At 32.1% G+C, this 206,803-nt stretch overlaps 4 protein-coding genes across 5 annotated transcripts; 2 read left to right on the forward strand and 2 right to left on the reverse strand.

Moving 5' to 3' along the window:
* Positions 1-453: 453 nt before the first annotated feature.
* LOC140443606 (tetratricopeptide repeat protein 9C-like) lies at positions 454-1,322 on the reverse strand. The gene has a single exon (XM_072534957.1). It carries the CDS (start codon positions 1,320-1,322, stop codon positions 522-524), a length of 801 nt encoding a protein of 266 aa, XP_072391058.1. The 3' UTR covers positions 454-521.
* A 4-nt stretch (positions 1,323-1,326) lies between these two features.
* On the reverse strand, positions 1,327-18,716 carry LOC140443605 (retinol dehydrogenase 12-like). 2 transcript variants are annotated; one of them, XM_072534955.1, is made up of 6 exons: positions 18,581-18,716; positions 18,457-18,521; positions 18,279-18,397; positions 11,363-11,629; positions 10,182-10,400; positions 1,327-1,646 (listed from the first exon to the last, which is right to left on the reverse strand). In XM_072534955.1, the coding sequence occupies exons 2-6, from the start codon at positions 18,510-18,512 to the stop codon at positions 1,327-1,329; spliced, it is 981 nt and encodes a 326-aa protein (XP_072391056.1). In that variant the 5' UTR covers positions 18,513-18,521; positions 18,581-18,716. The 2 variants fall into 2 exon arrangements, with proteins under 2 accessions (XP_072391056.1, XP_072391057.1); XM_072534956.1 differs by having other exon boundaries at positions 18,622-18,710.
* Positions 18,717-22,717: 4,001 nt separating this feature from the next.
* On the forward strand, positions 22,718-135,272 carry brun (trafficking protein particle complex subunit brun). Its single transcript, XM_072534949.1, has 11 exons — positions 22,718-23,603; positions 31,663-32,239; positions 63,216-63,366; positions 63,420-63,511; positions 82,604-82,887; positions 87,658-87,986; positions 93,684-94,062; positions 97,425-97,677; positions 106,045-106,400; positions 121,885-122,092; positions 128,185-135,272. Exons 1-11 carry the CDS (start codon positions 22,850-22,852, stop codon positions 128,378-128,380), a joined length of 3,579 nt encoding a protein of 1,192 aa, XP_072391050.1. The 5' UTR covers positions 22,718-22,849; the 3' UTR covers positions 128,381-135,272.
* Positions 135,273-155,929: 20,657 nt separating this feature from the next.
* Positions 155,930-196,850, forward strand: lds (transcription termination factor lodestar). The gene is made up of 7 exons (XM_072534948.1): positions 155,930-156,341; positions 156,755-157,627; positions 168,530-168,752; positions 177,251-178,354; positions 180,109-180,575; positions 187,053-187,379; positions 196,391-196,850. The coding sequence occupies exons 1-7, from the start codon at positions 156,073-156,075 to the stop codon at positions 196,722-196,724; spliced, it is 3,597 nt and encodes a 1,198-aa protein (XP_072391049.1). The 5' UTR covers positions 155,930-156,072; the 3' UTR covers positions 196,725-196,850.
* The last annotated feature ends 9,953 nt before the right edge of the window (positions 196,851-206,803 follow it).

The following is a 206,803-nucleotide window of genomic DNA, read 5'->3' on the forward strand; positions in this document are numbered from 1 at the left end:
ATATATATATATATATATAAAAACTTGCCTCAAATAAAAAAAAAAACATTTTGTTAATAAAACATTTATTTTATATCTTTAATAATTAAAAAAGCCTAATTTAGATCTAATCTATCTTAAGGAAACATTTTTTTAACCATATCATTAACTCTAATTTCAGCCTTTCTAAGTTCAACCTTAATAATGGAAAGGCGCTCACAACAAGCTTTATTATCAGGCTCTAATTCTAACAATTTAGATAAAGCATCAAATGATCTTTCAAAGTCCCAACTAAACGCAACAATGATGCCAGCTAAACGCAATATATATATATATATATATATATATATATATATATATATAATATATATATATATATATATATAATATATATATATATATATATATATATATATATATATATATATATATATATATATATATATAAACTTGCCTCAAATAAAAAAAAAAACATTTTGTTAATAAAACATTTATTTTATATCTTTAATAATTAAAAAAGCCTAATTTAGATCTAATCTATCTTAAGGAAACATTTTTTTAACCATATCATTAACTCTAATTTCAGCCTTTCTAAGTTCAACCTTAATAATGGAAAGGCGCTCACAACAAGCTTTATTATCAGGCTCTAATTCTAACAATTTAGATAAAGCATCAAATGATCTTTCAAAGTCCCTACCATTTTGGTAAGCAACACCTAATCTGTAAAGAGCTTTTGCGTTACTAGGATTATACGTTAATACTTTTTCACATAAAGGAATGACCTTTTCCCACATTTTATTTCTAAAATAACAAGTGGATAAGTTATTATAAAGCGTTTCCTTAATATTATTTATTCTTGATATTGGTATATCTTCAATGATGTCTGGTGGTTGTTCAGCATCAATAGGAATTGAGTGAAGAATTTTTAAACCTTTTATAAACCTAAATGCAGCATCTTTACTATTTTGCTGTTTGAATAGTACATTTCCCTTTTCCTTGTGATATAAAGCTAGTTCGAGTTTTTTATTTGTGCGCCATTCATAGATATGTCCATCAAAAACTAAATTTATAAGTATTATGACTAAAGATATATCATCGTCGGAATATTTTATAACAAATTTAGATTTTTCTCCAACGTGCATTGTAGTTAAACAATTTTGAATAGACCTCCATAAATCCCCATCTGCATCCCCAATAGTTATAGTTGTGTTAATAATATCTTTAAGAGGAGCATAATTTAATATAGTAATAGTGCATTTACTATTTTCATCCGGTTTATCCCCCCATTGTCCTTCTTCTATAATCTCTTTTTTAATACTATCGTTTAAATACTCATAAACCATATTTTTAACACTCAGATTCCGTATTAAACTTATCAGCAAGAATTTCCAAAGTTAGAGCATAATATTCATGAGCTGTCTTATCGTTACCCGCAATTGGACTAGGTAATGCCAATTTACAATCACTGAAATACTGCCCTGTCGTTCTATTAGACGTTAAAAGAAGATGAAGAGGTGTCTGCGCTCCTTGTTTGGGATTTTTGATTACTAATATTCGTATTGGCCACTGAAGAGCATATAACCATGGGTTGCTTAAGGGAGGGAAATTTCTGAAAATTGAAGTTTCAACGTTTCCAGGATTTGCGGCATTAATTATTACGTTGGTACCTGAAATTTAAAGAAAAAGTAATTAATTTGTAATAAAACATGTATGAAAATACAAATTGTGAATTCTCTGCATGAAACTTCCATTGTTTTGTCTGATGATGACTTCAGTAGCCAAGTTTTGATCCAGATATATAAATCAAAATGTATCACATCTGTGCAAACAATTTTGAAAAAGCTTTTGACAAGGTCCGACATACCAAAATGCTAGAAATATTGAAAACAGCTGGATTGTACAAAAAAGAGATACGAATAATTACAAATCTATACTGACATCAAGTGACAAGAATTAAAGTTGAACAAGAACTATAGGATGAAATAAATATAAAAAGAGGAGTGAGACAAGGGTGTTTACTATCATCTTTACTCTTTAACTTGTATTCAGAAGAAATATTTAAGGAAGTCCTAATGGATACAACCGAAGGTATTAGTGTTAATGATGCAACCGTAAATAATATTAAATATGCCGATGATACCTTAATGCTTGATAATTGCAGAGAATACCTTCAAAATCTAATGAACAAAATAAAACAAACATATGATCAGTATGGATTCAAGCTCAACGTTAAGAAAACTAAATATGATAGTTAGCAAGCAAAACTATATACATAACGGTATAAATGTCGGAGATGCCATACTGGACAGAGTAGAGAAACTCGTGTATCTCGGCAGTAATATCAATGTGAGCTGGGATCCAACCGTAGAAATTAAAAGCCATATAGAACAAGCCCGAGCCACTTTTGTAAAAATGAGGAACGTACTTTGCAGCCACGATCTTAGTATTGACCTTCGCGTTCGAATGACATACTGCTATATTTTTACAGTGCTACTGTGTGGGATAGAAGCATGGACCCTAAGTGAGGCTGAGATATAGTTATATAGACGACTACTATGAATAAGCTGAGTCGACACAGTTAGAAATGAGGAGGTCCTTAGACCAAACAACACAACTGGTCAATATAATAAAGAGACGCAAGATGGAATCCTTCGATCACATTATGAGACACCCTGAAATATGAACTTTTACATCTGAACATTCAAGGAAAGATCTAAGGTAAACGTGGTCCTGGTATAAGAAGAACATCATGGCTAAAAATCTAAGACAATGATACAGAAAATCGACTACAATCATTATTTAGAGCTGATGTCAATAAAGTCACGTTAGCGAATATGGTAGCCAACATATATATATATATATATATATATATATATATATATATATTGTGACAATTAGGGTTTATAGAAAATAATTTATAAGTTATGTACTACATAATATTAGATATTTGGTTGTTTTAAATAAGTTATATACTAGAGAATTTAATAAAAATATATTTATGTGAGGGCATTTTTAATAAATTAGCATATAATAATTGTAAAAAGTTTTATTTAGTAATTTTAATTTTGTAAATAGATTTAAGTGAGCCATGTGCCTAGGCAACCAACTATACATACTCCAAGTGTCAAATTAAGAATCATAATACGAATATAAGTGGGGTTATTATAATAATATATTGTTTGAAATGTGTATTTTATTAAATTAGAGTGTTAGTTACTAATTTAATTATATATTCTGATCTGAAAAGCCTAAATGTAAACAAAATTATTAATAGAAAAGAATGGAATTCTCTGGATCTCCGGAGATGGCCATGTTTGCGAAATGGTTTGTTCCAGAAAATTCATACAAGTATGAAATAGAACAAATTGGAACATGATCTTTTACGAGATGGTTCTAGAATGTCCAAAACATATAAATACCCGTGATTTGGATTCAAGATGGCAGTTTTTGAAAGTTTTTAGTCAGAAAAGTTTTAGATAGTGCAGTCAGAAGCAGTTTTTAGCAGTTTTTAAGTTTTTAGTCAGAAGTCAAGCAGTTTATTATGAAAGTTAGTTAGAGTCAGTGAATCAAGTACAAATAGTCCAATAGTTTAATATAGTGAGTTAAATGAAGATTAAAAATTATGCATATAATTTAATGTACATTTATAATTATACACAAATAATTATTGAAGATAAAAAAAGGTATATTGGAAGAAATTAAATTATATTATGGTTGGAGATTAGTATAAATCAACTTATAATAATTGGATATTGGTATATTGAAAAGAAGAATAAATATAAATGCTGTTTGCTAGTTTGGTTGGTGGTGTATAAATGATGGTGAAGAAATCTATATCTTAAATTGGTAGAAGCTGATAATTGGAAAAAGAAATTTCACAAAAACAAGGATAACCGAAGTACGAAGACTTTCAGTGGTGATTAGAATATATATAGTGGAAAACAGTTCATTTAGGCATTCAGTGAAAGAAAGGTACAAAATTTTGTTAATATAATTTAGTTAGTGTCATAACAATTTCAATTTTGAAGATAGTTTGTTTAAATTTTAGATTGTCTATAGAATTTAATTAGTTTTATAAGAATATCAGTTTAAGATAGTTTATTTTAAATTTACATTGACTAGGTTAGATATATATGTGTGTTTCATAATAGTTATAATAAAGATAATTTAAAAAAGTACTTACAAGCTAATTCTTTGAGAACCGCAATAAAAACCCTATATTATTAAAAATACTCATTGCTCATCATTCAAACAAAAACACATCTTAACAATATATATATATATATATATATATATATATATATATATATATATATATATATATATATATATATATATATATATATATATATATATATATATATATATATATATAAATATATAAGGTTAATTCGAGTTAATAGGAAATTAAAGGTAGAAGGTATCGGCATAGCTTGCAACAAACGAAAAAGAATATAATAAAATATGTGTATAAAATGGAAGGCAAACGTACATAAGTATTTCTGACTATTGATCGTCTTCGGTACGGTGCAGCCAAGTTAGAAAAGGAGCATGTTAACTTGGGATAGGATCACTACAGGAGCAATGCGACCAATATGTGGCAATATTGTTAAAAAACTCTGAGGATTCCAGAGCAACAACTAACACATCCACGGAGGAAGCTAAGCTACCCGAGAAAAGTAATGCCAAACGTTTAGAACGAGGACTCTGGAATCCTCAGTCTTATCCTCATATTATTTTTTTTGTTTTCTTGTTCTTCTATTTTTACTCCAACGTATACATAACGATTGTGCCATAGTGCAACCTTGTCTGAGTTAATTATAATTAATAGCACTGAATTATCTTGACATATGTTTACCTTCCTTTTTTAGAGACTGCACCTGTATACAGGTGTTTGAATTCATTTTTTGTTTTTCTGTCTTCACAAATAAGGTTTTTTATGATTCGCTCGTATAATTGACTGGTATAAAGTAGGTACTATTCATCTGTAATTGGTGTAGTTGTCTATAACATCTTTCTTTTAGATCTATGTAGTATATCTTTCCTTCAATGACTTGAAATTCGGTTACCCATTTATATATCCCTCAAAAATCTTTTTAAACATGATGAATAGCTTTTGATAGCTTTTGGATCCATTTTTTATAAATAAGTTTTTGTACCTTTTTTTACATTGAGGTTTACTATCTCACCTTTCTGGTACACTCTCGTCTTTCTACGATGATGAGCGATTTAAAATATTCTTCCTATTTTGATGACATGAGTACAATGACTACTAGAATCCAGTATATTCGATCACGCGAATGCAATAAGAAGTTAAAGATACCGCATATCAGCACCGAACATTCCGGAACCTTGCAACATCAATTGTGACGTATTAAAAAAGCAAATTCAGCAAGTGTAATTATTATAAAAAAAGCATTGCAAAACCACCTTTTTTCAGTCTGATATTAGTCTGATATATTAGTATTTGTAGTCTGAATATAATATTTTCTATTGTAACTAAAATCTTGGCTAGTGTAAATAAAAGTTTATTTCGAGCGTGTGTGCTTTTTAAAAGTGTTTTCCAAAAGAACATTCATAATTCATGTTTCTTAATGCATATGTGTTAGAACGTACAGCAGATCTGAAATAGCAATGGGTGGGATACGTAGCTCGGCAAGATCAAACCAGATGGACAACTAAACTGGCACACTGGCGACCAAAACAGACAAAACAGCGTCGGAGGACCCCAGAAGAGATGGCTTGATGATGTCAAAAAATCTGCAGGAAATAGGTGATTTCAAATAGCAGAAGATAGCATGGAGAAATATGGAAGAGGTCTATGTTTAGGAGTGGACAGACAGTGGCTGAGGCAGATGTTTCTTAATGATATTTTTCTCTTTGGTCTGAACTTAAATTACAAATAAATCTTCAATCTTCATGATTCCCCTTCCATTTTCTTCACAATCTCCCATAAATGTATCAAGCCTTTACATTTTCTCACCCATTTTAATTTTTCTCTTTCTTCCTCTCTTATTTAACTCTTGCAGAATTCTCTCTTATATGTAACCCTATCTTTGTGGTTACTACCCCTAGTTTCTATTAACCCTATACAGGGTGAGTCACCACTAACGGGACGGAAGATTACAGCAAAACGGTAAAAGATTTTGAAAAATTTTTAAATGTATAGTATGTAGGTTGATAAAGGCTACATTCTAAAATTATTTTAAAATATACAGGGTGTCAGAATAAAGTGCGGCGTATCAAAGTTATATTTTTTCTTATGAAACACCCTGTATTTTATTGGATTTTCTAATTGTCTGTAAAAAATAAGGTATAGTTTCATAAGACTTCCCTATACCTATGTACAGAGTGTTCTGAGTTATGTCGAATTTTCTTAAAATGTAAAACTTTAAACGAGGACTCATTCTTAATTTATTCAAGCAATTCTAATAAAATTACTCATACATCTAAATAGCTGGATATTGTTCGAATGTATTTCGTGATTAATTATTAAACATTTATTTACAGGGTGTTTAAACTTTGTAGTTTCATTATTGGATTATTCAATGTGTAATACAGTAGACTCCCTCTATAACGAGAACTGAAATGACAGACTAATTACCTCGTTATAAGCCGATCTCGTTATATCAGACAATAATAATACTATGCATACATATGAATCTGTATTTTTGTAAACCATTAACTTCCTATAGTGAAGCCATTCGGAGCAATATAAGATGCTAATAAATATTGTTTAAATGGCATTTTTGAAAAAAAGTTATTTACTTTTATTGTCAATGAAATATATTAAAACATAAAAGAGTTGTTTACTTTTATTATCAATGGTATACGTTAAAACAAAAAATCTGTACTTATATTTTTTTCCAACTACATAATGTATAAAGCGTATTTTCAAGGATAACATAAACTATTGCTTCTGCAATTTTAAGAACTCTGTCATTTTAACTGCTTTAAATGGTCCACTATCATTCTATCATATTTTCTAAAGATGTGAAACAGTTGTATTTATTCATTGTAAAGAAGTTTATTGCGGGCTGCAGTTAAGTTTATTGAGGGGCTGTTTGAAAAGGTATTTATTTATAGCCACGACCCGACCAAAAACGTAAAAAACACGTTTTTGGATCTTATTTTCTCTCGTTATAACCAAATTTGCCTCGCTATGGACGGTTATAGTTCAATAGAAATTTCACGGGACATCTAATGTATCTCGTTATAAGCGAAACCTCGTAATAACCGTGTTCGTTATAGAGGGAGTATACTGTATAAGGCTTATTTTAAATGGAACACCCTGTATATTAATGAATTATTAAATTAAAAAAATTTTTAATTAAATTATTAATTTAATTAAAAATTTAAAATTTTGTTAAACGGAAATCGATTTTAAATATTTATAATTGTTACTTTCGATTTTTAAACCCACCATATTGACATATTGTTATAAACGAAACCAGTGTAGTTGTAAATACATTTTTTGTAAATAAACTAAAATTTTTATGTCTTTGGATTTGTATTCGTTGGGAATAGGATAATTAGTATTAAAATATGATGAAAAGAAAATAAAAAAAATTTGTTGAAAATCTGATGTTTTTTAGATTTTCTACGATTCATCAAGTGAAAGGCAACTGCGCAAAGGTTACAGTTTTCAAAAATGACGTAGATATTAACGTTATGTTTAATTTTTTGTATTATTTTAAGTATTAAAATAAGTTTAACATTTAAATAAAAATAAAACTGTAAAATATATGTATTTTGTTGAATTCATAATAATAATAATAATAATAATAAGATGTACCTATAACTTCTTACGTGCTTACGAGCACACACTCTTTTTTTGAAAACAATTAAATACATAACGAAACAGAAAGAATTTTAATAAAACAAATAATACAAAATGAATAATGAACATAAATAATACAAAATAATCCAAAACTTAGTATAACTAAAAAATGTTCAGGTATGCAACAGCTGTTCAAATTGCTTGCAATCTTGTGCAATACAACAAGCGATTCTATCTTCGAATGATTTACTTACATTATTTAACATAGCAGGAGTTATTGAAGCAAACGCGTTTGTAATTCTTAATTTCATGTCATCTCTAGTAGTAGGAGGTATAGCATATACAATATTTTTAATATAACCCCACTTAAAAAAATCCATCTTGGTTAATCCTGGTGACCTAGGGGGCCAATTATATGAACCACCTCTACCTATCCATCTGTTTGTAAATTTTCTGTTAAGGTAGTTCCTAACATTACGTGAGAAATGAGCAGGAGCTCCGTCCAACTGGAGCCACATTTTTGTTCGTAGACTAAGTGGAAGGTTCTCAAGCAGTGTCCAAATATATTGTTTTAAAAAATTTAGGAAATTTGTCCCATTGAGATGTCCGTCAAAAAAATACGGGCCGATAACGTACTCGCCCATAATGCCGCCCCAAACATTAACACTCCATCGGTATTGGCGATCAACAGTACGAAATAAATGTTTATTTTCTGTGTCATAATAATGAAAATTATGTCTATTTACTAGACCATTATTATGAAAAGTCGATTCGTCTGTAAATAATACATTTCTAAAAAAATCAGGATCTTCTCCAACTTTATCTAAAGTCCATAAACAAAAATTTAAACGGTTACCATAATCTTGTTCTGTCAAATGCTGGTGAAGTTGAATGTGATACGGATGAAAGTGGTTGGTCTTAAGTATTCTACATACATACACTAGTTTGACTAATTTCTAATTCACATCTTTTGTTTTAAATCAATATACCGATGAAGAGTTTAAATAATTGTAAATTACGCAAAAACTATGAGACTTAAGTATAGGACATCTTTATACCGTTCAAAAGATGAAACTTTTTAGTATTACGTGTTTGGGACTTTTCATTTTGTATAATATAGGATTTTAGGTCAGTCTTGCAACAGTGTGTACTTAGTTGCAACCTGTAAGACTAATGGACTCGCCCAAGTAGTAATGTACAAGAGGAATAAGGTTGTAGAGAGAAGTTGTTATAATGGCGGAAACAACACAGCATTGTAAATTTGTATGGTTAAATAAAAAGTTGGAAATATCAGTTGGGATATTAATTTTGGCAAAGAAAACCTACGTTAAGAAAAGTTAAAGTTCTTAGCATAATCATTGCGATTAATTAATATCCATGGTGTTCCATTTAAAATAAGCCTCATATTAGATATTGAATAATCCAAAATTGAAACTAAGTTTTTAACACCCTGTAAATAAATGTTTAATAATCAATAATGGAATAAATTTAACCATTACCCAACTATTTCGCTGTAAGAGAGAATTTGTTATAATTATTTAAATAACTCGAGAATATAGAATAAGTCTTCTTTAAAAAAAAATTTTTTGCTTATAGTGTAGTAAGTTGTGGTTTATTTTGTATTATTTGTTTTATTAAAATTCTTTCTGATTCGTTGTGCATCAGCAAGTAAAAGTATAAAGTATACACATTTGTTTACAACTACATTGGTTTCATTTATAACAAATATGTCAAAATGATGGGTTTAAAAATCGATAGTAACAACTATAAATATTTTGAAATCGAAAAGAAAATTTTAAATTACGCAAAATCTATCACTCCTAGTTATATGACATCCATATATCATTCGAAAGTGGAAAATTTTTTTAATATAATATTTCATTAATATACAGGGTGTTCCATTTAAATTAAGCCTTATATTACACATTGAATAATCCAATAATGAAACCACAAATTTTGAACACCCTGTAAATAAATGTTTAATAATTAATCATGAAATACATTTAACCAATATCCAACTATTTAGAGGTATAACCAATTTTATTAGAATTTCTTAAATACGTTAGGAATGAGTCTTCGTTTAAAGCTCTACATTTTTAGAATATTCCACATAACTCAGAACACTCTGTACATAATTATAGGGAAGTATTATAGGGAAGAATTATATGAAACTATACCTAATTTTTTGGTGAAAATTAGAAAATGTAATAAAATATAGGGTGTCCCATAAAAAAAATATAACTTTGATACGCCGCACTTTATTGGGACGCTCTGTATATTTCAAAATAATTTTAAAATGTAGCCCTTATCAACCTTCAAACTATAAATTTAAAATTGTTTCAAAATCTTTTACCGTTTCGCTGTAATCTTCCGTCCCGTTAGTGGTGACTCACCCTGTATAACCCGACTGTTCTATACTTACTCAATAATTTTTGTGATAATTCCTTAGTAAATAAATTGAGCGCCAATTTGGATACTCCGTAGGCAATAAAATTGTCTCTAAATTCTGTTTGACATTTAGTCACTGCATTTAAATCATACACATTGACGAGTCGATGAGCTTCTGAAGAAATGTTAACTATCCGCGCATGTACTGATCTTTTAAGTAAGTCCAATAAATGATGTGTCAAGATGAATGGGCCTAAAAATAAATAATCTCTATTTATATGCATACAGTATACGTCATTTATGGTGAGATGCGTATAATTACATACTTTTCGAATTACTCTAAAACGATCCAAAGTTCGGCATTTATTCAGCATATATATATATATATATATATATATATATATATATATATATATATATATATATATATATATATACATATATATGAAAGTAAAAGATTGCATTTCATTTCAATCGGAACTCCACCATTGCTCTACACGTGTTTCGAGTTATTCAACTCATCATCAGGAGCACTTGTGGAAGTTCAACTGAAATGAAATGCAGTCTAGTATTTGGTTATTATAACCAAAATAACAAGCCAGGTACGCTAGCAGCGACATCTATACGAAGTAACAAGAAGTCCAGAGACCTAGAATTTACTATCAGAGAGAGGTCTCTGGACTTCTTGTTACTTCGTATACATATATATATATATACATATATATATATATATATATATATATATATATATATATATACATATATATATATATATACATATATATATATATATATATATATATATATATATATATATATATATATATATATATATATATATATATATATATATATATACTTCACCATAATTGGCGTTGTATATTCAGAATATAAATTTTACAATAATTAATATAAATGAAATAAATTTTTTTAAGTTATTTCAGCTAAATAAAAGTGCTAATGAATATCCAAAACATAAAACATTTTGAATTAGTTGTTTTTTACTGTCTATTAATAATAAAGTTAAATCAGGATGAAATTATGTAAGTGATCTTCCGAAGTTTTTATCGTTTATTTAAATATATTGTATAAGATCTTCTCAGATCTAGTGTGTGATAAGCTGTGTATATGAAATAATCTATTAATTTCCAGAAATATATCTTACAGAATTGTATTCTATTATATAGTTCTGAAATCTATAATTTAATAACACACCTAAATAGTTGGTTTGAAGAGTAATTTCAAATCCATCTTCTGTCAAATCTTGAGGGTGATAAAAAACTCCTGCATTATTTACTAAAGCATAGATCTCTGTAAATTCGGTTTTCAAAGTTTCTGCAAATTTAACAATACTCGAGATTTTACAAAGATCTAATTCCTTGACAAATATTTTGATATTTTTACTTTTTGAGTATTTAAGAATGTATTTCTTGGCCTCTAATCCTTTATTAATACTTCTGCAAGCAAGAACCAGAGTAGCACCTAAAAATAATCAATAAGCAATAGCCACAACATCTATGTACTGTTTCAACCAAGTTCTACTACAATATGTGCAACAGTATAATAATATATTTATGTTGTATTTAAGTTTATATGTGCATATATGTATTTAGTTTTATCAATATATGTGCATAAAAAGTTATCTAATGTAAGTTAACTGAACCATGTTAACCTTTTTTTTTATTGAGGGTGTAAAATCTTCCAAAGATGTGTATTGGATTAAGATTAAAAGGATACACCAGAGTGCATTTTGCCTCTTGGAAGTCATGCCTTCGGTGTGTCCATGATGCCTTGCCAACCAACTAAAACCACCCATAGCCACACACGCGCGGCTAGTCTTCTTTAGACCGTCCTACACGCACGTGCGGCTTCCTTCTCTTCTGTTTTTCCCTTTAGCTTTCTGTGAGCTTTCTCCAGAATTCTTCTGTATTTTTGTTTACGCATTACCTGCTGCCATACTGGTGCTGCGTATAGTATGGTGGAGAACTTCCACTTCCATGAGAATTCTCTTTCTACCTGTCCCTGAACATCCTATATTTGGCATGATCTTTGTTACCACTGCTGTTCTTTAATCAGCTTTTTTCACAGCATATATCCTCTCTCCTTTAGCCACATCCGAACTAGTTTAAGGACTGTGTTTATCTCTAATATGTCATTATAGAGTACATTCCAGAGCAGCGGATCAAGACACTCCTACAGATGTCTTCATTATGCCATCTTTAGTAGTATTCATGCTCCTGTCTGTGAAATAATCCCTCAGCAAGTTCTGCAAGTATGGGGATATTTCGATTTCTTCTAATGGTCTGATTTCCCCCCAGCTCACATTGTTGAATGCATTCTTTCTTGATGTCCATCCACCTATGCCTGCTACTTGTTTTTCCCTTACGAACCTGTTTATGGCATTTGCCTTTTCTGAACCCATACTGACAGTCCGACAGGCCTCCCTTTTCTTCTACTTATTTTTAGAGCCTTGACTTTATGAGGATTTCGAATAGCTTGCCTAGTGTATTTAGCAAGCATATTGACCTAAAAGCACTTGGTTCTTCCATTTCTTTCCCAGGTTTCGTGATGAGGACAAGGTTTGCCGCTTTCCATACCGTGGAGTATTTCTGTCTTCTAAGGAGGTTGTACATTATGTTTTCACCTATTCAGCCTTTTCTTCAATAATGGTTTTTATCATATCCAGTGTAATTTTGTCAGGTCTGGGTACCTTCTCTGTCTTTAGTGTTAACTAAAGAACCATGTTAACCCAACACATTATACAAATGGCTATTACTGAAACATTTTAACTACTGTATTTAATCGGAATAAACCACAATTTTAATTTAAAATATTAAATGTTTTAAGTTTTGATTTCCGCCTGGGCAATCGTTATATAAAAATGCTTCAAGAAAATAATAGTTTCCATAATAATCGGTATTTGACAATATAAAGAATAGAGTAATAATGAATGTAAAAGAAAAAAAAATTTGAATAATTTTAGGATAAGAAAATATTTGAAGATCATCAACACGAGACTAGTGTTTACATAAAAATTGTTTCCAGTATTAAAGTGTAATTATGGCAAACAATTTGTTCTTTAGGTACAGGATTTAATGAAAATAAACCATTACTATTCATTGCCAGCACTTCACATGGATGTTGCCTCTGAAGTTGCACTTCACTATATTGAACAGCACATCACTGTTGTGCAAAAATACTAGATGTTTATAGTTTCTCTCCTCTTGCCAAAAGAAGATAGCTGATATTTTCAAATTAATTAATATTTTATAAGTACTACACTATGTATCACTTAAAGTGTTCCTTTTCATTGTAAATAAACATAAGTCTTAATGCTGATTCATTGTTTTTAGTTTTTTGTCCTATGAAGACAATTTTTTGTTGGTTTTTTAATAATGTAATAATATTCAGATTATCTGAAATTTAAGATATTCTAGGTTCATATTTTCATAGTTCACTATATTAAGAAGAACCTTATATAGTATAAAAAAAGGTGTTCATTGATGAATAATGATTTTGTTGATTATGTTGTATATCTAAGATCCTTTAAGATATCTAAGGCCCTTGTTAATGTTATCGTAGAATAATTGTATATACTCTTTAGCGACACTTAACAATTCTTGAAGAAATCATCCCAGTAACACTTAACAAAACCAACATTTTAACATCTTAAAAAACAAAACAAATACATAACAAGAGAACAGTGCAAGAAATAATTAATTTGATGCACAAAACGGAGTTCTTCATAAAGTCTTTAAAAATCATTAAAGATGGTCATATAATTAAACTAGGCAAGGTTTTTATTGTTTAACTGCCATATAATATTTGAGCTATGTGGAAATACAAATTGAACAAAAACTATTGTACATATTGAACTTGGTGGAACAGAAATATCTGCCATCATAAATGCTCTTTTGTCCAATTCTGCAAAAATATGATTTAATAACTAGTAAATTCTATAAAATTTTAGAAAGTATAAAGCAACATGAAATAAAAGCTTACTTAAAAATCATACATTTGGCAAAGAAAATAATGCTTCTTCCTCTGCTTACTACATTTAAAAAATCAAACAAGTCAACAATTAATCTTATTTTAAACTTATGATAAAAAATTACTTATGGATGCATACATGAATAGATTTGTCTCGAAAATAATGCAGGACTCTCTGACCATGAAGCAGTATACAAAAAGTTTAACATTCTTAACAAACAATCCTCGAAAACCCAACATTTAGGTAGGATTTTTTCAGCTCAGAACTTTCGTAAATTCCAAAATTTGTGCTTGACTTCTGGGTGGCACTTTCCCTCTGTGGACGTGGACTATAATTTCAGTGATTCTTTGGATAAGCTTGTGTGTATTTTCAATAAGGTATTTCCTTTAATTCAAGGAATATTCCAGGAATAAGGTTCCAAGTACAGAGGAACCTATCTAAAACTTATCAAAACAGCTAAAAAAATGTACTATGAGAATCGTCTGGGAAGCTCTAAAAATGTTGCAAGGGAAACTTGGTCCATAATAAATGATCTTCGAAATAAAACTAACTCAGCTCAAACATTTTCTCTTCCAAACCCTGAAAATCTAAATGAATACTTCGTTAATAAAAATATAACATCAGCTATTTTGCCACAACAAGATCCTATTTCCTATCTTCCCGATTCAAAAAAGGTCTTGAATTCATTCTTTATAAGGCCAGTTGATAAATCTGAACTGATCCAAACAATCAGTAGTATCAAAAGCAAATTTTCATGTAGTACTGATGGACTATCCATTAAAATTTTCTTAAATCTCCCAACTAATGTGTTGGAAGTCCTGGTCTCACTAATTAATGATTCCTTTGAGAAAGGTACGTTTCCAGAGTGCCTAAAAACAGCCATTATTATTCCTCTTCATAAGGGTGGTGATAAATCTAATGTCTGCAACTATAGACCTATTGCCTTACTACCGGTCCTATCCAAAATTATTGAGATACTTATAAAAGCCCGACTTATGTCCTTTCTCATTGAAAACAACATTTTATCACAAAGTCAGTTCGGCTTTTTATCTAATAAATGTACCAGTGATGCTATGTTTTCTGTACTACATGAGGTCTATCAAGCACTAAACAATAATCTTTATACTGCCACTGTTATTTGTGACTATGCCAAAGCTTTTGATTGTGTAAATCACATTTTGATAAAAAAACTGAAATTCTACGCAATTCGAGGTATTTCTTTGAATTGGTTCCAATCTTACTTGAGGAATAGGAAACAAATAGTTAGAGCAAATGATACTGACTCTAGTCACAAAAGCATTGTATGTGGAGTACCACAAGGTTCAGTACTGGGTTCTCTACTTTTCCTTATTTTTATAAATGACATTATCATCATCATCATCATTGGTGCTACATCCCTATAAAAGAGCCTCGACCTTCCCAAGTCTATTTCGCCAGTCAGTTCTATCCATTGCCAGTTTGCTGCTATTTGTCTACCATTCTCATCTACACCATCCCTCCATCTGAGTTTTGGCCTACCCCTACTTCTACTTCCCACAGGTTGCGAAATAAGGATTCTTCTAGTAGGGTTGTTCTGCTGTGATCTTGCCAGATGTCCTACCCATCTTAGTCTTCCTATTTTTATAAAGGATACTACGTCTTTACCACTAAATATATGTTTATATCTGTGATATATTTCGTAGTTGTACCTCCTTCTCCAGACACCATTTTCACAGATGCCACCGAATATTCTTCTCAGGATCCTTCATTCAAATATAAGCAGGAGATTTTCATCTGCCTTGGAAATGGTCCATGTCTCCGACCCATATGTCAGCACTGGTTGTATAAGGGTTTTGTATATGGTTATTTTTGTTTTTTGGCTTAAGTTTCTGTTTCTCATATGTCTACTCAGTCCAAAATAGCATTTGTTTGCTAAGATTATTTTTCGCTTGATTTCTTCCGTCATGACGTTCTCCTTGGTGATCAGGGAGCCTAAGTATGTGAGTTTGTCCACCACTTCAAAGGTAGAATTATCAACCGTGAATTGGTGGCCGATGTTTCTGGCTCTATTGTTGGGTGTTGATGCCATTATCTTAGTTTTATCTTCATTTACTTGCAGGCCCATATTTTTGAGGCATTTGACAAAGTGGTATACATTTCTTCTAGCTTGCGTGTTGTGCGGGCAACTAAGTCGACATCATCTGCATATGCCAAAATGGCATTGCCATATAAATGACATCACTAATTTAAAAATTGATGGAAAAATTTTTCTTTTTGCTGATGATACCAGTATTACCTGCAAGAACTCTAATATTGCAACACTTCATGCAATTCTAACTTCTGATCTACTTAAAATAAAAACCTGGTCCGACTCTAATTTACTCTCTTTTAACCTGGATAAGACAGTAGCATTATCCTATAAAGGAGCTCTTCAACCCTTGCTTCTTAATAACAGCCAGATCAGTATAATTGATTCTGTAAAATTTCTTGGTATTTTTATAGACAGCAACCTTAAGTGGTCCCTTCCTTTTTGGAGTTCTAGTACAGCTGCCCAATCTGATCCAAATTTAAATTACAAAAAGAGCAATACAGTATCTTTTTGGCCTCAGTAGAAAACACATTGCAAAAGCTACCTTAAAAAATCACGGGATTTTAACTGTTCTCTTTCTATATATTCTAGAAACTGTTTGCTTAATTCATAAACACCTACATGTTTTTCCAGCAAGACCTAGTCATGAGTACTCCACCAGAAATTCAAGCTTTGATGTGTATTTACTGATCCCGTCCACTGAAATAGTAAGGAAATCTATATTATATTCGGCAAAAAAATTATACAACCATCTCCCTTTGCAACTTAAATCTACAACTTCTTTCCTTAAGTTCCGCAAATTGACAAAAGCCTATCTATCTGATCTTATTCGTAAACTAGTTCATAAGGTTTTATTATGCAATTTGTAATTTAGTGAAATTTTGCAATGGATTGTATATTTTATTTTATTATGTTTTATTCTGTGATATTGACGATTTAGGTATCTAATTTTAGTAAATTTTAATTGTTATAGTTATTATTATTTTTTTATTTTTCTAAGCTTTGTCCATAAAATTGTACAATTTTCAGTGACAATAAAGCATATTTCTATTCTATTCTATAATTACAATCATTTCATATCATTGCTCCAACTCTGAATTTTTATTAATAAATTGATATAAATAAATCTAAAATCAAATTGATATGTACCTGAGTTGAAATGAGAAGAGAGATTTTGTTAACTGTCAGTCCATAAATCTTATTGCAGGTATTAAGGCAAAGTACAAAAGTACATAGTTTCTCTAATTGGCTTAGCTCACGCTGGGTTAAGATGTTTTCAATAGTGACCAGACTAGTAGAATTTATTAATGACAGTTTTATGGACTTCAAAAATATGATTTCCATAAACTTTAATTACAATTTATGAAATCAAAATTCAGAATTGGCGCAATGATATAAAATGTTTGTAATTTCGAGACAAATCTATTCATCTAAGTTTTATTGAATTTGAGTGACATTACATTTTCCATAAGTTGTGTGTGATCTACTTTGCATAACTTCTAACCAGCATTTATTAGATAAGTTATAGTTTAATTTTTGTCAACATTACAAGATCTCCCATGTTGATTGAACAAGATATATGGTATGTGAATAAATACTACAGTTATATAATCTACATATATAATAATGTAAATACACAACATGCAAAAAAAAGTAAAATATAGATAAAAGTTAGGAGACACTGGATAAAGGTTTCATTACAATATTAAATTATTTGTTATATGTAATTGATAGATTGTTTTCCAGGCTGATATGTTGCAGTCTGGAATTATTTCTTCCTGTGCCTGCAGATTATATAAGAGGCTCTAGTCAGAGTTATCTTCACAACAGAGGTTCATAGCTTAGAGAGCAATCATGTAGGATGATGAGATCTCACAGAAACCTGCTATTACATTACAGAGCATTGCTCATAAAAGTAATACCTATTTCATAATGGTTTGATTTAAGTCCATGTTTTATAATAAATCAACATGGTTTAATTGATTTCCCTATTCTTACATACATTAACATTGATAAAAATAAAAGAGCACTTTTGACAGTCACTATTTCATTATTATGTCAATTTAAAGCACCTCGCTGAGCTAATTCCAGCCCTAAAGCTTTGCCAATGCCTGAATTTGCACCAGTTATTACAACAACTTGACCATCCAATCTCGCTGTACAACGGCAAACCCCTCCGGCAAAATATTTACTAAAAATAAAATAATGTACAATTGTTGACTAAGTATAAAACATTATAAAATGACTTACACTAAACCATAAGCAACTGAGCCGGCTACAACAGACCCTGCGATATACTTCCACATTGTGATTTACTTAAAAACCAAAATTAATAATTTACACAATAATTAATTATTTAAATTTGATTACGTACCTATTATTTGCTATTATGATCTAAATTGTCTTCTTACTTACGTTAATGTTTACTTTTTAAAATATATTTTCTTTTTTCTTAATACATTGACGTTGACAGTTTGCTGTTTTTAAATGGGCGCGTTCAGCAGACGGAGCAGCTACCGCTCCGCTACTTCCGAATCCATCGGTTAGCGCTGGACCAAATGTCATAAGTCAAAACCTGCTGGATTCCGCTACCGCTACCTTATCTGTCAATGTCAAATAATTTGTCATTTTAAAAATTAAATATTTTTGTTCTTTGTTTACGTTTGTCAGTAGATTACCAATTTAGCTTGACTTTTAAATATTATTTAACTTTACGTCACGTTCATATAATAGGAATATAGAAAGGAATGACATAATTAGAGTATTAGTGGAAGAACTTGCGGACGAGGAAAATAATATCCAGCTAATTGGAAATGTTGTGGATCAGTTGACACAAAATGAAGAATTAGAGCTAAATAATGTTGAGAGAGCTCAAGTGCCTCCTAATCAAAATTTTTATGAGGAAACCATTCACCAATAATATATGGGAGATCTTTTTATAAAGCATTTTCGCATGAGTAGGGAATGTGATGAAGTAGGTTTTAGTAAAGATTATTAGTTCTTTGAAAACTACATATAAATATTTTAGGTAATTACTCAGCAACTAGGAAATTTAGGAGTTATACCCATTTCAATTCAATACCCTACAATTCCTTTAGATAAAAAGTGGAACATCTATTAATGTGGCGAAAAGGCAAATAGAATGATGATACTTGTATATATTTTGGTTCATTAATATTTATGTTATATTTACAAACTTTTCTTATTTGGCTTATAAACACACTTTCCTCTGTAAAATAATTAATTTTAATAAAACAAAAGCTACTAAAAATATATCATTTTATTTACAACATTTTATTGAAAGTTTTATTTACAGTGCTATAAATGTAGTTAATACAATAAACTGATTTGGAAGAAGAATATATGAATAGTATGATTACAAAAAAAAAATAACATATACGGTTACAAAATAAGATAACAAATCAATTCAGAAAAAGTCACAAGGTATAATGGTATTAAGTTATCTAATGCATGCAGATAATGTAACACTAAACACAATACAAAAGCTGAAGTCGAAAGTATTACAAAGTTGGATCAGAATTATCACTTTTGAAGGGGAAAACTGATAGATTAAAAATTTGGAGCTTCTTTGAAGAGTTAGCTAATAGAAGAGTTCTGGGAGTAAAGCTGTTATAAGAGTAATTGAATCTATGAAAAGAATATAAAAAGTCTGCACATACCTAGTTGCAATATTGGAGAATAATAAACAAATATTTTGGAGAGAAGTTTGAAGCAGGTGCACAGGCTGTTGATAATTTTAAATAGAACTATTAAGTCTCTTTGATTTCTATATACCTCAAGAGAAGTTCAGTATACATTCTAATGCAACATATTCACAGTATACATGCATCCATACAATGGCATGACAGAAAATTGGACAGTCTTAAGTTTCAGTTTAGATGCAATGTAATAGGGGGACAAAACTGTAGACCAGTAAATGAAAAGGGATCTAACCATGGAGAAGGAGATCAAATAGCAGAGATGTAAGAAAAATCTTTGATGGTTCTCTTCACAAATCCAAGTAGCTTCATAGATTTCTGTATTGTTGTGGAAATGTGTGATTTATAGTTAGAGTCAAGGTTCACACCTAGATCCTTGGTTTCAAAAGTAGAATATATGGTTAAATTGTGTTTACTATATTCGAATATTATTGGGGGATGAGGAAGGTGCAAATGAAAACTATGACATTTTGACGCATCCAAATACCATTTTGTGTGCTCCACTTAGAGGCGATCAATATCCTTTTGCAGACTTCGGCCTGGCATTTGTTTATTTTAAAGCATTTTAAATCGTCAGTAAATATATAGTAAATTTTCACTTACTTGGAAACAACATATTAGATAGTTGACAATTAGATTAAACATTACACACAATTATCATCTAAATAAGGAAAGCTATATAGTGCCTGAAAGAAAGACTTTGATATGTAAGTAATAAAACCATCAACGAATTGAAACAATAATTACATCTATAGGCATGATAACAACAGAACTAAAAAACCAGAAACAGAGAGGAATAACACCAGCTTTCAGAACAAACAATTACTTAAGCAAATATAATAAGCACCAGAGCCAACATAAAAAACATTTATACAGTGGGGTATAACAAACTTAATCAAAAACCCAACATACAATATTACATCTGTTAAACTGGTAGAACCTTAAACAAATGTATTTCAGAACACAAAAGAGCTTTCAACAACAAAAAACAGAGTCTACATGCACACTTCACCTTTTATATCATAATAATTCATTTAGTGAACAATTTCAAATCCTTATATTAAGAAATTTATGAACCCTCACACTGCACCATAGTGAAAAAAAAGGACCCTTCTGGCTGTATATCTTTTTAACTCTATATACACACAAAATTAAAATCTAAGTATATATCTACACATTTCTTTAAAAAAAAACCTTAATTTGTGTTAGAGGTGAGAATCACTATATGATTCACGCAGCCTTGTTGACTGATATCGTATATTACAGCAGTGTGCATCAAATGCCGATTCACACAAAAACAAGTCCATATGATTCATGCGACCGTGTTTATCAATGTAATATCGTTTATTACAATTATATGTCCATTTCCACAATATAGGCCATTTTACAGAAAAATACAATTTTGCTCTAAATGAATATTATTTATTTCTAACTGTTAGCCCGTAGGTGTTTGTTGATTTCACTGTGTACTCTGTGCAATTCTTTATACTGTGAAAATGAGTTAAAAAAAAACAAGAGAAACTAAATAGTGTAATGAAAACAATATTTTTTTAATATATAAAGTTTTTGTTAATTTCTTATTAAAATAACAATGTATTTAAATATTAGTTTTCGTTAAAAAATAAATATATAATAGTTGACTTAAGTAGTTTTTATCAGTAACCCACTTTTCAGGCTGTGAGAATCAAACATTGGTTCACATATTTCAGAGGCCAAATATAGTTTCTGTTGCTTACAGTCGTCTACGTTTAAACTGCATTAATGATACTTTGATATGAGACCACAATTGCTTCTCAGAGCTTTCATAATTTGTGATGTGTGAGCATTACAAATGCGTGTGTATTCGATATTTGATTCTCGCGGCTGTAAAATCGTATTACCCGTGTATCACATTATGCTTCTCATGGCAGTGAGATGTATTAAAATATACAGATATAATTCTGAATGACCAATTTGAGACATACAGCTTTCCCCTCCTTTATTTGTTCAGAGACTATAAAGTGTAAAACAGACATTTGTTTGTCAATTGAGAAAGACAAAATGCTGAAATAGCTGTAGTGGGAAGAAATTATAATAAAAGTTATAGAGATGTAGAAAACAAAAGTTTTCAGAGTTTTCTTTTTAGATAACATTAACTATAAGTAATGATCAATTTCGACGTAAACATTTTTAATAGCTAATATATGAAGTGAAAAGAAAGTATGAACAAAACATGAAGGAATGGAACCAAACAGTCATTAAATTGTAAAGATAAATAATGGATCACCTTTTTGTTATTAGGAAACAGCTGGAAAGGAATTAGAAATCCAATCAAGAAATACCTCTAAACAAGTTAAATAAATTCAATGGATATGTCCATATTCCATATAATAAAGTAATATATGGCTGGAAGTAAAAACGTAAAAGCAAAACAAACAAACACCTAACCCTCAATTTTAGTACAGAAATGTCATGAATGACATTTCTCTCAACATGTTGGATGGAGGTAGCGATACATTTTTACGCTACCAAATTTGACAGGCCGCTCCGGAAGTAGCGGAGCGGTAGCGGTTTCATTTTGCAGACATTTACTCAACAGTTGTGGAGCAGCACCGCCTGCTGAACGCGCCCATGACAATTTGTTGAATTTGTTGATTCGGTCGGTTGACTTATATCAGAGTTTACTTACATTACTGTGTATTCTGTATTCCTTTGTATCACAGAATACTCCAGGGATTGAGTATTCTGTGGTTTGTATAGAATCTTAGAATCTGTCAGTGTCAATTTCATATTCATATGTTTTGTATGACTTGGTGTGTTTTTGTTAACACTTTTTTGTCAAAATATTTTACACTTAAAAACGCGGTGTATGTGAATTTCAAAGTTTTTAATAGTTTGCTTTTTAGTCATGTTAAAAGGAACAGTTGTGTATACATAGCACTCAAATGCGTTCATCTGTAAGTTATATTTTATCAAGTAGTATAAGTGAGCCAAATATGTCTCATCCCGATTATGAACAATATTCCCATGATCATGCAGCCCTATTAATTTTGGTCAAACAGATAGGAAACCAGTTAAAGCCTAAAATTTTTACCAAGTTTTATGAACGTATTAGTAAACTAACATGTGTTAAAATTACTGATTCTACAGGAGCAGTTAGGAATATTTTACTAAGGTATATTAAGGAACATCCTGTAGAAAATAATGATTGGGGAGATTTTCAAACGCATAGACGTTTATTGGGATTGATAACTTTGGGAAAATATGACTCCCAACAAGAGTTAAATGAAATATGTAGAGTACATGAAAGTCTTAAAGTTAAATATAATTCAACCTTATTTGATTCAAGATGTATCTTATTCGGAGTAACGCAAGATGCTGAATCTCCCGCAGAAGATAATCCTACATCTAGTAGCTCAGGGGATAGTGAAAATTCAGTGGAATCTCCACTACAGAAATTTACTACTCCCAGTAATTTTAAGGCTAGAGCCTTATTTTATGATGTATCCTCCCCTTGTGCTGATCTAGAAAACCAGTTAAATGAATTTATAAACTCCCTTTTTTGGGTTCTCGATTCAAAGCGAGTTGATAGATCAAGAGAAAAATTAGAAAGAGTTTCTCTGCTTCTAGCACCCTTTGAAAAAAAGGATTTTGTTGGTTTGGACATGGAATCAAGAAATAATAAAAAACGATGTACAGGTAAGACTTTTAATTAATATTTAATACCTAAAATAATACAGAATACATTCTAACTTACTGATGAGTATATTGATTATGCAAATTTACAGTTTTAACCAAAATACGGATGTATTATAAATTTAAGCTTTCTTGTCTAAAGGTGGATTAATTATAAATAATCACAGGTGTTAAGTCAGACATTTAGAGTTTTAACTGCATTATTTTTACCTTCTCATATATATATATATATATATATATATATATATATATATATATATATATATATATATATATATATACATCCTACTATCATTTTCGCATCGATACATTATGCTTTTCCCATCAATTTAGCATTGTCTTGCAAAGTAGCATCTGTATATCGACGCTACTTTACAAGACCTCAATAACTGTTTTCCTGTACTTGTTACAAGAATTTTAACCATCTCATTGATTAGAGTTTTGATACCGTGTTGGTATTTTAAAATATCCGCTTTCTCTTTTTATCCCTTACTGAGTTATATAAGTTTATTCCAGAAAATGTTTGAGTCTAAAATGATGGTACAGTGAAAATATTATATATATTTAGTTCAGGGTTTTACCGTTTACTCGCTGCCATTATATACATGAAAATGTATATCCCACTTTCATTATCAATCATTTTAGCATCAGAAATTTGGCATCGCTGTTGAATATAATATTGCCCACAACGAAATAGTAAATTTAAGAATATATATATATTTTTTTCATCCACAAATCATTTTGGAATCATGTTTGGTTAAAAGGAACGGGTTATGATATATTGCAACTACCTATTGTATCTTCACTCCAAATCGTCCAGTCGCGACGTACAGCCCCTCAAATGATAGGATTTAACCAATAAAATACAATAAGACAGAAAAATCAAATATAGCAGCATGTCAAAAAGGCCTTAATTGTATATCTTCGTTTCTATAAGTCCAATCGTGACGTACAGTATCTCAAATGACAGGATTTAACCAATTGAAAACAATGAAATAAAAAAATGAAATACAGCAACATGTCCAAAGGGCCGTAGTCACGTATCTTCGGTCCTATTAGTCCAATCGTGACGTATAGTACCTCTAATGATAGGATTTAACATAAATAATACAATGGGATAGAAAAATCAAATGCAGAACAATGTCAAAAGGGCCTTAGTTGTATATCTTTAGTTCTATTAGTCCAATCATGATGTGCAGTACCTCAAATGAAAGGATTTGACAAATAAAATACAATGAGGTATAAAAATTAAATGGAGTAGCATGTCAAAATGGCCTTAGTTATGTATCTTCGGTCCTATTAGTCCAATCGTGACGTACGATACCTCAAATGATAGCACTTAACCAATAGAATACAATGACATAGAAATCAAATACAGCATCACGTCAAAAGGGCCTTAGTTACGTATCTTCGTTTTTAGTGGCCCAATCGTGACGTACAGTACCTCAAATGATAGGATTTAACCAATCGATTACAATAACATAGAAAAATAAAATACATCAGCTTGTCAAAAGGGCCTTAGTTATGTATCTGCGGTCCTATTAGTCCAATCGTGACGTTTCGTACCCCAAATGATAGAATTTAACTAATAGAATACAATGAGATATAAAAATTAAATAGAGTAGCCTGGCAAAAGGGCCTTAGTTATGTATCTTTGATCCTATTAGTCCAATCGTGACGTACAGTACCTCAAATGGTACAATTTAACCAATAGAATACTACGACGTAGAAAACAAATACATCAACACGTCAAAAGGACCTTAGGTATATATCTTTGCTCCTATATATGTTATGTCAAAAGAGCCTTAGTTGCGTATCTCCTATAGGTCTAATCAGGATATATGGAGCCTAAAATGATAGGATTTAACAGAGATAATACGATGGTGGAGAAAAATTAAACATGGCGGCATGTAATAACACCTTAAACTGGCAGCAATAAAACGAATTAACGCACAGAAGTGTGTGACATATTACGTGACAGGATTATTAGCGAATACCATACGATTACGTCATGCATATCTTTGCATACGTCCACTTTTAGTTAACTACTTAGTATGTATTCAGTACTTTGCTTTACGGTTGTTGAGGCATGGGCTCTTAAACAGAAGAATGTTAAAAATCTTGAAAGCTTTGAGATGTGGTGCTACCGCCGTATACTAAAAATAAGTTGGGTGGATAAAATTACAAATGAAGAGGTAATACGCAGAATAAATAACGATCCAAAAGTTATACTGAATATAAAAAAGAGAAAACTTGAATAGTTTGGCCACCTGATGAGAGGACAAAAGTACACATGCCTACAAAATATAATGCAAGGAAAAATCCAAGGACGCAGAAATCCAGGCCGTATAAGAATGTCCTGGATGAGAAATTTAAGAGAGTGGTTTGGCTGTACCACTAACGAATTATTCAAAACAGCAGTAAATAAAATTAGAATCGCCCTAATGATATCCAATCTCCGATAGGAGAGGCACTTAAAGAAGAAGATATGATAAACTCGAAAAATCTCCAAGGTTCACTGTTAGACATATGCCTCCCGTTCAGTGCACACATTTACTGCTCCTTGACGCTGTGATGAGAATGAGATAGGATTTAACAAATAGAATGACAGAAAACTAAACAAGACAGTGTGTCAAACGTGGAATGCGTCGCAGAACGTGAAATATTAGCGTAAAATATCCATTTAATTTTTTTCCTCAGTTGAATAATTCCTGCTGGTATTTGGTCTAAGCTTACTTCTTTTCCCCATTCAAGCTGTTTCATAGCTAATTCTACTTCCTCTTTATAGTGCTCTGTTCATCTGTTTTGGTAAAACATAAAACAGTTGTTTCAGATATCTTTATCGCGTTTCCTTTTTTTATCGATGAATATGCTGTCGTTTTCATCTTCTACTATTTCATATAGAGCTACACGATTAACAATTCCAAATCAAGAAAACACAAATAACACTCAGAATTATATTATACAACTAATAGTCGAAAACATGATGCACGCAATTCCACATTTGAACACTACATTAGTACATTGTCTAAAGAAAATCATTCACTATAGATAGCAACAAAAACACTTAAAGAGACCTGAACAATACAACCCACCAAATAAGAAAGATGACGTTAGTTGAGGAAGATCAGACCAGGAAAAAATGTCAACATTTTCAGAATACCAGATAATAATAATCAAGCAATAGAACACTGAAAACTTTTGTTTTTAACTGTACGCCCGTGAATGACTTATTATTTTTTAAATAACACTTAATATTGCACTTTTTTATTGTATTTTTTCATCTTTCAAGATAATTCTTATAGGAATATATTTATTTATAACATACGGTCTTATGGTCTTATTACGGCTTTAAGATTATACGACCTAAATGTATCTTGTACCGCACTGCTAATTGAGAATTATGTTTGTAATGCGATAAGAGGTCCGGATATACGAGACACCAGTGACTCATGCCGCACTGATAAAAATTCAACAGGAATCTGCATTTCTATAAAAAAAATAGATTAATTTGTTTTGTGTATTAATTTAGTTTAGTTTAGTCGAACAAGAGTTGCAGTAACAGATTTTTCTAAATATAGAATGTAAACCATATTTCCAATGCTTTGTGAAAGAGAACCAGTTTATAATATTCCGGACGACGTAATAACACCTTATTTTAGAATATTGGTCGTTGAATTGAAATCATTGTTCAAGAAACGAATTATTCATGTGCAGATGTTTTACTATAAAAACATGTAAAACCAAAATCTCGATTAAAAAAGTTGCAACCAGCTACTCACGATGAAACTTGACCCCATAATTGATTTTACAAGTGATAAAATGGGTCGACAAAAGACCAGCTTTAATCCTTACAACATTTAAACATAATAGTTGTATCTTGTTTTAATCAAATGAAAAGAAAAATTATACACAAGTACTAAAACCACAAACTATTCTCGATTATAACTTGGTGAAAAAGAGTGTTGATTTTAGTGATCAAGTGGCTTCTTACCAAAGCCCAATACGCAAAATTCTGAAGTGATACCGGAAAGTGGCAGTGGAATTAATATTTAATGCCGCATTTAATACCGTAGTAGTCAATGCTAAGTTGCTAAATAATAGAAAACGTAAAAAAAGCGACAACCTATCCTTATGTTCAGACTGGAGTTCGCGGAAGCATTTGCAATTAAAGAAATGTAACCCTCACGACCAGTTACACCCAAAAATACCATCTAAGGCAAAGCGATGTAGATAATACAAAGAGAAGAAAGTGTACAAGATGTTACAAACTTTTAAGAAGAAGCATGACTAGTAGAAAGTTAAAACATACTGTGAAGAATGTGATGGCAATACTGCAATATGTCTAGTGTGCTTCATTGAAACACATTAAAAAATAATTTTTCTTATACAGGAACTATTATTGAGTAAAAACGTATTGGGCCTCAAGTGGCCTATAGTATTGGAAGTCGTAAGTTGATAGTTTCTAGTAGAACGTTTTTATTGTTAATTACCTCCGTAAAAGTGAGTTATAGTATTTATAAAAAGATGGATGTAAATAATATGCCTTCGACATCTAAAAAAGCTAGATGTGAACATAAACGTAGATTGACCACTGCTGAATTACAATCATTGTTAGAAGCATCTGTCGAGGACGATGTAGATTAAATGAATGATGGAAGTGACTCTGATTGACTCTGACGAAATATTTGCACAAAGTCGTTCAGAAAAATCGAGGAGTGCGTTTTGGAAAGAGACAACACAAACAGAATTTAAGACTTTTCTCGGACTTATGTTCCATATGGGGACAATTAAGATGAACCGTCTGAATGAGTAATGGAAAAGTATGGGTAACTTCTATAATAGTGTTGACTTGACTAGATAATTGCTCATAGCCCATATTAAGAAATAAGTGAATAGACAATCCTCACTTGTCAAAGAAACTGAAAAAACGTGAAGTGGTCTAAAAACTAAAAAGTCCCCTATTCAAACTGTTTTTAATAAAAAATTTAATAATATGTTTAAGTTTTTTTAATATACCCTAAAACTGAAAGCGCAAAGAATCGATTGCAAGTTACAAAATACTTGTAGAGTCATACTGTTTGGACAAGTACGGTTGTTTAAATAATCGGTTTCTGTCATAAACAAATTGAATAAATTGTAAAATATTTTTTGATCTGCTTGATATTTAGCACACTTTAATAACTGATCAATTGCCATAATTTCAAGTAGCTATATTACCTGTCGTTAGGCAAAAAACAAAGTTATTAACATTTATAAATTACTACAAACATAATATCTTAAAGTTTACGGTTTTTTGAAATTATATCAATTATTTATGTATTTAAATTTGGTATTTCTCTACATAAAAAACTTTTTATGGTCTACAACTTTTATTTGAATTATTTTTCTTTAGAATGTATACAAAACGTTTTATAAGCAAAAAATTTTTTTTTGCCTTTTAAGATTGTTTAAAAAAACAAAGCAAAATCAAGTGTACGTCTTTACGAATTTTTCGTCAGCTACCCCTCATACTATTTAGAATTTAAATTTCTGTATAAGATTTTTTTAAACTATTTAGCGAGGTTCCGTGAACTACTTTCTTATGGCATGGTCAAAGTCAAATATTATTTTTTTATGTGATTAAGCCACAATTATTGGTCGTTATTGAGATGAAAATTACATTTTTAATTAACTAATATTTAACGTTTTGATTTCCACTATTATTTTACAATAACTTTGTTTATTGTACAAATTATGTAAACATGTGTATACACATTTTGTACAAAAAAACGTTTTTTGAGAACGATTTCCGGAATGGAAATCAAAATTTCAAACATTAACAGGATCACAACCAATAATTAAGGCCTCAATCCCATAAAACCATAATATTTATCTCAAACTATTCATCGATAGCTTCGACTAAACAGGTTGTAAATTGAAATTTGAAATCTAAACGAAGAAAAAACCCGTTGAGACTGCAACTTGTGAGCAGGTAGTTTCAATGTCGTTCTTTGAACTTGAACCCAAAGCGATCGATATTTAGGTATCTAAAATATTATTTTAAGGATTAATACCGGCAACATCTATTGGCTCTAAAATGATGCCAAATACAGTGATTTTACCGCTCGATGTTAAAACGTAGGTATGACGTAAAAAATTAAATATATAAAAAAAATCGGAATATTGAAAAACCGACAACAGTGCCAAGCCTACAAAGGTGCACTAAACGAACATACACAATTTATAAATAGAAAATGATAGCAATTCTTGGTGATGCTAAATTACTGCAACGTGAAAAGAGTTTAAAAGGATAGCGGGATGTATATATATATATATATATATATATATATATATATATATATATATATATATATATATATATATATATAGGTATGTATATACCAGTCTTGTGTTTTATCACATTTTTAAGAATTTACAATGCCTCTTATGGAACTTAACTTTCTTATGGATGTACTAGTTGGTCTTATATGGGCTAAGTTTTTCACCTAATATGTGCAATAAGGTAAACAAATGAATGGGTTTATGTAATTGCATTGCAATTATGTTGCACACTTCTTTGACAATGATTTTCCTGATATCATCATCAATTCTTTAATTTAATTTGCCATATGGGCATGCATAAAATATTTAAGATATTGTTTTAAAGCTCTTGTAATTCCCTATTCATTATAGGGAATATATCATATATTAAATTATATACATTAAATTAATAATAGTATAAATATTATTAATTTAATATAATATCAGGACAATTTTCACAGTTGGTCCTGATGAAGATAGGCTTAGATAAGCTGTCAATTAAGTTTCACAGAACGAAATACTGGCATTGAGAAAAAGATGGGCCATTCTCATGATGTTCGATGTGAAGAATGCCTTCAATTCTGCAAATTGGTATCACATACAAACAAAGCTCAAAATAGCAGGGGTGTCAGACTATATAATAAATATCATAAGCGTAAATGTCAAGCATAAATATCAAAAGACCAGAATTTTTTAAATGTAACTGAAACTAATAATTGTTATATATTATACTTCTCACTTTATGTTGCAATTGCTGCCACCAAAAATCCCTAAAAATGTAAACAGTACCATAACCCTTTAGGTTTTACAGCACAAATTTACTCAGACTCTTTGTCGCCTGACCTGGAAATTCTATGAGTACTGTTACAATTATTAAAAGACATGTAGTGAGGTAAAAATTGAAGCAAAATGTTATACATGTAGAGCATGGTCTCAGCCCAAAAGTCTGTAGTTTTCGACAACACATTATTGGGAAGTTTTATGGTCAACTATATTTCAGTAAACAACACACTAGGAATCAAAACATGCTATAACCTTCTGGTATGTTTTCTGAAGAAAAAATATTAGAGAAAAAATCAAATAAGTTCTGAGGTCAATGAAAACTAGTAGAAAACAAGGAGGGGATAACATTGTCATCAAGGGTATTAAATTGGGAGATAACACAGAAATGAAAAATTAATATTCTTTACAGTTTGCCAGAACCAATATACATTACCATTGAACTGGAGCATTGTATTGACATAATGGTACCTTGTATTGGGTTCACATACTGATCCAATTGGTCTGGAATGGTTTCTTCCTGATGTTTTATGTGCAGCTGCAGTGGACATAAATTTGTGATCTTTCACTGATGAGTGAACAATGAATGTTAGCTCCATTCCAGACAATTCCAGACATGACTAATGTACAAAATACCAGTTTGTGAAAGCCCACACTCCATGATAATATTTGATGATTAAATAAATATATTTTTATATAAAAACTTTATTTTTTCCAAGTACAGTAATATCCAAGTACAGTAATAGTGTACATCTGACACTATTTTATTATTAATAACATCTATACTTGAGTAACATTTGATTCATGGACTCATGGTATTAGGATTGGCACGCATTTAGGTTCTTGGAATCATATATGATTCATTGGAGAGTGAAGTTGTAAAAATAATATTAAAATCTGGAATTATGGCTGTAGTTTTAAGAGTATGGTGATGATCTTAATTGGTTATTGACTTTATTTTTATCTTATGACTTTTTAGGAAGAATGACAAAACATTTAGGAGATCTGTGCTTACAAACTGGCCTTTTAACTGACAGCCTGTCATATTATTCTCAGGCAGCAGATATTTTAAAGTCTATAAACGATTGGCTTTGGCTAGGAGCAGCTTATGAAGGACTTTCTGCAGCTTCAGCATTGGTGCTTTATCCAGACATGCAAAGAAATATTCCGCTTCATAGAAATGCTAGTTTACAGGAAGGTTCTCCTCGTAAATCCAGTCAGACTCCTCCTGCTATTGCTTTGAATGTCAAAAAATTGATTACCAACACTTTAGCACCTGAAGATATATCCAAAAGATATAGAGAAGCTATTATACATTACAGCAAATACCAGAATGCAGGTATTATTGAAACAGAAGCAAGCTTTAAAGCAGCTAGGATTACTGTAGAGCAAAATCATGCCCTACAAGCTGCCAGCTTTTTGCAGAATGTTGTATATATTAACTTACAATTGTCTGAAATGGAAAAGATTCAAAGGTTTGAAACTTTAGCAGACTTATATTCACAGATTGGATTTGGAAGAAAGGCTGCATTTTGTTTGAGATTAGCTGCTACGAGGTGAGTTTAATATTATTTTCTGTTTGATATATATATATATATATATATATATATATATATATATATATATATATATATATATATATTTATATATATATATATATATATAAAATTATGCACAGATATCAAAGTGAAGTCCTGACAATACGCGCACTTAGTGAGGACCAGTAGAAAACATAGACATAATCTTTTCAACTCTTCATAGTGACCTTGACAAGTAAATAGCAATTAAAAAGTGACTAATATACACAAAAAAATTACGTATATGTGTCCCCTACTGTTCAAGTATATTGCCACCCAAGTGAGGCATTATACGCAGCTGTTAAAGTGAGACTGTATATATTTTTTAGTTATGCACACAAAGTGAGGACAACTTTACGTGTATTTTTTCTTACAGCTCATCAAGTGAGGACCATACAGTGTTGTCGACAAATATGAGATTGGTGGTTTCTACCGCCTTTTTCTGTATAACACAGTAAGAATTATTGTTTCGATGCTTCAGCCACTTGTAGTTATAAGAAGGATGTGGATGCTTTGTTCTTGCTCGTACTGTTTGTTAATTTTATAACATTTTAGTACCTAAGCATTAAATCACGGTAGACTTGACGGAGACTAGAGTAAAGAAATAGTTTTATATTTTTCAATAATTTACATTAAAGATGGATAGGAAAGCAAGAATTTTGAAAATGGCGTTAGTTGAGAAAAATAATATTCAAAATGGAGGATACAGTGATAGTTCAGATATGTGAAATTTATATTGAATTATTATGTGGTACAATGTGGGCCAAGGAAAACAGTCCACCTCAATATTTGGCAGTATTTATTATATTTTAAGGAAATAACGAAACAGGTCGATTTTTGATCTAAGACGGACACATTTTTACAGTACATACATCTGTCATTTGTCAAACCCCACCGTTCCACTTCCCCCACCCCTTATTTTTAAATAGCGAATAGGGGTCGTGTGCTAATTCATTTGAAAGGTTATTCAATTCAAAGGTTATTTATACAGAGTGTGCAAGAAAAATTATTTTGAATTAAATTAATTGACATAAAAAGAAAAATGTATGTAATTTATTTAACTCAAAATACATTCTACTGCTGACAGAAAACAGGAAAAATGTTTATAGGATAAATAAACATAGTTTGTCGCTTAAATTCAATATTCAACCTACCAAGAGGCAGATGGGTGGAAGCATGAACATTGAAACTAAGCGAAAAGCAATGTTTATTTATCAAAAGTTTTATTTAAAATTGTGCAACTAGTAACCCCGATGCACGCCACTGATTGATAATAAGATGGGTTTATTTGTGTTTTAGATAAGTTTGGATGCCGCTTTAATAATTGTAAAATTAGAAGTCAATTGTGAATACCATTTTTGAGATATTTGCAAAAAACTAAAAAATTATTTACACTTTATCACCCTGTATCTCAGAAACAAAGCATTATACAACCTATGTTTATATAAACTTTTTTTCGCTAAATAAGGTCTACTATAAAGTCCTACTAGAAGAACCTGTCTCACCCTGTATATTTTCATTTTTCCATTTAATTTCACTGAAGACGATTTTATGGCGTCGAAACGTTGTTTAACAATAAATTTTTATATATCGTTGAATTTCTAATAAAAAGATAAATTCAAATCTGCAGAAAACTGAATTTAGTCCTATTGGAAAAAATGAAGTTGATGATGGTTCCGATATAAAAATTTTTATAACGGTTTAATAGAGAACTAAAAGCGACAATCAAAAAGTGGTATTTATTTTGTTCTTAGTCTGTTAATAACTCCAAAAATAAATAAAAAAAACGGGTGTGGCAGTCCGGTGGGACTGCCTGTGGAAGTTACACTTCTATACACGCATTCGCCATTACAAATTTATTTGGGAGTCAATCTGCACAATCATTACATATGTAATTTTATAGGTAAGACATAGCAGAAAGAGAAACAGAATTAATAACAACTTACTAACAATGAAGGATTGAATCAATATTTTGATGAACATGTATATTTTTATTTTCATATATGTATGAAAGAGTTGAATACAAAATTTTTTTACACATACTCTGCAGTAAAATTCATTGTTTATTTTGTTATTAATATAATAATACAATACAAATTAAACTGCAATATTCATAAGTATTTAAAAATGACAATAATATACATAAAAAAATACACTACAATACAGTGCAACATAATTCCATATATAATAATACAATACAAATTAAAATGCAATATCCATAAGTATTTAAAAATGACAATAATGTAATAACATTAATAAAAAAGTCCTCCCCGACTGGGAATCGAACCCCGGTCTCCCGAGTGACGGGCAGGGATACTGACTACTACACTACCGAGGACATAACACAAATGTATTTCAAAATTGACAGTTCTGGATCGTACAGTGATTTATTGAGATTAATATTTTTAAATACAAAAGAATAATATAATTATGAACATTTAATAAATAATACAAAACATATCACATAAATAATAACATATATTTACAATAAATAAACAATAAATATTTTATTATATGTATAATATTATATGTGTATATATTTTTATATAATATGTATAATATTAAATTATATATACAAAAGGAACATTTTTATATTCGAGAGAGGAAGAGAGAGAAAATATATCTTCTGTCTCTCTCTTACTCATTATCTTACATATGTAATGGTTTCACAGATTCACTCCCATACAAATTTCCAACGTGGAGTGCGCGTATAGAAGTATAACTTCAAAATTTTTTCAAAACGGCTTAAGATATCCTTGATTTTTAGTGTCAAATTATTGCGCTTTTGATTACGCAACTGTTCCCCAATTTAACCTTCTCTCTATCTCTTACCGTTTACGAGATCCCCATACTTTGCATCTAATTTGACTCACCCTGTACAATACAATTAACTTTTTGCATAACTATTTTACAATTTTCTAAAATGCTTAATGTTTATTATTCATCACAAAAATTTTCTGTTTACCATTTTTTCAGGTAATGACATCAAAAAAGAAAAGATTATGGAATAAAAAAGACTATTTTTTTTTTTGCAATACAGAAGTACTTAAATTTTCTCGACATATTACCAGACATCATGAAGCCGAGATTGAAGTTTAAAAAATTTTGTCATGTTCAGTTGGTAGTAAAAAAAGAAAAATACTTTTTAATAAACTCAGAAACAAGGGAAATTTCCTAAAAAGTGTAACAATGATTGTGTTGTACCTGTGCGAAAACCTTTATTGGGAGAACTAGAACCAGCAACAATATCATCCTATTTACTTTGATAATTTTGTATAGGTTTCTATAAAAGAAAATTTCTTTATAAACATGTTAAGAAATGCCCTCATAATACAACAGACACCACAGAAAGAATTAATGCTCAAACAGAAGGACAATCTTTATTTTCGACATATTCCAAAAGTGATATTTTGAGGGAAGAAGTATTTTCAAAAATGAGATCAGATACAATATCTTTCACAGCTAAAACCGATAATTTAATTTGTGCTGTTGCAGAACGTTATTTGAAAAGTCACGGAGATCAACAGTTCCTATTAGTTGCATCAAGAAAAATGAAACAACTGGCATCTCTTCTAATCGAAATAAAGAAGAAAATAAATGTAAAAAATTTGCTTGGTGCACTAGATCCGAATAACTTTGATACTATAGTAAAATGTACTGAAATAATAGCTAAATATGATACTGATAATGAAAGTTATGGAGCGCTAACATGGGCACACAATTAAAAGAATGCGTTGATGTAGCTTATAGTATACAACTTAAAAGTTGTAGCACAGAAAGTGAAAATATGAAAAAATTAAAAGTTTTGAAATAATTAATTTCAAGTGAATGGCAGTATGAGATCTCTACCCTTGCAAATAAAGATCTACAGCAAAAAAAAATGGAACAAACCATCGCTTATTCTAGCTATCTCTAGCTGAAGATCTGACATTATTAAAATCATATCTAAATATTGAAGGAGAAAATTTCCGAAAAACATATTACAACAGGATCAAAATCAAAGTAACGAAAAAGCATTTAGAATACTTCAGGAAATTTGTTATGTACAGCTTATATTTATTATCGAACAGACGAAGAGTAAAAAGATCGAAAGCTTTCAAGCGAATAGTGATAAAGGGAAAACGAGGACGGGGAGTTCCTGTGTTATTTACAGAAGAGATGTCTAAAAATATTGAATTACTTTTGGCCCTCAGGGACAAAATTATTAAACAAAAAAAAAACGAGTATTTATTTGCTAACACTAAATCGACGAACAGTATTAGTGGAACAACTGCTGTATATAAACATGTTAGGCTTGCTGGTGCTAAAATGTAGCAGCTCTTACGTCAACAAAATTAATAAAGCATCTTGCGACCATGTCGCAAATATCACAAAACGTTTTGGTTTGTTTGACACAGTTTAGATACTTAGATAATAATCGATTTATATACATCAGAATATCTGACGGGTCATTTGACTGCGCAATTACAATTATTTGGTGTTTGGGACTGTTAATATTAAAAGGTCAACTTGGTTACCCCCCTTATTAACTTATTTAATTTTAGCACATAAGAAAAACGCTCAGACAGGTCGATTTTTAAAATAATCATAGTATATTATAGCGTCAATGTTTCGAACTTTACGCGATACTACGCGAACTTTGATTTTTTTAAATAGGAAAGTACATTATGTGACACTTCATTTAAAAGCTTTTGAAATACTGATTACAAAAATGTATATTATTTTAAGCCTTTTTCGCATAGAGCATAGGCGCAAAATTTCGCTCGAATTATTTTTAAATGCGTTAATTTTTTTCGAATCCTGAGGAAACTATTAAGTATTTTTGAAAAATTTAAACGCAGAATGAAATAGTACTGTATTATCTTTGGTCGAAAGTCCCTGAGAACTTCTATAATATCTATTTTAATAAGTCACAGGGGTGAAAAAAATTTTAGTCTAATATTTTATTTTAAATATATCATTCAAAATAAACTTTTTGTTTATTATAAGGGACTTTCTGCCCTCGGCAATAATGTAGTCTTTTATTCTGCTTTTAATTTTTTTAAAAATACCTATTAGTTTTCTCAGGATTCGAAAAAAAATAAATGCGTTTAAAAAGAATTCGACCGAAAAAAAGTATTATACATTTTTGTACTGTTTGAATTTATGCGACGATCCACTGTTTTAAATATGGGTTGAACAGATATTGCTAGTTGTATGGTCCTCACTATGTGTATCGTAAGTTATTCAACAGGGCATAGAATATACATGGTTAGAAAATATACGCCAAAATCAGCGCCTCTATGCGGAAAATCTCTGAACTAAAAATTGATGTGGACCATACAAAATGAGGTCCCACTTATTTTTGTAAAAAAACAGTTTTTGCTATCAGTACATGTCTACGAAAAAGTCTTACATTGATTGACTAAGTGAGGTCCATATACTGGACCTCACTTCAACCGCAGTTTTTTTTTATATATTATGGCTCACTTCATACGCTGGGAGAAAATATATACAGTATACTCCCTCTGTAACGAACACGGTTATTACGAGTTTTCGCTTATAACGAGGTACATTAGATGTAACGTGAAATTTCTATTGAACTATAACCCTCTATAGGGAGGTAAATTTGCTTATAACGAGAGAAAATAAGATTGAAAAACGTGTTTTTTTACGTTTTGGCCCGACCGTAGCTATAAATAAATACCCTTTTTAAGTGCCGTCCGCAATAAACTTCTTACAATTTATGATTCTTAGTCGGAAATATACAATTTATGATTCACAAGTGTCATTGTAGGGGGTTGACCATTCACACCTAATAATATAGGTCCTAATAGACAAGATGTGGAAAGTGTTTTAAAGGTTGTCCAACCTTTATCCACTTTATCCAAAGAAAAACGCAAATGAAGAAGCATAAAACTGTTTCACATCTTAAGAAAATATGATAGATAGAATACTGGACAATTTAAAGCAGTTAAAAATGACAGATTTCTTCCAATTGCAGACGAAGTAGTTTATGTTATTCTTGAAAATACGCTTTATACAGATTTACAGAATACAGATTTTTTGTTTTAACGTATAACATTGACAATAAAAGTAAACAACTCTTTTTTGTTTTAATGTATTTCATTGACAATAAAAGTAAACAACTTTTTTTCAAAAACGCCATTCAAACAATATTTATTAGCATCTTATATTGCTCCGAATGGCTTCACTATAGAAAGTTAATGTTTTAGAAAACTACATATTCATATGTATGCACAGTATTATTGTTGTTGGATATAACGAGATCCGCTTATAACGAGGTAATTAGTCTGCCATTTCAGTTCTCGTTATAGAGGGAGTCTACTGTATATATATATATATCTGTACCTTAGTGCTAAAACAACCAATGTCAAAATTTCTTGTGTTGAGTAATTCAGGTTTAAAGATTTGCCTAAAACTTTCATATTGTTTTACTTCGCTTCAGTTATACTTGGCTCTTTGTGATTTAGGCAACTTTAAGGTGATTCATACCTGATTGTTTTTCTGGGTCTTACCCTAATTTATTTTATTTGGTTAGTTAAAAAATATTGACATTGGTTGTTATTGCATAGAAATATTTACTACATGAAATAAGTAATAACCCCTTAACCGATGACATTGGTTGTTAATGTCAATGTGTTTTTTCGTCAAAATCCGCAGTGTATTTTACTCAGTAATAAAATATAAACAATCAATTATTAGAAATTTATAGAATAACAATTTTTTTATTATAAATTAAAAAAAACATTGTTTTCTCTGTTCTACAATATTAGGTATAGAAGATACATAACTGAAACATTACTTATTATTGAAACCAACGTAACATATTATAATTTACACTAGGTACATACATATTATCAACTTAAGCAAAATCATCTTCTGATTCTCCATTTTCCCTATCACCAGCAGTTTTCAGAGATTGAAAAAAAAGATGACTGGCGGGGTTGATGTATTTTAACAAACTGCATATGTCATCAATTTTTTTTTATCCAGCGGTCGCGGCTCTGCGTACCTGAGCAGTAAATTCCTATTATTAGAGGACGACCTCTGTATTCTTCTGTTGATGTCAAAAATTTTAAATTCCTCCTTTTCGTCGAAACTTAATTTGTATTTTATCACCCCTGGTTCGCCTTTATTGAATTGGAGCCACTTTAATTTAAACCATGGCACTTTTTCGTTTTGTATGTTTTCTTTTTTGTGGATAAAAGTGGTTTTTAACAGCTTCTTGAAATCCAGAAAGTCATTCATGGTCATTTCCACGACATTTATCTGTTTGCCCACAGATCTGATAAAATTTGCCCAATCGTGAGGCACTTCAATTTTCATGTTTGTCTTCTTTTTCCCTCTCTCAATTAGAGAATGGATGGTGTCGGCTTCCATGTGGGAATGCCCAGGTTCTAAAAATTTTTGGTTTATTGTCATAAGATTGTGTGCAAAATCATTATCTTTATTTTGTGCCAATCTCATCATAAAAAAACTGAACATTACCGCAACATAAATATTCCTATTTTGTCCTGGGCAGGTGTCGCTGAAAAAGTTTACCACTTCAGTGCAAGTTGGGAGGCTCTGTAGGTAGGCCCAAAGACAAGAGGCTATTTCCTGGCCACCACGTTCCGCAACGGATTCATTCCACATGTAACAAATTGGTGTAGCTTTTTTATTTGATACGGTGTAAAGTGTAAGGTTGTATGTCCATAAGGATCGTTTATAAAAAGATACACTGTTATTTAGAAAGGGAGTAGGTAGACACTTTTCTAAGTCAAAACTGGCAAAAGCCACTTTCTCGTCATGTAGGGACATTTCCTTATCTTTTTTTTCTCTAGATAAGATGTTTCAGCAAGGGTAAGGTGTGCGTCACGTTGCTCGGTAATTTCCATATTAGGATTAGGCTGTTGCAGCTGCAATTTAAATTTATCGCACTTTTCGCAAGTGTCGTTATAAGGGCGCTTAAATAATAAATTAAAATTTTCAACAAAAATTTTTCTATAGGCCGACTCTTTTACTGTTGAGATAACTCCTTGCTCAATGCAGTAGTCTTGGAACAGCCTAAACATTTTTGAAATGGAAAGGTCACTCGAAAGATACTTTTTACTGGTTCTCTCTAGTGAATAGTGGCTTTCCACTGCTGGGAACATTGATATATGAGCCATAACTCTCTCTTTCTCTAAGTTGCATATTTTGGGCTGCTTTCCATGTCTTCCTCTCTTATCAGGGGGGCACATATTAGTTCCTGTTTCTCTTTTTTTTACAACTATCATTCTAATTTTCATTAGACTTATATCAAAAGTATTCAAGAACATCGTCTGACATACCTCAACTCCTGCAGTTGGCGAAGGAAATAAGACATACTTTCTAGAAAATTTTCTTCTGCTACTTTCTCCGTGCGAACGCAATCGTTCTGTTTGTTTTTTGTGTTCTGTAACACTGGAACTCAGAAACTGGTTCTGGGCATCTACTGGTAGTTGATAAAATTCCTTAACAATACGGTTTCTACTTTCTTCGGTAATCAGCTCTTTACATTTTTTTCTGCAATTGCATGGTGGTTTTAGAGACTTTGCTTTTATCGTTTTACCTGATGTTGTAACGTATTCTTTGCCTCTAGCCTTTGCAACTTTTCTCACATTTCTTTTCCAATCTTTTGCATTATTCTTTATTTTTCTTGATGTCAGGTTTTGTTCTGGTCGTTTTGCAAATTCAACTGCTTCTCTAGGCAAACTTGGAGAAGCGTGATCCTCAGATTGTGAAGAGTCAGAATCGGACTTGCCTTCGAGGATGTACTCATCAGAGCTCCCGTCTGATAAATCTAAAAAATAGTTTAAACATAAATGAGCCAACTGCACAAATTTGAATAGCTTTCTACAAATAAAATAATGCAGTACAAACCATTTTTGTCTGATGAATCAGAAACCTCATTATGAAGCTGGCGCAAATAATTTGAGGGGCCAGGTGTAGGGTTTTTATAGTCTATATTCAGCGGCACAACATCGGTAACTGGTTGTAACTCAGTAAAAACTTTTGGTTCCTCCATCATTTCATCGCAGGTAATGAATTCTCCTGCAAACATGAAAAGTTGTGACAGGCCTGTTCAACTAAGCATGTGCTCAATAATTTTATCTACCGAATTTATCAGATAATAAGCCCAATACTATTTTGGTACAGAACAAACCTTTTTTGTTTAAGGAATCCAAGTCTTTCTCATGAAGGGGGCCAGAATTAATTTGGATAGGGTCAGAGTTGTTTTCTCTGCACAGCAATGCATTATCCGTTACTGGTTGAAACTCAGCAAACAATTGCTGTCCTAAGTATCCAGTTGAATTTGAGCTTTTCTGATCTGCAAAAGAAATATTTATAATAAAACGTTGAGCCTACCTTACACCTAAAAAATTGTTAATCATCTAACTAAAAAGTAAATAATAGTAAAACATAATGTTTAATGAAAACAGCAAGCCAACTGAGTATAATTGAAAAATAAGTAGGAAGATAACCATTTCTACTCACCATTCTTTGGATTTGTACACAAAAGTACAAGTTGTTTTCCACGTTTCATGTTTACACAAAACAAAACACAAATTACCTGCTTAGCAAACAAATTTAAAATAAATCGCAATAAGGTAAAAGATAAACTTTAAAAAAGTATTTAAAACAAGTTTCGTTTTTCTATAAAAATTAAAAACAAAAAACTGAATTGAATGACAAACAATATGAATGTTTCATCACGAATGGAATGTCCAATGTCAGCTGATTGACAAAACAGTTTTGCCAATCTGACAACCAAAGTCGACATTGGTTGTTATTGCACAAAGATAAACCGATCTGAATCGAAACTAAAGAAACCAATGTACACTCTGGCTTGACATTGGTTGTTCTTGCACTAAATTGCGATAAAAGTAAATAACCAAAGTATACGTTGGATGTTATAGCATTAAAAATATTTCTAGATAATAATGACATTGGTCTATCAGTTATACTCTACCTCTGAAATAGCACTAGTTGAGACATTGGTTGTTCGTGCACAATATAAAGGACACCGTATTGCACCCGTTGCGATGAAAAACCGAAAATCTCAATTTTTGACATTGGTTGTTTTAGCACCAAGGTACAGATATATATATATATATATATATATATATATATATATATATATATATATATATATATATATATATATATATATATATATATATATATATATATTATTGCATTAAATACTTTATTATTTGATATAACAGATGTAACAAACGAAATGTATGTTAACATTTCTGTTTTTGATAGAATGGCATATATCATATTTGTATCAAAAATATAAAAAGTATTTTAATGGAGTTAACAGTCAAAGAGGAGAGAACTATTATTGGTCAATTTCTTTGTGTTGGAAAACAGTGCAGTGGAAATATACGACTTCACTTGTACCAAAGTAAAACTTATGCGTCGAAATTTTCATCACTGTCGCTTGTATATTGTGTGGTACTGGTTTGAGTGTGTTTAAGCCATTGGTAAAATCCATGATAGATTCGATCTATAAATGGTATTAGGTCGAGAATATCTTTATATTTTAAATAGTCTATGGATACAGGACGGAAGCTGGAAGTATCTGAATATTAGATATGCCTTTTGTTAGCATGGACATTGAACCAAACAGTTCATCAGGATCTAATTAGTATTTGAAGCCTATATATATATATATATATATATATATATATATATATATATATATATATATATATATATATACAGTATACTCCCTTTATAACGAACACGGTTATTACGAGGTTTCGCTTATATCGAGGTACATTAGATGTCCCGTGAAATTTCTATTGAACTATAACCCTTTATAGCGAGGTAAATTTGCTTATAACGAGAAAAAATAAGATTGAAAAACGTATTTTTTACGTTTTGGCCCGGTCGTAGCTATAAATAAATACCCTTTTTAACTGCGGGCCGCCCGCAATAAACTTCTTACAATTTATGATTCTTAGTCGGAAATGTAAAATTTATGATTCACAAGTGTCATTGTATTGGGTTGACCATTCACACGTGTTTTAAAGGTTGTCAGAAACTTTATCCAAGGACAAAACGCAAATGAAGAAGCATAAAACTGTTTTACATCTTTAGAAAATATGATAGATAGAATACTGGACAATTTAAAGCAGTCAACAATGACAAAATAACTTTATACGCTTTATACATATTTACAGAATACAGATTTTTTGTTTTAACGTATATCATTGACAGTAAAAGTAAACAACTCTTTTTTGTTTTAATGCATTTCATTGACAATAAAAGTAAACAACTTTGTTTTAAAAACGCCATTCAAACAATATTTATTAGCATCTTATATTGCTCCGAATGGCCTCACTATAGAAAGTTAATGTTTTAGAAAACTACATATTCATATGTATGCACAGTATTGTTGTTGTTGGATATAACGAGATCCGCTTATAACGAGGTAATTAGTCTGCCATTTCAGTTCTCGTTATAGAGGGAGTCTACTGTATATATATATATATATATATATATATATATATATATATATATATATATATATATATATATATATTGTTATGATGTATTGTTTTTTTGTTTGAATGATGAGCTATGAGTATTTTAATAATATAGGGTTTTTATCGCGGTTCTCAAAGAATTAGTTTGTAAGTACTTTTTTAAATTATCTTTATTATAACTATTATGAAACACACATATATATCTAACCTAGTAAATGTAAATTTAAAATAAACTATCTTTAAATTGATATTCTTATAAAACTAATTAAATTCTATAGACAATGTAAAATTTAAACAAACTATCTTCAGAATTGAAACTGTTATGATACTAACTAAATTATATTAACAAAATTTTGTACCTTTCTTTCACTGAATGCCTAAATGAACTGTTTTCCACTATATATATTCTAATCACCACTGAATGTCTTCGTACTTCGGTTATCCTTGTTTTTTGTGAAATTACTTTTTCCAGTTATCAGCTTCTACCAATTTAAGGTATATTTTTCTTCACCAGCATTTATACACCACCAAGCAAACCAGCAAACAGCATTTATATTTATTCTTCTTTTCAATATACCAATATCCAATTATTATAAGTTGATTTATACTAATCTCCAATCATAATATAATTTAATTTCTTCCAATATACTTTTTTTAATCTTCAATAATTATTTGTGTTTAATTATAAATGTGCATTAAATTATATGCATAATTTTTAATCTTCATTTAACTCACTATATTAAACAATTGGACTATTTGTACTTGATTCACTGACTCCAACTAACTTTCATATTTCTTACTAAACTTTTCTGACTGACTTCTTGAAAATTCTGAACAATTTACTTCACTAACTAAATGTGTCTACTAACTTTCATAATGAACTGGCCTGACTTCTGACTAAAAAACTGCCATCTTGAATCCAAATCACGGGTATTTATATCTTTTTGGATGCTCTAGAATCATCTGGTAAGAAATCATGTTCCAATTTCGTTCTATTTCTTCGATATGGATGTTCTCGAAAAAATATCTGTTCCATCCACCGACATAATCATTATTCCAGAATGTTCGACCGTAAACAATGGTCACACTCTGCACTCTGGAGAATTCGTTAATATTCCATTGATAATTTTGTTGACATTTAGGCTTTTCAGATCAGAATAAACATTCAAATTAGTAACTAACACTCTAATTTAATAAAATACACAATTCAAACAATATATTATTATAACCCCACTTTATATTCCCAATTATTTCCTAAAATGTCACTTGGAGAGTAAGTATATCTGTCTATCACTCACTGTATAGTTGGTTGCCTATGCACATGGCTCACTTAAATATATTTACAACATTAAAATACAACTTTTTACAATTATTATATGCTAATTTATTAAAAATGCCCTCACATAAATATATTTTTATAAAATTCTCTAGTATATAACTTATTTAAAATAATCAAATACTTTTTTATATCTAATATTATGTAGTATATAACTTATAAATTATTTTCTATAAACCCCAATTGTCACAATACCCCAAAATAATATTTAAAATAAATAATTTACTTATTATTTTTTTAAATATTAATTTTCTCATACCTTATTAAATTTAATAAATCAATTTTTTTTTATTTAAAATGTGTTAAATACATCCCTGTTCGCTGTCTATATCAAAGCAGAGAACAACGTAGCACAGTTCGGCTATTCTATGGTCAAACTGTCATGTCAAATGGAGAATGGATTTTATCAGAGAATAAAATATAACCTTAATTAAAAATATAATCGATATGGTGTTCTGTTTATTTATAGACAAAATCTAGGAATTATTTCCATTCAAAATAACTTTCATCAATATAAATTGGTAAGTTTTTTCACTTTATTATATTAGAAAGACATTTTTATAGCAATTATAGTATCAATTTTGTGTCTAACCCCAAATTATGATTTTTAGGGTACAAATTAATTTCCATATATACAAAATTCAACAAGTATGATGTCAAATTGATTCAAAATAATGAAATCTACCATCTACCATTTAACAAATCAAGTCTATTGAATAAAATGGATATATCAGTAAGCTGTTAGTATTTTTATAATTAGTGTTAAGTTTATAATATATTACTTCTTTTTGAAAAAATGTACATTTTTCTTGATTTATTTTAAGTCCAACTTTATTTAATCTGTTTATTATAATTTTTAGGTGTTTCTCATGATCTTCAGCCGTTTTAGAAACAATTAATATATCACCAATGTAGTGAATTACAAAATGTTCATATTGATCCAAAATATCATGAAGACATCTACATAGAACACTGCAAGATGATTGAAGTCCCAATGGTAGTACTTTGAATTGATATACTACTCCATCTATCTGAAATCCTGTATACTGTCTACTTTTTCTTTCTAGAGGTATTAACCAAAAACTATGCTGTAAATCGATTTTAGTGAAAAATGACATTCCTGTAATTCTTCCTAGTATTCCATCTTCTAACATATTATTAATCGTTCTGTTTACTTCTTCTCTGTATTTATATGGTATTGTGTATGATTTTGTTTTAAAATCTTTTTCTTCTTTAACTTTTATACTATGGATATAATTTTGTGCAATTCTATTTTCTTTATTGACAAGTCCCTTGTGTTGCTGCAATATGGAAATGACTATTGATTTATATTCTTCAGGGCAATTTAAAACTTTTATCATATCTTCTTCTTTACAAATAAAATTATTCTTCATTATGTACTCATTATTCCTTGCTTCCAATTTTACGCACTCCGCCTCGTAGGCATCCATCTGCTTAAAATTTCCATTCCTTAAATATTCACTACAATAATTATTCTTTACATTCTTTTGGGACATTTCCCTATCATCAAAATACATTTCTTCTTCATAAACATCATTATTTTCTTTTAATAATATCCTATCAACTCTTATTCCTTCTTCTACCTCATCTTTCTTCATAAATTTAATTATTTGCCCTTCCAAAGTTACCATTTTTTCTTCAAAATCTATCTTTACTTTCTTCTTTTCCAATTCATCATTTCCCATTAATATATCAACACATAAATCCTTGACAATAAATCCTTGTATATTAATTTCTTTATTAAGAATATTAATTTTAAAATTGGCTAGTTTATCAATTTCACCCAACTTCTTATTATTTGCACCAACAATTTTAATTTTTGGAATCTTTATTATATCTGATAATTTTAATGTATTAAAAATAAAATTCTCCGAGACTAAAGTACTTTCTGAACCAGTATCTATCATAATCTTAATCATTTTATTTTTGGCCAAAGCATTTATATAAATTAAATTAATAGATTCAATAATTTTCTCTTCATCTAAAGAAATAAATTCAGAAGGTTTTTCATAATAGCAATGGCCTAACTTTTAATTCAGAAAGTTTACTGCACAAAATTTTGATTATTAGAATTGTCAGATGGTATCTGACCACTTGGATCTGATGTCCTATGTCTTTCCCTACTATGACTTCTACTCACATTTTCTTGCCTTGTACTATTTCGTTCCCTGTCTTCGCAGCTTCTATTCCTTCGAACACAATTTACCTGTCTGTTATAGTTAGGTCGCTCTGTATTTCTTCTATTGTTAAAATCTTGTCTATTTTTATTAGTACTGTTATTAAAATGTTGTCTATTATAATTAGTATTATTATTAAAATTTTGTCTATTATAACTAGTATTATTATTAAAGTTCTGTCTATTTGGATTACTGTTATTATTATTAAAATTTTGTAAACTATCACCATACCTAGTATTATTGTTATATGATTGTCTATATTGTTGATTATCATTTTTATTATATTGAAAGTTATTATTGTTTTTTCTGTTGTTATTATTACTTGTCATATTGCCTCTTTGTATTCTTTGAATAAAATTAATAAAACTATCTATTGTTTGAATATTTTGTACAGTTACGGTTTGCACAACATCAGCATCAAAATGTCTAGATACATTTAAGACTGTTTCATCCTCTCTAAGTGGTGGTTCTAAATATTTTGCAACTGTTATCAATTTCAATGCATAATCTACCATATTTGATTTTGAATTTTGATTATACTTTCCAAAATATAGAATTTCTCTAAACTTGGCTTGCTCTAATTCACCCCAATAATAATTTAAAAATTTATTTTCAAATGTTTGAAAATTATCTAAATCATTCTCAATACTAGCAAACCAAGTTGCTGCATTGTCATTTAATGTCATTCTAATATAATCTTTAATATCATTAATATTATTCACAAATCTTAATTTATGTTTTAAACTATTTATGTATACTCTAGGATGCAAATTTTTTATATTACCAGAGAATTTAATCCCAGTCTCATTTGTTAAATTTAAGTAAGGTCTCCCTATGTCTCTCATTTGTGAAATATCATCTATTCTCTGTTCCACATTTCTTATTTGATTACAATTTATTTGGATATTTTATTGTATATCGTCTAATTTTTCTTCTGTGTTTCTCATGTCTTCGTTAATTTTTACTTCTAAGTTACATTTTTGCAACTCTATTTTCTGTTCTATATCTATCTTATTATCTTGAATAATCCTCTTTACTTCTGTCCTCTCATTGTCTATCCTTTTCTTGTAGTCATTCCGTATACTTTTTATTTCATTTGCTACTTTTTTCTCTGCAGCTTCAAGTTTTTTATCCATTTGTTTTACAATTTTATTATTATTATCTTCTATTTTCTTTTCTAATTTTCTATAATTCTCTTCCAATTTCTGTTCCATTTTTTTCATGTCTTCTTTGATTTCTTTTGAATTCTCTTCCAATTTTTTTATGTCTTCTTTGATTTCTTTTGAATTCTCTTCCATTGTCTTGTTCATCTGCATCATTAATGACATCAAAGCTGCCATATTGACATTTTCCTCTCTTTCTGGATTCATTTCTGCAGTATCTTGTGGAACTTGAACTAAACTCTCCTCTTGTATAGGTTGTGTTTCTACCTCCACATCTTCTTCATTCTTTTTGCTTCTTGTACCTTTCTTTCCTTGAGACATTTTGAGACTTTACTTGTTCAAATATAATTAAAAATAAAATCTATAATTTTTTCTTTCTACTGATAATTAATTTAATTATATGAGAGCACTTATCTTCCCAAACTAATTCTTTTAAATAGAGAGCCACCGCGTTGGGTGCCAAATTGTTATGATGTATTGTTTTTTTGTTTGAATGATGAGCTATGAGTATTTTAATAATATAGGGTTTTTATCGCGGTTCTCAAAGAATTAGTTTGTAAGTACTTTTTTAAATTATCTTTATTATAACTATTATGAAACACACATATATATCTAACCTAGCCAATGTAAATTTAAAATAAACTATCTTTAAATTGATATTCTTATAAAACTAATTAAATTCTATAGACAATGTAAAATTTAAACAAACTATCTTCAGAATTGAAACTGTTATGATACTAACTAAATTATATTAACAAAATTTTGTACCTTTCTTTCACTGAATGCCTAAATGAACTGTTTTCCACTATATATATTCTAATCACCACTGAATGTCTTCGTACTTCGGTTATCCTTGTTTTTTGTGAAATTACTTTTTCCAGTTATCAGCTTCTACCAATTTAAGGCATATTTTTCTTCACCAGCATTTATACACCACCAAGCAAACCAGCAAACAGCATTTATATTTATTCTTCTTTTCAATATACCAATATCCAATTATTATAAGTTGATTTATACTAATCTCCAATCATAATATAATTTAATTTCTTCCAATATACTTTTTTTAATCTTCAATAATTATTTGTGTTTAATTATAAATGTGCATTAAATTATATGCATAATTTTTAATCTTCATTTAACTCACTATATTAAACAATTGGACTATTTGTACTTGATTCACTGACTCCAACTAACTTTCATATTTCTTACTAAACTTTTCTGACTGACTTCTTGAAAATTCTGAACAATTTACTTCACTAACTAAATGTGTCTACTAACTTTCATAATGAACTGGCCTGACTTCTGACTAAAAAACTGCAATCTTGAATCCAAATCACGGGTATTTATATCTTTTTGGATGCTCTAGAATCATCTGGTAAGAAATCATGTTCCAATTTCGTTCTATTTCTTCGATATGGATGTTCTCGAAAAAATATCTGTTCCATCCACCGACATAATCATTATTCCAGAATGTTCGACCGTAAACAATGGTCACACTCTGCACTCTGGAGAATTCGTTAATGTTCCATTGATAATTTTGTTGACATTTAGGCTTTTCAGATCAGAATAAACATTCAAATTAGTAACTAACACTCTAATTTAATAAAATACACAATTCAAACAATATATTATTATAACCCCACTTTATATTCCCAATTATTTCCTAAAATGTCACTTGGAGAGTAAGTATATCTGTCTATCACTCACTGTATAGTTGGTTGCCTATGCACATGGCTCACTTAAATATATTTACAACATTAAAATACAACTTTTTACAATTATTATATGCTAATTTATTAAAAATGCCCTCACATAAATATATTTTTATAAAATTCTCTAGTATATAACTTATTTAAAATAATCAAATACTTTTTTATATCTAATATTATGTAGTATATAACTTATAAATTATTTTCTATAAACCCCAATTGTCACAATATATATATATATATATATATATATATATATATATATATATATATATACATCATACTATCATTTTCGCATCGATACATTATGCTTTTACCATCAATTTAGCATCGTCTTGCAAAGTAGCATCTGTATATCGACGCTACTTTACAAGACCTTAATAACTTTTTTCCTGTACTTGTTACAAGAATTTTAACCATCTCATTGATTAGAGTGTTGATACCGTGTTGATATTTTAAAATATCCGCTTTCTCTTTTTATCCCTTACTGAGTTATACAAGTTTATTCCAGAAAATGTTTGAGTCTAAAATGATGGTACAGTGAAAATATTATATATATTTAGTTCAGGGTTTTACCGTTTACTCGCTGCCATTATATACATGAAAATGTATATCCCACTTTCATTATCAATCATTTTAGCATCAGAAATTTGGCATCGCTGTTGAATATAATATTACCCACAATGAAATAGTAAATTTAAGAATATATATATATATTCTTTTCATCCACAAATCATTCTGACATCATGGTTGGTTAAAAGTAACGGGTTATGATATATTGCAACTACCTATTGTATCTTCGCTCCAATTGGTCCAGTTGCGACGTACAGCCCCTCAAATGATAGGATTTAACCAATAAAATACAATAAGACAGAAAAATCAAATATAGCAGCATGTCAAAAAGGCCTTAATTATATATCTTCGTTTCTATAAGTCCAATTGTGACGTACAGTATCTCAAATGACAGGATTTAACGAATTGAAAACAATGAAATAAAAAAATTAAATACAGCAACATGTCAAAAGGGCCGTAGTCACGTATCTTCGGTCCTATTAGTCCAATCGTGACGTATAGTAACTCTAATGATAGGATTTAACATAGATAATACAATGGGATACAAAAATCAAATACAGAACAATGTCAAAAGGGCCTTAGTTGTGTATCTTTAGTTCTATTAGTCCAATCATGACGTGCAGTACCTCAAATGAAAGGATTTAACAAATTAAATACAATGATTTATAAAAATTAAATAAAGTAGCATGTCAAAATGGCCTTAGTTATGTATCTTCGGTCCTATTAGTCCAATCGTGACGTACGATACCTCAAATGATAAAATTTACCTAATAGAATACAATGAGATAGAAATCAAATACAGCAAAATGTTAAAAGGGCCTTAGTTACGTATCTTCGTTTTTAGTAGTCCAATCGTGACGTACAGTACCTCAAATGATAGGATTTAACCAATCGAATACAATAAGATAGAAAAATAAAATACATCAGCTTATCAAAAGGGCCTTAGTTATGTATCTGCGGTCCTATTAGTCCAATCGTGACGTTTCGTACCTCAAATGATAGAATTAAACTAATAGAATACAATGAGATACAAAAATTAAATAGAGTAGCCTGGCAAAAGGGCCTTAGTTATGTATCTTCGATCCTATTAGTCCAATCGTGACGTACAGTACCTCAAATGGTAACATTTAACCAATAGAATACTACGACGTAGAAAACAAATACATCAACACGTCAAAAGGACCTTAGGTATATATCTTTGCTCCTATATATGTTATGTCAAAAGAGCCTTAGTTGCGTATCTCCTATAGGTCTAATCAGGATATATGGAGCCTAAAATGATAGGATTTAACGAAGATAATACGATAGTGGAGAGAAATTCAACATGGCTGCATCTAATAACACCTTAAACTGGCAGCAATAAAACGAATTTACGCACAGAGGTATGTGGCATATTACGTGACAGGATTTAGCGAATACCATACGATTACGTCATACATCTCTTTGCATACGTCCACTTTTAGTTAACTACTTAGTATGTATTCAGTACTTAGCTTTACGGTGTTGAGGCATGGACTCTTAAACAGAAGAATGTTACAAATCTTGAAAGCTTTGAGATATGGTCCTACTGCCGTATACTAAAAATAAGTTGAGTGGATAAAATTACAAATGAAGGGGTAATACGTAGAATACATAACGATCCAGAAGTTATACTGAATATAAAAAAGAGAAAACTTAAACACTTTGGCCACCTGATGAGTTAGTGATGAGTGAATTATTCAAAACAGCAGTAAATAAAATTAGAATCGCCCTAATGATATCCAATCTCCGATAGGAGAGGCACTCAAAGAAGAAAATATGAAAGACTTGAAACATCTCCAACGTTCACTGTTAAACCTATTCCTCCCGTTCACTGCACACATTTACTGCTCCTTGACGCTGTGACGAGAATGAGATAGGATTTAACAAATAAAATGACAGAAAACTAAACAAGACAGTGTGTCAAACGTGGAATGCGTCGTAGAACGTGAAATAGCGTAAAATTATATGATGGCCATAGACGTTTCTTTAATACCCAGCAAACGACTCGCTTTGTAAAGTTACATAGGCGGGATCTGTGCGAGAAAAAGTCGATCATTCGTTTTATAATCCAAAGGGGACCATAAAATATTCAACGTTAAAATGTGACATAATGTAACGTTATGACAAATCTTTTTTCTCCCGCACGGGTGCATGCCTGTGTACCTATACAAGGGGAGTCGTGCATAACCTTTAAGTTGATCGTAATACATAACTGCAACAACAAGTATGTTGACGGTTTGGGTTAGTATATACAGTGCATTCCGTACGTTTTTTAAACATGGTTAGGAAATTGTTGACTGGAGGCTATTAAAGAAGTTCTTAAAATTTTTGCGGGTCACCCCCTTTTCTGTAAATGGAGTGAATATTGTTATCCGTTTAATTTTTTCCCCAGTTGAATAATTCCTGCTGGTATTTGGTCTAAGCTTACTTCTTTTCCCCATTTAAGCTGTTTCATAGCTAATTCTACTTCCTCTTTATAGTACCCTGTTCACCTGGCAATTTCGGACTATTTCATCTCTTATAACATAAAACAGTTGTTTCAGATATCTTTATCGCGTTTCCTTTTTTTATGGATGAATATGCTGCCGTTTTCATCTTTTACTATTTAATATGGAGCTACACGATTAACAATTCCAAATCAAGAAAACACAAGTAACACTCCGAATTATATTATACAACTAATAGTCGAAAAATGAAGAGCAAGAGTTAGATGACCAAGAAGACGAAATCTTAATGACGAACACAAATATAATCGACTAATCAGACAATTAAGATCAGCGCTACATGACGCACGCAATGCCACATTTGAACACTACATTAGTACATTGTCTAAAGAAGATCATTCAGTATGGATACCAACAAAAACACTTAAAGAGACCTGAACAACACAACCCACAAATTAAGAAAGATGACGTTAGTTGAGGAAGATCAGACCAGGAAAAAATGTCAACATTTTCAGAATACCAGATAATAATAATCAAGCAATAGAACACTGAAAACTTTTGTTTTTAACTGTACGTCCGTCGTGAATGACATACCATTTTTTAAATGACACTTAATATTGCACTTTTTTAGTGTATTTATTTCATGTTTCAAGATAATTCTTTTAGGAATATATTTATTTATAACATACGGTCTTATGGTCTTATTACGGCTTTCAGATTATACGACATAAATGTATCTTGTACCGCACTGCTAATTAAGAATTATGTTTGTAATGCGATAAGAGGTCCGGATATACGAGACACCAGTGACTCATGCCGCACTGACAAAAAGCCGACAGGAATCTGCATTTCTATAAAAAAAATAGATTAATTTGTTTTGTGTATTAATTTAGTTTAGGTCGAACAAGAGTTGCAGTAAAAGATTTTTATAAATATAGAGTGTAAACCATATTTACAATGCTTTATGAAAGAGAACCAGTTTATAATATTCCGGGCGACGTAATAACACCTTATTTTAGAATATTGGTCGATGAATTGAAATCATTGTTCAAGAAACGAATTATTCATGTGCAGATGTTTTACTCTAAAAACATGTAAAACTAAAATCTCGATTAAAAAAGTTGCAACCAGTTACTCTCGATGAAATTTAACCCCATTATTGATTTTACGAGTGATAAAATGGGTCGACAAAAGACCAGTTTTAATCCTTGCAACATTTAAACATAATAGTTGTATCTTGGTTTAATCAAATAAAAAGAAAAATTATACACAAGTACTAAAACCACAAATTATTCTCGATTATAACTTGGTGAAAAAGAGTGTTGATTTTAGTGATCAAGTGGCTTCTTACCAAAGCCCAATACGCAAAATTCTGAAGTGGTACCGGAAAGTGGCAATGGAATTAATATTTAATACCGCAGTAGTCAATGCTTAGTTGCTAAATAATAGAAAACGTAAAAAAAGCGACAACCTATCCTTGAGTTCAGACTGGAGTTCGCGAAGGCATTTACAAATAAAGAAATGTTGTAACCCTCATGACCAGTTACACCCAAAAATATCATCTAAGGCAAAGCGATGTAGATAATACAAAGAGAAGAAAGTGTACAAGATGTTACAAAGTTTTAAGAAGAAGCATGACTAGTAGAAAGGCTGATAGAAAAGTTAAAAAAGTTAAAACATACTCTGAAGAATGTGATGGCAAAACTGAAATATATCTAGTGTGCTCCAATGAAGCACATTAAAAAACAATTTTACTTATACAGGAACTATTATTGAGTAAAAACGTATTGTGCCTCAAGTGGCCTTATAGTATTGGAAGTCGTAAGTTGATAGTTTCCAGTAGAACGTTTTTATTGTTAATATTACCTCCGTAAAAGTGAGTTATAGTATTTATAAAGAAATGGATGTAAATAATATGCCTTCGACATCTAAAAAAGGTAGATGTGAACATAAACGTAGATTGACCACTGCTGAATTACAATCATTGTTAGAAGCATCGGGCGAGGACGATGTATATTAAGTGAATGGTGGAAGTGACTGACGAAATACTTGCACAAAGTCGTTCAGAAAAATCGAGGATTGCGTTTTGGAAAGAGACAACACAAACAGAATTTAAGACTTTTCTTGAGCTTATGTTCCATATGGGGACAATTAAAATGAACCGTCTGCATAACTACTGGAAAAGTATAGGTAACTTCTCTAATAGTGTTGACTTGACTAGACAATTGTTCATAGCCCATATGAAGAAATAACCGAATCCTCACTTGTCAAAGAAACTAAAAAAACGTTAAGTGGTCTAAAAACTAAAAAGTCACCTATTCAAACTGGTTTCTAATAAAAAATTTAATAATATGTTAAAAGTTTTTTTAATATACCCTAAAACTGAAAGCGCAAAGAATCGATTGCAAGTTACAAAATACTTATAGAGTCATACGAGTTTGGACAAGTACAGTTGTTTAAATAATCGCTTTCTGTGATAAACAAATTGAATAAATTGTAAAATATTTTTTGATCTGCTTGATATTTAGCACACTTTAATAACTCATCAATTGCCATGATTTCAAGTAGCTATATTATCTGTCGTTAGTCAAAAAACAAAGTTATTAACATTTATAAATTACTACAAACATAATAATATCTTTATTTAGTTTATGGTTTTTTGGAATTATCTCAATTATTTATGTATTTAAATTTGGTATTTCTCTACATAGAAAACTTTTTATGGTCTACAACTTTTATTTAAATTATTTTTCTTTAGAATGTATACAAAACGTTTTATAAGCAAAATTTTTTTTTGTCTTTTAAGATTGTTTAAAAAAACAAAGCAAAATCAACTGTACGTCTTTACGAATTTTTCGTCGGCTACCCGTCGTACTATTTAGAATTTAAATTTCTGTAAGATTTTTTAAAACTATTTAGCGAGGTTCCGTTAACTACTTTCTTATGGCATGGTCAAAGTCAAATATTATTTTTTTATGTGATTATGCCACAATTATTGGTCGATATTGAGATAAAAATTACATTTTTAATTAACTAATATTTACCGATACGATTTCCAATATTTAACCTTGTTTATTGTACAAATTATGTAAAAATGTGTATATGCATTTTGTACAAAAAACGTTTTTTGAGAACGATTTCCTGAATTGAAATCAAAATGTTAAACATTAAATAATTAAAAATGTGATTCTCATCCCAATCACAACCAATATTTTTGACCTAATCCCATAAAAATCTAATATTTATCTTAAACTATTCACTGATAGCTTCGATTAAACAGCTTGGAAATTGAAATATGTAAAATATTCCTCTACACAACTCTCTGGGAAAAAATATCTAAATTGAATAAATATAACAACTGAACGTTGGTATAAAAAAACTAGTTGGTTGACCCCAGCCGGTCGGCAGGTAGTTTCAATGTCTTCATTTGAACTTGAACCCAAACCGATCGATATTTTTATGTTTTCAAATATTATTTAAGTATTAACACTGGCAACATCTATTGGCTTTAAAATGATACCAAATACAGTAATTTTAACTCCCAATGTTAAAATGATGGTTTGATGTAAAAAATTTAATTTATAAAAAAATCGGACTATTGAAAAACCGACAACGGTGCCAAGCCTACAAAGGTGCACTAAACGAACATACACGACTTATAAATAGAAAATGATAGCTTTTCTTGGTGATGCTAAATTACTGCAACGTGAAAAGAGCTTAAAACGATAGCGGGCTGTATATATATATATATATATATATATATATATATATATATATATATATATATCACTATCCTTTTGTAATGTAGCCAAAATATGCTGTCCCAAACAAAATGATTTTTATCTTTATCAACTTTTCTTTTTATAAAATGCATTGTTAGAAGTTTGGAAAATCCGAAAATGTCAGTTTTTTCATAAATTTTACGTCAAAACGAGGACTCGTCATTTTAATTACTGATGCCCAGTCCTGTGGAACTGAAATTGTGGCGTTTCTTTTTTTCACAAATCTCTCTATGGTAGCATGGTCTGTATCACATTATAAATGAGTATGAATAGGAACTAGAAACTTATGATGAATTTCTTTTAGAGGTTTCTTTTCTTCAATTGCTTTTAAAAACATAATCTTTAATATGTTATTTCGGTTTTGACCTGGGCACGTATCAGAATAGAGGACTAGTTTTTCTACCTGTTCTGGTAAGTATTTAATAAACAAATAAGCAAGATGCGATCTCATCAGCTCCTCGTTGAGCTACACCTTTATGCCACACATAACAGGATGTCCCTTTGCGTGATATTGCGGATCGTCAAATTGAAAGTCCAGAAATTTCTTTTATAAAAAGCCACACTAGATGTCAAATTAGGTGTAGCCAAACACTTGGCCAAATCAAATGCAACTACTACAAGCTTGCCTAAGTTCAGCATACTTTCTTCTTTGTCGCCTAGTTTTATTTTATAATGAAAGGAAGCCTTATCCTGGTGTTGCTGGCGTTCATTTTCTTATCTTTGTTTTTCTTCATCGGAGGCACAGCTTTTTATTTTCAGAAATAATGAATCACAGGTTTTGTAAGAATCATTAGTTGGCTTTTTAAACTTTAAATTGAGATTTTTAAATACGTTTCGTAAAACACTTAAACTCAAGGGAGCGTCAGTTGTATTAGATTTTGTACCACTGAATTTTTCTTTGTATAGCATATATAAGATCTGTAAATTTAATTCTTGCCCTAAATACTGCTTTGAAGTGTGACTTCTACTGTAGAGGCTTTCATATTTTGGAAATGTATTAATAAAATTTCGAGCAAATGAGATATCTGCTTCTGATCGCTTGTTACCTGAAGGCTACATACCTCTTAAATCGGACTTAAGTATGATAGAAGTAGGAGATGCTTTCTTTTTTTTACCAACGTCATCTAAGAAACCTCTGGTTTCGCCAAATACTTTTAAAAAGCAACATTTACAGATATTACCATCCATATTCTCCAACTTTCAGGATTTACTGTAGAGAACTTTTATTATAAGCCATGTTTACCAAATACTCGATCGCATTTACTGCGTCATTCGCCTTAGAAAAATTTAGACAAACTAATACTGACTAAGTGTAACTAAATAGCCATCGATAGACCTAACACTAACACATTACAATCGACACGTTCGTTAATACGACCAAATGCTCATGAATAATAATTGATAAGTACAAAACAACGAAAAGAAAAGTTTGATATATTTATGTTATTTACCACTTATGTGAAAAAAAAAACTTACAGAAAATGTTACTTAAATATAATATTTATTTGAATCAAAGATGTTAAGTGGGACATAGCATACAATTATAAAAATAATTTGAATACTATTTGATCTAGACATAAGTGCCAATTATCAATCATTTTGGAGAGTTATCATGATATATATATATATATATATATATATATATATATATATCATGATATATATATAGATATATATATATATATATATATATATATATATATATATATATATATATATATATATATATATATATATATATATATATATATATATATATATATATATATGTATATAGGCTTACCATACGTCCCGGTTTAACCGAGGTTGTCTCGGTTTTAGACATCGGTCCCGGAGTCCCGGCCGGTTTGTCATTTTGTCCCGGTTTGACAAAACTGTCGTAATTTTGAATTTTTGTTAAGTGATTTTACACCAATGTTTTTTTTCCTCCTGGATTTTCCTCCATATTTACTGATAATAAATAAGATTATTCACGTTCGTATTATATAAACAATTCTAATAATGATGACTGCATATCTGATTGATAAGATATTTTAATAGGGTTCCCACAGAAGACGTGCTTAATTCTCGAAATCATCAAAATACATCATTTCAGTGACTCGTTAACGAATATAAACATTAAAAAAATCAAGAATTGATGAATTAAAAAAAACAGATCTCAGATCTCAGTTTACTTACCCTAATCATTTGCAGTGTAATTACATTTCGTTTTTTTGTGACGGTGGTCAAATACGAAAACACTTTGTGTTTTATTTAATTGTTGTGTTTGATTTAAAATGCCGAAAAGAAATTGCAAATTCACAAGCGAACTTGAAAAAGATTATCCTTTTATAAAAAAGCTTTGTAGTGACAATAGCAGGGTGAAATGCCAGCAATGTTTTTCAGAATTTTCAATTGCACACGGTGGGCGAGCAGATATTAAATCAAAATTTGAGGTTGCGAAAACCAAATGTGAAGCGATCATTTTAAATGTGTTGGCACTTTTGTCTTTGTCAGAGTTACACACCGACTTACAGAAGGCTTTTTTCGTAAGTGTTACTAACGACACCTCAAATAAAAAGCATATCAAACTGGCACCGATTATTGTTAGATACTTTTTACCATTAGAAGGTGTACATGTGAAGCTACTGAATTTTGAGTCCGTTCAGGATGAGACATCGGAAATATTGACTCAAAATATAATTTCAACGTCCCGGCAGCCACCCTCAAGGACACTACTAGATCTTAGAATAGCAGCGATTGAAGAATGGGGCACCATGGACCAGAACTATATGAATACACTTATAAGAAGCATGGGATATTGCATTTAGTCTTGCATTGATGCAAGAGGTGGAAATACGACATATTAAGTATTAGTTCCTATATCTGTACAAATTTAAAAAATATATTTATAATACATATTATAAATAATATTAATAAATTGTTAATCCTTTAAATTTTGTTTATTGTTTTTTCAAAACATACAATTTTATATATAAGTATAATAAAGTATTTTGTTAAAAAAAATAGAGAGCACCAGATTTGGTGGATAATTTTGAAAATATTACATTATGCAAAACATTTTTGAGTGTATATATATATATATATATATATATATATATATATATATATATATATATATATATATATATATATGAGGCGTTCAGAACCATATTGGATCATGTCCATAATATATAAGTCAGAGATATTTAGAGTTAAAGTTAACAAGCTCTCTACTATTACATAATACACTACACCAACGAACCTAATCTAAGTGAAAACATATTATGTAATATGTTGTTTAAATAATTAAACTATGTGTAATATTAAATAAATAACCTTTTTGGAAATAAATGGAGAAAAAAATTGGACTTGATCCATTATTATTCTGAAATATTTGGTGGAAAAAAATGGATTAAAAAACGAAGTATGACAAAACTGGAATTTTAATTACAAAAAATAATTATTACAACAATGTTCAATAATACTCTCACAGCTTAAGTGGCATTAGTTTTAATCATAGACCAGTTCATGATCGTCTATGTCATCTTCTTCACCCTGTTGCTGGATTCGTGAACGGGTTCCTGTATTGATGCATGCAGAGATTTTTAAAATGATAGTGTGTGACTGGCGGCAGGAGAGACAGCATGTCCTTTTTCTTTGCTTCTGTCACGAGTCTAGGTGTGGAGTACAGATGACTTTGATTACCAATGAATTTTGAGACATTTATTTTGGCATCGAGACAGTAAAAAACGGAAAATCTTTATTCAGCATAGGTTTGTACTTCAAAACCCAAGAATCTTCTCTCTCGTACCTCATATATCTCATTTCTAACCACTTCACAGGAGCTCCATCATTCTTTTCTTCTATTTACAAGCACATCTTCTATGTTCTTTGTCGACACAATGTCGCTCCTTTTTATGTTAGTTACTTCAAAAAGCACTGTCAATTTTGAAGTTTTTATTACATCAATCCAGTCGTCTGGCCCAAAGATGTGAGAAGATTTTCTGGCAGCCTTTTCAATAACCACAAAATCTCGGTCGTTTGGCAAAAAGGAGTGGCCAGATACAAGAAACTTGTGATCTATCGTTCTTATGTTTATATAAGGATCTTGAACAAGGTTTCGTAACGTGGCAGCCACTTTAAAATTTCTGTTTTGTCCTGTACATGAATTTGAATAGAGAGTTACGTGGTTAGTCAACTCAGTTGCTTTAATAAAGTCCTCGTAGACATACCGTCTCAGGACTTGCAACTTAATGTAGAGTCATATGTCGCCATGTTACCAATCCAACGGTAACTTTACCATCCTATTTGTAAACACGACATAATGTAAACTAAACTTCATATATTAATTTTAAAGGGTTTTTACCCTCATATTTAGTGGCTACATTCATGTAATATATTGACACTGATGATGGAATACTTATTCCGAAAACGTTTTGTCTTTTTAACATAGCCCGACTGGGTTTTTTATATACCTTTTTATAAAGGATTTTATTGGAAAATTTATTAATTAAAATAACATTTTTGTGTATAGCACATTTTTCAAGGTTTACTGTAAATTAAAACAATGTGAATACAGAAATTATGACAACATTTTTGGAAAAGGTGAATCGAATAATGTAAAAAACCAAAAGAAATGTTTCATATTTGGACAATGCAAAATGTCATACAGTTTTAAAAATGAGTAATGTGAAATTCGGTGACCAATATTATTAGTATCCTTATGTATTTTTTTTTTGAAACTAAAAAAAATGAAGTAAGACAAGGAGATGCGCTCTCAACGGAACTATTTATTCTATCACTAGACAAGATAATAAAAAATGCTGTCAAAGGATAAACAAGAATGCAGTACAAATAATAGGATATGCGGACGATATAACCATAGTAGCAACAGATAAAAAGGCACGAAAGAAAACCTTCAAAGAAATATAAAACGAAACCAAACGAAGAGAACTGGAAATAAATGAAAATAAAACAGAATACTCCCTGTTGCACATTGGCACAGAACTTATAATGTCCCTAGGCGTTATATAACAACCATATCTAGGCTTAAATTTGGACATGCTTGTTTTCCTGCTCATCTTGCACTCTCACAAGGATTCATGTGATCGAGAGTAAAAACTGTGTGGAATGTGGAGTAGAAGGTGACCTAGATCGTGTAATTTTTGGTTGTGCTAAATATAATTTGGAATCCACCTTATTATACATCAATATAGTTCATATTACCGGTAAATCTCCGTTTAACGTTTTATCTGCCCTAGCGACTCAAAATAGATTAATTTACGATTGCATAATCGATTTTTTGACCAAATGTAATATTTTTCTTTAGTTAAAAAAGTGTTTTTACTTTTAACCTTTGTGTTTTCTCCTTTATATGTTTAATACTATTTACCGTGGCCTAGTTCTCCTGTGTACGTTATATATTATAATGCCCTGATGGGCCCTTGGACGTGAAGCGAGTGACCCATGTTAATTGTATGTGTTTGTAAGCACAAAGCATTAGATGGTATGGACACAATGAGAAGAGAGATAGCAATCCGTTAAGAGTTATAACGGAATGGATACCACTAGGTAAAAGAACCAGAGGCAGACCTAAACTCATATGGAGACAAAAAGTGGAAGAAGACATAAGGAGTATGGAAATTAGAAGTAGAAAGGACAATCAAAGGAGAGAGAATGGAGAAAAGCAGTGGAAACAGCGAAGTTATACCAGAAACCAAACCCAGAATGGGATGAACCCCCACACAAAAAGGATGAAAGTGAAAACAGTTTCAGCTTCATTGGGAGCTTATAGCTTTAGCTTGTATATATATATATATATATATATATATATATATATATATATATATATATATATATATATATATATATATATATATATATATATATAATGTGAAATTAGTTTTTTTCCAAAATCTAGTTCTGACTAGCAACCACCTCTGTATACCGTCAAATTTAATCATTTCCAGTTAATGGTCGTTATTGGAGGATAGATTTTGTTGTGATACTTTTAGATATTACTGTATAAGAATTTATTAGGTATATTTTTGTCAATATAGTATTCCTTATCATATCTGTCATTTATTAAGTCAAAAGGGTTTGTATAGCAAGTAGGCCAGAAAATCTTATTTTTTATTATTGAAAATTACTACCACATCTCATATTTTATGTTAAAAAAATTGCCCAAATTATTGTATCTATAAAGTAGATCCTAAAGGATTTCATAAAACATTTTTTTTTCAGATATGTATCACCTCAAAATACTGCTCCCAACTGGGGTCGATGTTACGCCCTTATGCTCCAAAGTTTACCAGGTCATAATTTGAATTTAGATCCTGTCGAAATGAGGGCGATGGGTCAAGGATGGCCAGCATTACAGATTCAACTTATGCAGGTATTTGCGTTTTTGTTTTAAATTATAGTGTCATTCATAAAATTGAATTTCAGGAGCTAGTTGTAGCTGCGAGAAGAACAGGACATTCAGCATTAGCAACAAGACATATGACATTCCTTTTGCAAACGATGTGGCAATACTTGAGGTAAATATTATGTTTCTTGAAAGTTAGCAATGATTTTATCTATTCATAATTGGTTAGCGTTGTAGTGAAATATATTTTTGGTATTTGAAATATCTTTATCTTCCAGAAACAAATTTCTACAATTTTTTATGATCACCGGTAATTTTTTAAGATATACAATATATTCGTTAACACAAGTAAAAGTATTAAAATCGAAATAGATTACTAAACATGTCATTTGATGTAATTTGCATTATAACTGTTGCATTTTTTGAGTACATATATTAATCAACAAATTTTAAGTTAAACAATATTAATGTTTCGACTTCCAAATCGGAAGCTTTTTTCAAAGTAGTTTTAATTGTTTTTTTGGTGGTTTCCATAGTTTAACAATTCATTATCTGATAATCTTGATTAAGCCAAGTTTCTACCAGAATGATGACATCATAGTTGCATTGGAAGAGGGAGGTTCGAAGTTCATTGAGTCGAGTACGTATTCCTCCAAGATTCTGATAATATACAGACATAGTATTTATTGCGTTTGGTTTTTTGAAGTTTTTTGAGCAACTGTCGGAAACCCCTTTGTAAATTTAATAATCAAGTCAGATTGTCCCTTTTGTTCTCGAGCACGCAACTCTGTCAAAACAGTTTTAAACTGTCCCTGTTGAAGTTTCGTTTTATCGTAGCATATTTTCATGCCATCCTCAATGCGATTGCGCTTATTAATTGCGTTTATGACTAAATGTCGGTGTTTGGTTACCACCTTTATTGGCCTTCTTTTTGCCATCAGATGTCTGCCCCACTCGTAATATCTTCACCACATCGTTCTGAGCAAGTTGTTGAGAATGGGAGTAAGTGCGCTGTTATCAGCATTTATTCTTTCTTGAATATTATTACTTGTTGATTCAGGGATGCCATACACCATCAGATTATTAGCACGTTCAGCACGATCCTCAAACTCGTGCAATAATGTTTCCACATTAGTTGTACCACCAACGCACTGCTGCTGCTGTTGCTTAACTGCGTCTAGCTCTTCCTTTAAAGACTTGATTTGCTCCTCTAGCTGAATGAATTTGTTAGTTAAAACAGGTATTCTTTTGAAGGAAAGCACACAGTCTCCACAGAAGAACAAAATTATCCGTTTTTGAACGACAATGGTTCTCTGCCCACTTGCACAAAGACCTGAGCATTTCTCCTCCAAATGGAGAACCACACGGCGGCTGTCACATCTAGGAGCTTTCTCCTTTTGTTCGTCATTGATGGGTTTTGAGCATTTATTACAAGATTTCATTTTAACAAAATAACCTCAAAAAATTTGAATCAGAAAAATGACGTCCCAGGAATAATATATATATATATATATATATATATATATATATATATATATATATATATATATATATATATATATATATTTATATAAAACTAACAACTTTCACCCAAAGATCTTTATCAATCTTCACTAGTATGAAAATAGTTATTTTTAATCACTTATTTCATTTTAATTAGGAAAATTAATCACAAGCATTACAAACACATGTGATCAAGTTTGAAGTTACGTTTACTTTTTGTTTATATTATGTTTATATACACAAAATGATTTAATAATAAATAGCACTTTTAAGCTTATAAACATTTACAATCACTCCGTAGAATTTAGTTCAAATTAACCCTTAATTTGGCAAGCTTTAATATAAAAGTAAATTTTGTGAAATTGTTGTTTATGTAGTGTGATATAATATATCACAAGGTATTTTGACCATTTTTATATTATTCTTTTTATAAATAAGGGAGATATGGACCACAAGATACATACTCAAATATCCAAATTTATTGTGTATCTTATAAGAAACATAGTCTAAGATTGTAGGTGAAACCTCACAATAAAAGCAGAAACTCGAAAGTACTAAAACTAGTTTTTTAATAAAAAATGGAAGCAAAAAGTAATAAAGTAAGATATTAATTTTTCATTCTAGTCAAAAACAACAAAAACTGTTGTAAAACTTACTTAAAAGTACTACTTAAAACACTACTTACTGTAAAAGTGTGATTATGAAAATAATTAAAACAGTTTCTATCGTTTACCAAACACAATCTAAGAGAACATTTTGAACATGACCAGTGTGTTTCTCCTGATTTGCAATACCTACACCTGCCTTTGGTATCATAAATAGGAAAATAATCAACTTTATCAAATCGTATTTCCTCTGATGGTCTAGGCAGAACGCACTTTTAATTTTTTTAATTTCTTCGTTTCGCTCGGCAAACACTCTCTTGTTTTTTCTGCCTTTGCTGTTAGAGCCTCTGCTATGCACTGTCTAACATATTTGAGAGTATAATCTTTAGACGTGTGTTGTAAAATATTGTTATCACTTCTTTACATAATCCATGCGTTATTTATACAAATATCTAGCGTTTGTGAAAATATGGAGAGGTACCAACTACCAGCGATGAGTTTTTAGGGGAATTCTGTAAAGGCTTACCAGCATGTCCATCAGATCTACTCCACCTATGTAAGAATTTTAGTGTTTTATGAGAGAGGGACAAGGGATTTCAATTTTTGCTGGCTGACTTTTATCATACCCTTTAATTGTTTGGACAGGTGTAGAGGATATCTATGTACTACCTAGGACAACAGGTTTGTTTTTCACAACATGTATTTTATTAATGTTTTCTCTTCTTGAACAAAACGACCCTCTTCCTTTTTTCTTCAGAGAGTTATCATCTTCTAAAACACAATTTTTTAATCGATCCTTTCTCATTGTTCCCAGGGCTAAAATTCCATAATCATGGCGAAGAATGTAAAACAAATCAGAACTTGAAAAGAAATTATCGACATAAATAACACCGGTAATTTCATTGATTGTGTTGACGGCTATAGACACAACTGCAAGCTTGTCCAGCATGCTTGTATCTTTTTGTATGCACAATTTGCCTTTGGCACCACACATACAAGCATACTTGATAAAAATAGAGGTAGTTTAATAAAATATGTCGAGCTCGGACGACGATACGCTCGCTTTTGCCGCTTTTGTTCTTGTGAAAAAAAGAAAATCCCGAATAAAAAAGCGTGCGGTGTGGTGTAATCAATGGTTGATGAAATGGAAAACCTATTCCCACATTAGCTTACCAGAATTAGACTAGACTTAGACCTAGACACTAGAAAGTGTGGGGTCATAACGTTTATCTGCACCCATTCCAGAGTGGTCCGCATCTTTAACTTTTCTCTTTTCTCTTCTATAATTAGTCAGTAAGGAATTAATTTTTTTAACAACTGCATCCTTGTCGGCATTAACATCAATTAACCTACATTTTTCCTATGCTGCACCCCTCTTTGCTTTGTTCTTTGTTGATAATCTTTGGATTTAACGTGCCAAAGACATGGCTGATTTTGGTATTCTTGAATAAACTCTTCCAATAATTCACGTTTAACCTTTTTGAGATCACTAGTCATGACGAAAATTACTCAAATGCTGCCTCCCAAAGCAACACAACGGACGCCAACTTGTTCAAGCTTGAAAATCCTGGGTACACACGTACCGTTTTGCTTGCGCAAGCACGCTTAATTCTTCAAGCATGCATAATTAAGATCCTTTCAATCCTCAAGCCCCTTGTACAATCACAAAGCTTGCACCACATTTCCCTACAGACACTCAAGCGTGCTGGTACAAAAAGACTGAACAAGCATGCTGGACAAGCTTGCATGTGTGTCTGCATATCAATCCCAAGGATTCTTCTTTTTATGAAAAAGTATGCTGCGCCCCCCCCCCCCCCCATAAACTATGAAATTGTACACAAACCCTGAAATGCCGGCTCTAACAAATATTTTTCCCTTTTTAAGGGACCAACATCTCGTCGATACTCTGGCGTTTTTCTTCTTCTATAATACAACAATTTCTTCTTCTATAATACAACAATTTCTTCTCACTATGTCCAAAACTGGGCGAATTCGTTAGTACTTATCGTTGTTTATATGATCGTTATTAGCGAAGTAAATATACCGGCGAATTTTCTGATATTGTTTGAGAGGGATTATTTCTGATATTTTATCGTATCTGAAGTTTCCACTCCAGTAGTCCAAGTATGATGGCATAGCTACTATACCCATCAAAATCTTTATCGCTATGAATTCACTTATCTCATCTTTAGTAACGCTTATCGACTTGCCAGTTTGCTGAACAGAATAAAGATTTGTATTGTTGACAATCAACTCTAATATATCGTCTAAAAAAAACATTTTGAAATATTCTAATAGTGACTTTAATTCATCCACCACAGGAAAGTTATTTTCGGGAATGTTCATAGGATATTGAAATTCTTCTTTCGTCCACTGGTATTTAACCAAATTCTGTCGTTTCGTGCGTTTACTTTGTAGTTTGCCTTTAGGTTGGTTAGTATTGTCGTTAATCTCTTTAGATGGTTCAGGTATCTGATGTTGTGATCGTGTTTTTAGAGTACTCAAAGCAGTAGGTTTAGGTATACTGCAAATAGATTTAGGCATACTATAAGCAGATTAATGTGTTGATAGCTCTGGTTTTGAATGTTCAGTTTCGGATACTCAATCTGTATCTGATAATGTATCAAAAATCTCTTCTACTTCAGAAGGTAAACTTTCGACTTCAGAACTTTCATCGGTTTCAGAACTTTGAGTTCTAGATGGTTTAATATAACTTTCATTTTCTTCATCGCTCGAATCATCCATATCAAATGAAGGTGGTGGAAGTAATGTCAAAATTTTTTCGGACCTTGATGATGTCATATTGGTATTTCGCTGAAACCAAGGAAACACTTTACTTATATAACTAAATGAATTCATTTTGAAACGTTTCATTAAAACAAATTCTACTAATTTAATTGGAAATGAAGTGTGGCATAGGTACAAAACAAAAATATTTCACATTACTGAATATATGGCAAAGTAAACTATATACAACATACACTACATAACCAAAAAGTTCCATTAAGCTATATCTTTGGCAAAGTAGATTATTATATGATACAAAACAAAAATGCTCCTTTACGCTGTATCTTTGGCAAAGTAGATTATAGGATACAGCTTAAAAAATGGTTTCGGTATTGTCACTTTTGGATCTTTATATATATATATATATATATATATATATATATATATATATATATATATATATATATATATATCTTTAAATTAAGGTGATCATACATATATATTCATATATGTATGATCACAACACATCATCATATTACAACTTCACCTCCTGTATTAAAACAAAATACTTATTTTTACACTAATACTGAATAAAACTTACCAGCCTTTTTCTAATCGACGTGCACTAGGCAACCATCTTATAAACAATTGTGACTAACTTAGAATGATCACTATAGATGGCAGTACTATTAGCTTTCTGAGTTTAATAGACGTATAGGCAACACAATTAACAGACAATAGTGAGTATTAAATTATACAAATACAAATTAAGAGTTAAATGGCAAAAAAATATTCAGAAAGCTGATTAAAAAACACAACTTTTAGAAAAAAGTCCTACGACTAGTGTTTAGTGTTGCCCAAATGCAAGAACAAGACCAGACTTAGACAGTCTTGGTCTTGGTCTTGCGGCAATAGACCTGGTCTTGGTCTTGATATTGCACTCTCGGTCTTGGTCTTGGTCTTGCAGCAAGAGTCTTGCAAATCTTGCAGTTACCCGTGAGCCTGCTATTAATTAAACGTTACTTTAGATCTTAGAACAACGTAACAGAGTAAGTACATTTTAAGCCATAATAAAGACTAACCAAATGAATAAATGTCTAAACTCTAACTAACTCAGCTATCTACCAGGCCCACGGAAGTCAATCTCTTTCTTAATAAATGTTAGCATTTATTAAGCTACATGTGGTAAAACATGGGTAAATCTTATCTCTACTTTTATATAAAAAACTAACTTGAAAAAATAAAGAATAGTTAAAAAAGTAATGGTAATCAAAAGAAGTTATTTTAAATTAAGGAGATCTTGGTTAATAAATACATTAATTTACCAAAATAAAGTAGTAGGTACATAATATATGTAATTGGTAATAAAGTAATAAGTATATTTTTTTACATGTCCACTTTTTCTAGCGATTATTAAAAAGCTTGTGATATCTTCACCGAATTTTGATTTTTCAGGAAGAAATATTTGTAATTTCTTTTTGTGAAAAGATTTTAGATACTTCCTTAAATCTGACGTATTTCTGTTGATCATTCTCATTTCAACATTTCTATGTAGGCACAATTTACATAAAGCAATTTGGGATGCTTGAATTATTTCGAAAAACTCATCAAATTTGCTTTTAGGTTTTTTAGATCTATAACTCCAATGCTCACTACTCGGACTAGAACTATTTGAATCTTTGTCCCGCATGTCAAATTGTAAACTTGTTGCTCCGGGAACAACAAGGATTAGATGAAAAACAATTATTACATTATGTCGATATATTTTTCGAATTTCCATTTTTAATTAACATTTAACTGTAAAGTCAGAATAACAACTGAAGAACCACAAAGCCTTATTATCATTATGTAGTCTCAGAGAACGACATAAAATCGCTGACATACGTACACCGTATTATTTTAAGTTGCAATTAGTAATTAGATATATGCATTCCAAGCGGTCCGTTTATTTGCTTTTAAATCTTTAATAGCCGGCAAACTGCATGATTTAACTAAGCAATATTTTCTACTGATTTCTATGATTCATGGTATATGATATTCTTACCGAAAAACAAATAAACTGTCGTTAGTATAATTAAAATAAGATAAAATAAAATTATCTTATGAAAATACTATTTATTTAATTAAGATCATTTTCCCTACTTTTCATCTTTTGTTTCGAATGGGCACTTTTGGCCAATTACGTTAAAAAACATTAATTTAATTCATGTCTGTGAAAACCAAAATACAAATTATACAACCCTGAATCCTGAAAATACGAATTATACACCCGTGCTTGTGTTCATCGTGGCATCGCTGCGCTTCTATCGTCGATAAGAAATACATGGACCTATCTTCGCAATGTTATTTTCTTAAAGTGGAACGCTCTATAGTTACTTTATGTTCGTTACTATCTAATACCCTAAGTATCTAATAACAAGCCGAGAATTAATTTACTTCGTTATTCTAAATATTTCGGTATTTTGTTTACACGGTAGGCAACATTATCTGTTAATTTGTCTCGTTACTTTTGAATATTAGCCGCGCTCGTTCAGCAAATTTTGTTTAACCGAATGATCTCATCGCACACTCAGCAGAAACATATTTGTTTATTTAGATTCCTCTTGACTAAATTATATAATGGAAAAAAAATTGATTAAGTGGGTGTCGCTAACAATTATATTTTTTATTAGCTAGGGTGACATATTTTAAAAAATATCGATACGATATTACTGTCGGCGTCGCAATGCAAGAAGATTATTTTTATGATTAAAGGGCGGCTATTCTCAAAATATGGACAATTAATTTCAGAGCGAAGAAGTCGTCTGTTGGAAAAGAATGTACAAAATATTTTATTTTTACATTGTAATTATGACCTCTGAGCACGTGTCAAATGTGTTTTTTTTTTAATGAATATTTTGATAATGTATGTATGTTTATGGTATTGTTTGTAATACGCGTAAGTCCAGTTTTTCAAATTTTTATTACATATTTTTTTGCGTCTCATAGAGTCTTTAAGCATATACCCGAACTACTATACTCGCTTAAACCACACTCAGTCCTAACTGCAAGACGCAAGAGTCTCACAGGCTTAGTCTTGTTCTTGCTTAAATCTTGCACGGTCAGTCTTGGTCTTGCTAAAATTAGGCGGTCTTGGTCTTGGTCTTGCAAAAACGCAAGAACAAGACCAAGACCGATTTTGGGCAACACTACTAGTGTTGTTTCAATCGTTCATTTTACGAGGACCGAATCAATCAGTAACCGACTTCGCAAACGATTGAATTCTTTCAACAGTTCGTTCGTATCAATACTTTTTGTTGCCGTGAGCCGAATCGACTGAAAACCGGGAGCATTGTTTACCGTATTTCATGTGTGTATTCACCTTCTTTATTTTAGTTCGAGTAGTGCTTAGATAGTGGATAGTTGTTGTGATTGTTATTGTAACTTCTGTATTGTATTTTGGTGTTAGTATAAATTTGGTATGGTATGGCCATGTTCAAAGAATGCCAGAAACAAGACTACCAAAAATCGCCATGAAATGGATACCACCAAATCGTAAGAAACGAGGAAGACCAAAAAGAACATGGAAGGAGGGAATAACAAAGGCAATGAACTCCCGAGACTTGACCGAAGAACAATAGAATGATAGAAATTCTTGGAAATTAGGCATCGGACAACGACGCAAGACGTTTTGAAACCGATATATATATATATATATATATATATATATATATATATATATATATATATATATATATATATATATATATATATATAGTAAACTCTTAAATATTGGGGAAATCTGCAAGAAAGACTCTAATGTGTATCAATTGTTTCGCCGAACGTTTTCGCCAAAGAGAATTAATTTGGCTTCTTCAGGGCTGAAAGAGAATAATTATAATTAGCTACCATATATTATCTATTAAAACATTATTGATCTTACCGTAACTTAGAATTGTAGAGTTAGAATATTAAAAAACTTTGCTAGTAACATAGTGGTGTTTTTTGTTACTATGTGCAAAAACAGTTTTTTTAAGGTTTGAAATGTATGGTAGCTTTGAACTTGACACGTAAAGGCTTACCCAAGGTTAATCGAAAAACCCAATGTAACTACATTTAAAAGGAGGTAATTCTTTGAAATGTCGGCAATAACTAAATTTTTGATTTTTAGATAGTTTAAAAGTGAGGTTCTGTTTTAGCCAGAACGCAAGCGCTGACAACTTCATTAGTTCTTATGAATCTTTATGTCGTTAAGGTTCATTGGTAAAAAACGAATGAATTTAAATCCCAGTATAGGGAAATATTATTTTGATTTTCTTTATTTAATTATATTATATTGTTCATGTATTATTGCATCTTATTGAGATGTATCTAAGAAAAGCAAGGGAATGTTATATATTTTTTTTTGTTAATGAAAATTAATTATAAAAGTATGTTAGTTGTTAATGGATATATCAGTCAAGTTAGTTATCTGTGATATAGTATTGTTCTTGGTATCTGATTTAAGTAACAAGTGGTATATATCGCTTAGATTCTTGATGTCACTCTTAACATTAATGGAGAAATCGTTAAGGAAAATATAAGACATTTCAATGAACTCTCTTTTAGATTTATTGTTCTCACGGTGGAGAATTGTGGTGTTAGTATAGTCCATGAGATGACCAGTGGAATGGACATGTTTGGCTAATGCACAACGGTCAGGGTGAAGTCGAGAATCACTTTTGTGTAGTGTAATACGTGATTTCAATAATTGAGATGTTTGACCGATGTAGGAATTGTTGCAAGAGAGACATGGAATGTTGTAGACAATATTACTAAGCCTATCTATGGGAGTCTTATCTTTTATCTTAGAATAAAGATTATTAATTGTTAGGGCTGATCTACAAGCCACATTAAGTTTAATGTTGTTATTATTATTGCCAAAGCTATTTTCAACACTTTTCAGAATCCTTGTTAACCCCGGAGTGATATCTCTGAAATATGGTAATGAAAAATATTTGTTTATAGGAGTATCCGAGACTGGGTTCCCACTTAAGACATCAGGATCAGCATTGTTAGTCGCGAAGGAAGGTGAAATATCTTCGTCATGGATAGTATTAAACAAAATCTTATTAACTAATGGTGTTGGATAAGCGTTTGAAATAAAAAGTTTCTGTAGGATTTGTAGGTTTTTTGTATGAAATGAAGGATCTGATAGTTTTGTTACTCTATTTTTCATCTGTTTGATTAAGTTGACTTTGGTAGAATTATTATGGTATGAGTTGTAGTTAAGGTATCTACCAGAATGGGTCGGTTTTTGATACCAATCTATTTTGATGTTGTTGGTTTCCCTGATCATCCTTATGTCGAGAAAGGGGACGGACCAATTACCATCTTCCCTCTCTATAGTGAACTGGATGTAGGGGTCGTAACCATTAAAAGTATCTAATAGTTCATCTACCTTGTCATTGGGTATAGCCAAAATGATATCATCAACATATTTTTTAATAAATGGAATATTAAGGATAGTAAAGGAATGACTGAGTCTAATACATATATAATTATATATGTATTAGTCTAATATACAATATATTCTAACTCTACAATTCTAAGTTACGGTAAGATCAATAATGTTTTAATAGATAATATATGGTAGCTAATTATAATTATTCTCTTTCAGCCCTGAAGAAGCCAAATTAATTCTCTTTGGCGAAAACGTTCGGCGAAACAATTGATACACATTAGAGTCTTTCTTGCAGATTTCCCCAATATTTAAGAGTTTACTATTTAACTAATCTGCAAAGATTAAATTTCTTTTCTATATATATATATATATATATATATATATATATATATATATATATATATATATATATATATATATATATATATATATATATATATATATATATATATATATATATATATATATATATATATATATATATATATATATATATATATATATATATATAGATATATAGTTGGTTTTATGAGGTACATAGGTATATAGGTATTCAAAAATAATATATTTGCTACGTCTAAAAATACAATTTTGCTCAATTTGTTTTGAAAAATTGACTGCTTTACAATCTATATTTTCACGCAGTGTTGTTTACGTAGTCAGTTGTTAAACTTTTTATCTTTTTTGTTTTTCTTTGATGAGTATTGTTATTTATTTATTTAAATTATTGAAATATCACGTTTATTTTTATCACCTAAATATATATTTTGCAACATTGAAGTTCGTTAAATATAACACAATAGTGATACCGACTGTGCTCTATGCAAGTGAAAACTGGACAATTCTGGAAAAACATAAGAGCAGTATAAACGCAATGGAGATGAGACATCTAAGAAGGATAGTTGGAAAGACAAAATGGGATAGATTAAGCAACGAGACTATTAGGAGAATGGCCAACCAGGAACCGATAATGAACAAAATAGCAAAGATACAAATGAACTGGTATGAGCATCTGATGAGGATGCAATCCAATAGAATAACAAGAAAAGTTTATGAAGCAAAAAACATTGGAAAAAGAAAAAGAGGCAGACCAAGAAAAAAATGGATACAGCAAGTAGTACAGGCAGGAAAACTTAAACAAAAATCACTCGAGGAATTGAAAATAATGGCAGGAAACAGAAAAGAATGGAAGAGGTGGGTAAATGGAAATTAAAATACCTAGCCCAAATCCGACACCGTGATAGGGTAAAAGGAAGGGGAGAAAGAAAGAAAGTTCGTACGGATTCTTAAGAATTTATTCGAGAAGCTAGAATTTATTACGTTTTGTTTTTTTAAGTTCTTTAGTGTAACTCAGAAATAATTATCAATTTGTATGGAAATTTGTGCTGCATCCAAATATAAATATTTATTGTCATTCAAACTTTTGGTCTCAAACTCTAGCTTTGTTCAAAAGGCGTGCAAATAGATATTTTATGATTTTAACTACCTATAGTAGGATCGTTTTAGCCTGTCGCATAAGTAATAAAAGTGTCTGTTCAGATTTGCCTCAGGTAGTCAGCGGTTCTCAAATTAAAAATGTACGGTTTTCTTAATTTGATAATACGACATTAGGGATTTTTTTAATAAAATAACTTTGTATTATGTTTTATAATAATTGAATATCATAATGTAAATTGATAAACATTGAGTATGAAATATACAGGGTCATTCACGCAACATGTTGGTTAAAAGTTTTCAAAGTTCTGGTCGTCACTGGTTTCTGCAAACTTGGAATAATGGGTTATGCAAAGCATTCTTCATTTTTTAAATATTTGCATTCTTCTAGCACTTCCGGTTGTACCGGAAGTCGCCATTAAGTTTCTTATTTTAAATAAAACTGTGCTTTTGTTATTTTTTTTAGAATCTACGTAAAATTCTGAATCAATTTTTATTGGGAGACCATTCTCGAAAAAATAGCCGTTTTGAAAAATTTTTCATATTACACATGCAACTTCAAAAATTAATATTGTGGTTAATATTTATGCTGAAAAAACAAAAATTCCCTTTCAGCGTGTACTAAACTCTATTTTTATTTAAGCATAAAAAAATTTGCCAATGTTAATACTGGGTGTTATATGGGTGTTAAATTTTGTATTATATTTTTATTTTTATATATTTTATAAATATATCTATAAAAATATATATCTATATAAAACAAAGACTTATTCCTACTTCCCACACACACGTTCCCAAACCCACCGAGGTAGGTTGTCCTCCTGCGGTAAAACCAGCCCCGGCTTTCCTCCGCCCCCTGGTCTTTGGAGCCAGGTCTCGACTATTTCGCGGTATCCCCCGTCAGGCAATGGGGGATTTCCGTGTATTTACATTTAAGTGGTAGGTTAGATCATTTGGCTTTATCACTACCGGTCAAAGCAATTGTTCGGCGATCTAATGATGGTTGTGTGTGCCGATACTTGCTTTCACTTTTCTGCTCCAAGTGCAATCGAGAGCGAGCAAGCATCGAATCCTTTCATCCGTCGTCTAATACCCAGTCATTCGTCCAGTCATGTCCTTAATCTACCTTACTTGCTAATCTAATTTTTTTGATGTTTGCATTCAAGAGCGTTGTGCGGCGTGCCTCTGGCTCTCTACTGCATGCGGTTTTTGTTTTATTTTTTTTTTGGTGGTTGGTACCCTTTTGTGTTAATTTTTCTATCTACGTCTTAATCTATGGACAGGTATCATCACTATCTGACTCGCTATCCGATTCATCTGAATCTTCAATCATTACGAATAATTAAAGGTCTTACTTCATCAATAACTTGTTCTATTTCATATGACTAAATTTTTTTTTCAGTATGCTCAATACATTTCCGCCATTGTTCCTCATTGACTTGGTTTAGTGTATCTTGCCAGAGTTGTAAAACGCTGTCTTCGTCGTTGGTCTTACATACATGTTTATCATAGTAGTTTTTAGTGATGCCCCACACCAATTCAATTGGATTGTACTGGCGGTGATATGGTGGTAGTCTTAGGACCTCATGACCATATTTTAGTGCCATTTGGTCAACGACAAATTTTTTCTCAATAATGTGTTCTTTGCACTTATTTAATAATTCAGCTTTTAAAACTAGATGTTCGTTTTCTATATTTTTCTCCGACAGCCACTTTCTTAAGTCTTCTTTTTTCCAGCTGCTTGTGGGAAACTTTTCCTCGTCTCTGGTGTGATAAGAAGCATTGTCTAAGACTATTAATGACGGATTTTCCAGATTTTTTAATCATTTTTCCTCAAACCAATGTTCAAAAATATCGGCGTCCATATTTCCGTGGTAATCATCAGTTTTTTTTGTCGAAGAAAATATAAGACTAGCATTGGGTATAAAACCTTCCGTATTTCCTGCATGCAATATAATATATCTTTTGCCATTACTCGCACTAGTACTCGAATAGCATTTGGTAGAATCATCTTGCCAGGATGATTTGGTATTATTTCCTTTCGCAAAAATCCATGTTTCGTCAAGAAACACAAATTGTCTGGCAAATTTGGAGTTCTCGTTTTTTAAATAGTTTCTTATAAATTTCCACCTTTTTCCAACAACATTGGACAGCTCGCACAACACTTTACGATTATTGGTTTTTTGTATCTAAAACCCATAGCTTTTAATACTTTTGATAAACTGGTCAAACCCATATCGCAAAGTTCTCTGTCCTTTATTTTTTGAATAAGTGTCTTTCTTGTAACATGTTCTTTTGCTTTGCACATGTCATAAATGATATTTCTGATTGAGATTTTAATACCTTGTGGCAAGTCAGGGGTTTTCGGATGCAAACGAATCCTTTTATTTTCCTTAGTTAATTCCTCCTCACTCATTTTGCGATCTCTTTGCAAGGTCAGTTCTGAAATTCCACAAGCTGCACTTGTCCTTTTTTGAACTGCCACTACTGATGTAATTGGTCCCATGTTGATTTTTTCTAAAGTAAAATAATTTTCCACTTTCAACACAATTCGACGCTCACTCGGAGATAAAAACTTATATTTAGGTGTTCTATCGTTTTCTTGTACGTTATCCATTGTCACTATTGAAAAACTGCGATCGTTGAATACTAATAGAGAGATTTTTCGGAGCTCTCTGAATATATACACGAGAGAGCGAGGCCTCGGTGGCAGGGGGCGTCGGTCATTGGCCGATGAGTCCGGTCAATGGAGAGCCTCGACTCCGCAGACTGTTTACTATTTTTGCAAATATAACAACTACAATTATCCAATTATGCGACCGCAAGGAATGGATGCACTCCTCGAGACAATTTTATTTGAAATGAAATTATAAAAGTTTTTTCAATAAATTATCATCACAAAGCGTTCAATTTGCGTTTTTTCACGATTTATAAAAAAATTGTTTTGGTAGCGCTGATTTATCCTCAAATACTACAGCCGACCAGTAGGAGGTTCGGTACTACAAAGCAGGTAGAAAAGGGAAAGCATAACAGAGTGGCTGTAACTGGAGTCATAAATTATTTTTCGGGCGTTAATCCGAAATACGACAGGGTAAAACGACTTCACTATACTAACTATTAACAACATAAGCGAAAGCAATCGCTTTCCTTTCATTCGGCTACCCCCTCCCCACTCTTTTTACTCTAATGGGAACGCAAAGTTCTCTTTGTTTACAACACTTCTGTTTAAACAATTTTCAATAATTTTGTTTGCTAAAAGTTTTGTTAAAAACTTTTGACTTTTCCCGTAAAAGATTTGTTAATTTCAGCCCTTAATGATGTTAATTAACGTAGCAGTGATTTTTTTAATATATGGATTATCTTTGCTCCTAAGGGTCCTAAGACATCTTTATTTTTCTAAAAGTTTTGTTTTTTAACCAGCTTTCCGAATATTCTTTTGCCATTAATTTGAACTCAATTCTCCGGAGTTATTGTAAATGTTTATAAGCTTAAAAAGTCCTATTTACTATTAAATCATTTTCACAAGGAAACTAAATTCCTGTAGTTGACTGTATACCATGTATCACAAAAAATTTTATTTAAAAAAACATTCTTTTTTCTAAAAAATTCTAAAAACCCTATCGGGCTACATCACAGAACGTTGTCGGAATAACTATTTCATCATCAGTGCTATGTGGATTTACATGTTTGAAGCCACTAAATATGTGGGTAAAAATCCTTTAAATGTCGTTAGATTACCTTTGAATTACATCTTTGATATTTAAAAACTATGATGTTTAAGTTATAAAAGCAATTGATCACATCGCAACTTAGGACTCCATTGGGGTTGCTAGTCCTTAGACGAAGTGTCTGAGAGACTTGTTGATAGCAATTAATACAGTTGTACTCGTTTATGTATATATTTTTTTTTAAAAATGTTGTCTGTAGACATCAAATCTCTAAATAGACAGGTTTTTAAGTTATGAGCAAAAAAATGAGTTTGACGCTTTGAGTGTTTATTTAAAAATAGTTCCACTAAAATTTATGAATCCCTATGTAGATGAGTATTTTTGTACTATCTTATACTACACATTTCAACTGTCACACCCATGTCTCGAATAAAAAACTAACTTAATTGGTCAATTTATATGATTGATCGAAATGGTGAGATGAGAGATGGAAAGTGTGACACATGTTAGTTTTCGTTTGTCGGTTACTGTGTTTCTACGCCATGGCAGCTAAGATACACGTAAATTATTTGTATCTGTGTTATCAGGCTTTTTAGAAGACGAGCTTCAATAAATTCTTAGCGCTGCATTCCAATAAGCACCTTCCTTCTTCTTTTGCCTGTTGACTCTAGAAAGAGTGTAGTGACATTATGTCTCGATTCCTCTGATTGTGGTTCCCCATCCCTCTCTGTCTTGGGCTTCTAAGAAAGCTAAGGAAGGCCAATAATTCCTTTGACTTAATCGATAAATTTTCTAGGACTTCTTTTCTTCTCGCTTTATATCCGAGGTATCTGAGGTAGTACTGATTTATTTTTGAAAATCTTGTGTTGACCCTTCAGTTGCTTTATAATTGAAACGTTTTGACGATGCTCTATGTACGGTATTTGCAGCATTTTTCTGTAAGACCACGTCTCTGTAAGGCATCTATTTTTTCTTTGGTTGGCGACCTTTAATGTCATTGTCTCTTGCGTATGTGGCAATAGGAAAAATAAATGTTTTTAATGATTTTAGTTTATTTGGTTTGTTGTTGAATATTTCCATATAGGAGTTAGTTTTATAGCTGTGTTACGTGTCATTGCCAATCTATGTTTGATTTCTGCTTCACACTCTTTTGTGTTTGTAATAATGGATCCAAGCTATTTAAACCTTTTGACAACTTTGAAATCAGAAATCTTTATGATGTTGGACCGACTGCGGTCTACTATCATGATTTGGGACTTTTTTGTTCAGCGTAAGGTCATATTTACTGCTCATCGTTTCCATGTTGCTAAATTCCTCTTATGGTCAGACTAACATTAGGGTATCGTCCGTATATCTAAGTTTCTTGATTTTATATGGTATTAAATCACAATTGGTTGTAATAAGATCTACAATAGGCACAGAATTATCAGAATTTGGTATCAATCGGAGGGTACAACAATACCTCTCAAAATTTCACTCAAAACATGGCCTATAAGATCGAAACTAAGTAAGTCAAATGTCAAATTGGTTTTACCATCCACCGCCAACTATAAACGTTATTTACAGATTAAGTCCAGTCGTCAGAGATTTTTTCCTCTAAAAATCATATGAACAAGCTGAATTTTGCTGATGTCAATTGTGAGACCGCAAAAAAGATACAAAAAAGTTGCCACTCCTAACCTCTTGGACGCCTTGGGCTCCCCCCTAAAATCCCCTTTGCGAGGTGGAGGACAGAAAACATCGATTTACCAAGAATATGACTGTATGCCGCGCCGTAGAAAAAAATGTTTCCAACAAAAAATGTAGCTGAGATAAGTTTGAACAAAAATGTTTATTAGCACTTTTTCTGTAGAATCAACCGTTCTCTCAGAAATGCAAAAATTGCATACAGAAACTGAATATATTTTTTTCAAAATATACTCCTCACATTTATTAAATATTATGGTTAATATTAATACAGCTTTGTTTTACACCAGATTTTGGTCTAAATAATTTGAAAAGAATGTTTTTGACCTTTATTTTCCGAAACTATTTTCAAATAGTTATTTAAAATAAGAATTAGATGATTTGGAACATCTATATTTTCCAAGATTAACCATAGTCTTCTCTACTTCTCTCGCATTATTTTTTTCAGGTATAAACCCTGTTTGTTATTCAGTTATTTGTAGGAGCGAGAAAAGCTTTAAGCATGCGTTCTAAGAGCTATTGCTCTGTAGCTACTACAATCTGTAGGTGAGCTACTACAGTCTGTAGTGAATTATGGTAGGAGGAAAATATGGTAATGTTCTACTCAGCACACTCCAAAGAACATTAAATATCCTTACTAGATGGTGCAACAGGGAAACACTCTCTGTCAATCTTAGTAAAACAATAGTTGTCAGTTTCACAAAGAGGCAGAACCTAGATAACATCTGGATGCCCGCTCTGTATGGAAAAACTGTCAAATATGCGAATGAGGTCAAATATCTAGGAGTAATTCTAGATAAGCGGCTTACATAGACCGTCGATTTGGTAAGAATAACCAACAAAGCACAAGTTTTTCCTTTGGTCATGTCAAAGGATATTTGGGAAAACATGAGGTATTGAAACCCAAACAGATGACTCTTTTTAGTTGTTGATATTTCGCTTCCAGGTCCTCCTCTGAGTGGTTTGGAGGGTCTGGAATTAAATAATATTTTGATAATGCGACCATTGCGGGGCTGGTAGCTCTGTAGATATTTTTTCAGGATATGGTATTTTCCAGGTTGAAGAAGGCCTCTTCCAGTCATGATGATAGATACTCCAATTTGTAAGCCCGGTCGCACATTTCTTATTAATCCACCCGAAACCGATATTGCGTTGGTTGCCAGCCGAATTACAAGTCGTATCATTCCTTGTTTGAGTTTTAGACATGATGTACTCAAATTAGTATAAGCAGGTGGTATCCCATTCCCTGTCTGATGCTTGTGCCGTTGACCAAATCTTTAGTTCCTCCGCCTTCATCGGTGATTTTAAAACCCCAGGACAAAAAAGTGGCCTTTTGCTTACTTAGTCATCTACCCGAAAGCCGTTGGTTAGTAAGTGGGAGATTGGTTATACCAAACGTTAATCGAGACACCCCACACATCTGCTGTTCGTGTATAGCTTTAGTTAGACATATGGAATTTTGTGTCGTGGTTGCGCAGCAAATGACGCATAATTTCACAGCAAAGTTTCGAAGTGATTTAGTGCACTTCATATTAAACAGACGGATTAAATGCCGTAATTACGATTACTGGGCATATCTAAGAACACTCATTTAAAACCGTTGCCCAAGAATTAAATCGTCCTGGAATTACAGTGTTGTAATTCACATTGGTGGTATCCCTTATTCGTATTGAAGACCATAGCTCAGCGGGTATGCTACTGGCTTAACAAGCTGGAGGGCCCGATTGCGATTCTTATCACTGGCACCAAGAAATTTTTCAATTTTCAATTTAACTGAGCCGCCACCGTCTTCGGAGGGCAGGTAACGCCGTCGCTACTGGCTACGTAAATAAGTTATGTTAACTAGTTCGCGATATTTCTAATAAGTTCATTTTAGCTAAGTTTTTTTCCATGTGGGAAATACTCAAAAATAAAATGTTTGTTGCTCCATTAGGTGATATATAGAATCTTTGAAAACATTGAATTAAGATGAATTTGGCGATCTCTGTGCATAACCTATAATTCTTAAAAAAAAAACAGCTTTTTTTCTGCGCTGAGGAAAGTTGTTGGCAGTTTGAACAAAAAATGTAACATTTAAACCAATAAACAAAAAATGTTTTTACTTATGTCATTGAACCAAACATAAATGTGTATTAATACGAGTATATTGCCGAATTCTTTATTTCATACAATTTAAGTTTCCGAAGAATTTAAAATTATTAACCATTCCGTATTTTTAGTTCAACAGAACAAAAGGAATTAGCCATTCAATTGCAAAGTTTATCTTCTCAGTGTGAGGGATCTCCTGTTCCTCTTGTTTTGGACAGTGGTTTAGTGGTCCCTCCAGCAAACCTTACTGATATACCTATATGTGCGGCGTTTATCCCTAAGGATTTGCAGCCCCATTTGAGACCAAGAAGAATTGAAAATAACAAACAAGACACTGGACCATTTCTGTTTACACCCATTCATTTTGGAGGTGGTAGTTTAGAGCGAAAATCAAGACAGGCTAGTTCTAAATTGGGTAAGATTCGTACACAAATTTTGCTAACAAATTATAAGACATAACATGTAAAATATATGCTTCTTGCATCAGTTGTTCGTAATAGGTCTTCCAGTTTTCTAGACTTATTGGTTCTATAGTTGTTTTGGATCGTTTTTCCATTTGTCCTGAGATCTTCAACAACAACATCCAAAATACTTTTGATCTAGTACTCCCTAGGTAGTTGTTTATTTCTTCGCATTTATTATCTCAATATAGACTTTTTGTTTTAATTACCTCTTTTTTTGGATTGTTGTATTTTTCTATCTCTCCTAAGCTTTCATATGCCGCTTGATGTATTGCTTCCACTATAGCGATATACAGGCGATACAAAGGTATCCAGAAATTTTGAAAATCAAAACGAAATCAATGTATTAAGAGCAGTAGTTGAAAATCCTTCAATAAGTTCTCGAACCATTACAGTCTCGTCTGACATTCCTAATTCCACAGCCTTAAAAAATTGTGAAAAGAAATAAATTCCGTTCGTATAAATGTCAATGTTATCAAGAAGTAAGAGGAGATGCTGATAGACAAGCGGAATTTTATTATGAAATTTAAGAGAGAGCTAATGCAGACAGATGATTTTTAAACATTTTTAACATTTTGTTTACAGATGAATGTACATTTACATTAAATAATGAACCAAATGTTCAAAATTATAGGATTTGGTCGACAAGAAAGCTTGAGGATATTACAATTTGCGGTGTGATAAGATTCATCGCATTTTACACATCTTGGTATAATCTGACAAAAATTGTTTCTTTGCTCATACCTCTGGCACCTTGTGCATTATGGTATACTGCGTCTTGCATGTGGGGCTTCAAATATAACGTTGTATAATGTTATAATGTTATACAACGTTATATTGTTGTTCATCAGTGTCTGTGTTTTGTAGATATATTTGTTGCGTTTCTTCTGTTTCAAGTCGACAAAAAATAGAGGTAGTGGTTTGTTGGTTTTATTTTGATTAATGTTCCAAACATTTACTACTTCATGGCCCAGTGGCTTGATGTTTTCATTAATGTCTTCTATATCTGTTGAGTGATGAATACGAGGTCTGGCTATTAAATAACGAGACTGCGCGCGCAGAAGGCGTCCTAGAGGGGAAGAGTGGGAAACGAGTGCAGCATTGGATATCTGGAAGTGTCTACTCTTTTAGTACGAAAACACGTTTTTGTCGCTGTAGTAGTATTTTTTCTGTAGAGGTTAAAAAAGAACGTGTTTTTTTCTCGTGCCAATAACGATGTGTGACGAAAAACATGAGCAACGGATTAATGTGAAATTTCTCGTTAAATTAAAAAAAAACTCCGACTGAGTGCTATAATTTATTGAACGATGCCTATGGTGAGAATACTCTATCTCGTGCGCGTGTTTTCGGATAGTATAAACGGTTTTCTGAAGGCCGAGAGACCGCCGAAGATGACCAACGTCCAGGTCGACCTGTCTCTGTTTCAACTCCGCAAACAGTGACCAAAATAAATGAAATTGTACGCGGAGATCTCCGTATGAGCATTCGGATGATTGCTGAGACTGTAAACGCCAATAAAGAAACTGTCAGAAAAATTTTACATGACGAATTGAACATGAAGAAAGTCTGTGCGAAGTTGGTCCCAAAAAATTTGACCCCTGACCAAAAGCTCGCCCGTCAACAGATCTGTTCAGATTTTCTTGAGAGGTTACATGAAGAGCCTGAATTAATGGAAAATATCATCACTTGCGATGAAACTTAGATATTCAAATACGATGTTGAAACTAGACGACAATCCATGCACTGGAAAACTCCTGCATCGCCAAGAATGAAAAAAGCAAGGATCAAACTGTAAACCAAACTTACTATTTGAAAGTTTTGGCACCGCTGCGAGAGCGAGTTCGTAAGAAACGGCCGGAGTTGTGGAAAAACAACCCGTGGATCTTGCACCAGGACAACACACCTGCCCAAAACGCGATGTCTGTAAAGCGTTATTTAGCCGCTAGAGCCATTCCAGTGCTCGAACACCCGCCGTACTCGCCTGATTTAGCACCCTGTGACCTTTTCCTGTTTCCGAAGATCAAGTCTTCCTTAAAAGGAATCTGGTTCGAGTCGATGGAAGAGGTGAAGCGAAAAACGGCGGCGCTCCTAAAAGCTCTAACAAAAGAAGACTTCCAGCATTCCTTAGACCAATGGAAACAACGAATGGAACGGTGTGTGGCGAGGGAAGGGGAATATATTGAAGGAGAGCATTCGATTGTAGAATAATTTTTAAAATAAAACTCTTTTTCATAAGCAGTCTCGGTATTTAATAGCCAGACAGACAGCCAGAGCGAAGGGGAATATATTGAAGGAGAGCATTCGATTGTAGAATAATTTTTAAAATAAAACTCTTTTTCATTTCGTTATTTAATAGCCACACCTCGTATTCTTTAAAATGACTCGGAAATGTTTATTTGTTTTTTGTCGATAAGTATTTTTATATTATAGGATAAGCTTCTCCCGATTTAACCTGTACTTTCACTTGGTCTTTTCCTAATGCTTTTATTAGATAAATGTCTATAGCTAGATTGTTTAATGGCTTAATTAGCGGGTTTATGTTTTGTACGCTACCAATAAGAATTGGGGGTGGTTTTGGTTTGTGTTTTTCCTTATTTTGTTCATCAGATGTGTCTTCACTTATCTTCACCTTATCATTTTCCTTTTCTAGGTTATTATATATGTTGTTACTTTTGTTTAGATAACCAGTAATCCTTTATTTTGGTTTGTCGCTGGGCTTTTGCACTTTCTTCTGGGCTTTTTTTATAGGTTACTGTTTGCCAATTTTTGTCTTTCGTAGGGTGTGAACTAGTTAAGTTACAGTTGACGTGTAGGTAACTCCAACAGAAGGTGTTTTGACCAACTGGCTGTCTATTTAATGAATTTTGTGTTGTTACCGGCATAATTGATTGTGAGTTTATGTAAGGTGTGGGTTGAAACATTGGTATTGGCTGACTTACGATCACGTGACAATTCTTCTTCTTAAAGTGCCTATCCGTTCCGGATGTTGGCGATCATCACGGCTATCTTTACTTTGTTTATTGCAGCGCGGAACAGTTCAGTGGTAGTCGTGTTATACCACTTTCGTAAATTTTGAAGCCAGGAAATGCATCTTCTTCCCGGTCCTCTCTTACCATTTACCTTCCCTTGGAGAAGGCCGTAACGTTCTTGATTTCTCATTACATGTCCTAGATATTCCAACTTTTTAGTTTTGACGGTCATGAGAATTTCACATTCTTTCCCCATTCTACGCAGGACCTCCACATTAGTAACTCTGTCAACCCAGGATATACGTAAGATGCGCCTATAACACTAGATTTCGAAAGCTTCGAGCCGATTTATAGATGCAACAGTCAGTGTCCACGCTTCCATTCCGTAGAGCAGAACTGTGAATATGTAGCAGTTCAATAGACGGCATTTTGTTTTAAATGATATGTCTCGACTGTTGAAAATGGTTCTCATTCTAACGAATGCTGCTTTTGCTTTTATTATTCGCTGTTTAATTTCCGTTGAGTGGTCCCATTGGCTATTTAAATTGGTGCCTAGATATGTATATTGCTTGACTCTTTCGATATTCTGTTGGTTAATTGTAAGTTGAGCGTTTATTATTGGTTTTTTTACGAATTGTCATAAATTTGGTTTTCTTTATGTTAAGAGCTAGTCCGTATCTGTTACTGACTTCTGTTATGCGATTTGTTAATATCTGTAAGTCATTCAGATTATCGGCCAAAACTATAGTGTCATCTGCATATCTAATGTTATTCAACCATTCACCGTTTATTAGTATTCCTTTCGCACAACCGTCTAACGTGACAATTAGTATCAGTAAAGACTTGGTTCGCTTGCAGGTATGAAACATTTGTATAATTGTTCTAGTTTACCATTTTGATCTACCCTGTAATTACTTTTAATTTAGATTTAATCACGGCCCACATTCCGATAAGTATTTATTTTGTTGTTTTACATACGAAAAACTTAACTTGATTTGGCCACTTTTATTTCAATTGATATCGGAGCACAGAAAACACGTCTATATCGCTTAAAACTCAAACTTTTTTTATGATTAGGTAGATCGCTAAGGTTCAGTCCGCTTCTACAGTTCTGAGACTGCTCCTTACCATTCCGTTTAGGAATAATAAATTATTTTAAATATATATTAATTTTAGGTATTAAATTTTTTATTACCTATTTTACAGTATTCATTGATTGGCCTACAGCACCTTTTATTTATTTATAATTACAGAACAACTTTTTTACTTTATCGTAATTATATTGCTGTCGTTAACGGAGTAGAACTTATCGGTTTAAAGGAACCAAGACTATTTAACTTTATAGCATTTTCTTTTAAAATCTTCAGTTAACATCATCAGCGTCCTTAAACCAACGGGATTTTAGATGTAAGTATTCAGTCAAAATTAAGTGCAAAGTATTTTTTTTAATTAAATGCTTCATTTTTGAAGTAATTATTTCTCTGATTACAGCTGATCTGTTTTTAATTCTCACAACTGCTCCGATATTCTCGAACATCCGAATCTACTTTGTAATATCATAGTAACTTATTGCATTGTCCAAGATACTAAATTTCCACGAAGTAGTACGCGTTGCTTTTCACAAACCCCGTTCCACACCGCTCCGTTATAACCTAGTAAAACAAAAAACAGCTAATCTTTTTGCATACCTTGTAGAAAAAATTATCTACTACCACTAAAAATTTTTTTTTAATGTTTGTTTTGTTATTTTCTAAGATTTCCTCTGGATACAAAATGAAGTTTGCGAAGTACAATTGAAGTTGATCAATCCCTTGCCTTTTGAATTAAAAGTATCTAATATGAGACTTTTGACGGGAGGTGTAGTGTTTGAATCTGTGCCCGAGACCATTGTTTTACCACCAGACATCCCAACATCTTTAACGCTTAATGGATGGGCTAGAGAAAGTGGAGAACTTGAACTGTCAGGTTACAGTACACACACTTTGGGAGTTAAATCAAACTGTCGACTACGCCATATGGGATCCAACATGAATTTTCCACCCTATTATAAAGTGCAAGTTGTCCCTAGGTTGCCGTTGCTAGAGGTAAGTAAATAAATATGAGATTTGACTAGAAAATTAGATATAGTATTATATTTAATAATTATATTAGTCTAACTCAAATATCCAACTTACAGAATATGATATAGCAATTCTAAGAAAAACAAACTTTCTACAAGTAGGTTCTTTTCATCCTAGTTTCCAATTTTAATATTTGCTCTGGAATTTTTTCTGGTTTCATTCTATTAATATACTCATGGCCAAAAAAACACTTTGAATACGGTTATTTATTTGGAGTCTTATCTAAAAATATATATGTGATTAAGTTTTTTCCTCGCTATCTTTTATTTAACTATTTTTTTTCGCAAAAACAAAAAGCATAAGAAAGTTTATTTCTGTGGATTTAACTTTAGTTTATTTGTAATTTTTAGTCATTTTGGATTGTTTTTGATTTAAAATGAAAAGAGTTCACGGTCGTTGGCAATTTCGTCATTTAAGCAACTTCGAAAAAGGACGCGTTGTAGGCATGAAAGAGACCGGTTATGGTTTACGGGAAATTTCACGAAGAGGTGAAGCTAATCCATGTTAACAATGCTAACAATATTAGAATAATAGGCCAGGGAAATAAGCAAAAAAAGTACCCTGTTTTTGACACTCATCCGGCCAGGCAAACGACAGTTGTTTTGAGTAGTATGGACCTCTGTAACAAAAACCTATGTTTCCTGCAGTCGATTTTTTGGACTTAATTAGTTATTAACAAATTAAGGTCAAAAAACGGAAAATTTTTGCTTTTTTCGTCCATCAGCAAAAAGTGAAGCATTTTAAACAAATTTTAGAAGCGAAGAAACTTATAAGTCATATAAAAGGATAGTTCATTCGATTACATGAAATTAACTCTAACTTAAGAATAGCCATTAGAAAAATTATTTTAATTAATATTTTCAAAGCGATACTATTTTTAGAAACAATCGAATAGGACAATTTGTTGTTTTCATAAAATCTATTACAAATAAGTTATTTAGAATTTTATTAAAGAATTATAAATTAATTATAAATATTTATGTATTTAAATAAAAATTATCTCAATTACAATAAAAATTGAAAAAAAAATTTTAAGCAAATTAGATAGTTTATTTAACAATTTATTTATTGAAATAATGCATATTCGTAATGTACGCAAGCACTAAATACAAATTAAAAAAAGGAACGTTGAAATCCATAAATAAGAACCAGAGATACAGCTAACAGCTCCTTCCCCCTCCCTTCGGCACCCGTGAGTTTCGAAGCCAGCCGATTTTAAGGACCACATTTTGAAGCTTTGTGGACAATTTTATTAAAAGGCAATCTTTTTAAAATTTGGTACGTCAAAACTATAAAGTATGTGCTTTTAAATAACGCTAATTAGATTTCTTAATTGTTATAAACAAAGCTGCTATGAATTAAGTAAAAAAAGAGGCTAACTTTGTCCCAAATTATTTTAGCACCAATTTTTTTTCTTTTAAATTTGTGAAAAAATTCAGGCTTTTTAAATATAAAAAAATAATATTCTTGCAGGCAATGGTTAAAAAGTTATTCTAATTGTTTATAAGCAAAAAAGCTACATGTTTTTGCAAAATTATTTTGCAATATTTAAAATTAATTTTTTATAATGTTAATAATAGAACAAGTCTCCTTCTTTCAGAAACTACTCTTACAATTACTAAAACTATATAATTTTCTGACTTATATTGTTGCAAAAAAATTAATTTGGGATAAACAAATAAAATAACTTTTAAACTATTTGACCGATCAATTTAAAATTTCGACAATATTTTAAGCACTACAGGGCACAGCATTACATAAAATATAAATATTATAAGTTTATTTTCAAAAAAGTTATTAACATTTATAAAAAACCGAAATTTTTTACTTATTTTGCAACTTCCCAAGCAACAAAAAAGGATAGAAACATTTAGAAAACGCCGTTTTAAAGGTTTTTATGTGACTTATAAGTTTCTTCTCTTTTAAAATTTGTTTAAAATGCTTCACTTTTTGCTGATGGACGAAAAAAGCAAAAATTTTCGGTTTTTTGACCTTAATTTGTTAATGACTAATTAAGTCCAAAAAATGGTCTAAAGGAAACATATAGGTTTTTGTTACAGAGGTCCATACTACTCAAAACAACTGTCGTTTGCCTGGCCGGACGAGTGTCATGAAAAAATGCTTATTTTTTGGGCTATAACGCAAGACCGGCAAAATCATAAATAAACGGGTCAGTATACATCAAGTAAGAGATGGTTTAGTTGCAGCTAAAGGAAACGTAGTCTCAAGAAAAACAAATATATAAAAAAAACGAAGATTACTTGGAATGGGCTAAGAGCTTACCGTCCGCTTTTTTTGTTACCTTTGACACCACAGCATAAGGCTCGACGCTTATAATGGTTCAGAGCTCGTCAAAACTAAAATGGCTAATGGAATTTTGTCTGCTTCAGTGATGAATCTAGATTGGGTTTGGGTGGCTCTGATGGGCGCATAAGGCTAAGACGTTTTCAGCAGCAAAACAACCAAGCATTATGGTATGGGGAAGCTTATATATTTGGGAAGCAGATCATCTCTACTGATTCTATCTCCGCTAGTTCTTATTAACGGCACGCTGACAGCTCCAAGATATATTGGTGAAGTACTGCAACCGATTTTAATCTACTCCCATACAATAGGATAACGCAACACCTCATATTGCCCGTGAAACCATTGAGTTCATACAAGAATCTGGTATAGACTTTGGAGTAATCATCAAGATCAGTTGACTTGTCACCCATCGAACATGAGTGGTATATAGTAGATCGAAACCTAAATCGATTGCCAAGTCCTCCAGCAAACTTAGAAGACCTCCGGCATGCCATAAGAAGAATCTGGATGAATATTCCGCAATATGACACTACTTAATTCAATAAATGCCTCATAGAGTAAGTAAGTGTATAGAAAATCAAGTTGGAGCCACTCATTATTAATGTTTTGACGAAAATGACGTTGCAAATTTGTTTATAATCATCATCATCATCATTGGCTTTTACAACTCTTCGTGAGTTTTTGCCGCAATTTTATAATATTATAGTGCATACTTACATACATAAATATTTAAAAAAAATATTTTTCCTTCTAGGTGCTGCATTTTTTTTGCCATCAGTATATATCAGTCCGAACCATAACATTTTCATCTGTCTTCTGTCTAATGTACTCAGTAATAGGTTTTTGCTTTGTCATTTGTCTGATATCTTCATTTTTTGTCCTGTCCCATTTTGTTTTTCCGCACATTTTTCAAATGTTTCATTTCGATTGCGTTGATTTTTGGTTCATGGTTTTTCTGAATTGTTCAGTTTTCGCTTGCGTATGTTATTATTGGCGCTGTTATCGTATTATCGATTTTTATCTTGACTTCCATTTTTACACCTTCGTGCTCTAGTATTGTAGTATTAATTGTATTAATTATGTAGCATATCGTGTCGATTTATTTCATTTATTTGTTATGTCCAAATCGATTTTTATCCGTTGTTATTCTTTCTAATATTCCATTACATTTAATCTCCTTATTGTTTTGGTCTTTCTTTTGGTTAACAATCATCTTTTTTGTTTTATTTATATTCACCTTAATTTTCATTTTTGATTTTTCAAAAAATCATTTCATCTCATTGTTGTTTTTATTGTATTGTTGCAAGTTCCTGTATCCTATTATTGTATTTAGGCATTGTTGTTTAGCTTTGAGATTTTTTATAATTGTGCCCATTCAAGAGATTCTTTATAATTCTGTCCATTATTATGACTGTGAATTATCTGTTTTATTCTTTTGTTTGTTGTGAATTCATTGGATCTTTGGACTTCTTGGACTTCTCCTCTGACCGTATTGAATGTACTTTGTATGATCCTGAATATGTACCTAATGTTGTAGGTACTTCTATTTGTTCCAGATATTCTCCGTATTTTTTTCCTGTCAATCGAATCAAAAGCTGCCTTTAGGTCTATAAGGATCAATTATAGTGCTGCTCCTTCTTTTATTTTCTTTCTATAATATTTCTTAATGTATATCTGCCTATCTGGCCTAAATGCTGCCTGTTCTTGGTTCAACGTAATTCGGAGCTGGCATTAAATTTGATTGCTTCAGTCTTCAAGGCCATTCGAAGGAACACATATAATGTTATTATCGACGTATTTTTTTATGAAATATTGATGTGACGAACAACTATTAGAAGATATATTTATCTTCTAATAGTCTCTCCCTTTATAAAAAAATATATCGATTATTACATTCTGTGTTCCTTACGATTAAATTCAATATATTTTAAAGTATTTTAAAAACATTTACGATAACTCTAATTTTACGTTAGAAAAATATAAAATAAACTCGATAAACTTTCGATACCTATTATCATCATTACCCTTTGTGTCTTTATCCCTATGCTGGGTAGACTTTCATAATTACATTTCTCCATAAGTTTCTATCTTGGGTCATACCAATATCAATCCCATTTACTACATATCCTGTCTAAGGTCTCAGTCGGTCTTCCTACTTCCTCTCCTACTTCCTTCCCTACTTCCTTCCAGGAACCCGCATATCAGCAATTCTTCGTATTGGATGATTAATGTATCGACGTTAAACATGACCAAACCATCTTCCTATGCTCTCTCATTTTGGCATCAATTGGTGGCACCTCTAAACTTCCCCTAATATACTCATTTTAAAGCCCTTAAGACCTTTTTGATCACTCCGCTCATTCATCTAAGCATTCTCATTTCCGGCACATGCATTCATTTCTTTCATTTTAACTGCCCAACGTTTAGTTCCGTACATCATATCGGGTGTAATGGTCGTTTTATAGAATTTTCCGTTTAGCTTCTGGAATTTTTCTGTCACACAACACACCATTCGCTTCCGTCCACTTCATCCATCCATACTACTATTCTACCATTCTACTGCATGCCTCTCCGTCTATATCCCCATTACTAATACCAATCCTAGGTACTTAAAACTATTACTTTTCACAATCATTTCACCATCAAAAATTATCATTTTATTTCTAGTAATTCCATCTTTAAATGAACATTCCAAATATTATGTTTTTGTCCTACTAAGTTTTAAAACTTTTTCCTCAAGAGCTTGTCTGTACTGTTCCAGTTTTTGTTCTAAATTGTTTTCATTATTTCCTACATCCAACACTACATCATCAGCATACATCAAGCACCTGGGAATGTTACCCTTTAGTTTCGCTGTTGTCTGATTCAAAACTAATGAGAATAAATAAGAACTAAGCACCGAGCTTTGGTGCAATCCTACTTTCACATGAAATTTATCAGTCTCTCCCACACCTGTCCTAATACTAGTTGTGACTCCCTCATACTGTCTCTCACAATCTTTACAAGTTCACTTTCTTATTGAGTGCCCACCACAAAATTTCTCGAGGAACTCTATCGTATGCTTTCTCAAGATAAATTAGCATATTATGTATGTAACTTTCTTTTAATATTACATAGTCTAAGCTATCTCCCTTGCTTAATATTTAATTTCGTCTCATTTTTCGTTCCATTCAAATGTACAAATATGCAGTATAGTGTTTGATGAATAGAGCAATCGAGAATATATTGTTTGAATTGCAGAAGCTAGAGAATTCGAGTTACAGAAGAACTTATAAATGTGTAATGTATCGCCTTAATTTTTAGAACGTTCCTATAAACATATATCAAAAGTAAAATCTTTAATCATACTTGCAGGTATCTACCTCTTTTCCTACCAGTGCTTCATTTTCCAATTTTCACGATGAAAATACTGTCACATCAGCTAGCGTAAGTTTATATCACGGTGAAAGTACTGAATGTATTATAACATTAAAAAATGCTAGTGAAGTACCTGTAGAGATGCTAGAAGTAGAAATAAACAGTGTCTTAGATCCTTCCCTACAAGATCAAATTTTTAGCTGGGATAGTGAAGAAGTGAAGAAGTTGTTACCGATTCCTCCAGGAGAAACTGTTAGTATTACATTAAATCTACATTCCGCAGCTAATTTCTTAGCTCCAACTTCAGCTATTTCGCCAACGATTCCACACGATATGAGTAGTGGGCCTTTCAGCAGCATGTCGACCTCATTGCCAGGTAAGATTATATTTATAACAACCGCAAAAACTGATAGATTTTGCACATTCTTCCAGGAAATATATTTTTTCTCACCTTTAATAACCTTAACATTAGGAGACCCTGAATACAAATTTTAATTCATTTTACAAGAAAGTTTCAAAAATGATGTATTTATAAAGCTCTATTATAGTTCATGTAAGTTTATGGCTAGAGTATCGTTGGTGTTACAGTTTAACTATTATATATACATAGTCCTGCCATAAATATTGGTACAAGTGTAAACGCTGCTTGTGCGGCGGACAAACTGAGCACAGCGAAAAATTATGTTGACATTACTGACTGTTGACATTTACACTATAAATACGCCAAACATTCCAGTATAGTTTGAGCCGTTAAGATAGAGTTGACGGACAAAGAGAACCGTATTTCTGTCATTGCACTTCATAAGTAGGAATAGAAAGTTTGTATTTTTGAATTACTAAAACCGTTAAATATTACGCGTGTTTTTGTGTATTGTACTGTTAAATTGTTTTTGGATAAGGGAGGAGTAAGTGATCGTAAAAGATCCAGACGGCATTCCGTGGCTCGTGCGCCACAGGTTATTAACTGTGTTAAGTCAAAAATTAACAAAAATCATGTCAGAAAACAAAAAAATGGCCGAAAACCATGGGTCAGATTATCAAACAAGACTTGGGTATTTCAACAACAAAAAAGACCCCTGTTGTCGTTTTTCAGTAAAGCATGTTACAAAAAAATCCTCTACAGATAAAAAAAATTAGTCTGGAGAAAACTTTCAATAAGCAAAACGATGTAGTTTATGTACGGTCATCCAGGGAAGCTCGAGCCCAAACCTTAATGTACTTGACTATTAATTGTGGATATTTTTAGACGGCTTGGTCTGTCTAAGGCGTCATCTTAATCAAGGGTCACTGAAACAGGCTCTGGTAGAAGTTGTGAACAATGTGCCTATAGATGTCGCCCTTACAGCGATCGATGAATAGCTTAACAGACTTCGGCTCTGTATTCGGGCAAACAGCGGCCATTTTGAATATTTTTTTATGGTTTGTAGTTCATTATGGTAGTAATAAATTGTGCAAAACTTTTTCAAATTAACTCAGTAGTTTAATTTTTTTTTAGTTAAATACCTTGTATCAATATTTATGGCAAGACTAGGTACAATGTCCGGTCTATAGCGTCTACTCCTTCTGGTTCCTAATCTCCATTTACGTCTAACGGCTTAATCTGCTGGTAGTAGATCTCTCTCCATTGCCTTTTGGATTCCATTAAGCCATGTTATTTTCGGTCTTCCTCTGTACATGCCCGTACCAAATATGATGTTTTTGCTGTATTTCTTCTCTGGTGGTGGTAGTTCTGACCATGATTTGTCTTTGATACCTGCTGATCTGCGCCAAAAATCCATTTCCAGAACAAGGATTTGTTGTTCTGTTCTCTTTTATAATTAGCTCTCTAATTTCGGTTTTAGTGCATGAGATTTTTACCAACAAATAGATATATTCGGAACATGATGAAATTACCTTTACATCTTAAGTTAAGTTCATCGTTTTCAATTCCTCATATGCACATGCATTTCGTTTTTGTTGAATTATCATTTAGATCCCATCGTTTAACTATTCCATTTAAAACTATTACGTTGCCAAAGGTTATGTTCATAGTTTCTAGTTCATATATTAATAAACACGGGTTTTCTTTTCTAGCATAAGTATGCTTAATAAAATGATCTAATACTTGCGTGAATAGTTCGGCGGTCAATACGGTTCGAATCGGAGATAGAAATGTTCCAATTGCTCGAATTATTGTACAAGTAGTAACGAGTAATCCTCTTTCTAAAAAATATTTTAACAGCATAATTAAAACTAAAGTCTAATAGGTAAGTCAGATCCTGAGTCTTTTAGTTTTTTCTGGTAATTTAATTAGATCACCTGCTAGTTTATTTGGGTGTGATTTCACTCGTTTCCGATAGGATACACTAAACTTTTTGATCACTTATTTAACACTCCGAGCATTAAGATCTATATGAATTATGCTGCTGGGTACATACCATGGCGCGTTCACTAGTATGCGTAGTATCATGTTTTGTTACCTTTGAACGATGTCTATATTGGAGTTGCTGGCGGTGCCCCATAGTTGAATACCATAATTCCATATCGGTGTTATGATTCTTGTGTGTTAAGTGTTCTCGAGGGTGAGTTGTGACATTCTTCTTTTGAGCCAATAATACTGTTTCAGATTCGGTTTCAGATTTAATTGTTTCCTTTTAGCGAAAATGTGCTTCTGTCATGTTAATCTGCGATCCAGATGCATCCAGCTGAAGTCCATTTATTGTGACTGGTGGACAGTTATCTACTTTCATAGTAAACGTTATATATACAGATTTACTGGCATTTGCTTTCATACGTCAAATGTGTAACCAGTTTTGTATTTCACCGAGAGCTATTTGTAAGCCTCTATAGGCAGTTTCAGGTCCGGTATGTGGGTTGGCCCCAGTATGCTTCCTTGTGATACTCCTGTAGAGATAGGAAAAATTTTGGAGAGGTTTGCCTTTATTTTGACTTGAAAGTTTCGCATACCCATTGATTATTTTATAAAAGGGGTATCGTCAGTTGTTTTATTTTGTAAAGTAGGACTTCATGCCATACTTTATCAAATGCCTTACTTGTGTCTAGAAAGGCTGCACTACACTATATTTTGCCTTCTAGGCCATTATTGATTTGTTTCTACCACACGATGGATCTGTTCTACGGAGCCATGTTTATTTCGGAAACTATATTGATGGTCAGGTATAAGTTTCCTTTCATTGTTTTTCTCCATCAGTTGCTTAAGTATAACTTTCTCTAGTAGTTTTGACAGAATTGCCAACATTTATTGGCCTAGAGTTTAGTTCTTCTGGTTGTTTCCCAGGTTTCAGTATCATTATTATTTGACCAATTCTCCAGGGATAGGGAAGTAGTTTAATCTGAATGCTGTATTGATTATTTGTTGGAGTACTTTTATGGCTATAACATGTAGTTGTTGTTCTTGTATAGTTTTACCGGTTATTAGATCAGAACCAGGGAGATCGAATAAATTTCTCTAATCTTAACACTAACATTTTTAAGTGGTAAGTCCTTTTGATAAAGTGCTTAAGTGGTAAGTCAATTTGATAAGGTGCTTGAAGGTACTTCTGTGAGATTATCTGCAAATATTTCGAGTTTTTATTTTTATTTCTTTTGATCACTGATAATTAATACCTCTAATTATATTTTAAAATGTTGCTTACTATATATTTTTGTAACAAATATTAATTAATGCCACCGACTCCGGTAGACATTGCATCGAGAATGATATAGAATAATCATTTACAATGAACTTTTATATTTTAGGTGGATCTTTGCCTTCTAGATTTAATTCAAGCTTTCGATCCTCAAATTCAGGACATTCTAGTTTAGCTGGTGGACTAACTAATCTTTTCCAACAGCAACCGTCTACCTCAATTATCGAAGGGCAATTAAAGTTAAAATACAGTGGATCGGAAGGTTTTACTTCAGAGTACTGCAGATCTTGTTCAGTGTTTGTAATGTTGGAAATGTTGCCGTCTTTGCAAGTAACTAATTGGGATGTTTTACCAGCGGATACGTAAGTATTTCTAATACTCACTTTGCTAATTTGTATTACAAGCCAGACTGAATAAAAGTTGATCCGACTGAAAATTAAGTTAGTCCTGTTTTTTTATAAACGGTTAACGTATATGTAGTAATTATTATTATGACACGAAAGATATGAAATTATATTCTCTCTCTCTCCAATGGCGCTACAGCCCAAATCGGGCCTTGGCCTCCTCCAAACACTATGCCTCCAACCTTGTCGGTCCCGCGCCGATCTTCTGCAGGTTCTCACGTCTAGCAAATTTTGCGCGTCCGCTGCCACTTCATCCTCCCATCTTTTCCGTGGCCCTTATTTTGGTCTTGCGCCCAGCATTTTACTATCAAGGGCTCTTTTCGGCAATCTTTCTGTCTCCATTCTTACTACATGACCAGCCCAGCGAAGTCTCTGAAGTTTAACGAATTCTGAGATCGGTGTCTCTTTGAACAATTGGTAGAGTTCATGGTTATACCTGGATTTCCATATTCCGTTTTCGTTAATAGGTCCAAATATCTTTCTTAGGACTTTTCTTTCGAAGACTTCCAGTTTTCTTTTTGTCTCTTCTGTCATCACCCATGTCTCGCATCCATAACAGACTATTGGTCTGATAATAGTTTTGTAGACCCTGATTTTCGATCTCCAGTGTGTGTTTTTGGAGCGAAACACATGATCGAGTGAAAAATAAGCTTTGTTTCCCTTTACTATTCTTCTTTGGATTTCTGGTTCTTCTGTTCCGTCCGTGTTTAATGTAACTCCTAAATATGTGAAACTTTCTACCGTTTCAATATCGTCCTCTAATTCAACTGTGCGTCTGTTTCCCCTAGCTCTTGCCTGTGTTAACTTTTTTGTCGTCTTTTGAATATTTATTTCTATAGAAAATGTCACAATGAGAGTGCAGTACGGGTAAGATACGGCAATGCTTTTCTTATGGAGAATAAACGCGGAGGGTTGTCGGTTTTCTCCAGCTGTTGATTGCTCATTGTCTCACAGGACCGGCTTGGATAAAATGCATCTGCCGGCAGTACGAGTAAAATATTTTATATCATGTATACGTATACAGTAGATCAATACGATAAGTATCATCTTGATGAGTATGCTTCACAACATAATGTTTATATTTTAAGGCTTCCTCCATATCACTGCGAATTGAATCCTATAGAAATGGTGTGGAACCAAGTTAAGCGATATGTAGGTACCCATAATACCACTTTTAAAAACGACGAGGTACGCCAGTTGATCGACGACGGTTTCGCACGCGTCACAGAGCAAAATTGGCGCAATTATGTCACTCATGTTGTTGAGAAAACGGAAACTGAGATGTGGACTGCGGACAACCTGCAAGATGACGTAGACCAATTGATAATACACGCGAACACAGGGGAGAGTAATGAAAGCGAATCCGACATCTCGGATGTAGAGGACGACTTTAGTATAATTAATTGAATATCTGTGAGTAACCTCGATTCCCGTTCCTGATAATTTTTCACATATTTACAAAAGAAAAAGTTTTTCTTGGATATTGGGCTGGGTGCACGGAAATCGAGTTACCGGAGGTTTCACCCGGTATATTTATAGCTATCAAGAAATGTAATTTAAAATACATTTATTAGTTTAATAAAGTATACAGTTTTATAATAAAATTCTCGCTAAAAACTTAAGGTCTTTTTATTCAAATTCATGCCTCTTATTTGGCTACTTGAAGGCAATTATTTTATCAATATATTATTTTATAATAAATAACAGAGCCCGGCGTAGAGATCTGGGTACGGTTCTGTGACTACCACTTGGACCTGTTTGTATCGCGAAGCACAAGGCGTGAAATCCATCAATTGTTCATTCCTATATTAGCCGTACTGCACTCTCGGTGTGACATTTTCTATAGTCCGGTCTCTTTTGCCTTTGATTTTAATTGTAAATATATTTCTGCCGCCTCTTCTGTTCTGCGAGACATGATGCTGATCTCCTTGCTTTAATCCTTGGGCTATCGTAAAGTTTTCAGTGAGCTCATTTTGGACTCTGACAGTTGCTATTGACGAATCCATTGTTGTTTTTACCAGTCGGATGTATTTTTCGGGGATATTAAAGCTCTGCAATATTTGATATAACTTGTTCCTATTAATTGAGTCGTAAGCTTGTTTGAAATTATATTAGGTCTCGATAAATAAACAGTGAGGATATACAGGGTATGGTAAAAGAAGCGAGACGGTCGAATATTTTGCGAATTAAACATCAAATCGGATGTTCAATATTTTTCAACAATCTATCGAATGATACCAAACACGACCTCTTAGCCACACACCCTAGAGGAGGGGGGCAACTTTTAAATGTTAAATAGGAATCCCCATTTTTATTGAAGATTTGGATTTCTCAAAAAAAAAAAATAAGTAACTTTTGTACAAGACATTTTTTGGAATTGTTGGTAGTTATAATCGAAAAAAAGATTTGTCGTGATATCCTAGAAAAATTATGAAAACGGTTTATTTATCTCAAGAAAGACACTTCCAAGTAGAGACCGACCGAATGTGATTTTTTTGGCCGAAGCCGAAGCCGATGCCGAAGTTCGGCCTGTAGGATACCTTCGGCCGAAGCCGAAGCCGAAGGTGACTAAAAATATACCTGTTATATTATGTTAATAATTTAAATAATGTGCATTATATTTTTATTTCCTAATCTTCTTCTTCAAGTGCCATCTTCGTTCCGAAGGTTGGCGATCATCAGGGCTACACGTATTTTCGAAAGTGCTGACCGAAACAATTCGTTGTTGCTACAGCTATACCATTCCCGTAGATTCTTTAGCCAGGAGTTTCGTCTTCTTCCTATGGACCTTTTTCCTGCTATTTTCCCTTGCATAATTATTCGAAGCAGTTCCTAATACGTGATACCTAATATGTGATAAACAAAAATATGAAATTATGAGATAAAAAAGTCAAACATTTATACACTATTTGGTAATAGAAGCGATAATAAAAATAAATAACATTAAAAAACATTAAAGTCGAAACATTCATAGTCGATGGTCGATGTTTTGCCATTTATAGGTATCTAGTCAAAACACCAGTAATCGTGAGTTTTAACAAATACAATAAAATTATTATTATCAGAATTGTACTACGTGAGAAATATTCAAATGATGATCTTTGAGACATCTTGGCCTATTGTTAAAATTTATTCCTACTACTACCTGACCTGAAAGTTTGTAAAACGTTTTAGTTAAGGGTATAAAATAGGGTGTAAATACTATTTAAATTATCAAAGACTCGCCGAAGCATATTGTTCAGAGATTATTTCATTTCTATCGTATAGTATACTGACAGAGCATTTTATTACTCCACCTTCGGCGAAACCTTCGGCTTTGTTTTGGCCGAAGCCGAATTTTAGCCGAAGGTTTAAATATTGGCCGAAGGTGGCCGAAGCCGATTAATCGGTCGGTCTCTACTTCCAAGTGAAAAATCAAAAGACAAGTATTTAACATTTTTCAAAAATCTATCAAATGACCTCAAAAGCGACCCCACAGCACCATCCCCTGAGATGCTTCAGGGGACAACTTTAAAATCTTAAATAGAAAACCACATTTTTTATTACACATTGGGATTTTACGGAAAAAGTAAATAAGTTTTATCTGAATTTTTTTTTCGATTCACGATAGATGGCGCTGTAATCACAGAAAAACAAACAGATTAGAAGTCTTCAAACTAATTTTTATGGTACTGAATACAGTTTTCTAAGAATATTTTCTAGAATTAGGATCTGCGATAAAAAATAGGGGTTCCTTTTTAATATTTTAAAGTTGCTCCCCTCCCCGGTCTAGGGGGTGTGGCTGGGGGTCTTGTTTGGTGTCATTCGATAGATTTTTCAAAAATATTGCGTTTTTAGTTTTTCGATTTGATGTAATTACTATATACTATATACTTCTTCTGCCAATTGTTGATTTATCTCTTCATATTTTGACTAGACTGGTCTCCCCCATTCTGCTTATATGGTTATTCCGTTATTTTTTTGTATTTAGTGCCCATTCGTTTATGCACTAAAATTACATTTTCTTCACTGAAATTCTGAATGTCTTCACTTCTCTTTCGATTTCTCGATTTCCTGTAATTCTCAGTACTCGCATCTCTGTCTTTTCCAATAGTCTTTGTGTTGTAGCTGTGTTGGCTCTTGTTTTTAATGCGTATGCCATTATTAGTCTTACACAGGCTTCATAAATTCTTGACTACATCTCAATGTGTAATGCGTGGATGCATCAAAAATAAGTCCCTGTTAAACAGTTCAAATACAAGTCAAAATAATTTAAAACAAAATAGAACCCATTGAGGAGAGCAATAAAAATGACCAAACTGAATATCATACAGATGAAGAAGAACTAAGCAGAGAGACAGAATGGATTAGGGTTAGAAACTCAACAAAAAAAAAAATTAAAAGCTAGCAACTCGCCCGAGGTACAGTCCCATGAAACTAACACCAAACGTATGAAATAAACTGTAACCTTTTTAATATAAAGCCTTCCCCAATTATTAGTGATGAGATGAGATAATAAAAAATCTCAGCTTTTTTATTATCTCATCTCATCTTTGAAATGAGATTGTCATATTAAATTCTTATGTTCTTATGATAAATTTGTGGACTAGTATTTGCAGACTATTTACATCTTGGACTATCAATATTGCGTCGTCTGCGTAACAGAGTATTGTTACTTCTTTGTTTGCCATTCTGTATCATATTCATTTGTTGACACTTAGGATGATTTCATCCATGATTAAATTGAAAACCGTAGAGCGTATCCCGCTGCCTTTGTCCATAGGTTCTGTAAGTGATCATTATACAGAGAATGGATTACATCTTTGAGTCTTACTATGTCAAATGCTTTCTTTAAGTCAATCAGACACAGAAATGCTGGTCTATTATACTCTAGTGATTTCTCAGTAATTTGCTTTATTGAATATTGCATTTTTACATGATCTTCTAGTACGAAAGCCATGATGTTCATCTGCTAAACTTATCTTCTGATTCATTAGTTCTTGTAAAATTTTAGTTGTAAATTTTAGGGTAGTATTTAAAAAGTTTATACCTCTGGAGTTTTCTGCCTGTTTTTATCCCTTCTTTTGAATAGTTGAATTAGATCGATCGTTCTCCATTATTCTGGTATTTTATTATGTTTTATAATTTTGTTAATTAATGTTGTTAATTGTTTTGTCACTGCTGCTTCACAATATTTCAGTAATATATATATATATATATATATATATATATATATATATATATATATATAACGAGTTTATTACAGCTGCCGCCGTTTCTCGCAACCTAGCTTCCAACGCTTGCGATCGTTCCTACTTGTAGACCCCTATCTTCCATTGCACCTTTTACTTCTTGTCTCCACGATCTTCTTGGTCTTCCCTTTTTCCTGCGGTTGGTGGGGATCCACTGTAACATTCTCTTTGGCCATCGGTGATCATTCATCCTTTCTACATGGCCATACCATTTCAGCCTTTTGCATTCTATAGTTTCCAGGACGTCAATGTGTATGTCCATACGCTCTCTGATTTCAGTATTCCTTACTCTATCTCTCCTAATGAGTTGGCAACATCTTCTCCAATAATTCATTTCCATTCCATTTTATTTATTACCCAAAGCTCTAAACCATATGTAGCAATGCTTTCTATGATACTTTTGTATATTCTAATTTTTGTGTTTCGAGTGATGTGGTTATTCCAAAGTATACTATTCAGTTGAAGTATTGCTGAATTTCCTTGACCAATTCTAGTAGCTATTTCTTTTGTATTCCGACCATTGTTTGTAATGTTTACACCGAGATATTTATAGCTATCAGTATTTTGAATTTGTTTGCTTCCTAGTTCTAAGTGCTTTCCTTCACCTCCCACTACTATGTACTCTGTTTTTGATGGATTAATTGATAAGCCCCACTTAGTATATTCTTCATCTATTTTTCGTAACATGTAGTGGATATCATCTTGATCTTCTGCAAGTATTACTTGGTCATCAGCAAAATGCTAGCTGTACAGTGTATGGTCTCCAATTTTAACACCCATAGGTTCACATTTTCTTTTCCAAATATCCAAAACCCCCTCCAAATAAATCTTAAAGAGTGTAGGTGCAAAGCAGCAGCCTTGGCGAAGTCCTTTGGTCACTTTTATCTTTCTTGTCACTTTTTGTCCAATCTTTATTACACTCGTCATATTATCGTACAACTCTCTTACAGCATTAATGTAAATCGGTGGAATATTCTTGTCTTCTAGCACCTGCCATAGCTTGGCTAATGGGACACTGTAATACGCTTTTTGAAGATCAATAAATACCATGTGTGTCTCCATATTATGTTCCAAACGCTTTTCTATTGTTTGTTTTAGGCAGAACACATTGTCTATACATGAACGACCAGTACGAAAGCCACTCTGATCTTCAGCGTCTTCCCAGACAATTTCAGTAATTCGTTTGGTATTTCGTCTTTATCTGCAGTTTCTCTGTTCTTCAGCTTTTCAAGTGTTTTTCGAACTTTCTTTGTATCTATATGAACTTCTACATTTGTGATAATTTCTGGTGTTTCCGATTCTAGCGTCATTTATTCTTCCTCTGCATACAGCTTTTTAGGTAGTCAATTCATGTATCATTTTTTATGTATTTTAGTTCTATTAGTTCGTTTACCTCCGTTCTTTGACCTCTTATAAAGCACCATATTTACTTTTGCAGAGCATAAAAATCATATTTCATTTAATTTTCGAAAAACGTTCCCAGTTATCATTTTTATTCTTCTTACAAGTGCATGTGTTTCGTTTTTCGTTCGATCGGAAGTGAATGACATTTCAGGCAGAGATTTATGCAATATTCTGAACCACTGAAGCGGATCAATATATACACATATAGTAAAGCGACCATTTACAGGTCATCACAGGTCAATGACAGAACTAATGAATTTGTCAAAAGGGAATCAGCTACAAAACACTTCAGTCCAGAGTCGGTCGTAGCAGTGCCAAAAAGCACCATCTGCGTCCCAAAAAAGCCTGGATCCGAAGGCAACATAACTCTTACTGGGAAAATATACACCCGGTCAAGCACGTGGCAAAATGTATATTAGACGGACATGAGCTAATAAGGCTGGAGTACTACGGAAAACAAACAGGAATCACCTCGAGAGTCATAACAAACTTCCTTAGTGGACATGTGCCAGTCAAGAGACACCTGCATAGTGAGACTATTTCATGTAGACGTAAGCTGCTGACTAATGTAGACTATGTGTCGAATTTATTTACCCTTCGACTAATTCGGGAATACCAACTATTTCAGACCCTCGACAAAAGATATGTTTTAAGAGCCATTAAAAGGCCGAGGGCAGGTACTCATCAGAATTCCTATAAAAGTTGCATTTCTGCCTTCTAAACTTAGTAGGCAACGAATTTGCTGATACATACTTTTACACTTTTGAAACAATCTTTCTAAAATATCGCAGGAAATAGCCTGCATATTGCAAAACCCAAACATACCGAATCAAAGAGCCGTTCCTAAGAACTTGGAATCTGTGACATGGGTCAACCCATCCCCTCATCCTTTGCTTCTTTCGACACTCACACTAACTCTCCACGCAGTGTTGAATCCACTTGAGTCCCCAATTCTGACTCCCGCTAAAAAAACGGGAACATCCATATCTCGAAGATGCAGAGGGCCTACACCGAGATGTTCATAACTTGTTTTCAATTTAGGTGCAGACTTTGTAACGGAGAACCTCAAACAATCAACCAATCAACTGGCTGCAGTACGAATTGGACTGCATTCGAAAAAAAAAACTGATTGTAGCTCTTGAGAACCAAAGTTACCATAGATATGCAACCTACAATAGAAGAAGAAACCTGAAAGCCTTTTGAGATTTGATTTCAATATAGAGCCCCCGCCATCCGCTTATACGTATTTCGACCTACTTAGGTCTCGTCAGAACGAGATATGCAGAAGCTCTGGATTGAAAACAAATCTCCCCCATCTTAAAAGTATAATTATATAGGACGTTGCAACGCCATCTAATAACAAAATTAGTAGAAAGAAATCCGAAGATTTCTTACTTGGCAAAACTAAATTCAAATATTTGTCTATTTCGCTTTTCACACTATATAAAGCAGACATAATGATTAATTCGTCGGCAAGAGGAATCTACAATTTACATTCTACGACGACAAATATCCTACAGAAGAAGAAACTTTAAGAAGAAATAGTACCAAAAGTATCCGTCCGTTCCTTTTTTAACTTTCTACTGTTTTAATGTTTCAATCTCTTTCTAAATAAAATTAAATTAGTACTATTAATTAACTGTCTCATGATGTTAGTGCACTTTGTACCTATTATATTTATATATTTTAGACACTCCCAATTTTACCTGGTATTAGATATAGCTAATCTAACATCCCAAGAAATGGAACTGCAATATACTCCCATGAAAACGATGTTAATAGAAGGACAAGAAAGTTGCAGAGTCCCAATTCCAGTAGACAGATGCCCACTATCGAAACTAACAGGACTGTTCCAGGAAATGGATGAAAATTCTGATAATAGGAACGATATAGATGTCAATAAAATTTGTTCCGAACATGTTACAGACTTGGTCAGTTTAAATTGGCATTTGCTTGGAACTGATTCACGAGGGGTAGCGTCACTGAAAGGAATTCATTTAACACCAAGAATGTTAGATATTGTCAGAATGTCACCGTTAGGTTGGGGTAAGTATATTCATGGATACAATTAACGCGCAATAAAATTTTTCAATAAAATAAGCAATAAAATCCGTTATTTTTACATTATTTCAGTAGATCGGTAAAATAGGAATAACTTGGAGAAATACAGGACAATGTTAAATCCATGAAAAGAAGTGTCAAACTATTTTTCCTGAAAACTTATAAAAAAAATATTGAAGTTAAATCTTAAAAAAATTCATTAAATCTATAAATTGTTCTGAAGGTATTTTCTTATGGCATGTTAAATACAATTTACTATTTTTACTGAGAATAAGTCACAATTTTATTTTAAAATAAGTTTATTTTGACGTTTCGATGTCCACTTCGGAAATCGTTCTCAAAATACAAATTTGTATTTTGATGCAGCTGAGCAACAAGGTTTTCGTACAAGAAGGTAGTGTAAAGATGCAATATTTGTCATAAAGCAGATTATAGAGAAAGCATAAGTTTACAATAGATCCGCATCCCTATGTTTGATCGATTTGAAGGAAGCATTTGACAGAGTAAGACTTTAAGATGTAATATATCTTTTGTATAAAATAGAGATTCCGCTGGATATTACAAAAATAATTGAAAACATACGATAACCACAAAGTGGAAGTCAGAATATATGAACAACTTACCGAAACTATATACACAGACAACGGAACAAGACAGGGGAATACACTGAGCACTATGCTATTCAATCTAATCATGGATGAAGTCATAAAGAGCAGCGTCAACAAAGAGAGAGGATACAGAATGGAGAACAATAAAATTAAAATTCTCTGATACGCAGACGCTTCAATATTGATAGCCTAAAATGAGTATATCAGATCGATCTTTAAAGACTAGATCACAGATTTAACATGATGATTTCGACTCAGAAAATGGTCCAGACGGTATTTGTTTAAAATAACGATTTTTGGGTTTGAAGTATATAATCATTTGCATAAATCGCTCTAAAATATCACTACAAATGATAATTTTACTATGCGTGAGTTGTAAAATGTGGGATTAACTTTTTATTAAACTAAATATGACAAAAATTCAAAATGTTCGATATTTTTCCTCTTTTTTTCGCATATATCTCAGGAGCTATTAGTTTTAGTATAATTTTGTATAGGACATAAAGGTTTTGTAATTAAATTTTACATAAGACAGTTGTAGTCTTAAATCTTCAGAATTATTATTTTTGAAAAAAATACTAAAAAAAAAAACACAAAACACAGTTAAAAAAATTTAAAAAAAATAAATATATATATCTAATTTAATAGTTATTAGTAGTATTAGTATTTAGTATATAGCATAAAAACAAACAAAAACGCTCACCAAAATATATAAGAAAGTATAGTCGCCTCGTATTTCGGTGAGACTGTGTAAAAATATATTTATCTGTAATAAAAGCAGGCAATACAAATTAAAATAAAGTACTCTACCAGGAGTAGTTATTAACTGCGAAATTATCAATGACTGAGATGTATAATAATACAAAGTTTTAATATTCTCTTCCATATTTACATTTAGATGAGCCTGGTAAAATATGGACAGTCGCTCAGATAAAGTTATCATCGATGCATTCTTTGCGTAAGATGACAATATTTGCCTGAGCGACCGAAACCATAAAGTAAGTTACCCCAATAAATTTTGTTTCGACCGTCCAGTGGTTTACACTTGGGTAGGTAGTATAATATTTTATATTATTTTAAACTTTATTTTTAAACGAAATATTGTTTATTTGGATGAAACCTGGTATGGTACTAATGACACCGTGAAAAAAAGTTGGACGAATAATAACAAAAATTGTTCTAATTCAGTACCGCCCAATAAAGGACAGAATTATAATTTTATACTGCGGTGTAGAAAATGGATGCATCGACGATTTATTATTAATATCTGCAATAAAAATGACGTGAATCTAGATTATCATGAGGATATGGAGGGTGGATGGATTTTTTGTGAATCATGGATTGAAAAATCTCTTCTTCCAGAATTATATATATACAGTAAAACCTCCGTTAACCGAAATAATTGGGGGGAAGGCCGTTTTGGATAACAAGAATTTCGGTTAAAAATAACATTGTTTTTTATAATATTCTTGATCAAAGTATTGGTATTAAAAAATAGTATGAGTCGATTTCGTAATGTTTTCTAATAAGTAAATCTAAAATAAAGTAATAAAATTAAGGAAAATGAACAAGTTTAACATGCTTTTTTAAAAAAATCTGCTATTTTTTTGCGTTTTCGAGATGTTTCTCTCTCCCTCCATCATTAATTTGCAGAAAGTCATGAGTTTGCCTCATTCGATTGTTCGACGAAACGTAAAGCAATCTGAAAAGGACAAAACTTTATGTAATGACAACAAAAATTGAGAATCTAGTCGTGTCCCTAACTAATTAGGCCTACTGTATAAAATTCGTTCCTCTAAAGCATTGAAAATCTCGTCGACGGTCTTGTGCTGCCTGTTGCCTCTTGGGTCGTCATCTTCGTCATCTGATATGCTCAGGTTGTCTTGATAAAGAACCATATCAATGATGTCCTGGTCGATGAATTCACGTTCTGAGTCATCAGCTGCTAACCAGTCACGTATCTCTTCTTAGTTAATTTCGTCAAGTCCGCCAAATTTTTAATGAAAGGTTTAATTTCTTCTGTCGTTTTCTTACCATTTTCTTCTCCAGGATCGTCAATCAAAATCTTATCAAAAAGTTTGTTCCAGCATTTTTCCAAAGTTGAAGATTTGATCTTGGCCCACGACTCAGCTCACCAATAAAAATGTTTTATTATTAATGATTTGAGAATTTCGGGAACACTTTTGGATTAATTCGTCTCCTGTAATAACAGATGTCTTAAGAATGCTTCTCTATATTGTCTCTTGAATGTCTGTATGACTCCCTGGTCTAACGGCTGGATTAAGCTTGTGACATTCGGTGGCAAAAATCTGATATTTGTCACCATTTTGTAGATTTTGAGGGTGAGGGCGCATTGTCAACAAGCAACAATGCTTTGATGAGAAGGTTTTTTGATTTTAAAAAGGATTTTACCCTTGAGACGAATTCATTTTCAAACCATTCTAAAAATAAAGTGGTCGACATCCATGAACTTTTTTTGCTTCAGTACTTTAAAATGCCTTTTCGGGAATATCTTTTAGAGCTCTTGGTTTTTGTGATTTCCCAACACACATAGACATCAATTGGTGAGTGAAATTAACGGAATTGTTTACGTTTTGCGACAAACATTTACTTTTTATTGACGAAATTATTGAAACTATCAGCCGTTTCGGTTAAACGATGTTTCGGTTAAAAACGTTTCGGTTAAGGGAGGTTTTACTATATATATATATATATATATATATATATATATATATATATATATATATATATATACAAACAACACACACACATATATATATAAGAAAAAGTAGTCCAAAATTTTTTGACTAGTTTGGAAAAAATATATGTAAATACTTTTTTCTTTTTGGGTGTGGTAGTTAATAAAAACAGAGCTTTGCTAAGGCGTACTATTTATTCTGAATCCAAGCTTTCGGTGGTTTTTTGCCACCTTTATCAAGGTCTACAAAGAAAATTACTATGTTGTATATATATATATATATATATATATATATATATATTTATATGTATATATATATATATGTATATATATATATATATATATATATATATATATATATATATATATATATATATATATGTTCGGATAAGTTTCCGCGGTCAGATGAATGAAAATTACTGAGTTCTCGGGAAGAACCGCGTTGAGAATTTAAAACTCGACGTTTCGGCACCCATTTTGGAGCCATTATCAAGAGGGATACGGTTCGGTTCGAGTTCGGGGTCTCAATCTGCCTACTCCCCTCACTCGAGACGTACCAGTATCGTGTTCTATATTGCAAGAACTGTCTCTCGGCACTGAGGTCTCAATCTGCCTACTCCCCAGTGTCGAGTGACAACCGGTCTTACCCTGTGTGGCTGCTTTTATACTCGCTGTATGCGCGGGAACGGTATGCGCTGACGTGGTCTGAACTGACGTGGCCTGAGCGGTGTGGGCGGGAGGTCGCTGAAGAAGGGGTCGCCATGTTGCCGGCAATCGTTTCGCGTCATCGCGCGTGTTCAAGATGTGAGGCCGTTCTTTGCCATTCCTTGATGTTCTTATTCAGAAAAATCCACCTCACAGTTTTTCCTATTCCGTGTACCGGAAACCAACTCATACAAACCGCTATCTCAATGCCCAGTCACATCATCACCCCGCTCAACTTAATTCAGTCATCAACACTCTTATTTCCCGTTCCATAAGACTTAGCGACAACAATCACAGGTCATCCGAAATCAATTCAATAAGACAAACACTCCTACAAAACGGCTACCACAAAACCCAAATCAATAGAAGCATTCAAAAACTTCTAAACCCCATTCCATCCAAAAAAGAAACCTTGCCGCCGGATCAACCCAAAATCTTTCTACCTTTTATTAAAGGTGTCACTGACAAGATCAGTAGAACTCTTATCCCTCTTAATATCAAAACCATCTTCACCACTCACTCCAAATTGTCCAATCTCGTTAGATCCGTAAAAGACCAAATCCCCAATGAAGACCATGGTGTCTACGAGATAGCTTGTTCCAGTTGCCCACGTACATACGTAGGACAGACAAACCGACGAATCCATAACCGTATTTACGAACATTCTCTATCAGTCAAACATTCCGATACCACTTCAGCCCTAGCCCAACATCATATTCAGACAGGCCACAAAATAGATTTCGAAAAAGCAAAAACCATCGCTCCCATCCGCTCATTAAAAGCGAGAATCATTCGTGAAGCTATCGAAATCGAAAAACGGCCTCACATCTTGAACACGCGCGATGACGCGAAACGATTGCCGGCAACATGGCGACCCCTTCTTCAGCGACCTCCCGCCCACACCGCTCAGGCCACGTCAGTTCAGACCACGTCAGCGCATACCGTTCCCGCGCATACAGCGAGTATAAAAGCAGCCACACAGGGTAAGACCGGTTGTCACTCGACACTGGGGAGTAGGCAGATTGAGACCTCAGTGCCGAGAGACAGTTCTTGCAATATAGAACACGATACTGGTACGTCTCGAGTGAGGGGAGTAGGCAGATTGAGACCCCGAACTCGAACCGAACCGTATCCCTCTTGATAATGGCTCCAAAATGGGTGCCGAAACGTCGAGTTTTAAATTCTCAACGCGGTTCTTCCCGAGAACTCAGTAATTTTCATATATATATATATATATATATATATATATATATATATATATATATATATATATATATATATATATATATATACAAATATACAAACAACACAGTTTATTAGGGTTGCAGTCAGAAAATTGGCCGAGATGTTAATGAAACACTCTTATGACTTTTTGTCTAGCTTTCGGAATGGTTTTATTCATTTTTCAAGACACTGTAATAAGAAAAAAATGTACATATTTATAAAATATTACAATTCTTCATTGCAACTTACTAGTCGTTGAGATTATTTATAAATGCATAGACACTCAACATTAATAACACACATATAAAATAATGGACAAAATACATTCTAAAATTCTTTAAAATTTAGGTACAGATAGTAAAATAATAAATAAAAAGTAAGATAAAGTAATAAACTGTGTTGTTTGTTTATATCGACAGTCACTAATATCCAGTAATTCTTATATATATATATATATATATATATATATATATATATATATATATATATATATATATACATCGAAAAAGAAGTTCGAGCGTCAATTTTAATGCTTTCAGTTATCAATATGATGGAAATGAAGTATAAAAAAAGTTCAACTCAGGAACCATAGATGTAAACGTTTAATGTTTTTTTGAAAAAAAAACAGAAGTTAGTTTTTATAAAACTCACAAAGAACGGAAGTACGTAAAAATATGTAAAAGAACAGTAAACTTTATAATTTTACTAAAATACTTTTGAAATGTGGCACCCGTGGTGTGATAATAATTCTGCAGCTTAAGAGCCAGTGGAACCCTGTAATCAATTGGAATATTTTTACAAAGCCGTGTAGTAAAATGTAAGCGACATTTCCAATACCTCTCTGATGATACCATCCAAACATATGCTGAAACATGTCTATGAAGGATTGTGTTCCAAATTGTCTAAATCAGAAGCAATTGTGGAAACGTATTTATCAGAGTGTCCAAAGCAATCTGCTACAAGACTATAGGAGAAACATCTTCTAGACAGAGGAGAAAGGATTGGCCAAATTCACACAAATAAAACCGCACCTAAAGGAACCTATAATCAGAACAATATACAAAATGGATGCGGCTATTTTTTCAACTATTGAAAGCCTTCGAAGTGAACTTTTTCGAAAGGATATTCTCTTATATTCAGCAACAACACTTCGATTATTTCTTAAAGCCAATAATTTTAAGTACAAAACTTTAGACAAGCGCCATAATGGAAACTACTAGAATAATTATTTCTTTAAGAAACATTTCTATCAGATAGATAACTTAGTATCAAAAAATGAAACGAAATGTTGTTTATTTAGATGAGACCTAGTGTGATACTCATGACAGGGCAGATAATTATAATTTTACACTGCGGTTGAGAAAATATATGGATCGATGATGTATTATTAATATCTGCAAAAAAATATTACAACGCGTCTCTAGGTTATCATGAGGATATGGAAAGTTTAATTTTTGAATCATGGTTTGAAGAACCTCTTCTTCCGAGATTACCTAAATATAGCGTGATTATCATGGACAATGTATCATATTATTCAAGATTAATGAGAAAATTTCAAATATTACTTGAAACAAATTACAAATTCAAGAATTTTTATTTGAGAAAGATTTGTACTTTGAGGCATCATATAGTAAAAAGCAATTGTTGGAGGTTGTTTACAGTAGACAGTACCAGAAGGAATAATATGTTGTTAATAACTGTACTCGCAGTAATGGGCATACCGTGCTTGGTACGCCCATTATTACAATTTACAATCGTACTTCCTCCTTACTATTGTAAATTGAACCCAATAGAGTTAATATGGACACAACTTAAAGGAAATAGAAGAAGAAGAAACGTGGCTCCTAAATTTTTGTCTACTGCTCTCCAGTTAATTAGAAGAGAAGTCACAAAGATCACAGCAACCGACTGGACAAGTGTAATCAAACATGTAATCGCAGTGGAAAATGACTATGTTAAATATTTACTAGCATTAACCCAATTAATTATAAATATAGAAGATACAACTGATACTAGTGATAACAGTGATTCTGAGTAGATTAGTAAGTTCTTCTTCTAAATCAAAGTAAACGTTAGGTTATTAGAAAATACCTGCTAGATATATAAAAAAAGATGTTCATACAAGTTTTAGACCTTTTACCCATTTTTAAATTATTGAGGTACTAAGTCTTCTCTCACACAGTGTCAAACCAAAGTTGTTAATAGAATACCCTGTATATAATTTAAAAAGTGAATTCTCTATTTTCTTATTACAATAACTAAGTTATCAGGGATAAAATGTGATCATAAGTTTTAAAACTTATGATCAGTTGTATTATTAAAACGTTTGTATACTTAAATACTTGTACATAAAACATTTGTTTAATTGTATGTGATAATTACTTTTATTAACAATTTTTTATAGGTATTGTTATTTTACAATAAGTTCTATTTAGCCGAGTCGGTTAGTGTTATCTCTTCCTAGATATATCACAGAAGTTAACAACACCAATATTTTTTATTTAAACTTTATAGAAAATGAAACTTTTTCTTAAATAAAATTAAATAAAAATAAAAACTTTTATTTAATTAAAAATTAGATATCTACGCTACTGTTCAATAAAGTAGTGACCACTCTGACATTGTTGCCATTTTCTAGTATTTTACCCGTTCTGGTTCCTATAAATTTTCTCACGAAATTACGTGTCGACTATACCTGTATAATATATGTGTGAATTACTATTGTAAATCATTATTATCAAATAGGTTATAAATATTCATAAATATAATGAGTATAAGAGATATAATTATAAGAGTAATTTTAGTTCGGCTAATGGATTAAGTCCACAGTCAAAAGAAACCAACAGCACACACACACAGTTAAAAAAGGTTTTTTTTTGTAAGTTTATTTTCCAGACTAAAATCAAACGTAGGACCTTCATATTCCGAGAAAGAAAACTTTTTAATATATTTAATCATCACACAAATTTTCATTAAAATCGATTTAATAGTTTTTGCAAAATAATTTTGCAATCTAATTTTTTTTAAATGAATAATTTTCAAAATTATGCAGGCCAAAAACTAAAACTTTTAGATACTTGAAATTTTTTTTACACATGTACAATTTTTTGAATTTATAGTAATGATAATTACAATTAATCATAAAGAATAAATAATTTTTATGTATAAATCATTCGTATAATAAATAAATATATACGATAAATAAAGGACTTGTAGATTTTATTAACACATATGTGCAAATGCGATATTTAATTCTTTTAGCCCGCTAGATCTCAATTAAAAAAAGCATCAAAATTGGTTGAATAGAAACAAAGATAATTGAAATTTTTAAGCGCGACGCGATTTTGAACGCATAAAATCAATTTCAGTTCAGCCGCGATGGCCTCTCTCCCGTCAATTATTGACGGACGGACTACAGTACCTGGCCAAATTATTAGGCCAAGCATTAGAAGTTTACATTTGTTAAAATTAAGAATTTTTATCAACAGGTATGTTATTATTTTTTCGTATAGCAACATTTAATGTAGTATGGTAACATTATTGTACTATTTTAACTTTGGCAACACCGCCCTATCCGCCATTTGTAGACAGCATTGCGTCCTGTCAACTAGTGTGCATTTTATAACCTCAAAGACTGTCTGTGAACATTTGAATTCGAAACGATTGTGACCTGAAATTTTATTGCAGAGATGAGGCGTGCTCAAGCTCTTTTAGCAGTCAAAGGACATACAAAATATTAAATTTATCTCTACTTTGTAAGAATTATACTTTTTTAATAAATAAAAGTTTTTTGTTAACCTTTTTAGTAAAGTTAAGTTACCTAAGAGTTAATATTCACAAAACAGTAATTTTTTTCAAATATATTCATAATCATGAGAGAAATAACTTGATATGGTAAATTTTTCCTTACTTGGCCTAATAATTTGGCCAGGTACTGTACTTTTAATTGACATTTTAACCAACTTTTAGTAGTCTGTAGCTAATATAAATTTGTACGTAATTAGTGCTTTGTATAGTAAAGGTTTTTATTTAAAAAACAGATCTGAGGACCTTATACTTTTATTGTAAATCGCAATCAACTTTGACCGATCATACCTTCTTAACTAATAAACCGATCATCTTTTTTTTTCTTTTGAAACTTCTTTCGAAGCACTTTTAATATCAGTTTTGAAAATTAAAATCTATCAACAATAATTGATGGTGTATTCAAATTGTTTATAAGCCGAAAATTTAAACAATTTCTTATAAAATTTCCTAGGCTCTTCTGATCGACGGTTTTTAATTTTTCGAAAATCCCAATCTTGAACGGTTTGAAATCTTGAATGCTCTTCTATATGTAAAAAAATTTCAAGTATCTTAATATTTTAGTTTTTGACCTGCTAAATTTGAAAATTATTCATTTTTAAAAAAATTTAGATTGCAAAATTATTTTGCGAAAACTTTTAAATGGATTTTAATGAAATTTTGTGTGATGATTAAACATATTAAAGAGTGTTCTCGGAATATGAAGGTCTTACGTTTGGTTTTGGTCTAGAAAATAAATTCACAAAAGAATCCTTTTTTAACTGTTTTTTGTGTTTTTTAGTATTTCTTCAATATGTTGTATTGTATTTTTAGTATTATGTCCTATACAAAATTATACTAAAACTAATAGTTCTTGCGATATATGCGAAAATAGTAGGAAAAATGTAGAATTTTTAAAATTTTCTTCATATTTTGTTTAATAAAAAGTTAAGCCCACATTTTAAAACTCACGCATAGTGAAATTATCATTTTTAGTGATATTTTGGAGCGAACTGCGATTATATGCTTCACCCCAACTCAAAACAAATACCGCCTGGACTAAAACTAGAACAATAGTAATCCTTAAAGAACTAATAAGATATAAACTGGAAGTCGATGGAGTTAGCATTGAAAAAATAATGGAAATAAATCATCTAGGGATTACATTGTCCAGCTATGGGGACGTTGAAGAGATCAAGTATAAAAAGCAAATAGATTGGCAGGATGCTTTATTACTACTATATGGCCTAACCGACACATTGACATCGAGACGAAATCAAAAATCTATAAGGCCATTATAAGACTAATAATGATGTACGCATCAGTAACAAAACCTGACACAGCCAAAATACAGAGGATATTGGAAACAGCATTAATGAAAATATTTTTTACAGGAGAAGAATTACAATAAACACGCTGAGAGAACCAATAAGGAGTTACAAGATCAGAACAAAATGTAACGTAAAGGGAGAAACGAGTGGGCACTAAACAGAAAAAAAGGATGGAACAGTCACATCAGTAGAACAGCGGACACAACAGTTATTAAAATAGTAAGGGACAAATCACATGCATAGAGGCAATAAAATGCCAATGAATTAGCAAAATTGTTTATATAAAGGAAGAAGAAAAAATAGAGAACGATTTCCGTGGAAAAGTGGAAATTAAAATTCCAAAATAAACATATTTTAAAGCAAGATTGTGGCTTATTCCCAGAAAAAATAGTAAATTGTATTAAATTTGTTTAATAAAATAATATAATCTGTTTAATAAATAATTAAATAAGTCGTAATACAACACATCAAACTTTATTATCTCCTTCAAACTTAAAGTTCACTGTCACTTTTTACATTTTCTAAATGTGCCTATCTTCTAGAAATGTTGGCGACCACATTGATCCATCTTATTTTATTCACAGCAGCTCGAAATAGATCTGTTGACGTTAGACCAGTCCATTTCCTAAGATTGACCAGCCAGGATTGTACGTCTATGACCAAGGCCTCTCTTACCCTCAATCTTGCCTTGCAGAATCAACTGTAGAAGTCGGTATTTATTATTACGCATGATGTGGCAGAAGTAATAGTCTATGTGACAGGCGACATACTATATCACTCATACATAACAGGCTACAATTTTCAGGATAGCTTCATAAGACCTCGACCCCCAAATACCTGTTGGTATACTTTCTGTACCGGGTTCTTTTTCTCTCCAGCCTATCCAAAAGTGCTCATTTTGAAGTGATGTATCAAATTTATTAATAACTTATTGCTGTTTAATGAATACAAAAGTTGACTTCGTGAAATATTCGAAAAAAATCTTGTCCGACAAAAATTTTGGTTCCATAAGGGAGTCCACCAAACTAAACATGCCAAAAAAACAACTTCAGACCAGTTCACTTCCTAAGATTGGCCAGTCAGAATTGTACATCTACGTCCAGGGCCTCTCCTACCCTCGACCTTGCCTTGTAGAATCAACTGTAGAAGTCGGTATTTATCATTACGCATGATGTGACCGAAGTAAGCCAATTTTCTGTTTTTTTATGGTGTTAATAATTTCTTTGTCTTTTCTTAGCCACTGGAGAAAAGTTATGTTACTTGTGTGGTGTATATATGAGACCCTGTCTAACTTCTTTTTCATTTTCTAATCGCACTGTTGTTTATTGTTGGAGATATTTATAAGTTTGAGATCAGTCTTATATCCTTACCATCGAGTTCTGACGTTTTTAGGATTTCGATTAGTTTCCCATGTGGGGCTTTATCAAATGCCTTCTCGAAATTAATTTAACATGCATACATATCGCAGTTGACATCCCTGGCTCTCTGTTTTAGAACTTGCAAACTAAAAAGTGCTTCCCTCGTTCCGAGTCCTGTTCTGAATCCAAATTGAACTTCACTCAGGTGTTTGGTGTATATGCGCGAGTGAATTATAGTAAGGAGCCCAAAATCTGGCTTTCAATGTCTACAACCATGCCTGTGTTGCGTTGTTTCCTGGTGTTCTGTACCTCTTTGATTTTTTGTGCATATGGAAATCGTCATGTTTGTGTTGTAGTGTTTCAACTTCCGTACATTTCTTCGTCAGCCATGCTTCTTTTGCTCCTTTTATCTCCTTTGGTCTTATGCAACTTTTTGTATTCGTTGTCATTTCTACGTTTTAATTTTCTTCGCTCTTCCATCATCTGTAATATTTTATCTGTCATCCGTTCTTGCTTCTTTTCTCTTTTTGATGTTAGATATTTATGCGAAATTGTGGTAATATATGTCTTCATTTCGTTCCACTGTTCTATGCCTCTAGTAGTGTCTTCAACTATTTTCCCAAAATTCTTATTAATCTCTGTTTTTACCATTTTCTGGATGCCATTTTCTTTTAGTAGTCTTATATCTATCTTGCGCCTCATTTTCCTATCATTTTCATGGGCTTATCATTTTCAATTTAAAAAGTGTACATACAACTATATCCGTCTCTTGGCAGAGGATCAGTCTTTCTCCTCGACTGTACCTTGTCCTATTTTGGCATTGAAATTGCCCATGATAATACTAAGTTCATATTTCTTCTTCAGTGGATTCTGATGTCGGTGCGTAGATCTGAATGATGTTTATATTAGAGGGACTTGAGTTAATTTTCAATAGCACAACTCTGTCTGATATGGGCGTCAATCCTATTACTGCTTTAGCTATTTCCCTTTTTACTATTATCGCTACGCCATTTCTGTTTCTTGTTGTGTCGTCTCCAGAATAATAGATATGGTGTTCATCTATAATTCTTATTCCTTTGCTGCTATTTATTTGCTGCTTTGCCTGTTTGGTACATGCTTTGAATGTTCCACGTACCGATCCTTTTAACTTTTGGGCCATTATTGGCTGACCGGGGGATTCTTAGCACCCTCTCCCCACTTAAGGGGTGCCCGGGCTGAGCGCCGTTTGTTTTGGATTTTCAGCCATTGTGGTGTTCTGGGGATATGCTTACGGATCTTTAATGTGGTAGTCACCCCGTGGATTTTTACTATAACTTTAAAACGACAGGGAACTACTCATATATTTCCTTGTCATCCCTAGAATCCTCTTAATTTCTTTAGTTAGTTCTATGGCATTCTATTTTTATTGCATAGTGAGATGATAGAACCATAAAAAATGTTCATGTATTTGGATCACTTGCTACAGACCTTGGCAATGTGAAGTATATTGCTGACGAATTATAATTGCTGTCTAACGCACCGAATGTGTCGTAAGTCATAATATACAGAGCCATCTAAAAAAATCGTAATTAGGGTTGGCTATTAAAATAGGACACGTTGAGTATATTTACCATCAAATTTTCGCTAAATAGAGTGTCATTTTTGCCTTGACATTGTCAATACTCTCGTTCCCCTCATTCCTCGAGCCCTTGTTAGGACGTGGTGATACTCTCAATATTATTAGCTTGCTGTCTCCACTGGCTGCGATAGTGTGCCCGATGAACGACTTCATGTAGGGATTTTTCCACCAGGATATTCACTTTGTTTACCCATCGTGGTAAAGATCTTTCTCTTGGTCTTCGCCTTCTACCACCAATACTTCCATGGTCCCCGTTCCTATGTCTATGTGGCCGAAGTAATTTTGGTATTCTCGATTTACTTTTAGTCTTTTATATTAAACTTTTCCAGAATTGACAGGTTAGTTCTGTGTTCTGTCCAGGACACGCGTAAAGTTCTTCTGTAAACCACATTTCGAAGGCTTAGATCTTACTTCTATTGATTTTTTGAGAGTTCAGCTGCGTATGTAGCAATCAGAAAAATAATAGCATTCACCAACTTGAGCTTAGTGTTCTGTGTTACTCTTTGATCTTCGCATATTTTAATTAATTTAGATGCTGCTCTTTGGATCATTGCTAGGCTATGATTTCTGAGCAGCTATGGCCATTGTTGGTTGTCAAGGATCCCAAATATACCAATCTGTCCACAACTTCGAAATTTGTCACTTGGTGTATGTGCAGTAGATTATTATTTGCCCTATGATCATTATTTTTGTTTTTCCTGTGTTGATCTGAAATCCGAATTCTTTACTTATCTGGTTTAGCCGTTCGGTGATAGTAATTTTGACTTATCTCTAGTTTATAAATGGATTCTTGTAAGTGTTTTTGAATCATTCTTATATTCTTGCCCTTTGCAAAGGGCAAACCACATCGTCGGCATATATTTTCCCTTAACTAGCGAGGAGCAGTGATCCAGTATGTCGTTGATAGCCACGAGAAAGAGAGTTGGGCTCATAACTGACCCCTGAGGTGTTCCGTTTTCCTGATTTTTTTTTTAAGTTGAATTATCGGCGAAAATAGAGAAAGCTCTTAACTGAAGAGAGTTTTCTATGAATCTTAGCAATTACCCCTGATTCCCTATTTGGGTAATTTGGATATAATATTAAACCTCCAAACCTTGTCGTACGCCTTGGTAATATCGAAGAATACAGCGATGATCTCTTGATTAGTAGCAAAACGTTCGTGTATCTATGACTCTAAAGCCACTTTGCTGAGGAATTAAATTTATTCTAGAACCGTACGTGATACATTAGTGAGTGATTTAGGACGCTACGAGTCTATGTTTGTTCTGTCTTTGTTGGGTTGGAGCTTCTTCTTTAAGTGCCATCTCCGCGACGAAGGTTGGTAATCATCATGGCTATTCTGACCTTCGAGGCAGCTGCTCTGAACAATTGCCTTTAGCTGCAACCATACCACTCTCTCAGGTTCTTCAACCAGGAAACGCGTCTTCTTTCTACGCTTCTCCTACCCTCTACTTTTCCTTGAATTATGAGTCTCAAGATGTTATATCTTTCGTCTCTCATCACATGTCCGAGATATTGGGTTTGAGCAGAGGAATTATAATGCTGTCTGACGATACAGATGGAAAGACCTGATTTGTCCAAATAAAATTGTAAAATTTTAACAGCCAAGACATTCCATTTTCTGGTAGGTTTATAAAAAATTAATGGTATACCGTCTGGGCCTGAAGCGAAATTTTTAGTTGACATTAGGGCATCCCTAAGTTCTTGCATTGTAATTGGTACATTCAGTATTTTATACTCGTGAGAGTAGTACTCCAACTTCGTTTTTGCTGCACTTTGTTTCTTAAGCTTTAAGTCCGGTTAATAGTTATCGTTACTTGAATTTAGCAATTTCATTTCGGTCGCTTATAATTTTATTGTGTCTTTCTTTATACCTCTATAATATTATTTATATCGAAGGAAGTCTAATTGCATAATCTGCTCTAATTATAATTTTTTTTTCGATGAATTGATAAATTTTTTTTGTTGAATTGATTGTAAATCCAGAAGATTTTAAAATTAAAAATATATAAACTTATAATGGACCTCTGAATTCAATAAAATAAAAGGCGGCGACATTATAATAGTTTAAAACGATCTTAATTGATTATTGCGAAAATTGACTAAGGAAAATTGGTTATTTAAATTGATGTTTTTTTTTTTAGAGGTAACCGTTAATGGTGATGTTGTGAAAGCTCAGGAAGAAGTAACGTGCGAAGCTGGAGATTGTTTAGCACTAAAAATGGCTGTCGTTAACAGTCTAGAGAAGACATTGCATCAGATAACAATGACTATTCAATTTTATCAAGACTATGAGAATGGTACGCTAAATTATAGAATGGACACTAGACTTGCTACTGCTGGTAGCACGAAGTAAGTTTATAATAATGTGATTGTTGATGTACCCTCTTCCTTTTTTTGATTATTCGAAATCGTCGTATAACTTGATGAGAAATTATGTTTAATTTGTATTTGAAAACTATTATATTAAACCGAAATTAAAATCGAAACGTCAAAATAAACGTGTTTTAAACTGAAATTATGGTTAATACCCAAAGATAGTAAATAGTATTAAAATGTCACCAGAACAATATTGGAAATCATTATGGTAATTATATCTTTATTTATAGCTGTTCTGAATGATTTAGGGAAACGCATGTTTACTACTTTTTATTTATAATTATACCACAGAATACACCACCCAACAAGAAGCGAAAGCTTTGTCGGTACCTTTGATGTTCGTATGACAGAAATTTCGGAGTAACAATGACAGTTAAACTACTTAATACACTAAGAAAAGTAATGAGAAAGTCATTCAAAAAAATTATAGTTACACTGATAAACAAAGTAATCATTAAAACTAATGTTTTTGAAGTAGATCTGTTTTGTACGAATTGTATTTTTTTCTGTAAAATTTAATATAACTCAATAATCTGTACTGATAAATAAAATGGTCTTAAGTCAAAGATATCAATTTATTTTTTTAAACAAACATATTAACGTACTAAAAGTATTTTAGTACATTAAAAATCCGATAAAGCGATTGAATTTGAGAGTTAATTTCAAAATAGAGGTGAAAATCAATCGATTTCTATTACTTTTTATCGTTTTTTTTAAGGTATAAAAAAACTTGTAAAAATCGATACTTTTGATTCAATACTTTTTTACTTATCAATACAGAATTATACTTTTAAAATATCTATTAACGTTCATCTATCGTTTGTCTTAAGTTGCTGACTTTTTTGTTTAGTTTTGAGGAATTTCTTTGAATGTGAATATCTATTGACCTCTAACACCACGATATTTTCGCTGCACGTAGAAACTCTGCAGCTGCGGCTAGAATGACTGTATACCCCTTCGATTTCTTTCTGTGCATCTGGGGTCTCTGAAACTTCTGGTTATATTGTACAAAATTTAATTCCCCTGGACATATCAAATTTATATCTTAAAGTTCCAACTCCTATCGGAGGTTGGATATCATAACGGCTATGGTCACTTTGTTGGCTGCTGCTCTGAAAAGTTGTAGTGAACTACAGTTAAACCATTCTCTAAGGTTCTTCAGCCAGGAGATGCGTCTTCTTCCTATGCTTCTTCTTCCTTGGATCCTTTCTTGCATAATAATTCTCAGCAGCTCATATTTTTCTCCTCTGGTTATGTGACCCAAATATTCTAGTTTTCTTCTTTTTATGCTGTTCATAATTTCTAACTCCTTATTTAGACGTCGTAGTACCTCAGCATTGGTAATCCTTTGAACCCACTGAATTTTTAATATTCTTCTGTAACACCACATTTCGAACACTTCTATTTTTCTTATGTGTTGTTTCTTCAATGTCCAAGCTTCCATTCCGTATAGTAAGATAGAAAATATGTAACATCTTAGAGCCCTCAATCTGAGATGCAACTGAAGGTCTCTGTTGGTAAGCATTGTCTTCATTTTCACAAATGCTTGCCTTGCAGTTTCAATTCGGACTTTGATTTCTCTGCTTTGGTCATTTTTGTCATCAACCCAGGTGCCCAGATATTTATATGTCTCTACTTATTATAAATTTATGGTAGGGAAGGGTAAACAATTGTAATAAAACACTATAATATACCCCTTCGATTTCTTTCTGTGCATCTCTGAAACTTCTGGTTGTACAGTACTACATTCAATTCGCTTGGATATATCACATTTGTGGTAGGGAAGGGTAAAAAGTTGTAATAAAATAATAATAATAGAAATTTATTGTAATTAATGATTATAATAATGTTTATTTATTAAGCTTACATTATAATATAGATTGAAAAACACAACATTCTTTCTTATAAATATATTATACAAAGCCCTCACTTGGTGTTCTCAGTCCCCCATAATCAAATTTATCAATATTGTATGCTTTAAAATGTGTCAATAATCTAGTTCTTCAATTTCCTTTGAATATTTATTACATATATGACAAACATAAATATTGAGAGCTTTTTAATTAAATATCCACATACAAACTGAAAAGCATTTTGGCTTGTTAGTTTTTCTGTTCTGTAATCACAATCTGGTAGCGAGAGAGCCTTCATTGGAGAATATTGTTGACTACAAACTGTTTTTACATTTAAATCCATTAAATGTTTATCTAAATCATATTTGCAATTCATTTTGTTAGAATGCATAAAATTTTGACAAAACAGTTTTTTAAATGCCCTCTGAAATTGTATGGGAGTTGGATTGATGGAATTTCTACCTTGTTGTCTTATACTCCCAAAATAATTTTCCACAGTCTTGATTAAGTCTTCTTGATTTTAAGTATTTAAAATCGTGAGATGATAAGTTATCCCAAAGCTTTTTAACACAATTAATTGTTACAATCCAACACTTTTTTTATCGAGAACGACAAGTTACATATTTTCCTGTTTTATCTAATATTTTCAGTTTATGTACCAAATCTATCATAGAATCTAGGTAATTGATCTGAAAATCAGTTCCCTCAAATACATTTTTAAATTTGTTAGGATTATTCTTATCAGTAGAATTTAAAATATCAAACAAATTATTAAATTTTTCAATAATTTCTATTGTTCCCAATGCATCTGATGGAAGAATACCAAGAGAAATATATGTGTACATATAACTTGCAACAGTGTTACTTAAAATTTGAGATGCTAGTTTTACTCCCATTTTTTCAAAAGATGTAGGATATAATATATGGGAGTGTGATATTTTTGGTGCACACTTATAAAACTGATTTTTATCTTCATGATGAACAGTTTCTATAAACGACCGAGACGTTTTTTTGTCATCAATATAAAAAACATTATTAATTAAGTTATTTCTAGTGGCTTTAATTAAATGAACATGGATCAAATATATAAACAATTTTTTGTTAATTGACATCAAATTCTGAGTTAGTTGGAGAAATCCCAAGTAATTTACTCAATTTTAGAGAATTCGATCCCATATCAGTAACAAGACAATTCACATATAAACCTGATTGAAATAGTTTATAAATACATTTCTTTTATAATAGGAAGAAGCTGATTTGATTTAAAGGTAGTATTCACAAAGAAATATGCTAGTTTCTGTTTCCAATTTGAATATAATTTTATCATCTTCCTTCTTTTTGGAGGAGGTACATGCTTTTTTAACATTCGCACGTAAAGTTTTTATTTTCAACCTCATTCTTGATTTTCGTGGTGTACCATTAGATAACTGAGAGGGGATTAGCGTTGCAGCTGATTGTGTATATACTAGAGTATGGGGTCTGGTAGACACTTCCTGCGTATTAACATCAACACCTGAAATATAAAAATATATGTAATGACCAAATAACATACAAAAATTCAAAGTAGATATGTTAATGCTTATTAGTGATTAGTTGGTAAGTAATTAGTGAGTAGTAAGTATCAGGTATACTATGTTTAGCATCAGTTTGATTTTTAATGGCAACTTGCTGTACATTATCTATTTCAGTTGTACCTAAAACCACAACATAAATATTACTCAGTATGTAACCATAAGATATGTTCTTAATAAGGCTGATAAAAGATCATTAAATTTCACAATTCCAGATCCTGTTTATATTATATATTTTTATATTGAAAAACAACAAACAACTTATATAAGTAGATACTGATTTTTATAATGAAGCACTATAATTGTGAATAAATATACTGTACCTACCTTCCAGCCTTATGACTTTCTTTAATGGTTCGTCTGTGTATTGTGAATGATGGCTGTGCGAGAAAATCGTAGGATGTGCTTGCATAAATAATATCTTCCTTTCGTTTCCTTTCGACATGTATATTGGTTCAAAATGTTGCTCGCACATTTATAATTTTTATGCCATTAGGCATAATTTAGGTCTAGAACAAAGTGTTTTTAACTAAAATATAAATGAACTTTGATAAAATAAAGGCAGATATCGAGCACAGTTTTATTAATTAAATCTTGCCCAAGTACTATCGCTTCCTAGAGCATCTTCAGGGGCATTTCTCAGGTGCTCTAGGAAGCGAAAGTACTTGGGCAAGATTTAATTAATAAAACTGTGCTCGATATCTGCCTTTATTTTATCAAAGTTCATTTATTCGAGCATTCACCCTTATATCAATTAAAATATAAATGTTTAGATAACTTTTGTAACGCGTTTGATTTTCAAATTTAATTTGTTTAGCTGCTACGATCTCTCGGTATTGAAAAGAGACTTATTTCCTCAGCAGATTTAGATGGGCACCCACGAACAACACAATAAAATCGTGCAGTCATCACAATGAGTTTATTACAAGAATATGTATTACAGTATTATTCTTTTTTTACTATTAAATAATACACACGAAACAACACTTCTTAATACGTAAACAAACTTCAGTTCTTATAGGTTGACAGATAAACTATTTAGAACATGGCGGATTGTCACAGAAATTTGTATTGCGAAAAAGCCCTTCGTTTCGCTTCTTGTTGGGTAATGTATTCTGTGATTATACTAAAATATATTTGTAATGTTTTTCAGTCGAGAAATGTAATTTTACAAATAATAAACATAATTCAAGGAAAATTAACAGATATAGATTTGATTTTTAAATAAAAAATTAATTTGTTTGTAAAATATTTGTTTTAAAGATATCATTATAACTATAATACATAAATATTTAAGTTACCTATCAGTTCGTAACCTTTTCTACTAATAATAATAACATAAAAGTAAAATTTGGCAAAATAAATATTTATTTTAAATTGTTTAAACAAATTACTCGGTTAAATAGACAACTCGCAAATTATCTAATTGAATTTTTATCATCGATGCAATAAGGTAACCCAAATTAAAAAAAAAAAAGGCATGGCACTTGGGAAGTGCCGATAGAAGTGAATACTTCTTATAGCGTGTTATTACTATATGTAGGTTAATTAAATTAATATATTTTTTATAATAACACCTTACATTTAGATTATTAAAAATTTAAAAAATCTTAAATTTTTTCTTTAAAAATTTTGTTTAATGATTTTAGTAATTTTCAAAATTTGTTAAATATGCTTAATTATTTTATTTTTATTATAATTATATTCTAATGAAGTCTCCCCTCTATATAATACCCCCGCCATAATTCTCTTATGAATTATGGGACGATATATTAATTCATTTTCATTAAAAACCTTAATTTGTAAATACGTATCTATAAACGACTATACTTACTTACTTACTTAGTCCTAAGCCTTTCTACCGTTAGATGTAAACGACTATAAAATATCTAAAATATTTTTTTTTATTTTAATTAAATTTATTTAATTTTATTTAACTTTATTTAATTTTATTTAATTGTATTTAACTTTATTTAATTTTATTTACTTTTTATAATTTTTTATAATAATTTTAATAAATTTTTTTATAATTTTTAATATCTTTTTATAATTGTTTATAATTTTATTTAAGTTCATATAATTTATTTTTTTTATTTAACTTTATTTAATTAAAAAATGAAATAGCCCAATCGATCCAGTCGTTCTTGATTTGTTATAAAAAAATATAGAGCATATTTATTTATATTATGTATATTACGGTATACCGCAAGGTTACTACACCCGTCTCGATTTTCGTGTCACGCTAAATAGTATTTCGAGCCCGTGCAAAACATCATACGGAGCGCTAAGAAGTATTCACTTCAAAAAACATTAATTTTCGTTGATTACAAGAGGAAATGTTGCAACTTTTATAAATTTGAATTTATGAATTCAGTTTTTGAAATTGTAAAATAATTAAAAAACGGCTAACTCATGTTCTAGTTTTCGTGCGATACAATACGTAGATATGATTTACGGGTATAAATAACGGTATACGGTTATAACGAATGACGTGCTAGCTCGCAGTTGCCGTAAGAAATAAATAAACCTTGACCTACTTGTTATCTTTTGTTTGACAGCGAAAGTATCAAATAAGAATTAATTATTTTACTACTTTATTTCTTCTTTACGATTTCAATTAACAAACTATTATAATTTCCAGGAGATCCTTTGCTGAATTAAGACCACAAGCTAAAGCCAATCACGAATGCAATGTTATATTTTTCACGCCTGGACATTACAAGGTAGATATTCAGTGCTGTGCACCGGAAAGTTTATTGGCCTCGAAGGTGAATCCCATTATTTCAACGGGACATATATGGCGATTTACTCCGACTGTGTCATTCTTGGTTACTTAAAACACTTTAAGTAGAGCTGAGCTTAGTTATTTTTAATTATATCGATACTACCAGCATATTAAGACTGGAAAATTTATTTATTTACTCTAATATACTACTAAGTAGTACATCACCCTAGATGAAAAGTCAATACTTACGGTGATGTAACTCTATAAACAAACTTCAAGAGTCCAAAGTATTATGAAACGATATTTGTATAGCAGGAGTCTTATTAATTTTAACCTGATAGTAATAGTTTAGGATTTATATGTTTTATTTTAAATTTGGCTGTGTGACTTGGCGTTCTCTACAATATTTCTTCATTCTTTTCTTTTTTGCTTATGGATTTTAATTATCTAACTCTAATCTTTGTAAGATCCTTAATTATCTGGTTCTCTCATCTCGTTTTGGGTCTTCCTCCTGGTCCTCCTATTACTGGTCTTCATCTGGAGAGTTACTTGATAATTCTTTCTGGATTATCCCCTTTCTAGATTTTCCATCCATCTGAGTCTTTGTGCCTTGATTAATCTGACGCTGTCTTCTTCTTTCAAAAGTTCTCTTATTTCGGGTTCATCAATTTTCTAAAATCAGCATTACCTAAGTTTAGTGGACCTGCTATTCTCCGAATTATTTTTCTTTGTAAGATCCTTAATCATTCTTCATCTATAAAATGACATTAGAGTTGCTTTTCGTTTCATCCAATTGATGCTGCAAAGCAGCTTGATCTTCCAATAGCACTTTAAGCGTCGTTTCTGCTTTCAATAAGTTTACGTAGAGGTCAAATTCCTGTTTTAGCCAATCGTAATTATTCTCTCTCTTTTTGTATCTTCCGCTGTCGGAACTTGTCAGATTTTTCACGCACCGTCTTTACAGTTTGACTTTGGTTTGGTTCATTTCAAGAATTTCTTTTTTCAAAATTTTGATGTTTTTCTCGTCTCTGGCCTTCATTTTTATCAACTGATTTTGTTCTTGTACCCTTCTTTTTTTGTTTGGTTTTTTGGCGTGGCCTGATAATCTACAACGTGATTACTTGTTTTCTATTTTCGTCATTTGGACATTTAGATTGAACTGTTTCTTTGCATGCGATTCATGGTTTTCTCGATTATCTTCCGGTTGTTCATTTTCGCCTTTTCCAAGATCTTTCATGGATGGTTTATTAAGTTCGTAATTAGCGATTTCGTTATCGATGTATTTTTGATCATTATTTATGTGTTCAAACTGTTCTTCTATTTGCTGTTGCAAATTTGCCAAATTTTCTTTTAATAAATCGTGATTATTTGTTTCAAGTCCTATACAGCTATTTATTGTAATATCACAGATATCGTTAAGTCCCACAAGTTTTTTATTCAAGACTTCGTTTGCATTTTGCAAAATTATTATTTTTTTATACAAATTAGTGTTCTTCAAAAGGACCGCGGCAAGTTGCAAACTAAGATCTCTTTTCTTGGTTTTGAGATCTATATTTTCCATTTTAATCGATTCCATTTCTTGTGAACAAACGGCTGGGCCACCTTGTATTAGAATTTGTAATCTCACTTGTTGTATAGTATTCTTAAGTAAGTTAATCTCAGCAGCCTATGGATACTGATTAACAATAGGCTTGTTCTTTATTTTTTTCGTCTGATCGGCGTATCGAAGCGTGGAAATAGTTTTCTCTAAATTGTAATCTGCCGGACTAACGCAGGCTATCATGAGTGTAAAACTATTTCCTCGAAGTGAATCTTTTAGTAGCCTAGTTAGGTTACTGTCTCTATAAGGAATAAATCTATGTTGGAATTTTGCGTCTCCAAGACTACTGATTAAATTTCCTACTGCAAAGAGTCCTTTGTTGATGTTGACACCTTTTTTAAATGTATTTACTATAGCTTCTGTCTTTTTAGGCATCTTAGGGTGGCCGCACACAGAAAGAGCAAAACTGTTTTAGTCAAAAACGTTTTTGTTTGAAACAAAAACGTTTTTGTTTCCACAAGAAACATTTTGTTTTCAAGACGAACAAAATGTTTGCACAAACCATACTGCAATCAGTTTTATTAAAGATATCGACAGATAACGACGAAATTTCACTAGTTTTCTGGCAGTGGTTCCTCCTACAGGACAAAAAAACGCAAAATAAAAGACAATTTTGGGTGCATCCTATAAATGAGAAAAGAATCTGACCTCAATCAGTACAATTAATTTTTCTGCGTCCACTTCCATGATACACACAATATAAACAAGCAAACTATCGCTGTTTCCACATGTGCTTCTTGTTGACTACTCGTGCGGTTTTAAGAAGGGAATTCCAAAAACACGTTGCGCCTGCGTACATTGAAATGTTTCGACACAAAACGTGACAAAACGACGATCCGGTAATCAACATCAAACAGACTGACTGAAACTAAATGAGCCTAAACATGCTTTAGACACACGACTAATCAGTGTGCGTCAGCTCATTTCATTTATATGGAAACGTCAGCATCAGACTCGTTTAGTCAAAAACGTTTTTGACTAAAACAGTTTTGCTCTTTCTGTGTGCGGCCACCCTTACTGCCAACCAAGTCTACTAAAAATGTAATGTTGCCAGTTTATTTTCGTGGCAGTTCTATTTAGTATTCATTGAAATATTAAAGGTAAATATCGCATGACTTCTCGAGCTGTGTGCATTCATAGCTGTTGTACTTGTAGCCCTGCGTTTGCTTCCCTTCTGCAAGGTTTTCAGAACAGATTTTACAGACTGTCTGTCTACTTCGGTCAAGTTTGGGATGTGTATACCCTTAGTTTTATTCTCGCTTATTTTCAATATGCATTGCTCCTGTTTTATACAAGTTACACAATAAATTTTCCAAAACTCTATTATAATTCTCTTTTATATGAGAATTTTCTGTATCATATATTTCGCACTCCATCTCAGTGTTACACTTCTTTACATTACTTTTATTGTGACACCAACAATATTACAATACTTGTTTTCAAATTTTACACAATAACAACTATTCAAATTTTAATTACTACTGCTACTTAAACTGTCGACTTGCTGTGTTTATATACATTTTCTGACGTTCCAGAAATTTAGAGATTTCGCAATTTTACGATGAAATCTAGAACGTCCTAATTTTTTTTAATACTTCTATTTTTTGGGTCAAAGAACTTTTTCTATATGGAATAAATCTCACGTAACTATCGTAACACTGCTCCTTTCTGGTCATTCAACTCGAATAACTGGTCTATCAGGCACCGATTGAAGCCAACAGGGATCAGTTCTATGGTATGGAGCTAATATCTCGATATGAACTACCTTAAGTTTACTTTAGCTGAAAACTGGATGCGGTAGAAGATCATTTATTTTCTACAAGACGGTTGCCCTCCCAGTTTCGTTGAAGTTTCGAACAAAGTCCTTTCTTACGTTTGGGATTGTATAACCGTTCTGGGTCACTTCTTTCGAAAGTTGTCCCAGTAGCATGCATGTTGAGCCTGGCCTTGGCTTTATCACTTTGAAGCTTTAAACTTTTACGAGCAAATTCGTAGACTTTTTGCAATTTTTCTTTTAAATTTTCGATGTACGTCAGGACTGAACGTTCTTCTTCTCACAAATCTTCTGAAAATAAGATCTTGAGGAAGCTTCATTTCTCTTCCGGTGATCATACTCGATGGAGAGTAACCGGTGGCTACATGTTCGAAACTTATATATAAGCTTACACGATTAAATGAATTAAAGTTTCCCAATCTTTTTGATTATAAGTGACAAATATTGAAAGGTATTGACAAACAGGATGCAGAGGCGTAGTGCGAGTTTTCTTAATACTCAAGATTCTCATTAATTCTTGCCATAATTTTGATTCAAAATAATCATTCTTGATCAGAATGTAACTCTAAAGGAACTCGTGTCTTTCTACGACGTGTGTTATGAATGCTTCTGCTACTGTAGTCGCTTCTTGATTAAGAAGCTGTGCAATTTCAGGTCATTTTGAAAATAATCCATTGCGACCATTAATTACTTTTTTCCTCTCTCTGTCATCGGAAGTGGAAGTCATTCAAAAGGCTCTCTGGGAAAGTATTAAGATTTCCCTGGAAAACCTTAGTAGTCAGAGCTATTTGGCAGGAAATAACCAACTACAGTGGAACTATAAAGGCACACTGGGCTCAATGTGAATCTGTATCTTTCCAATTGTCTATTATACCGGAAATGGAAAAGTCCCGATGTAGTATGTACAGTTCAACAAGTAGTACTGCCAAAATCACATCTTAAAAGTATGTTGCAAGAACTTCATAGCAGCATTTCTGAATGACATTTTGGAGTCAAAAGAACACTGACCAGAGTTCGACACAGATTTTAGTAGAGATCAATTGTTGTCGAGATGTAAAAGGTTAGTGTAAGAAATGCGATTTATGTAACGGTAGAAATTGCTCTAGAACAAGAAGTCGTAGTAAAATGGCAAATATATTTGCGGAGAGCTTTTTGAACGACTTGCAGTGGATATTCTCAGTCCACTTGCGATGACAGAGAAAGAAAACAAGTACTTAATAGTCGCAATGGAATGTTTTCAAAATGTCCTGAAATTGCACCACTTCCTAATCAAGAAACGACTACAGTAGTAGCAGCATTTATAACACACATTCAAGACATAGAGTTTCTTTAAAGTTAAATTCTGATCAAGAACGAAATTTTGAATCAGAATTACGTCAAGAATTAAAAATCTTGGGTATCAAGAAAACTCGCACAACGCCTCTCCATCCACAAACAGACGGAATAATCAAAAGACATAATTGAACGGTTTGTCAATACTTTTTAATGTTTGTCGCTGATAATCAAAAAGATTGGGATACTTTAATTCCTCTATTCCTGTTAGCCTTTAGAAGTTCCGAACATAAAGCTTTATCAAGATCTTATTTTGGAAGATTGCCTCCCTGCTAAGAAGAACGTTCATCATCCCTAACGTACATATCGGTCGTTCATATCATAACTATAAGGTAGTTCATATCTAGAGAATAACTTTCCTGAGAGACTAGTTATTCGAGTTGAACTATAAAGGAAAAAAACTATATTCCATATAGAAAAAGTACTTTGACGAAAAAGAAGAAGTATTAAAACAATCTAGAATGTTCGAGATTTCATCGAAAAATCTGGAAATGTCTAGTAATGTCTGGAAATTCAGAAAATGTATATATAAACACAGGAAGTTGACAGTTTAAATAACAGGAGTAATTGAGTTATTGCAGTGATAGTTATCAATTAGTTATAATTGTAAACAAGTAGAATAAACTGGTTTTGTAGAAGTGTACCAATATATCCTTGAACGTGAACACATACGAGATAATATAGAATACTTTTCTGTTTCTTCTAGGAGATGTGTTTATCGAAATAGGCTGCATGTTGGTTTTGTTTGACGTCTGTCTCCAGATAAGTATTAAATATGTTATATTTTCTACTGCTGTTCAAAAATTCGTTTTAATGTAATTTTTGATGCGATGAAAAATATTTGACAGATTAGCGAAATATATGCATTGTATTTAATTTTTTAGAAGGGATTAACAAATGACAGATATAACATTAAAATGTACAGTTCGTTGCAAGATATTTCGGATTTAATATTCTAGGTATAGTTGTATACAGGGTCGAACTTATATACTGATGCATTTTATCAAAATTACGGCAATCCCACAAAGTAAAAGAAAAATACATATAAATAATACTTTTATATTAAAATATATATTTAACATAGTGAAATAATACAAAAATAATTTTAAACTTAACTATCGTCTACATTTAAATCGGTATCACTATCATCGCTATCGTTTAAATCTATAATTACTCTATTTATAAGTCTATATGTTTTAGAAGTGTAAGTATTTTTCTTCTAGTTTTTTGACATGTTCTATACATGTTTTCCAATTATCTGCAATATTATTACATTCGGCCTTAATTAAATCTACAACAGTCGAAAATGATTTGGGAAAATTATTATTTTTCCTCATATTACTTTTTAATTGAGACAACAACAATTCTATTGGATTTTGGAAACGGAAATCAAAAGAAAAGTATTTTACATAACAAAACTCAGTACTTTCATCTCAATTCTCAGCATGACTCAAAACTAAACAGGTTCAGGAAAACCCCATACCACACATATTATAGGAACAGCTTACAGAGAACATGAAGACATGGGTGTTATACAAAGAGCTGTGATTGAAATATTTGATTTTGTAAAAGAAAATTATTCTTGTGATTTTAATATTTCCATATATTTTATGGAACTTTACCAAGAAGTGCATTATGATTTATTCACTGATAAACCAGGAGCAATGCATATTGGAAATAAGGGAGGACAAAAATAAAGGACAGACTGTAAAATTTGTTCTGAAAACGTTGCAGAAGGGAAGCAAAATCAGGGCAACAAGTGCAACAGCTATGAATGCACATAACTCGAGAAGTCATGCGATATTTACCTTTAATATTTCAATGAATAATAAAGAGAATTGCCATGAAAACAAATAGGCAACATTATATTTTTAGTAGACTTGGTTGGCAGTAAGATTCCTAAAAAGGAGCTATACTAAATACATTTAAAAAGGTGTTAACATCAACAAAGGACTTTTTGTATTAGGAAATTCAATCAGTAGCCTTGGAGACGCAAAATTTTAGCATGGGTTCATTCCTTACAGAGATAGTAACCTAACTAGGCTACTGAAAGACTCACCTCGAGGAAGTTTTACACTCATGATAGCCTGCGTTAGTCCGGCAGATTGCAGATTAGATGAAACTATTTCTACGCTTCGATACGCCGATTAGACGAAAAAAATAAAGAATAAACCTATTGTTAATCAGTATCCATAGGCTGCTGAGATTAACTTACGTAAGAAGACAATACAACAATTTAGATTACAAATCCTAAGACAAGGTGGCCCAGCCGTTTGTTCACAAGAAATATAATTGGTTGGTTAAAAGGAAAATACAGATCTCAAAACCAAGAAAAGAGATCTTAGTGTGCAACTTGCCGCGGCCCTTTTTAACAACACTAATTTGTATGAAAAAATAATAATTTTGCAAAATGAAAACGAAGTCTTCAATAAAAAACTTGTGGGACTTAACGATATCTGTGATATTACAATAAATAGCTGTAGTATAGGACTTGAAACAAATAATCACGATTTATTAAACGAAAATTTGGCAAATTTGCAACAGCAAATAAAAGAACAGTTTGAACAAATAAATAATGATCAAAAATACATCGATAACGAAATCGCTAATTACGAACTTAATAAACCATCCATAAAAGATCTTGCGGAAGGCGAAAATGAACAACCGGAAGATAATCAAGAAAACCATGAATCGCATGCAAAGAAACAGTTCAATCTAAATGTCCAAATAACGAAAATAGAAAACAAGCAATCACGTTGTAGATTATCAGGCCATGCCAAAAAACCAAACAAAAAAAGAAGGGTACAAGAACAAAATCAGTTGATAAAAATGAAGGCCAGAGACGAGAAAAACATCCAAATTTTGAAAAAAGAAATACTTGAAATGAACCAAACCAAAGTCAAACTGTAAAGACGGTGCGTGAAAAATCTGACAAGTTCCGACAGCGGAAGATACAAAAAGAGCGAGAATAATTACGATTGGCTAAAACAGGAATTTGACCTCTACGTAAACTTATTGGAAGCAGAAACGACGCTTAAAGTGCTATTGGAAGATCAAGCTGCTTTGCAGCATCAATTGGATGAAACGAAAAGCAGCTGTAATTTCATTTCAACCGATTGTAAACCAATCGAGAATGATCTGGAACTAAGAAGTATTCAGATATAGCATCTGCAGCAAAAACTTTTAAATTTTGATGAAGACACTAAAGCTAAAAATAAAATCAACAAATTCCAAACCATGGCAGAAGCAAAGTATGGTATAAAGTTTTGTTTGCTAGAGCCGCAGCAGTTGTGAAAGAGAAAGTTAGTCTTCAAATGAAACTAACAGAATTACAAGAACTTTACAACGAAACGCAAGAAAAACTCAAAGAGTTAAGTTTTGGAAATTGCAAATTTGGTATTTGCAATTTTCAATTTTCAGCTACTCCAGCTGTGTATGCAGGGAAGATGAATGGAATATTCTTGCTTAAACCTACTAACGTAAATGACGTACCATCAATTGAAATATCTAGTCATGGGTATGCTATTACGAAAATGATGTGTATGATAGTATGAAATATCTAGTCACCGAAACTTATATTCCGTTGCCTCTCCAAAACGAAATTTTTAAATAATATGACGTTTTCTGTGGGACTAGAAACCTCGCATTTTTATAGTGATGACAACTTTAGCATGGTTCTGATTAATATTCGTTCTATAATATATAAAACAGATGAATTATTTTTGTTTCTAGAGGAATTAGGATTTCACCCGATAGTTTACGGTTACCGAACACTGGCTTGAAGCTAACGAGCCTTTTTTTGTAGAAAAATATACCACAATTGCTAGGTATGATCGTCCAAGTTCAGCTTATGGTGGCACCCTAATTGTTTTTACAAATAATGATTTCTCTCCTATAAAAAAATATGACTTTCTGTTGAATGAATCCTTTTTTGAGTTTTCATTGGTTTTTTTAAATCTCACAAATAATGTGTTGAAGTCCTAATTAACGTTTCGTTTCAAAAAGGTATATTTCCAGAGTGCCTAAAGACATCCATTATTGTTCCTCTTCATAAGGGTGATGATAAATCTAATGTCTGCAACTATAGTCTATTGCCTTACTACCGGTCCTATCCAAAATTATTTAGAGACTTATAAAAGCCCGACTTATGTCCTTTCTCGTTGAAAACAAAATTTTATTACAAAGTCAGTTCGGCTTTTTATCTAATAAATGTACCCGCGATGCTATGTTTTTTGTACCATATGAGGTATATCAAGCAATAAACAATAATCTTTATACTGCCACTGTTTTTGTGACTAGGCCAAAGCATTTGATTGTGCAAATCACGACATTTTGATAAAAAAAAACTAAGTTTCTACGGAATTCGAGGTATTTCTTTGAATAGGTTCCAATCTTACTTGAGGAATAGGAAACAACTTGTTAGAGCAAATGATACTGACTCTAGTCACGAAAGCACTGTATGTGGAGTACCAAAAGGTTCAGTACCGGGTCTTCTACTTTTCCTTATCTTTATAAATGATATCACTAACTTAAATATCGATGGAAAAATTTTTCTTTTTGCTGATGATACCAGTATTACCTGGAAGAACTCTAATATTGCAACTCTTCATGCAATTATAACTTCTGATCTACTTAAAATAAAAACCTAGTTCGACTCTAATTTACTCTCTTTTAACGTGGATAAGACAGTAGCATTATCCTATAAAGGAGCTCTTCAACCCTTGCTTCTCAATAACAGCCAGATTACTATAATTGATTCTGTAAAATTTCTTGGTATTTTTATTCGCTCCGTGCGTGACCATGGTAGGGGTACTTTGAAACGATGCCAGCGTGCGTAGCGGAGAGATATTACAAAATTGGCCCTACCTTTTTACGCATAAATTTTATCAAAAATGTGTGCAAATACATATTGCGTATTTAATTGTGCTAATAATAGCAAAAATAGTAAGTGTAGTTTTTATAGGTTCCCCAAGATTACATATAAATTAGAGAAAAGAAAAAGATGGATCCGTGCTATTAGTATGAAAAACTAAATATCACATAACTTCATTTTTATGCAATTGAAATAGGAAAAATTTAAATAATTTACCTTAAATGATATTTTATAAGGCTTCAAGCTAACTGCAGAGTGCCTGATGACTTTAGCTTTTATATTATAACTTTCACTATTACTGTTTTATAAATATATGCTCTTTCACGTGAAAAACTTGATTTGCCAGTACTAGATTTTTTCCTTTCTTTTCCGTTTGTGGTTGAAAAGATATATTATGATGGATTTTGAGAAACCCAGTTTTTAATACTACATTTATTTTGTACATAAACTAAAAAAATATAATTAAAAAGTTAATTATTAATAATTGTCAATTTTGCATGTATTTGAGAATGTCAAATATATAACATATGTTTAACCTGAAAATTGGTAGGTGTCGCGTCAGTCACGCACGGAGCGAATAGACAGCAACCTTAAATGGTCTCTTCATATCGATTTGTTAAGTAAGAAACTAGCCTCAGTCTGCTATGCAATAAGATCTGTTTCGAAGGGAATGAATTTAGCATCATCCAAAATAACATGCTTTTCTTTGTTCGAGTCTCATCTTCGATATGGCCTTCCTTTTTGGGGTTCTAGTGCAGCTGCCCAATCTGATGTTATTTTTAAATTACAAAAAGAGCATTACGGTATCTTTTTGGCGTAAGTAGAATAACACATTGCAAAAGCTACTTCAAAAATCACGGGATTTTAACTCTTCCCTCTCTATATATTCGAGAAACTGTTTGCTTAATTCGTAAACACCTACATGTTTTTCCTGCAAGACCTAGTCATGACTACTCCACTAAAAATTCAAGCTTTGATGTGTATTTACCGATCCCATCCACTGAGTTAGTAAAGAAATCTATACTATATTCTGCAAAAAAATTATACAACCATCTCCCTTTGCAACTTAAATCTACAACTTCTTTCCTTAAGTTCCGTAAATTGACAAAAGCTTATCTATCTGAAAGACCTTATTATTCAGCGAAAGAGTTTCTTAACGAATAATTAAGAAAGTATAGTTCGTTTAGGTACAAGTAACAAAGCATTTATATATATATATATATATATATATATATATATATATATATATATATATATATATATATATATATATATATATATATATATATATATATATTTGGGTATCACATGCAGCAGCTTAAACTTATTCGTAAACTAGTTCGTAAGGTTTTATTATGCAATGTGCATAATATATAGTGAAATTTTGCAATGGATTGCATATTTTAATATGTTTTATTCTGTGATATTGATGATTTATGTAATTTAAGTAAATTTTAATTGTTATTGTTATTATTACTTTTTTTAACTTTATAAGCTTTGTCCATAAAATTGTACAATTTTCAGTGACAATAAAGCATATTTCTATTCTATTCTATTCCTCCAAAGTAATTACAAAAGAGCAAGGTTAAAATCAAAAGACTTCCCTTAAATTCTTAGATGGAAAGTCGTTTAAAAATCTTCTGAATTTGGTTGCAAATGTAAAATTGACTGCAAAGGATGCAGGAAGATGGGCAAAACCTGAGATCCTACCGACCTATAAGTGTAAACAAAATGTGTGTGCTAACAGGGAAAGGAGCGAAAATTCATCTTTAAAAGAGTGGAAATGCTGGTTTTAAAAGACCGAGAAATGACGAAAATGAGCTCCCAAGGAAACGACAGAAGAAAAAACATTTTTAACTTGATTTTGAACTTTCATTGTATTTAGTGATCCTATTATCAGTATTCTATTATATTGAAAAATTTTATCAACATGATGTTGACCTAAATGTCCTCTTCATAGATTTCAAGCAAACGTTTTATCAGCCTGATAAGACAAGACTTAACCAAAGACATATAAATCTAGAGATCCTAGATCCAACTTATAAACTGATGAAAATAAGGATGCAAGAATCGACATCAGCAATTATAACAGATGATAGAATCTCCAAAAATATGACTAATATACTTCAGGAAAAATACAGTTAATACTTTTTACGAGATAATTATTGGAGAATATGAGTTCGAAAAGATAGAACACTAAGTACATAGAGGTCTCAGTTAATGGAACTAACGATAAAAACATGGACGGATTCTTGCAGGAAACAGAACTTACTGAAAATGCAGCAACTTTCTAAAGCTTACTCAGAATATTAAACTGAAAATTTATGGAGCGGCAATTAGACCAGTAATCATATATGGTGTTGAAGTAATGTGCCTGACACAAAAAGATCAAGAAAGATTAAGGATCTTACAAAGAAAAATAATTCGGAAAATAGCAGGTCCACTAAACTTAGGTAATGCTGATTTTAGAAAATTGATGAACCCGAAATAAGAGAACTTTTGAAAGGAGAAGACAGAGTCAGATTACTCAAGGCACATATTAAATAGCATCATTGATTCAAAAGTTGGTTGCGAGTTTTTATTGGATAAAAGACACCACGTATATATATAGGGTCATCCGTAAATAATATTCTATCGACGAATGATCAAGATTTTGCCTGTTTCGGATATCATTTGCAAATCTGCATCTTAAAGGTAAATTTGCTGGCAATAGCTTTTGTGCTATGACTTTTTGTAAGATTTGTCCATAAAATTGTACAATTTTCAGTGACAATAAAGCGTATTTCTATTCGATTCTATAATCCCTTGGATCCTACATAACGGAAAATTAGATCGAGACACTAGATCGAGAAATTGCCCACAGGATATAGGCTGGTTGGTTTAACTGAAAGCGAATGAGTACTTTGTGATCTAAAAATCGGGGAAAGGCCGAAGGAAAAGATATACAAGAGTGTGGTGAGACCGGCGTTGGTGTACGGCGGTAAAGTGTAAAGAAGATTCAGGAAAAGAAGGTGAAGGTAGCTGAAATGAAAATGTTACGGTGGATTTTAAGCAAGACTAGAAGGGACAGAATCAGAAACGACTTGATTAAGAAAAGAGCAGGGGTGAATACAGTCTCAAAAAAGATTCAAGAAATACAATTAATTGGATTACACAAATACAAAACTTAAAATAACATTAAAATGTGTTGAGAGTCTGAAAATGAATTGTCGTTTTGCGTTGGAAGTCTGTCTCTTACTAGTCATTTCCCTTCCTCGCCCCGGTGGCGCTTCTAACTGTCGCGAAGAATCCAGTGTCGGGTTCGCAGTTCCGCGGACTACCCACGTTTTAAAATAAAATAAAGGAATATAGTTAGGCCGGAGTCTTAACACACCTCCCCCTTTGGAAGGTCCACCTTTCAATCCGTTTTAACGCACATGAAACAAAATAATGAAAGTTCAGTTCATAAAACGAATAGAAAATGAAGTTATTTCATCTCAAGGGGTAAAACACAACGTTTGTTGACACCGAGTTTAAATTGTCCGTTACTTGTACGCACTGTTGCCACTCTAACTACATTGTCTCTACCACTTGAGAGGTGGAAGATCATCCTCCTTGATAATGACCATATCGCCGATTTGCAATTGTCTGCTGTTTGAAGTACACCATTTACTTCGTGTCTGAAGATGACTGAGATACTCTTTAGACCACTTATCCCAGAAGTGCTGAATGATTTGAGTGACGTGATGAAATCTGGAAATTCTAAATGCGTTGTGATGTCGTACGTCTTCTTGAGGTAAGCATTTTAATGAGTCCATTAATGAGGCCATCCAGGCGTTTAGTATCGATGCACATTAGACCGGGGAGGCCGACAGCTTTACGTGACCTTCTAAGCAGGTGTATCATTTTTAGAAATGAACATATTGCTACCGAGGATCGAACTTGTGCGGTCTGGCTTAGAACACCAGTATTATAGCGGCTGAGCCACGGCCGCCATAGTTTAAAGATAACATACATTTTAATGATATATCTGTCATTTGTTAATTCCCTTTTTAAAATTAAACACAATACATATTATACACTCGCGATCATAAAATCCGGGTCACCTTGAAAATTTCAAGTTTCTGGAATATTTTTGCCAATAATGTTTGTTTTGAAAGAAAAAAAAAAACGGTTTTTTATTGTTTTTATTGAAAAAAAAAACAGAAAACAAACCAAATTGTTGATAAAACAGGCATACGAAAAAAATGGAAAATACAGAACGTGGTAAAATGTCAGTGAAATTTCAATGACTAATATCGTGTATTGCCTAAACTTGAGCTCTTGCAGACGACGGGGCATACTCTCAATTTTTCTCCGGATTACATGTTGTGATATGTTATTCCACTCTCTCACTAACAGATCCTTAAGCTTCTGTCCGTTTTTAGGAGGAGATGTTAGGGGTTGAATATGTTTTTTCAAATCGTTCCAGATATGTTCGATGGGATTTAGGTCTGGAGACCTAGCTGGCCAGGGTAACCTCGTAATTCCAACCTCGTCCAAGTATTGCATACTGATCGTGGCAACGTGCGTTCGCGCGTGTTTCTGCATAAAAACGACGTTTTCTCCAAGCCTTGCCATGGTATGCATAACATGTTCTTCCAGAATCTCCGTAATGTCCCGTCGTGCAGTTAAGGACCCATTTTCGATGAAGGGTAATTCTGTGCGGAGGTCGAAAGATACACCTCCCCAAGCCATGACCGAGCCTCCACCAAATGACATTCTTGGAGCAATGCAAGCTTATGAAAATCATTCACCAGTTTTCCTCCAAACTCTTACACGTCCATCGGTTCCAGTTAGGCAGAAAGGGGATTCATCTGAGAATAACTCTTTGCTCCAATCGGTAATTCCCCAATACGCGTATTGTCGAGCAAAAGCTAGTCGTTCAACTCGATGCGCCAGGCGAAGTGGCGGTCCTGTAGCCATTACCCGAGAAGATACTCCAAAAGAACGAAATCTTCTCCTAACTATTGCAACGCTAATATTGCGATTTTGTACTTCCTGTAGACGATTTCGATGCATAATCGCAATTGAGGTCCGGTTTCGTAAAGTCTGAAACACAAGAAAAGGGTCATCTGGTACCGTGGTCAGTTCTGTCCCAAATTTTCATTGTGTGAAATGTACAGACCTGAATGTTTCCTTTATCTTTATATAATGATACCGTCATACTCTCTCTCTCCATACATCGGACATCCTTTCTTCCTCGTATATCCTACTCATCACTTTCCACAAAATATCAACCTCTTAGCAGCTTTCTAAAGCACTCTCTTTACACCATCTTTGCTTTATTTCAACATCGGTTCTTAACACTCTTCCATCCGCACTCTTAATCTGCCTCACGTGGGTCAAGCTCTTTGATGACTTTTCCCTGGCTTTAGCAATGCTATATAACCTTTTCATCCCCTCGGGTGTTTTCAACCTCCTTTGATTCTTCTAGTAATCTGTTTGCTTGGCGTTGCATGTCCTGTTTTGTATGCATATACTTTGTATGCTATGTGTCCGCCACCTTCTTTATTATTCACACATCTAAGAACGGTAGTTCTAAACACTAATAATATCCACCATAAAATTGGTAATAATATTTTATTATTAATTACCATTATGTACTAATATTTTACAAATAACACGAGTCTGCCATTTTTAGTGATTACGTTGTGGCTATATACAGCGCTGGAACTTCAAGAAAATAATGAACTACAAATATATCTTGCTCATTGCTTTGACAAGATCAGTTTTTTTTTTCATAGAAAATTTGAAAATTAATTATGCTAGTATGATAGTTTATATTTACTTTTTTACTAGCCATAAATAATGTAGTAAAATATACCATCGCTTATATTCATCAAATATTCTTTCTGTATTAATTTTTAATCTCCTAACTGACTAAACCATGTGACACTCAGAAAATAAAAAATAATGCTAAGAAATAAAGAGATTTTTTTATTTTCAAATGAAACTTTAGTTTCATCCCCACAAATTCCTAAATTAATCATTTGTATCTATATGTCGACAGAAAGTGTTGGTCTTTGAATTATTTTGTTCGTCAAAATTTTCGCCTAGAAATAATTTCATCCACAAAAGAGTAACAAAAGGAAAATTATGCACAACTTTAATATTTTTGTGCGGTCAAATTTTTTTCAATGAAAAATGGGCCAACTATTTGTGGTCTCGTGATACCATCAGCCTAAGCAACTAATTTCTGGAGAAATTGTTCATTATATTCCCTTTCAAAATATTGTAAATATAACGAAACATTAAGGTGGGTACACATATGCGAGCCAAACGGTATACGTACCGTACGCGTACAGATCCTTGAAAAATATTCTACATCGTACTGATCGCATACTTATCTCGATCCATGGAAAGCGACAAACCAACAACGAACACACATATGCGAAATGATATATTTTATTTATAATTTGGGTACTGATTTATGTTTCTGTTTTTGCTTGTTTAACAAAAATAAAAATATGTACAATAATCAGTTTACTGTTTTCTCACGTCTCTCTATGAAGGAACACGTCATTCACACAATGTCGATTTGATGAGACAATAAAAATGTTCGCTGCGTCTAGTAAGCGCCGTCCAAACTGAAAGACGAGCTTCCTTTGAAGTCGTGGAATAAACCGCAACAATTTGGTTCGAGACGAGTCACGATGAAACAGTACGCAAGCGGTTTTTTCTGCCGTACACATTAACGAATATAGCGTTCGCGTACCGTATGCATACCGTTTGGCTCGTATATGTGTACCGACCTTAAAAAGGTGGGTACACATATGCGAGCCGAACTGTTTGCGAACTGCTCGTGAGCTGTTCGCGAGGAGTTCGTTGAAAATATGTTTATGTTCAGGCTATCCAATACCCTAAGTATCTAATAACAAACCGAGAATTAATTTACTTCGCTATTCTAAACATTTCGGTATTTTGTTTAGATTATCTGTTATTAATTTCTCTCGTTACTTTTGAATAAGCCGCGCTCGTTCAGCAATTTTGTTTAACCGAATGATCTCATCGCACACTTAGCAGAAACAATTTATAGACACAATTTATAGTTCTGCGAACATTCTTTGTGTTCGTCCCAAAAACCGACAGGCTGTGGTTTCTGACGAGCAACGAACGAACAGCTCGCAAGCGGTTCGTCCCGTCGTACAAATTAACGAATATAGCGTGCACAAACGGTTCGCGAACAGTTCTGCTCGCATATGTGTACCCGCCTTAAGATTGCTTGCCGCACCAGTCTTTAGATTGGGATTAATACTTTATAAGCTGATCTGTATTACAATATCCTAGATTATTTGATTATGGTTTAAATAAATATATACACCAAATATGTTTGAAAATATTTATACTTAGTTTTTTTAGTTATTGTATATATTTTTTTATATTGTATATATTGTTTTTAGTTATATTATTATATATTTTACTCTACAAATATATGTTTATTAAATATTGTGATGTTTTAGTACATACATAGTTCTACAATCATCTGAACACCTGTAAAAGCCGCCTCAAAGTGTGTCTGCAGTAACCTTATGATTTTCAATAGGAAAGGCCTGAAAATAAATGAAAGAGACTAAAAAAATTATTAGAACGGAACTAACTTAAATAATAATACTTTTAATAATTTTTGTCTCGAAGTAAAGCAAGCGCGAAAAATTACATAAACAAATGAAAACCGAACTAAATTCCGAGTTCGTAAGAAGCGTAAGATTGCTATCTATATAAAAATCACTCATATTTTAATAGTAAAAATTTGTTTAAGACATTAAATACGTGCGCCACTTTCGGAACATACGGTCCGCACTTAGCTACTCATTTGGTGTTATAAAGTAGTAGAGTTAATCTATCTTTCATAGGTTTGTGACGTGGCATCGTCTTCTCCTCTGCCGTTATGTAAGTCTTATTCGGCATCTTTTTTCAGAAAAGCCCTGTCTCGTCACAGTTGAAGACTTGCTGGGGGATGTATTCTTTGGCTTCTATCAGTTCGGAAAACGTTTTGACTTAAACCTCAGCTGCTTTCACGTCCGAACTTGCTGCCTCACCATGCCTGACGACAGAATGAATGCCGATCCTTTTTCTAAAGTTGTTAAATTATTCTCGACTGGCTTTAAACGAGTTTTTCGATTCTTCATTTGTGCAAGTGTTTGGGATCTGCTTCAGCAAATTTTCGAAAATCGCTCGGGCTTTCTCACATATAATGCTTTGTGTTAAGGTTTCTCCTTGAAGCTGCTTCTCTGTCACTCACACCATTAGTAGTTTCTCCATCTTTTCCGAGAGAAGTCCGGAGCTTAAAAATTATTGTAACGCCCTTAACTGGCAATATACCATTTATCACCTCCTTCAGTTTAAGTACAGTACATATCATTGATGTCGTACGCCCGTACATCCTCGCCAATTCAGTTAGTCGTACACATTGCTCATGTTTTTCAATGATTTCACGTTTTAGTTCAATAGACACCATCTTATTCTTCGAACCCATGGTTGTAAAAATAAATGTAATATTGTAATGTACAAAAAACACAAATCGCGAACTCAACTTATCAACAATACTTCGAAAATGAGGGAAACAAGCAAAGCAGACAGACTGAGGTCTATGGTAAAAATTTACACAGCGTAAATTTACCGACATCGAGAGTGCAATATGGTTAGTATTAAAATCTGAATTTTTGTCGGATTTAACTTCCAATGACCATTTAATTTGTCGGTCCAAGTAATAGTCACGTACAGACCCGTAAAATGATCTTTATGGCGAGGCCGTAAAGATATATTACCAATAAAACTAGCTTTTATTTACAAAGCAAATTAGAAGTCGTCAAATAAGAGGTATGAATTTGAATAAAAACCGATTCCTCGTATCTAATCTTGCTCTCATCTCAAAGCAAAATATCGCTCGCTCCGCGGCTCGTATATTAGGACGCTCATATATCGAGTTACCACTGCATTAACTTTATCTTTAGGCTTATCTTCAAAAGGATTGCTCTTGATGTTTCTATAAGATCAGCAAAAGATTGAATTTGATCTCTCCGAAGTCTATTTCTAATTTTACTATTAAGTAATGCATATATCATTATACCATATCAATTTGATTAGTGATGTGTAGCTCAGGTGGTTTTGGCAATTTAGCAATAAGAGTACGATAAGAATTAACAAAAATATCTGTTGATTCTTTTTCACCTTGCTCACGGTAAAACAGTTCTTTAAAACTTATATATGGTGGCATGTTTAAACGATAAGCCTTTATGAATGATGCCTTTAAAACATCATCTCAACTGAGGATTATGGATTACCACCAAGTTGCAGCATGATGATCTAATAGCATCGGCAAACCTTTATTTTTATCTAAAATTTTAACATATTCTTTAAAAATCGTAATGCCACTTATAAATGCTTCCACATCTTTATTTTTATTGCCAGAAAATCTGGAAGAACAATTTGAAAAGTTTCCGCTTTTAGTAGGGCTTTAGGCCTGATTTTGGACAACAACTTGTGTCATGCTAGAAATAATTAAACTTTGAAATTGCTCAGTGGTCATCATTATAGGAGCACATGGAACAGCAGCTTCGTCTTGTTGCATGGTTGTAGATGATTTACTATGGTCATAATAGTTTGTTGATTCTGAGCCAAGTTCTGACATTTCTGTGAACTCAGAGGCACTTCTGAGATTATACTTACTCATTAGAGGATATCCAAATTACAGGATAGTCCAAACTAATATTTATACAGCACAATTAAACCAAAATGTTGGAATAGTAGCACAACAAAGCAGTTTAAAAGGATATTCAATTCAAATTTAGCTCGTTTGAAAATCATATCAAAGATCTAGCTAATGTATTTCAAAGGGTACAAGTATTTAAGACGCCCAATGGAATCGGTCCGTACCCTGGGAAGATATGAACAATTGCTGAAATGCCTATTCCACGCAATGTTAAACATAATTTATCATTTTTACAAACTTGTAGATGGTTTCGAATTTTGTGCCAAACTTCGCAACTATATACAAACTTCTTTCAGATTTAACGAAGAAGAATGTAGCATTTGTAAAACTCTTTTGTAATCAAAGCAGATGCAAGTTCATATACACTTGGTGCATGTCTCCTCCAGGAAGAGGAAGAAAATGAAAAGCCGATAGAGTACCTATGTAAGTCGCTTACTCACAACGGCTGAACGTAACTATAGTACGACAGAGCGAGAAGCTTTAGTTATCTAATATAGTATATACACTTAATAAATTCCGGCGCTACCTAGAAAGTTCGCCTATTATTTTTAAAACAGATCATCAACCACTAAAATGGTTAATGTCACTAAAAACTCCCACTGGTGCCTTGCTAGATGTTCATTGGAAGTGCAAAGTTACGACTTACGAATTAAATATGTTAATGGACGAATGAATCGTATCGCTGATATATTATATCAAGACCTATCTGTGGTCCAGACATGAAACATATTTGTGACCTCTGTACAATCGCAATGGATGTACGAACGATAAGCAATAAAAAACTTAGAGAGTAACCGTTCATTGATTCACAGCTTAAAATAATTATTGATAGCCTTGAATCTGAAGAACTTGAATAGACAAGCGAAAAGCTCAGGTTCGTTCGGAACAATATTCCCATGAGTTTTTTTTTTTGCATAATCACTTTTATGAGATACTCCAACCCAAAATAATGGGATAATAATAAGAGGTTGGCCAGGCAAAAAATGGTTCAAATTTTTATAATCAATTTTTTTGTCGGACAATTTTTTTTAAATTTTTTTGATCATTCTGAATAAAATAGATTTCTTGTAATTGTTCTGTAAACTTGATGATTTTCGAGTTATAAACAATTTAAATATGAAAAAAACGCAAAATTACGATTTTCAAGTCTCAAAAATACAAGTAAAATTTTTTTTTTTAATTTACCAAGGACCTAAATTCAAGTTAAAACCTTGTTCTATCATTTCCCGATAAGCATTTTGGGCTTATTTAATTTTAAAACATTGTTTTTAATTCAAAAAATTTATTTAAACACCCTTTATAAAAGGTGTCGCTGGCCTGAACCCTCGGGAATGAGGGAAGGTGGTCCAGTCGCACTACCCATAGCTGAAATGGACCGAAGCAGGTAAGGGTCACGGCCCGTGGACATATAGGCCATATATGCCCACAGGCTAGAGGGAAATACCTTTTGAAAGAAATGCAAATAAATGTTTACTAAAACTAAGAATCTGCAAATAAAGTGTTAATTAGTCTTAGAACTAAGAATCTGTAAGAGAAAGTTATTAGTTATCACACCTAAGACTAATTAATCCAAAAAAGTAAAAATGAAAAAAAGTGAAAATTTTCCTGAAAAAGAAAAGTCCCAAAATTCGGAAAAAGTTGAAATTTTTACTCGGTAGATTTCGTCCAAAATGTGATAGAAGTGTTCGTCGTGGTGACTTCGGGACGAATCAACAAACATATGTAACAAAAATATCAACACAAAGCAACTTATTGGAAATTTCCGACAATCGACTAACGAAAATTTCCTAAGTCGATGAGACCCTAAAATGTAGAAAAATATTCTGTTATTTTCGGTCTGAAAATATTTCAAAGTCCCTAAAGAGAAATAAAATATGAATAATATTTCTAAGTTCCGTTCAGGAACTTGGAGAATCTGAAAGAGAAATAATTTTACAAAATTATCCTAAGTAAAATTCGTCGAAAAATATGGGACGTAGGTGTCCCATCGGGGGTCTTCCGGTGAGGACACTCTGGCTCGTAGTCCCTTCTTTAGCTCCTGGACTCTCCGTTCGACGGGGTTGGCCCTCTGGTGGTAAATAGGGGGCTTTTTACCTTTGATGTTGTGCCGACGCAGGAATCTCTCCCAGGTGTCAGTTCGGAACTGGGCTCCGTTGTCGGTAATTACGATGGTTGTTCGTCCCCATCTGTTGCAGATTTCGTCCTGGAGGAAGGAGATGATGTCTTTGGACTTGGCTGAAGTTGTGCAGCGGTATTCGACCCAGTTGCTCAAACAGTCGGTGGCCAGGAGGATATAGCGGTTCTTTGTTCCTCTGGCTGGAGAATAAGCATCTAGTAAATCGAAAGAAACCCTCTCCTATGGATTGGTGGAGGCCCTGGGTACTATTGGAGCTCTGGGTTGTCGCTTGGAGGCCTTGCTGATGGCGCACTTCAGGCAGGCCTGGACGTATCGGACTACATCCTTGGAAAGGGTGGGCCATAGTGGCCAGTGGTATAGTTCTCGAATGGCTCGAGACGTCTCTTCCTGTCCCGGATGGTTAGCTTCCTCACTGTCGTGGTAAACTTGCAGAACCTCAGCTCAGAAGCAACCGGGGACTATCAGTCGACGTGAGCCATTCTGGACGAAGAAGGCGGCGTTGTCTTCTACCAGGAACTCCTCGACGAGGCCTCTCTCCATCTCATCGCGTGGACCTCTGGCTTGGATGTACTGCCAGCGACGGATGAATCTCTACATCCCGTAGTTTGTAAGGTGTGCCCTCTGGATTCGGGACTGCAGTGGCATCTCGGTGAGGTCGGAGAGGAGGAGTAATATGACAATTTTCCTTATTTTCAAGCACCTTAGGGAGATTTTTGCGGTGTAAAAGTATTTGAAGGCAATGTATTTAAAGAATTCTCATTTTCTTCATCACCATCAATTTGGTTTTGTGATAATAGTGGTGTACGAGGTGGAGAGCGCCAATTATTTTCTAAAACGGGACTAATCATCGGATCGTTTATCGGTATTTCTGTGGTTTCAGCTGGTTTAAACATCGTGTCTTCAAAAATTTCCGGATTGAGAGGTTGAATGCCAGTCTTTCTAAACCCATTCACAGCGGTTTGGATTCTAGCGGCTTTCATATATGCGCTTCTGAAAAGTTTTCCTATTCAACAAACTGGTGAAACAATATCTGTGTATCTGAAAGAACTACCAAAATTAGCAGAACCCTGTGGTTTCGGAACTAGCCTTGACTTAATCCTAGGCGGCCGACTGGTTGTGGTATTTCTGACGAATCGCTACAGCAAAAGCTGCTAGCCACAGATAAGTTAAAACTTAAAGACGCGCAAGACATGTGCTTTGCACACGCGGTAGCCTTGGAAAATTTGGCGGCGCTAAGAGAAAGTGAGTCGAGCGCAGATGTAAACGCGGTAAGGTTTCGAAAAAATCATATGGGCCAGTCAGCTAATCGCGAGGGAAAAAATATTTTCGGTGCGAAATGGACCATTCTCCTGAAACTTGTGAACACGATAAATCAACCTTTACATATTGCAGAAATATTGGACACATCAAAATAGCTTGTTTTGTTAAAAAGAAGAACCAAAATCAAAAACGCAAAGTACATCAGACTACCGTGGAATCTACGTCCAATACCGAGCCGGTTTCTGGAAACACTCAAAGTGTTTTTAATCAAAGTAGTGACTATAATTTTTCGTTAATGACGTGACGACTGATAGCATTACCGGTAAATATTTAGTAGACTTTAGGTTTTTTTAGTAAAAATCGACCTAAAATAAATCAATCTGGTTTATTTTGCGGGACTATCAAAACACAGTAATACCCATCCTGGGTGAGTGTCAAGTACAGGTCAGGAGAGATCAACGATCAGCGACACTTCCTCTTATAGTCACGGAAGGCAAGCAACCGCGCCGGTCCCTGGACAGAAACTGGTTTGATAGTTTAGGTTTAACCATAGCTGGGGTAAGTAAGATTTTATCCATAATTAATTATTCAGAAGAATACCCATATGTATTTAATACAGATTTGGGATCTTACCGTGGTCCCCAGTAAGTTTTTCGTTAGACAAAAATGTAAATCCAATTATGCGTAAAACGCGTATTTGCGCTAAAAGGCAAAATCGAGGTTGAACTGAACAGGCTTATTGCGCAGGGGATTGTAGAGCCGATTACACACCCAAAATGGTGCACCTCAATTGTGAATGTTTGCAATGATAACGGGGCGGTTAGTATCTGTAGTGATACAAATCCACATTGAATTCAGCGTTAAACTTGGAACCTTATTCAGTGCCATCGATACAGAGTATATTATCCACACTTGCGGGCGGTAAAGTTTTTACAAAACTGGACATGGTGCAAGCTTATATGAAGTTAGGAGTCAACTGCGAAGCTGCTAAATCACAAACAATAATTACGCATACAGGGGCTTTTAAATGCAATCGTTTACAGTTCGATATATTCGTGGCTCCACAAATTTTTCAAAAATTCATAGACACTAGAATAATGTGTATTCTAGGTGTACTACCTTATTACGATGAATTTTAATAGTCACTGGCTCAGAAATAGACTTAGATTCAAAAGTGCACGCGGTATTGTCGCGTTTTCAGGAAGACGGTCTGCATTTGCGCAAAGAAAAGACAACAATTGCAAATCCGTTACTTGCACTGCTCCGAATGAACCTTCCCTGGTAGTGGCGTTTCAAAGAACAAAAAGCTTTTGATTTATTAAAAGACATTTAACGAAAAAAACAGTGTTGGGACATTACAGTGAACAAAAAGATTTATTTTTGATGTTGGATGGCGGCCCTTACGGAGTAGGTTGTGTGCTTAGTCAACATGATGATGAGGGACAGGAATATCCATTGGTGTAGGTACCATAGCCATACTCTATCAGCTGCTTAACAAAATTTCGCCCAAATGGATAAAGAAGCACTGGCCATAATATCGGGCATTCAAAATTCCATGAATATGTATATGGCAGGAAAATAAGCATAATAACGGACCGTAAACCATTGCTGGGTATTTTTAATCCGAAAAATGGTGTTCTAGTCTTAGTAATTCAGTCTGATATAAATTTTTACCCCAACAATAACTATAGTGTAATAATTCAGTAGCTGTAAATAAAACTATATTTTACTCCAAAACTTTTATTACAAAATATTTTATTTTATCATAGTCGATCGAGAAAAATTGAAGATAGGGAATTAAAAACAATTTGATATTATAATTAAAGATCCAGCTTATTAGTTCCAGTGACAATTCTACATTAATGCGTTAATTAAATTACTATTTTTTTTTATTTGTTTTTAATTCATTACAACAAAACACGAAATTAGTGTTTTGGAGTTCCTCAAATCCTTAATATCCTCCTTAATATCCTCATTCCTTAATATAAACTTCAAAAGTTGCTACATATAAGGACATTATTGCAACAGTGAAAAGCACCAGGAACTGATAAAAAATGAATTAATAAACCGAAGGATATCAGTAACTACAGAGGAATCATGTTACTGAACACCACATACAAAATATTGTCTAGCATATTGGGAAATAGATAAATTACCGAAAATACACTAGGGCAAGATCCGCCAGGCTTCAGAAAAAGAAAATCAACCATAGATGCCAACACAGCTGATTGAAAAGTGATATGAAAGTTGATATAAATTTTCACTTACTATTTACAGACTTCTAGCAACCTTTCGACTCTCTAAATAGACTCGCGATTCTTAATAGAAATTCAAACCTGATTAGATTTATTTATCAAAATTTCCTTCACACTAAATTAATAATAATCAATAGTCCTTAATACAATTTAAAAAATGAGAATTTTAAATCTTTAGGCAAAACTTCAATATTTCCTGTTAATAATTTTTTCTTTTATAGACGAGAACAAAAAAAAAATCATAAATATTAAATTTTAATTAAAAAAATAATTATTGTCATTAAAATATAAATGAGCACGCCGCTGTTCTGGTAAACATACCTTCAACCTTGAGCGGAGATCTTTAGGACACCCTCAGAGTAGGGAATGGACCGTGGAAGTGATGACGTAGATTTTATTGACATATGTCAGTTTCACTTTCCAAACAAACCTTGTTTAGTGTGGATAATTTGTATTTTTCGTTATTTTTTCATTTTTTTTACAGAATCTTTCCGCTTTTTGCAATATCTAAGTATTCTAATAGTTACTACAACAATTTTACAAGGTTGTGTAAACAATTAAGCATGTTGTTTTATAAAAATAGAATAAAATGCATGTATCAATAAAGTAAGGTTAGAATGTCTTTAATTTAAACTTTTAAACTATATTTCATAGAAATAGAACACTGAATTATGATGGTATTATCTTAAAAACACTATACTTAAAAGAAAAAGCAGCAGAGGAAGCAAAATGTTAACTTTATAGAAATTAAAAAGTCTTGAGATTGGACCATCGAGTTAGAATCTATGGAGAAGCTATGAGCATATTAACGTGTGTATTAAAAACGGCGTAGGTAGGCGTGGCTAACTGTGAAACCAATATGGCGGTGGGATCATGGCCGGACTCAATAATATTAAAACTACTATAAAAATATGAGTAGTTATTCAGGAGATTTAATCATAATCTACAAAGTGCAATACATTTTTAATAAACTATGATTTATTTATCCCGCGGTAAACACAAAAAACACGATATATTATACATAAAGATAAATTAATACAGTCAAATACTCTTAATTTATTCTCTGAAGTACGGGCCATTCCTTTGTTTACATATTTGTATACTAACCTGTAGAACGTTATTCCTGAAGATTTTTTATTAATATTGCTTCTGCCACTGCAACTACGTTGAGAACAAGAAACCATTATTATACACTATCACAATATATTATTACAGTTTCTATAAAAGTATTATAAAACTAAAAATATTCGAAAAATAACAAAAGTAAATAAACATATACGATCTGTCAAAAGTGGCAAAACAATATGGCCGAAGTGAGGTCGTTTTTAGTCACGTGATGCCCTCTCCATAGATTCTAACTCGATGGATTGGACATTTCAACTTTTGTTTGGAAAGTAATTGACAGTTGTGACGTCACACTTCCACGGTCCATTCTATTCGTCAACATTCTACTTGACGAGTAGAATTCCCTAGTCTAAAGACAGTTTTACATTATGCTATTTTCATGCTAGGCAAGAGCCATGCAAGACAGATCATGGAACTGCGCATGCCCACGGGCTATTTCCATGCAATTCCTGTGCTAGACGAAAAATTAGAACATGTTCTATTTTTCATGCTATTTTCTTGCAATTTATCGTTAAAATTCATGTTGCCAACATAACAATTTGTAATAGATTACAGAATAAAACATAACCTTATCTCTATCTTTAGCGTATATCATAAATTGCCCTACACACAATGGGAATAAATTGAGATATAGCTAATTCTGATACTCTAAAATTGTACATTAGAGATCGAAACGTTTCACCAGTTGCCAGATACCTTAAAGTTATAATTAATTTTGTCCTTGATGGAATGCACTGGCGAAAATTGGTATCTCTTTTCTGAATTAAGGGATTAATTTTTTCCAGGAGCTTAAGGATAGTGGACTCGTTCATTCGAAGAAAGTTTTTAAAACTTTGAAGGTCTCTAGCATCCAAGAACTCTTGGGGCAACTTCAAATTTCCCAGTCCTGCATTCAACCAAGGTTTGACCCAGCATTTTCTAGGTTTTCTTTTTTTATTATTTTTCATGATTGTTGCTACAACAGCAATATTCAACAATAACAATGTTTTCTTTTCTTTGGTTGACATCCTTCACCCTTTTAATAACCATAAATAGTGTATATTTATTTATTATATTATTTATTTTAAAATTAATTATATTTATTTAAAATAAAATAACCTCAAATTGATAAATATTTTCTCTGTTGGCAACAATGAAAGTGGGATCTAAAATTGCACAGAAATATCTCTGATGTAAAAAGGTCAAGCTAGGCAAGAGATGTGCCATGCAAGACGGACTTGCATAGCATGAGACTTGCATAGCCTAGATGTAAAGCTGCCTTAAGAGGACACCCGATTATATAGCGAGAATACGGGCAAACGGGACGGGACTGCTTAGTCTATATATTATACGTCATTGAGTTACAGCCTATGAACGGCTCTTGCATAAAGACAGTTTTACATTATGCTATTTTCATGCTAGGCAAGAGCCATGCAAGACAGATCATGGAACTGCGCATGCCCACGGGCTATTTCCATGCAATTCCTGTGCTAGACGAAAAATCCGTATACAAATATCTTAGTCGAATAGCTTTGGCAGCTAAGGCCAGATATATGAATAAAAGAAGAAGACACTGACATATTATTGACAGATGTCAATATATGTGTTCTTTGATTCTGTCTCCGCGATATAAATTGAAATTTAATAATAAGCCAACGGTTTTTAGGTTTTTACAAACTTACATGTGTTAAGTTTTTGTGGATGTTATAGTAAAAAATTATAAATTACAAACTGACATGGCATACCAAAATTTAACATCAAGTGATAATGAAGAGGACATTATTTCTGACAGTGACGAATATTCTAGAAGCACTTTTTTAAAGAGCATTATTTCTGATTCTGAAGATGAAGGTATAGCAAAGTCTGCTCATTCAGGTACTTCTGCTGAAAAAGAAAGTACTTCAAATTCTACTGAGAGTGTGACTATTACTTGCAGGGGTAGAAGCTTAACAGAAAAATATAGTAATAAAAAAGAAAACAAAAACAACTACAGTAAAACTAAAAGGTAAATATTGAATGAGATATTGGTGAATATTCATTTACATATACATACATATCCATTTACATATACATTTATCCACCATTCAAATATCCTGTTTGCAAGTTCCTGAATTTTGAGAATCTTTAATTTTAAAAACCTTTACTTTTACTATGGTTCAATGATGTATTCTTAAATATCAACATTTGTTTTTGTATCTTTATTAAATATATTTTCTCATCACAGTAAGATTTCTAAGTTATTATACTTAGTAAATTTGTGAAATATCAATACTAAGAGTTCTTAATTGAATATTTTTTCTGTCCACAACAGAAACTTTAAAATTCATCAAAAATTTAATCCTAAAAAATACACATCTCAGAATACTGAAATTACTTAAATGTCTCTTTATTTGTAATCAAATAATTATTCTTTTCTAGGCTACAAAATTCTTCTATAACACTAAATCAATCACAAGTGACTATGGATGATTCAGAAGAAGAATATGATTTACCTAAAATTAAAATTAGAACAGATATTTTTCCTTCACTTGGTCAAAGAAAACTAAACGAGTCTTTGACAGAAAAAGAGTCAAAAAATAATAACAAAAATAAAAATATGAAAAAATGTATTATATCAAGTTCAGATTCAGATGAAGATGTGCACAGAGTTCCATTAACTAAAAGAAAATACATTATGAGTTCTGATTCTGAAGTAGATACACCTGAAAAAGGTGCAGGTAATATGTCTTCTAGATCAGAAAAATCTGACATCCTTGAAAATGTTTCAGAAAAAAGTTATTCATTAAAAATGAATGTAATCAGTTCTGATTCTGAAAACGAAATATTTAGAGAGATTGAGAAGAATATGTCCTTACACAGAATAGTTCCCAAAAATCAAATAGCACATAGTTCTGATTCTGAAATAGACACTTGCGAAAAAGATTTAGTAAATACATCTTCTAGATCTGAAAAAAACAGAACACCTAAGAACGTTTTGGACAAAAATTCATCCAAAAATAATTTTACTTCACCATATTTAGATGCAGTTCATAATGAAGAAACTATTAAAACATCTGTCCTGTTAGAAAGATTGTCTGTATCTCAAAAGACAACCATGAGTCCTGTAAAATTGGACAAAACTAGAATATCACATGATTTTAAGGGCAGACAATTACTTTGTAGCACTTTTATTGATGCACCAACATTCTGCAATACTCCCATTAATAAGGAGACAGGCAAAAGGTTACTAAACAGATCAATTGATACTCCAAGGATTTTAAAACAAGATAAGAAAGAAACTGTTGAGCCTAGGTAATTTTTATTTTTAGCATTAAAATTTTAACTTTTCTATAATTATAAGGATTGTCTTCTAAATTATTAGTAAACATACAAGCAAATAAATGCAGTTTACTATTTTTATTGGGAATAAGCCAAAATTTTACTTTAAAATAAGTATCTGATGTTTCGATTTCTACTTCAGAAATCATTCTCAAAATACAAAACAGTTTATTTGACATTTCAATTTCTACTTCAGAAATCTTTCTCAATATACAAAATCTTTATTTGACATTTGGATTCCCACTTCTGAACTCTTTCTCAAAATACAAAACAAATAAAATATCGAATAAACTTATTTTTAAAGTTAAATTGTGGCTAAAATTTTAAAGTTAAATTGTGGCTTATTCCTAATAAAAATAGTAAATTGTATTAGGAGGAAACAAGAAAATAGCAGCAGAACAATTAAATCAAAGAAAGTTTATACAAAATTGTTCATACTAAGAATTTATAAGAAAATCTTCATATTTTCATAAAACCAAGATCATTTGGCCAAAACCAAAAACCAGCTAATTTTTGGTATGCTAGTTTTGATTTTTGGTATACCTGGTTTGGTACAATCATGGTGGTAGTATAGTTATTGCAAAAAAATGTAATTAGTGGAGGATATGTAATGACTTACAAATAGGGGATGTTAGTAGTTTTGTCGCCAGCTATTGTATCTTTTTATAAAATAGTTAGATGATTTTTATATGATTATAGGACAGCTGTTACCAGTATTGACATGTTCATATGACATAACAAAACATATAAACATTCCAGAGTGATCCTATAATAAAGGATAATATTCTAGTCTCTCACATTATTTTGAACATAAAAAAACAAAAGAATTAAATAATGTAATTCTGAAATCTTGAATTGGGACATTGAATTCTTTCAGATCTTCTTAATTGAAAACATTTAGCTATAGATGGCTGCTGTGGTAAATTTTTAAGAGCAATACATTCTTCAGCAGCAGGTTCATTAATGGGTACCAGTTGATTATCATGTTCTATCTAGGTACATTTTCATTGACAGGGTTTGAACAAACCCAAAGACAAACTTTTGAAAAATATCATGGATTTTTGAATTTTTTTTAAATTGATCACTTTCAAAAATTGTAGTGTTAAATGATAGCCTTACTTGAGGATATCCATGAACAGAACATATCTCTAACAGAAGAACTTTGATTTCAGCCCATCATGATTTATATTGATTTGATATTGATTTATTATTGATTTGATATTTATTTGATATTGGTTTGATATTTATCTAATGTTGATTTGATATTGATTTATTATTGATTTGATATTGATTTGATATTGGTTTGATATTTATCTAATATTGATTTGATATTGATTTCATATTGATTTGATATTCATTTGGTATTGATTGATATTGATGTGGTATTGATTTTATATTGAATTGATTTGATATTGATTTGATATTCATTTGGTATTGATTTGATATTCATTTGATATTCATTTCGTATTGATTTGATATTCATTTGATATTCATTTGGTATTGATTTGATATTGATTTGATGTTGATTTGATATTGATTTGATATTAATTGTTATTGATTTGATGTGAGTTTGATATTGAGTTCAACCCCTATCACTATCGTTCACTTTAGATATAATTCCTTGAGCATCTAAGCTGTTAAGTTTCTTTTCACCTCTCTCTAAAGTATTGGCTTGGCATTTTTACATAGTTGCAAATTTACTTTAAAATTTGATATTAGTCCAATTGTTTATTCAAATATGTCTGAATATATTTGAACATATTCTTCTTGATTAGCCAGTATATTGTTAAGTTGTCGAGTCCTATTGAATTATCGATATCTTAAAGGTAATGTTTAAATGTCTTATCCATACACGCCCTAATAAGGAGTCTAATTCATTGAGAACTACAATTTCTATGGTAAAATTTAATTTTCATATTGTATTGATGTTCTTGCTGAGGATAAAATACTTTTTTTTATATGATTTAAACGTAATATCTGAATTTTGAAGTGGTAAATGAAGATTTAGTTCTTTAAATTTTGATTCTGAGATGAGTTTAAATCCTGCTGCAGAATCGACTTCAAATGTTGCCGGTTTATTTTCAATAAGCATTGTGACATAAAATTTTTTAGCATATCTTTAATATTGATTTTCATAAATTACTAGTCTACAATTTTATTAATGCCAAAAAAATCGGTTGCCTGTAAAGTCGGTTTTACGGGCGAAGATTTTACGTGACAACGTCTTTTTCTCGGTAGAATATTTATTGATATGAATATTATTAAATTGCACAATAGGAACAAGGAATTGAATGAAAATAAGAATTGCATTACCAATTTATTAGGTATTTTATATATTATTTATATTTTATATATTATATTTTTATATATTATTTTATATATTATTTATTTTATATTATATTATTGATCTTATTATTTTCTACAAAATTTATTTGAAAATTTTTTCGATATATCAATTAGTTGCGGAGATATCGATCATTGAAGTTATTGTTTGCTACCAGTATTTTATATATTTATTTTTTTCAGTTATAAAAAATTACTATTTCCAATTGTGTCTACCAAGTATGGTCACATGTATTTGCCGACATATTAAATAATAATAAGTACAGATAATGTTATGTGACGTTCACTTCTGATTATATATATTTTAATATTTTTAATTTTAAAGAATCAATTTGAAAATCAAAACACTTATTCAGATCGAAGGTTCAAATTTTTGCTAAATAAATTTGAAATTAATTAAAATTTGTAAATGTAAATGGTAAAGTTGAAAATTAAAACATTTACTAAAATTGGAATTTGAAATTCTTGCTAAACACAGTTAAATTCTAACTCCGCGCGTGGTGATTGGTCGGTTTAGTTCGTTTGTTTGGTCGCCCTGTTTTGACAGGTTAGAAGTTATAATTTGTTATTTTAAATGTTTGACTAGCAATACGCGCTGTTTCTTCTCAATCGACTGAATTACGATTGATTGCAGAGTAATTTAAACTAATAATTTACTTAACACTATCAACATTTGTCAATAGTATGACATAACCTATAAACTCAGTTTCTCAACTTTTGTGTCAATCTAACAATTAATCAATCAATCATAGTTTACGATAATGAAATATTAGTGTACAATTATTTACCTTTATTGTTGTAGTTGTTGTAAATGACGAATCTAAGCACTCCACATTTTCACTACAGACACAGCTGACGATACTTTCAACGATTTTCAACTTTAGCGATTCAACGCGCCTAATTCTCTAGTGCCGCGCGCAGCGGACCGATCATGTTTGAGTGGGAGAGAGACGCAAGGCATTCGCCGGTCCGGCGGGCCTCTCTCTCGTTCGGCGACTCACTGTAACAGACGTGAGCGGGCGTTACACTTTTTCTTAAATGACTCCGAGCCACAACCTAATTTAAGACGTTGTCACGTCAAAATAACCTCCGGTTCTGTTTCGCTGGTTGATACTCATTGAGGTGATGGGTTGAGTTACATTTATTTTTGTTTGGTAAAAGTGTTGAAGTGCAAACTGAAATAACCTAACCATATTTTTTACACCCTGTGCACTAAAGTCTTTAGAATCATTTTTTTTTAATCTCTTATTGCTTCACAAACATAGAAGCGCAGTGGCCTTAAGGCTCATTTTTTTTCATATATTCAATCAGTTAATGATTAGTACATTTGCACAGGCCTACCGTTTAGGCAATCAGAACTGGAATTTTAAAGCCCTTTACCCACTACAAAGCTAACGCTAGCCTTTAGGCGGCAAAAAACATGAGTGCAGGAATTTGAAAAAAAAAATTAAGAAATAGTCTATAATTTTTTTTGTTATTAAAGGCGGGTATAATAATTTCTCTCATGTCCAGCGATAGTTATAGAAGGAAGAAAATGAATAATTCGATATTCAAACCGAAAATCTGTTTTGATCGACCCCGAAAACCTAGACCCCACAACACCCTCTTATGTACTTTTTGAAATACATATAAATTAGTCATCAAGGGTCTAAATGAAGATCCTAAAAGGGAATTAGCTGCGTAAACCTGCGAACTTTGGATCCCAAGCCCAAAAAATGGAAAAAACTCGCTAATTGCTCCAGTCGTCAAAGACGAAAATGCCTCTTACACTCTAAAAATCCTATTATTTCGATTTTATTAAATTTTCTTATACCGGATCCATGTCTCTCACCCACAATAAACAACAATATATAGGTTATATTTTTGATTTCGCGATAACCTACAACAAAATAAACACAATTTATCTTCCAGATAACTTCTTATTCAGTCCTTTATTTGGCAAGTACATATTTTATAGTATAAGATAGATAAGTTTATTCATGTCAGTTGGTAGTTCAGACTTCTTTCCTAGCTGGCGCTAGGTGTTTAAATCTAAATTAACATAAAGCTTTAAATGATTTTGTTTATTAAATATTATCTTAAAATTATAGCAACCACTATTTTTGGCAATTTTGCGAAAAATTAATCGTGTTAATTATATTAATATGTAATTAATATTATTAATTAAACATATCGTTTCAAGAACAAAATATGACTCAGTAGACTGAAATGTCAGTTGGTAGTTTAGATTTATTTCCTTGGTGGCATAGTTGCCCTGCCGGACAAACAGTGTAACTTGTCGTCCTAGACTTTTATATAGATAGATACTTTCTTCTATTTATTTACATATTTGGTTCTTCTTGATGTGCCAATCCGTGACGAATGTTGGCGATCATCGTTGGACCATCTGGGCCTGGACCTTCTTCTTCATAGACCCAGCTTTTTGATGTTTTCTAGGAGGTTCCTCAGAATGACTCTAGTAGTAGAATGAATAATAGGTATCGTCTGGGCACTTTCCATTCTCCATTGTCTCCTTATTTGTATTTCCAGATCTCTGTACTTGGCGATCTTTTCGTTGTATTTAACACGCAGATTATTGTTGTATCGCTACATCGATTAGTGTTGTTTGTCTCGTTAGTTTATTAACTAGTACGAGATCTGGTCTATTATGTGCTACAGTTTGGTCTGTGAACACAGTGCAATCTCAGTATAGCTTGTAGTGGTCATTCTCAAGCATACTCTCAGGAACCTACTGGTAATATGGAAGATGGTTTGTTTGGATTAGTCCCAGTTTGGAAGCTATCTCGTGATGAAGGATATTCCCTACTGGGTCATGCCATTCCGTATATTCAGTTGCAGCAAATGCCTGACAGCCCCCGGTAAGATGTTAGATGTTTTTTTTACTTGACATCCAAATCGGCATCCATCCAAATTTGTCGTATTCGACCTGAGGGTGCTTGACGATATATTTCAGGTAATTTTTGGTTGGTATAATCTGATCCTGAATGGTAAGTAATGAAGTTCATAAATTAGTAATCTGTTTTTCTAATTGCTCACTTATGTTATATCCATAAGTCTTCGTAATCCTAAATACCGCGGTAATGTCGTTCTTTCTATTGCACTTCGAGGATGGATCTACTTTGTGAGGTGTGTTCGTACTTTTCGCTGAAGAGTTTCTATATCAGTTTTAGTCCAATTAATAATACCAAATGAATAGCTAAGCGCGGAAAGTGCGTAGGTGTTTAGTGCCTTCAACAAATTTTTACTATTAAGATGTGAACGGAGCAGCTGTTTTACCCTTTTTATGAACTCTGAAGTTAATTCGATTTTCATTTGTTTATGGTCAATTTTCGGCGCTTGTTTTACTCCTAGATATTTTTACATGCCATTTTCACTCATAGTCTCGATGTTGTCGACACTTGTCTAGGCCGAAGTGCATGCTAATATCATTAGAGAATGTTTCTACAGTTTTTAAAATCTGATCTAAGTGGTTTTGAGTGGAAGCAATTAATCATCATATCATCAATAGTTTCAAATCATCCATATACAACAGATAATTAAGCTTCGCCACTACATTATTGTTGCTTTTAATTATAAAACCTGAGTCAGTGGAGTTCAATAGCTAGGATAGTGGGTTCATCGCTAGACAGAACCACAATGAACTCAACGAGTCTCCTTGGAATAGGTTACGGTTAATTGGGATATTTTCCATTTCAATATTATTGTCACCAGATATTTGGAGGTGAATTGTAGTCTTCTAGCCTGTCATTATATGCCTTAAAAAGGTCATTGTGGACATCGTCACATCGACTTTATATATATTCTTAATATATCTACAAGTCATTTATGCGGCACTGGGTCAAATGCTTTCTTGTAGTCAATAAAGGCAGTAAAGAGGTTCCATTTTTTGGTGTATGCCTGGTTAGAAAAGACTGAGTCGATAATAAGTTGTTTTTTGCAGCCGTTGGAACCCTTAGCGTATACTTTCTGTTGAGGTTCCCATGATATTGTTTAGAGCGCAGTGTTGGTAGATACGCTGAGCTACACAAGATGTGACCTATTTATACAAAGTTGGAAGACAAGTAGTTGGGCGATACTTGGCTGGGTATTTGATCCTTCGGTATTAAATAAGTTATTTCCTGAGTTAGGAATGATGGTATTTCCTCGGATTAGAAATAAAATGATTAATTAATGTAGATAAGCACTCGTGAGCACTCCAGAACTTCTTAAGCCAGAAGTTTTGAACTCAGTCGGGTCCAGGAAATTTCCAATTATGAAACTCTTTGATGATATTGGAGACTTTTTTGTGGTGAAGGGTTCATAAAGAGTAGTACGGTAGTGTTGAAAGTTGTGAGTTGTATCTTCTATCCATCCAGCATTGGTGTTAAGAACAGCTGGTGTGAAAAGTTGATTTCCCTCAAAACTCCTGAATTTCTTCTTGGCTCGAGTATGATTTATTGGCACGTTCTACAATGGAATTCAGTTTCCGATAAAATGTCTTCTCGGCATACTCAAAAAGCGCATTGTTGCATTTCCGGCTGTTACTGATTTTGTACCTCCTTAGCGGTCCTGAATAAACGGAGAGTTTTGTTTTAATGTATTCAAGCACTGTTGGGCTTTGCTGTTTTCTGGATCATATTGGGAGTGTCTTGTAGTGCGAGTGTCTTGCAGCGTCTTGGGGTGTCATTATTTCTTCAGTTCTTCTGATGACTTTTCTACTTGTTGTTCCTCGTACATATTTGTGATTTGACCAACATCCCTACGCAATAAATTCATCTTGTTTAGAACTTGTTTTTCCCAGGGTGCAACTCTGTTATCTGCCCTTCCGACATTGGTACCCTGTCGTGTTCTGATCGTTATTCCCATTATATTAGCTGTTGCTGTTGCTGCGCTGTAAATAAGCATGTGCAAATATTCCAGCGTATGGGTTTCTGCGACGTAATTGGATAGGACTTCAGGATTTATAATTTGTGACAGCTCACCTAGTTTCTTAAAAGAGTTTATTTTTGGTAGCGGTGGCCTGCTAAGTGGGTTTGTTCCATTAAACTATTGTGCCTACTACAGCTTGTGCCATTTCGCTAACCAGCATATCGCGTAACTTGGTGTTCTCCTATTGTGTATTAACAGATTGAGTTTCTTGTATGGCAAGCTCAGGAATCTGCTCATGTATTTCATTAGGGACTTGATCCACGCTTACCGCTTTATTATTTATCTCCCGTTCGACTTCGCTTCTGATGGTATTGCGTCTAGTTTCCGGGATAAGATTGTTTCTTATAATTACCCGGTATTGATCTACAACTCGTTGTTCAGATACTTGAATTTCTGGGTACTCCCTGCAAAATTCGGCATATAGATTTTGTCGATAGCGCTTGGGTGTGCACCGGCTGATGTTCCAGCGCAGCACCTTCAGCGAGTTGGTTACACTCTTGATATTGTTTGACTCGCTTGTGGTTGTTCTTGTCGTTGGGCTGTAGCTGATAGTATAACAGGGGCCCGCCTCCTCAGTCACCGACGTCCCGCATGTTGTCACGTCCAGCGCCGGCTGTCGCAATGCTGCGACAATAGCGTCCTTCAATATTTGGTATCGTTCTCCTATCGTCTTTCTAGTCGTAATGTCTGCTGGAGATCTACATCGCGCAGGCTATCAAGGAAACATTAAATGGTAAATTGGTGTGGGAACTCTTCTAGGGCTTCGGGTCTTTCGTGCCATCTTTTCTACTCGGTATATTACGCGGCATCCTTTATTCTACGCTCAGTATCCTTGCACAGAATTGTTGGAGCCTTAGATACGTACTTTTAGTTGACTCTGCTATACTTACTTCAAATATTGGCTGACGTTCTAGAGCCGATAAGATGATCTCATAGTTCTTTTGTACGTCCTCTGGAATGTTTTGGAAGTCGTTCTTCGAAGTGCTAACACGAGAACTATTGCCTTCTGCTTATACGTCCATCCATTATTTTCTGCAGCGGCTTCTATTGTCTTCTGTACACTGGCGAGGAGGTCTCGCTGTCAAATGTAGGAGGCTTAATTATTCAGTTGACAGGGGAACAAACCACTTCTGCTTTACTTTCAACTATCAGTTGCTTGGTGTTTTCCATTTCTAGGCGGACAATTTCAGGGTTCTCGTTGTCTCATCATGTCTGTTCTCTACTAGATCTCTTGTTACTTTAACTTCTTTAATCATGTCTTCTTTTGTCTCTTCGATATCTCTTCATATCTTCTTTTGCCCGGACGATTTCTCTTTTTATATCTTTTTTTGTCTCTTCGATTTGTCTTTTCATATTTTCTTTACTCACTTTTGAGGCCTTTATTTTTGAGTAAAGACTCATGAGCAACTACTCTCTGTCTTCCCGACGACGTTTCTCTTCAGCTTCTTCTCAACGTTTTTCTTTTTCTTCTTGCCGTTTTTCGCCAGCCTGTTTTTCTTCTTGACGACGTCTCTCTTCAGCTTCCTATTCTTTCTTACGACGTTTCTCTTCAGCTTCTTGTCGACGTTTTTCTTTTTCTTCTAGTCGTTTTTCGTCAGCCTCTTCTTAATGACGCCTTTCTTCAGTTTTCTCTTCTTCCCGAGGACGTTTCTCTTTAGCTTCTTTTTTTCCTGACGACGTCTCTCGTCAACTTTCTTTTCTTCCAGCCGAGGTTTCTTATCAGCCCTTTTTTCTTCTAGACGACGTTGTTCCATTGCGGCAATCATATCTCGAATTTCCACTATATTGTTTCGTGATTTTACCATGTAAATTCCCGACAATAACTTCTCTTACTTTTTTCTGGTCGAATTGTTATTTTCTTCTGAGGGTTCAGTGATTAAGTGAAGTACACGTACTTAAACTAATTTTATTTAACTCACTACAAAAAAAACTCACTAATAATTAATAACAAATATCTTATTAATAATAAATTATCGTATATCGCTTTACAAAATAAACATTTTGCTAATCGCATAATAACTAAACTTCAAACGCTGGATCACCGCCTTAAATAATCAGATCGTAATTTCTAGATTTTGCGTGTCTATTATACTGAAAGTCGAGAACTACAGACTAAAATTTTCGCCAAAGAAAAGAGCTTCACTTCGTGAAGTACAGGACCGTAAATAGGGGCACATAACAATATTTTAGCTCTGGGTGACGCTTAACGTGGCCAAAATATTCCAGTTTGTTATTTTTAACTAGTCTGACCACTTCCGTAATTTTTCCCATCCTCTGCAAAACAATCTCGTTACGAACTGTATATACCAAACTTATTCGCATAATTCTCCGGTACACCTAGAGTTCAAAGGCTTTAAGTTTTTTTTAAATCCAGCCTTCGACACCACATAAAAGACTAAAGAACACATACCATCTTACTAACCTAATTAGTCTTAAAGTAATATTGTTTCCACATAAGATTTTGGCCTTCTCTATATGTATTCTAATTTCTTTACTCATGTGCCAGTTTTCACTTAGATTACAACAAAGATAAGTGATACTGTTGATTCTCTCCAGTTGTTCTCCATAAGCTGTTACCATTTCTTTTTGTATTGGCGTTTTACTGACAACCTTCACCTTTGCCTGTGTGGTGTTTAGCTTCAGTCCATATTCATCACACCTTGTGGCAATCCTGTTAATCAGATGTTGAAATTCTTTGTAACTATTTGCAATTAACAACGTGTCATCGGCGTACCTCAAATTATCAATATTGATGCCATTAATTTTGATATCACATTGAACACTATCCAATGCTTTATTGAAAACAAACTCCGAATAGATATTAAATATTAGTGGGGACAAAATGCAGCCCTGTATTACTCGTCGTCGTATTTGAAACTCTTTAGAATTATTTTGTTTAAACTTTAATATTAATTCGACCAAAAACAGACTGTGGTAAGATGGAACATTGGCACCAGGAAAAGTTTTTACAGATTTTAATACATTTCTGTAGCGCTCACTGATGGTTATGTAGTCAATTTGATTTCTTACGATATTACGAGGGGTATCTGCTGGAGGTTTCCACGTATATAATCTCCGTTTAGGTATTTTGAAAGAGGGATTCGTTATACATAGATTATATTGTGTACATAGACTATATCGTTTAAGGATCATTAAACTATTTTTGGATTCGTTTTTGCGCTTCCAAGCTCAAATATTACGAGCGCCATTGTTTTTTTAAAATCTACTATATTTAATGAGAATTAACAGCAATATTAACTGAAAATACGTTTTTTAATTATATGAAGATATGAATTAATGTTTTTTATAAATATTTTTACTATACTTTTCTATTTACTAATTAGAAATCAATACATTAAAATCAACGTATTTTCTATTAAAAATATGTATGATTATATTTTTGTCCCTTTCAATAATTCGGATTAGATTTCATTTTGCAGAATATTTATGCAATTGGAGGTTACTTGATGGAAATTCTGTTGAATAATAAAAACACAAAACTGTTTTTAACTTCCACAAAATACGTTCTGAGGAAATTAAAACCGGTACTTCGTTTTATGCTTTATATCTTACTGGAAAAAGATTATTATTTATTTATAATTATTTTTTTGAATAAAATTACAGAACCCCAAAATCAGCACAACCTTTCAAAGATGCATGCACTCCTAGAGAAGTCCCTCAAATAATTTTGTCAAGTTCGGAAGGAGAAAGTGATGATATCATTGAAGTCAGTGATGACGAATCTCTTCCCAAAACAAAAATGAAACAACCCACTTTAGTGGAGATGTTAAAAAAAGAACCAAAAAAGGAACCAACCAATAATATACAGAGTCCAGAATTTTTTGAGGTAAAGTATAGGAAGTTTCTTAACCTACAATTGTTTTATTGCTAATATAAACATAAGGATTGATTAAGTTAGAGTTTGGATTTAAAAGCACCAAAAAATGCAAAAAAGCTCTTAAGTCATAACGATTTTATGAAAATAAAAACCATTTTTTTTAAGAAAATAAGCCTAAAAAATATGTTATAGTAATTTCTAAGCTTAGATTAAGAACTAGTGAGTACCACGATACTCAATTACCGATATGCTATTGCGCACGCTAGCTCTATCTCTCTCGCACGGTGTGACGTCACGTGCGAAATTTGGGCGAATATTGGCCCCTTGTTCATACCAGGCAATTTCAGTGGCGACATTTACCTCGATATGCTGGAAAACACCATCGAACCTTTAATTGTGCATGAATTAGAGAACCAAAGGGACGATCCAGGCAACCTAGCTCTAGAGGAAGATTTGCTGCACTTCCAACAATATGGAGTACCTTCTCACTATGGAGCTCCAGTTAGGCACTGGTTGGATACTAATTATCCGAAGAAATGGATTGGAAGGAGTGGTCCTATTGAGTGGTCACCGAGGTCACCAGACTTACCGCCACCTGATCTTTTTCTATGGGGTTACCTCAAGTCTGTTGTATATAAACCTCAACCTGCGTCACTTGGGGAATTGCGAGAAAGAATTACGCTATTACTAGAACAACATTTGCCAAAGTTCGTGCAGAATTTGAAAATAGGCTGTATTATTGTTTACAAAACAACGGAACCTACTTTGAACATTTACTTAATTGACATTTTTAACAAATTTGTAGTTCAACAAAAACCTCGTAAAAACTTTTAAAGTAGATACTATTTTATTGGGAATAAGCCACAATTGAAGGTTAAAATAAGTTTATTGACGTCTCAATTGCCACTTCGTTCTTCGAAATCGTTCTCAAAATACAAACATTAATAAATTGTATTTATTAATGTTTTAATTTAAATTGGAATTTATTAATGTTTATTTTGAGAATGATTTGTGAAGTGGAAATTGAAACGTCAATAAACTTATTTTAACCTTCAATTTTCCATTTAAGCCATAGTTTCACAATGATTGCTTCATCCTGTATAATTATTATTTATACCTTTGGATAGCATGTTTTATAGTCTTTTCAATAATGTATCACAAGTAGGGGTTTGCAATTTAAACTTTTTTGGTTATGGTGGGTGGGAGTGGGGCCTAGGGGGTTGATGGTGGTGAGTTCTCTTTCATGTCATTTTAGTTCCCCCTTACTATCCTAGAAACGGTTTCAAGCATTTTTCCATATCACCTTTGGTTCGTGAGATATAGCCCATTGTAAGTTTTGAAAGTGACACACTTTATATCGTGCAGCATCGGAAAGCATTACACTATTTTATTGGTGGGCACAGCCTCTGGGAGATAAAAATTTGTTGAAGTTTCATTTACGAATCTTGAAACTGTATTATTTGTTGCTTCCAGTTCTTTTGAGCACACTAAATAATCCTTCATCAAGATTTCTTCGTGAAGTACGACTATGATTAGATTAGTGACGTACCTTCCCCAAATATCTGTAGTGTCGTCCACAGAAAACCATAGCAGTTGTTCCCCACTAGTGTTTTTACTTTTCATGCTTTCTTTGTAACGCAATTAACATAATTTTTTCACAGAGTACTTTCATACGACACATGCGATTAAACGAAACTTTTGAGTGAATTAAGAAACAAAGAAATAATCCCCGAGTGCCATAAAACTACTTTTTGGAGGTTTTTAAAATCTAATTGTTTTATATTTAAAATAGTGAATAAACGGCAGGTAATTATGGAATCGAGCCGTTTAATAAAGTAGAGGTTCGATTATTTGGAGAGTCTAAGATCTTTTAGGATTGAAGGGAAGAACTTGTATTATTTGGATGAAACTTGGTTCGACACCCACGATATAGTTAAAAAATGTTGGACCGATGGTAGTAAAAATTGCGTCACCAATGTGGGGGAGAATCAGGATGGGTAGAAGATGCTTTATTATTCTCTGCTAAGAGTGTAAGTGATTGTCGCTTAGATTATCATCAACATATGAACAGTACTTTGTTTGAAAAGTGGTTTGAGCAGCAATTACTACCTAAATTAATAAGAAATAGCGTTATTATTTTGGATAATGCTCCTTATCATTGTAGACTAAAGAGTAAAATTAGACTAAGAGTGTAAGTGATTGTCGCTTAGATTATCATCAACATATGAACAGTACTTTGTTTGAAAAGTGGTTTGAGCAGCAATTACTACCTAAATTAATAAGAAATAGCGTTATTATTTTGGATAATGCTCCTTATCATTGTAGACTAAAGAGTAAAATTCCAAACACTAATTCAAACAAAGCTGAAATTCAAGAATTTTTATCAAAACATGAAATATATTTTATGGATTCTTACACAAGAAAACAACTTCTGGAACTATTAAAATTAGTTAAATGTGAAAAAAAAAAGATTATGTTATCGACAGGCTAGCTGAGAATTATGGCCATAAAGTATTAAGATTGCCTCCTTACTATGGTGTACTGAATCCAATAGAATTGTGGTCTCAATTAAAAAGAAATGTGAGGAAAAATAATAATTCTCCTAAATCATTTTCGACTGTTGTAGATTTAATTAAGACCGAATATAATAATATTACAGTAAATAATTGGAAAAAATGTATAGAGCATGTCAAAAAACTAGAAGAAAAATACTTAACAGGTCCAAAACATTATAGAGTAGTGATTTAAATGTAGACGGTAGTTAAGTTTAAAATTATATATATATATACATATATATATATATATATATATATATATATATATATATATATATATATATAGTATATATATATATATATATATATATATATATATATATATATTTAAATATATATATATTGCGGTTCACCTAATTTACTATCAGAGAGAGGTCTCTGGACTTCTTGTTACTTCGTATACATGTCGCTGCTAGCGTACCTGGCTGTTATTTTGGTTATAATAACCAAATACTAGACTGCATTTCATTTGAGTTGAACTTCCACAAGTGCTCCTGATGATGAGTTGAATAACTCGAAACACGTGTAGAGCAATGGTGCAGTTCCGATTGGAATGAAATGCAATCTTTTACTTTCATATATATATATATATATATATATATATATATATATATATATATATATATATATATATATATATATATATATATAAAAGCTCAATATTTCCCAATTTATTTAATAGCTTCATCGGGAGTAAAGAAATTAAAAGATTATACACATAAATAAAATTGAATATTAAAATAACATTATTGCTGATGTATATGTACATCCAATAAAATGCATGTTAAAATTTAAAATATCTTTGAGCACGTTCGTTAACAATGAACGTGAATTGTTAACTGTATTTCTGTAGACAGACATATCCGTCTGTCTACAGAAATTTTTTTTTATTATAAATAAAATATAAATATATATAACTAAATTTATATTTTATTTATATAATATATATAAATAAATAATAAATTTATTTATATAAATATTTTATATAAATTATAAATTATATAATTTATATTTTATTATAAATAAAATATAAATTATAAATTTTTCTTTAATTCTTCTATAATTAAAAAGAAGATAGTACTATTGAAAATCAACCAGTACAAGAAAAAGAAAGCGATAAAGATGACTTAAGTCCATGGTGTATTTTTGATGAATTAATTGGACATGACTCATCTAAATGTACACCTGTATCGAGAGCTACAAAAGAAGTCGACATGTATTTGTCTGGTGATATATTACCCAGAAAAAATTCGAACGGAGATTGGAACTGTCCATTACAGTGGTGGAAAAACCATCGCCATGTATATCCTAACTTAACCACTATATTCATACAATAACAATAAAAATGAAATATTGTAGCAACATCTGTTTCTTGTGAAGACATGTTCAGAATCTGGTTTAATTTTAAATAAAAGAAGAACACGGTTAACAACAAGTAAAGTGGAAAAACTTATGTTTGTAAATGTCAATCGAGACGATTTACGATTTAATAATAATGTGTAATGTAAATGTAAGTACTATTTACTATTTGTATTGTTTAATTTATTTTTCAAGTTATATTAAATATATCCTTCTTTAGTTGCTTTCACTTCAATACATATACACATAAACGATAATAGCCAATATGTTGGTTTATGTACTCGCTTATTTGAAACTACTGTTAAACAATTAACTAGTTACCTGTTTATTAAAAACGGTTCAGTTTCGTGAACGATAAAAACGTACATGACCCACCTCTAAAATACATAGCCTGTCTCCTATCCATCCATCCTGTTGAAGAGGATGGATGGATGGCGATGTTACCAAAATTATCTTGTTTTATTGGAAATTAGGTTACTATTTCGTCAAATAATAATACCAATCTGTATTTCTCATGGATTTAAGAAATTTTGTACCAGTATTTGTGTCATTTGCCGCTATTTCTTAGGTGTAAACTGAATCGGAAATAATCGTCTCTCTAATGGGCGTCTATTAGAAATGTGGAGGGGAGACCAAGGGGAAATATGATTGTTGTCTTTGTCTAGTCGCTGAAAATATGATTTTATATCTGTGTTAGATATCCTGTTAAATTCTACAATACCGATCATAAACTTTTACCTACAATCTCATGTATATATATATATATATATATATATATATATATATATATATATATATATATATATACAAACAACACAGTTTATTAGGGCTGCAGTCAGTAGGCTTGGCCGGGATGTTATAGAAACTCTCTTTTGACTTTTGGTCAAAATTAAAATGTATATTGTCCATTATTTTAAGTGTTATATTTTATATGTGTTTTTAATGTCGAGTGTCGTAGCTTTAGAAAAATAATCTCAACGACTAGTAAGTTGTAATGACAATTTGAGATATGTTGTAAATATTTACACTTTCTTCTAATTACAGTGTCTTGAAGAAGGAATAAAAGAATTCCGAAAGCTCGACCAAAAGTCAAAAGAGTGTTTCTATAACATCCCGGCCAAACCTACTGACTGCAGCCCTAATAAACTGTGTTGTTTGTTTATATCGACAGTCAATAATATCCAGTATTTCTTGTATATATATATATATATATATATATATATATATATATATATATATATATATATATATATATATATCGAGAAAAGGAGTACGACCGTCAATCCAATATAAACTAAGGTACACTCGAAGAGTGGTGGGTTTATCGGTCAAAGTGGAGAAATAAAAGACAAAGACAAATTTAAATAAATTTGTTGGAAGTGCAATCTAATGATCTTTCTAGTTCTTTACACTTTAAAATAAACCTTAATGTTTTTTACCAAGTTTTTATAAAATTTTTTTTTTATATATACATGTATTTTTATCACATGTTCTTTTGCTGTGCTAATTTTGTCAAATTGCAAACTTTACCTAGTTTCAATTAATTGTTATATACAACGTTAACTCTGAATGTCCAGCTTTGTAAGCTTTTTCATATTTTTTACATCACTGACTGCTACATGTCTTTGTAAGGTAACACACTTTGTTATAACTTCTCTATGGATGTTTGGTTTCATATTGTTCTTTTTAGATGAACTGATGATGCTTTCTGAGCAGAAAGCGAAACGTCTTCAATAAATAGATGAAGTAGCCATCGTCTTTGTCTTTTATTTCTCCACTTTGACCGATAAACCCACCACTCTTCGAGTGTACCTTAGTTTATATATATATATATATATATATATATATATATATATATATATATATATATATATATATTTAAATATTGGGGAAATCTGCAAGAAAGACTCTAATGTGTATCAATTGTTTCGCCGAACGTTTTCGCCAAAGAGAATTAATTTGGCTTCTTCAGGGCTGAAAGAGAATAAATTATAATTAGCTACCATATATTATCTATTAAAACATTATTGATCTTACCGTAACTTAGAATTGTAGAGTTAGAATATTAAAAAACTTTGCTAGTAACATAGTGGTGTTTTTTGTTACTATGTGCAAAAAAAAAGTTTTTTATAAGGTTTGAAATGTATGGTAGCTTTGAACTTGACACGTAAAGGCTTACCCAAGGTTAATCGAAAAACCCAATGTAACTACATTTAAAAGGAGGTAATTCTTTGAATTGTCGGCAATAACTAAATTTTTGATTTTCAGACAGTTAAAAGTGAGGTTCTGTTTGAGCCAGAACGCAAGCGCTGACAACTTCATTAGTTCGTATGAATCTTTATGTCGTTAAGGTTCATTGGTAAGAAACGAATGAATTTAAATCCCAGTAAAGGGAAATATTATTTTGATTTTCTTTATTTAATTATATTATATTGTTCATGTACTATTGAATCTTATTGAGATGTATCTAAGAAAAGCAAGGGAATGTTATATATTTTTTGTTAATGAAAATTAATTATAAAGGTATGTTAGTTGTTAATGGATATATCAGTCAAGTTAGTTATCTGTGATATAGTATTGTTCTTGGTATCTGATTTAAGTAACAGGTGGTATATATCGCTTAGATTCTTGATGTCACTCTTAACATTAATGGAGAAATCGTTAAGGAAAATATAAGACATTTCAATGAACTCTCTTTTAGATTTATTGTTCTCACGGTGGAGAATTGTGGTGTTAGTATAGTCCATGAGATGACCAGTGGAATGGACATGTTTGGCTAATGCACAACGGTCAGGGTGAAGTCGAGAATCACTTTTGTGTAGTGTAATACGTGATTTCAATAATTGAGATGTTTGACCGATGTAGGAATTGTTGCAAGAGAGACATGGAATGTTGTAGACAATATTACTAAGCCTATCTATGGGAGTCTTATCTTTTATCTTAGAATAAAGATTATTAATTGTTAGGGCTGATCTACAAGCCACATTAAGTTTAATGTTGTTATTACTATTGCCAAAGCTATTTTCAACACTTTTCAGAATCCTTGTTAACCCCGGAGTGATATCTCTGAAATATGGTAATGAAAAATATTTGTTTATAGGAGTATCCGAGACTGGGTTCCCACTTAAGACATCAGGATCAGCATTGTTAGTCGCGAAGGAAGGTGAAATATCTTCGTCATGGATAGTATTAAACAAAATCTTATTGACTAATGGTGTTGGATAAGCGTTTGAAATAAAAAAGCTACCATACATTTCGAACCTTATAAAAAACTTTTTTTTTGCACATAGTAACAAAAAACACCACTATGTTACTAGCAAAGTTTTTTAATATTCTAACTCTACAATTCTAAGTTACGGTAAGATCAATAATGTTTTAATAGATAATATATGGTAGCTAATTATAATTTATTCTCTTTCAGCCCTGAAGAAGCCAAATTAATTCTCTTTGGCGAAAACGTTCGGCGAAACAATTGATACACATTAGAGTCTTTCTTGCAGATTTCCCCAATATTTAAGAGTTTACTATTTAACTAATCTATATATATATATATATATATATATATATATATATATATATATATATATATATATATATATATGAACTGATGAAGCTTTAGAAATATAAAGCGAAACGTCTTCGATAAACTTATGAAGTAGTTGACTTCTTTTTTTATTTGCCAACCTGAATGACCGATTAAACCTCTGAATTCACTAGTTGAATACTTTAGAAATATATATATATATATATATATATATATATATATATATATTTTATATATATATATATATATATATATTATATATATATATATATATATATATATATTATATATATATATATATATATATATATATATATATTTATAAATCTCATGTATGACCTCCCTTATCAAACCTTTCCATCCGCTACGGTCAATAGCCATACTTTTCCACAATCGACTGTCAAGGAGATTTCTAGCGTTCTTGTCCACATCATCCTCCCATCGCTTTCTCAGTCTTCCAATCTATCTTTCCCTACATTCAACGGTTTTTTTGGAAGCCTGTTTTCTTCAATTATAAATACATGGACTGCCCATTGAAGACGCTATAGGTGAACATACTGAAATAAAGAAGATTTTCCTATAGTTTTGACAGAGGAACTTATCGCCCTTTTTATTGATTGGTCGGATGATACTCTTACTTCACTCTTTTGGCATTTTCTCGTGTCCATATTCCTTCCTTCAATGAGATTGACCATGTGGCTCAATGTGTTCGTCCCAATGTGCGTATTTTAATAACTGTTTGTCCATAACTGTTTTTTAATTAAATAGATAATTTTGAAATGCCACATTCGATACATACACTTAATTGTCTGGATGGTGTATAATTTTGAAAAAAGATCTATACAGGATTTTTGTCCATTTTTCCACTTCACTGCAATGAACACCTCGAGACTTTTTTTCACAACTTTTTGCTGCAACCTCATACAACTTTCGTCTGAAGATTTTAGGGAAATCTATCGAAATATAACTATATCGTTGATGAGAGTACACTTTGGCTTTTAATATTCAGCTGCTGACACAATGAATCACCTTAGTTTTTTTTATTGTAGGTTTCTCCTCTACAATATCAAGAACAAAGACAAATGGTAAGGAAACTACGACAGGATCTTGAACAAGCTGAGCAACTTTTGGAGAATCTTAATATGGAACATTTACCGGACAAGGGTCGGTCTTTAATGGATAGATATCAGACTTTAAAAAGAAAACTAAAAGAAGAGGACGACACGCTCTCTAAAATGAAGGTTCCTCAACAAGATCAAGAAGATGAAGTGCAAATAACAAATTCCAATGTGCCACCCAAAACTCTTTCATGGAATGATATCGAAACAGGTACCGGAAAGGTTCAACCAAACACCTTTGGTAAAAAAGCTATGTCAACATATAATGCTCAGAAAGCATTGACAATCGATAGACTGCAACAACTGCATGGATCTTTAAAAACATGTCCCAAGGAAAGTGATCATGCAGATCCCCCTAAAGGATTGACTATAGAACTTATGCCCCATCAACGTCGTGCACTTTCTTGGCTTATGTGGCGTGAAAAACAGAGGCCATCGGGAGGTATATTAGCTGATGATATGGGACTGGGAAAGACTCTTACAATGATTTCTCTAATGTTAAAATGCAACGAGATTGAAAAACATGACGACAATGATGAAAATGAAGAAGAAGGGGAAGAAGTTAAAAAATATAATGGAGGTACCTTAGTTGTATGTCCTGCTAGTCTTTTAAGTCAATGGTCCAGGGAGTTAGAAATAAGAACAAAAAGAGGACTAGCATCTTGTGAACTTTACCACGGTCCCAAGCGTGAAAAGAAAGCAAAAAGATTAGCAAAATACGATATGGTTGTTACAACTTACAGCATAGTTAATAACGAATGTGAAAAAAACGGTGCCGTTTTCAAAGTAAAATGGAGACGTATTATTATAGATGAAGCTCACCAAATCAGAAATCACAAATCTCAGACGTCTGATGCAGTTTGTAGATTGTCTGCAAAATCCAGATGGGCATTGACTGGAACACCCGTTCACAACAAAGAATTAGATATGTATGCTTTGTTAAAGTTTTTAAGGTGTACACCTTTCGATGATTTACCAGTTTGGAAGAGATGGGTTGGAGATAGGAGTACAGGAGGAACAGAACGGTTACACACGGTAAGAATTTATATTTTTATATAATTCTATGTAATAAGATAATGCTATTATGATGTTGCTATTATTGGCGAATTCTTCCTGAAAGGAAGGCGATGCAACGTGAATCAGTTCGTTTTAGTGTTTTTTTATTTCACAGTATTCACGCATACGTTGTGCAAAACGATGTTTTTGTCCTTTTGTAACAAAGTAATTCCTATCCATACACACTATTCACGAAGAGCGACAGTATCATAGTATATTTACTCCGATTTGCCACATTTATTTTTGATGTTATGGTTATGAGATGAGTCTTCAATACGTCATTTGAACGGTCTTTTTAATGTCTACTAATCTTTGGTAATTTTAAGTTTTGAATTTTTGTATACTGTCATGACAGCTGCAGCTGTATCATTAACTGTAGATTTGTTGATTGAACATGACATACTCCGACATACAAAATACACATGCAAATCTACACTATGTTCAATCAGCAAATCTCATGTAGTATAACTCACTCAATCTCGGGCTATAACACCATCATACCAAGATTCATGATACAAGGAGAAAAGTCTTACCTAAGCGATGTCCTGGACTCTGGGGGTTTATAGCCTTGAAATTCCGTTCCATGTCGTGGGAATAAAATATACACGACACAAATAGAGATGTCTCAGAAGAGGACTCAGAAATTAGTGACTTTTCTGAATCCATAATTGAACGTGTAGAGGGAACGAGCAGAGAGGCAAGCACGGTCGCGGACTCTGTATCTATCTCAGATAGATCTCAATGATCTCAGTCAGGGTCCTATAGGAACTTTCAGCACAGTAGGGTAACTTTCCCAGAAATTGCTGTTGTTATCAGAGGGTTAGATGTCGCCTTGATTATACCACGTCCAAATAAAAGTTTAATATAGTATTGGCAGAAAGCTTATATGTAACAGGTGTGCTGAAGTGCCGAGGGGTTGTATAATGGAAAATGTACAATAAGCTAATTGATTGCAGTACGACTATTGTGGAACTGATAGCATAGCTTTAAAGAAAAAACGTGGCATCTCTTTATCCACGGGTTTTATAAAAAGTCATTACTCGGGACTTTTTCGAGATTGCTGAATACGCATATTGTGACGCCGATGGTTCTCGAGTTACATTGTGGAGGGTGGAGTTCGTCGCGTGAAGTTTTATCAGTCAAAAGTCGAGGGTTTTTGGGGTTGTTGAATGCGAATATTACGACGGCGATGATCTCCAAGGTATTTGATGCACAAAATGATCTTGTTGTCTCCTGAAGTTTTTGTTAATACAAAATTTTAAATAACAAACTAAGGGAAAACTTCAGGAGACGAGGTCCATGCTGGGAACCCGATAGCTTGGAAATCATTTCCGTCGTACCCTCAATCTCTAACCCCAAAATCACTCAAGTAATGATTTTTGGCTGATTTCGAATAAAAATAACATAAAACGCAGGAGACGAGATCCACACTGGGCTTCAGGTAGGCGAGGATCATCGTCGTTATCATATTCGTGTTTAGCGACCTTTTTTCTTAGTTGCAAATTTTTCATTTTGTATGCACTTTGGAAATGCATTTTTCTTATGCACAAATGCAATTATTCATTTCTTTATGATCGCATTAGCTCACAAAATTTCCTGACGCACTCACAAATCGAATGCACCAAACTGCATCTCAATCCATCTTACTACGCCTATTTTCGAAGGTTCATTGCATCATTTCCTCGATTATATACTATTATTATAAATATCTACTAATTTTGTTTAACTTTTAGGTTATCTCTTCTCTGATGTTAAGAAGAACTAAGCCCGAATTAATTGAAAATGGACTTTTAAATACTATGCCCGAAAGGAAATGGGAACTTATATCGGTTGATTTAACCAAAAGTGAGAGAGATGTTTATAGCAAAATCCTTATATTTTCTCGTACCTTATTTGCACAATTTCTACATCAAAGGGCAGAAAGGAATCAAGATGCGAGGGATTGTCAATTAGGCAATTTAGAAGATCCAAACGGACCAAATAAAGAATACTTTTTAATGAGGCAGAAATTGTTAAGGCTCAATAAACTTAAAGATATAAAACAACACGAGATTCTTGTATTATTGCTCCGGTTGAGACAAATTTGCAATCATCCCTCTCTTATAACTGGAATGCTTGAAGAAGGTCTAGAGTTAGGAGGTGATGACGAGAATGCACATGATAGAGAAGGAGCTCTTGACCTATTGGACCAACTTAGCAAGTAAGCTATTTTTAAATTAAGATTTTAAGATACATATATATCTATATATATATATATATATATATATATATATATAATATATATATATATATATATATATATATATATATATAATATATATATATATATATATATATATATATATATATATATATATAATATATATATATATATATATAATATATATATATATATAATATATATATATATATATATATATATATATATATATATAATATATATATATATATATATAATATATAGATATATATATAATATATATATATATATATAATATATATATATATATATATATATATATATATATATATATAATATATATATATATATATATAATATATATATATATATATATATATATATATATATATATATATATATATATATATATATATATATAATTAGTATTTCTTGGGTTTAGGTTCAATAAGTAATATTAAATTTGCCGTTAGATTTTATTGTGCCATTGAAATCAACGTTTCGGTAAAAAAAAGTTATTGTAAAATATATTTAAAAAACTTATCAAAATGTAAAACGGGACACTGACATTAATGAATTGACAGAAGTAAAAATTGTTATCTGATATCTTATGGTTTACTGTCATTAATATATAATTATTTTTATACGGGCGTATCGTTGGTGTTTTTTAACAAGGTAAAGTTAAGATATGTTATAACAAGTAAACTTTTAGAGTTTTTTATGGTGTTATATTTGGTATATTTATTATTATTTAAGTTGGATTAAAATATATTTTATTTATGTTCTGTGTATCTTTTTTGTTATTGATTGCGTTGGTATTTCTTTTTATTTCTATTGATTCGTATATCTCCCTCTTCTTTTTGTTTTGCTTGGTTTTTAAATTTTGATAATTTCGAAGTCAAATTTATGCTTCTTCTCCTTTTCATGTTTTTTGAGCGCAGTAATGTTGTTCTTGTCAAATTTGTGGGAACGAATTCTGGATTGAAGCATTTGACTGGTTTGCCCAATATAGACACCTTCACAGTTAATACATAGTATTTCGTAAACAACATGTGATTTTCTGAGTTTTGGAGTTTGTGTTTTTAATTTGGTGAAATAATTATTTAAAAGGTTGTTGCCTTTGTGAGCCACTGTTACGTTATGCTTGGCTAAAAGATTCGTTTGTTTGTTCGAATAAACCTTTTATATATGGAAGAGTTGTATATGTAGTCTTGATACTGTTGGGTTCATTGTTATTTGTATTGTTGTAAAATTTATTTAGTCTTGATTTGAAAATAGTTTCGAGTAGATGTTCAGGATATGCATTATTTAAGAGGGCATTTTTTGCTTTTTTTTTATTGCAGTTGGTCTGTATTCTGGATCTGTTAGTTTTATAGATCTATCAGCAAGACTTTTAATTACAGCCTTCTTATGGGAGAAGGGATGATGAGATTTATAGTTGAGATATCCTGAAGACTATGTTTCTTTTGTAAACCACATAGTTTTAACGTTGTTATTAATACGATGTACTAATAATAATATATCAGGCGTGTTAAAAGAAGTGGGACGGAATATTTCGAATACTCTAAATGATTTGTCGACAATGTTCATCAAGGTCTCTACAAGTCTCAACTTTGCGTAGAGTGAAAATTACGCGAAATTGGAAAATACTTTCCAAGTTGTTGGTATGTCCAAATTTGAATAAAATATATCTAAGACTTTACTTTCTGCAGACACTGTATTAAATATAACCTTGAAACAAATTGGCACTAAATCACTTCCTAGTTTTCAGTAAAACAAAAAGTTTAAACACGTGTAGTCCAGTAATTAATACCAAAGCTATTGAGAGTATGCAGTCCAGTAATTAGACCGAAGGTACTTTATCGTCTAACTAAAACACACCACAAAGTCCGAATTGAATCACTAAAACACTTTTTTGTTACTTCTTTTTAGCAAACGATTTGTCCTATTCATTGTCTGATATTTCACTATCATAGTCGCCACTATCTGAATTGTCTATCCGAATAATTACAGGCCGGACCTCATCTATAACTCGCTAGGTTTGAAAAGACTTAACGATTATGTCTTCCATATGTCTAATACAATTTTGCCATTGTTCTGCCTTTATTTGTTCTAGCGATTCTTTCCATAAACTAAGAACGCTAGCGTCATCTGTTGTTTTGGATGCATGTTTATCAAAAAATTTTTGGCTATACCCCAAACTAATTCAATTGCATTATAGTGGCAATGGTAGGGCGGAAGTCAAAGAACTTCATGGCCATATTTAAGAGCCATTTGGTCAGTAACAAATTTCTTTTGAATTTTGTGCTCTCCACACCTTTGAAGTAAATCGACTTTTTAAAATATATCACTGATAAATTTTCTTTTCTGTCAACCACAACTTTATTTCTTTTTTTGTCCAGTTGCTTGAAGGAAATCTCTCTTCTATTCTTGAGTGGTATGATGCATTATACAACACTATTATGGATGGTCGCTCCAATTTTTTTAACAAATTTTCTTCAAACCATTCTTCAAAAATATTTGCATCCATATTTCCATGGTAATCAATCACCTGTATTCTTTGTGGACGAAAAAATTAAACTAGCGTCAGGAATTAAACCCTCTTCATTTCTAGCATGAAATATATTGTAGCGTTTACCATTACCGGAACGACTAGAACAATAATATTTCATGGTGCCATCTTGCCAGGATGATTTTGACATATTTCCTTTAGCGAAAATTTAAGTTTCATCTAAAAATACAACTTGCCTCGGACTATCAGAAGTTTTATTGTTGATATATTTTCTTAAAAAATGCCACCGTTTTGAAACAACATTAGAGAGTTCACACAATACTTGTCCATTATTTGTCTTTTTATATCGAAAACCTAAATGTTTCAGTACTCTCCACAAACTTGTTAAACTAATATCACACAGTTCCTTGTCTTTTATTTTTTATAACACAGCACTAATTGTTACATGCTCTTTGGCTTTATACACATTATATATAATATTTTTAATTACAAGTTTAATTGACTGGTGCAAATCTAAAGTTTTTGGATGTCGACGATTTTTCTTGCTTACATTATTTATTTCATCCTCACTCATGTTATTAATTCTTCGGAATGTCCTCTCTGAAATACCGCAAGCATTGTATGTGCGTTTCTGAACTGCCGTAACAGATGTCAATGGACCCATATTATTTTTTTCCCAATTGAAATAACTTTAGACTTTCAGAACTAAACGCCGTTCTTCTGGAGATAACACTCTACGTTTCGACTGTATTTTATTTTCTTCCAAATTACTCATTTTACTTTAAAGTACCGCTTCACTACACTACTATAAAAAAATAGGTACTTATATACAACTGCTACACCCTAAAAAGGACAAGGGTTGTACAACACACTAAACAATCGAACACAAATTATCTAACAGCCAATGCTAAACAAGCATAAACACTGCATTGATTGCGATTGCAAAAACCGTTCGCAAATAAGATTTTTGCTGATTATGTGTTTTGCTAAATTATTAAATAACACCAACACAACCCACGACCATCAATTAATTTTTAACGATAAACAGAAGTGTAATATGATGACAAGTTTGAATTTGATCTACTTTGTCGATAACGGTGTCGTTAACCGAGAGATATTTTTAAATAGCATGAATCATTTTTCAATCCTTGTGTGGACTTACATTACTAAACAAATAAAGTGTGTATAAAGGAGATTACAATTATTATGACACATGGTACTCCTTATTTTTCAAATAATATGCTCTTGTAAAGGCATAACTTTGATTATTGGGTAAACCTACCTTATACGATACATCAGAAGAAATAAAAAAATATTATTATAATATATAATGTAATAAACATGTGTAATATATAATGTATATTATATAATATAATAAACATGTGTAACTGTTTAAATAAATATTCCGTACTCATACTATTGCAATAAAATATTAAAACCAATAAACGATAACTTGTTGAGCAGTGCTGATTAAAACAACAGAGCAGTAAAATGTTATTCATAAAGGTAGTGTAAAATATATCGCGACTTATCTGGTCCGCCAGTAATAAAGTTACAAGCATTTAATTGCAAAGCGGTCTTCTTAGGTGGAAAATACTTTACTGTGATTTTTGAAAAATTATACAAAATATTGGTTGTTCCGTATTTATATATTGGACAGTGGAATTAGATTTAGATTATATTTACTTTTTGACACCCTCTCTTTAAACAATTTAAGGTAGTCAATATGAATTAGCTAACTTATCTGAAAGCAAAAAGAATATCAAAGGCACGTAGTGTCCATTTGTGGGTCCGTGAACTGTATGTTGAGTTAATACTTTTGTGAGGTATTTAAAAGTTCCATCAACATAACTTGCTTCTAATTCACTTAAAAATGTTAATTTGGATACACAAAAAAGCAACAAATTTTTGTACCGGATCATTTTTTAATAAAAATTGTTTTTTTATTGGTTGTCACTTTCACGGAATTCAATGAGTCATGTACTTATTGCACGCACTTCGGAATTTTGGGAATAACTTATTTTCTGCCATTATAAATATTTTTTGTAATCAAATTTTCATCTTCTGCATTAAGAGTTTCAGTGCCAGTTTGTCAACTTCAACGCCGGAGCGAACTAATATATGCCCCTATTGTTGCCAAGAAAACTTTTTGTTGTGTCTACAGTTATTTTTTGTTTTGTCAGTAATGAGGGTATTAAGAAATAAAATTAATAATGATAAACCTTTTAATTATTTAGAATAATAGTGGTTATTCTAAATGTTACATGTTATAAAATTAATTGAATTTAAGTGTAAATGAATATTGAACTATAAAATACATTCAGGACAAAAAAATCACACCGTAGAATCTTATTAACAATAATCATTTTTTAAATTCGTTATCGCACTATGACTGCAACACTATCGTAAGGCAAACCATTTTATTTTCAGAGATAATCGAGAAAAATGATTCATTTATAGCACTTAATTTAGTAAATAAATATTTTTATTTATTTTCTGATACTGTGTGCTCTGTAATCCGAGAATAAATATTTTATACATATATTCTTCTTCTTCCTCTTTATAAACAATTCTGCTTGTTCATTGGCGGATTAATACTTGTATGGAAGGTTGTCACTCCATCATTTGCGCGGTCATCCGATGCTTCTTCTGCCGATTGGTGACATCTCTTGCTATTTTGACGACACGGGTCTCCTTCATTCTGCTTATGTGGTTATTCCATTCTTTTTTTCTATTTTATGTCCATTCATTTATACATATATGTATATATGTTTTCCATCTATTGTATATTTCAAATGTTTTCCCTATTATCTATGTTTGTTAGCCTATAGGTACCTTTACTTAAATATTTTCCTTCTGGTATTCTACTTTCTTTCTATAAGTGTACAATATTTTTCTTTGTATTTTTGTTTCACATTAATTATTTTTAATATTCTATTCTTTATCATAGCTACAAATTAGTTTATTGTACATATTCCATTAACATACTCATAAAGTCTCGGGAACTTTACTAGATATGCTGTATATAAGATCTCCGTTAACAATCGATATATTATACCTTTCAGTTGGTATATTCGGGGCTCATTTGTCAAGGCTGAGTCGAATGTTCTCATAAAAATAGTAAGTTGAGAGAGTAAGAGTGAGTTAGTCCTTCCGCTCAATCTCTCCATATTTTTAGTTTTAAACTCAGGAAGAGGCACTTATTTCTTAGTTCGATTTAAGCGACCTGTGTTTCTTTATCCTTTCTGGTTCCAAAAATTTGGATGAAATAGTTTCACGTAAAGTCAGTGTACCCATATCATACCAAGGCTATAATACCCTCGAGTTCACCAGCTTTCTGGAGCATCACTTTGGCAACACTTTTTCATTAATTAAAGTCATTAATGAGTGGTTTTCGAGGTCGCTGAATACGAATATTATGACGGCGATGGTTCTTGAGTTACCTGGTGGAGGTGGACCTCGTCTCCTGGAGTTTTATGTTATTTTTATTTTTGTTGAACATGAAAATTACAACGGCGATGGTCTCCAAGGTATCTGGTGCCCAGGGTGACCACATCTAGAGTTTCATGTTATTTTCATTATAAATCAGTCGACAGTTATTACTGGGGGGTTTTCGAGAGGTCGCTACGAATATTTCGTTGATAAATGATCTCAAAGTACCTCATTCCACTTTATATAAAACTTTTTTTAAATTTGGCGCTTTTAAGCAGTTGGTAGCACTGATGAAGTGCTAGGTGATACATAAATGGATATCATATGAATAATATTTTAGTTTTTTTTAAATATCAGGAAGTAGGTACTAAGCAGAAGCCGAAAAGATAAAATTGATTATTCTTTAAATTTGTTATTTTTTTGTTTTGCTTATAGAGGAGGGTTGTAAGAAGGTTAAAAAATTATTTGCAGTGTTGATTAATATAATATTACTTCGATAACTTAGTAATTATTACATTAGTGGTAATTTTTAGATTAGCCATAGACGATACAGAACAGCCTGGTATGTCAGAAGTAGCTGAAGGTCTTAGCGAAGAAGCCACTACGCTAAAACAGGTCGTAAATAATGTACTATCTCCTTCAGATCCAGTCTTTTCGAAAACAAGGAGCAGTAGTAAAATACAAGCAGTTATAAAACTTTTAACCGAAAGAGTTCTCGAAAATGACGATAAAGCTATCATAGTCTCACAGTGGCCCTCATTTTTAAAACTCATAGCATATCATCTAAAGAAACTTAACATCAAATATGAACAATTAGACGGAAGCGTTCCTGTTATCAAGAGAATGGAGATGGTTAACAAGTATGTAAACTTTTTTTTTGTTTTCATGAGATACGTTTTCAAAATGTATTGAAATGATATTTTTTGAATTTATTTGCACATAATCATTTTCTTTATTCCTATTTTTTTTATTTATAATTTCCTTAACTACACTACTCGTTAAATGCAGTGGGCCACTAGTACATGTATATGAAATTTGTTACTAATTTTGTCATACATATAGTCATATATATATATATATATATATATATATATATATATATATATATATATAGAAATGTTTTGAATGGGTTGGAGTCAATAAATTAACTCCAAACCATCCAAAACATTTATATATATATATATATATATATATATATATATATATAAATGTTTATATAAATGTTTATAAATATCCGAACATATATATATATATATATATATATATATATATATATATATATATATATATATATATATATATATATATATATATATATATGTTCGGATAGATTTCCGCGGTTAGTACAATTAAACCTAGAGCTAAGATTAATACTATTATAAAAATTAATATTAAACTCATCAGTCTTCCGGGTTGAACCGCGTCGATATCCATTTTGCCGAGCTTTCGACATCCTCTCTGATGTCTTCTTCAGGGCTTCCGAGGTCTCAGTCTCCCGAGCCCCCAGATACTACTACACTCACTAGTCACTTCTAGTTCAGTAGTAGTGAACTAGTGAGTTCAACTAGGTTCAACCCGGAAGACTGGTGAGTTTAATATTAATTTTTATAATAGTATTAATCTTAGCTCTAGGTTTTATATATATAACCGATTATATGTGGATTCCCTTATTTATGACCTGGTATTTACGGCCACCTTTATAAAACTGACGCAGGCACATAATCTCAAATTTATAAAGCCCATTTCATAGAAATAGAAACTGAAAAAATTAATTTATATAAAAACTTTTAAAGCACTCTCTTAATAAAAAGAGTTATATTACATTTTTCAGAACTCCATCTGGCTCTTTGATGACACCGAGCACACCTTAATTGTCTAATAATTTTTTTTGGAAAGTGTCCTTCATGTTTTCTAACGGTAGGCAGAATATTTTTGGAAGGTCTAGACTTCATATACATCGATTTGGCATTACAACCTAAATAATGTCGTACAAGCATTCTTTGAAAATTAAGCAGATTACTTTTTTTATCTCTATCAAGCTGATATAATCTGCAACTATTTACAACAGTCATGTTTATAAGATTAGTAAAAAGCAACCACCACCGTTTTTCCTCTTATTCCGATCCGGTAACTATTTAGTTGCTGATCATGTAAGTCTACACCACCCATGGACTTATTATAATTTTTATATAAAGCTGATTGAGAAACATCCACTTTGACCTTAGCAGCAGTTGACCATCGTTCTACTTGTGCTACAGGTTCCATAGAGTCGTAATTTGTATCCAGAGTCACTATGTTATTATCTTTTTATCTTACAAATAATACACCTTGTCATATTGATGTTACAATATCTAACTACGGAAAGCTCGAAACTGAAGAGAAAGATCAAGTTAATAGAACAAACAGAGCCGTAAGTTCTTTCTTCTTAGGGTGCCTGTCCATTTCGAACGTTGACGATTATTCTGGCTATGATGACTTTATTGGTTGCTATCAGAATAGCTGTATTGAGGTCTTTCTATACCATGCTTTCAGGTTTTCAAGCCAGGATATTCTTATTCGTTTTGGGGCCCTTTTTGCTTCAATTTTACCTTGCAAAATGTATTGAAGTAGCTCATATCTGCCTTGATTTCTCATTTTATGTCCCAAGTACTGCAGCCTACGGCCCTTCACGATGTTGACCAAATCCGTGGTTGTGTTTATTCTCCGTAGTACTTCTTCATTGATAACTTTGTCTGTCCATGGTATCTTCAGGATCCTTCTGTATAACCACAGCTCAAAAGCCTGAAGTTTTGAGTTTCCACCTTCAATGTCCACGTTTCTACTCCGTCCAGAAGCACTGAGTACATGTAACATTTAAGGAGCCTTATTTTTGTTTCTAGGGTGAGGTCATGGCTCTTGAACACAAAATTCATAGTCAAGAATGCACTTTTTGCCTTTCCGATGCGACATTTAATCTCTTGGGTATTGTCTCACGACTCATTGACTATTGTTCCCAAGTAGTTGTACTGTGAGACACGTTCAATTCTCATTTGGTTCACATACAGATTTGCTCCAGTTATGTTTTCCTTGCCGATGATCATTAGCTTGGTTTTGCTGGTGTTTATATCCAGTACATATGTTCTACTTGTTTCCGTTATTTTGTTCATTCAGTTTTGCAGCCCTTCTATGGTATTGGAAAACACTATTGTATCATCTGCATATCGCAGGTTATTGAGCTTGACTCCATTTATTGAGATGCCTTTATCAATATCTTTTAGAGCCTCTTCAAAAATGTGCTCCGAGTACAGATTAAATATCAGTCTTGAAATTATGCACCCCTGTCTCAGTCCCCTTAAGATTTTGACCTGATCTGTATATTCTCCATCTATTCGGAGGGTCGCTGATTCATTCTAATACAGGTTAGCTATTATTTTTAGGTCTCTTCCGCCAATCCCTGTACTCTTCAGCACTTCCATAATTTTTTCATGCCTGACTCTATCGAAAGCCTTCTTGTAGTCAATCAGGCGCAAAAACATCACAGCTGATATCTCTATATTTCTGAAACAATACCTGCACGTTAAATAAATCTTCCCTCGTACCAACGGCGTTCACAAATTAAAATTTCCGGTAAATTCTTTTGTGGATGACTTTTAAAAACAGCTTCAGCAGATAGCTCATTAGACTTATGGTCCTATAGTATTTACAAACATTTGCTCCTGGTGTTTTGGGCATTGGTACAAACTCCGGGACTAGCTATGGGAATAAAAGTAAATGGCCGACCAATCAATAATATACGGTTTGCCGACGACACTGTTTTATTAGCGAAATCTCTTGAGGATTTACAACAAATGGTTAACAGAGTGGTAGAAGTCAGTGAAGAAAACGGACTGCCCCTAAACACAAAAAAGACACAATTTATGGTAATTACAAAAGCCCAACAACGCCAAGAAAACATAATACATGGAGAACAGATTAAAAAAGTTGAAAAATATAAATATCTGGGTACAATAATTAACGGAAATAATGAGTACACAGAAGAGATTAAGGCAAGAATAGGACAGGCAAGAAATTCTTTCAACAAACTGAATAACGTACATTGCAGTAGGGGCATTTCAATTTCTTTAAATATAAGACTTCTGAGATGATTGTTCTCCGTATTATTTTATGGGTTGGAGGCTTGGACATTAAAGAAATATGTTTCGGACAGATTAGAAGCCTTCGAGTTATGGGCCTACAGAAGAATATTAAGAATACGTTGGGTGAATAGAGTCACGAATGTCGAGGTGTTGAGAAGAATGGGAAAAGATAAAGAGGTTTTAAATACAATTAAAGTCAGAAAACTGCAATATCTGGGTCATGAGGGGCGAGCGTTATAACTTGCTGCAATTAACAATACAAGGAAGAATACAGGGTAGAAGGAGTCGCGGAAGAAGACGCATCTCCTGGTTAAACAATTTGAGAGCTTGGTTTAACTACACTTCTGCTGACCTCTTTAGAACAGCGGTATTGAAAGTGCGAATTGCCATGATGGTTGCCAACCTTCTTAGAGGAGAAGGCACATGAAGAAGAAGACAAACTCCGATTTGAGCCACTCTATTGGTATTTTTCCTGCCTTGTATATTTCATTAAATATTTCAGTTATTATTTTTATTTGTTCTGCATCTAATAGCTTCAGCAGTTCTGCAGGAATTTCATTAAGTCTCGGTTTCTTTCCATCCTTCATTTGTCTGACGGTTGCCGTTATTTCTTCTGGTAGGGTTTCGGGACTTGAATTTTCTTCAATGTATTGTTCTAAGGTCGTGGAAAAGTTTCTCCAAGTATTCTTCCCATATTTTATCTTCTTTGGTTATGGCAAAATTGCCTTCATCATGTGTTATTTTTCCGCTGTTGCGTTTTCAGAACTCAGCCGTAGGTTGCCTGAATGAAACAATATAGAGAAATAAAAATACTGGGAAAAAAATGAAATACAGAAATTACAAAACAGTCACCAGACCAGTAATGACATTAATTTATATTTAAATGGGAATAAGCCACAATTAAAGGTTAAAATACGTTTATTGACGTTTCAATTTCCACTTCGGAAATCGTTCTCAAAATACAAACATTAGTAAATTTACTAATGTTTGTATTTTGAGAACGATTTCCGAAGTGGAAATTGAAACGTCAATAAACGTATTTTAACCTTTAATTGTGGCTTATTCCCATTTAAATATAAATTAATTTAAAATGCCACAAGAAACTAGCTTCAGAACAATAATAATGACATACGAGGCATAAACAGGACCTGACACTGAGAGGACAAAAAGGATGTTAGAAACAGCAGCGATGAAAAAATGAAAACACTTGGAAAAGTAGATGGTAAGACACTATGGGACAGAGCTAAAATCACATATATACGACGTAGATGCAAGGTGGAGAACATAAAGAATAATAATAAGAAGATATTGATGTTCAAAATAACCTTTGTCTTGTTTTTTGAATTGTTTAGCATTTAATAGGGGACATTTTTTTGTTCTATTGTCTCTTAAAGTTCCAGTAGCTCTAAATTGTAAATATGTAAATTGGAGCTTGTAAGTCACATAATAGAACAAGTGATGGAGTTTACATATTTAGGCATCATATTCTTCTCTTCTTCGCGTGCCATATCAGAATTTTCCGACGTTGGCGATCACCATTGTAAAGGCTTCTCGATCTTCTGCAATATGGAATAATTATCATGCATATGATATCTGAGTCTATTCACGAATGTTTTTAACCAAGAAACTGGTTTTCTTCTTATACCTATACGGCCCTCTATTTTGCGTTTAAGGATCAGTTGTAATATTTTTTATCGACTTCCCCTTACTATATGCAGTCTTTAGCAGTTCTCTATCTTTGGTGACGCTCCTGAGTACTTCTTCATTAGTTTTCCTTGCTGTCCAAGGTATCTTGAGCATTCGTATATGAACCCGCATTTGCAATGCTTCAATTTTGTTCATGATTGATACTTTTAGCGCCCACACTTCTGCACTATACAAAAGTACGGACCAAACATAGCACTTAACCAGTCTAGTCTTAGTTCTAAACTGAGAAGGCATCCTATTAGACGACTGGAAAACCAAGGTACCATTGATATTAAGGAATTATTCCCCACGAGATGTAAAAAATGCTGAAGATACAGGGTTTTATTACCGAGCCGTGCCTAACAAGACATTTACATTAAAAAATGAAAAATGTGCATGGAAGAAGGAAGCAAAACGTTTTACTGTTTGAAATTACCCTTCGAATGGGTTTCTAACAAAAAGGCTAGGATAACAACAGAAATTATAACAAAATGGCAGCATGAATTCCGGCCACCCTACACCACTTCACATTGCCAGCCTTAGATCAAGGAATAATTCAGAATTGCAAATTGGTTTACAGTAGGCGCCAGTTACGAATATCCAGCGCAAATCCTTATTTTCGTACCGATTTGATCCGAGCGCATTGTTTGCATAATTATCCACTCTGTCGGTAGCGCAGCGTTAACTGTTCGGTGCCTTTAATTATATAAAAAGCATAATCCCGCCATTGTCCACCTCTTCGGATACAGTCGGCACAGGCCACATGTGCGATGTTGTAGCTACCTATGTGGCGTTTACTGTACCGAAATTTTTTTATTAACCCTTAATAAGACATGGGATATAAGGAGAATTAATTTGTTTGTTTATATACTTTTGGTATCTAAAGGAGGTAAATAAAACATATTTTTGTTGAAATATAAAATAATTTGAAAAAGTAATAAAAAAATAGTGGTGGGAACTATTTTCCCGTTGTTCTTTAAAAAAATTTTGTAGGTGGGAAATTAATTACCCTTATACAGTTTGTGAAACAATTTATTAATTCAAAAATACAAAAATGCATATATGGGTGACAAAACTAATTTAGGTCTCAACTACAGCAGTGTGGAATGATTTAAAACATTGTTTTGGGCATAAAGCTACTTGACAATAACTACATATAATGTTCGTTCGTTTTTCTTCTTTTTTTGTTGAGCAAAATCTGCATCTTGTATAATTTTTTTGAACATCTGGTAAATGTGGTCCTACATTTCTCAGCCGAATTTCGTCTGGAACACCAAAGTTGCCCGTTTTTTTATTTTTAAATATCACAGGTCGAGATGCCTTTACTGTAAAGTCACCTATGAGAGCTCTTCCAAGGCGAAGCCTAAAATCCTTGTGAGAAGTATTTTTTTGATCATGAATTCTTGTGTACATAATATATGCATTAATTACACTTGCATCTAAAAGAAAGAAGAACAATCTCATCCACGATTTTCTAGACTTCCTGCTTATGGGATATGATGCCCTAAAGTGGTCAAAGTGATCAACTCCTCCCATGTTTAGTGTATAATCTGCAATAACTTTTGGGCACATTATATCTTTCTTTGTGCCATCTCTTTGTGTACGTTTTATCATGGTTACTTCATGTGGTTGATTAGCAGTTGTAATAACCGTGACTTCTTTGGTATCCAACCACTTTATTGCTGTTATAGGGCCACTGCTCAAACAATAGAATTCATTCTTTCGAAGTTTTTCATTTTTGGTTTGCTTTTTCCTCATGAAATCGGGCAAACCTTTGCGATTAGGTCTAACTGTACCTATAGCATACAGCTGTTTAGCATATAAATCTTCCAACAGTTTGCAACTCGTAAAAAAGTTATCAAAAACAACCAAAGATTTGTGTGGTATATCTTGGCATAATTCAGTTACAACCTTGTATCCCAAGCCCTCATTTTCAATGCCTTCAGTTTTTCCAGTATAGATAATAAACTGGTACAGATACCCAGTAATAGCATCACACTTTGCCCAAATTTTATAACAACGCTTATTCGGCTTCTTGGGCATATACTGTTTGATAGAACTACGTCCTTTAAATTTCACCATACATTCATCAATAGAAAATCGACTTCCAGGTTTGGCTTGTTCTTTGAAAACTTCATTTAGTCTATCTATCAATGGTCTTATCTTATACAGTATATCAAAGTTAGGTGAACCTCTCTCTGCAGCTGCTGAATTGTCATTTAGATGGATATTTTCTATTAATTTTTTGAACCTGGTTATTGTAAAAGCTTTGGAGATAACAGGATTATTATAAAAAGGATCACTTGACCAATATAAATCTTTGTCTGGTACAGGGTGCAGTCCCATTAAAATAAAAACACCTAGCAATGCCCTTATTTCTTCTTGGCTAGTGTTTTTGTAATTTTTGCTGTCTTTTTGTACAGCATATAAATTCGTTTGAGCAACAATTTGTTCTATTAGATCACAAGGGAAGAAATTCTCAAAATAAAATATTAGTTGACTTTTATGGGTGAATTGAACATTTGACTGTAACACAGGCTCAAATTTTGGTATTTCTGGAACATCTGTTTCAGAGGTCCATTGTCCAGTAAAATTAGTTAGCGTAACCACTGGACTCTGTTCTACCAAAACACTTTGATTTTCTTATGGGTCATTCTCAGATGTTCTTTCAGTTGTGGAATTTACATCAACGGTTGTCGAAGGAACAATTTCATCAGATTCACCAAGCAATTGCCCAATTCTGCTATCAATAACATCTCCATCGGACTTACCCCAAACAGAAGTAGATGGGGATGGTATAAAAATGTCATCATCATCATCAGTGTCGAGATCAACATCAGACCAATCTTCTTCTAAGGCAGCAAGGAGTTCACGTTCTGATAATCCCCTTCTTGAATTCATAATCCTAAAATATAACAGAAATTTTAATGTTTCTGGTGCATGACTTTTGCGTTTTTTTTATGGAATTGGATAAGGGGAATAATTTTCCCACCAACTTCAAAGACAAAAATAACTATCTTTTCATAAATTTGTATAACAAATTACAATGTATTTAGCTTGACCAAACAATATATATATCAATAATACAATAACTTTGTACTTACCAGAATTTTTGGAGCCGATTCACCAAATAATTTGCAAAATTGTAACAAAAATCAACTTTTAGCGGCAAGAAATATCATAACCTATGAAAATCTAGTTGTCGATTGCCAACTAAAAATCAGATCCATAGAATAACTGTCAGAATAGTTGGTGTATTTATCCATGAAATGAATACGTAATATCACAAAATTCAACATTCTGTGTATTGACAGCGACAATCGAAATTTGGCGGCAAAGTAAAGTGGGAAATATGTTCCCGTTATCTTATTAAGGGTTAAAAGACTCTTAGCGTTTATTTACAGTAGATGGGATTTCGAATTGCGAAAAAAACATAAATTTATCCAATCCATTTATCTAAATTACAGCTGCTTAGAAAAAAGTATTTCCTGGTACAGTTACGAAATGTTTTTTAAAGCCGGCTTTTCTGATCTTATCCAAGAAGATACACATTTTGATGAAGAGGACAATATACCCCTCACCCATCTCTTTCCTACAGTCCGTAACGAAATTTTAGATTTCGATGAATTTGCTTTCATTGACAGTGATATACCTACAGAGAGCCCTAACTTCAGTATTGTTTGAGTTGACATTGTTGGAGAACTGTGCGATAATAATAAAAAAGATAATTCTGACAATAGTGATGTGGACGAATATAAAACTCCAAAATCCACTTTATCTAATATGAGCGAAGTATGTGCAAAATTGAGGACATAGAAAAATATTTATTGTGCAAAAATAATGGTGAAATTTTTATGGATGTTTTTTTAATTTTACTTAAATGTGACGATCAGGTTCTTAAATTAAAGCTAAAAAATGTAAAACAAACAACATCTGGACATGTACTTTAAAGAAGCTTAAAATCTGATTTTTTCCTAGTATAGTATGTAGTTTTATGCTTTGTATTAGTATTTTATTTAAAGTAGTTTAAACGATATTTAACAAATAATTGAAGTATTCGTAATTTTTAGACTCAACAATCCAAAGGATGACTTGCGTATAATGCTACTATCGCTAACAGCGGGAGGTGTAGGTTTGAACTTAGTTGGAGCTAATCACTTAATCTTACTTGATTTGCATTGGAACCCACAATTAGAAAGTCAAGCGCAGGATAGGATATATAGGGTAGGCCAAGAAAAACCAGTATTTGTCTATAAAGTTATGGCAGCAGATACTATAGAAAAGAGAATTTTAGATTTGCAAGAAAAAAAATTAGGAATTGCAAGCGCAATGTTAACGGGTACAGTACAAGCTGCTAGGAATAAGCTGTCTATAGAAGATTTGAAACTGCTGTTTGAGATGTAATTTGTGAATTTTTTATTTCAGAAATATTTTTATTTATAAATAATTTTATTTTTATATAATTTGTATATTTATGTGACCTTATCAATACACTATTGTACAGAGCAATACACTAAGTACAGAATATAAGATTTCTTTTTTATTTAGTAATGCTAAATCCTAAATGTACAAAAAATGGTTAGACTAAGAAATTTAAAAACTAGCTGTATAAGTTTACAAAAATCGTTAAAAGTAGAAAACTTTTAAGATCCATATCTTGCTTAAAATTAGTTCTGGAACCTTGTACAATAGACAATTTTAAAGGTAATTCAAATTGGCCCAAAAAATGGTGTGAGTGACAAACTTTAAAAAATTGTATCTCGGATACTGTGAATCCTATACCTATACCATTGTTTAAATAGGACTAGTTAGACAATCCTTATGAAACAAACGTTTGACTTTTACTCTGCCGTCATATGGCGGCCTCTAGTCATAAATTTAAAAAAACTATTAACAGAAACTTAATTCTCGGCAGGATTCTATTCGAGTATATTTTTACCTGTCTCATGACTAAGACAAACCTGTACACGGATGCCAGATTGTGAAGAAAATATAAGACTTTAATAAAATGCTTATTGTTATTATCGTTGTATGCGTCTAGTGAAAGATAACTTGACTGTTTCGAGAGAATATTTCAAATTGTTTTTATACTTTGAGACTTGCTAAATCTAAATCGGTTAGTAATCTATTTAAATAAAGTAGGTAAATGCTGACTTTTTTTTTAATTTTTATTAGTTTATCAGATATTTATTTTGGTTATATGATTTGCTAGAAAAGGATTAAATATTTAATTGAAATACACTCGATTGCTATCGTCTTAGAACACTCATGCGGAGGTTTATTTTTTAGTCAAGATTTAAGTTTTATCATTGTTTAAAAAAGAAAATCTTTTTAAACAATGGTTTTATGTATGTTTTGAGAAAATTAAATTTTCAATATTTTAATCTTTAAAATGACGTTTGAAAATATAGTAAATATAAAAAAAACACATCGATATGCCACAACAAGAGGCAACACATATTTAGGGACAAATTAATCTATGTGTTGGGATAAAAGGAATAATAATTAACAACACTTTAATAAATAGTATCCTTTATTTTATTTATTTATGTATTTTATAATATAAACACCAGTTTTGTATTTCTGTTTATATGAATGAGAAGTTTAAATGAATGAGCTGTTTATTAATGAAATAATTTTAAATTACAAAGTGATAGAGATACAATTAGTGATAAAAATTGATTGTAACATTGTTTTCATGAACTAAAATAAGCAATGTATGTAGTGCGAAACACTATTGGCACCGTGGATGGTTATTTTGCTATCGAAAACGTATGAAAAACGCGTGGTGTCGTTAACAAACCTTCCTCTTCTACTTCACTATATTTTTTTGGTTTGCATTTAGATAGTTTTGGTCAAAATGCTTACTGCATAGAAATTTTTTTTTAAATCGGGTAGCTCCAGACTTTCCAATGCAGCATTACCTACAACAATATTATTATTAACACAACTGAAAAAAAAAAGGCAATTTTCTGCACAATAAAGTAAAAAAAAACAATTTAAGTTCTGTATTCAAAATATAAATAACTTGGCAGTTATGCCAACATATTTTTAATTTTTTTGGTAGTATGGGTATGGGTATGGGATCTAGTCTTTCACCCATTCTAAGTAGCTATATCAAGGATGATGTTATCAGTGATTGTATCAACAATTGCACTTTTTTCATTCCTTTTTTTAAAGATATGTAGATGATTTAGTTTTGGCACTTCCTAAACACAAAATTATTGAAATAGTCAACATTTTCAAGTATCATAATCAACATATACAATTTACAGTTGAGGAAGAGGTAGACAATTCTCTAGTTCCTTAGAGTAGGTTTCAAATCCAGTGCTTTATACAGGTTGGTGAATTGTTTGCAGTTGGTAAGTTTGGTATGGTTGATTCGTAGTTGTAATAGTCGATGCTTCTCTTCTAGTTATGAAGTCTAGGGAGAGATGACCAATAAAAGATTGAAGTTTATGAAAAGTTGTTTTGCTCTTTTGCTCTAAGTTTTGTCAAGTATCCTCTACCGACTTTTTAAAAACGAATTTCGAGATTCGTTAGCTAGTTGAATTGGAGTGACTTCAGTCACCCCATGGTTGGTAGCTTCTTTGGCAAAATGATCTGCTGTTTTATTACCAGTAATTCCGGTGTGAGAAGGCAGCCATATGAGAGAGACTGTTACATCGTAAGCAGAGAGATTTTGGTATATGTCATGAATGTTTTAAACTAATAGGTGCTCAGTGAAAATTGTATTGACTAAATGGATATATGAAAGATAATCTGAACAAATGGCAATATGTCTGTTTTGATGTGAGATGCATTTAAAAGCCAACACAATACTATATAGTTCACCTGTGCAAACGTTGCATATTAAGGGTAACCGAGATGATCTTACAAGTTCATGTTTAGTGGTTACTGCACAACCAATACCAGTGGTAGTTTTAGAAGCATCTGTATAGAGAATTAAATTCTAAAAATGCTTTCTTTATAAGAAGGTTAGAAGATTCAAGTTTGTTAAAAATAGTGAGTGAGGTATATATTGAAGGGATATCTTTAGCCCAGAGGGGAAGTAAAGGTAGAGGAAATAAACTAGTCAGAAAAAGGTCAATATTTTTAAGTAGTGGACAAATTAATTGAGGTATAGGTTTTATGATAAGGTGTTGGTTATTGTTAGTGGAAGAAGACGGCATTGTGGCAATTAGGGAATGAACAAGATTACATGGATTTGCAGATGTTGATGCAGCATACGAAAGTAGCTGGAGTCAAACATAAAACCGAGAATTTTACAATAATTAACACCAGAAAGTAGAGAATTGTTAAATAAAATTTGGGGTAAGGGAGTGAAAATCCCTATGGAAAATTTTATTAATTTGGTTTTGCTCTCAGAGAGTGATAATCCTAGTTTGTTAAATCTATCTTGAAGTAGATTTACTACACTTTGTATAAGTTTATATGAGGATGGGACATATTTAAGATGGCAGTAAATGATTAGGTCATCAGCGTATTGAACATATTTGATGGGAGGCAAATTTCGTTGATGGCAAGAATGAATAAAGTTAAACTTAATGCAGATTCTAAAGGGACACCTTAATTTTGAGGAAGAGATCGAAAAAGTTTACCCTTGGCAAGGACTTTAAAGATTCTTTCAATTAGATATTTTTTTACAAATGAGAAAATATTACCATTTAAATTATAGTGGGAGTTTTTGTCAATGATTGCTTTTCTGGAGATTGAACAAAATGCACCTTCAACGTTAAATATAGTTGCTACGACATCTTGTTGATTATAGATTGCTTAAGAAATGTGTGTTTGAAAAATAAAAAAGTTATCAATAGTAGACCGATTACGTCGGAAGCCGGATTGAGCGTCGGGAATAATATTATACTGTTTAACGAACCACGTGAGTATTTCATTGATCATTGTTTCAAGAAGTTTGCAGGTAATACAAGTAAGAGAAATCAGACGAAAGATATTGGAGTTATAGAGGGCTGGTCAGGTTTTTTAATTGGAATGATTATAGAATCGCGCCAAACATCTGGAAATTTTTGTGTGTTCTAGATAAGGTTATAAATTTTGAGAAGTTTGGAGAGAGATGTATTAGAGAGATTTTTTAAAAATATATAAGGGATATCATCGGGATCATCAGCAGATTTTGTAAATGAAAACAAGGTAAATTTTAGTTTATTTAGGGTAAACAAGCCGTTCATAAACTTGACATCGTGTGGAGTTGACGAGATGGTGGAGAAAGATTGAGCGCGTAAAGAACTGGGAGTAAAAGCTATATTACTTTTATTGAATCTGTCTTCAACCCCATTAGCGAGTGTGTCAGAAATGAATTGACTGTCAGAGATAACTGTGTTGTTGAAGAAGATGATAGGAGAAACAGTTAGGATATAGGATTGAAGGATGACTAAATTCATAGGATGAAGGTTAGTTTTATTGCCTTGGATTTGTGAAACAGTTTTTTTTATAAATGAGAGTGGAGTTATCATATCCACTGGTAACTTTAACATCCTAATATATAAAACTAAATAATGTAAACTAAATTGTAACATATAACTTTTATTATGTAACATATAACTTTACCCAGATATTTAGTGGCTCAAAAAATGTACACCTAGACACTGATGATGAAATATGGATTCCGAAAACAATTTGTCTTCATGACATAGCCCGTTTGGGTTTTTTAATTTATGTACCTTTTATAAAGGATTTTAACAAAATTTTTTTTTGTAATGATTTTTCTTTTATCTTAGTATAGATTAGGGCAAGATCTTTCATTAACGATTGTCAGCGGTATGTTAGTGGTAAATTTACTGGCTTCATTTAGAGGTTCGTTGGTGCCTAAGGAATTTTCGAGAAATTTTTCAAGATAATTCTAGAAAACCCTAATTTTTGTGTTTTTATAGGATTTGAGTGCAGCTTTTAGTTCGAAATAGTTTATAAGAGAGTTCGGATGATTGGTATCTTGTTGTGAAACTGAGGATGAATAATGAAAGGGCGAAGGAAGAAAAGAGTATATATAGTTAGATCCAGATTTGTTGCAAAACTTTTATTTTAAATTTTCTGCCAGAATCTTGGCTGTCTTAATTGTCAAGGATAACCTTTCGATTAAAAAAGAGATTGGATATTTTAAGGTTATTTTTTGTTAACAATGTTTTTTCCAAACTGGACTTGGGCTAGTATTTGATGTACATAAAGTTTTCTTACTTAATTAAATATCGTGTCTAAATTTGGCAAAAGATGAAGTAAAAATATACAGAGAGCAGAAAAAATGAATAAATGCGAGAGAAAGAGAGAAATTCTATTCATCATGTATGCTGTGATTAGATTTGACATCAGAAGATTTATCAGAGGATGCACTTATATATACTCTTGTAAGTCGGAGATTTAAGATTCTAGTGATACGGTTTTTTAGTGATCTTTTCCTTGTACCTATGTAGAGCTGCAATAAGTCCTTTTGAATACCATCTATGTTGGAGGATTTTTAAGCTTCTTGTAGTGGGGTGATACATACAAGAGTTCTCAAGAAATGTGGAATTGAGTGTAAAATTAGTCGGATTATCTTTGTAAATCATTTCTATAGCGGAAATATAATAAGGTTTCATCGAGTAATCCAATCAAAGATTAGATTTGGACATTTTTTGGCTGGTTTCGGTGGCATTGAAAATGTCGAAGGAGGAAAAGAACTTAATAGAGCAAGAATACCGGATGAAGATAGATGGTAGGAGTATCATGAGAACTGTCATTGAAGTGTCCCCTTTTTTGTCCTACTGCCAACATGGGCTTTGAATTAGTACGACGAGAGATGGATAAATCCATAATGGCAGTCAGGATGGGTATGCAGTTAACGGAGATGGACTCAATTTCCGAAGATAGAAATTCTTTTGATGAAGTTAAGGATTCAGGATTAAGGACTCCTTAGAGTCAGCTGAAAATGAAGAAGAGGGAGGAGCATTAGCTGCAATGAGTGTCTGATCTGGTCAACTGGAGACTTTGCAATCAGACTCCACGGTACGACCCGTAAGCTTACAAAGAAAACACTATAGTCTGTCAGAGAATAAAAATATTTTAAAGGATGTATTTTCATGGTTAATTAACAGAGAAGATTGCACTTCGAAGTTCACCTTGTCAGCTATTTCAAATGTTACCCTAGGAAAACTCATGATATATGCCTATTGATCATCTGATGTTCCGTATTTTTTAGGGACTGCTCGGTTAGGAATGCGGGATGAAAGGAGATACATTTGAAATAAGGATTCTTTTGGTCGCAGAAAGAAGCCTGCAGATTCGATTATTCGAAATGCGAGATGTAAAAGTAATATTTTTTGGATAAACTATTTCACCAATTTCTTTAATATATTTAAATAAAACAGTATTCAAAATGGAGTGCATGACAATAACTTGTTCCTTTTTAGAAAACGAACGGGAAGGAGGTCTAGAGACTGCGTCAACGACATATGATTTTGGGTTGGAATTGAAGTTGTTTTGTGTAAATGTAAATATTTAATTGCTGTTCATGATGTGTAGTCCTGGTTACCCAGACCGTAACACAATACCTAAATGTGAGTACCTAATGGACCCTCTTCCAAACTGGAAAGAAAGAAAAAAAGGATCTCACCTATTTCTTGGGATTTTCACTGGTTTTCTTTAATTACACCAATATAGCCGCAATTAAATTCGACTATTGAAATATAAAACCAAATTTGATACTCGTTTTCTTATCACATTGTGATTAAAGAACTTCGCTTCGTATTGTTAACTCGTCGATGAATTACTTTATCTGTTTAACACTGTTTAAATCTTTGAAATCCGTGAGGAACTTTAAAAAGGGTGTTTAACCTTTGACAGTTATTTGACGTTTTTGGAATCGATTATTTGAAGCTTTATTTATAAACTTCAACATTTTATTAAAAAAAAAAACAGTTTGAAAAAGTGCTTTTTAGCTTCTAAACATTTATACTACTTTTGATATTTTTCATGTCATACGGCTGTACGTAGGCTCAATGAAAAGCTGGTGTAAAAGCACTTTAAAAAAAAAAAAACAGAAATTTCCATAACCAATAACAAGAAACAAGCTGAGAAATTGCAGCGGACAGATCTCCCTTGCATTTTTCTGTGGCGATATTTTACGAGTACCATTATTTTAATGTTTCAAAACTAATTTACTTCTTCACTGTGTATGCCATTTATAAATCGAATTATAAAATTTAGATATTATTTTACAATGTGTTCAATTTTCAGCTCTTAATGTTAATAAACAATGAAAATATTGGCAATTTCTTAAATAAGAAAAAAAATGCTATTTGATTTCCTCTGGGCCATAGAAGGTTTTGGTTTTTTTTAAATGTTTTTTTTTATTAGCTTTATATTGAGCCTACATACAAGTGTATGACATAAAAAAGTCAAAGTTATTAGAAATTTTTATATGCTAAAAATTTGTTATTCTTCAAACTGATTTTTAAAAACAAATTTAATATAATCTTGATGTTTTTTTTTAATAATTTAAAACGAAGCCATAAAAATCGATATCTATTTACAAAATAACCCTAGATTGACTGTTTGGACAAGTACAGTTGTTTAAATAATCGGTCTCCTGGATAAACAAATTGAATAACTCATAAACTGTATGGTCGTTCTGTATGATATTTAGCACACTTTAAAAACTCATTAACTGCCATAATTTTAAATAGTTATTACATATCGTTATGCAGAAAAGAAAGTTATTTATATTTATATTATTTATATTTATATTAACATTTATAAATTTTACTTTAAAAATAAGGGTTTTTAAATTATCTCGGTCAATTCTTTATGTATTTTAATTATAAAAATATCAATATTAGAGAACATTTTATGATCTATAACTTTTATTTTAACCATATATCTCTAACATGAATAAGAAACGTTTTATGCGCATAAACTTTTTTCACTTTTTACGATTGTTTAATAAAAAAAGCAAAGCAAAATTAGCTGAAGTTCACATAATTGTCATCAGCTACCCCTCATATACCTTTTAGAGACTTTAAATACCTGTTTAAGATTTTTTCAGCTTTTTTAGAGTTGTAGATCATAAAAAGTTATGTAATTTTTGAGAGTATCCAAATTAAAATACATGAAACTATTAACCGAAATAGTTGCAAAAAAAAAACCTTATTTTTGCAGTTATTTATAAATTATAATAACTCTTTTTTGGGCAAGGACATGTAACATAGCTCCTTGAAATTATGGATAAGTTATTAAAGTGCGCTAAATATCAATCAGAGCAAATAGTTTATAGGTTATTTAATCTGTTTATAAACATTTATAATAACGTTGATATCGCTTATGCCACAAACTTATTTAGAGGCTTATGAAAAACTGGTGAAAAACACACTTTCTAAAAAAAAACAGAATCTTCTATGACCATTACTAGGCAAGAGAGCATTTTATATTTAAAACCAAAGAATTTTATTCTTAAAATCATACTTCCATTGTCTATTAACAGTAAGAGCTGAAAATTGAAGGGACCCTAAATGAAGATCTGAATTGTGCGTTCCAACTTACATAATGGTATATGCGGTAAAGAAGTAAAAATTTATAACCCGTTAAAATGATGGTATTCGTAAAATTCCGCTTCGGAAAAGTAGAATGGAGAACCATTTGAGCTCGGTTTTTTTTTAGATTTGAACTTTTTCAAAATGAAGCGCGATTGCAGAATTTGCAATATCTTGGCTTCTGTGGCACGTAAAACATAATTTTTTTTTAAACTGGGATAGGTCAACAAAAAGTTGTTTACATAATCGCTTTCTACGATAAACAAATCCTTACTATTTTTATTAGTTACATTACATACCATTATGCAAAAACAAAGTTATTAAAATTTATAAATTTCTGCAAAATCAAGGGTTTTTTGCAACTATTTTGGTGAATTCTTTATATATTTTAATTTAGAAACTCACAAATGGAAGAACTTTTTGAATCTACAATTTTTATTTTAACTATTTTTCTCTAACTGGATAAAAAACATTTATAGCCAAAATCACCTGTATGTCTTCACAGATTTATTATTAACTAACCCTCATATATCTTTTAGAACCTTCAAATATCTGTATAAAATTTTTACGTGAAACCAATAATTTTTTCCCAGATGGACCTTTGTATAAATTAGTTCTCCGATAAAGATGAACTTATTTCTACTTTTCAATACAATAACTAAAAATAGCTAAAGAAATACATATTTAAATATCTAATACTTTGTTTATGTTTATTAACTTGATATTTATTCACTAATTTGTTTTTCCGAAGTTTATTATATCATAATTATAATACCAACGAAAACGTAAAATTCAAATAATTGCATCTCGAATATGACGCGTGCACCCTGGCGATAATAAAAAATGATGAATGAAAAAAAAAATTAAACATTTTTTCAAGTTAATTACGTAACGGAAACGGTGTAAAATAAAAGAATATAAAAAAAGTTTCTATTTACTTACCAGAGTGTAATATCCATCTTTGACAAGCCGAAGGATTTTTGTCGGAAATCTGAACATTCTTAATCCATGAATATTGTATGGTGATAAACCACATTTGTAATAACAACAAATATTTCCGGCCATCTGTAAAAAACCATTTATTTATTATGGAAGTAACATTATTTTAATTTAAAATCACTTTTTTCAAATATTATCGAATGTATGTAGTATCCGGTAAAATTTATTTCTAAATACCTAATTTGTTTTCTCATACAATGTTTTTTTTATGTTTTAAACACATATAATTAAAATGTTTTACTTACCTCGGACCAAATTTTTGTAATACACTTCCAAATAAAATAAAATATTTAAATTCTTTAAACTTATTTAGATATAGGAAGATTTAGAAGCCACAGTACGTTTATGTAGAATTTTAGTTGACACGATATTTACTAGTTGATAGTAATAACTCTATTTTAAATGAATATCTTAAGTGATTCAAGGTCTGTTTTTTGTAACATTTGTAAGTAAACTTGTTGCTACTATGTCAGTGAAATATTGCAACGCTGGTGAATTTAATTCAGTGGATCAAAAATGGACGTTTAGTTTAGTCCTTAACTTTTTCACATAGCACCATCTAGTATAATGTATATCAAACAAACAATGGTATATTAAAATCTATTGAGACAGAAAGAGTGGTGACATCTAGTGACTGTCTCAATTAGAATCAAACAAATTTATACATTGCGTTGGCTAACTAGTCCTATTTAAACAATGCCTATACCATTTTGTTAAAAAGTTATGGTACAAAAAACTGACATTCCGATGAGAAATTTAATTTTGAACAACTTTTCTGTAGATCTATATCTACAAAAAGTGCATCGAATTCACCCAAATGCAGCTTAGTGCATAGGTATCAATTCACTTTCAGAGAAGGATTAAAAAAAGAAGATAAAGATCAGAAAGGAAGACAGTATGAAGGAAATAATTCTCGGGTCAGGATATTTTGTTTTTATACCCTTGATTACCGTGTAAATGGTGTTT

The sequence above is a fragment of the Diabrotica undecimpunctata genome, chromosome 6, assembly GCF_040954645.1.
Source record: "Diabrotica undecimpunctata isolate CICGRU chromosome 6, icDiaUnde3, whole genome shotgun sequence".
Taxonomy (NCBI): domain Eukaryota; kingdom Metazoa; phylum Arthropoda; class Insecta; order Coleoptera; family Chrysomelidae; genus Diabrotica; species Diabrotica undecimpunctata.

Bases quoted from the DNA above. Each gene is read 5' to 3' on its own strand.
- LOC140443606 (XM_072534957.1), bottom strand. From the start codon at position 1,322: ATGGTTTATGAGTATTTAAACGATAGTATTAAAAAAGAGATTATAGAA.
- LOC140443605 (XM_072534955.1), bottom strand. From the start codon at position 18,512: ATGTGGAAGTATATCGCAGGGTCTGTTGTAGCCGGCTCAGTTGCTTAT. The intron at 18,398-18,456 runs GTAAGTCATTTT...TTTTATTTTTAG, and splicing joins TCAGTTGCTTATGGTTTAGT to TAAATATTTTGCCGGAGGGG. The intron at 1,647-10,181 runs GTAAGTATAGAA...TTTAAATTTCAG, and splicing joins ATTATCACAAAAATTATTGA to GTACCAACGTAATAATTAAT.
- brun (XM_072534949.1), top strand. From the start codon at position 22,850: ATGCGTTCATCTGTAAGTTATATTTTATCAAGTAGTATAAGTGAGCCA. The intron at 23,604-31,662 runs GTAAGACTTTTA...ATGACTTTTTAG, and splicing joins TAATAAAAAACGATGTACAG to GAAGAATGACAAAACATTTA. The intron at 87,987-93,683 runs GTAAGTAAATAA...TCATACTTGCAG, and splicing joins CTAGGTTGCCGTTGCTAGAG to GTATCTACCTCTTTTCCTAC.
- lds (XM_072534948.1), top strand. From the start codon at position 156,073: ATGGCATACCAAAATTTAACATCAAGTGATAATGAAGAGGACATTATT. The intron at 180,576-187,052 runs GTAAGCTATTTT...GGTAATTTTTAG, and splicing joins CTATTGGACCAACTTAGCAA to ATTAGCCATAGACGATACAG. The intron at 187,380-196,390 runs GTATGTAAACTT...CGTAATTTTTAG, and splicing joins AGAATGGAGATGGTTAACAA to ACTCAACAATCCAAAGGATG.